This window comes from Uloborus diversus, chromosome 4, assembly GCF_026930045.1.
Source record: "Uloborus diversus isolate 005 chromosome 4, Udiv.v.3.1, whole genome shotgun sequence".
NCBI classification, from domain to species: domain Eukaryota; kingdom Metazoa; phylum Arthropoda; class Arachnida; order Araneae; family Uloboridae; genus Uloborus; species Uloborus diversus.
In genome coordinates this window covers 93,199,031-93,428,709 of record NC_072734.1, presented here as the reverse complement: position 1 = coordinate 93,428,709, position 229,679 = coordinate 93,199,031, and the positions used below count along the sequence as shown (strand labels likewise).

The following is a 229,679-nucleotide window of genomic DNA, read 5'->3' as shown; positions in this document are numbered from 1 at the left end:
AGAATATATTACAAGTAGTTGAGCATGATCGAAAACAACTGCCAAATCTTCGCAAAAGGAGGAAAATTGATTAAAAACTAACTTTTAAGCCAAACTTTAATATTTAACAAAGTAATATTATGAAATATGAAATAAATTGGCTTCAATAAATCAAATAATTCTTTCAATGTGGAATAAAAGTAGCTTAGGGACAAAGCATTTGTAAACGAAAAAAAAATTGATGGGGCGTATGATGCACCCTAATGTAAGGTTATTTTACGTAAGCTATATGAGGTGTAAATATTATTTTCTGATAACGAGGTGAAACGACGGTGCTGAACAAACGAACTTGTGTTTGAAAGAAACAACTCAGGTTCTAAACCTCGAGGAGGGTTTTTTCAGTGCCCATCTCTCAGATCTATTTTTACACTTTATTTCCTTCTCTACGCCCCCTTTGTACGCGAATGAGGTTCAAAACATCATTGAAAAATCTTCATCGATTAAGTTCATATATTTTAGGGAAAAATAAGTTAAATACATGTAAAATTAAATAAATAGTAGTATTAATAAATGATAGTAATACGCTCCAATAAACTTTAAGACGCTAAAAGTAAAAAAAAAAATCAAGCGGATTTCAAATAAATAAAAAAACAGTTAAAATTATAGGATAGCTTTGCATTTTGTACAAAAACTACCCAATTCAAATATAAATTCCTGCATTATATATATATATATATATATATATATATATATATATATATATATAAATTTCTATGCATGCCTATGGTACAGCCATGCATCAGCCATATAAAATACGAAGCTTCAAAGAATAACATATTGAAATATAAATTTGCAGACGTTTCAGGACTACATGACACTAACTCATCAGTTCACATAAAACTTAAGCAAAAACTTAATTTCATTCAGTTGTTCTTCACAAAATACAATTTCTGCAACAAAAAAAATCCTAAGAGGTCGACATTCAGTTATTAAACGTGGAACGTGAAGAAAAATAAATGTTGTTATTAAATGAAAAATTAACATACAAGCTTTGTGCTACAATACGATTCAAGTGGAAAACCAACGAAAATAAAGCACAAATTTTGAAGAAAATACAGCATATAGTTATTTCAAGGCTACAATGGAGCCTCTTCATCAGTGCAAAAAGCTCACCATCAACACAACCAAAAGTCGCGAGAGAATTCAATTCGAGAAGTCGAGAGAGAGTTCTCTAGTGACTTTCGGTTGTGTTGGTGAGCTTTTTGCATTGATGAAGAGGCTCCATTGTCGCCTTGAAATTGCTATACGCTGTATTTTCTTCAAAATTTGTGCTTTATTTACGTTGGTTTTTCACTTGAATCAGATGTTATTATTGTTTACGTTCCACAAAAGTAAAGGGAATCCAATGCTTCGCATATCTATTGTTGTTCTGAGGCATTTTTTTTCTCTCTGTGATTTCAATTTTTACACAATCAGCATTTTCACAAAAGATGTTGTAGTAAAGTAAGTGTTATTTCTAGTATTTGTGGAAGTGAAGAAGGCTTTCGCTCCAATATCAGTTATCCTTCTGAACTCATTTCTTAGACAGATCTTGCTGCAGAAATCCAAATAGTTTTATTTTAAAGGCTGAGAAAAATTGCGTGTTCATAGACAAAATAAAGTTTGCATATCTATTGAAAAGTCACTCAGCATCATTTTTACATTGCAGGCAGTTTTGCTAATAGCTGAGGATAAACACACAATAACGATTCCACAATTCAAGTTTACATTGTTACTTTTATATTTATTGCTAAGATTTTTTCCCTCTAATTTTGTATACGAACACTTTATCAATAATATGTTAGTAGGAATGTATTTGTTAGGAGGCTAATTTTGACAAGAATTAATCTGTAACTAAATTTTAGAAGCGTAATATTTGTTCAGCAGCATTCATTCAATTTCAAGCTCTTAGTTGGCAAAACAGTGTTAGTATACAGTTACTACTCATCTTCTTCGTTCAAAACTCTGTTAAATTTTCGTAAATGGAACTGAACCCTGATTTTTATGCTCAGGCAATGACTCAAACCGTTTTAGCTGCAAGAAATGTAATCTTGACTGTGGTTGCTCTGTCAAATTCAGAAATATACCCCTGAGGTTTTTTTCTTTCCATCTCTTGACACCGCCAGCAAGGGGGAAAAAACCTGTTGAAAGCCACCTTTGACTTATTTCTTTTAGATGAGCTGCGGGGCCGTTTTCGATTCACGGCTTTGCCGTCACGGTTATAGAGATAAAGCGCAGGGAGTGCATTTAGGAGCAAGGAAATGGGATAAATATTGGGTTTGCTTCTTAAATCAAATTGAATAGCCAGAATTTCCAGTAACAATTTTGATCAAGCAGAATTATAAAAGCTAGCATGTATTAAGAGTTTAATATCAAACCAACACAATCCATTATTTTATTACAAGAGAAACAAAAAACATTTCACACACACACACACACACACACGCCCCGCCCAATAAATTATTCAATGGGATTTTTTAATATCAAACCAGCTCAATTCATTTTTTAGTTTTTTACAGGAGAAACACGAAAAACATTTCACGCTCTGCCCGCTAATTTTTTCAAGATTTCTTAATATTAAACCAGCTCGATCCATTTTTTAATTTTTTACAGGAGAAACATGAAAAATATTTCACGCTCTGCCCATTAAATTTTTCAAATGGATTTTAAGTGTAAGTTTTTTTATTGTAAGACGCCGTTGTTGCTTTCTTTTTGAAATTAAAAGTATTTTCTATGAATTTAAAATATAAACAATGTGGATTGAGCTGGATTTGAAGTAAATCCTTAAAAAAAAAAGACCATTCATATTTTAATTTAAATTTTTTAATTTATTATGCATTGATTAAGCAATTTCTTATAATGAAATTGATAATGCTACCCTTATATTTTTACTGTGGCCATATATTTGAGCTGGTTTTGAAATAAAACGGGTTTGGTGTTAGTTTTCGACTTGGTTGAGAGGGATTCTTTCCAGATCAATTTGTGCCGAGATGGTATTGACAAAGAAGTAACAAATTATGAGATAAATGCACTTTTTTCTTTATAATTCCTTGCATTTGTAATTAAAATATATTCTAAAAGAAGTTTGCCGCTTTTCCACTTTATGCTGCGCTCAAGCATTTGTTGATGTTCGTGGCCTTAAAATTTTGAAAAATTACCATTGAACCTTTAAGAATTTTTGAGAGAAAGAAATGTTTTTATGATACTGGTTAAACCAGTCAAGGAAAATCACATCTAAAATGCTTCATGCTTCTTGAAAATTTCAAGGCCTTATTCCAGAGTGAAAGTTTGAAAGAAAATGATTCAAATATGATGCATTTTATCTAAAATATCTTCACGACTTTTACGTGTAAAGCAATGCTCGAGTTTAAAATTGTTATTGAAAATTTGTGCTTAAATTCACAAATGCTCTTTGAAAAGGCCTCAAGGTTTTGCTCTGAATAAAGTCAGAAATCAACAGATTTGAAAATTAAAAGCTATTCAGAAGCATTTCACTAAGAGCTAAGTCGAAATAGAACTAAAGTATAAGTAAAACTCCATACTTTTTAAAGAAAGATAAAATTAAATAAAAGTTTAAAAAAAAGCCAAAAAAGGAAGGAAAAAGTTTTTTTTTTTAATGAATTAATTTGCCGGTGAAAACCGTTGTTAGCAGAAAGTTAACATAAGATAAAATTTAGAGTGCTTAAATGCTTAGCACAATTCTTGAATTACTTAAAAAGCAAAGATAGTTATTTTTTATCCTTGTTTCATGCCTCTACAATTATATTTCAAATATTGAAAATCGAAAATACTTTTCAAAAAGGAAGTCAAGCCTTTGTTGCATGCTTTATATTTCAAATAAAAAAATCACGCAATGGAAAATGTAAAAAAAAGGAATTTGAAAGCTATTACAAAAAATTTGGAATTATAAAAGTATTACAATTTAATATGCTATTTTTTAAGGCAAAATATCAAGCGTTGAAAATCCAAATAATGCGAATCTCTTAATTCGGTGCCATCTTCTAGTTAATCAATTTTGCTTTTTAAATTTCCATTGGTTACTATTATAGGTTTTACTGTTTTAATGTGTCCGTATTTTCAATCCTATAAAGTGTATTTCACTCTTCTAAAAAAAGTTAAGGAATATTTAAACGCCAAAAAAACCCTAACTCAACTCAAATCGTTTCTCTCTGAATTATCAAAAAGTGGAGGAATAAAAATTAAACGTTAACCTTTGAACGTAAATAATTAACGAGACAATGCATGTTAATGTAGCACATTTTAATATAGCCATGTTAATGTGTTAGCACAAATTGTAAAAAAAAAAATGCACATTGGATACGCGTGTTTTGCGAATGTATAGTATGTGCGAACCCGAGACACGGATATGCAATTTTTCTTTTTTTTAAATTTCATTTACATAAAAAAGTCTTTACTTTTACTGCAATTATTATTACCAACAAAATTTTCGCTTCTAACGTGGTCTTTACGACACATTCTATTTTTTTTTTTTATTTATTTTTTTTTTTATTGATTTAACTTTGGAAAACTTCACAGGGAAGGATCCAGAAGTATTTGTAAGGGGGGGGGGGGTCAAGTTTCAATAGCCGGCGATAGACTCCTGCGTAAAAAAGCTTCTCTTAAGCAGGGGTACCCATCCCCTCAAGGGTTATGGCAACCCCCCCCCCCCTAATGAGATTAAAACCCACTCAAATCATGGGGCGGACTTGGTCTCGCAAGAGGGCGTCAACCTTGGCCTCCAAAGGATGCAAAGAAAAAAGTGCAAAAAAGAAAAAAATAAACGATGGTACACAGCGTTACGAGTTTAAAGAAAAGAAAAAAAAAGCGAAGTCGCACAAGTTTGTGATAATAATAATTTTAAAAAAATAAGGAAGTTGCATCAAAAAATAAAATACATTTTTTTTTAATTTAAAAAACATAAAAAGGTGTTCAGGCTTAAGGCCAGTCCGCCCCTGATTCAAATCCCCGCTCTCTAGAATTTTTCAATGGTTAAGCTCATTAGAGATGATTGTGCTTTTGAAAATGAACAAAAAAATGAAAATAGCAATAGCCCATTTAAAAGAACCCAGTCAATCCTTTGAACTATAACGCGCTGAAAGAGAAGAAATATCTTACAGAACAAAGTAAAAAAACAGGTTAACATTGATTCCATGTACTGTTTTTTGGATTTAAAAACTTGAAGATTGTAATAATCATAATAAAATTCTTTTCACGGGGGGTCAGCTGACCCTTTGACCCTCCCCTGAATCCGCCCCTGCCACTTCATGAAACAGAGGGGACATTTCTTTTTAAAGTCGCCCCAATCATAAAAAGGAATTACAATATCTCAACTATCACAAAATGAAATAATGGGTCAAAAACTTATTCCGTGTGCAATTTCAAGAAGAAAAGTTCCTACCATTAATATATACAAATGTAATAAAGTGGGTACTGAACAAATCAAATTAACTATGAGAAAAAAAATTAGACTCTAACTAGTCAACTAAGCCAAAAGTTATTACTAGTTAGACTCTTTTGAAACATTATCAAGTTTAATGTAATTGTTTATTTTATTTTCGAAATAGCTGTAACATAGTGGACAAGTCGAAGGATAGAAAATGTTGGGACATCAATGAAAACAATATTTTTTCCGAGGAAATCTCAATTTGTGTGGTAACTTCATTTTTAACTAAAACATAACTGATAATTTATTTTTTTGTTGAATTTCAGCAGAATCTTAAATCATATTTTAACTCCTACTGATTTGAAGGTGGGATACGTGATATTCTTCTTTTTAAAAAGTAAAATATTTTTGAATTCTCTATAAATTATTTATGCATAAACAATTAATAATTGATTGCACACAATTAAATGGATAATTCAAAAAAAAAACATAATGTAATCCATGGTAGCAATTATTAAATTTGATTTTAAAAAATCCCGAAGTCTTGGACGGGTACCATTTTTGAGGGAATTGCCCTTATCAACAACAGTTCTAAAGGGGGGGGGGAGTCTCCTCAAATTTAGCATTAATGGGTTATATTCTAATTGCATAAAATTCTAAATGTAGTGTTTCATTTTAAAGATAATAACCGCAAAGATTTTAAGATTTACTTACTTTTATTTCACAGTCAGTTAATTATTCGAATTCCGAACTATCTGTGGCGCACACAAGGGCAAAGGGGGTCCGGACCCCTCCCATCACCCTTGAGGTTTTTTGATTAACTATAATCCAATATATTGAGCACGTAAAATAATTCCAAGCAAAGGCAACAATAATTTCAGATTTAATAAATGAAAAAATAAAATTTAATTTCTCTCTTCCTTCCCCAACAAAATCGAACTGTATGTGAGCAAAAAATGTTCTAGAACAATGATTGTGCGTCGCTGTTTTTATTTTTGCTTATGAGAAAAGTAATTACATTCATTCTTGTGCTTTCTGGTATTTCAATTAAATTTGTTAGTAATAAATTTATTTTATTTACTAATGCTAAGTAATTATTCAATTTTTTTTTTTTTTTCCAACAATCGATGAAATCAAAAGAATGTGTTTGGATGCGTGTTGGAGTATGATATAAGAATGATGAACCTTCGATTCCGGGCACCTCCTCCCCCCCCCTTGCCCCCAACCTCTTTGAAAATTCCTGTATTCACCACTGAACGATACTAAGTATACAACCTCGTTTATTCAGACTAACTGGGACCAAGAGCAATCCCGATGACCGAAAATCTGGGAAGAAGGGTAATAAGCATGGGAACAAATCCTTAAATAAGAAGACTAACTGTTCATCACGGTAAAAAAAATCCATGTTTTGTAACTAAACTAAGTTGTTCACGGCGCAAACAAAGGGAGGGTCTAAGGGGTTCGGACCCCTCCCATCGCTCTTGAGTTTTTTGATTCAAGATAATCCTTTGTGTGCAGTGGGTAAAATAACTCTAAGAAAATCAAACAATAATTTCAAAAATTTTAATAAATGACAAAGAAAAAATCTCACTTTCTTCCCCTTTAAAATCAAATGAATACGAACATTGATCTATAATGAAGATTTTGCTTCGCTGTTTTTATTTTGAATTGTGAGAAAAGTAAACACATTCATTCTTGTCCTTACTGTTATTGTAACTTAGCACTTAATATAAATAATTTATTTTATTAACTAATGTTAAGTAATAACTAAATATTTTTTTTGCTGTTTTTTGCTCGCGAAAATTGATAGAATCATAAGAATATACTTGGCGGCGTGTAGGAATATGATATGAGAATAGTGGACCTTTGATCCTGCCCCCCCCCCTTTGAAAAATTCTTGTGTGCGCCACTGGAAACTATAGAATGTCATTGTTTTCATAGCCCATAAAACTGTAAGACAATAATGCTTTTAGACAAGTTTTAGACAATGTAAGCAAAGACAAACAAAAAAATAAATAAATAAAAAAATAAATAAATAAATAAATAAAAGCCAAAATATTTGTTATAGAATTAAACTACTGACAGATTCAATTAAAGAAATTCATAAGTTTTAAGACCCTTTCTACTTTACTATGAACACAAAAATAAATAAATAAACATGAGACGACCTAAGATTCCGCCATGTTTCAGCCTGATCTGGAAAACTGTGAAATTTCATTGTATTCAAAGGCGGCGATTGTAACTGAAAAGGGGGGGGGGACGCAACTAAAAACCATAGGATTTTTAGCAGCAGCAAAAAAAAATGAAAGGAAAAAAATACAAAAATTTTGCTATGGCAAGTTTTGAAAGCAAAGTTAAGCTGGTATATTTGCATCAATTGGTAATTGATGCAAATATAACAGCTTAACACATTTTTCTTAAGATTTTGATGAATTATGTACACAATAACTTTCCCCGAAGAAACACTTAGACATGAATCAGACTTACATTATTTATCCCTAAGTATTTTTGAGATGTCACAAACGCTGGGTAATAATTTCATGAAGCAAGTATGGATTGTTTAAGTAAAACAGTTGATTTACTAATATGTAATTAATGTATACATAAACTAAAAGTTACTGCTTGTGCTAAATAATGTTTCGTAAACAGATATACAAAATAAAAGAAATAATTATGATATGAAAGTTTCGACATTTCTGCTTTTTTTTTTTTTTTTTAATATAATTTCTAGTTTTTGTTCCTAAATTGGAAAACAAAAAAAAAAAAAAATTAACCATTAAAGTGGGGGGTGGAGATTGCCCCCCCCCCCCCGAATCGCCGCCACTGGTTGTAGTCAACACATTTTAACAACCCATTAAAAATAACACGAACAACGACAAAGTGTTTTTGTTTAAACGAACAGGCATCAAATTCGTTTCACACCTTCAAAAAATATAAAACTCTCTAGATACTTTTTATTTTTAAAATTTTTTCCTCTATTAATATTCAGCGTCGTAAAAACTCAAAAATTGCTCTCTTGTATTTTCCTTCTTGTTTATCCCATCTCATTATAGTCCAAAAAAGCACTACGCATCAAGCTAATGCACATCCTTTTCAGCACATTGAATAGATTATGCGACGGTTGAAAGAAAACAAATACGATGAAAGAAAGGTGATTGCTGAAGGAGAGAGAAAAAAAACTGTACAAGACGAAAAAAGGAGCAGGAAAAGATGATATAGACCCCCCAAGGGTGAAACCCACGTATCCAAGAAATGCGCATCAAAGCTGGACATCCCCACAATAGCCAAGATACAGAAGCGCCGCCACGTCTTTTAAAAAATATGCAAATAAAAAGTGATCGTTTCTTTATTTAAAAAAAGCCTTATCATTATCTCTCTACGTATTGTAATATCTCTGCGGAAAGTGGAGGATGGGACCGTGGATGGTACATGGTTTCGGGCCCATCTGTTACTTGACTGTATTGTTATGCAATGTGTTGACGGATGGATAGAATGTTGAAAGGAAGGCTGGATTGTCTGCTGACACTGACTCATTCTTGTTGCTGTACTGATTTTCTATCAAATTTTATTATAAGCCAGTTGAGTTCATTATGCTGGTGTAACTCGGTTTAAAATAAACTGACGTGACACTCTTCACATGCACACAGTGGGCTTGAAGTTTACAGCCGTTGGAAGTAAAGCTGGAAACGAATTTTTTTTTTTTTTAATGTGTGGTTTTTTTTTTTTCTTTTGAGCAATCACGAATGCCTATTGGTTTCATTTGACTGTTTTGATGTGCTATCATTTTATTTTTCCGCCAGCACCCTACACAGCATCACCGTCGACCGGCTCCTCACGATGCTGCTCCTATAGCGAAAACCGCCTCCAGGTTGCGTCCATATCCTACACACGCGCGCATACATACACAACTACACACACACACACACACACATCACACAAACACATACACCTACACACATACACAAACACATACACACACGCATACATACAGAAACCTGCACATACACACACACAAACACATACACACAACTACCCACACATTCACGTTTGCCTACACACACATACACATACCCCGCCCCCACGCACACAAACACTCATACACAACTACCAACACTAATGCCTGCACACAGACACAAACACACATGCTTACACACATACATATACCCCCTACACACAAACACACATACTCCCCCCCCCCACACACACACACTCGTGATTGCAAAAAACATAATTTGAATTCAAAATGACAAAATTCAAATTAATTTTTTTTTAATTCTTTTTTTTAATAAACGGACAAGCTCCAGTTTGGATGTGGTTTTACTCCTTTTCGCACCGAAGTTCCATTTGTAGCAAGCTTTACATTGATTTTTTGTTGTCATTGTAAGTTACTTCATGAAAACTTATACATTGGTACAGTTGCATAGTGAGAAAAATACTACAGAAATGAGTGTGTGAGATATTTGAAGAAACGCGTTTTCGATTCAATACAAACAATACGTAAATGTTGGAATTCGGCATTTATTTCGTGCTTTATTTTCAGCAGAAACCGAATAAGCAAGCTTGCTCAGTAAAACTGAAGTACAACAGATGACAAAAATGCAACGACAGAATAAAACACGAGAAAGCAAAGATATGTTTTTAAAATTATCTGTGTTACACATCATTTCCTTATTAAAAAAATAATAATAACTCATTCCATTCGTTTAGCATCGATTTTAAAAAGTTACAGAAAGAACTTAGCCGTAAGCAAATGCTGCCCAACAATTAACCCACCATGAGTCTGATAAAAATATGGTCTACTCTACTATAATAGACGGATTAATTGTTTCATAAAACACCCTACAGAGACTGCATATGTGTCAGATTCTTGTTTCATTTCATTAACTATGAAAATACCCTGAAATATGGTCTTTCAAATATTTCCAAGAGTCTTTTGGTTATTTCAAAGCATTTGTGGATCTAACTTTTTACCAACTGTACACGTCCGCTACAAACCCCAAAATATATATATTTTTTTAGCAATTTTTCTATTTTTAATGTCATCGTTATTTATGCGACACACATCCTTGTACAATTTTCATGCCTTTCTTTTTATGCATACATTTTCAGTTATTTTTTATGATGTATGCAATAAATGTGTTTTATTGCACAAAGTTAGATTATTTTTTCCAAAATTTCACATTGGTGTTTGGCTACTATTAGCACTGTTAATTATTGATGACTGAACCAAAAAAAGTACTAAAATGTATAGTTGTATTTACACGATAGAGCACGTATTTATGGAAAGTATAGTTATGACCCTTTGTTTATAGTTATTTCGTCTTTCTTTCAAGCATCGAAACCAGTTCTGGCAGAATCTAATATTTATTACTTAAAGAATATTTCAAAAAAAAAAAACTCTCCGTATTGATATTTAGCTGAGCATGTCTTTCATTTCAATATGAATTCAACGTCGAGTGAAACGTGAAGTTGCGCATATCTCAAACGATTTCTCTTAAAACCACCGCTAAAATAAAAAGACTCATAAAAACATAAACCGAAGAAAATACAAACACAAAATCCTCGGGGAGAGAAAGATCGAAACCGCTTGCCTCCCATCCGTAGAAAAATTTTATCGTTCCTATAACTTTAAACCAAAACCTTATGGTGCATTCAAAATGCAACTTTATAAATATATATAAATATTTTTTTAATATATGATTTCCTCGCTGAAAAAATACGAGAAAAAATTATATTGTTGCCATCTCTTCTCTTTATACTTACTCTCAGAGGCTCGTGAAAAGGAATTGAAAGAAAAAAAAATGTATAAATATAAATAAAAAAGAATCAATAGCAAATAAAAATAAAGGATCTGGCAGCATAAGCCTATTCAGCCGAAAGAAATAAAAAAGAGGATTGAATGCCAGCCAATAAAAAAGGATTACGAAAAGAATATTTCTGAAAAGTTGCAGCGCCTAAATGTAGATAGAGGCAGCGTAATATATATTTTATTATTTCTGCTTATTTTATATCACAATATTTTTTCTTTGGACTTAATCTTTGGAATATCAATGTGATTTTGGTTCTTTTTCTTAAAGCTGAATTATTATCCCTATTTTCTATTTCTCTTGAGAGCTTTTAAAGTGTTTTTATGGTGATAGAATTTTAAAAAGTTCCATCAAGGTTTCGAGTCCGAGATGTGAAAGTGACAAAAAGGCATTTAATAACTGTAAAATATTTGTTATAAAACAGCAAATAATTGGTATATATAATTGATTGTCATTACGCTTTGATGGGAGACATTTTTTCACGAAGCACGGTTTAAAATTACAAAACTAAATTACAAAAAATTACATTAAATTACAAAAACTAAAAAAAATAAATGAAATGAAATAACAATTGAAGAAAAAACTTTCAAAATAATAAATAACACAAAACCATCATTCTGTTTCAAATTCAAAAAAAAAAAAAAATATATTTTGATTCTTAGCATTGCGAAGTATTTTTAAGCCATTTTCTTTCCAAAACACTTTAAGTATAGACACAAAATTTTATTATTTTTGAAAGAAATATTTGAAGTTGGTGCACTAAAAAAGATATTTTACTAAAAAACTGATTTAAAAAAAACTAGCAATTAAGTAAATAGAAATAATAAAAATTTTGAAAAAAAAAATAGAACCGACTTCAAAATTGCTCTAAAAAGTGAAAAATAATTTTATTCTTTAAACACCATCGATAATACTTTTAAACATAATTTTTGAAGTTGGCGCAAAAACGATCGATAAAATCATTCACAGCCATAACTCAACTACAAGTATAAATTTTACCAGGTCCAGTTTCTTCACTACCACATGCATTACGCATTGATGACAGCATATTTAAATAGCGATATAATTGTTTCGTTCCTAACTTTGGATGATTTTTTGATAAAAATATGAACGAAGCATGGTTACAATGGATTTTACGTTTTGTTTTTGCGCCAACTTCAAAAATTATGTTTAAAAGTATTATCGATGGTGTTTAAAGAATAAAATTATTTTTCACTTTTTAGAGCAATTTTGAAGTCGGTTCTATTTTTTTTTTCAAAATTTTTTTATTTCATTCTTTTTAGTGTAAATGTAGATATTTCAGTAAAAGTAAGAAGTTACCTAGTAAGAAGTTCGGTTCTATATCACTGTATTGCTTTAGAAAAGCCTTTATTCACAATTATCATTACAATTATTATTAATGTTACTGTTATATGGCACCAAACTTTTATAGCAATGAGTTTCATATTGTCGCGTAGATAAAGATAGCGAAGACAATGTGAAAGCCAAATGAAGCGAATACTTGAGAAAGTGCTGGAACTTTCCAGACTTGGAAAGATACAGAAATTAATAGAACATTCGAGAAAATACGGGAAACAGTAGAAACGAAATTTTAGTAAAATTCACTTTGTTCTAGTCGGGATTTGAACCCGGGTCGCTCGTGTGGGAAGCGAGAATTCTACCACTGAGCCACCGTTATCCACGGATGAAAAGTGCGAACTTCGCTACAATATCATTTTAATTGCATAAAATGTACTGTTTTTTGCCCATAACTTTTTTTCTAAAGAACAAATATGGTTAAACAAAGTAATGGGACCTAAGTTGAGCCATCCCCTATCCATTAAAAAAAGAATCATCAAAATCGGTTCACTAGGTGAGACGCTATGAGTGGACAAACAAAAAAAAAAAAAACATACATACGGTATGAACTGATAACCGCCTCCTTTTTGAAGTCGGTTAAAAATGGTAATAACTAATGAAATATTGAATTTTAAGACCAATAGTCTTATCAGCACACATAAAAAACATAAATGCTCTAGACAAAAGTATGTCTCTATACCAGTAGCGCAGCGAAGGGGGGGGGGGGGGTTAACATTAGTTTTAACATAAATGCAAATTCTAATACAGTAGTTTATGCATATGATAGAGCTGTTTTGATCAAAAAAAAAAAACCCTTCAGAAGGTGTTTTTGATCAAAAAAATTCCCTTCCGAAGTTATTTTTGATCAAAAACCCACTCCAGAAGGTTTTTTTTCCTTCAAAAAAACCCTCTCCAGAAAATATTTTTCATCAAACCCCCCCCCCCCCCCCCACCAGTAAGTATTTCTGGCTGCGCTAGTAGTCTGTTCTATACAATATAGACTTTTTCGGAAATATAGACTTATACTATATTTTTGAAAGAATCAAAAATATAGTTAAAGTCAAGTCTAACTCGTTTCCTGTTGAATATTTAATGAAATTTCATTAATCATAACTTTAGCATTTAACCACCAGAAAGATGTATGTGTACTTACCATATATGAAAACTACATATAATACCCATTTTTGAGAAATCAGATGCTCCGTAGTATGATGTATTTTTTCTTTTTAAATTACGTACTACTAAAACTTATGGTAGAGAAAACCTCATAATATCAATTTGTAAAAGATTTTGTCCATTGTTATCTGAGATGTGGGAACTTGAAAAAAGGTCATTTTTATCAAATTTCGTCAGTCTTGGATTTTGCACTACTGTTAAAAATTGGCAATAGCGTGAGAATAATGGTTCAAATTCAACTATTTCAAGCTATATTTTTATTAATAATATAAATCTAGTGTTTAATTAAAGTTAAATGTAAGTTTTATCATATTTACACGCGTAAAATTGACAACATCTTTCAAATTCAGTCAAGTTAGAGGCTTTATTTTTTTTTAAAAAAAAGAAAGAAAAAGTATCATGATATAATTTTTAGAAAAGTCTAAGCACTAATCCATATCTTTTAAGTGTAAAAAAATCAGGAAAGATATTTCTTAAATATTTTTTTTTTTCAAACCTAAACCAATAATATCAAACTCCTTGTTGCTTGAATATGCATCTAATCTAATCTATGGAAAAAGTGTTTCTAAAAAATTAAGTTTTCATTCAATAGTTCATTACTTTAGTTTTAAGTATTAAAAGCATTTACTGAAAAAATAGATTTGCAGCAATTACTTCATAAACTGCATCATTTATTTCTAGCTTTTTCGAACTGCTACTTTTTTTTTTCTTTTTTGAAAATGAAATTTTTTGAGGAGAGAAAATATTTAAAAAAAAAATTCAACAAGGAATAGTAAGATGCATGAATGATACCTTTTTGATATAGGGGAACATGGGGCAAAGTGGAATGGTGAAATATTTACTCTGCTTTTAGCTCCACCTATCTGGTATTGTTTTAACCATGTAGTACCGTATGTAGTCTATACCAGTCAGGAAAAAAATACCGCCGAAGATTATAGCACTTGGTAATTCAGGCAAATTTTAAAAAACGATAATCATATTGTAATATTTTTTTGTAAGTCAAGTATAAATAAAGTAAAAAAAATTTTGTAAGTCAAGTAAGTAAGTATAAATATTATTTTTGTTACCATAAAATGATAAAGTTCTTATTAATAACATTTTCAGTATTAATTCAGCCCTCCTACACTGTAAAAAAAATCCGGAAACGTTTCTGAGTATATCGTGCAGCTGTGGTTCATGAAAGTTTCAAAAACGTTTCTGAGTATTTCGGAATCCTCTTTCTGTAATGTCCAGAAACGTGTCTGAGTATTTCGGAATCCTCTTTCTGTATAATTTTCAGAAACGTTTCTGAGTATTTCGGAATCTTCTTTCTGTAATGTCCAGAAACGGGTCTGAGTATTTCGGAATCCTCTTTCTGTAATTTTCAGAAACGTTTCTGAGTATTTCGGAATCCTCTTTCCGTAATTTCCAGAAATGTTTCTGAGTATTCTGTGCAGCTGTGGTTCATGAAAGTTTCGAAAACGTTTCCGAGTATTTCGGAATTCTCCAAACAATTTTCAAAAACGTTTCCGAGAATTTCGGAATCCTTTTTCCGTGATTTTTTCTAAAATATAATTCTTTATTATAGTATTGCATACCATATCAGTTTCAATTCTTTCATATCTAAGAGCAATAATACAAGCAATTTTAGAATCATTCGTGGATTTTTTTTTTTTTTTTTTTTTTTTGGAATTTCTAATGACAAATAGCATGGTTAACAGCATAACATATGCACAGTTATAAATTTTTGAAAAATTATGAAATAATCTAGTAGTTTCATTCCTAATCACAAAATCGTCGGGGAATTGGAGTGGGGGTACCTTCTGAAAAGTGGGGATTGTTTGTTAAACAATCTTAAACTTCAGTTTTTCTCTCAATATTTTCAAGACAAAACTATCAACATATTGTATTTTTAATGCAGAACTTAAAAACATATCTTGTATCAAACTTGATAGCTTTTATCTTCTGATAAAATTTGACAGGACTTACCTACCCTTCGCGTTCCGGAATTCGTTCACCTCAAGTCAATTTCTCTGACGAACAAAGTGTACCGAAAAGTACCAACAGAGAAATTGATGAATTTAAATATGACACCAAGTCCCCCTGCTGGAACCATTCGGGTTGATTCTTCTGTTCTTGCCCTTTTCCAGCTCATCACAAATATAAATACTTATTCAAAATAGGTTACTGATTTTATTTTTACAGTGTGCGCAAAATGCTAAAACATTGAACTCTATTACATGATTATTCCATTTCATATATACGAGAATACCCCCCCCCCACCATAAGAGTGATGGTGCACCCATAAAATGCTATGAAGCGCCCCCCCCCTTGAAAAAGCAACATCATATACATTATAAATCAAAGTATCATATACATTATAAATCAAAGTATCATATAAATTATAAGTCAAATATTTTAATATGCGGTGTAAAAATACAAAATTATTTTATTAAGTCTTTTTTTTTTTTTTTTTGCTTTTGGTAAAATTGAGGCTCGTAAAACGAAAAAAAATGAAGACACTTTTAAATACATATATGTATCTATTTGTTAAATAAATTAATACACATTTAACTAATTTAAAGCATTTCGCTAATGCAAATATTTAAAGAGATATCGTCATTTAGATAATACTGAAGCACTATGTTCCTAATTACAAGAGATAGTTTTTTTTTTTTACTTCATACAATCTAGCTACACTGTTTACAAGAGAATGAAAACATGCAACCTTAAAGACGAACTATCAAACCTGACAATTTGCATATTATAACATTTAATTCATAATGCTTGATACATAAATGTTCAGCCAAATATTAACTGAGATTGACACATAAAAACAAAGTACACAATAACACTTATTTAAATTTTTTTATAATCTTCAATTCATAAATTTTACAGAATAAAACTAGACACACTTGCACTTTAAATATGTGTTCTATGTAATGTAAAATATTTTCAAATTGCAATAGTTCTCAACAAAAAAATTATACTTCAGAAAATAGTTTTTTTTTTTTTTTTTAACGAGATTTATATGAACTCAATCTCTTTAAAGTAATAGAGTTGCAAAGCGACTTACCTATTCGTCGGTGGTGGTCTTTTGCAGGCTTTGGTCACCAAAAAGGTGATTTTTATGACAGAATAAAATTCTGCCAACAAAAATTACCCATTTGGTAGAAAGAAGAAAAGTATCCAAGAAAAAAGTAAATTACCTACACAAGTTATGCGACGCAATGAATTTACATGGCGTCTCGGCAGTTATTTGGTTTTTAATTTCAGTTTGTAATCCTTCCGCGAGCATGCGTCGAGAATTTGCACTTCGTACTTAAAAATAAGTGACATAGCTTCAAATTCAATCTCATGACGATACATATGCAAGAAAATATAAGACTAAAATTATCTTCAGTGAATTCATGCGAGGAACAAAACTTCTACTAATCCCCTTGATGAGTGTTACTTCGCATACATGAGTCAGCACTTGTTTTCATTGCGTGCTTTCGAAAGTTTCAGTTTAGATTTGCTGCTGGACTATAAAATTGCCGTGTGAGCTGCGCATGCGTCGACTCTTACTTTCTTGCTAAACGGGAAACGTTTTTGATTATAGCAGAAAACTGCGGAGGGCGTACGAATCTGTGTATTACGGAAAACTTTTTTGTATATTCAGAGAGTTTTCCGAGATTTTTTACAGTGTAATATTCAATGCAGTATTAATTTAGTTAATATTTCGCTTATTTGTACTTGAAATAAATTGTACAAATTGTAAAGTACATATGGGGAAATTGAGTGGGGCAAAGTGAAATAGGTCATTTATTAATTAATTCATTTACATTCCTTCATTTAGTAATTCACTTATTTATTAATTTATTCACAAATTTTCTTATTGATTCAATCTATTAATTGCTCATTTACTTTTATTCATATACTAATTAATTTATTCATTTAATTATACGATTATTGTTTAATTATCCTTTCATTTATTCATTCAACCTTTTATTTACTATTTTTTTTTTTTTTTTTTGATCAAAAATATATTTTATAATCGAAAAATTAATATTTCATTAGAAAAAATATTTTATTTTTCACTTTGCCCCATGAAAAAAAAAGTTTTCCTCTTCTTTTTGAAGACTCAAATTTATTACCAAAAATAAAAAATACTGTTTCAACGCAAGTTTTATTATAAAATACAATGTTTTTTCTTATGTATTATAATTTTCAAAACAATTTTCCGATTTGTTCATTTTGAAAAAACCCAGTCATTTTAACCATTTCACTTTGCCCCACATTCCCCAACTTCTTCCAAATGCATGAAATTAATTGTTGAATTGGAAAAACTGCGGAGGGTTGTGATGAATGTGATGAGTGTAAAATTGTGCATGTAATTTCATAGCAGAAATGCATCGTATGTGTGCCCAAAAGAGGGGAGGGATTTGGGGGTGAAAACACCCCTCAGAGCCATTGGTTTTAATATAAATTATAATTCTAACACAGTAGTTCATGCATACGAAAGGGCTATTTTGATCAAAAAAAAAAAACCTTCAGAAGGTTTTTTTTTTTTTTTGATCGAAAAACCCCACCAGGGGGCATTTTTCATCAAAAATCTCCTCCAGAAGGTATTTCTGGCTGCGCTAGTGGATATGAGTATAGTGAAGCACCGAGTATACGTTTCTCTTCTGTACATCTAATCATTCATACATTTTTTAAATTGGTCCGTACAAAGTCCGTTACATATTAACATATAAATATATATATACGTTGTGTGTATATATATATATATATATATATATATATATATATATATATATATATATATATATATATATATATATATAAACACACACACAGTGAAGTACCGTTTGTACGTTTTTGAAGGGACTGTATGAAAAAACGTATAAAAGAGAAACGTATAAACGATGCTTCACTGCATATATATATATATATATATATATATATATATATATATATATATATATATATATATATATATATATATATATATATATATATATATATATATATATATATATATATATGTGTGTGTGTGTGTGTGTGTGTGTGTGTGGGTGTATGTGTGTGTATGTGTGTGTGTTTTTTCCTTTTCAGTTTTCGTTTTTTTTTTCTTGCAGTTCCTTGAAAAACATATGAATGACGCTTCACTGTATTTGAAATTTGAACATAATGAAAATTTCGTCTGCTCCTTTAACTAACTTTGGAAGAATACGGAAAATAACACATTAGGGAAATAACTCCGTTGAACTATAGAAAAAATAACAAAATCATCAGTAGCAAAGCCATGAAATAATAATAACAATAATTATTAAAATTCTGTAATTTATTCTGTGCTTTTGTTCTAAATCTTCATGAGTAATTACTGCTTACATTGTTAAGTCAAGCATTAAAGGATTAAAACCAACTAAGTCTTCGAATAATTTTCCAGTGACTGCGAAATCTTACCTTATTTACAATCGATGAACAAAATTACCCAACGAAAAGTTTCAAATCCAGGTAATTTGACGATAATTAAGCTGAAGTTTTATTTAGTGGTTCAACCTGAAGCAAGGAGCAAACCTCTAGCTAAAGAAAAAATAATAGAAGTTTTCTTGGAAAGAAACTATTTTTTTTTCAACTATTGTTTTAGCTAGTGAAACGATTAAAGAGCAATTAACAAACTTTTTTTTTTTTTTAATGTTTAGGAGCATTTAAGGGAAAAACCTCTTTGGCTGGGAAGGCATTAAATATGGGTCTTCTTTATTAGCTCATCGATTTCCGTTAAAGCATAAGTTTTTGAAATCTTTTTTAAAGGTGAATTTTTTGGTCAAAAGTGGCTTTAAAAGTTTAAAATTAAAGACTTCTCTGTCATAATATTGTTGCTTTTTCTTTAAAAGTTTAATTTAGGATATATTACCGAATTGCTTTTCTCTTATGGTTTAAAAGAATATTATTTTAATTTTCCATGCAATTGGATTTCTATAGATTTTTTGAAATCATAAATAATATTTTTTCCTTCCAACAAAGCATTTCTTGAAACTGTTAAAATTAATCGTTATATAGAGTATTTTTAAAAGGAGGAAGTTAGCTTTTAAATTCGAATATTGTTTGATTTTTAAGAGTATAACTATGTTGAAAATTTCTTAATGCATAATTACATATTTTACAGATTCCATACATGAATTAAAAGGAGAAAATTGCATTGAATCTCACAGAAAAGTTTCAGGATTACTGGGAGCATTTTATTATATGAAATGAAGCAAATACAGAGTGTATCAGTACAGTGTTTACAGACTTTCAGGGCAGATAGAGTACACCTAGACGATGGGAAATCACATAGCATTGCATGATCGGAAACGCTTTCCTGACGCGAAAAACATGTTTATTATTTTTAATGGAGCAAAAATGCTGGTAAGTCTTTGTCTGGTGTACACGACAGCTGTTACGTAAATCGAAGCATCAGATGACGGTGCATGCTCACACGCGGTTTTTGTTGCCGCGCTCGCTTTGATTTTCGATCTTCAATGCGACGGAGATGTGAGGCATGCATCCCAGCCCGGGGTCATAATTTCGATCACCTACTTTGATGACGGTCATTGACTCCTTTACGCTCTTTTTTCTCAGTTTTTTGCGGTACTAATGATAATAAACATGTTTTCTTTTCTTGTTCGTGTCTTGTCTTTTTGGAGGTTTTTGTCGTCCGTCACTACCGCGCCAGGAAAGTGTTTCCGACCATGCATTGCTATGTGGTTTCCCATCGTCTAGGTCTAGCCTGAAAGTTTGTAAACGCTGTATTGATACGCCCTGTATAAATATTTGTCAGTCAAATAAAGAGGCACATCGATAGTTTTGACTACTTAATTGTAATCTTTACTGAATAATATTTCCATTAAATGAATAATAAATGCTTTAGTCGTGTATGCAATGAAAATGTACCGTTATTCGGACTTCAGTAACCATTCTTTTTTTTATGCACTACTGCAGAGGCTTGTTTTTCGTAGCTCAAAACAGCTGTTTTTAACTTTTTTCAATTGTTTTTATTCGCACCAGTACACATACGTTGTCGTACTTTACTCATTTCTTAGTACAAAGTTTTCGACAGCTTTGATACAATGAAAATTTACTTCAGATATATATATATATATATATATATATATATATATATATATATATATATATATATATATATATATATATATATATATATATATATATATATATATATATATATATATATATATATATATATAATAGTTTTTTAACAGCTATTTTTCGGTTGTACTTTTAAAATGGGTTTCGAAATAAATGCTTTTTAATTCATCATTTACTGCAGTCACATTTAATTTTACCTTTCATTCACGGAGAATCCTTCTGTCGTATTTCATTTTCTTCATCTTATTGTTCCACTTCAGCTATTCTACCAGTTCTTAGTTGAATTTTTAAAGTGTTTTTTGAAGTGTGAAGTCTTGTTGTATGAACAAGCAGTTTTAAAATACTTTCCAATAATTCATTTTTAATTTCGATTTAGTTATTTATTTAATGAAACTTTTTAACTTGATTCGAATACTCATTTAATGAAACCGCATCGATAAATATTTTCGCTAAATATCTTTCTTCCTTATCTTAATATTTTCAGTTTCGCATTTCTTGAATGTACTCTTCAAATCAATTTTTAACGTGTCTTTCGGTGCATGAAAATGTAAGCAGCTTTGTTTATGTTTCCCTATTTAGGTTAAATTTTCCAGGAGAGGGACAAGTGTCAGCGTTCAAAAAGTGTCTGAAGAATTACAGTGCGCCTTTTAAGTTAATATGTTACTGCATTGGTGCCTACCTAGGGGGGGAGGCCATGGCACATACTGTGACATTGAAATTTTTAAAGAGGGTGTTTTCCTCTTTTTGGGGGGAAGGGAGGCTTTTGGATATTTAGGGGGGAGCGCCCTTGGTCTTAAGAATGGTAGGCCCCTTTGACTATTAGGGTAGATCGGGGCACGTTTACGCTGATTCTATTCAATGAATTTTCTAAATTTTACGTTTTAACTTAGGAAATTTTAAACACTACGGTTTTATGAAGCAGTTAATGGAGTCAAAATTGGTATGTTCAGTTGTTGCCCAGTTTGCGTTTTTAACCGTTCAAAAAAATTATTTTTGAGTTCAAGTCGGTTACATAAACGTGCCCCGGACACGGGGTTTTTTTACGCGTATTTAATTTAACACCCAACGTGGTTCTATTAGTGTTTTGAACATAATGTCTTACCATCGTTCAAATAAAGCAAATTTATTACAGACTGAATAGTGTATAAAGTGAACGGGCATGAAGACAGCACTGCATGATTTTTAGCTATAAGATACGAATTTGTTGCTCAATTAAAAATTAAATGGTGATTTTCAAAACTAAATAGCCTGAAAATACTAAAAAGGTTTGAGACAGTTCGGAGCAAAAAAAGCATCAGGACACGTTTAAAAATAAGACACGGCTCGAACGTGCGCGAAGGTGATCAGACGTCAACGCGTAAACTTGCTCCGTCGCCAAGTTTGGATTTATTTTAACGTGCAAAATAAATAAATAAATAAATAAATAAATAAATAAATAACCTTTCAGTTCCTATACAATTCTCAAAAAAGAATAAAATTCTACTAATTTTTATACATTTGTTCTTTCTTAACTAAGTATTATTTATTCACAATAAGCTTCAAAACGCACAGCTCAAAATTGACTCGACTTGTTAGAAAACAGATTATTCCTTCTTCATGCTAGACCGAAGCTCGACTGATGCTCAAAAACTTGTGAGGATATTTGCTATTAACCAGCATCAATCTGTTATGAATGTTGGCTCTCCAATTATAATTCATTTGGAAAAAAGGTCACTGCGTAAACGTGCCCCGGTCTACCCAATTGTTAATTTACAACATTTATCATACTTTCAAATACAATAATATTACAAAAAATTCACCCTAACAAAACAAAACAAGAAAAAAAAGAAAAGAAAAACGAACTCGACTAGAAAATAAAAGCAGCTAGTCATACTGTATGGAACATGTTGAAGAAGAACTTCATCCATCAGCACAAGGATGAAAACGATTGCTGTAGTTGTTAGACAATATTTACCGACTATACTCGTGTAAAAGTGACTCGAAGAGCACATAACTCCTTAAACCGAATGTCGACGTAAAATTTATCCAAAGACATGTATAATAATGAGGGAGGAGCAATACAGGATTTTCAGTGGACTGTGCCTAGTGAATATCAGATTTCAAACAACAATGTACATTTAGATAAGCTTCAGAAAAGAATTTCACGTTAAAAAAAAATAAAAGTACGTAATAAATGAAATGGATTCTTTTAAATTCATGAACAGCAAAAATAATTGTTTTAAAGACCTTAATTACCTGCCATTTGGTAAGCATTTTTTTTTTCTCTCTCACTAACCCGGGTAAAATTCGTCCCCCACTCAGGGTCGCTCTGAACTTAAACTTTTGGGATGGCGAAAATTGTCAATATGCAGAATGGAGCTCAAAATTTCTCAAAAGATGATAATTTTGACGAATTGAACTCCAAATTTTGCCTAATGAAGGCAATTTTGCCAAATAGAATTCCAAATTACACGGAATAGAGCTCCAAATTTTGACGAATGATCGTAATTTTGCTGAATTATAAGACAAGTATGACGAAGAATTAAATATTTGAAAGGTCATTACAGTAACATCCCGTAATCTCCCATCGGGGTGCCTGTCTACTTTTCGAACTGCGAATTCTATAGAAAACCATTCGACTTACATACAAGTATGTATACAACATGTCTTCAGCTATACCCATCATACACAACAATATGCAGATTGCGAAATTATTCTCCATTACGAGCTCGATTTATATTTCCTTCACCAAAGACGGTTTCATTGTTCGTCAGTTAATCTTCCTCATTAAATTCTTATTTTCCGTCTTCAAAAGTTACATAATCATCCATCACAAGGTGCCCTTTCCATTTCAAGCAGCCATTAATACATTCTTTTACAGGGGACCGTACCATCATTTCAAGCATTCACGTGACACCTACATGCACCCCGTGGTCCCATTTCCTAATGTATCCATCCTCATGCCGTCAGCACTCTTTGCTATGGTCGCCGATTAAACCCGCGCGGCCGGAATGGACAGAACAAAAGAGCGCAATCTCCCCTCGCGAAGAACAGAACGAAGGAACGCTTCCATTCATCAGGGTCCCGCCTTGTCACTTGCAGCTGCCCCCTAGCGCCTTTCCTTCCATTCGCTCGACGTTCGCCGGACCCTGCGGACCCCCCTGGCAATTGATGATCTTTTATTGGTTTGTAGGTGACGGCAGATTTTCGGACGGACGAGGGGGTTGGTCGAACTTTTCTCGAGGGGGGTCAGTCGCTCCTGAAGCCTCCACTAATTACGAGGAACAACAGACTTTTCGTCGATGGGGGAGGACAAAAGCTAAACGCCTGGAATCACTGCCTCCTTATATTATGAGAAAGAGAGAGGGTATTCGTTGCAATGAGGAAAGGGGGGGACTGACACCACGTGCTATTGACGGGTTGGGGGGAGGGGGGAGAGGGAAATAGCTGGTGCGTATGATTCCGATGGCCTGGCGGAAAACTGTAGCAAAACGTGATGAACAACTGCTTTTAGTGAGGGTCTCACACGGACATTATGGTTCGCTATATATCCCTTTCGTAGTGTTGTTACATGAATTTTCCGTCGGCTGTCACTGTCAGCAAGCGTGGACCCTTGAGCTAGACTCCCCCCCCCCCCGTAGAGTCTATCTCTTCTATGATTGGTGGATAAGAGAAGAGAGAACTGTCAGAATATCCCCTTGCCTCATATCGTTGCTTGTTTATTATTGCCCAATGCGCGTTAATGATGAATGTTATAGTTTCATTTCATCGGTCTTTTCCGATACGTGTATGGGAGGGGGGGACGGAACGAGGGCTTCATGAACGGAATAAGTCCCTTTCTGAGGGTGGTTCTGAGATGGACGGTGGTTCCGCTTGCTTCCCCCACCCTCTTCTGTATTTCAATTAGTGTCGAAATTGATTATTCCGAGGGGAGAGCATATTGTGGACGGCGGATCTCTTTTCGGTTGACAGCTGTTTTAAATTCGACCTGTCCGTGGATTCATATTGTCCAGAGGCAGTATGAATTAGCAATTTGGAAGTTGAAATGTGAATTTGGATTGGGAAACTTTCAGCGATGTATATTTAATAATGATGAAACGGAACTGATAATTATAACCAGCTGATGGACATTATTAAAATGCTGAAGAATTAAAGTCTATTGTGCGCTGATAGTTCACAGCTCTTTTTGAAAATGGAAGTACTAATTTATTGATAATGTTTCATGAGTACATAAACACAAATAATGTTTTTCAGGTCTGTTTATGTAACCTTTGAAGAAATATATTTCAATGAAGACGATTTATCATAAAATTTTAAACACAGTTATTGTGCTGTGCTGTTAACGTAAAATATATTTAAAACACGAAAAACTTCAATAAATATGAACTCTTCACTTTTTTCACATTATAGGTCAACAAGTTACACGCATAGTGTATGCATATATTTTTCTCCCCAAATCCGTATAAAAAGCTTCAGGATTGGCGTGGGAGAAGTGTAGGTTGTTTTCATGTTAGAGATTTATCCTGGATTGCATATGTGAAAGGCAGAGATTCTAAAACTCCCCCATAACTTTTTTATATTTATTTCAAACCTGTGAATATCAACTTCAACATTTACATACCTAAGACATCGGTGAAAGGCCGAATACCTCCGCTGAATCACCGGTGAATATGTCGTCATTCTTCCATTTTGGTCTTCCACGGTAACATGTTTACTTAATTGTGACATCAACTGTAACAACGACGACTTCAATAGCCAAATGCTTTTTAATACTAAAACAGGAATATTGTTTTGCACCCGGTAAAAGTAAGGGAAGTCTGCCTATATTGGACCGCCTAAGAACATTTTAAAATTGTGCCGGCAAAAACAAAAACAACTAAAACTTTCTTCCCATTAATTTTATGTTCAGTTTTGAATTTTAACCGCTTTGTTACCGATTTTCTTCTTGTTCAATTTAGTTTTTGTGTTCCAAGTCTTGTAAATAAAGTTAGGTATGGTACATACATAAACTACTTACAACTAAACTTTTTTTTTAAATCATCATGTTTCTCTCTGATTAAAAATAATTAATTTAATTTATCTAAATTAACAGAAAAACTGCAAATATTTATACAACCTAATGGCAAGAGCCCAGAGTTGAATATTACACTATGAGAGGGATCCGCTGGCTTTAAAGTTTGTTTTGATTTCCCTCTATTCATTCTCCAAAAACCACCTCAATTCAATAGCTTAATATTTTTGCTGGTTAATGCTTTACGGATGGAGCTTTTCATTCGTCGTATGAGTGAAAATTATTCTTAACATTGGTTACTAACATTTTTCTTTCATTTTTAATCTCATCGGTATTTCCCTTTCCAACTCACAATATTCACGCCTAATTAGTATTTAACTTGATGGCATTAAATAAAAAACAAACGTCAGTCTGATTATCCTAAGTACGAATAAACCAACGACTTTCAATCAAACATTTTCATTGTTTTTCATCCGCTTCCGACATTTTCCAAAATTTTCTCCTTATTCTCCATTCTATCCAATTCGCATCGCGTTGAACATGAATATGTAAAATGGGGAAATATCACCCTCTGACGTATTAAAGCGGCTTCGCGGATAAATCGCACGGTGGGACTTCCCATAATATTTGAAATTTAGGTGGTGCAGTCTGGCATTGATTTGCCTACACACGTGGAGAGTCGGTGCAGTGCAAGACGGAGGTAAGTCAACTCTATTGTTAACAAATTTAAAGATTGTTTCACTCGACTATATGGTTACTATCTCACTAGTTCATTAACTAATACCAAAGTCGTTATTATTATTATTATTAATATTATTAATATTATTGTTACACATTGCTTTTATTATTATTATTATTATTACTTCTATTATTACTATTATTGTTGTTGTTGCTGTCGTTTACATTTCACTGATTCATTAACAAAAGTCAACATTATTATTATTATTATTATCATTATTGTTGTTATTATTATTTTTTGTTGTTATTATTGTTATTATAACTGCTGTTGCTGTTGTCGTGCTTTATATTTCACTGATTTATTAACTAAAGTCAACATTATTATTATTGTTGATGTTGTTGCTATTGTTTATATTTCACTCATTTATGTCATTCATTAACCAATGTCAACATAATTATTATTATTGTTGCTATTTTGGTACAAGGCACTGTTTCCACAGCGCTAAGGTACGTAAGTATTACAAATACTATACCTTCCTACACACCATTTCACATCGTAATAGCAGCTCATTTACAGCAAATTTTGGTGAAGAACATCTAAGAGATCAATCTAATGAGATTTAAAGCTGGCTTAACACTTTGTTTTCCGGTAACGTCATATCAAGTCTATATATGTAATCACATGGGAGAGTTTGGAGGAATGGGACATAAACATTTAAGCCGAAATAAAGTGTAAAAAAATATTCCTAGCTTTCCCTGTAAATTTTAGCAGTTTTAGACATCCTAACATTATTTGATTAAAAATGTTGTTTATGTTTTGTTACGAGAATTTTTGCTTTTTTACGCTTCAATGGAAATCCCGGCCACACGCTTTAGGTCTTACGAAAAACCCCCAGTCAGCAATGTGTTAACCTACAATGATCATGTATATTAGCTCGGCATTCAGCATAACTTTAAAATGAAGTTTAAAATCCGAATCAATTCTTGATAATCCACTATAATATTAAAATCTGTTCGCGTCCGTCTGTCTGTCTGTCTGAAGATCGATCTTCTCGAGAACCACTGCGAATCGGGAGTCAAACGAGATACCGATCAATTCGAAATTTTCCAAAGAAAACAATAGGACCAATCTCATAATTGTACGACTTTAATTAGCGGAGATATTAATTAAAAAGTTAATTAACATAACGCTATTCAGGAATTTTTATTTTTTTCCTGTTGCCATTTTGCATATGAGTGAGCAAATAAAATTCTAATAATTGTGCCAAAAGAGATTTTTTTGACTGCTGTCCAAATCTTAAAACTACGTTTCCATCTAGAATTTCATTTTTAATTAGTTTAAAATTGGTTGCTCTATTCGGACATTTATCGTCTGTCCTTTCTTATTTTTTCACATTCAACGTTCTGAACTCTTTTCAGCATATGAAAAATGTTTCTTTAGTAATGTTTATTGATTGAAGTGTAAGTTTATTGTTCACCGGCCTCATATTTGGGTACATTTAGGATGTGCGACTAATTATGTTTATTTTGTTGGATTTTTTTCCGTCACATGGGTGAGTTTTCGAATTGTAATAAATCTCTTTTTCCTTCCTGTTTCGATTTTTGCAATACAGTTTGTATCGTTAAAAGAACACTTTAAATTAAGATTGTTTGGATTTCTTTAAGTGAAACAGAGTTGAACAAAAAAGATTGTTTTTAAGGATTTTAACCAAAGCTTAGTTGGAATCGGATGGCTTTATATTAAATTAATGCTTATTGGTATTTAATAAGTCTTGGTGCTTTAGTTTCACGTAATCAACAAAAAAGTGTGTGTCATTTTATGTAAAAAGCTGATTGTAATTGTACATAAATATTTCAGATATATTCTATCAGATTTAATTCAGTTTAAAGTGAGCACATATTATAGTTGAGAATGCATATATTTTCATCTTTTGTGCTAATTGAAAATACTCATAACTTGTATTATTGATAAATATGATTAACGTTAAAGAGGGTTTTGCCAAAAATATGCTCTACTGGTGTTTTGCAAACCTTGCATTACGCGTAATTATTTACTCCTTAGCGCTTTAGAAACTGATGTCAGAATAATACAAAAACATCAATTGAACAGTTCTTTCATTTTTTAAGTAGCCCGTGCAACGCCGGGCACGCAGGCTAGTAAATATCAAAAGTTAATCAAACAATTATGACTCATGATTAAGCAATGTTTTAAATATTAGAACAATGGAATTTAAGTAAACCACAGCCAACCATTTTTGTTGATGTTGTCTTGTGCCAGCTAGGCTGTCAATTTGAGGTGCGCTGCTTCACTTTTCCAACTGTACAACCGCAATTTGGTGTGAGCTCCGACTTCTACAGTTCACATATGCCATTAGGAACCCTCTAAAAGGTAGGCAGTCATTCACCACATAACAACAGATTCACACAAAGAAAGGACAAGGACATGAGAGAGAAAGTACATCCGCGCACGAACCTGGATTCGAATCCAGGACTTCCCCATCCGCAGTCAGGCTTCTCTGGCCACTAGACAAAGCGGTCAGCGTCAACCATGATTGAGTTTATTTTTCAAAAATTAGGAAGTGATTGAGACCTTTTTGCTTTAAATTTTTAAGTTGTGACTTGTCACAAGGAACATATTACGTCACACATATGCCTCGGTTTTCATGCGTCTCAAACTAAATAACCCGACGTAAAAATTACATTTTTATAATAGAGCCCTGTGGTAAACGGGTGAAAGATAGTAAGATTGAAGACAATGCATTTTGACTTATTTTCCTCTTCCTCATAAAGCCCCCCTGCCGCAAGGAACCTAGCGATTGCACCATCTTTTTACATTCTAGCACCTTCAACGAATCGGAGGAACAAACGATTCAAAAAGAAAAGATGAAAGAGAGAATAAATAGATGGTGTTAGGGAGGGAGCGAACTTCCAACACATCAACAACAACAGAAAGAGAACGAAAGAAAGAGAGCGAAAAATTGTTTTCCATAGCAAATCGATAAATATGATGATTGGGTAAAATGGGTGAAGGGAAAATTTATCTGGCTATATAAATAAAGGGTTAGAGGTGATGTGAAGAGGGTGTGTGGAATATATAGAATAAGAAGGGGAAATTCCTTTTCTTTCAGTTCGCAGGTGAACTTCGAGGGGTGGGGGAGGGATTTTAAATAGAAGGTGGGCTGTCAGATTTTGATTGCAAGAGCAGAGGCCGGAATGAATTCATCTTTATTTATTTTTTCCCCTTTAAAGTGGGAGGAAAGGGTGTAACAGCTGAGCATAATCTGAGGTGTTCGAAATAAACTGCATGCTGAGTGGTAGCAGGGTTCAGGCGGGGATTAATAATGGCTTGACAAATCCTGTCATTTGAATGTTTGATCTGATGGAAAGGTGCAAATTCACCCGGACGAAATAAAGAGAAGATTTGAAAGGCGAGATTTGAATTAGAGTGCAATACAGATCATGGCTCTGAACCGCCTCTGGAAAAATGTCATTAATCTATCTATTTATTTTAACCTAAGTTAGAGGATGATGAATTTACGAAGTAAACTGGAATTTTGTTTTGGTAAATATAAACAAAATCGTACTTAAGAGTTGAGAAAATAAATAACTTTGTATGCTGAGTTTTTAACTCTATTTTATTACTTTATTTGTACTTTATGCACGTTGTTGTCGTTTTTACTCATTCCATAGTACAAAGTTTTCGACTGCTTTTTTACAAATATCTTAGTGGAAGAAAAATAAAATATTTATTTTGATAATGTAAACACAATCATACTTAACAGTTGAATAAATATATAACTTTGTGCAAGGAAAGTAAAATATTTCATTTTGATAAATATAAACACAATCATACTTAAGAGTTGAATAAATAAATAACTTTGTGCAAGAAAAGTAAAATATTTTATTTTGATACATGTAAATATAAAGACAATTGTACTTAAGAGTTGAATAAATGAATACCTTTGTGCAAGAAAGTAAAATAAGAAATAGCAACATTATTGCACAAAATTGCAGATTGCTGCAGACACATGTTTCGAGGTTACAAGGAACCCCTTTTTCCATACAAAATAAGTGAGCTTATGGATAATAAGACACCCGACAAAAGTCAAAAATAAGAAAAAACTACGTTTAATTGCACGTTTACTCTTTTCATCTATAAGCTCACTTATTTTGCATTGAAAAAAGGGTTCCCTGTATCCCCAAAACACGTGTCTCTGCAGTTATCTGAAATTTTGTGCAATTTAACGTTGGATTTTTTTTTTTTCTTATTTTAATATCGTACTTATAATAAAGAAATGAAAAAAATTTCTTAAGTCAATATTTTAAGCATATGAATTGAGGTTGAGATGGATTGAGGTTGAACAGAATGGTTTATGTATTCAAATAAAAAATTGGAGATAGTCAACATAAATTGTAAAAGACAACCTCATCTGCCCTGGGGCGAAAGATGGTAATGCACGTTTGAAGGCGCAGCTATATGAAAGGTTTTTTCATTTTGCATTATTTTTTATTATTTTCGAATTTTTTTATCTTGTTACTTTATTGTACAAGCTTGTTTATTTGGTTTCTACGGAAAAGACTTCAAACTACAACATTTCCCTGTGGTTAGTGTGGAATCCAAAACGCGTTTCTTCAAATATCTCAAAAACCCATTTCTGCCGTTTCCGTCCTCCACGGCAGTACACAGTAAAATTTTTCAATGAAAGCCTACCTAACCTATAGTTTTGAGGTTTGCTCATTTTTACTCAAGACTTCAAAAACTCCACTCACACACTTTAGCTTCTCACCATCTCAATCGATTTCAGAAAAAAAAGTAGCATTTTCATACTTAAAATGAATGATGAAATTAGCATTTTACATGACTTGCGAAAGCCAGAGTGATCTTCATAACTATGGCATGAGAGCAACATGGCAGTTGACGTGGAATGATTATGATGGCTTTTGCCTTATATACACTGTAAAAAATCTCGGAAAACTCTCTGAATATACAAAAAAGTTTTCCGTAATACACAGATTCGTACGCCCTCAGCAGTTTTCCGCTATAATCAAAAACCTTTCCCGTTTAGCAAGAAAGTAAGAGTCGACGCATGCGCAGCTCACACGGCAATTTTATAGTCCAGCAGCAAATTCAAACTGAAACTTTCGAAAGCACGCAATGAAAACAAGTGCTGACTCATGTATGCGAAGTAACACTCATCAAGGGGATTAGTAGAAGTTTTGTTCCTCGCATGAATTCACTGAAGATAATTTTAAAGTCTTATACTTTCTTGCTTATGTATCGTCATGAGATTGAATTTGAAGCTATGTCACTTATTTTTAAGTTCGAAGTGCAAATTCTCGACGCATGCTCGCAGAAGGAATACAAACTGAAATTAAAAACCAAATAACTGCCGAGAGGACGCCATGTAATTTCGTTGCGTCGCATAACTTGTGTAGGTAATTTACTTTTTTCTTGGATACTTTTCTTCTTTCTACCAAATGGGTAATTTTTGTTGGCAGAATTTTATTCTGTCATAAAAATCACCTTTTTGGTGACCAAAGCCTGCAAAAGACCACCACCGACGAATAGGTAAGTCGCTTTGCAAAACTCTATTACTTTAAAGAGATTTAGTTCATATAAATCTCGTTAAAAAAAACTATTTTTCTCAGTATCATTTTTTCGTTGTGAACTATTGCAATTTGAAAATATTTTACATTACATAGAACACATATTTAAAGTGCAAGTGTGTCTAGTTTTATTCTGTAAAATTTATGAATTGAAGATTATAAAAAACTTTAAATAAGTGTTATTGTGTACTTTGTTTTTATGTGTCAATCTCAATTAATATTTGGCTGAACATGTATCAAGCATTATGAATTAAATGTTATAATATGCAAATTGTCAGGTTTGATGGTTCGTATTTAAGGTTGCATGTTTTCATTCTCTTGTAAACAGTGTAGCTAGATTGTATGAAGTAAAAAAAAACTATCTCTTGTAATTAGGAACATAGTGCTTCAGTATTATCTAAATGACGCTTTAAATTAGTTAAATGTGTATTAATTTCTTTAACAAATAGATACATATATGTATTAAAAGTGTCTTCATTTTTTTTTTCGTTTTACGAGCCTCAATTTTACCAAAAGCAAAAAAAAAAAAAAAAAAAGACTTAATAAAATAATTTTGTATTTTTACACCATATTAAAGTATTTGACTTATAATTTATATGATACTTTGATTTATAATTTATATTATAAATGAAATATTATTTATCTCAGCAGAGCTTCATTAGTACGATTTATTTTAGTTGCAATGTACCTGCCCTTAAGGGAAAGAAGCTGCAAATATAACAAACAAGAATTATTTCTCAATAATATATTTTTGTATATATATGAAATACACAAGCAATGAATAGCAATGAGAAAAAGAAAATTAAAAGTAGCAATTATTAGAATAAAGTTGAAAGGTTGAATTCGGAGCTCATCAGCCGTGGAAGATTCGATAAATATGGTCAAAAGACCAAAAGATATTAAACTATTTACTAAATAGAGAGTGTTTAAGCTCTAATATATGCATTACATTGGGCCAAACGCACCATATGCTAAACTATATGCAATAAACAAGAGCTTAAACCTAAAATTAAAAGTAGGATTTTTTTTACCTTGGCTAAATTAAGAAACAAGTCCCTATAATTTGTCTTCCTCAGGACAGTACCTACTGCATGCGTACTAGTTTAATGTAGGACAGTCAGGAGGAATGAGTCAGTGGCAAAAATGGAACGGCTGCATTTACATGCCAAAATAAATAGTAATATTATTTCATGTCATTGTTTTAAAAGTGATCATTTTTAAAAAACTATGTTATTAATATACAATGTATATATATGGGGAGAAGACGAGGGGCGTTCATCACGCAGACTGTGCCATTGACATTTTCAGGGGGTTGCTTTTTCAAGGGGGGGGGCGCTTCATAGCATTTTATGGGTGCACCATTACTCTTATGGTGGGGGGGGGGGGATTATCGTATATATGAAATGGAATAATCATGTAATAGAGTTCAATGTTTTAATAAATAAAATATATAATGCATTTTGCGCACACTGTAAAAATAAAATCAGTAACCTATTTTGAATAAGTATTTATATTTGTGATGAGCTGGAAAAGGGCAAGAACAGAAGAATCAACCCGAATGGTTCCAGCAGGGGGACTTGGTGTCATATTTAAATTCATCAATTTCTCTGTTGGTACTTTTCGGTACACTTTGTTCGTCAGAGAAATTGACTTGAGGTGAACGAATTCCGGAACGCGAAGGGTAGGTAAGTCCTGTCAAATTTTATCCGAAGATAAAAGCTATCAAGTTTGATACAAGATATGTTTTTCTGCATTAAAAATACAATATGTTGATAGTTTTGTCTTGAAAATATTGAGAGAAAAAATGAAGTTTAAGATTGTTTAACAAACAATCCATACTTTTCAGAAGGTACCCCCACTCCAATTCCCCGACGATTTTGTGATTAGGAATGAAACTATTAGATTATTTCATAATTTTTCAAAAATTTATAACTGTGCATTTGTTATGCTGTTAACCATGCTATTTCTCATTAGAAATTCAAAAAAAAAAAAAATCCACGAATGATTCTAAAATTGCTTGTATTATTGCTCTTAGATATGAAAGAATTGAAACTGATATGGTATGCAATACTATAATAAAGAATTATATTTTAGAAAAAATCACGGAAAAAGGATTCCGAAATTCTCGGAAACGTTTTTGAAAATTGTTTGGAGAATTCCGAAATACTCGGAAACGTTTTCGAAACTTTCATGAACCACAGCTGCACAGAATACTCAGAAACTTTTCTGGAAATTACGGAAAGAGGATTCCGAAATACTCAGAAACGTTTCTGAAAATTACAGAAAGAGGATTCCGAAATACTAAGACACGTTTCTGGACATTACAGAAAGAGGATTCCGAAATACTCAGAAACGTTTCTGAAAATTACAGAAAGAGGATTCCGAAATACTCAGACACGTTTCTGGACATTACAGAAAGAGGATTCCGAAATACTCAGAAACGTTTTTGAAACTTTCATGAACCACAGCTGCACGATATACTCAGAAACGTTTCCGGATTTTTTTTACAGTGTAGAAACTCTCATTCTAGTAATTCGGATAAGAAAATGAGAGTTTTCCTGATGATTGCAACTTCACACAACAGAACAAGGGCCAAAAACCAACAATCAAACAACAAAGGAACAGAAGCCTATTTAGTGAATGTGGTTTCATGTACGAATGTCTTGTTTTTTTGTTATCACTTTTTGCACTGATTACGGGATTCACTGCAGCCCTGATATAGCTATTTGCAACATTTTCTTGACAATTTGAGGCTTAATTTACGCTTTTTTTTAAATCTTTAACTTATGCAATAATAAAAATATCTAAAGGATAGAAGTATTACATTTGATTAAATGCAATGCAGTCTATGATGACTTTTACGTACACTTATACCTATACCAGTGGCGCACACAAGGAAAGAGTCCAGGGGATCTGGACCCCTCCCATAGGCTTTGCTTTTTTTCCCCCGATTGATACGATATTACATATTTTGTTCGTAAAATACTTTCAAGAAAAGGAAAAAATAATTTTAGCTCTAATAAGTGAAAAAAATAAAACCCTCATGTTAAAAGACTGTTTTAAATATTGTGCACTTTTCCTATAACAAATTGCCTAAAAGAAACGGAATGGTGATTACAAATGACCATTCCGTTGTATAACTACTATAAACCGTTGTAATGTACTATAATAACCATGTTTTTAGTTTTGTGTTTATAGGTTAAAATGAGAGTTTATGAACTTCTATATATGGTGCTTCTACAACGATGAATTCGCTTTGCTGAATCCAATTTTTAATCATGAGAAAAATAAACGAGACAATTATTTTGCTTTCTGGTAATTTATTTAAATACTTCATTACAAAATGCTAATTATTTATTCAATAATTTATTTTTTACTGTTTTTCGTTCTCGCAAATCCACAAAATAAAGTCAATATGTTTGATGGCGTGTTGGGGTATAGTATAATAATGAGGCTTTAGACCTCGGACCCTCCCTTTGCAAAATTCCTCTGTGCGCCACTGACCTATATACAGAGCTGCCAACTTTTAAAATCCAAAATCGTAGCAGCATTTCGCCGCGAAGGGGGGGGGGGGAGCGTGGCCGCTATTGCAGATTTAAACAGTAATGAGTTGGCAATAGTATAAAGAACAAAAACAATGATATTAAAAAAAAAAAATTTTAAAAGAAAAAGAAAATAGTGAAACGGAATAAAAAAATTTTTACAGAATATTTAAAGATGATAAAATTTTAATTTTAAAAACTCCTTCATTATTAGTTGTACCTTTCACCCGGTCGGCATGTCTTTTTGAAGTAAAATATGCTTGTGGCAATCATCACGATCACCACGTTCAACCAAAAAATTGCTATTGGAAATAGAACATCTTTTATGCGCAGAGACCGTCAGCTCACGAGTAGAAATTTCATTTTCTGAACTCATCTTTTAGTTTTCATTCAGTTTTTTTTTTTTTTTTTTCGTTCTTGGGATTATAAATTTAAAAAAAAAAAAAAAAAAAAACAGAAAATCGTAATTTTTGGACCCGCTTCCGTAGCGTCATAGTTAAAATCTGTAATCCGTAGAAACTACGATTTTTTCGTTGCAGTTGGCAGGTCTGCCTATATATATCAGTACATTAGTGCCTAACATAGTATGTATTTCTTGCAGAATGACTCCCAAAACCTAGATCATATAGCAACCTTCCAGAAAAAGTTATGTCAAAGTACATGCATAAGGTGCGAGTCACCTTCCTAGATGCAAATATCGATTATTGGCCCCTAAATTAGTTCTATTCGCTTTGTAAGAGGACAATAGGCACCGTAACCATATTTCGGGGCATCCTCTGCCTTTCAAGGTTGAAAATAGTTCCACCTGTTCACCCCAGGGTCCCAAATGGCAACAGTTTGTTACCTTTAGTTTTAACATAGAACATGCATCATGTATATTCTACTGCGTTTAAGATCGCTAAATGTTAACATATTGAAGAATTGAAGCAGAAATGCAAGATAAAAGAACCTCAAAGTAAAAGAGGAGCTACTTAAATACTTGCACTCCATAGTTGATGTAAGTATTGTACTGATGTAATATAGAACAGCATTTCCAAACGTACAGAAACTAATCCACCTTGGTGGATCAATAACTGCAATGTACAACGTCACTCCAAAGTACTTCTGTCTCATTACTTCAATTGCTGTAATTTGAGCTTTCATTTTCATCGCACTAACAGAAGCAAGACTTCGAAAAATGCCTTTAGTAAGGCAAGGGGGAAATTGCTTAGTTTTTATTCACCCCAACAGTGTACAAAATTAGTAACACGAAACATCAATGAGTTCTTCATTTTTGCTTTATTATACTTAAAGTTACGTTTAAAGGGGAAAAAAAATGAAATGAGACAAAAACAGAAAAAAAAGAAGCTTTAACTGGCAAAAAAAAAAAAAAAAACGAAAAACAGGCGTATGAACTTATTTTGTTGTTAGTATTTTTTATCAAATTAATATTGTTTGAAATTTTCGGGTAAAAAATGACGCACTTGTTATTGAAATAAACTGCACTCTACTTCAAAGAAATATACCTTAAAGAACTTGAAAAGTTATGGTTACCGTTGCGCAGCTCGCCGCTTCCTATTCGCAACCACATGTAAACGGGTACTGTTGGTGCACATTCATGCACTCATAAAGCATAGTCATCATTTATATATCAAATTAAATCTAATTTTTGTCTGAACGTGATAAACTAAAGTTGCCTATGAAAAAATGGCCGCAAGTGGGAGTTGCCAGCTGTTAAAGATTGCTTAGAATGAAAGAGTTAAAGCTTTGCAATATTCATTTGACAGGTATGGCAACTGACTACGCATGGGCGTATCCAGAGGAGTGCAAGGTAGGGCAGCTCCCCCCCCCCCTCGAAAATAAAAAAAAATATTTAGAATTTAAAAAAAAACTATAAATTGACGGTTGTTTCAATTTCTAAATTTATCAAAGAGTTCAGATGTTGGAACTTGTTCCTGAGTTTGAAAGTGTATACATCTTCTTTGGGAGCTCATTGAAAAGAGAAAGTATTTGGTGTTTAGTTTGGTTAATACCGCACTCATTTTAGAATTTCATTGCTTCCAAAATCTTAAAATAAAAAGGAGGGAGGGGGTGCTAAAAACCAATCTTCTAACTGCCCAAATGATGATCCATCTCAGGCGCGCCCCGAACTTCAAATTCTATCAGGGTGGAAACTCTCAATGAGCCAAAGGGAACTCCAAATTTTGACGAATGATATTTTTATCATATCGTCAAACAGAACTTTCCGAATATGATATTTTTGCCACATCGTCAAACAAAATTTGCCGAATAAGAAAATTTTTGGGAGATCAGACTGACCTCCCATTAGGGCTCCCGTACGGCTGCCGCTTCCCCTCACCTTTTATGGTTGAGAAGGATACGCCCTTGGTTTTACGAGTTTTTAAAGTCATCGCGCATGGGTCAATTGCTAGTTTTCTCAACCAACGGTGCAAACAGTGCAGTAGTACACTGTAAAAAAAATTCGGAAAACGTTTCTGAGTATATCGTGCAGCTGCGGTTCATGAAATTTTCGAAAACGTTTCTGAGTATTTCGGAATTCTCTTTCTGAAATGTCCGGAAACGTGTCTGAGTATTTCGGAATCCTCTTTCCGTAATTTTCAGAAACGTTTCTGAGTATTTCGGAATCCTCTTTCCGTAATTTCCAGAAATGTTTCTGAGTATTCTGTGCAGCTGTGGTTCATGAAAGTTTCGAAAACGTTTCCGAGTATTTCGGAATTCTCCAAACAATTTTCAAAAACGTTTCCGAGAATTTCGGAATCCTTTTTCCGTGATTTTTTCTAAAATCTAATTCTTTATTATAGTATTGCATACCATATCAGTTTCAATTCTTTCATATCTAAGAGCAATAATACAAGCAATTTTAGAATCATTCGTGGATTTTTTTTTTTTTTTTTGGAATTTCTAATGACAAATAGCATGGTTAACAGCATAACATATGCACAGTTATAAATTTTTGAAAAATTATGAAATAATCTACTAGTTTCATTCCTAATCACAAAATCGTCGGGGAATTGGAGTGGGGGTACCTTCTGAAAAGTGGGGATTGTTTGTTAAACAATCTTAAACTTCAGTTTTTCTCTCAATATTTTCAAGACAAAACTATCAACATATTGTATTTTTAATGCAGAATTTAAAAACATATCTTGTATCAAACTTGATAGTTTTTATCTTTGGATAAAATTTGACAGGACTTACCTACCCTTCGCGTTCCGGAATTCGTTCACCTCAAGTCAATTTATCTGACGAACAAAGTGTACCGAAAAGTACCAACAGAGAAATTGATGAATTTAAATATGACACCAAGTCCCTCTGCTGGAACCATTCGGGTTGATTCTTCTGTTCTTGCCCTTTTCCAGCTCATCACAAATATAAATACTTACTCAAAATAGGTTACTGATTTTATTTTTATAGTGTGCGCAAAATGCATTATATATTTTATTTATTAAAACATTGAACTCTATTACATGATTTTTCCATTTCATATATACGAGAATACCCCCCCCCCCACACCATAAGAGTGATGGTGCACCCATAAAATGCTATGAAGCGCCCCCCCCCCCCTTGAAAAAACAACATCATATACATTATAAATCAAAGTATCATATACATTATAAATCAAAGTATCATATAAATTATAAGTCAAATACTTGAATATGGTGTAAAAATACAAAATTATTTTATTAAGTCTTTTTTTTTTTTTGCTTTTGGTAAAATTGAGGCTCGTAAAACGAAAAAAATGAAGACACTTTTAAATACATATATGTATTTATTTGTTAAATAAATTAATACACATTTAACTAATTTAAAGCGTTTCGCTAATGCAAATATTTAAAGAGATATCGTCATTTAGATAATACTGAAGCACTATGTTCCTAATTACAAGAGATAGTTTTTTTTTTTTACTTCATACAATCTAGCTACACTGTTTACAAGAGAATGAAAGCATGCAACCTTAAAGACGAACTATCAAACCTGACAATTTGCATATTATAACATTTAATTCATAATGCTTGATACATAAATGTTCAGCCAAATATTAACTGAGATTTCCACATAAAAACAAAGTACACAATAACACTTATTTAAATTTTTTTATAATCTTCAATTCATAAATTTTATAGAATATAACTAGACACACTTGCACTTTAAATATGTGTTCTATGTAATGTAAAATATTTTCAAATTGCAATAGTTCACAACGAAAAAATTATACTGAAGAAAATAGTTTTTTTTAACGAGATTTATATGAACTAAATCTCTTTAAAGTAATAGAGTTGCAAAGCGACTTACCTATTCGTCGGTGGTGGTCTTTTGCAGGCTTTGGTCACCAAAAAGGTGATTTTTATGACAGAATAAAATTCTGCCAACAAAAATTACCCATTTGGTAGAAAGAAGAAAAGTATCCAAGAAAAATTACCTACACAAGTTATGCGACGCAATGAAGTTACATGGCGTCCTCTCGGCAATTATTTGGTTTTTAATTTCAGTTTGTATTCCTTCCGCGAGCATGCGTCGAGAATTTGCACTTCGTACTTAAAAATAAGTGACATAGCTTCAAATTCAATCTCATGACGATACATAAGCAAGAAAATATAAGACTTTAACATTATCTTCAGTGAATTCATGCGAGGAACAAAACTTCTACTAATCCCCTTGATGAGTGTTACTTCGCATACATGAGTCAGCAGTTGTTTTCATTGCGTGCTTTCGAAAGTTTCAGTTTAGATTTGCTGCTGAACTATAAAATTGCCGTGTGAGCTGCGCATGCGTCGACTCTTACTTTCTTGCTAAACGGGAAACGTTTTTGATTATCGCAGAAAACTGCGGAGGGCGTACGAATCTGTGTATTACGGAAAACTTTTTTGTATATTCAGAGAGTTTTCCGAGATTTTTTACAGTGTAGAAACAAATTTCAAATGCTCCAACAGAAATAAAATTAATAAATTTTTGTGTGGTTACATTTAAAATCCCACATACATATAACATGTATTCCTCAATAAAAGGTAAAATGTCTTTCATCTATAAAATTAGAATTAATAATTAATATTTGTGAAAGAATGTGACCCCAGTTATTTATGAAAAGACAATTATATTATACAGAAAATGTTTTCGAATAACAAGAGAATTATTTAATTTTTTTTACAATACATATTAATTTTACCTTTGATTGTTTAAAATTTATTAATTGTATTTCTTTTGTAGCATTTGAAATTTGTTTCAACTACTGTTAGCACCGTTGGTTGAGAGCACTCGTACAACCAGGGACGTATCCAGCTCAACCATGAAAGGAGAGGGGGAGGGGAGCCCTAGTGGGAGGTCACTGTGACCTCCCATCCGAATTCCCCACCGATTTGTCGAATAAGAAAAATTTCTTATTCGGTAAATTTTGTTTGAAGATATAGCAAAAATATCATCATTCGGAAAGTTCTGTTTGACGATATGATAAAAATATCATTCGGCAAAATTTGGAGTTTCATTAGGCAAATTATCATCATTCGGGGAAATGAGGTGTTCCTTTCGGCCCATAAGAGTTTTCGCCCTGATAAAATTAGAAGTTCGGGGCGCGCCTGAGAAGGCCCATCATTTGGGCAGTTAGAAGACTGGTTTTTAGCGCCCCCCCCCCCCCTTTTTATTTCAAGATTTTGGAAGCATTGAAATTCTAAAATGAGTGCGGTATTAACCCCACTAAACACCAATTACTTTCCCTTTTCAGTGAGCTCCCAAAGAAGATGTATACACTTTCAAACTCAGGAACAAGTTACTACATCCGAGCTCTTTGATAAATTTAACAAGAAGTTCCGTCTAGAACTATACGAGCCTACTTTCCCGCATACCCATACTACTTTCTAGTACCTGATCAATATTATCAAAAATAGCTAAAATCGCAAATTGTTTCAAACATATTTTTGCTAATTTCTAGGAATAAAGTATTCCTCACACATCTAAAAAAATTAAAAAAAAAAAAAAAAAAAAAGCAGCACCTTTTAAACAAAGCAGCTAATACACTTTTTTCCCTTAAAAAAAATTATTTAACATCTTTCAAAACGAAAAAATAATAATTAAAATTAATAAGCTTATTAAAATAAATACATCATATCAAAAAAAAAAATCGTTTATTTTTCCCCTGTTGCCAAAAATAATTTTTTAAATGAATTAATGCACTTACCAAAATAAATAAAAACAATAAAATGTCAACTTAAAGAAATACTTTTCATTGTCAAAAAAAAAATAAAAATCGTCTGCGCATATCGTTATGTAGAAACATAAATGACTTTGAGATTATTCGCCGAAAACTGAATACCTAAATTAAAACTTTAGCGTGAAAATAAAAACAAATCATATCAACAATAATTATTTCACAGTGAAAACCATAGCTGCGGAGTCGGAGTCGGAGTCAATCTCATTTTGGGATAAAGGAGTCGGAGACGAATATCCAAGAATCGGAGTCAGTCATTTGTCCTCCGTGTATAAATTTTTGCCAAAGCTACGAAGACTGAGTCGGAGTCGGGGAGTCGGAGTCCGATTAATTGTCGGGCACAGGAGTCGGAGTCCGATTAATTGTCGGGCACAGGAGTCGGAGTCGGAGTCAGGTGCCTCTAAATTCTCAGAGCCGAAGTCTGGAGTTTGGCGTCAATAGCTATTTCCAACAAAATTTGTTTGAAATAAATCCGCCTTCAAGTACGGAATCTACATTGACTTTCAGTTTCCCCGTAGGCGCTAATGTTAAGTTTTTTTGAACTCTTCAAAATTGAACAGATAATAGTTCAAATCAAAAAGTGAAATATGGGACTGAGGTGTCCTCGCCGAGATCTTTCGAACAGAAAAAAGTTTGTTCGAATCGGACTATTCATTCAAAAGTTATTAGGTAGGGGGGGGGGGACAGACAGACAGACCGACGGACCGACAGACAGGCCAACAGACATTTTTCCCCATCTCAATACCCTACTTTCCAATTTTTAATTTTTCGATAGTTATTTAATTATTTTATTTATTTTTGATTTTTTTTTTTTTCGCGACATTTTTAAGATGCATTAAGCCTTCTTTCATGCTTTTTTCTTCTTTTTCTGACTTTTACTGGGAAAGTAGGCTGAAAATTGAAACAACCGTCAATTTATAGTTTTTTTTAAATTCTAAATAATTTTTTATTTTCGAAGGGGAGGGACTGCCCTACCTTGCCCCCATCTAGATACGCCCATGCGTAGCACTGGCTATCGCCATCCCTGTCGAACGAATATTGCAAAGCGCTAACTCTTTCATTCTAAGCAATCTTTAACAGCTGGCAACTCCCACTTGCGGCCATTTTTTCATAGGCAACTTTAGTTTATCACGTTCAGAAAAAAATTAGCTTTAATTTGATATATAAATGATGTCTATGCTTTATGAGTGCATAAATGTGCACCAACAGTACCCGTTTACATGTGGTTGCGAAAAGGTAGCGGCCAGCTGCGCAACGGCAACCATAACTTTTCAAGTTCTTTAGGTATATTTCTTTGAAGTAGAGTGTAGTTCATTTTAATAACAAATGCGTCATTTTTACCCCAAAATGTCAAACAATATTTGGTAAAAAATACTTGCGGGCACTTCTTGCTCGGCAACCTAGCTAAAACACATTGCCCCTTTCATAATGTAATATAAAAATTTGATTTTGATTTTATACTCGATTAGTGCAGTAATTCTGCAGCCGGATCTCGTACTATAACAGCTTAAATTAATTTATTACTATAAGAAAAATCTTTCATCATCTTCTTCTTTTATAATTTATTTTTCATTATAAATCTCTTAATTTATTTTGTCAAATTTTTTAGTAATATTATTATCCGGTACGCGGTTTAAAAAAAAAAAAAACTTTAGTGGTACTTTAAAATCTCTAGGAAGCTGAGATTTCATAAATGTTGCAATACTTAAGAAGAAGTTGCGTCGGTTACTAGAAACGTTTATAAATCCCAATTGTTTAGACTAGAGATTTTTTAGTAATTGCAGGCCTCCTTCCTCTCAAACAAATTAGTTGATTTTAAGTCTAAGGGTATGAAATACAAAAAAAAAAAAAAAAGAAAAGAAGCGAGGGGGGGGGTGTTCCTCCGTTAAAGCAAAACGCAAATGCTTAATGGCTGTCAAGAACACAGATTAATAATATTAAATAGCAATGAAATTGCTCACGTTCACTTACTACTTTTATATTCGCTCATTTTAATCTAGGACGCAAACGTGAAATGGGGATCTAAAACGAAAAGAATTGTATTTGTATCTAACAAAAGCAGCTGTTTAATTCTATTAATTCGTGTCAAAAGTGTGCATTAAATCATTAACATTCAACACCAATAAAAGCCCTCGTTTCTTTTTAACATTTCTTGGTCTGAGGGGGCTAAGTAGTAAAATAGAATGCAAAGAAGGAAAGAACCATCTTCAGTAGGCAAAAAGGTTTTCCATATCGAAAACCAATATGCGAGTACTTCAACCATACCATTCCTATATAAGCCGGGACTCTTCGATAATAAAGAGAAGTACCCTGGAGCTTTTATTTGCACCAATGGTCTTTTGTACTGGTGGCATGAGGGAAAGATAATAATAAAAAACCTCCACTTTTTTTTCGCTCTCTATCCATATCGTATAGCTTATATATATCCTTAACTCCATCGTTACTTAGCCAAGCGGCAAAATGGTTTAGGGGAGGGTCTATGACTCCCTTTTTCCTGGAGGGGCGATGGAAAAGACGATCTTTTGCACGTGCGCATAACGTCCGTTATAGCATTGACTTCTCTTTTTTTGCTTCCTTAACTTGCTTTTGAATGCGCTTCACGCCGAATGGAATTTGTTTACGGCCGAGGTTTTTGAGAGGGAGTCCTCTTTTAGTGGTGGTATTCCAAAAGCCCCCCCGCACCGTCCCAGTGGTCGTGAAGAGGTTTTAGGTGTCTCCGCCGATTCATGGTTTGGAGTGTGTGGGGGGGGGGGGGGGTGAGCGGTAATGGAGATTGCTTGGCTATTTGCTCTTGCTTTTGTGAAGATGACAACAAATGGCTTGAAGTAAGCAGCATGTTTTTTTTTTTTTTTTTTTTTTTTTGCCAATAAAGCAGTTAAGCAATGCGTAGTAATAGAAGATGAAAATGCTTAAAATATTTACATTGTGATTAATAAAAGACCAAAATATATAGACAGGATGTCCTCAGTTATCGCTTCACAGGGTATTTTTTTCTTCTAAGTGTGACACCTTGACTTATTGTTCGGTACAGAATGGTTTAAAAAAAAAAATATTTAGATACTACTTAGTTTTTATACCTCCTTATTTTTAAAGAAGTGTATGGCCAAAATTGAATTTTAAAGAAGAAGATTTATACCATTTATTTAATTTCTTTTTTTTAACTTTCTTTTTTTTTCTTTTTAAATTTTCTTTTATTATTTTTTTATGTGGAAATTTAAAAAGTAACTGCAATGCCATTGAGAAGTATACATTTTTCAGCTATAGAAATGTATAAAATTTGTGCTTATTTCGTTTGGCAAATATAAATAAAATGTTCCTGATATATCGCGTAGAAATAATCAACACAAAATAAAAGTTAAAATGTCATTGCGATTACACTCAGCGGCCATTGCGTAATTGAGAGCCTGACCAATAATCGTTTGCAGTTGCTTGACCAACTTAAATGATTAACTCCTTTCATCACACCACAACCCAGATTTTATTTTCGTAATTATGTTTTATAATTTTTAACGCTCCTTCCAATTCAGAGTAAACAACTCTCCATACGTCACTGAGGATTTTGAAACCTTCGCAGCGGTGCTCAGGCAAGATCCAAGTTTCTGATTCGTTAGGCCCGTTTCCATGGACACTTTCGAGCCGGGGAAAAAACCTGCTTTTCACCGCATTCCGGTTATTTGCGAGGTTTATGTGGAATCTTTCTCCTCCTGCTACTTTCTGGAGTGAAAGCGGTGTTTTTACCCAGAATGCATTACGCGAAACAAGTTCGTCTACTAGCCACTGAGGATGCTGGGTAAAAACCGCTTTCTCTGGTACAATGGATAACCTCTTTTTACATGGAAACGGGGAATTTTTCAATCTTTTTTTTTTTTTTTTTGTGGAGCCAGAGCGGGGATTTACCGGGTCGCAAAGTGAGTAGCCGTGTTCACAACACACTTTTTGACTCGGTAAATCCTGCTCTGGCACCGCAAAAAAACGATTGAAAAATTCCCCGTTTCCACGTAAAAAGAGGTTTTCCATTGTACCAGAGAAAGCGGTTTTCACCCAGTATCCTTAGCGGCTAGTAGACGAACTTGTTTCGCGTAATGCACTCTGGGTAATAACATAGCTTTACCTCCAGAAGCGAGCAGGAAGAGAAAGATTCCACATAAACCCCGCAAATAACCGGAATGCGGTGAAAAGTAGGTTTTTTCCGGGGTCGAAAGTGTCCATGGAAACGGCCGTGGCAATGAAAAGCAACGGGATGTAAGTGAACATTTTCAAGTTTTGAGTAAAACGCGTTAAAAGATAAGGTCCTAGATAGGCTTTCATTGAAAAGTTTTTCTTAATCATGCTGTATAACGGAACCTAAGAACTACTAGTACTATCTCTTTCCCCACGACAGAGGAGAGGTTCATCTGCCAATTGTACTGCTTATTTCCATTTTTTTAATTTTGCCGCTTATACCCCTTTGCTTCTCACTGCCTCATATTTGAAATATAGAAAGGCACATAATGCATGTAAACACCTATCGTTTCAAACAATGTCGTAAGTTGCTCTTCAGGGCGATGCCGAGTTCGTCAAATACTCACCGTTTAATTCACTTTGTACTGATTATTTTTCGGAATTTCTTTCCAAAATACGTTGTATTTCTGACATTTGGGTTGTATCTCTAAATTATTCATTCGTTTCTAGTTAAATTTAGGTTTCAGTTTTACCAAACTACGTACACACACGCGCGCGCAGGGATAGATACAGACTACCACTTTAGAGGGGATCATGCTAAAGAATTACACCCCCCCCCCCAATTCCCACATGAACGAACCTACGGTTTTAGGTACGAAAAAAATGTGAAACCGCGTGCGTGTCAGTAAAAATCACCAAATCTGCAGAGAATAAGGTCCCTTTTTTTGGGCATAAACGTTAAAAATTAATGTCATAGGCCAGCGTTTCTTAATTTCTTTGATTAGTGGAACCCTTTTTAATGCTCGCTTTTTTCGTGGAACCCCTGGTGTTTCAATAGTTTTCAGTGGCGTAGCCAGTATTCCGTTCCGGAGAATGTTCAGGTTCTTATCCAGGTAGAGACTATCACATTGACTATTTCTCATTAAATCGCTAATTAAATACACATAATTATAGATCATTTTAATTATTGATGATTTCTAATTGTTATTTCTTATAGTAAAATGCCAACACTCATATTTGTGATTCTGAGAAATACTGAAAATTTTTAAAAGGGATAAATAACCTCAGAATTTATGCTCGAGTTATATGATTAAAATATCTTCTTAATTAGGAAAAGAAATACTGATATGCTTTACCTATTTTACTTCAATTATATTAATAATTCACATTAGTTTACGTAAAAAAATCTTTTAAACTTAAAAGTTAAATTTTTTTAAATATCTCTTATTTTTGAAATTTATTTATAAATCAGAGATTTTGATGTCACTGTGTGTTCCCTCAGAAGGAACTAGAGTCGCTGCATAAATAGGGACCTTAGACAGAACTAAACCATTTTGGACCCTCGTAGCCAGTACTCCTCCTTAAATTGGTCATCACTCGTTAAATGCTGAAATTGTCCTTTCAACTGCTGCTATAGATACTTTTCATTTTTCACTCCAGAGTCACCCGTACTTGCCACTATTTGTGGTTTAACCAGTTGGATGGAACCCTGAAAACAGCTCTGATTTTTTGAAATCAAACCAGTTACCGAGCAATCCCTGGTTCAGCACCCCAGCGGTATCGTATTACTTGGATGACTTTTTGACCACGAGCATATTTAACGTCCCAAAGTCACCATTAATGAAGACGGTGGATCTTCGACAAGCGAGGACCGAACCCGGGCCACTCCGGTCACTAGTCTTGCCGATCAGGCCACCACGGTCTTGCCGTAGATACTGGGAGAAAGGCTATAGTATCAAGGGCAAAATATTTGAAATTGATGAAAAAAATCGTAATTTATGGCAATATTTGGTAGTGTTGTAGGAGAAGGATTCGGGGTGTTTTTCCGAAATTTGTTCAACATTGAAGCCACTTTTAAACCATTTTTGGGTCATTAGCTTCTTCCAGAACTTTTTCAAAATTGAAGATTTTAAAATCCTGACAAAAAAATGACTTTTAGAGAGACCGAAAAAATTTTCAAAGTGAGCAGGTCAACCATTAGAAAGTGGAATGAAGGTGAGTCCAATAAACTTGAATACTACGTAAGTTATGCAGTTAAGCAAATACAAGAGGTCTGTCTCAAGTACACGAGCATCATGTACCATGGACCAAATTACATAAAACTTGCGAAAAATATACAAAAATAGAAAAATATTTTTTTTATAATCCGAAATATTTTTTTACTTATGCAGAAAGGCTTGAAGTTAAGTTTTAATAACTAAAAACCATAAAAATCATACATTCTTATTTTGAAAACCAAAAAGTTCTAGAAGTGGTCCAAGGTACTCCCCTAGTATTTCAAATATTTGCTTTCAAAAATAGTTGATGAACTGAGAAGACTACTGAAGTTGTTTACTTTTTTACTCATTGTTTGAACACAACATAGACGGATACTATTTTCGAAACTTTATATGGGGGGGGGGGGGTCGTGACCCTCGCCTTGTACCCGCCTTACGCACACACGACGACAGGAGGGATATTATGGAATAATATTTGCATTCCTAAAAAAATAGCTTTTCAATAAAAATTTCAAAATCATTAAAAGAACATACTATAACAGATTGCAATGGACTTTCATACATAAAAGAAATACCATTCATTTTATTGTTATGAACAGATTATTGAGAAAACAAAAATTACAATGGGAGGTCAATATGAAATTCTCGGGCAGTATGCAGTAAAGTAAATGCACCAGTAGTGGCCACTGCTTTAGTAGTGGCCACTTTAAGGTTTATATTTTAAAAATAAGGATTCTAGGGGTCTCAGTGGATTCAAACTTGCTGGAAGTAGAGCTCTGGCTATAGTGTAGTGGGTCGTTTAAGGAAGAGTATGTATAGCATCATGGAAAATTGTCATGAAAATTGTCATGGAAAATTTATCAACTATTTAGTATAGTCGTCTGGACTGTCCATGTTTTTTCAGCTGTCTTCTAACGCTTCTCCGTACCGAGATATATAAACATTGTGTTGCATTATGAATAGAACAATGCTCAAAAATAATATTTTTAGAGCTGTAACCAAGTGATGAAATGTGAAAGATCATGTTTGCAACTTTTTCAACTCGAAATAGTTGCTTTCTTGGCTGACAATTTACCTGGCCACTACTAGTACCAAAGAAGTTGGGAAATTCAAAAATGGCTACTGAGTGGCCACTACTGAATCAGAAAGGTTTTTCATGAATCAACTCAATTTTCCTTTTAATAGGTTGTAATCTCTTTACATAAAAACCTGCCTCATTTCTAATGTAAAATTATTGTGTGATCTAGTAGTGGCCACCTGGTGGCCACTACTAGGTAGAAAAAATACAACAAATTGATATTCTGGCATTTTAAAAAGAGACGATTAAGGAATAGTAGGGCTATAATATGCTCATTGAGGTTTTTTTTTTTTTTTTTTTTTAATATAAATATGGTAATTGTGATATTGATGGCCCACAGTTCAAAAAAGCCACAAAATATGCTTCACTGTGGCGACTGCAAGTGCGTTTACTTCTTGTATGGACAGGCCCGGATTACTCAACAGGCCATCCCTTAGGACCTGACCTAAGGGCGAATATCACGGGGGGACGGAATTATTAAATAGCTTGTTGGTAAATAAAAAAATAGGAATTTGGCACACTAGTACATATAGAGGAGAAAAATTCTACTAGAATCGATTGCAACCTGCCTGCTGAGCAGGTAAAAAATGAAGGGGGAAGGACATAATGATTGATCGAAGTTAATCCCTTTTCTAATCAAAGCAGATAATTGTTAATTTTTTAGTTTTAAGCAATCATTTCTTGAAAATACAGATTTTCTTAAAGTAAAACACTTATTAGAAGTCACATGCAGTAAAATTAATAAAAGCCATGATATATAAAATTTCCAACTATAAAACTTGTTTATGGAACAATTTTTCTCTTGGAAGTCTGCAAATCATGTCAATAAGTATGTGTTTTGCAATTAATAATCTATTGATTCATATTTATTTATGACTGCTAATAGTCAGGGACGTCCAAAATTAAAATTTTTGGAAAGGGGGAAATTATCAGTTTACCGAATAAAAAATATGAGCATTGTACTACTAGTAGTTTTCTAAAATATCTGTGACTAGAAATAATTTAATAATTTCTAAAATTATGTTTACCATAAATAACATAAATAATCAGAAAAAAATTAAATATTAAATTTAAGTACTTAAAAATTAATTTACCAGACAATACCAGTTCTTTAACCATGAAAGTTTTAGGATAGGTTACAAATATTGTAAAATTTCCGAATTTGCGAAATATGTAACATTTACGGACATTTTAAAAATTTTACCTTAGAAAATTCCCTGATTTCTGTAATCGATGTTCAAAACGTCTGTAATTAATTCTTCAGACAAATTTTATTTTCTAAAATCTTCATTAACTTAAGACACAGCTGACACAGAATTAACGATAATTTTTATGAGTCTCTTGAATCAACACGGGTGACTTAAAATTTTCGCATTGAATGCGATCGGCAAAATTAGAAATCTAAAAGTCTTCAACTAAACAATAAGACGTATAAAGAGGGTTAAAATAATGCTAAATACATAATTATAAATGTCCAAAAGGTAAAATCACATAGAAAAGAAAAACGAGCGAGTTTTAAAGAAGAGGATGCAATCGGATTTAGAAATGAGTGAAAAATTGTGATTAACACGTAATAGCGTAAAAAATGACCAACATGCGTAAGTTTAATCTTATGTGTAGAATTCGATAAATATGCATGTTTTTGAACTCAAAAATCCATGACCAATTTTTAATTTCCATGATTTTTGAGCATTTTTTGCCAAAAATCATGACTTTCCGTGACCATTTTCGATCATAGCCGAAATCCACGACTTTCTAAGCGCGCGGACACCCTGCCATTAGTCGTATTGAAAACTTATGCTACCAATTTCCTATATCTGTTGCTGTACCTTGGTAAGTTGCAGGATACAAATTGCCCTAGAATTACATTGAATAGTGCTTACCTTACTATGAACTAGCGTACCTGCACGGCTTTGTCCGTAGTAGAAAAATTAAAAGGTCTTTTTGTTCGCCTATGTATTTACAAATAATATATGGCGAATTTCTCGCCAATTGGATTGTCCATGTTACGGTTCCACGTTATGATAACTTGGTAATTTACTCGTGAATCTTATGATAATTCCAATTTTAAGAACATTTGCTCGGGGAAAAAGTTCTTAAAATTGGAATAGAAAAAGAAAAAAATCTAATTTTTCGAAAAATCGCTTCGAAGTACCCTCCCAAGCTAAAAACTAACTTTGCCAAATTTCATGAAAATCGGCAGAACGGTCTAGACGCTATTCGTGTCAAAGAGATCCAGACAGACAGAGATCCAGATATCCAGACAGAGAGAGACTTTCAGCTTTATTATTAGTAAAGATGATTTCGTAGTGATAATAATTATTCAGTTCATACTTACCAAAGTTCATATGTATAATACTAATATAAGTATTCATTTTCTTTTACTTTATTTTTTACATTAGCGTACAAAAAATACAAATACAAATTTTCTACTAAATTTTTTTATTTTATCCTAAGTACGTATATACTTTGAAGAAAGAAATGTACAATAAAAATGTGATTAATATATTAGTACTTAATGTAACTATCATATTGAATCAATTTTATCCACCAGTTATTTGAATTTAAAGAGAGTAATGTAAATTCTGAAGAAAGGACGTCAGATGGCCACTACTGACTCATGCATGTGGCTACTACTGAAAATCTCAGATTTTGGAGTGGCCACTATTGAATAAAATTTGAAATATGGGAAAAAATGGATAAAAAATTGAAATTCTGGCATTTTTAGAAAATGGGACGATTTAGGAATAGTTGAGCTGTAATACGTTTATTGATATTTTAAATTGGAATTAATATTGTACACCCACACTTTAAAAAAGACACAAAATATGCTTAACTGTGGCCACTACTAGTACGTTACCTTAGGTGATTCATAGCATCGATTTCGAAAGTCATTAGATTTCATAAAATACAGACCAAAAAAGTTTAACTATACATGTAAAATCGTATTTTTAATATCTGCAAGTAATTTCGTTCCTTGTTAATTCACAACAGTCAAGACATAATTTTCTTTCTTCAATGCAGGCCTTATAAACCACATTTCAATTTTTAAAATTTTACAGATATCACATTTTTAGTGTTCACTGAGAAATTTTTATCATCATTCAAGCTATGCGGGAATCAGTTCTCTTGAATTGTGTACAGACCCGTCATTTCAAATATGGCATAAATTTAATGTACACTGATGCTGAACAAAATCATCGAACTAAAAATACTTAATTTTGCCGTTATCATAACTGAAATCAAATAATTTTTACTTTTTCACTTGTTTAATTTGCATTTCTGCGCCACACTCTCTTATTCTTCGCACCGCTTACTCGAGCGACTTCTATTGAGTGATACTGTACTGTAATTTAAGCTTCGCTGCACCCATTGTCTAGTGACACAGTTGCGCAATTTACAGGAAAGCTGAAAGCTAGAAAACATGCTTTTACAAATGTTTTTGGGTAATACAGGTTTAGGTTGATCAGGAACAGGCAATTGCTCCACTATAGCTTCGAAAAATGATGGTATTGCATTGCATATGTGTGGGCGTGTTTAATGTTGTTTTTCAATGGAATATACACCGTTGGCAAAAACTAGACTCAAAAATTTATAATTTTATTTTAATCATAACTTAAATTCAATCTAATTTTACTTTGTTGAAATGAAGATAAATAATTTAAATTTTAAAATAAACGGAAGCTCAACGTTACGCAAAACAATTATTGTAATTTTGAAAATTTTTTACTTTAATATTTTATTATTACCTGAAGTCTGGACAAGAATAGAAATTCAAAGAAAAACAATCCGGGATTGCGGTTAAATGTTCCTCGAATAAGGACGTTTGAAGTTATAATTTGAATTGATGTTGCCCGTTAATGATCGTTGTTGTTCTATTAATTAAAAAAAATCCGAATGTAGGACATTCTAAATTGTCGATTTCCCCCCTTAATGCATTTTTTAATTGTTTTTTTTTTTTTTTTTTTTGGCTGAAAAAAAAACAATCAATCTTATCAATGAATAATGCTATTACCCTTTAAAAACATTATTTCACGCGAAAAATACGGCTACATAAAAAATAGTAACACTGTAAAAGTTAGTAATACAGTAACCCCTTGTTATTTTTTGCTTTTCGGGGGACAAACTAAAAGAACGATATATCCGAAAGCGCGATGTAACGGAGGTCATTAGAAATAGTCATAAGTCCAATACACAAGTAAATTAACATTCGTTCTTTTTGAAATAATTTTCTAATGGTCACGATGTAGTTCACGAATATACTATCACACGTATTGATATTTAAACATGATTGAAATTTAAGTAAATTTTCACCGTCAGGAAGTTAAAAACATCAAATGGGGAATGAAGACAACATTCAACGCACATCTAGCAGACACGAACATCTCGTCGACAGGTTTCAGACAATCGGTACGAAAAACCAGTTCATTCTGCAGTGAGCGCGCACACCTAAGCGACAGGGCGGGGGTACGACATTTGTCTCCGTCTTACCCCCTTCCCTCGAAGTGTAGCAGGAGGGATATTTGTTCCTGGTCGCTCCTGCGTCGCCAATGACAAAACAGCAAGATGAGTGTTGTGGTGCTAGAAAGCGCTTAATTTAGTATCTCCTTTACCAAAAACGTTGAAAACAAAAAGAAAAATTATATGATTACCTATCGTTGGATTGTTCAAACAAAATGAAAATGGAGATAGCGTGGAATAAAGTTGGAAGAAAGCTAAATCCTACTGGAAAATTACATTTCAAAAACTAAAAGATGATAATATTGTTAATGTTTTTTCATTACTTTTGGATTTATGATATTTTTATTCTAAGCTTTACATGAGGTATGTGATAATGTAAAATTTATACAGAAATGTATGCATTTGACGCCTTTTGGAACCATTTTGCACGTTGTAGTTTACTTATAAATGAGTAAGTTCAATGATTTCTGTAATGGTAATTTCTGTAATGAAATGAATTATTTTAAGAGGTTTTCAATTTAACTACCAAACTATGAACATTCAAAGTTGAAACTTAGTTCAGTTGTTGAAAAAAGTCTGAGGCGCTGGAAGAAATTGGTCAAAACGAGCTAAATGAGAATGCACTGAGTTCCATGTTTGAGAAAAAAAATGTGACGATATAATAAGTGTTATGTAATTTTTTTCCACTAAAATCATTGTATTATTGAATAATAATATTTTTTAAATAGATAACTGATATGGTTTTACATGAATAACTATTAAATGTTAATAACACTGTCCTAAATGTTTTTAATATTAAACGTTTTAGCACCTTCATATCTTTTAATGAATTGCGTGATTAGTGTTGAAAATTCATTAAAATAAAAGCAATTTTCGAAATTTGATACTCAAATTGTAATGTATTGCGCTGTTTGTAAGTCAAACATTATTATTATTATTATCAAATGATAAAGTTATTGTTATCAACGTTTCAAATATTTAATATTCGGTGCTGAATTTATTTGTTTAATATTAAGTTAATTTGTACTTTAAATACGTCGTACAGTTAGTCAAGTGCATGCGACTTGCGTATTTATTTATTATTTCAGTTACATTCCTTTATTTAATAATTCCCTTATTTATTCATTCACTATTTTATTCACTCATTTATTTACTCATCTGTTTCATTTTCTTTTCATTTATTTCTTTTATGTCCATATTTGTTTAAGATATCTTTAATAACTTTAATAATCAAATAAAAAACATTTCCTGAGTAAAATATTAAATTTTTCTCTTTGCCCATCAAAAAAAAAAGTTACATTTTCCACCGTTTTTTTTCAAGGTACAAATTTACTGACAAAAATAAAAAAATGAAAATATATTTCAGTGCAAGTTTTATTGTAAAATTTATTGTTCGTTCTTTATGTATCGCCATTTTCAGGACAAATTTCCAATTTGTTCATCTAGAAAGTTTTCTCAACTATTTCACTTTGACTCACATTCCACACACAATTGATTAGTTCTTGAAAATTCATAGGATATTACAAGAGGTTTTGATTAAGTTTAATTTAGGTACTTAACACTAAAAAACTTAAAATAAAAACATCAATAAACAAAAGCTCAGTCTGAAATTTATATTAATTTCTTCTTCAGCTGCGAGTAACAATAAAAACAAAGCTTCATCATCAGATGAATCGTTATCTCACCCGCGAAACATCGCCATGTTTGTTGACAACTGATAAATGTAGCACTGTGCATGCGCGCTCGATACCGTCTTACCTGCTGGTTGTCTGTCAAATGTGCGCTGAAAAATGTTTTGTCGCCGACGTGAAGCAGGCAAGACAAATGTCGCGGGCATGTTTTAGACAAATATCCTCTAGGTGTGCGCCCTGCCTAAGAGTGAGCATTCCAATACCCTGTTATTCCCAATAGACTTTCTAATCCGTTTTTGACCTGCTGTCACATTGTTTACAGAGAAATATTTTGCCCGTTCAGATCATTCTTCCTTTCTTTAGTGCAAATCCAGGTTTGTGCAACCAAGCGCTAAGCTTTTCTGTACTAAAAGGGCGTATGTTCTCTTCTTCATGGGCTGACACCTGCTTGATGTCTGTCACCCATTGTAAAGGCAATGTATCAATACAAAAGATGTTTAGTAGTTTACGAACTTGAAACTGAAATATACTGCGTCGGTATGTACATTCGGATGACAGGAATTTCCAGCGAATTCCGAAGAATAGCTTCCTTTTGTTCATTGACAAATAAAGAAAGATACCTTCTCTGAGCAATACCATATGTTTTCAGAATTGGTTTCAAACTGAAAGCGAAGTTTATTTCTTATTTTAAGCTTAAATATTTCGGGAGACAGAAGAAAAGAGCTATACATCCGAATGAGCGATATAACAAGGCGCGATATAACGAGGGGATACTGTAATAACTATTTTTTATACTAACGTCTTTTTCCCACAGTTTACTTTTTCCTTCTTTCTTTGAGAAAAGCGTTTTAATTGTTATTTACCTCCAGAATGATTTGGTGTTTCTAAATGCATATTTTTTGTTTTGTTGAATCACTAAATACAGTTCTTCGTACATTAGAATTCAAAGGACTTTGAAATGCCTAGAGTTTTAACTCCTACAGAAGAACAATTACAATTGATTATAATTATGGCCCTCAGATATGTTCAAAAATCTCAAAGTCAAATAGCTTCTTTATTTAAATTCTCAAGATGGGTAAAAAATGTTCTGAAGGTTCAGTTTGCTTGTGGAGAAAAAAAGATGTGATCTGCATTACTGCATTTGAAAAAAAAAATAATTAAAAAAATAAATAAAAACGAGCTGATGTGTGCATCACATGACTTCCTTTTACTCCAATTTAATGTCATTTCCCTATTATTGGCATTTTTAATGTGATTCAAGTTTACTCTCTACATATCACCAACAGTGGCCAAATTGAAATAGATTTTAAAAAAAAGAAAAAAAATCCGCCAAATTTGTCGCCAAATTGGCGACAAAACTTGGCGACCAAAATGGCGATATATCGCCAAGTGTCCGCAAAATTATAACACCACTTGAGCTTACATCGAAATTAATAATAATTCCCCCCCCCCAAAAAAAAAGACCCCTTTAGAAACACCCGAATGCAACCGAAATGGGAGGTGCACAACTAGACCCCGCTAGGAGTCTACGTACCAAAGTTCAACTTTCCAGGACTTACCGTTCTTGAGTTATGCGACATACATCCGCACATACGCACATCCGCACATACATACGTACATACAGACGTCACGAGAAAAGTCGTTGTAATTAATTCGGGAATCGTCATTATGGATATTTCGCGTGTCTATATGTTCTTGGGCCACGTGTGGTAGAGTCGAAAAAAAAAATCAATGTTCTTTCGGGGGTGAGTAAAAGCGGAATTACGGTCGATTTTTGAGTGATTTTTTTTTTTTTTGCGAATACAATACTTCCTTTTTACTTTCTTCTATATCTAATATATAGAAGAAAGTATTGCATTCGTGCAAATTTTCGAATTTCGAATTTTGACGGATTCGAACGTTTTGAGGTGTGCTGAGTCCATTTCGACTATTTTTGGACAATGTCTGTCTGTCTGTGTGTGTGTGTATGAGTGTGTGTGTGTGTGTATGTGTGTGCGTATGTGTGTGTGTGTGTGTGCATGTGTGTGTGTCACGTCTGTGTGTGACCAGTTTTTTGTGGCCGCTCTACAGCAAAAACTACCGCATGAAATCGAACGAAATTTGGTACACATATGTGCCCCTATGTGAACTTGTGCCCATTAGTTTTTGGTGCGAATTCCTTCAAGGGGGATGGAGCAATGGGACGTTTTTTGAGTTACGCGTGATTGCTATTAATCAGGAAGTAACTGGCGGAATCAAACAAAATTTGGTCCATATGTTGCCAGTAACAGGGACAGGTGTTGATTCAATTTTGGTGTCAATAACTCAAACGGGGGTTGAGCTATAGAACGTTTTTTTTTTGTCAATTGTGACTGCTGTATCTCAAGAAATAATGAACGGAATGAAAGAAAAATTTATCGGCAAGTAGCCCTTAGTGGGTATAAAAGCTGATTTTATTTTGGTGTCAACAGCTAAAAAGGGGGTAGCGCAATCACCCGTTCTTTTTTTCCATTGTGAGTGCCCTATCTCAAGAAGTAATGCTACGTTCTGGTTGAAATTTGGAATATATGTGAATCCATATGTAAACAGACTTTGGTTAAATTTTGACACCAATCGCTGCAAGGTTTTTTTTTTTTTTTTTTTTTTTTTTGCGAATAAAAATAGCTTTATTAATGCAACAATAAGAAAAATAAATCGTAATAGATTGTCGTCTGCGTATTTCTCGTGATTTTAATTGTATGGAAATGATTGGAAATATTATCTCAATGATTTAAAATTTTTAACTGTTGCCATCTTATGTTTGTTAACAAATAAAATATTTGTAATTAATTCAAGCAAGGCTTTTAAAATAACTTTCAAATTTCACTCTTTGCTTTGCTTTTGCAATAATTCAGACATTGGGATGGTCGTCAAGTTTTTGCATGTGTAGTTTTGTTTTTGTTAGGAATATTGCCTCCTCGTCAAGCAATGGGGAGGGATCAGAAAAAAAAGAAAAATATAGAAGAAAGTTTCGTGATGGCCACAACATACTAGTAATTGTATTCGGAACTCCAGCGCTCGAATACGCTACCTTGCGGTGATTTATAAAACTGCGTCTGCACCTAAAACATTGCCACGTTGCGCATCACGTGTGTCTGTTGACGTAAACACAGGCAGTTTGTTCTGAGTATTTATTAACGCAATCGATGTGTCTTAGTTTGCTTTCAGCTACAGAAATTAATTCGTCCCTTAGTAGTATTCTCGAGCTTCTCAAAATAATGTTAGTTTTTCTTATTTCTTTCAAAAAAGTATTAAATGGTGGAAGCGTAAACAAGAAAAGTCTGGATTAACAAAATTGGATAACGTTATACCAGGTAAAATTTTTTATTGTTTTGTATGAATTTGTAAGAATATGAGTTTTTTTTAATCTTAAATTAATTTAACTAATCATATTTTACAGCAGCATTTAGTTGGAATGGACAGTATGCAAAATATTTTCTTGAATTTATTATCGTAGAACAAAATGAAAAATGTTTAACCGAGAAAGAATTTACTTTATTCCTTTTATTCTCAGCTGAAAGGTTTCGCCAAATTTGTTTAGGGTTATAGTAGTTTTAGTATTGTGCAAGCAAAGTAGACTTGGCGAGTTTTCGCATTTTTAGTTAAACCATTTTTAATTTTTATCATGAGTGGAATAAAATGATAGTAAGATTACAGAATTCGATAAGCAAAAAGAAATAATGGTCAATCAACTGAAAAGAAAACTACCACCATATATAAACTGTGAGTACACATTTTATTTATTTTGTTCTGAGTGAATTTGAATCAGTTTTTCAATTCGATGGAAAAAAAAACGAACTTAACAACATTGACTGGACACTTTTCCTTAACCTAATTCCACATAAATGATTTAAATAACCTTTGTTACTACAGTATCCTACTGAAATAGACAGTATGCAAATAAATTTTCTTGAAAATATTTATCGCAGAACAGATTGAAAAATCCAGAAAGAACGTTAAGAATTTGAACAATAAAAAATAAAAGTTCGCCAAAAATCTGTTTATAGGCTTATGGTTTTAAAATTATGTGAAAGAATAATGTATCTTGACAAGATTTCGCATATCAGGTAAATCATTTCCATGACGAATGAATTAAATGCATGATTTCTTTGGATATCCAATCATATAGTCATAGAAATAAATTATCTAGTGTTAAACGTTACTCTTGACAGTCTGCCACGTATGTGCACTATGTGACAAAAATGTCAACAAATGCTGGAAATGTCACGAAACTGAACTTAATATGTACTAATGTATAGAAAAAACGGTACAAAATGAAAATGCCGTTCGAAGCGAACCAAAAATTTATGAATTCCAAATTCAACATCGTGAAAATGGCTGCTTCAGAACAACTTACTGTGTGTTCTGCATTAATTGTTTACTTTCGTAATACTTTTTGGTTTCTAATCACTTTCTATATGGGTCAGAATAACCAAAAGACTTTGAAAAATCTTTTCAAATGAATAAAGCGAAAAAATCATACATACGAACAAAAATCACAACACTTTTAGCATTTTCTTCGTTACCACATGCGTTTGTTTTAGTTTTCAATTCCGCCATTAGACAGTGACTGCAGTGCCCCCTATAGTTCGTTGGAGTTGCGAATGGAAATGATCGGAAATATTATCTCAATGATTTAAAATTTTTAACTGTTGCCATCTTATGTTTGTTAACAAATAAAATATTTGTAATTAATTCAAGCAAGGCTTTTAAAATAACTTTCAATTTTCACTCTTTGCTTTGCTTTTGCAATAATTCAGACATTGGGATGGTCGTCATGTTTTTGCATGTGTAATTTTATTTTTGTTGGGAATATTGCTTCCTCATCAAGCATGGGGAGGGATCAGAAAAAAAATATATATAGAAGAAAGTTTCGTAATTACCACAACATACTAGTTTACTTTCTTCTATATCTAATATATAGAAGAAAGTATTGGATTCGTGCAAATTTTCAAATTTCGAATTTTGACGGATTCGAACGTTTTGAGGTGTGCTGAGTCCATTTCGACTATTTTTGGAAAATGTCTGTCTGTCTGTGTGTATGTGTGTGTGTCTAGTCTGTGTGAGACCAGTTTTTTGTGGCCGCTCTACAGCAAAATGTACCGCATGAAATCGAACGAAATTTGGTACACATATGTGCCCCTATGTGAACTTGTGCCCATTGGTTTTTGGCGTGAATTCCTCCAAGGGAGGTGGAGCTATGAGACGTTTTTTGAGTTACGCGTGCTTGCTATTTCTCAGGAAGTAATCAAACAAAATTTGGTGCATGTGTTGCCATTAACAGGGACAGATACTGATTCAATTTTGGTGTCAATAACTCAAACGGGGATTGAGCTATAGAACGTTTTTTGTCGTCAATTGTGACTGCTGTATCTCAAGAAATAATGAACGGAATGAAAGAAAAATTTATCGGCAAGTAGCTCTTAGTGGGTATAAGAGCTGATTTTGTTTTAGTGTCAACAGCTAAAAAGGGGTTAGCGCAATCGCCCGTTCTTTTTTTCCATTGTGAGTGCCCTATCTCAAGAAGTAATGCTACGTTCTGGTTGAAATTTGGAATACATGTGAATCCATATGTAAAGAGGCTTTTGTTCAATTTTGACGCCAATCGCTCCAAGAGGTGTTGATTTTTTTTTTTTTTTTGAGCAATCACGATTGCTTATTGCTTTCATTTGACCGTTTTTGGTGTCCGTGCCTTTTTCAACTTGGACCAAGGACACCAGCACCACCGCTCACCGTCCTCTGCTGGCGGCGCGGCGCGGCTGCTCCGGTTTGAGCTATCCGATCTCCTGGTCGGAGGCGTCCATGTCCTACACACACGCACGTTCACACACACACACGACTTCACACACATACACGCACTTACGTGCATACACACAGGTCTACGCGCACACACAACTATGCACACGTAGGAGGAGAGGCAGGCTTGGGGGGGGGGAGCCATTTTTAGAAACCATAACTTCAATGAGTAGGGTCCTGTCTCAGTTCGTGATTGCGAAAAACATAATTTGGATTCAAAATTTTAGAATTCAAATTAATTTTCTTTTTTTTTTTTTTTTTTTTTTTTTTTTTTTTTTTTTTTTTTTTTTTTTTTTTTGCGAATAAAAATAGCTTTATTAATGCAACAATAAGAAAGATAAATCGTAATGGATTTTCGTCTGCGTATTTCTCATGATTTTAATTGTATGGAAATGATCGGAAATATTATCTCAATGATTTAAAATTTTTAACTGTTGCCATCTTATGTTTGTTAACAACTAAAATATTTGTAATTAATTCAAGCAAGGCTTTTAAAATAACTTTCAATTTTCGCTCTTTGCTTTGCTTTTGCAATAATTCAGACATTGGGATGGTCGTCAAGTTTTTGCATGTGTAATTTTGTTTTTGTTGGGAATATTGCTTCCTCATGAAGCATGAGGAGGGATCAGAAAAAAAAAAAGAAAATATAGAAGAAAGTTTCGTGATGGCCACAACATACTAGTTGTAAAAGGAAGTAAAAAACGAGATCGATTTTTTTAAAGCATCATGTCAAACATCAGAGCGTCTTTCTAAGCTGAATTTTCAAGTCATTCAAGCGAAATTGGGATTTTTAGATGAGTTTAACAACCCCAGTACCTTCATTGAATTTACAGATAAATATAGGGGACGGTGGCCCAAAGCGGGTAGGCCATCGTATTCCCCCGCATGGTGTGTCAGCGGCGATGCATACGTATGTCGTGTTTCTCCGAACACCCCCGAGTTTTAATCAGTCCCAGTGAAGCAGCAGTGAAGCGGCATGGCGCAACCAGGTTTAAAATAACAAAATGATACATTTCTATAAAAATAAATAAACAAATAAATAAAACAAGGAAGTTTTGTAACTTGTGATTAGTCGAAAACCAGTTTTTTTTTTATTTATTTTTTATTATTTATTTATTTATTTTTTATTGTCAATAATATTACGTTTTTCTGACACCATTCACCTACAAACTGCGATAATCATTCTATTTTTTTTAATTTAAGATTATAATTATTGGAATAAAAAAAGAGATTTTTGGTAATGCGGGTCGGGCAAAGCGGGCATAGGATTTAGTCATGTATTTATTTATAATTTCTTGACACATGTGCTGATTTAGATTTTCTACTTCAATTGGATTATAAGTTCAAAAAGTTATTTTTTAGGGTGGTAATTAATTCGTCTATTAATTTAATCAGTTATTTCTTTATGTTTTATTAAGAAATGTACCGACTTTAAATTGAAAAATTATAATTTTTATATATGTATTTTTTTATAATGGCAGGTAGCTAGTCAACTAATTTAATCATTTATAACAGCGGTAGGCAGCTTAAATTAACTGCCGATCTACTTCTCATGTTTGGCGGACACTAAGGTCGACTTGTTGGAGAGGGGGTGGGATGGTTCTCCTTTCTGGTAACTAGTAACACCCGTTCAAAACCATGTTTTTCAACTTTAGAAATTTATAAATTATTCATGCCAAGTTTTACCTTCAATCAAAAGAAACTTTTTAGGACATTTTTTAAGAAAGGAAGACAAAAAGAAGTTTTTAATGAAATTTAAAACTTGTGGCACTTTCAGCGATTACAATAAAGTTTTGAAAAGTATTCAAAAGACTTTTGATTAAGAAGTTGAACCCAATTTTCCTCTAGAAAATAACGTTTGTTCAAGGTGATCTGACAAAAAACATCGTCCAGTATTAAATAAATGAATTATCAACATTTTAATGCACAAAATCTGCAAATATTTGTACTTTAAAACGTTGGTCGTTTATTCATTTAACTTTCAAGCACAAGGGTATTTATTTGTTATAGGGTCCAGAATGTTGCCGAAAACGGGCTCGAGATCGACTGGTCGATCGCAATCGACGGGTTGCCTATCGCTGATTTATAACTTCATATTTGATTGTTAAATGTACCAAATCACTATTAATTAAGCTTATCCGCTTAGGGCCCACTTGTAGAGCAAAGCTGGTTTTTCAAGTGTTTGTAATGTTTGATAATAAATAACTATTGGGTTTCAAATAATACAAATATCACTTTTTATTTTGAAGTTCAAAAACCCTACTAGGAAATATTACCGAAATTGTTGCGATAAAAATCTAAAAACTACAATTTTCGAGCATTCTTCGAAAACCTACCCACTTTGGACCACCCTTCCCTATGTATTCTTTTATTTTAATGATTGTTAAAACAACGAGACATTTGAATAGAAAACAGCAACTTACAAAATGTTTTGCCGTTTGGAATAATCTTTAAGAAAAAGAAATAAATATAACTGATAACAAGTTTTGTTATTCTTATTTATTATTTTTATTATTATCACTATTCTTTTTGTTAGTATTATTATTTTTCAATCATGAAACACTTTTGAAGAGCACCAGGATTTAGAACTTCATGTATAAATGTATTTATTTTTATCTCATTATTATTATTATTTTGTCACTAGTTTTGGAAAATAAAGCATTTACCTATCACCAACGGAAATATCGACTCATGTTACAACTTTAAATGAATTCTTTGAGGCAAAATTTTCAGTAATCCAAGATTTTTCGCCTTTAAGCTTATACTTTGTTTAGGTTTCATGTAATAATAAAACATTATCATAAGACTTTTTGAAAAGACATTGTTTTAATTTAATTTATGAGTTATTATAATGAAATTAAGGATACATTTCAACTACTCATCTTTATTTTAACAACGCATTTTTTTCTCTTTCTTTTAATTTCTTTCCTTTTTCTTTTCTTTCTTTCTTCTTTTTTTTTTCTTTTTGCTCGCAAAAAAAAAAAAATATTTGTGAGTTGTTAAAAACTTTTTTTTTTTTTTTTAACGAACCAGTGACGTTTTTTCCTATCCTCCCCTTCTTTGTGGAAGAAAAAAATTTGTCCTTTGAACCATTAAACAAAAAATATTTACATGTTAAGAATGAGATAAGTAATTATCATAATATAATTATACACAAGTGATAAGCATTGCTGAAAAATAATAACAAGAAGTTCTGTCTAGAACTAGACGAGCCTATTTTCCCGTATACCCATACTACTTTCTAGTACCTGATCAATATTCTCAAAAATAGCTAAAATCGCAAATTTTTTCAAACATATTTTTAAAATACTTTAAGCTGATTTCTAGGAATAAAATATATTCCTCACTCATCTAAAAAAATTAAATGCTTGAAAAAAATAGCAGCAACTTTTAAACAAAGCAGCTAATACATTTTTACATTAAAAAAATCTTTAAAAGCTTTCAAAACGAAAAAATAATATTTAAAATTAATAAGCTCATTAAAATAAATATATCATATCAAAAAAAAATCGTTTCTTTTTCCCCTGTTGGATAAAACAGTTTTTTAAATGAGTTAATGCACTTACCAAAATAAATAAAAAGAATAAAATTTCAACTTAAAGAAATAATTTTCATTGTCAAAAAAAAAAAAAAAAATCGTCTGCGCATATCTTTATGTAGAAACATAAATGACTTCGAGTTTATTCGCCGAAAACTGAATACCTAAATTAAAACTTTAGCGTAAAAATAAAAACAAGTCAAATCAACAATAATTAATTCACAGTCAAAACCATAGCTTGGGAATCGGAGTCGGAGTCAATCTCATTTTGGGGTAAAGGAGTCGGAGTCGAATATCTAAGAATCGAAGTCAGTCATTTGTCCTTGTATAAATTTTTGCCAAAGCTACGATATCAGAGTCAAGTCGGGGAGTCGGAGTCCGATTAATTGTCGGGCATAAGAGTCGGAGTCGGAGTCAAGTGCCCCTAAATTCTCGGAGTCGGAGTCAAGTGCCCCTAAATTCTCGGAGTCGAAGTCTGGAGTTTGGCGTCAAGAGCTATTTCCAACAAAATTTGTTTGAAAAAAATCCGCCTTCAAGTACGGAATCTACATTGACTTTCAGTTTCCCCGTAGGCGCTAATGTTAAGGGATTTGAACTGTTTAAAATTGAACGGAAAATTGTTCAAATCAAAAAGATATTTTATATACAAGTTTTTCATCAAAAGCTTTTTCCTACAAAGTTTGTTTGAAGCAAACTCGCCTCACAGTTCGGAATTGCCTTGAATTTCCCCGTAGGCGCTAATGTTAAGTTTTTTTGAACTGTTCAAAATTGAACAAAAAATAGTTCAAATCAAAAAGTGAAATATGGGAATGCGGTGTCCTCGCGCGAGATCTTTCGAACAAAAAAAGGTTTGTTCGAATCGGACTATTCATTCAAAAGTTATTAGGAGGGACAGACAGACCGACAGACATTTTTCCCCACCTCACTACCCTACTTTCCAATTTTTAATTTTTCAATATTTATTTTATTATTTTATTTATTTTTGACTTTTTTTTTTTTGTTTTTTGCGATATTTTTAAGATGCATTAAGCCTTCTTTCATGCTTTTTTCTTCTTTTTCTGACTTTTACTGGGAAAGTAGGCTAAAAACCTACGAAGAATAATCAGGAAATTAAAGTAAAATATGCGGTACAGGATTATTGTGATGGTGTTTTCTTTCCTACTTTCTTTTTTTTTTTTTTTTTTCACGTAGATGAACTCTGAAGACCGGTCAAATTTTTCTGTGGACCGTTTCCGGTTGGCCGGACCACCAGTTGAGAATCGCTGCACTAATGTACTAACGTATATTGTGTCGCAGAACAGCATATAAGAAGCCCACTTATCCGTTCATGCAATCATTTTTCAAAGCCAAAGGGGCAATTTCCGCATAATGATCGCCCTAAACGATGGACCTAAATGGATCAATTCTCAGGTAGCACAAGTAACGTTTAAACGTTTCATAAACATTTTACCATCGCACGCACTGATTGTCTCAACATTGACAACCATTTTCAAACCTTTATGAAATGAATTATGCTACCCGGTTATTCAAAAACATTTAAGAAAACATCATTTCTAGCTTTCAGATTTCTATTTCTGTAAGTGGCGCAACGGTGTTACAAGATTATACGTGCAGCGAAGCTCAAATTACAACCCAGTATCAAATAATAAAATTCGCTCCAGTAGTGCTTCGGAAACTAAATGAGTGAGAATATGGGACTCAAAAATTGTGCGTTTTTTGGACACACGTATTTCGGAGTTACAAAGGATTCATTAATGCAGAAAAGTCTATAACTTCGAGAAGGAAGCGATAGTCAGAACGAAGCCTGCTCTTGTTTTCAGAAATGTGGTGCTTGGTATCTAATTCTACTTAATCCATGATTTTTCAGAATTACTTTTATTTCACAATTTGATAACTTCTTTGTCAAAAGAAATTTCTTTGTCAGAATGATTGAATAATCACAATAAGAATGAGGCTACAGAATTTTTTTCGACGAAGAAAAAAATGCAACGTAACCCCGATTTTACGTTTCACGAATCTACGTTTTTCCCACATTTCTCGTTTTTTTCATCAGGTCCCAGTTTTTCTGTACATTAATAATGTTAATTTCACCAGAATTATAAGTTTGTTAGTTATGAATTTAGAACATTTACGTTTTCCCTGGGAAGTATTAATAAAATATATAAAATAAACAATATGTTTCATTTGTGCTTTTTTTTAAAGATAATCCACGTTGTTGAAAGTCAATCAATGAAATCAGAAATACTACTGCTCCATCCGTAGCCGACCTTATGGACTTTTCGCCCGCCAATGAAGACGAACAAGAAGAAACAGAAGCACAGCTCGTCTCTTCTTTCAATATTACATTAAAAAGCTTACAAGTAGTGAAAGACTATTTTCTCTCTTATAAAGCTCAGGAAAAAAACTTGCACAATATTTCAATCTTGAAAGATGCTACATTTACTTTGAACTCAATGACTAAAAAACAATCCACCATTACGGACAGTTTTTAACCCAAATGCCGGATTCTCTATTAAACGTGTTAAAATGATCTAAAATGGTATGTACAATAATGTTCTTTTCATAAAATATACAGATTATGCGTTTGAAAGAGTCATTTTTGCAACATTTATTTATTTCTTTTTTCTATTTGATTATTGCTTTCTATGTACTTCCTGTATCTTACGTTTTTTTTTATCCAGTCCCTTGAGAAACATAAAACCGGGGTTTCACTGTATACTTCTCAGCAGATATATTTATTTATTTCTGATTGAAATCCATATCGAATGCAGAAAAGAATCACACTACAAATTTTGCTTCATGCTGAAATAATTGTTTTAGGCTAAGAAAGACGTCAAGAAAATAACTAACATTATGGGTTGATGGGTGTTTTGGGCCATCATGTCCCTCCATCCCATCTCAAAGAGTAACTGGTCCGAATATTATTCATTGAAAGGAATTACTAGTGTCCTTTGTTACTGTTGTTTTATAAATAAAGGAATATATTTACTCGTTTAAAAAAATTAAATTTTTGAAATATTTTTAAAGTAAAACTTTACATAGTTTTATCGGTGAAATTTCTCTTCAGAAACTCTTAAGTCATTTTTTTCAAATGAGACAACTGGAAGTTCTTGTGTACTTTCAAATTCTCTATTTACTTCTCCCTTTGCTCTTTTTGAACAAAAAGTGAAAAAATTTGTTTTAAACAATATTGTTTGAACTAGCGGATAAAATATGAATAAAATAGTGAACATTACTCAGTTTAGAGAATTTTTCTTTTCTTTATCAATTAAAAAACCTACTTAAACGCATTTCCTTTCAAGTGATGAACAATTTTGCATTTTCACCTTCCCTCTCTTAAAATCCATAAAAAATTCCAAAATCGCTTCTCAAAAACTTCAAACCCTCCCACAGGATAAAAAGAAGATTCCACCACCAAACGGCATAAAACGAAACAAAGCGCATTTTCTTCGCTTCCCCCCACACCTCAACAGGTGATTCGAGGAGGGAGAGATCACGTGACAAATATCACGTGCCCTTTGACGGGCGGTGCTCCGTTCTGACTGACACTTTTCCCAGCCAATGGTGAAGCGGCACAAGGAGTAGTACCCTCATACATTCATGTCTTCCCTAGGGCGCTGGGTGTATGCATTAGAACCTCTTCCCACTGTATTCGGTACACCCCACGAACAGGACATTACGAAAACATTTCGGCGTCGTTCTGTATAATTCATGGACTCTATGAAGTAACGTCAGCGTCTGATTTGACAAGGCGGTTAACCCTAATCGTTTCCCTCTTGCAGCGCGCGTAGTGCTTCTCGTCACAAGGAGAGATTTGTTCGGTTGGTATGCACGTGTTTTTTTCGCGCCAGAAGAAGTTAAGTTGTTTGTTTTTCCAACTGTCTTATCGCCGATTTGTTTATATGTTTGCAACTGCTAAGCACGTGGGTAAATAAGCACTGCTTGATCAGAGCGATTATGCTACTCAGATAAACAGGCGTATAATAATTTTTGAAGGTAAAAAAACTTGATTTAAATTCAGTGCGAAAAATATATTTACCAGTGAAATTCGCATAATTGGATATCAATTCTTGAATCTCTAAAAATTCATTTCAATAGAGAAGGACTAAATAACAAAAAGTGGAAAAATCTTGTTGAAAATTTATCTGCGATAAAGTTAAGCATTCACCAAACCAGTGAAGAGAAAGAAAACATTCTCTTACCTGATGCCAATTCCTTCTGGAATCAAAGAAGAAAATTTTATTTTCAAAAGGAAATAATTCCAGGGTTGATAAAAGAAAACAATGAAAGACATGACTCATTCGGAAGCAGAAAACTTTTAATTGAACAATCAGTTGTTGTAGGACAACATGCAAGCCCAAAAGTTGATTTCTAGTTCATCTGAAATTTGTAAAAACAAATGTGGTTCGGTGAGAAAATTAAACAAGGTACTTCGATGTTGATGAAGATTTTTACGAATTAGTTGAAGTTAAGGTAAATGAATCTTGCATGATTCATCGTGATTGGTAACGACTACTTGATTAAAGGTGTGAAATATAAAAGAGTTCTGAAGTTCAGTTGAATATTTAATTTAGAAGAGTGATACTGACTATTGACAGTTGCTAATCTTCAAACATAGTACAGGATTTATTGAAAGGCACTAAAAAATTTACAAATATAATACTTTAAGTTTTCATATCTTGGTATTGCTGAATGGGAAGAGACTTACGAACCGTATTTCTCAAGTAACTGGTAATGGTGTCCGTTTGTGCCATTGCTTGATTTCTTACACACTTTCAAATCAACATGCTTGAAGATTGTGTTTGAACAGATGACATTTGTCGAACCTGGATTGCAAAGAGAGTAAATATGCCACCAAGTTCTCAACCTCCAAACATGACTTTTATGATAAACTCAGTACACTCCAATTACAAACTGTGAACCTATTATGTATCCCAATCTGCTGGCCCAGACGTCAGTTTACTCCCCTCTTCTCCGCATGCCCACAGGAGGACTCGTCTCCAGCCCGCTGAGCCCGGCATCCAGCCCGCCGGTCAGCAGTTCAGCCTTCCTGGTGGACAATTTACTGAGGGCAGGCGGGGCCGGCGGACCGTATCTGGCCCGGCCCGTTCCAGTGTCCGCGTGCCCCGAACAGTCATGCACGGCCTGCACCACGTGTTCCGGCTGCTCGCCCATGCCTGTTCTGTCAGTCGGCAAGACCTCGGCAAGTCGGTGTCAGAATGGTGCCGGGGTGCAAGGGGGCTCGAGCCCGGGAACGCCGTACCTGAAGTTCGGGGTCAGTGCTATCCTTGCAGCAGATGCTAAAGAGAAACTGGCAGCGAAAAGCGTCTTGGCAGTGTCGGGTAAGTCTCTCGGCATTTTGGTTTATTTGCAAGTAAACATGTTCAAATTAACAACTAATTAAATAAAAGTTAAATGGAAATAATCTCGTAAAGGGGATTTATCTTTGAGGTTTGAGAAAATAAGCAGTACAAATTTGAATACACACCTTTGTGCTTGAAAAATAAAATTTGAAATAACAACGTTTAAATGCACAAAATTGCAGATTGCTGATACACTTGTTTCGGAGTTACAGGCTTTTGTCGGATATCTTTTCATTAAGCTCACTTATTATGCGTTGAAAAGGGGTTTCAGTAACCCCAAAACAAGTGTATGCAGTAATCTGTAATTTACATTGTTATTTCTTATTTTATTTAATAAGCAGTCCTTAAACCACGGCTGAGGTAGAATTACAGAGTTTGTTGGTAATTTCCGCTCTAATGAGAACACATCTGCCTCCAGGTCGGTTATTGTCTTTTTCCACTGATGAGTCCGTAACGAGGACGAAAATGCAGTCTCTGGATGTCATAACCGGGCTGTCAGTGTCTCTCATGCACATTTGTTGAGTTGATGCAAATATCAATAGTTTTTACACTTAATTGGAAATTATTTTGGTAATTGAATGAATTTATCTTCAAATTAATTTAGTAGGATGGGAATCGTCTTCAGCTAAAAAATTGTAGAATCTTATGAAGTTTATTTAATCATCATTAGTTAAGACTTCAAATTTTGAGCGAATAGGCCTTAGTTTTCTTCCCGTTTTTCACAAACATCTTTTACAAATTTAGTTCTACTGTACCACCTATTAAAAATTACGTCAGTTCAACTAGTTATGGCTAAGGGCGCCCATATAGGGGGCAAGGGGGGGGGGGCTCAAGTCCCTCTTAAAAATGAGAACTTCCTTGCTTTTAATGCTCTTTTCTTTCAAAAAAATGTATAAAAATTTCTTTTCCAGCCATTAAGGAATAAGTTATTAAAAATGTCAAATTTTAATATCTCTAATCTGTACTGAAATCGGTTTCCTTAGGGAAAATATTCTGCTAAACCATGGGTAAAATTTTTGAGCCACCCCCCCCCCTTAAAATTTTGCGTATGGGCGCCCTTGGTTATGACTTTATGAATTCACTTGAAATAATTGCTAATTTTCATAGAAGATTAGAAGTAAGTTTTTTAATAAGCTAACTGTTCACAATTTTCCAAGTTAGTGTTGGAACAAATCAGAAAATTCAAAACAATTTATTAATTATGTTTAAGACATTTACGACATAGTTTGAAGTTTTAAATAAAAATTTACAACCTCATAAAAATAAAAGCATAGTAGTTGTTTAGTTAGGACCCTTAGGAATATGCCCTAAAGTCCCTCACTAAACATATTCCAAATTTTCCTCAACCGTTTTCAAATTTTTTTTTCAACAAACCTATTCCAACTCTGTAGACCTATATCAAATTATTACTTTAGTTGTAATTTTATTCAGTTTAAAAGCGAGTCATTCTTTGCTTCCATGATTACATAAAAATCTGATTTCTCAAACAGGGATTAAAATAATATTTATGTTTTAAATTTTTACCTTATCCATCATAAAACTACTATTTTTCAGATAATTTTTAGGCACTTAATCCGTCTTGAAGTCATTTTCATCAAAGCTAAAATTCAGTAAAAGAATAGTACCAACTGATTCGTGAGTAGCATTAAAATATTTTTCAATGGAGTTATTTTGAAAACTTTTATTTTTCTTTGTTCAGATAATAAAAGATATGTTTTTTTCTTTTCTTGCTTGAATGAAAATTTGACATTAGAAGCGAGAAAAAAGGAAATAGGTATGTTTTAAATACTTACGTTATTTTAAAATTCCTCCTTTCAAGACAGCTTTCATCGAAAGTGAATCGAATAAGTACACTTAAGAAAAACTACTGAAACCACGAAATTTCAAATCGTTTAGCGATTTCGTCATTTATATTCAAGTAAACAAAATATTTAAAAAAAACCTCGCTACATCAGAAAAGTCTTGGGAATTTTTCTATGTATCTAAAAAGAAAATCAAAATATTGTTTGAAACTCTCAGAAATTCATAATTGTTAAAAACTCGCATTTGGAACATGTAAAAATTTTTCTTTGGTATGCGTAATTATTTTTAAAGCTAAAAGACCTTTTATAGCTCTGCTTCACTCGACAATTCAGTAAATGAACAAATTTAACTCAAGACAAACACCAAATTTGCTCGTCGTTTCTTTTTTGGAATTGTAAAGGAAGTCACCACTGCCAATTCATCAGAAAAACATTTTTTGAAATATTTTTTGCAATCTATTTATTCACTTGATTGTGTTAATTCACTATTCCATTTACTCTTATTTCCATGATTACAATTATTTAGTGCTGATGAGTTTTTCTTCTGAACTGAAAAAATAATATTAAAAAAGAATAAACAATTAACGTATCCCACTAATCTATATAGTGGTTTTAAAAAAAATCGAACACTAAACATAAAAAAGCTTTCAAACCTGTCAGTATAGATTTTATTTCTATTGAACTGAATAAATATTGAGGCATGAAAGGACCATTTTAGGAAATCTTCAAAAATTAACTATATTAAATTAATTTTTGAATTGTTGTCGGGTCCATGTTCTTCATAAATTTCATGGAATGAAACTGAATTTAACATATTTGAGGCCTTTGCATGGTATTTTTGGCAACAAATCCTACGTCTGATACCATGGAATTGCCTGGAATTAAATTTATAACTGTGACGATATATTCTTGGTACAGAATAGAATTGCAGAGAGAACCGAATGCACAAAACCGAAAAACTGTAGGCATGAACTCAGGATAAATGGGAACAAAAATGTGTAATATTTGTACATAAAAGAAACAATTTACAATTTATTAAACGTAAATAGGAAAAGAAAAAAAACTACGAAAAAATTGTAGCGCCTGAAATCTTTTGTACGTTTTACCGTTGCATTATTATCCTTTAAAAGTTAAAAATATTTAGCAAAATGATATAGTAATTTTGTACTACTATGTCATTTTACGAAAATTTCGTACTTCAATATTATTTTACTAATCTAGTAATACCAATTTCATACTACTACATCATATTAATAATACAGTTAGTACTAATTTTGTGTTACTACATCAGTCAAATACATTTGCATATATAGATATATTATTTTACAATATGAGCAAAGTTTATTTTTAAAGCAAAACATTAAGCTATTAATTATACATAAAGCATTTAACATAGTAAGTTTCCAATCTTCAAACTCTCCGTATATTTCCACAATCTTTTCTCATAAAGTAATTTCGGAAGGTGTTTAGATTATAACAAGTGATGGCAAACTAAATGTGCTAAAGAAAACTTGAAGTTGTATGCTTCAAAAATAACTCTGCTGATTTAACAAAGCTACATGTTTAATTCTTTTCTAAAACTTTTAAAGGGTTCAGTTACTTGTCAACAAATGTTTTCATTTGTAAGATTGGTGAGAAACAGCTAAGTAAGGGTCATTCCATAGAAATGTCAACCTCAACCTCAGAATTTTTTTTCCACAAAGCCTTAATTGTGACCCATCATTTCATTCAGCATACTTTCTATTACATAAATCCAATAACAGTTTGCAAAAATTTCATTCGGTGGTTTTTTTTTTTCTGGCTCTAAACGTGCGAGGTTGTAGAAAACGCTTAGCATGTGCAAAAAACATGCGTCTACGTTTTCTTGTGTAATGTAAAAATTTTGCATATTTTTAAAAGAACTATGTTTATTCTAAATGAATAGATGTTGGCCCAATAAAATTGACTGTTCTTTTTGCATACATTATAAGATAAGTCTTTTAATTAGTTTGGTTATTTCACTGAAAATATTTACGTTACGTTAGTCACAAAAATGTGCTATTTTCTGCTTAAAAACTAAACCAGATGATTGAACCAAGCAGCACTTTTTATTTTCTTACATCTGTGTCATATCTACTTAAAAAGTGAAAATATTTATTTTAGTATCAGTAGATATAAAATAATTAGTGTGAGTAACGTAACATTTTTAAAATGACTGCTAATATTTAAAACTTATTTAATTTAATGTAAATTTTCATGAACAATTTTGAATATGTTGGCATTCTATATTGATTAAAAATATAAAGGGTGAAAAATACCAGTAATATTACATTGTAGACCTTCTGTTTACTTAGAAAAATACCTTTTTAAAGGTCTTTGTAAAGATATTTCCAATTTAAAGAATTATTTAAAAAGAAAAAAAGGTGAGTAAAGCAAAATGAGTACTCAGCTGAATGTGCATTCAACACAAGAATCTAAGCTTAAGAATTAAGATAATAGAAATACAGTCTTAACAAAGGAGAACGTCTCTATTTTTTAGAAAATACATCCCCACCTATTATTAAAATGAAGTAAGGGCTGCTCGTTGGAAAACATTTGGAGATGTTACATGATACAGTGACAATAAGCGCTGCTGCCATATATTTCAGAAAATGCAAGAATGATCATTTAGAGATTCAAACATTTGCGGTGATATCTGGAATTAAAATGCATTCTGCAAAAACGTTCGAATGTTTTTTTTTTTTTTTTTCAATATTACATTTTAATTCAAAAGGATGCACAACACTATTCGTTCGATGAATCAGTAAACCTTAAAAAATAATATATCATTGAAAAGTACTACGAAGTTTCTTATAACGATAACTAGTATATCAGTAGAATACTAGAATTCAGTGAAACTACTAACTTGCAAAAAGTTAATTTAAAAAAAAAAAGAGATATTTAGGATTTAATTAGCCCAAGAATGATGTTATTCAGTTTGTAAAAGCAGTTTTTTTAATTTGTTTATTTTTTTCGCACATTCAAATTGAGTTAATTGAACTGAATCCTTCCATTCAATTTCTTACACTAATATAGAAAAAAAGTAACGAAAGAACCATAATACAACACAAAGAAGGTTTCTAAAAAGTGTAAAAGTAATATAAGAGCAAGAAATTAAGTATAAAAAGTTTTTTTATATGTATTCATTGCTTGTTATTCGATGGTTACGTTAGTCACACAAAGTTTTTCGGAAAAGTACCATTTAGTGCCAAAAAAAGATTCATCTGTAACAAATCTGTATTACGATTTTAAAAATAGATTGTTTGCCTCTTACAAATATATCGGTCAATTTTAAATGTCTGCGTAACTTTCAGAAAAATTGGTCTCGTAACATAAGCATTGTTTCTTAGGGTTGCAAAAATGTTACGTTAGTCACGATGCTTTTTTTGATGAAAAAACACCTGCCAGCGCTTATTTTGCTTCAAATTCTTAGTAGAAATGAAAAATAGTCACCTTGTACATTTTAAATCTGCATATTAAACCAAAACACATTTATTTTTACTCCCGATGTCAGTAAAAAGAGTTTGAAAATCAGCTGCGAATGTTACGTTAGTCACTATGGAATGATCCGTAATTTCATTGGACGCTTTGTGAGAGGGTGTTTAGTTTGTGTAATAAAAATGTTTTGCATTTAATTATTCCTCCTAATGACCATCTACCACGTCAAAAGTTCAAAAACTTAACCATTAAAGTAAGGAAGTTGGATAATATATTTGCATATGAAAGCAACCAATAATTATTTTTATTCATTTTTAGTTTTCGTTTCCTAGTACGTATTTATTCTTACGGTGGCATTGGTCATTGTCGAAAGAGAGAGAGAGAGAGAGAGATTGTGGCCCTTTCTGTTCTTGAAAAAGTTTTTAGATCTTTCTTTTCTCATGGACCGCTCCTTGTGGAGGTTTGAAAGATAAGGTGCAAAACTTTGAGCAATTGACGAAACTAAGCACTATAATAATTTTTGTTTCTCCAATAATTTCAGTATATGTACTTATTTCCTTAAAACCATCTTTGTTATAACTATTTTTTTTTATTAAACTCTGACTATGGGACAGAAAAAAAAAATCTGAGGAATCTATTTTTAGATACGCAAGTATACCATAGCATAATTCTGATCGAACTGAATGGGTTTTGTTTTCCTATTTAAACAGATTTCGATTATGACAGCCTTGTTTAGTAGAGCTTGTTAAAAGAAGTTAATTTTTAAATTTACTGAGGTATTTTAAATATAGTTTATTAAATACATTGAATTCGATGTAAAGGAAAAAATTGCGCGAGTTAATCCTTCCAAGACGACGTTGTTACTGAAGTAACAATCTACACTCGGCATAATTTTATTTAATTATATACACGTTACACGCTTTATACACAGTTTATATTATTTTCGATTTACAGTAAAATTTAGTGTAGCACTTTTATTGTAACTTAGAGAGTGTCGAATTCAGCAGTAAATTAAATCGTAAAAATGGAAGCACACACAGCATATGATCAGGGCCTGATTACCCAAAAGGCTCGGGAAGCTTGAGCTTCCCCTCAGAATTTTTATGGGACCCGAATATGGCTGCAAAACTGTGCTTAGTAATTCCACTTTCTGCTTTTAACTGCTTAAACTTTTTTTAAAGAGATTGCAAACATTTGAACTTGCTAAACAAAATGTTTGAAAGAATTAAATTATTGAAAGTGAGGACACATTTGAAAAAATGTGGGATTTGATAACTCTGTTATAATGTACTTTTATGATATTGGATTTCCTTTGTGAAGTGTCAAATATGATTCAAAATGTTACTACCCAAATTTGGTGAGAATTCAAGTGCAACATGTATGTAATAAACAAAATTTCTGTTGGTCGGTGAGATAGAATCAACTTAACTCTGAATTCTGCTGGGCCACTTCGCATTAGTCAGTGTTGCATCTATGTGCATGCAATGTTTAGAAAAATTTCCCCAAACAAAAAGGGGGGGGGGGGCAAAATACGGCCGAACTTCCCCTAATTTCAGAGGTTAATCGGGCCCTGCATATGATGGTATCTACATAAGCAAGTCCAAGTTAGAAGTTCTGTTTTTCAAGTCACTGTTACTGTTTACATTTTACTGTTTAAAGTGCTTTGACGGTTTTCAACTTGATTTTGAAGTTTTCATGCTAAACATTTTAAATCTACTGATAATACTGATTTTGTTTTATTGCACTGTTTCTTCCTTGTCCATTTTCTCTTTAGTGAACTTGTATAGATTACGCTCAGATATTTTTTAACTACTATGATGGTTTGAAAAAACTTTTTTGTGAATATTTGAAGAATGATTAGCACAGACATCATTCATTATCATAACTTTAAAAGTTTATTTCTCAGGTTTAGTTTACATATATGAATCAGGATCTACTTATAACCGTTTTTATTTTATTTTATTGAACCATCTTATTCGGGTTACAGATTATTCTTTTACTTATTGATTCTTTTTTTTTTTTTTGAAAGAGTTACATTTAAATTTTTTTTTTTTTTTTTTTTTTTTGAAATAAGGCGATTTATCTGGCTCTTCCAATTCTCTCAGGGTATCTGGTAACTAAAAATACTGCTTTCAGATACAAGCCAAGATAAATTAAAAGCAGATTTCTTTTTTTTTTTTAATCCTTTCGACACATTGAACGACTGTAATCATTCCATTCAAATGCATTTAACTCTATCATTTTTCGTAAAAGAAAATGCAAGTCTTTAAGCAATTGCTTTTTGAAGATATTTTTTAACGCTTATAAGCCTGTTGCATTAAAACATCTAGAGAAGACCGAGCATCAGTGGATTTTTAAAAGAATGCAACATTGTTAAAAACTGTAGCATTCAACACACGACAGTAAAAACACTTTGGTTAATGTTTTTTTTTTTTTTTTTTTTAATTCAACGAACTTAAAAGGTTTTGTGTCAGGTTTTTTCGGAGTTGACATGAAAAAAAAAGTGCCCGTCGGTGAAAGAAGTGTAGTAAAATAAGACCTTCACTAGAAAAGCACTTTGAAAACCTTCGAAAATAGCTTCCAAATCGTAACTTCAGAAGCATTGAATGATGCAATGAACTAAATAAATACCTTTGTGCAGAGAATTAAAAGGAACAGGCCAAAGTTTTATTGCACAAAATTTTTAGATTACTGCATACAAGTGTTTCGAGGTTTCAAAGAACCTCTTTTTCAATGCAAAATACTGAGCTTTTAGATGTAAAGTTTTCATCATCCAAAAACTCACTATTTTGCATTGAAAAAGAGGTTCTTTGAAACCTCGAAAAACATTTCAGTAATCTGTAATATTTTGCGATAAAATTTTAGTTAATTCTTTTCATACAATAAACTGTTGTATGTTGCCTTTTTTTTTTTTTTTTTTTTTTTTGAGTAAAATGAAGAGTAGAAAAGTTATCGTCGTGCCGGAAGAGTGTAGAATGGAACTTCTAGTTCTTGTTTACGTCAAATTAACTGAAAAATTTGAAACGCCCATGGCTCATGACAGTGGCGAATCCAGGATTTTGTTCTGGGGGTGACTGAGGTCATTAAAATTTTATATCTCCTTGACATATCCTAAATTCATTGATGTAAACTAACGCGTTTTTTGAAAAACTATATTTTCATCTTCTGTTTATCTAAGAGTGTTAGTGGCTAATGAAGTTTTCTGAGACACACTTGAAATCATCTAAAATTTAGTATTAAAACGTAAAATTTTAAAATTTAAATGTCAGTGTATGTATAAAAAAAATCATGCATTTTAGACACCAGTGCTAAGCAATTTAAAGGCAAAATTTTCAATTTTTGTTAAGAATGAAAAAAAAAAAAAAATTCGCATAGCATCAGTTGCAGGTGGTGTAAACGAAATGGAAGAAAGAAAAGCTAAGAAATCGTAAACGCTAGAAAGGAAGACAATTTTAAAGAATTGATTTGATAGACATTTTAAAAAAGAGCTTTAAAAAAAAATTAGTTTTGGTCTTAGGCCGGTTGCAGCCTCATTACCGCCCCCCCCCCTGGATTTGCCACTGGCTCATGATTAAGATCATCAAATGAGGCAGTGAGATGAAAAGGAATGAAAGTGTCATGATTAAAAATTTAAAAAAATGAAGGTAACCAGTGCAAGCAGTATAAGAACCTCTCCTCTGTTTTGGGGCTCTGGTAAGGGCAGCTATACAGCATAGTTCAGAAAAAAAAATCAAGTAAAGCCTTAAAGAATCTGAACTTAAGACTTGTTTTACTCAGAACTTTATTAAAAAAGCCCACTTACATCCCTTTGCTTCTCACTGCCTCATATACCCGTGAATGTATCTACAAATGAAAGTTGAAACCGACTTACGGGGGAATTATCATAACGTGGAATTTTGAATGGGGGGGGGAGGGGGAGAGAATTCACATTGCTTAAACTGTTGTTGTTTCTTATGCTTAAACTTTACATTTTTATGGAACACTCGTTGTTCCATTAACGAGATTAAATGATTTCACTTTTTTGTGACTTAACTTATTTATTTGACAGATTATTTTTCATTTTAAGAGAACATTCCTTTTTTAATGACTCATTTCGCCTTAAATTTAAAAACATTTATTTTGACTTACAGGTCATTATTTTTGGCCACGTTTAATAATCAAATAAGTGTTTTGTTTTGATTAATTTGGCGAAAAATTTTGAAAATAGGCCAAGCGTTCCACGTCATGATAACTACCACCGACTTATTTATACCTCTTTCTTTTTCCTTTCTTGTCTTTTATAATTATTCCTACTCTGTAGCTCAATGTTCAAATCTCCTTTATCATACAAAAATGTGGAGCATTTTTGTCGGTGCAGCTCTTGTTGTTTTTTGACTTCCATCTCCTCTGTTTTCCTTAATAGTAGATTTATTACGTAGTGAAGGATAAAAAGTGAAACCATTTTAACTGCTCCTGCAATTAAAATCAAATATCCTCCAGTGAAAAGCATAAAATCTCTTTTAATCTGTAGAATATCCAGGCATCCTTCTCGGTGAATCGTCGAATTATTTCTCACTGTTTTATAAGGAGAATCACCTGATGTGCAATCACTTGGTACAGGCTCTGGCAAACTGCAACAACTGGGAGGTAGAACAAGATCCGATCCATTCTCTCTCATAGATTCCCACCAAGCAGAATTCACCCAATCATAAGGCTCAAGAATACCACAGCAATTCCCCTTCGACTGAAGTTCGATGAATTCATGAAACGAGGAGTGCATTCCATGACTTCTAGAATGGTTCTTAAACTCAGTTAGAATTTCGTCTTGTATCAGTACCTTCGTATTTCCAGAAAAAGTTAAATATATCGCTCCACAGCAGATTTCAATGACCGACGTGATGAAAATAACGCACGTAAACAGGAATAAAAGTTCATGGCAGAGGTGTATAGCTGCCCATATGCCCATAATTCCTACTAGGAAGGTTATCCCCCCTGAACAAATGACTATAAAAGTCAGCACTTCGGGGGGTTTGGAAATGTGAATGAAATATTCTAGTTTGTGATTCGCGAAAAGCCATTCTCCACTGACATACGACGTAAAGCCCAAAATCAAAATGTTTAGACAAATGCCGGCTAAAATTCGAGTTATGAATAAAAGATGTTTCTCTTGGCTATTGTAGCTTCTAACTTTCAAACAAACTTGGTTATTTCCTGCATTAGTGTTACGGGAAGAGCGATGCATTTGATGAAGATGAAACTTGCTACATTAAGAGTATATACAGCAACTTAGCACAAATGAAACTTCCACGAACAATTTTAAAGTTTAAGTCATTTTTTTTAATAAACAATGGAATCAAGATGCAAATGCAGCACGCTGCTCATTAAAAATAGCAATAAATACCTCAGGGCTGAAATTGATCTGAAATTATAAGCTTAACGTGACGAACGTGTTCTGCTGTTAAAATGTATTGAACTAAACTCGCACAGAATATCTGCACTAGTGTCTCGTGTCTCATCTTGTGTATCGGAAAGTCACGATATAAGGCCTTATTATGAGTGGCTCTACTGTATCAAAGTTTGATTTTGTGACGATATGGTTAAGTTTACATGATTGTCTGACGAAACAAAGTTACGGCAACGTGATCGGGGCGAATTTTAAAAACCTTGGCGCCAATAGAGCAACTTCAAAAGTTACGTTAGACTAAAAATTCAGCCAAATAAATAAATCAAGCTTTTTAAAACTGCTAAATTTTATTAAAATTTAAAATAATCTGACAAATAACTAAAATAAAGCATTATATAGCATTAAAAGTTGAATTAATGTGTAATAACTCAATTACAAGTTCTAACACTATTTATCCTCAATCTCAATAAGAGCACGGTAACATGGTTGTTTGGCGAGAATGACGATAAATAACCGAGCTTTTAGTGCAGTTTAGTTTCGTTAGCGGATTATTTTACATTTTAATGGAGCTTTTAATGCTATTTAATGGCATTTATTTGTTAGGTGGTTTATTTTAAATTCTTATAGAATTTTTCAAGGTCTTTGACGGTTAGTTTATTGGTTTGGTGATTTGTTTTACATTTTACTGATACTCTTGGAACCGCTGTGGGGCCAAGGGTTGTGAAAGCTAACCATGACCACGTTGTCCTGCCCACAGTAATTTTAAAAAACTTCGTAAGAGGAACTAAATTTTGAAAAAGGTCGGAAAAATGTCAAAAAAATTGTGACGTCATGAATGACATATTATTTAGTTTTTAGAACTGTAATAGTTTTCAGGATTTCTTGTAACTTCATTTTTACATTGCAGGTTTTCAGTTTTGACACTGATGCCCAACATTTGATTCTATTTAATGAATAGTAATTTGTTTTCTTAAGAGATTCTGTTTGAGAAGGATATTACTTATTAGTATATTCGGGTGCTATTTTCTCATTTACTGGTACGCATTGAATGTTTTTTATTCATTTGACAGAAAATATTTACTCATGCTTTGGACCGATTTTGCTCAAGGTTTTTTTTTTTTTTTTCAAACATTTGCATTTATAAGAACTCATTGGTGCTTATTGGTAGTACATTTTATTTTCAAAGATATTTTTTTATTCGAGCATTTGCGCACAATACTTGACGACACACATTATGAGATGCTGTCGATGAGATCTGCTCATTTGATACCATATTGCCTACACTTTTTCCGCAATCATTTTTAGCATTGGGTATTTTTTTTATTTGTGATAAAGCTGCAGATAAAATTTTTCCCTTTCACACCTCATGCTTTTGATGCTTAAAGAATACATCAGTAAGAAAAAATCAGCTTTTGATGCTAAAGATTGCTTAAAGAATACATCAGTAAGAAAAAAATCAAACGTGTAAGAAAGGGCTTTAAAATTTCATATTGATAAATTGAATTGAAGGCAATAAACAAATGCTGCAAAAATTATTTCTGTATATGTTTGATTTAAAGAGTTTTCAAGCATTAAGCATAAGCAAAGGTTGTATTTTAAAATTTGTTTCTAAAAAAAGTTTACTTTTGCACTCAGCGTAATAAGTAATTTAAATCGCACTTCTTTAAGAAACAAGTGTATTTTAGATTAAATGATAACCTTAACAACTACTACAAGTACACTTTTAAACATGAGAATTTTCATTTATCTAATTTTAAAAATCCTGCAAAATTCCAGAAAAGAACACGCAATTAATATTCAATTATAATACAGAATAATGAATAAATTACTGACGAATTTCTTTCCTGACTTTTTCCCAACTTTTATTGATACCGCTCAGCGCGACAAATTGCTCTGAAACACCTAATCATAAACTTTTAAAAAGCAGAATGACGGAATCTTGTAATTTACTCGTTAAAAGTATTGAGTTTAAAAATAGCTAATGCATATTTTTATGGAATTTATGAACCCTTTTTTCCCCGGTATTAATCACACGCAAGCAATTTGCGGCCATCCGGTGCAAACAAACACTAGTCAAACTCAATACACCTGAGGTGCCAATTTGTTATTTATTAAGGCCTTATAGGAAGAAGCGATTACCGTTTTCTCTGCCCACCCTCACATCGAGTGCCTCCCACCCGCTAAGATTATGTTTTATTCAAGGTAATAATATCCAAGTATTTTCAGTTTGGGAGGCCATTAGTGAGCCGTAATAATCAGGTCGGATCTCGTTACGTTGCCAACGGAAGGAAGAGTAAAAAAAAATTAAATAAATAATAAAATACCCTTTTCTCTTGAAGGGCGAAGCTAATAAATGGATTATTGAAAACTTACCCCAGGAGGAAGTGGTAGGGTAATGTCCTTAAAGGTAACTTTTTATTCTATCATCAACTTATAATATCGCGGGTTATTACGAATTACAAGGTTTAATCTCTTATTAAGTTATCCATTGGCTCGTGTATATGAGGTTGCGGACGGGTTATTGGACTGATTAAATCGAGGCTGCAATTTGATTGGATGGTATATTGCTGCTGGTGTTGTCATTAAAGGAATGGAATGTCTGATTGCTCAAGAAATATTAATATTTAACTGGGTTAATGGATGGGATTCCCTTTTTTGTGGGGAATACAGGCAATCAATTTATTTTCTATATTATAAGGAAAAGATTAATTTTAACAATATTAGAATCCTTGATGTCGACGTATTTCGGAACTGCAATTAGTATGTTTCCCCAATTTAGAATGCCACTGCGTATGATTCGCAGAATTTCAAAGACTAAGTAGACTAATTTCAAAGACAAAAGTAAATCGAATATTAGTAGCATCAAACAGCTGTTTCTAGGACTAGTAGGCAATCTCTATCAATATCACGAAGAAAAAAGATCAGCTGAAATTCACAGCTCTTTTGCTGCTCTTTATGGATTTGAAAACACAAATTGAGCGAACATATTTAGTTTGCATAGTGGTTTAGTAAATTTTAGGTTATTTATTTGATTGCATTAAAATAATTTTTTAAGTAATAATTTTTCTTTTTTATGTTAAAAAAAACCTTTTTTATAACTTTATTAGTTATCATTTTCCCCCATAATCTTTCAGAATTAGATGCATTTCACGTCCTTTTTGTGTGTGTGTACATTGTATATATATATATATATATTTATTTATTTATTTTTTTTAATTTTATTTATTTATTTATTTTTTTATTTATTTATTTATTTTTTTTTTTTTTTTTTTTTGTTGATAAATTCCGTTTTTTTATAATATCTAGTTCTTTTAAGATAACTCGCTTTCAATTTTGCAACAGACAATTCCTCAAAGTCGATTTCGTTAATAAGTTAATTATAATTTCCCGGAGTTTTTTGAAACTCCGAAAAACGTGTCTAAAATTTGTTGCAAATTTGTGCACAAATAACGTTGTTTTTCTTGCTATTACTTTCTAGCACAAATGTAATTGTTCATATTTTTGTATTGCCTTCTCTAGTTCACCCACTACGCTTTTCGGGAAGAAATTATCTAATTTGATAATCACAGTATTAATTTATTAATGGATATAAATCATGATTGAAAAAAAAAATATTATTTCTCTAAAAATGAAAGACTTTATATTTACTGCACCTGCGTGCAGCATGTTAATGTTCACCGAACACCATCAATCAAACTAGTAATTTGTGTCATTTTGAATATTCTTTCAATGATGTTAGTATTCACACTGCAAAAGTAGTTTTACCAGATCTTAGACAAGATATCTGATAAGAATGAATATTGATGATTAGAAAACCTTTTGGTTTGATGTCGTAATATACCATTGAAATAAATAGTCTCTGCTTTCAATCAGGCAAACAAAAATGCATTTTGTATTTTAATGATTAAAGTTACAATTTACTCTTTTACTCTAAACACTGCCTGCAACATACAATTTACTGAACAATGTAATGCTAACTGGCAAAAAATGATATTTTTTTAAGTTTCACTTTTATGGATACATTGTAACACTTTTTATGCATACTATCCACATCACTGTCCATCTAATGGAATCGATAATTTCACTGAAATTAATTGTTTTGGGCATAATATGAAAATCTAACTTAGTTGTACTTGAAATTAATTGTACGTGGGTGATATGCGACACGGAAGAATCCATCTGTAATTTGTGATAATTCAGAAATTTATGAAGATGAAAATCTAAATTAATTGTAGTTGAAGTTAATTGTATTTGTGTAAAATGAAATAAGGAAAAATCCATCTGTAATTTGTGATAACTCAGCATTTTATGAAGATGAAAATCTAAATTCACTGTACTTGAAATTAATTATACTTGGGTAAAAAGAGAGACGGAAGAATCTATCTGTCATTTGTGATAATTCAGCAACTTATCAAGATGAAAATCTAAATTAGTTGTACTTGGTTAAATTGAGACACGGAAGAATTCATCTGTAATTGTAATAATTCAGTAACTCATGAAGATAAAAATCTAAATTAGAAAACCATTCCCAAGTTTTGAGATAGACACGTGTAACGGTCCAACAGCTTATCTCTAAAATCGAAGTATTACGTTTAACCAGAAGTCTCTAAGCAGATGTTTTTTGGCTTCAATGAGCTTGACAGTAAAAATTCAACTATATTACTTGATGATATGCAGTAAATCTAACACTCGTTTCTGGCCAATGAGTTGTTAAATAATTCAACAATATCTTTTTTCCCTCCAGATATAGTGAAGTAAGCAAAATAAGTTGAAGAGTTTGACTTTAGAATGCAATAATTTTTAACTTGACAGCCAAAATGCAATATTAGAAATCACATATTATACATTTGTAAAGCTCTTTGCCACCGAAAATATTAAATTGTGTAAGAGTTGCTTTTTTCCCTTATTATTCTCCTTTTCAAAATTTTAACAGTTATATGGTAAATGATTCCGTGTCCCGTAATAATCTGTTCAAATGCTCCTTCTTTAATGTAACATATTATTTTGGATAGTACAATAGACCTGAGGTCTCAGTGCTCGAACTAGATTCAAGCGCCCCCCTTTTCACTTTATACTTCATACTTCAACATACTATTTTACATTAAAGAACGGAAAATTGAATAACTTTACCACTTTCAAGTTTGCGTATGCGAAAACCTCTTAATTGGGATCTTTATTTTATCATCTTAGATTTTCTCCAAAAAATTACCAATTATTACTTATGTTGTTGAAAGCCCAAATCCAGAATTTTTTGTTCTGAAGTTGAGTTGTTCAGTTTTTATGGGTCCCTAATTGTCAACGCGCGGAAGCAAATATTGAGCGGATTTTTAAGACATGGAAATTGCTATGAGCCACAATTGTTGCTGAGAGCAATTTACCTTCAAAATCTTTTTATGTATGAAGAATAGAAGGTTCAAACTTTAGAAAATGAATGCTAAATTTGTGGCAAGTTGTTGCCGCAAGTTTAATGAAAATCACAAAAAAGTGGCATTTTTGACGGGTTTTTTTTTTTTAGCATTTTTGAGGTCTAAAAACAGATTGCACCTTTCAGTTGCCACGGCAAAAGTACTGTCGCTTGAAAGGTAAGTATATGCACTATAAAAAATGCACAATTAACTAAGGCAAGTTTAATGTGCTTTTAGTTACATTAGGCCGAAATAGGGAAAATGTCACATTTTACTGATATTTAAACTGTCGTAACTACTTGCGCAAACAACATATTGAGCAATTTTGATACCCAGTTGTGCCCTATTATTGATCGTACCAAAACAGTAAATTCCATTGTGGCGAAATGCTTTAAATTTTTTAAAAAAATTAATAACTTGGCCTATTTTTGTTATCATGGCTTTTGGCTTCTTCATGCTATTTGCCTGAATTACTGGTATGTTACTAATATAGTTTGTAATATAAACTGATATTTCATTCTTCTGTGACACATATATGATATTTTTGACATTCATTTAAGTTAACATAAGACATTAATAACATTTAAATGTTGTTTATTTTAGTGCAAAGTGATTTAGTCAACATTTTCAATGTTATTATCTTGAAAGTTATGATGTTGCATCAGCAAAACATGTCTATGACGCATTTACTTATAAAGAACGAGTTTACATTTTTGTCCTGCTGACAATTTTACTTGCACATTTGAAACTACTGATGAATTATCAATTCATATAGCAAGAGGTTATTACAAAATTCCTAAATTTCTCTCAGGAATGGATAAAGCTAAAAATATATTTGCAAAAAGAGAATGGAGACTATTACAAATAAAAAAAGCTATCCAATTATCAACTCTTCTGAAAGTGCTACTGCATCGAGTAGCTATGGAGTGTTTTCAAGTAAGATTTCACAATATGGGTGGGTACTAAAGCAAAAAAAAAAAAAAAAAAGGAACGCCGCTAAACCAAAATCAAAAGCAATTTCTTCTTGATTGCTTCAACAAAGGAAGAAAAAAAGGAAATAAATGAACAACTCATAATGTTGTAAAAACGATGAGATGTTTGACTGTTCAGGGAAAGAAAAAGTTTAGCCCAGAAGAATATTTAACACAAAAACATGTTCTCTCCTATTTCAGCAAAATGAAAGGGAAGGGTAAATATTTTGATGCTGAAATGGATGATGATGATGAACTTTCACATTTCATAATTTCATTTATTCAATTGTGCGATTCTACACAACCTACCCAGCTGCCATCAGTTAAAAATCGTAAATTTTACAGGATCCTCATTACAATGAAGTTCAGTCCTCGATCATTGTTTGAATGAGCAGATGATTTTCAATCGCGAACGATCAAACTGGCAAAATAAAAATAACCTCACGAAAGTACACATAAATAATTGATTATTCACGAAACAGTGCAAATCATGCGATAACTGACACCAATTTCCTTCTAACTAATCAAGAATGCTGCTGAAAACTTCCGTGGGGTTTACTTTGCAACCTCATTAAAACATCAAGCCTGGAACAGGGGGAAAGCAGATCCCCCTTCTAGCAGAACTGCAGCCCCCGTGCTAAAAAAGCTAATTCGTTCTGGTAGGGTCCGCTGCAAAAGCCTGTGACCGCAGGCTGATCGTTCAATTAAGCCGTCACCAGGCAGAGGCCTGATGAATGAGGCAGCCCTTCGGGGCTCATGAGGGCACCACACCAAAGTGTCAGGGCTGTTTGCTCATACCTCTATTATCATTTAATTACGAGGTTCGTTGTTGAGAGGGCCGCTTAAGAAGCTGATGAAGATATCGTGATTTTAATCAGCAGATTCAAATTGTTGTCCCTTTTTTCATTCATTTATTTGTTCACTGTTCATGAGTTATTTGGGCAATTTATTTGCGAAAGTGGCGTGAGTGTACTTCTTATGTGTCAGGTACTTTTTCACAGGATAAAGAAAGTTTTGATGAAGAATATATTAAAGTGTCCTGGGTAATATTTCAAAATCTCAAGAAAGATTGACCGATTAGTAACGTTTCGTAATGTTCCTCTTCTTCTTCTTATTATTATTTTTGATAAAGTATCAGAAAAAAAATATATTTGATAAATTTGTAACAGTAACTTCCTTTATTTACTTTTCCAAAAAGAAAACGATTTGGACCAGTAGACAAACGATTTGTTTGTCCACTGGTCGGAAGGGTTCAATCATTGAATTGGTGCACTTTTTTCACACACCCCCCCCCCCCCAAAAAAAAGAAAGAGAGAGAAAATTGACTCAGAACCGTAAAAGTTCTCTCGATTTTCTGAAAATGATTTCAGTATCAATTAACAAGCTTCTACCGTAGCTTATAGATGAAATGACATACCTTTTGTCACATGTCTTTTCATCCATGAGCTCATTTCTTTTGCATTGAAAAGGGCGTTCCTTGTAAAGCCGGAACACGTGTTTGCGGTAATCTGCAATTTGTGCTATTTGACGTTGTTATTTCTTATTATACTTCTTATGCACAACGGTATTTATTTAACTTAAGCGTAGTATTTCATTTTCAAGTTACATTCAATGTTACATCATTCAATGAAAAGTATTTTTCATTTTTACAAAAAAAAATAGTACTGCTTATTTATTTTTTTTTCTTGTGTTTTCAGCTAAAAAATTTTCATAAAAAAATTATTGTATTTGGTGATATAATTCTTTTTTTTTTTTCAAAAGAAAATTATGAAAACAACGTTATAAAATGCATGTGTACTATTAACTGCTCAAAAAATAAACGAGGTTTGAAATTTCGAATCTCAAAATTCTTAGAAATATAGAAGGAAAGGGTACACGTACCTTTCAATTTTACAACAATGTTTTCTTAAAGCATTCCAAAGTACAGTTTGACATAGCAATACTAATTACTTTATCATTAATTAATTGTTAAGTACACTAATTTCACAAGAGCAACTAGAAGCCTTGGCAACATATTGAGTGCAGTATAGAACGAAGCTGAATTTTTCTAGTGACAAGCAATATTGAGCTCAGCGTTGTCCATTTGACATGGGTCCAATTTAGTCTTTTTACTAACTGTGACAAAATAGCAATTTTACTTCCATTTGCTCTGGTTAACTGCCAATATCAGGAGGAAAATGTCAAAGACTTTTTAAGCATATTTTCAAGGACATTTTTCCTGACGCATTACACCATGATGTCATTGACAACCTCTTCATTGCAATGAAGAGGCTAATGCTCTCGTCAAATACCTGTCTTGTTGTCATTTACAGTGTAATATTTTATATAACTCCACAACTTATCTCTCGAAAAAATAATCCAAAAATAGAGTTTTGGAAAAACGTCGAAAGATAAATGTGGAAATGAATTAAGCTTTAGATAATTTTTAAGGATATGATAAGAATATGAAAAATTAATCTTTTCATAATCAAGCATTAAGGTAAAAAATTAAAAAGAGGCAACTGCTTATCGTAGCTTTTAGTCATTAAATTAATAAAAATTGGAAGTTTGATAGATTGTTTTTGGAAAATTAAAAAAAAAGCAATTTTACAACAGCATGCAACAAGATAAAACATAAATGCACAAACTCAATATCAGTAGCAAAATTTCTATGTATCTATTTGTACGAATTTCTATATACCACTAACGAAATATTTCGCACAACACCAAGCAGTTTTAACAAAATAAATACTTTGAAACTGTTAATATTTAAAGAACTTCACGATGAAAAAGATCGATGCACTTTGCGACTTGCTAGGTATTCAAAACACTTCCTTTGTCCACTTTGAAAAATAGACTAATTTTGTGACTCAATATTCATATCAACATTTCATTGTTATGTAGAAGACAATATTAATCTTAAATAAATCAATTTAAAACTGAAGTAAATATTCATAGAACTGGACGTCGAAAAAATTTGACACTGACGAATGAACCATCTTCTATTTTCAATGCCTAGTTTTCTTTTTTTGTATCTGTGTGTGGGTCCTGTACTTTATCAGGTTTTTGTTTTGGAAATTTTTACAATACATCGTTTGGAAATTTGTTGTCACCATTTATTTAGCTAAAGAATTGTTTATTGTTGTCAATAACGAAAAAGAAAAGACCAAACCAAGCGAAATTACAAGACAGGATTACTAATGAAACCAGAGTTTTCCCCGGGATTGGAGAGGGGAGGGGGGGATTGGTCATAACTGTCCTTACTGGAAGCTGTTTAATTTTAAAATTATTTTTTTCATAGAATACGTTAACTTACTTCCTTTATGATGATTGAAACGTCAATCACAATGGGGTGGCTTCCGAAATTTTAAAAGTTTTTTTTTCTGAAAGAACGTGCTTTATAAACATAAGATTTAACCATTTTTAAAATAATTTGACAAAGTTTAATATTTTGTAACAGTTATTTTAATCAGTGCGCAGATTCAATTTCATTTTTTACGCTCCTGCACAACTCTCGGATAACGGCAAGTTCAGTACTAATTTTGTGTTTGAGAATTCGCACGTTAGAAAATATTATGAATTGCTTACTAATGAAGAAAGTTGTCATAAATATAAGGAAGACTCTATTAGTGCTGTTTTTATCTAAGAATGTCTAAGTATTTTTTCCTGAAATTTAATCAATTTCTCGCAAATTCATGAGAGCATTCATTTTGGGGGATATCAACTGATCGCTCTTCTACTCACTGTAGCTTTATATTCATTACAGTATAAATTTTTGCATGCATAGAAAATGCTGAAAACTATTGAACCAATCAGTGAAATTTCGGCTATAAAATGCATTATAAATAATCATACATGAAAAGAATTACTCTGCGATCTGTACCCGAAGAAGAAGAAATAAATAAAAACAGTAATGCGTGGAAACACATCACGTATATGAGTAAATTCTACACTGTACTTGTAACAATTTATTTAAAAGAAACTAATATATAAAAATCTCCTGTCACGTTTTTAGTGTTTGAACTCCTACGAAACCGCTCAATCGTTTTTCTTTTTTTTTTTAAATTTTTTATTTGTATTTGTTAGGTATGAGAATAGCTAGTAAAGTATATTACATACCGCTATGTAATCAGGGTGTCCCTATCTAGCACTGTTTTTTTAAAAATCATTGTAAAAACCATTGTTGAAATTCATTGTAAAAACCATCGTTGAAATTCATTGTAAAAACCATTGTTGAAATTCATTGTAAAAACCATTGTTGAAATTCATTGTAAAAACCATTGTTGAAATTCATTGTAAAAACATTGTTGAAATTCATTGTAAAAACCATTGTTGAAAATCATTATAAAAACTATTGTTGAAAATCATTGCAAAAGCCTTGCTTAAATAAATTACAAACATATTTTTTGTAGACAAACAGAAGATGGCAACAAATTTTTTTTTTTAATCATTGAGAGTTTTCCGACGTTTTGCCGGAGCGTCGCGTCATTTTGACATTTTATTCTGCACTAGTGGTACCCGCACGGCTTGCCCGAAGTAGAAAAATTTAAAGGTCTTTTGGTTCGAATGTATAATTACAAATAATGCATGGTGGATTTCTCGCAAATTGGCTTGCCCATGTTACGGTTCCACGTCATAATAACTTGGTAATTTACTCGTCCATCTTATGATAATTTCGCTCGAGAAAATGTTCTTAAAATTGGAATAGAAAAAGAACAAAATCGAATTTTCGAAAAACCGCTTCGGGGTGCCCACCCCCATGCTGCAAACTAACTTTGTGCCAAATTTCATGAAAATCGGCCGAACGGTCTAGACGCTATGCGCGTCACAGAGATCCAGACAGAGAGACTTTCGGCTTTATTATTAGTAAAGATTTGTTTTGTATCACAAAGCTGTGAGTGTCAAATTTTGAACCATGCAAAAATGTTGTCTTTTTGTGAGTGCGTATATTAATGTATTGAGAAAATGAATGGTTGGTGTTGTTTTGTTTGTATCCGTGATCATCGTTTTTTAATTAACAACCAAAATATTCACTAGAAAATATTTATATGGCAGAACACCGGATGCTGGGTCAGCTAGTAAATAAATAAAACCCTGAAAAATTCATTTGGAAATGTGATAGATAAAAGATTATGGTGATTTAAAAATTTATGCTCGATTGTTTTTATGTTAAGTTGAAAAACTATTCCTAATTTTCACTGAACTTTATTTGACCATTCCTTAATCAACTATTAAATACACTATGTGATTTAAAACGCTTGACAGATTTTCTTTATAACTAAAGGAGTATTCTTACACTATCTTCGCTGGAAACCATTTGACAATTCCTTAATCAACTATTAACAGAACTGTGTTTTTTAAAATTTTCTGCTAGATAGATTTTTTGTAAGACTGACAAGCGATACTCATACTTTCATGACAGTTGTTTTAAACATTCTTCAATCAACTGATTAAAAGAATTATTTAACCATGCATTGAGTGGAACTATTTAATCATTTATCAGACATTAATTGAAAAAAAAAATAATAATCGTCAGACAGGGACAAAACATCACCAAGGAAAACAAGAAAAATGATACTAACACACCTTAAACTGTGACTTTGCACATAAATAATCCCATTGAATGAAATATGCATGAAGTAATGCTTTAAATTATGCACGAAAAATAACACATTACAATTACCATAACTGTCCTATTCTCCTTGAAAACGTTCGTGTGTAGTAAAAAATGCTTACATTATTTTCATTAAAAACTATTTAAATATTCAGTAAAGACTCAAACGATTAACAACTTTGAATTTAAGATTTTTATAACAAAGTTAAACAGCAACATTAACAGCAACTATTTGCATTTAAATACATAACGTTGTTATGTATTTTATTTTTCCACAAATCTTATAATTGCATTAACAACTTTATTTACAAGTAGTTGAATATATAATAAAGGGAGAAAATGGTTTAAGCTCTTGTATGATCGCATTAAAATGATACAAGAAAACAGAAGTGTAATTTTTCCTCAAAAACAATGAATGGCCCGAATTTTCTTGTTTCACCAAAGTTTAAAGATAAAAAGGTTGAGTTAATCAACCAAAGCCCAAGGTCATGCTGCTTGCGCCAAAAACTGGTGCAAAAGTTCGACAATGGTCACCATGTAAAATTTCTTACAATACAACATACGAGGTGGGATAATTTTGCTTAACCGAAAGGCGCCAATACCTCCAGCTATACGATATTGCATGCAAACATTACTTTAAACGGGATATACGTACATGCAGTCGTCTCATATTTGGATACATGGGTAAGGCAGAAAGCTGAATATGTAAATCAAATCGCACAAATAAATGATACAGTGACATTAATTAAATTACCTATTTTATGTTAACAAGACAGCAATGGTTCAATGTCAAGCAATACAAGACAGAAAAAAATAATACAGTTGCATTAAAAAACGAGCTGATGTGTGCATCACATGACTTCCTTTTACACCAATTTAATGTTACTTTCCCATTATTGGAAAATTTAATGTGATTCAATAGTTTACTCTCTAAATATCACCAACAGTGGCCAAATTGAAACCAGATTTTTAAAAAAAACCGCCGCATTTGTCGCCAACTTGGCGACCAAAAGACTGGCGATACATCGCCAAATGTCCCCCAAATTATAACACCACTTGAGTTTGCATCGAAATTAACATTGATTTTCATCCAAAAAGGTGTGAAACACCCCCTTTGGAACATCCGAATGCAGCCAAAAAGAGAGGTGCACAACTAGACCCCACTAGGAGTATACGTACCAAATTTCAACTTTCTTGGACATACCGTTCTTGAGTTATGCGACATACATACGCACATACGAACATACATACATACATACGTACATACGGACGTCACGAAAAAAGTCGTTGTAATTAACTCGGGGAATGTCAAAATGGATATTTCGGGTGTCTATACGTTCTTAGGCACTTATCCGCGTGTGGTCGGATTGAACAAAAAACTCAACATTCATTCGGGCGTGAGCAAAATGGAAATTAAGGCCGAATTTAGAGTGAAAATTTTTTCGCGAATACAATACTTCCTTTTTTGTAAAAGGAAGTAAAAAGTTGTGTAGTAAAATTAATAATTTGTATGAACAAGAAAACAAATTTTAAATTTCTTGAAAGAGTAAAGATACATCATAACCACTACACTATGTATATGTAAAAAAAACATTAAATTTTGTTTAAAACTTGTTACCTGCTAATAAAGGTGAAAAACGTCATCTCCACTGAAAACTGTTTAGCCATTCATTAAGAGTTCACCCAATAAATTACATTTAATTTTTCTAAACCTCCGCTTGCTAACTCCAATTAAAATTTTAATTACCCGCTAAAGCAAGTTGCTTGGCAAATTGCCACATCAACAGCTAACGATGATCCAGAGGGGAGAGCGCGAATGAAAACTTATGTACCAACCACTTTAAAGGAAGGAAAAAAAAAACGAAAAATTAAGAAAGTCAAAGAGGCTATCGTGTTGAAGCCAAATCAATCAAAATCTTCGGATATTGCTGAAATTGAACCCACCAATCTTGTATTAACCTTCTATGCAATTTAGGGTTTTTTAATCTGACGTTTTCGTATCAATATATTATGATCGGTTATTTCTCATTAATTTGCATGCATATTTAACAGGTGTTGCCCTCTAAACATTGGCGTTTTATGTGGTTTTATGCCGTTCGAACAAATAATGATAGCAATGTTAATTAAAAAGTTGTTACGCATTATCGAAACTATAGTTGGGGAAAATCTAACCTGGCATCATTCTGAAGGCTACGCTGATCCTAGTTGCAGTATTACGACGCTGCCAAGTTAGGTTTGCCCAAATGTAAGTTTAAAATAATAGTTTAAAAATCTAAAAAAACACGTTTTCGTAGCAAAATGAACTAAAAAGTGAAAAATAATCTTTTGATGATAGTAGTTGACCAATCACTTAATTTTAATGTAATACAAAAACCGTGGAATGCTGTCTATTTACATTTTTGCATGGACAACAAATGGAAGAAATTCAAGACAACTGATAAGAAGCCCGTCACGCTTTTTTGTATTACATTAAAATTAAGTGATTGGTCAATTACTATCATCCAAAGATTATTTTTCACTTTTTAGTTCATTTTGCAACGAAAGCGTGTTTTTTAGTTTTTTAAACTATTATTTTATTTTCTTCTTTTTAGTTTAACTTGTTTTACGAAAAAATATTCATTTCAACATTGTTCAAATTCTTTTATATTCATGAAATTTGCCCCAAAAAAGCGACTAAAGGTCTCGGGTGGCATTCGAAACGTGGTCTCTCGAACTCCAAAAAGAGCAACTGTACCCCTTAAAGTGTAATAGCCGAGCTCTAAAAACATTCAACTTCGCTGATAAATTGCCTGTGGAGTAATTGTCTAATCCAGCTAATCCATCTCAGTCATAGATGTATGTGTGCAGAAATCATATTTACATTACTTTGAAAATTTGAGATGCATTTGAATAAAAGTTTTGTTCAACAATGGTCTGATCAGCAATGAATTTCCAATTGAAGGCTCACTTAAATTTTGGCATGAAATTAGTTAAAAACGATTACATTTCATGTTCTAATTACCTTGGAACATTGGAACAAATTTTGTCTGATGCAGAAAAATTAAAGGTTTTTGTAGATATTTTAAAATAATTTTTGCGAGCATTTTTTAATGCATTTTTTAAAGTTTTTCCTTTTCACATTGTTGGATTTATACCAAAATATTGATTAAAATTGGAGGAAGCTAACAATTTAATTAATTAATTTGATTATAGAATATTGCATTGTCATCGGGTCTGAGGTCGCGTGCCAAATTTCAAAAGAATCCGATTGCAGGCAGTGGACGAAATTTGAGCTGCAAGATTCCGTTACAAGATACACACATACATACAGATGAAGCTAATAAAAGCGTGTTAATAATTAAAAAAAAATGTGACATCATTTATGGACAGTCCCTTTCCACCACGATTCAAACCTAAGTCAACCTCAAAGTACGCTAAGCCAGCATGCCTAAATTCTTCCTCCAGACCAAAAATGGCGACTAACTTTGCCGAAGTCGTCTTAGTAGACATTTATCGTCCAAGCAGATTAATAAAGATTTCTCCTGATATCATTTGCGCGCATTAATATAAAATTAATGAGCGCTGCTGATAGCTGATATATTTTCCGGAATTCCATCCATTCCGGTGTGCTATAAATTACATGATGCCTCTGGTGTGCGTTAATATCCCAGAACATAGATTATACGAGCACTGCAATAATGTGTGCTTACTCATTGAAACTATGAGGCTACGAAATCTGGGGTCAGATGATTCTGATGGGCTTCTTTATGCAGTATTATGTATGCAGTATCAATAGAATATGATGGAGCTGGAAGTGCTTTCATTCATGCATTACGACTGGATTGCAATACATGGTAATATGGGATAATATTTGGGCATAAAGATTTTTTTTTTTCGTCGATTAATATCAGCATATGAGTCGTTTACTTTGAAAGTCGGGAAAGTCCTTTTTTGAAAAAAATGAAGATGGTTGTATATAAAATTGGCTGTGTGTATGTGTGTGTGCTACATGTACTCCTTATACAAAAACAGTTTACATCAGATTTTTTTTCCAAATTTTGCACAGAGGTTCTTTAATGTTCAGGAATTCAAAAAAGGAGGTTTTCCTTGAACAAATCTACAGTTTACGTCGAATCTTTGTGAAATTTGGCACAGAGATCGTTTGATTTTCAAAAATTCACTAGCCAGAAATTGCTTCTCTTCCCTTGCGTAACGCCTAATAATAATTATGTATTCCTGATAATAGCAGAACATACGTCACTTGAACTAACTTTTATTTTCGAGGTAGACCGAGCAACGCAGCTGGTTATAGATGACACTTAATATGATCTTTTTATCTAATAATTTTGATCCTAAACAAATTCAGAGTCAGAAAATTCGAGATGTGGAAGTTTTAGCTCGTCATTAACAAAAGTGATTATTGAAAAAGTCTTACCTTAAATTTTTTGCGACAACAAAATATACTTATCCCATTTTCAAAATATACGACACAATAGTATTATGTTTTAAATTGATTTAGAGCTTTTTTTTTTATTTTTTATTAAATTTGCATTTCCGACGCAATCAGCATTAATTTTGATTAAAAGATTCATTGCACATTTATAGTTTTGGGGGTATCCGAAGGAAGTATCGACTACTGGAGTGATAAAATTGATTAAGGCAATAAGAATGCCTGCACGACGCAGATATTTGGATGTTGTATATAATCTGTGGTTAGTAAGCTGTATGAATTGAGACATAATTATACTGATCCATTCCGGGAAGCTTTCCAGATTACAGTTCAAGAATCTCTTATATGATAAGTATTCAAAGGATATCTGGAGAAACCGAAATTGTAAAGTTGACTGAGTCCTATGCACAACTCGGATTCGGATATAGCGATTATCATGTGGCTATTGGATCACTTGACACACAATAATAATTACAACTGAAAGAACTCGCTTCGGAATGTAAAGACCCTAGAGCTGTAGTACTATGTATGTCTGGAAATACTGCATCCACATATTTATTAGTTATTCAAACAGGCTTTCTTATTGTGTAGAAAAATACTTTTGTGAAACATGTGTTTATAAACATTTTCCTTTAAACGCTTTCATCTCAGTAATCCTGACTCCCATCCACATATGCTTGAGACTCGACTCGGATAATTGTTGACTTACCCTCCTTCAAACCTAACATTATCTTGGTAATTTCATAGTCCTGCTGTGATAAAAATACTAACTATTTCTTGTTATATTAATAATCGTGCTATTTAAGAGCATAGTAAGGTAAAAATATACAGTATCTGCAGGTATGAAAAACAATACACAGCAGATAGACAAAAGTTTTAGCAAGACAATGCATTTTGCTTTCAATCATGTACCCATGAAAGCAAAAGTGGAACTTTTTTCACTAATTTTTCTACCTGTTTTGAAGATCATCAATGTGTAAGAATGATAATTATTAAGATTTATCAGGTGGTGCTCATATTCACAGCAAATGTATCTACACAGCAGCAAATGCATCCGCACACGGCGTGGCGTGCAAGTGTGTGTCTATATTATCTACCAATGTTTAAGATTAAGTACAATATTCAAAAATAAATCAAATGCTGTCTAATTGCAAGCTCAAAAACTTCCCATGCTATCACCGGAATACCATAAGCCCCTCTATATAGGAAAGTCTTTACTCAAATCATGAGAACCCCGACGTCAATACAATACATCAGGATATCTTTTTTCATAAAACCACTCTGTAATTCGTGCCTCGAGCTTTCTAGTTGAACTTAGACCCTTCCTGCTAGTATTTAAACGAGACTTAATTCACAAATCCCCGCAGACACGAAACACCATGCTAAACAGCTCATTGTCTTCAAAGCTAAATATCAAACATGCAGGGTGTAGTCTTAATCAAGCTCCTGACACTTGATGAATGAATGTTATTTCTGCATCCGCGCCACGTCAGGTTGTGGCAGGCGCAAAACCTGCTAAAACAAATAGTCCTCGGTTGCGAATGGCGACGGATATGAATTAACGATTATGTTTTAATATGGACGGGGTAGGTGGGATGGACCGGCCAGTGATTAACGGAGGAGGGGATCTATTTTCTTATGACTAACTAGGTGAGGGACTTCGTCTTAGATGGGAAGAACCAGTTTCTTTCTTTTAACACGTTGTTTATGCTCTATAGTTGTTGTATTAAAGTTGAAAGTAAGTAAAGTTTCGCTATACATTTTTAATCATCGTAACAAATACAAAAGAAAGTGGGAGCGTTTTTGTTAAATGTCAGTGTTGTTCTTTTCCTAGGTAGAAAAAGGAATGTTAAATATATTTTGCAATTATTTTGCTGGGCTTTCGTTCATAATTGACTGCGGTGGCTATGTACTAAGGTAATCATTATTAAGTATTTACTGGCGCATTTCTTCAGAAGAAAAAGTGGGGGAACCTTATATTCTTCAGAATGTAAATACATAAGTAAATACAGTGAAATCCTGTCACAACGAATACCAATACAACGAAATATCCGTTTCAGTAAAATAAATTTTTAGCAAAGGTTTAATTTCATTTACATTGCTTTAATTCCGTTGCAACAAAGTTCTTGCTACAGTGAATAAAGTTTGCGATCCTTTGAATTTCGTTGTAATGGGATTTCACTGTATAGTCTAAATTCTGGAAAAAAAAAGGGAACAAATAAATGAAATAAAAAAGAGTACAAGAGCAGAGAGCTTCCGTAAGCTCATATATAGCGTAATCTGTATCCCCCGTGAGACTTTACGGTCCCATCCAACTGGTTAAACCACAAACAGTGGTAGGTACGGGGGATCCTAGAGTGAAAACAACAACAAAAAAAATGTATCCCCCGTGAACTCACATATAGATAGATCAATCTCCGTATACCAAGCTGAGCTCATCAACTTTTCTGTACCAATGCTTGATTTTATCGTTGAAGCCTGCTGCACGTCTTATAGCAGACTACAACTTAGAAATTGGGCGGCTATGTTATGGAAAGAAATTTAAAAAATAAATGCTTGATCTTAAAATGTAAAACTGAGCAAAAATTGATGCAAAACATTTTTCGCATCAGTTGCAAAAGGAAAGCATTCAAAATTTTCTGTTCCAGTACTGCACGAGAACTAAAAGCAGTTGCAACGAACTTAAAGAAACCGCAGATTTTGTTCGTTGTAATGGAATTCAAGTAGTGTAATGCAAGTTAAATTGGGACTAAAAATGTATTTTATTGAAACTGATATTTCGTTGTTTTGGTATTCGTTGTAACCAGGGCTGTGGAGTCGGAGTCGAAGAGTCGGAGTCGGACTAATTTTGGGGTAAAGGAGTCGGAGTCGTTAGAAAACATGTCGACTCCGACTCCGGGCTTCTTTTTGTCTTTCATTTTTACTGATTCTCATTGCATTTTTTAGAAACTGACTACTAGCAATTGGTTCGATTACATGTATAAAAAGTTACTAATGAAAAAAAATAACTGCTGCAATGGCAATCAGCTAGCTTGAGTGCTTATCGAACTTTCTGTAGCCGTCCCCTAGTTTGCTTGCTTTTTAACTTAACTAATATACAGCAACTGTCAGCAAACAGTTTTATCGCCTAACATTTTCAAGTAATCAATTTCAAATAAAAATAAAAATATAGTGTTTTGTTCGATCTCAGTTATAAAATAGTAAAAGGGACGTAACAATTTAGTAAGTCGGGGCCCGTACCTCAGGTGGAAACTTTTGAGAGTGATCGACAAATTCAAATAAGTTCTTGCGCGAAAACACGAATACAAAAGATCCGATGAAATAATCTAATGTTTTTTTTTTCTTTATTAAGACTATTTCTATAAGTTTGGTTCTCACTAAAAAATTTGGAGCAAAATAAGTATAAATGATTTCTTGATTACAATACTAAATAATTGCAGTTAATCTTAAAATCTTCACATTAAGGTTAATTCTAAAGCAGCCAATAAAATTGAAATTAAAAATTTAGCGAAGAAGAAATATAGGTATAGTAAAAACTATTCGTATAAATCTGTATACCGCCGCATTTTGTGTAAAATTTGCTCCTGACGTATATGTGCCCTATTTTCGTTGAAATTTTATTGATGAAATATAATTTAAAATATAATCGGGAGAATTTTCAGAATTAAAGTATTTATACCTTTTATAAACTCTGAAATTAACTTTAGGTGTCACCTACCACATGGGTGTCACCCGGGGCAAACCACACCCTCTCAAGAACTTGGACTTAGAAAAAAAAAAAAGCTTTTTTCCTCCCAAATTACAGCTTTCAAAAATTGAAAACACACGATTTGATCAATATCTATTTGTTAAATATTAAAGGGGGCAAGGTAATCCTTTTCAATTTTTTTAAAGGAATTTTTAAGTCATTTCATTTTTAAACTCGTAACTGTTGGAAAATTTGATTTTTAAATTGAATTTCTAACGTTGTATGCATCTTGGGTTTACAAAAAAAATGCGAAATTTTCATAAAAAGGAATTAATATTTTAATCTCTGTTTAAAGGTTTCCCCCCTTCTCCTGAAGAGAGAGAGGGAATTGAAAAATACAATTAAAAAAATCCGGAGTCGGAGTCGGAGTTGGAGTCGGAGTCGGGCGTTTCAAAATCCAGGAGTCGGAGTCGGACATTTTCCTTCCGACTCCGCAGCCCTGGTTGTAACGGAATTTCACTGTAGTGGCATCCTACGTCGCGTCGCAGTGTTCTTGAGAGAGGAACCTATTAGGTGTATAACTGCAGGGACAGAAAGAAACTGTCGTTTGCAAGTGTCAGTTGTGTGAACATTTCTTTAAGGAAAGAACGGGTTTCATTAAGCGAGAAGAAAATGGCTGTCCATCGTTTTGTAATTGATATACTGGCGGGCTCCAGAGCATAATATTGATGAGCTCCACTGCAGAACGCCTCATTCGTAAATTTTTGCTGTAAAAGATGATGTGAAGGAGCTGAGCCCCCGTGAGCTTCCACGCAAATCAATTTCTGTATTTTTAGTACCCTGCCAAGAAGGTAGTAAATAGGCAGAAATCAGGCAGAAGGTACTAAAAATTGGGACATTTGAACGTCAAATGAAAGATTTTTGTTTTTACTGTTTTACACTGAAGCAAAAAAAAAAAAAAAAAAAAGAGAGGAAGAAGAAAAGATTGAGGTGGTACTTTTGAAGAACAAAATATCAACAAAAGTAATTTATATTGCTCATGTATTCTTATTTAGCTGTTTTTTTATACCCAAACTAGAATGTCGCTCGTCAAGGTATGACGGGTAAAAATTGCTTCTACCCTTCTACATTTGAACGAAGCAATTGCCTGTTTGGTGTTATTTTGATAGTTGAAATTTTAACCCTAACACCAGTGGATTAACAACAAACTCCAGTAGATAGCGTTAATTGTTTTCGTTTCTTCATTCCCCTGAAATGACTCAGTCTTACCAGTAAAACTGTTAAGTTACCGGATCGAGTTCAGCCTTGTCACAATAAAGCCTTTCCCTGCATGTTAAACATTACCAAAACATATTCGCAACTCTAACGAACTATAGGGGGCACTGCAGTCACTGTCTAATGGCGGAATTGAAAACTAAAACAAACGCATGTGGTAACGAAGAAAATGCTAAAAGTGTTGTGATTTTTGTTGTTATGTATGATTTTTTCGCTTTATTCATTTGAAAAGATTTTTCAAAGTCTTTTGGTTATTCTGACCCACATAGAATGAGATTAGAAACCAAAAAGTATTACGAAAGTAAACAATTAATGCAGAACACACAGTAAGTTGTTCTGAAGCAGCCATTTTCACGATGTTGAATTCGGAATTCATAAATTTTTGGTTCGCTTCGAACGGCATTTTCATTTTGTACCGTTTTTTCTATACATTAGTACATATTAAGTTCAGTTTCGTGACATTTCCAGCATTTGTTGACATTTTTGTCACATAGTGCACATACGTGGCAGACTGTCAAGAGTAACGTTTAACACTAGAAATTTATTTCTATGACTATATGATTGGATATCCAAAGAAATCATGCATTTAATTCATTCGTCATGGAAATGATTTACCTGATATGCGAAATCTTGTCAAGATACATTATTCTTTCACATAATTTTAAAACCATAACCCTATAAACAGATTTTTGGCGAACTTTTATTTTTTATTGTTCAAATTCTTAACGTTCTTTCTGGATTTTTCAATCTGTTCTGCGATAAATATTTTCAAGAAAATTTATTTGCATACTGTCTATTTCAGTAGGATACTGTAGTAACAAAGGTTATTTAAATCATTTATGTGGAATTAGGTTAAGGAAAAGTGTCCAGTCAATGTTGTTAAGTTCGTTTTTTTTTCATCGAATTGAAAAACTGATATTTTTTTCAAATTCTCTCAGAACAAACTAAATAAAATGTGTACTCACAGTTTATATATGGTGGTAGTTTTCTTTTCAGTTGATTGACCATTATTTCTTTTTACTTATCGAATTCTGTAATCTTACTATCATTTTATTCCACTCATGATAAAAATTAAAAATGGTTTAACTAAAAACGCGAAAACTCGCCAAGGCTACTTTGCTTGCACAATACTAAAACTACTATAACCCTAAACAAATTTGGCGAAACCTTTCAGCTGAGAATAAAAGGAATAAAGTAAATTCTTTCTCTGTTAAACATTTTTCATTTTGTTCTACGATAATAAATTCAAGAAAATATTTTGCATACTGTCCATTCCAACTAAATGCTGCTGTAAAATATGATTAGTTAAATTAATTTAAGATTAAAAAAATCATATTCTTACAAATTCATACAAAACAATAAAAAATTTTACCTGGTATAACGTTATCCAATTTTGTTAATCCAGAGTTTTCTTGTTTACGCTTCCACCATTTAATACTTTTTTGAAAGAAATAAGAAAAACTAACATTATTTTGAGAAGCTCGAGAATACTACTAAGGGACGAATAAATTTCTGTAACTGAAAGCAAACTAAGACACATCGATTGCGTTAATAAATACTCAGAACAAACTGCCTGTGTTTACGTCAACAGACACACGTGATGCGCAACGTGGCAATGTTTTAGTTGCATTCGCAGTTTTATAAATCACCGCAAGGTAGCGTATTCGAGCGCTGGCGTTCCGAATTATCAAATTATCAGTTTCGTGGCGCGAGTTCCATTGTTGAAGCACGCGGGTTACTCTATCATCGGCTATTATTTATATGAAATCGCGGAATCACAGTTATGGCTTGTGAACGTCTCCCTGATATTACAAGGCTAAAACAGGGGAGAAATACAACAGAGAGGAAGAATCAAAAATATATATCAAGGCTAAAACAGATCCAACAGTTACATAGATCTTCTGACACATCCTAATTTTATGTATGGGATTACTTTTTTTTTTTTTTAATTGAAACTTTTATGAAAAGGCTCTGAAATTCTAACCCGCAAGCTTTTTGTGTGACGGACAAGACGTAGTTGTTTTTTAATTGTTGCCAAAAACAATGAAGAATAACAGTAATTATAAAGATAGTTTTATTGTTTAATTTAATAAATTATTTCAAGGCTGAAATAAGCAAAGCATATAATTCAGGTCAAAATCGTCAGTTTAAAGCGTAATCCGCAATGCTTAAGTTCAGTCTTGAAATTGGTTTGTTAATTTTTATTAACAAAATAAACTTTGAAATTACTAATAGTTTTCATTGTTTTTGGGAACAATTGAAAAGCGGATTTCGAGTATTGTGTAGTTTTCTCGTTGTTTAAAGTGCTTTCTTCATCAAAATATACAATTTTGCTGTGAAAAGGCCTAAGTCAGGAGCAGAAACAACAAGAGAATGGCGTGAGAGAAAACGCGAGGGGGAAGTAATAATTCAGAATGAATGAAAAAGAAGAGATAAAAGTTTCACTTCTATCATGTTTTTACGACGCACACTTTTTTTCTTTTTTTTTTTTTTGGTTTATGTGTGTGTGTGGAATTTTTTCCTTTTAATGTAACTATTAGTATTTTCGACGCCAATGAAGAAATATCGCCTTATTTCCAATTATCAAGAGATCCCCGTATTTTTAATGGATTTCTTTACTTAACTATCAAATTTTTAATTTCAGCAATATTGATTTTGCATAGTTGGATGTGCCACTAAGCGCTTTGTTCTCACACGTTTCGCGAATTTACAAAAAGAGTGCAAATTTTATTCTGCTGAAATTTATTCTTTCACCTTAATACAGTAATATTTGCAGGGGCGGATTCAGGGGAGGGTCAAAAGGTCAACTGGTCCCCCTATGATAAGAATTTCACTATGATAATTTTTAAAGTTCAGTTTTTTATATTTGAAAAAAATAGTACATGGAATCAATGCTAATCTTTTTTTTTTTTTTTTTTCTTGGATCTGCAATGTATTTCTTCTCAGCGCATCATAATTCAAAGGATTGACTGGGTTCGTTTACTGGTCTACTGCTATTTTGAGTTTTTTGTGGTGACTCTTTATAAAAATTTGAGGGAATGTGATCCATGGTCTCAGTTGCACCATTGGAAGTTTTAGGAGCAGGGAGGGGGGGGTGGCAATTTGAAAGGGGTTTTGTCTCATTTGGGGGGGGGGAGCGCCGCAGCATATGAGAAGTGCTCCATCACTCATGGAGGGATGGGCAGACTTGCTTAACTAATAATTTATTACAATTGAGATTTGTCCATTGAAACTGGACCCCCCCTTACAAAAATTTCTTGATCGACCCCTGAATATTTGCAAAATAATAAATTCAAAAAAATCATTAACTTCAAATCGAAATGTGATAAGGAACATTACGAATTTGAGTTTTAAAAGTGTTTTTCAAATAGCTTATTTATATTTTGAATTCACCGATGCAGTCAGTTATCGTGAAACAGTTGTTGAAAGAAGACTTAAACCACTTTTGCTCCTATCGCTGACGTGCCAAGAGGCATTCAACTCAATTAACTTGTGCGCGTTTCGTTAAAATGAGGGGCGACTTAAGTAATTAATTAATCACGTCAGTTCCGTGAAACAATGGACGTGAATCACGTGATTTCGAGTGGCCATCTTTCGTGAAAATGAAAACTGTTGCAATGACCTTCGTGTTAATGCTATGAATAAATTATTTCTTCTGATACATTTTACTAGAAAAACAAAAAGAAAGAAAAAAGATACAAAACTCAGAAAAGGGATTTAGAATTTGAAAATACATGAGTAAACCGCCGTTAAAATATTGAACACTAGTTTTTTTTCTTGTAAAATATTTCACAGGGCACGTTTTTATTTATTTAGTAATCTGCAGGAATTTTGTTTCCCCTCCCCCTTTTTTTTTTGAATAGTCAAGAAAATCGTTAATTACAAGTGTGAATGAAATTAGCAATATGTTGGAAAATATTGTACAAGTATGAATGAAATTATTTTTCTTCAATAAAGCGTTACAATTACTTTAAAATGTTAAATTATATGCTTTAAGATATTAAAATATGTGAGAATCTACGAATGCAGCAAGTTATCGAGGACTGAAAAATAACCTAAAAGCTTCGGTTATTGCAATCTTGGTCTGTCCACTCATTTCTCGATTGCCAGGGTAGAATTACGGTAACCGGGTCGCGTTGGCGTATTTTTTCAAAAACGGCCAAATTTGGCACCTACGACTCAATGTAAATAAAGTACTACAATGTAAACAAATGAAATCATCAAATAAGAGTTGACCCAAATACAAGGGGCGGACCTTCGGATTACTCAAACTATCACCTTGGTAACTACAACTGTTTATTAACCTTTTTCTTTATCTGATTGCAACTGTAAAGAAAAAAAAAGCATTAAAATTCTTTTCTCCCTTTTAAAATATCGCAAAATATGGAAAGAAACAAATGATTAAGCCTATTTTTTTCTTTATAGTATTATATTATTTTTCTTACTTTGAAATAAAGTTTGCAGAAAAGACAAATGAGAGGTAACTTTTTTTCAAGATGTTAACTTAAACGTGGGAAGATAAAGCGCAGTATCTACGGAGATGAATATTTGAGACATAAAAAGAAACGTGTTTTGGGAATTCGATACTAACAATAGCGAAATGATGGAATTTGACCTTTTTGTTTTTTCAGTGGAAAGCAAGTAAGGAAGCTTGTACAAAAAAGCTGTACAACCCATGACGAAAATGCGAAAAAAAATTTTAAATAAAAATTTTCCGATACTGCTCTTTACGTTCCCATTGCAGTAATATTGAACTCATTTTTTTTTCTGTAGGGAAAGAAATAAAATATCATGATGTATGTGAACGAAAAGGTTCATTACGTATATGGTGTTAAACTTCCTATCAACATGCTTAATTTCCTAAGGAACATTAAAATGAAACATAAATTTTTACCGAAATTTAACAACAGTTAAAGTTGGATAGAACACGACATTAGTCAGATCTACTAAATAAATTAAATCACATCAAAATATCCATTCAGAGAACGTTATCATAACTAAAATTATAATACTAACTTACTGAATAAGTGATTACGATAATTAATAAATTTTAAATACAAGATAGAACAATAAAACATAAAGGAAATAACTTACTGCGAACACATTCCAAAAACGTATCCAAAAGGTATGAATAACTAATTTTAAAATCTATAACTTAAAAGAGTTAAAAGTGACAAAAATTTTTCGATGTAAAATTTCATAAAATGTTTCGAAGATATGAAATTTGAAAAAACACAATATGTTGCCAATTTTCAGAAAAAAAATCACCTTTGAGAAAATTTAAAATTATATTCTATGGAATTTAAAAAAAAAGAAATATTAATTGACAAATAAATCACAATATTTTGTCAAGATGAATTCTGAAATGGCTGATTGGCCAAATGAATAGCAAATCAGCTTTGGTGTAGGGTTACCAAAATTGCTCCGTCGCCAAGGTAAGGTAGTGGGTTGCTAGAATGAAATATTTATCGCCGCGACCCGGTTACCGTAATTCTACCCAAACATGTGATGGAGATCTGGCTGGGTTACGGTAAGGGGATATTTCGATAATTGGGAATCTGGCGCGGTCGTCTCATTTTTGGCGTAAATAATTTTATTTTGGTAACCCTGATGATTTATAGGGTAGAATTACGGTAACCGGGTCGCGTTGGTGTATTTTTTCAAAAACTGCCAAATTTGGCACCTACGACTCAATGTACACAAAGTACTACAATGTAAACAAAAGAAATCCTCCAATGAGAGCTGACCCAAAGACAAGGGGGTGGAGCTTCGGATTGCTCAACCTATTACCTAGGTAACTACAACTGTTTATGGTATAACTTTGATATACACCCCCAAAAATTACACGCCAAAACTGGCATTTCCTACGGACTTTTTAGGGTTGCTGTTTCTTATTTTGGTGTTGCCAATTTAGGTTTTTTCAGCTTTTAGGTTTTTGCTGTTGCCAAATTTAGTATTTTCTTGTATTTTGTACCATTTTTTGAGTTTTTTTTTTAAAGTTTTGTGGCAACAATTTTTGTGGCAACAAAGTTTTGTGTCAACAAAAACAAAAAAAGTCGCCAAATTTCCGATTTGGGGGGGTATATCAAAGTAGTTCCAAAATATTGCAAAATATAGAAAGAAACAAATGATTAAGCCTTTTTTTTTCATAGAACTATATTATTTTTCTTACCTTGAAATAAAGTTTGCAGAAAAGACAAATGAGAGGTAACTTTTTCCAAGATGTTAACTTGAACGTGGGAAGATAAAGCGCAGTATCTACAGAGATGAATATTTGAGACATAAAAAGAAACGTGTTTTGGATTCGATACTAACAATAGCGAAATGATGGAATTTGACCTTCTTGTTTTTTCAGTGGAAAGCAAGTAAGCAAGCTTGTACAAGAAAGCTGAAGTACAACTTATGACGAAAAAAAAAATTTTTAATAAAAATTTGCCGATACTGCTCTTTACGTTCCCATTGCAGTAATATTGAACTAATTTTTTTCTGTAGAAAAAGAAATAAAATATCATGATGTATGTGAACGAAAAGTTTTATGACGTATATGGTGTTACACTTTCCATCAACATGTTTAATTTCCTAAGGAACATTAAAATGAAACATAAATTTTTACCAAAATTTAACAACCGTAAAAATTGGATAGGACACGACATTATTCCGGAAAAATTTCAGAAAAAGCCATTAAAAATACTTACTGTTTTATTAAGACTTAAAACGATCTACTAAAGAAGTTAAATCATATCAAAATATCCATTCAGAGAACGTTAGCATGACTAAAATTATAATTCTAACTTACTGAATAAGTGATTACGATAATTAATAAATTTCAAAATTTAAGAAAGAACAATAAAACATGAAGGAAATAACTTACTGCAAACACAATCCATAAACGTATCCAAAAGTACAAATTATTACGGATCCAAAAACGTATCCAAAAGTAAATATAGATTTTAAAAGGTATGAATAACTACTTTTTATATCTATAACTAAAAAAAGTTAAAAGTGACAAACATTTCGCGATGTAAAATTTCATAAAATGTTTTGAAGATCTAAAAAATAAAAAAACACAATATGTTGGCAATTTTCAGAAAAAAAACACCTTTGAGAAAATTTAAAATATTATTCCATGGAATTAAAAAAAAAGAAAGATGTATTGGACAAATAAGTTACAATTTTGTAAAGGTGAATTCCGAAATGGCTGATTGGCCAAACGAATAGCAAATCAGCTTTGGTGAAGGATTACCAAAGTTGCTCCGTCGCCAAGGTAAGGTAGCGGGTTGCCAGAATAAAATATTTATCGCCGTGACCCGATTACCGTAATTATACCTTTATTTGACATATTTTAAATTTTAATGGAATTCTTAATGGTTTTCCACGGCCTAGTTTATTTATTTGGCGGAATTTTAACATTTTAATGAAACTTTTGGAACGGTTGTGGTGCCAAGATTTTTCAAAACTCGATTAGACCTCGTTATCGTAACTTTGCTGGCGATCTCGGTGAAAAACTTCGTCATTTTCTTCTAGTGAGTGTTATCCAAAATTATCCAAAATGCTTGCTCATTTGTAAATCAAATTATTCAGAGATTTCTTTGTAAATTCGAATGTCATAAATAATGCTCCAGTTGCGGGAAAGGTTCTCAATAGTGTTACTCCAAGACCTTTATACAAAGCTCTAAATCCATCATTTTGTATTATTTGTTTGGTAACATTCACAATTGAACTATGCGAGTTCGTAACTTGAATCCTAGATTTTATAACATCAGTAGGAAATACAACTGTCCAAAAACTCAGTCCACCAACGCCGCCAGCTATAGATGTGTTTAAGAAAGAGATGTCATCTTGCGATTTACTTGAATTTTCTAATAAGTCTTTGCATTTTTCATATCCTGCAAAGAAAAAGAAATAGCCTGGAACTTCTCTACTCAGAGTGGAGTTGAGACCACGAAACATTCCCCTCAGGCCCTCTTTCTGAAGAATGTCTTTAATTATGAACCAGGAGCCAATATGCGACTTCTTGAAGTCTTGACCGAAAACCTCTCTTTGAGCTTGGAGTTTGCATTTGATGAGCTCTGTGGGACACAAAACTAAAGACGCAAAAGCCCCTGCTAAAGAACCAGTTAGTCCGTACTCTAAAGCACTTAGAGGTTCTTGTTTTTCTTTGTTTAGAGCCTTCCGAATGGCATCTTCACATATACCATAAGAACAAAACAACACCGAGTTTTCACCGATATTGGCTGCTAAAGCCGGAATGGTTCCAGCGTATAAACTTTTAACACTGTCAGATCGAACTGTCTGAGCAAAGCACTGAAAGCTGTTCTTATACTGTTTCGGAAAAGTCTGCATTTTTACTTTAACAGTATCAAAAGGCTGTCCAACGATGACGCTTGCTGTTCCACCAGCACAACCCGCTGTAAAGTTAATACCTGCTTTTATTGCAGGCTCGTGGTTTTCAATCACTCGTGATCTAACAGAATTCAAAGAGAGATCTTCAAAAATCTTCATTTTAAATAAAGCCACTGTGACTGATTTAGTTCATCGAGAATAAAGATTTTCATGGAAGTATTACGTTGTGAAGTTCACGAGTTCAAATTAAAATATTTTTAGCGAAAATTGTTGCCATTCCTGTATTTCGTGATTTGCGATTAAAAAGTTGTTAGATTTAGAGGTTAATCTACATTTCTTAGTTTGAAACGTTAACGTTCAACGGTACATTCCACGTTACCGTCATTTTATCAATTATAAAATCATACTGACGGTTTCTTATAACTAGTATGTACGCACGATGTCAGTATTACTTGCAGCACTGTTTCAAAATGTGTTCTCCCTTCTTTTTAAGTTCCTGTAGTATGTGCGCTCGCTCATTCCACGCGTTTGCGTGCTATGATGTCACCTCTCATGTCAAAGTGATGATATTTGCATATGCATCACATTTCTATTGAGCAGCCTTTTCACTGGACTGGTCGCTGTGTAACGTAGCTGCGTATTGACATTTTTTTCCCTGTGATTTGACAAAGACTGTAGCCCAATATGGTCATGAGTGTCATTATTACGACTTTGTTGCCCTTATTAAGACACTGATGGGTCAGGTGGAGGATGTGATCCAGTGCTCCACATGATACACATCTGTGCACGAGCTGCGCGCAGGAGATATCCCCCCTCCCAAAAAAAAACGACTTATTAGTGCCCTGAACGTGACGATTAATTTTCTCCTTTCCAATGAAGTAAATATGGAATCTTTGATATTGTTTTTCAAATTATTAAATGTAGTTGAATATGATTTTAAATTGACAATAATAATTTTTTTTTTAGTTTAAAAGTCCTTTTTTTTTGGCGTTTTTCAGAGTTGGCCTTTTTTCGGACTCCTGCTCCTAATAAGGTCAATTTGCCAATTTTTGTTAAACTCATAACATAAACTTACATTTTCACATGGAATGATTTCTTTTTTCTTATTTTTTTATGAGTAATTTGATGAATGTACTAGGGTTAGAGCCAACTGAATACAAATGAGTAAGATGTTATGCCCCGAATCTTAGGTTAGCCTTATTTGGAACACTTACTTCATACATAGAGGGTTTCTAAAAATGTATTATATATATATATATATATATATATATATATATATACAGTGGTATCCATTTGTAGCGAAAACGAAAAGACCAAAAGAAAAATTTCATAATAATAAAAAGTTAAATACTACACAGGAACATGTGAAGAGGCATATCAAAGAGTATAACTTTATAGTCATGAATTCACTATATAGGGCTTCGCTATAAACAGGCACGACCGTTATCTTAAGTTTAACCCTGATAAATATAAATAAATGTTATATCTCCTACATCTATCATCAATAATACTACTCCATTTACAATTAATTATTTTTAAATAGTACAAATTATACCTTACTTAATTTGGAATTTTAGTGTCGATACATGAGTTTTCTAATTACTTTGATAATAAAAATTATCAACAGCATATCCATCTTTTGGAAAGCTAATTCTGGTACGACTTAGGAAAATTGAAAACTAATTAGTCTTAATCAATCATTATTATTCTTTAGTAGTTTTTGTATTGATTACCAACATACTCAATTGGTGTATAGCTGGCCTCATACATAGATACATTGCAGAAAAAAAAATTCATTAAAAGTAGATACAGAGTATAATAAAAGTATAATTACAGCGTTTAGTGCTCAATTTCTACTCCACATGACATACTCATTGACTGAAAATTATAGCTTTTCTGCTACGGAGGGAAGAAATTGTAAAAGGCATTAATTATAAAAGTGTCGTTACCGTAATTCGGTATTATCAAGTTAAAATGTCTATGCTTCTGATACTGAATGCATGACCTAAAAGATTTTTTTGTTTTTATTTAGCTCAAGGAATATTAAAGAAATTTAGGGACACGACACCTGAAGAAAAAATTAGGAAGTATTACTTACATTTGAAGATTTTTTTTGTTTTATCTTATTTTATTTTATTTATTTACCTATTTTTTTTCGGTTATTATTAACTTGTTTAATAGTTTCACATTGTGTGTTTTTTTTTTTTTTTTTTTTTGACTTAAAAAATGCAAGAAAACCGAAGCCGTTGTCTTGGTGCGTGTAGCACTGTTTTAGCATCGTGTGCTTGTTTTAAGACTGATTAAGCACTATGTGAATACAAGAACAGGATAGTTCTTTAATTTCAATTGTAACAGGTGTATTACTTTTGGTGATTAACGTTGGAAACCATCTTACGAATACATGTTCAATTTTACTGCTCTTACATTTGCTGCTGTTCAAAAATTTGCGGTGCATTTACGGAAGAAAAAATTTTTTTAAATATTATTATTTAGAAAGTATTCTCAAATTAAGATTTCTTGTTGGTTATTGTATCTGCGCTGATTTATTTTCACTTATATGCTGCTTTAAAAGTAGTTAAGATGTTTTTGCATCTACAAGAGCCCTAATAGTGTTTAGTTCAAGGAATTGTGAACATATTTATCTCTACTCATTTTTATCCCAATCGTCTTTCAACAGCATTATTTTTCGACATCTACAACAGCCCTAATAGTGTTTAGTTCAAGGAATTGTGAACATATTTATCTCTACTCATTTTTATCCCAATCGTCTTTCAACAGCATTATTTTTCGACATCTACAAGAGCCCTAATAGTGTTTAGTTCAAGGAATTGTGAACATATTTTTCTCTACTCATTTTTATCCCAATCGTCATTCACAGCACTATTTTTCGACTTGCAAGACAGAAATACGGCAAATACAAAAGAAACAAACAATAAAAAAAAAAGAAAGAAAGAAAAAAAGTATATGATAAATATGTAAACACATTTATTCAAAATATTTGGTACAAGATCGCGTTTAAATTACATTTTATTTAAAAAATTTTCACAAAGCATTCTGTGTCATCTTTCATTTTCAATGAAATTCCACCCGCCTCCCCCCCAGAAAAGAAAAAAAATCTTCATCTTAATACCGTTGTGATTTAAAGTGATGTCATATTTAACTAAGAAACATAAAACGTCATAAAACGATTTTTCAAAAATAAATAAATAAATAAAATGGTATTACTTAATTAAAATGTCAAAAAAAAAAAAAACAGTACTTTAATGTTCCATCGTTAATTTAATTTTAAAGATAAATTCAATTATTTTGCAATTTGTGCAAAATCACGTTTTCTGTTGAATTGTAATTAACTAACACAAATACAATAAGAACTAACAAAACTTGCGATGTAGAATATGAGAAAAATTAATCAGCAGTTTGAGTAATTTATTTTGATTTTGGCAAATAACATGGACAAGTTGCTTTATAAGCTGCTTTAATGAATATTTCATTCAGTTTGCAAAAACTCATTTCGAAGTAATCAATTTCTATCTGCATTATATGTTTCCAGAAAAATAGTTTCCATTAATTTTGTTGCAAACAAAATACACCATTTGAGTAATGTCAAAAGAGCAGAACTTCTGCCAAAATTATGTGATTCAGCGTTTTGCCGTCTATTCTTTAACTGTTTTTCTGTTTTTAACAGCACTTCTGAAGTCTCTTGAAGTTTTGTGACTCGTTAAAACAAATGGTTACAGCGACAAGTTTGGAATGTTTTCACTTACGGAGAGGTTTTGAATGTGAAAACGCAGAAGAATCTGCATATTTTTACTTTCGCGAGTTTTACTTGGGAGTTTAATTAACTAACATATTTTATGACTTGTCTAAATAAGTTTTCTCCAAGTTATTTTGCTTGAAACAACAAAGGCAAAAGTCTGACGGGAAGGCAACACATATATACATACAAACGCACACACCTGGAAAAGCAAACCGATTTCAATTAACGAAGAAAGAGAAGGGCAGCTACAACTCAACTCCACCTTCATTTATTTGACAGAACGACGGCGTTACGCAAATTTCCCTTTACCCGCGCGTGCAATCTTCGTGCTTTTAGGCAACTGCTTAAACAACTTTAACAACATTAAAGCGCAAAATATAAACGAGACAAGGGTACACGCTTAGCACAGAGCGAGAGAGTTGGTGAAAAAAAAAAAAAAGAAGGAATAAATAAAAAAGCAAAGCAGCATAATAATTCCATGGAACGCTGTTTGGTAATCAAAACTACTTAAGAATAATGTCAGTAAACAACTCCAAGCTTCTAAGCGCAGACGATTATTCGTTTAACACAGAATTCTTTCATTCGAAACAAAAGAGGTGTTGTTCAGAGCCTTTTAGAAAATATCTGCGACAGTAAATGTGAAGCAGAGCCTCCCCCTCCAACCCTTTCCGTGCCCCCCTCCAACAGCATTATTATTGCTTCATTTCATCTTAAATTAAAGAACGCAAAAGAGTGAGGCCCACTTGTAAAGTAACATGCGTCTTTCTTATTTTTAATTAAAATGGCTGCCTTGCTACAACAGCTGGCTCGAGGATTTAAGTGGGGGATAAGTAGTGAGGGGGAGGGGGATGGCACGGGGAATATATTTTTCTTCATTTTTCCCTCCGTGATAAGCAGGGAGTTAAAGCGATATGTTAATTTGATGACATGGATGAAATTTAAATGCTGCCGCGTTTGGCTTGTCTCTCCCACTTTGACGTAATAAAATTAAAATACTTGTTTGCAACTCCATGATTTATCAATTTGTGTAATAATGGTCATTCGCAAAAGTAGCTTTCCATCGATCAGACTTTTTTTCCCCCTCATCAGTCCGTTACAATTGAACATTTTATTGGTTCAATTCCTTCTCATTTCTTTTTATTTCTTTTTTTTTTTTTTGTAATTCTTATTTGCAATGCAAAAGAACTGTTATTATTTCCTTGAGTTTGACGAAGCGTCAAATAAACTTTATTTAGAAAGCCATAATTAAAAAGTAAAATATTTAATGGAAATACTGGTGAAGCATTTGCAAAAGATTCAACCCTGTTCCTTTTTTCCTGGTACAAGTTTTTTTTTTTTTTTTTTCGTTTTTTTTTTTAAACATTTTTCATGCATTGATTTAAATTTAGCTATTGATTTTTTAAGCATACGTCGTCTGATCACTTTTGCATACTTGTGCACTGGTATATATTTGAATAACTGACGCTAAAACTATTTTTTAAAATAGAAATACTAGCTGTTACACATATACAGGGTGTATCTGCATTGCTTCAACAAATTTAAGGGATGATAGTACCCATATGCTCACTACATGTACTCGAAATCAAAAACTGATGGATGCGTTATAGCAGGGCTACCTACTGCTCCGTATTTTGCGGAGTTGCTGTGCAAAAATCACGAAAACTCCGCGGCTCCACCAAAAAGTTATTTTGTTCCTCATTTCCCGGCCGAACGTTTTCAAGCTTATATTTTGCTATTATTATGTCAAACATGTAAATATGATAAAAAAGCGTTCATTGAGGGGAGAAAAATGTGAAATTTAAATAATAATAATAATGATAACAACGCATTTCAAAAGCTTTACTTTTCTAAATCTGGTAATGACATTTTGAAGAACTTTTGAAATATTTCCTTAGCTGAAGCAATTTATGAGGCTCTAATTCCGGGTAATATATTCCATAGCTACAAAGAAGCTATTTTTATATTCATGTAAAACGAATGAGGCTCGAGCTATTGCTGTAAAACGAAGTTATTTCATGTAGTGGGGGGAGGGGGTGTCTATGTAATCAAAGTAAAATTTCTTTCAATTCGAAAATTTTCATGTTACAAAATACTTTGAAAAAACATTTTAGAAAAGCTATTTTTGAGCAAAGTACCCAAGCTAATGCATTTTTATAAGAATATGACAATGAATAAAGACACTTTATTGATAAAAATGGCTAGTTCGCTTTTATTCTTTTATGCCTTTGTTACACATCATTGAATTAGGTTCTAAACTGCACTGCACTAAATGCTTGTAATTGGTAAAAAAATATTTTGCCGATTTCGTATTATGGCACAATAGTACTTTTTCCGGAAATCATTCCTTTTGTTATGGATCGTCAAGTTATCTGTAACAGCCTGTTGTTTGCAGAATAACGGTAAGAGTGAGAATAACAAAAACGAAATTCTCTTATGCCTTTTGAGAAATAACTGCAATGTGCGTAATGTCAATGGCAATAAATAACTTAATAACAACAGGAAAGAATGAACAACGATCTGCGGCAATAGTGACTGTACTCGCACTCAACTTAGAAGCTCTTAAAACGCCCTAAAAGATCTATTCCGTGTGTCAAACGACCCGGAAGGCCCGATCGCGACCGTAACGGGCGAGAAGGCAGTCTCACGGCGCGTGCGCGCCATTTAACCAATGGCAAAGGAACCCGCCACGCTTTTCGCGCCAGTTAGTGCCAAATGGGACACAAGCAAAAGGCAAAAGTGTTAGAAGTCCTTTTCCAAATCATCGGCCCGATTTGATTGAAAACGAGGAGAAAAAGGCGAAAAAGCAGATTAAGGCATGACGTGAAACTCAAATCCTATTTTCTATTTTCCACTCCTTTACTTATTTTATTTCATATTTCATCCTCCCCTCCCACCCCTCCACTCCAGTTTCATATCGTAAAAAGTGAAGCGATACGAACGACACATACTGGAGACGAAAGAAATGATAATAAAAAATTTCAGCGCTAATGCTGTGAGTAAAAAACGCAATTTCATTCTTACTGCCGCCTTTTTATCAGATAGTCTTCCGTCCCGAAAATAAGCGATTCTGTCACAGAGCGGGATTTGGCATTAAGACACGAAGCGTTCGAAAAGAAATTTAATTTTTTTATTATTCCTCCTCCATTGTTTCCTTTCTCCAGAAGACTTAAGCTGTCTGATATTATTAAAGCCAGATGTCATTTGGGTAGAAAACAATATGCGTCAAACATGGAATTTAAATATTTTTTTTTCTTTCGAAGAAATGAAGCGATTTAAATCTGAAGAACTTGACGATGCTCTCCCTCCCCCATTTTTTCTGTTTGTTATCATTATATTTTCCTTTTCACCCTCAGAACATCATTATTATCCGGATATTTTAATATCATCTGCTCTCATTGTAATAACATTAAATGTTCCATTAAAATAATATGACTTGTTATCTTCTTTTAAAAACGGTTTCTATTTTTTGCTTTGAGTCTTTTTCTTCGAAATCCGCTTTAAGGGCCTTTTCATTCTTCATCAAACAATAATTGACTTTTTATTCTCCTTTTTTCGATTATTTTATTTCCCTTAATGTCCCCTTGATATTTTTTGAATTGTTCGTGAAACAACTCTATATATAATAATAATAATAAAATTTATTGCTTAATGAAAACTAAAGCGGTTAATTTAAGTTTAAGTATAAATATTTCCTTCTTAATCTTCCCTATATTGAAACATCATTTACATTATAAATAATGTAATTTTCGTACAAAAAAAAACTACACTAATAGTTACACTAATGGTGTTGTTTCCATCAGTCAAACGTAAGTACTACATTTAGTTACTGAAATTGATAGAATGAGCAAAAGAAAAAAAACATGGAGTGAGGAAAATCTTTTATTTTCAAAACGTTTAATTTTTAATTAATTTTTTTAAATGTCTGATTTTTTAGATAAGGCGTGGTCTTTGTGACGTCACAAGTGATGTACTTTGGCGCTACTCCACTGGCGCGCTGAATGTTGACGCTTGCTGTTTACCTCGTTTCAAGGAAATGATAATTTAAAAGCGAATTCAATGTTGCGCTCTACGCTTGCTATCAACCATATCGTTGCCACTACATATGAGTAACGAAGCGAATTAAATATTGCGCTCTCCGCTAATGGCATCAGAGAATGGCATTGCATCACTTATGATGTCATGTGCAGAAGCGTAAAAAATGAAATTGAATCTGCGCACCGATTAAAATAACGTTTTAGAAATATTAAACTTTGTCAAATTATTTAAAAAATGGTCGGATCGTATGTTTTTAAACATGGTCTTTCAGAAAAAAGCACTTTTACAATTTCGGAGACGGCCTCATTATCATAAAAGCAATGTTCAATTAAGTTCGCACTATGATTCTCATTTTTCCAACATTTCCTGAAGTAACATAAGATGTCTAGTACCTACGCAGCTCTCCAATACAACAGAAGTAATCTATTCGGTCTAATACGACTAATATCACCTCTTTCCAAATATGAGGGATAGCGAACGTCACTCCAAAATTGGTTCAACGAAAGTTTGCACAGAACAATTCGGTTTGTTTACTTTGTCTCAAAATCGAAATACAGAGGGTCCCATTAAAGTCACTCTTCGAACAAAAGCACGAAACATTATTATGGTGCAGAAAAGTTTCAGAAACTAAAATGAAGCAAATAAATGAAACTTCCGGAAGCAAAGGGATGTACAGTGCTGGCCAAATTATTAGATTAAAGAGTTTTTTTTTCTGTATATTATTTGTGCTAAAATACTATTTATTTTACTGTTAAAGTACAGTACATACTGTACACTGATTATTACGTTATTTTAGCATAATTTAATGTTTGCAGGTGGCAGTACTGTCTGCTTTGTTTATGTTCTTTGTTTATCTATCTACCAGGAACATAACCTCAATCAGCTTAAACAGTTCATTAGTTCTTTTTATTAGTGTTAACTGTTATATTTAAAGTTAGTTTTAGGTAATTAGTGAGTGTGTGTAAGTGAGTATATATAATATATAGTGAGTAGTGAGTATAAACAATATTTTACCTCCTTTTTTAAAAAGTTAAGAAATGGAGTAAACCTTGTGAAAAGTATGCCAAAAAAACTTAAATGCTCATCAAGAACAAGGGAATGCATACTAAATATTAGATAAATATTTCACTTTTCGTTAATGTGTCTATAGTTATGTAATCAATAAAGAATTTGCTTTTAAAACAGTCTTAGTCTATTAATTTGGCTAGCACTGTAAGGGTCAAAATAAAAAGTTTGAAGATAAATACAGTCTGAATAATAATATTTTGACATTATCTCAGTTCGGAACAATAAACGCGTTGTCGTTCCTCAAAAAACACTGACTTAAGCATGAAATCTTTGAAGACGTTGTTAGTTAAGATGATTATTTATTTTTAAAACTTTGTTGAAAATGATTAAAGAATTGTCTCAAGTTCATATAAAGACTTTCATATTCTCAGCTAGATGTAAAAATTTCGTTTTCATACTGATCAGTTTTAACAAAAAAAAAAAAAAAAAAAAAAATGGCACTGAATAAAGAATTTGGCCTGGAAACAATCCAGAAATCTTCTGCTTTCTATATCCAGCTATTTTTACTGTTTTCATCATTTCATTTCCTTAATATATTATACGCATTCTGAATTTATATTACAGAAATTTTTAAAAGAGAAATAGCTATATAATGTCCTCAATAGGCATATATCTATTTCTTTTTGAAAATTATTTGCTTGTTTAACTCACTCACTTTATTTTCAAAATTATATATGCAAGTCATTGGTTTTAGATTAGATTGATCAGTTTTTTTCTTCGAAGTAGTATTCCCTATGAACTTGTTTTGAGATATTTTTTTCTAGCAACAACAAAGAAGTTGTTTTTTGACCTTAATGCGTTTTATGCTCATTACAACTTATATGGTGTATATTATGTTGAAGTAATAATTGCAATTAATAAAGTATTTGATGAAATATGTTAATCCCACAGTCCACAAATAGTCGCTCCATTTAGGTTAAAAATTTTGTCCCAAATTAGTTGATAACTTTGAATGTTTTTGTACTAAATATTGATACTGATGATTTTATTTAATCACTTTTCAAATTTCAGGGCCCGAATCTATCAATAAGCAATACAATGAAGCACCGTTTATTCGTTTTTGAAGTGACTACATGAAAAAAAAGGGGTATGCACAAAAAAAAACGTATAATAGGACGTACAAAAGAGATATGCATAAACGGTGCTGCACTGTATCTTCTTACCAAACATTTCTTCTTCCCTCCTTAAATCAGTGCCAAATTTAAAACACACATCTATTACTTGCACTCTTAAGCCTTAAGATACGCCACGCCTCATTCTGGGAACGACGCTCGCACCTGTAATAGCGTCGAACTATATTCTAGGTAATAAGTCGTGAACTATCAGATATCAAACCGATTTTTCAGGTATACTGATGGTAAAGTTTGTACAAAATAGGGAGTGGCTTAAAAGTACGACTTTTTAAAATAAATTGGTACTAATTTCATTAAGCAAGGAGGGAATGCTTGGTAGGTAAATGTTGTCAAATTAATAGAATAGCCCCCTGAAATCTCAAAAAAAATATTGAAACAGAAGCACAAAATCATCAGTATCAATAATCAGAGCAAAACTATTCAAATGTAGCAACTAACTTGCTGCTTTTCGATTGACTACCATGCACGATTGTCTCTATGCTCACCTTCATCTTTTTCGAAACGTCAACAGCCTTGCTTGTTCCCTCTGTGGCAGAGACGCTTTGACGACTGCGAACCACCTTCTTCTGTGCCCAGCCTTGAAGGAAATTTCTATTTACTCCCGTTATCGAGAGGCTAAAGAACTTTTATTTTGTTTATTTTACTCTCTAATTGCTTCCATTCTTTTTAGTTGTACTTTTGTATAATTATTTTCTGTTGTTTTGCAGTTTTTTCTATAGAATTGTGTTTGTTTAAGCGTTCCGCATTTGTAATTAAAAAAAAATAAAATAAACTTGTGACGGAGGGAGTATAAAACTTAAATTCATACTACCATCATGGTTTTTAAGACAATGTTCATTTTCGAACACCCTCCACAAACTTTTACATAGATTGATAATCATGTTTTCAATAACTACTGCTATATTGTACTCTGCCTGTAATATTAGACCTCCTGAGCATCACAAATACAATTGCAATTACTCCCTATACATTGAAATTCAGTTCCGACTAACTACAACAATACTCCCATAACCAACATGAAGCACACTGCTATCTAGCACACTCTGGTTTCTCATGATGATAATAGTTATTGATCACAATCCATTCTAATTACGTTCCACCTCGATTATAACCAATATCTTTTCAGAGAGTGCATAGTCCCACATAATTAGTCGGCAGATTCAGCCAATAAGCTTTATTCAAGAGCTACATCTATATTCGAATTTCACAAAAGAGCTTTCCGCATCCTTCCTCCGCACCATCCCTGTCAGACACTTCCATCGCTCGTATTAACTAAATAAACGCCCAGATATGCAGCGAGTCCTGCATTAACTGCGATATTTGTATTCACTTCCTTACCGTTGAATTACTTCTTAAGACAACCCCAGAAAAGGGGGAAGAAGAGAAAAGAGAAGTGGTGTTCGGAAGAGAAGTAGAAAAGGGGTGGGCGAAGACACTACGTGAAAAGAGAATCTTAGACAAAAGACGAATCCCTGGCAATCTCCTCGGTATCGTCTTGTAATTACGAATGTAATTAGAGGTTATTATAATGTCGCGTTGCTCGGCTTTGTCTGGGATTTGGTGATCATTGGACCAGGCGGTTGAGAATTGAAAAGCGAGGATGTGTGTGTGTGTGCTGGAGGAGAAATATTCCTCCACCAGTGCTTCAGATTCGGTTAGAATCTGTTCCTCGGCTTAATGCCTTTTGTGATGGCTGATTAGGGGTGATAATGTGCTTTTCTGCGAGAATTAAAAGACGCCTAATGTTTTAATGAATCATGATCTGATGGAATGTGGGGGCTTTTCGGAAGTGTTTGCGCGGAAGGCGGGCTTTGATTTATAGGGAGGATGCTTCAAAGAGCGTTTCCAAATGACGCTATGCCATAACGGAACAATCATGCTTGGAAAGATAATTTTATTTCGGAGGTACAGTTTTAAATGAAAGAGATGATGCGAAACCTCATCTTTATGGGTAATTCTCAAAATAGGGGTGCATTTTTGTCCTTAAATATTCAAAAAAAAAATTTGGCAGACTTTCTCGAATTATTTTAATTTCCAATATGCTTGATTTTTCGTTGCTCTTTATTTGAATAAAAAAAACCTAACTTTTCAACTAAAGACACTTTAAAACAACAGAACAAATGTTTGAAATGTCATTATCATGGATGTCCAAAGCATCTATTTCTTGTACAGTGTCTACATTTTTGAAATATTGGAATGATATTTACAGTGAAAAGAGTGCATTCTTTGTCTGAAGGAGTTTAAAGAGATTGTTTTTCCAATCAATTCATGAGAGAATTAAATCTTAGATTAAAAAAACATCCTATTTTTCAGCAATTTTACTTAGAATTGTTTTTTCTTTTTTAAGTTTTTTTTTTTTTTGAAAACATGTCCTACTTTTAGAATCACACTTATATAACTAAATCCTCAACAGCATTTTGCAGAGGTCCCCCCCCCCCCATTTCTTCCCCCTCTCCCGCCCTTCTACATTTCAAAACGTAAAATGATTACCTTTGCGAATACTGCTTAATAACGAATCAAAATGACGCTACACATTTATATGTTTCAAAGTTGCAAGAATTGACTTCGTACATTATGAGGGCCGAATTTGCTATCTGTAACAAAAAAAAAAAATCGCACTTGTATAGAAGCAGAATTTTATATATTACAATAAGAGGCAAAAATTGGCGTTCTGATATAAAGTGCCAAAAAATAATTTAATATCTTGAACATGATCTTTTAGTTTGATACATGATTTGTAAAATTTCAAAATTATAACATTTAACCATCGTCCAGTAACTTTGCGTAGGAACACAAATTGAAAATGCTCAATGCGTCACGATTTTATTTGATTCATGAAAAAGAACAGTCATATCAAGTTAAAGGTTTTTTTATTGATTTTGGGAATAAAATTTGGGTGAAAAAAGGTAGTGGAATTTTTCAAATTACTTTTAAAATCGCTTGTCTTTACTAAAAATTCCACACAAAACTTCGTTTTTAGCCATGTTCTGTAAATAACCATGTGAAGCATTATAATTACTGCATAAATTCATGTAGTCTTGTCTAAATGTAGAGCAAATATGGAAATGCAATGTTTAAAAAAAAATTCAACGCATGGAGCGGTTTGAAATTTGTTACTTGTCCTAAAAAAAATTTTCAGTTTCTAATTTTTAAAAAATTACTTCATATTTCACTCCAATTGAATTTTACACCTTTAGCTTCAATAAGCAAACAAGCATAAAAATTTTTAATTAATAGTTTTAAAAAAAAGATATCCACAGTAATTTTAAAACTTTGAAACAGTGTTAAACTTTTTTTTACTGTACTGGTTTATTCCAGTAAAAATTGTAAGAGTATTACACAATTATGCCCATTTACAGCGAAATTAAAGGGGAAAATGGCCAGTAAAGGCTTAATTTTATCCATTAAAACGCATGATGATTCCGTAATTATCCTTTTTATCCTTCTGTTCTTTCTCCAAGACAATTTTATAGTCATCTGCTGTTTGTGCCCTTAATCTACAAGATCTGTTGTTGTCACGTTTGAGGTAAAAGTCTGCTGCTGGCATAAGAGTCCAGTAAAGGCTTCATTTCATCCATTAAAATGTAAAATGATTCTATAAAGTTAGCTTTTTTATTCTTCTGATCCTTCTACAAGACAATTTTGTGGTCATCTGCTGTTTTGCGCCCTTCAGCTGCAAGATCTGCTGTTGTCACGTTTGAGGTAAAACGTCTGCTGTTGACATAAGAGTCTGGTTAAGGCTTTTTCATTGAAATATAAAATGATTCTATAAAATGCTTTTTTATCCTTCTGTTCCTTCTCTGAGACAATTTTATGGTCATCTGCTGATTTGTGCCCTTCATCTACAAGATCTGTTGCTGTCACATTTGAGGTTAAAGATTGCTGATGACATGAGAGTTCGGTTAAGGCTTCATTTCGTCCATTGAAATGTAAAAGGATTCTATAATTAACATTAGTTATTCCCTCTCCAAGACAATTTTATGGTCATCTGCTGTTTTACGCCCTTCGTCTTAAAGACCTGCTCTCGTCATATGTAAATTAAAGGTCTGCGGCAGACATGAGGACGCAGTGAAGCCCCAATTTATTTCTTAACTAACTTCACTTCCCATCTAGCCCATAAATCCCAGGCGATCCATCGGAATGCCCCTTTTACGATCGGTCATCCGTGCCATCCCTCCCCCTCTCCTTCCACCACCACACACGGGCTTATATGCAAAATCCGGGCAGCCCGGACGGCAGTGCAATCTGCCGGCCTCCATGATTGTCACCATAGGTATCGTTATTAAATCCTGCTTTTCATTCCAGCCCAGGCAACGCACTAAATAATCTCTCGCTCTCTGTCCGCTTGCACGCTCATTGGTGCCACAAATCAAGCCCCTGATGACTGTTTAAAGGGACCAGCTGACGCACCATAAAAGGGGACGAGCGTAGTGCCCCTTAGTCAGTCTCCTCTGCGGCAATTAATTTCCAGATTAACTCCCGGGCACGTAAAGCGTTCACTAGATTTCGGAATGAAAGGGATTGAAGGATAATTGAGAAGGCATATACGCAGGTTAATGGTAGGTAACGAATTTCTAGATGCAAACTACGGTGCACCAATGTTAGATCGTCAAAACAGTTTTAAACCGATCAAAATTTTAGTTACGACTCATGCCGACGTGTTTTGGAAATGAAACAAAAGGAAAAAAAATTGAAAATTATCTGATATCGACGATCTAAAAATTTCTAAAAAGTTGAAATGAGACAATGAAAAGCAAAGGGATGTAAGTTAGAATTTTGAAGTTTTGGGTTTTACGCATTCAAAGTTCAGTTACTAGATAGGATTTCATTGATTTTTTTCCTAAATTGTGCTGTACAGTAGCACCTACTAGTGTTACTAGTTAGTATTATCTTTTGCCTCAAAACAGAGGAGAGGATCTCCTACCATTAGTATTGGTTGTCTCTGAATCTTTATTTTGGTACTTACGTCTCTTTGCTTCTCACTCAGTCAATCTAGAATAGCTGTAACATTTCTGAAGGCGAAACACCTAATAAAGAAGTTTCATACTGGTAGCTAGAAATGTTTCTCACAGCAGTATAAGACCTGCATTAGTGAAACTTGTAGCGATTCAGAAAACGGGTTCACAAATATCTCTTTTTTTCACAGGAAACTGGTGGAAACCCGTCAAATTCCGGAACGTTTATCGGAAATATTGTGATGTTTCAGAATTTTCTTACAGTATAGATAGATGGATATAAACGTATAGAAATATAAATAAAAATACATAGATATTTTGTAAATTCATTTTGCTGTTTTCCCAATATTTTTCAAGTCTTTTCTGTATTATGTTCATTCCGCTTTTTGCTAAATGTAACAATTAAATCGTTACAATTTTTTCTAACATGAAATTTATTGATTAGCTGTTTCAGTTTGTCAGCAAAATTTATTAGTACGGTATGTTTTGAGAAATGTATTGCTTATAGATTTTTTCTCGAAGGGAATCATGTAATAAATTTCAGCACTGAGTTCGATTTTGTCTTGTTCGTTTTTTCAATTTCCTATTTTTATTAAAGAATATTTCTTAGCTTACATTATCTGTCACAATCCTGCGTTTTGCTTCCGTTTTGAATTGTTGCCAGAGACAATGAAAAAATTAACTGTCAATAAATTTAACAAATGAGTTTTAATCATGTGCGAGTTGATGTGGGCACTTTTAAAAGCTTTCTTTTTTTCACTACACTTGAACAAAATTGCTTTTAAATTCGAGCATATAAACCAGCAATACTGAAAAAAGATTAATGAGAGAAAAGAAGTTAATTCTTTCTTTATACGCTACACATTTAAATTAAAATGAAAGTCCATACCTGTTTTTTTTTTCTTTTTTTTCTTAATAAGGATAGCTAACAAGAACATATTCAAACTTTAAAATAAAATATAAAAAATGTTTTTTAATTCTAAAGCCTATTTCTATACGCTTACAGTTCGCGCTAAAAAGTGTGAAATAAAATAAGTATATGATTTTTTTAAATTACAGTTGATCTTAATAACTTTATATTTAGAGTAATTATAAAGCAGCCAGTAAAATATAAATTAAAAATTGAGAGAAGAAAAAATAGAGACTGTAGTAAAAGCTATTCATTAAAATCTGTTGCATACCGCCTATTTCCTTTTAACTCAATATTTAATTTAAATTTTATTGACTGCCTTAGAATTACTCTAAATATAAAGATATTAAGACCAACTGCAATTTTTCACTGTTTTAATCAAGAAATCACATACTTATATTATTTCATACTTTTTAAAGCAAACTAAGCTTATAGAAATAGGCTTTAGAATTAAAAAAAAGTACCTTATATTTTATTGCTATTTAAGCTGTCGGTTGTTCATTCTCGATGTATTTACATCATCCATCCAAAAGCTCACTACTTTGCATTGAAAAAGGGTTTCGTGAAACCCAGAAACACTTGTAATATGCAGTAATTTGCTCATTTTGTGTGATAAAACGTTGTTGATTTCCTTTCTCCCTGCACAAAGGTATTTATGTATTTCTAAAAGGAGAAGAATAAATAAATAGATATAAATAGAGCTATAAATGACATATGCATAGATATGTAATTAGAACGGTAGACACCATTAGCGCAGCCAGAAATACCTTCTGAAGGGTTTCTTCTTCTTCTTCTTCTTTTTTTTTTTTTTTTTGGATCAAAAATACATTCTGGAGAGTTTTTTCAATCAAAAATATATTCTGAAGGGACTTTTTTTTAAATCAAAAATACCTTCTGAAGGGTTTTTTTTTTTTTTTGATCAAAACAGCCCTTTCTTATTCATAAGCTACTGTATTAGAATTTACCTTTATGTTAAAACCAATGGCTCTGGGGGGTGTTCCCCCCTTCCCCCATTCGCTGCGCCACTGATAGACACACATAGAAGTGATACGTTTCTGCAAGGAAATATTTTGTTTGACACTGTACTTTGATAAATTTTGTTTCTTCATGATAAAGTTTATATACCTCCCCAATCCCCCCTCTCTACGCTACTGCTTAAATCGAATTTTTCCTACCAAAACCAAACTCTGTATAAAAATCAATTAACACGTTAATGAGAGTACATGTGTGTTTTCTTGTGCCGTACCTCAATTCTGGAAATTTTAAGAGTGAAAACAGACGACCGATGCTTGTGACGACAAGGCGTTTGGCGTTGATAAATAGCTCTCAACCTTTCAATTAAGTGACGGCCGCTAAGTTGCGACATTTCTAACTGTTATTGCTTAAATAAATGACAAAGCATAAACATTCAGCAACTGCCGGCAGGAGCTATATAAAAATTAATCACCCGCGCATTCATAAATGTAATGCATGTAGGGAAAAATAAATAATATATATTTAATAAAAACCAATTCTCGTTGACCATTCATCATAAATTTCGTGCACCCAGAAAATTAAACGCTGTTCAAAAAAACATGCTGCGCCATAAACTTAGTAAGTGATTCTCGAATTTATTAGAAAGTCAAAGTCAACTTTTTTCAAGTAAATTCGAAGGATAGGAAAAAGAGAAAAAAAAGAAGTGATAAGAAAAAATAGATTGCAAGAAAGGAAGAACGAGCTATAATAAATAACAACCGACAGGGGGCGCTCATCAATCATGTGACGCTCGAGATCACGTGATGTGGATTTTAACGTGATTGGAACGACATACAAGTGGTAGTGAAGAAATGAGCCTCTCACGTAGTTTGATTAATTGCTGCGGTGTTCGGTGAGGGGAAATGCAATTTTGTCTGTGCCTAAGCTAATGATCTTTCATAGAATCCCTAATAATCCCTAATCTGCTATGAAAGCGTAAACCTTGATGTAAACATGAGCGAGTCCGACAAGAGGCAGGCGACTAAAAAAATATCTTGGGGACTAAATCTTTCAGAAGTCATTTTACTGAAATGTCCTCTAAACTCAGAGAAATATTTTATCTGGATCCTAAAACTTTTCCTGGTTCCTATGTTTTTACATTGTTTCCTCGTTTCTAGAGACACGAGACGTGTGAGAAAATCTCTAAATATCGAAAAATTTGAAAATTTTACTTAGTACGTAAATAGTGTGAAAAAGAAAATTGAAAGTTATTTGAACAGATACTGCTGTTGAGTTTTTATTAGAAAATTGACTAAAATACGATAAACTGAAAGAAAAAAATGCTCCATTGCTCGCTTTTTTTTTCCTGAATGTAATATCAGTGTAATGTGTTACCCATTGACCTTAAAGCATTTTACCAGAAAAATATTAATAAATAAGGTAATCTTTTACTTTGTACGCACGTCGGTTTTCCAAAATGTGATTCATTGCAACCCCCAAATTTTTAGAAGCAGTACACTAACTGCAAAATATGACTCCGAGTAGATTCAAATTTAGAATACGAGTAAAAGCGAAACGCTTGCTCCTATCAGAGTTCATTCAGTTGTATGCAATGGTGTAGTTGTGGCTAAAAAGATGGGGTTACACTTAGAGATGAAAGCATAAGGGTTAATGAAATTAAAATGATGGGTGTACACTTAGAGATGAAAGCATAAGGGTTAATGAAATTAAAATGATAGGTGTACACTTAGAGATGAAAGCATTAGGGTTATTAAAAGGGAAATTAAAAAGACATCGAAATTAAGAAGTGAGGAGAAACTGTAGAAGAAACTTAAAAATGAAGGAACACCGTCCCCCTGCGACTCCTTAGACTGCCCCACTGGCTATTTAGAGCACAAGACCTAGATATCAACAACACTCAATTGTATGAGAATTAAATACTAAGTCGCATGGTTTCTTCCAAAACTAAATAGTAGCAAGCAGGCGATCAGGGAACGGAGATTTAGGAGGTCGACCCCCCCTCAAAGTCCTTGTTTTTAAACCATATTGCCAATCTTAGTACGGCATTATATATAAAAGGAAGAACAATTAATATGACGCAAGTTCTGGCTGTGCTAGTGTCGACAAGACTTTCTCTGCAAGCACCGAGTGTTTACAGGATTCAATTACGAAGCTAAATAGACAATACCGTTACTACACCAGTGCTGTAGTTAGAAAAAAAAAATTTATGTTAACTCATCTTAAGGTCTAGGAGACTCATCGAAATAATAGGTGGTTTGAAATCAATTGATCATTTATATTATTTTTCAACTGAAAAAAAATTCAGGGGACGGCATAACTCCTACCCAACTACAGTACTGGGCACCACCTAAATGGGTAAGAAAATCACCGCTTAATAAGTAACTGATAATACGAGAAACTAAGTATACTGAAATGGATTATAATGTATGTACTTAGCCTATTGAATACTCCTAAAAATCAGTACAATAAAAAATGCCACCCTTACGGTTTCACATTGCCATACCTTTCCCACGACATAAAAACAAAGTTGCTTGGATGAAGGAAGACGAGAAAAGTTCCAGAGATGATGTAATATAAAACTTCTTTCCCCCTTTTTGAACCTACGAAGCGAGCGACTCGGAACGAAATCTTATTCTATCAAGTATTGCCAAGGGCGTGTTTCTCGTTAATAAGAACATCTGATTTCCAGCTTGATGAAGACGTTCTAAAGACGATCCCTTCTCTTTTCATGTGGGACAGTGTTCCTTGGAGGTGGAGCCCAGTGACTGAAACGAGGTCTGAGACAGATTGTGATGAAGAGCTCACTTTTAAACAAATCCGCCCCTTTATCCGAAGATCGAGACAAATACCCGCCAAGTCCCAAAGAAAGCCCTAATGGAATGCATCGTGGAATGCTGTTTCTTTAAACACACGTTCCGCGGTAATTGATGGTTCCGATGCGAATAAGATAAGGTCTCGGGCCGTAATGTGCAATGAATATTCAAAGAGTCGCTCAATATGTGTAATCGGATACGACAGATTAGAGGCGTAATCCAATCTGTAGCCGGGAAATGAATTTTAAATCATATTTATCATGTTCTTACAGCAATGCCCTTTACTTAATTTGTCTTTCTGAAGGTTCCTGAATTAATTTGATGCTGAAGAAATATGTTTTTAAAGCTTGGAATGCGCTTGTAGAAAATTAGGATTTCTCTCTCTCTTTTTTTGTAATTAATGACCCTTTTAAAATGTGTTTTCATTGTAATGTTTTTTAGTTCAAAAAAATCCTTGAGTACACATTAGAGCCTGTCTAAGGCATGGGCACACGGAGCAAAACGGACATGCAGGGGCGCCGAGCGCCATGACAGGTTCCTTGTATGTTTAGCCGCCAGGTCCTCCTCCCCCAATTTAACTCATAAAACATATTATTCCGAGCCGGGCCCAAATAAGGGTCGAGCTCCTAGCTTCCGACTAGGCTGACATGGCCTCTCGTCGGCCCTACTGAAATGGGTCACGTCCCGAAAAATGCAGAACCCAAAAAGCAGCATTTACAATATTCAAAAAAATAGCATAGCTTAAGCGGAAATCTAAAACTGTACTACTCTGATTTTGCATTACAAATTCATTGGTCTTAAAGATTACGGATAGTGTTATTCATTTATTTATAAATTTTACTTTTAATCTTCATAAATTATTTTTATGTTTATTTTATGATTTTTTAAGTGACTATTCTTTTAAATTAATTTTAAAAATATTTAATTCTTGGTTCATTTCTTTCTTCATTGTAAACTGGCTCTGTTAACAGGACGCCTAGCCTTGAGAAAAATCATTTCTTCTTGGGTGGAGGGGGGGGGGGGGAGATTCTTCTATTGGTCACATGATCGATAATTATCGCAGTATGGTACTGGTGAAGCAAGCCGTCTTTTCTCACCTCTATTTCAATAAATGAATTCGTTTAATCTGTCGTCCATCGGAGTTACAGTTATGAAAGTCAAATTATGACATCTTATAGTTCGCATCTTTATCTATTGATAAAGCAGGTCCTTGTAATTTAGGAACACTTACATGATTTAAGCTTTGAAATGTATGCACAATAGTTTGCCCATTGATAAGGAAAATTAATTTGTCATGCAATTTTTCATCTCTAGAAAAGTAACTTACTTAAAATGCATTTTTCCAAAAACTTCCGAAATTTCCCTTGTTGAACTATCTTACATTTGTTAAAATCTGACTCTTGAAAGTTCGATTTTGTATATCGTCGCCTTGGAGCAACAGTAGGATGTCTTATTCCCGGGATAAGATGTCTTAGTGTTGCTCTGAGGCGACGATTGTACTATGCAAAAGTCTCGACACATTTGATTGGTGCACTCACGAATGCTTAAATTATGATAAAAATTGCGAACTGATAAGAAAAGACGAATGGGTGTCTGCATTTTAAGTACTTATGAATCAGTTTTGGAAACTGCATGGTATCATTTTGAATCTTAAGATTAGGTTTCAAACTTCTTTGTTCCCCCTTTTAAGGTTTATTTTACAACATCATTAACATTTTAGGTTTTATTTTCGATGGTTAATACGTAAGCTTTCTAAATAAGAAAACCAATATTGGTTTTTACATAATGATTGATACTTAATTACGAGTTCTTTAAGTAATCTCTAAATGTTTAGAACAAAATATCAAAATAGCTTCAGACTGGTGCAGACGTTTTCAGCAGCTATGAGTTATTTTAGTACAGACGCATACTTTTTATTGCACTTTTGAGAAAATTAGATAAAGATGTAATCGAAATCAACGAACACGTTTGAAAGATCTTATGAATATTTTTATGAAAAACCATATTATAATCAAATAAATATAAATAAAATATTTATTGAAAAAAATAAAATATGAAATGTGATTGAATGTTTTACATTGGACGTCATTTCTCGTGTTTTTGTTTCTTTCAGAACATCCGAAATTTCAATATTTCTCTGTAAAAGGGGACTACAAGACGAGTTATGCCTTTTCTGGTAAGAGGTTACTTAATTATTTTAAAAATACCATTTATATAATCATAATGTTAAACGAAACACGATGCAATAGTTTTTTAGAAACTGTTTTGAGCATCCTAGGAATATGTATTTTCAAATGTATATTTAAAAGAAAAAAGAAATTCATTTGAAAAACAAGAAATTAAACCAATTCTATAATGCTTAAAAATGAGGTTTATAGGATTTCGCTCAGAATCAGTGGCTTTCAACCTTTTACGTATTAGGGAACACTTTGAGCTTACCAATTTCTCGAAGGAAACTCTTGATCAAGGAACTTAGGATATCAAAGCTTTATCCTGCCTTTGCAAAATTACTATCTGATCTTTATTTTATCACAGTACAAACATCTTAATAAGATAAGCAAGACTAAAATAACTAACGCATTTTTAATTAATTCTAAGAAAAATAGAAGCAGAAATATTTTCAATTGCAATAAAGAGAAAACATTTTTTAACCGAATTGGCTGTGATTGTTTTTTATTGCAAAGAATATTTATGTATGGAATAATTTTATTTTATGCAAAAATATTATTTGTTTACAGTTAATTTTACACAAAACCCACCTTTAAGAATCCGTTCCTTCATTAAATTTTTATGAAATTTTTGGTGCTTTTGGTTAAGCAAATAGTAATTACGTTCGGAACCACTGCAAAAATCATTCATGTTTTTATAACGCAGTTTGAGATTTTAAATAAATATGTTCTAATCCTTTGTCTTTGATGAAGCAAAAAAAAAAAAAAAAACTTGCTTTAATTTTTAGTAGTCTTCTAGTTAAATTTCAGTCTATCAGGACAATATTTTTTTTAAAAAAAAGCCTTCACAAGCGTTTCATCGACATAAAACCTGTTAAGCGTAATTTTTGAGTCATTGAGTTTCTTTTCTTGTAAAAATCTCTTAACAGTTCACGTTTCACGTTGATCCCAGAACCGCTGTACGTCTTTGTTTTAATAAGGAAATTTATTTCAACATGTCATGATAATCTCCTCAAAAATGAGCCCTCTCTAGTCTTGCTTAGGCACGAAATTCAGGGTCATTTAACGTCTTCTTCAATAAAGGGAAAGTCCCTCTATAGTCCCCGTTCGGCATGGATTGATAACGTTTTGGAAACAGAAGTCAGGAACTCTTTCAGCCAATCAATAAAATTCGCTCGCTTCCCTTACGAAGAGGTTTGCGGGCGGGAGCGCAATCTTTGTTAACTAAATAATCACTGTGTAATTAATCGGTCCTGCATGCGTACGCTAATTAACAATTAGTCACGGAAAAAGGCCGCGCCTCATTTACATAGCTCGAGACGACCCGAGGGGAAAGGGGGCAAAAGCAACTAACCAATTAGGAACCGCTACCAGTAATTAGAGGAATTCACGAAATAAACGCTCGTTCTTTAAAAGTTGGTCCCCCTTCGGCGTTATAAACCGCAGAAATTATTGACACGCCACACTTGCGCAATAATTTTGGCGCAGTTTTGAAGGCGATAAATTGGCTTTGCTTGCTGTCTTATCCTTGCATACACACACACACGTATATATATTAATGCCCGATGTTCCATTCCGTTTCTAGATCGGGTTGTTTTAAAGTTTATAAATGCCCCTCGGCGTTATTGGAAATTTTCCGAAAGAGTTGGTGGTTAAGGGGCTCGCAGAGGCTGGGGAATCATTTGTGGTAAGGTTCATTGGGATTTGCGGGAAATAAATAGCCAATCGAGATGTGATTTTAGAAGAGCTGATGTGAGGATTTTTGAGGAACATAATTTTCGCGATATTTCACAGATGATAGAAAGTCGGGGAAACATTATTTTTATCCCCCGAAGACTTAATTACTTGGTGGCGCTAAAACCTAATTTACTTCCTTGAGATGGTAAATTGAGTGAGAGTTTTGTTTCATTTCACTTACTTTGAAGAGATTCTTAGCTGTTGCATCATGCTTGCGCGTGTGGAGTAATCGATGTTGCGAGCATTGAGGAAAATGTGTGCCATTTGTTTCTGAATAATTAGAATAATTTAGAAGTAGAGACGTGAAGTTACTCTTCATTACTATATCCCTCTTCCTAGATTAGAACTGAAAAGTTAATTGCTTGCCAAAAGATTAAAATACACTGAACTTGTTTCAGCACCAACTGAAAATATTTCTAATGCTTCTCTAAAGCTTTCTTAACGGTAACGCCTATAAAATGTAAACTCATGTGAACAAATCAGTATACCAAGATTTCTAAGCACAAAGTACGGCAACGTATTGCTTGTGGTACTTAAGTTTTGTCCACTCAATGTTAAAATGAAACAAAAATACCACTATAAAATGTTTCACAAGTAATACAAGAATTAATAGTTCATAATCAAGTAGAATTTCAAAGCGCAAGTATTATTAATAATTTAAGCTTTAAATGCAATTTCACCGAACAAATTCAAGTTATGAGTCATATTTCACCATAATTTAAGTACCTCTCCTCCTTATAAATAATGCAGAGAGTTTGTCTGCGCATTTGTGTAGATGTATGTGACGATGCCGGTCGCCTAGCCAGATGAAAAGGTCTAGAAATACGAAATTTTTGGTACAGGTACCTAAAAATAGCTTGTCAGGTGCTTTGAATCGTTTTTTCCCCCAAAATGCATTTTTCCTCTTAATTCCAATTTTTCGAAAACTTATAAAATTGAGAATATTTCATCGAAGAAATGTATTCTCAATTTTATAAGTTCCCTTTCAATGTTGCAGCATATTGAAATATTTAAAAGGCACAACATGGAGTCGAAATTTACTGCAAGATTCCCTTCGAGAAAAAACAGCTGAGCAGTAAATTGCTCCAGAAATCCCATAATAATAATTTGTTCTGAAAAAAATGAAGCCGCTAATGAACAAATTAGCAAGAAATTTCTTGATAGAAAAAATTGAAACGGTTTAATTATCACATTTAACGAAAGCAAAATAAACATAACCCCGGAAAAACTAGAAAGTAATGGTAAACAGTAAAACAAAATTGTAAAATATGTATAAATTAAAACAAGAAGTGAAAACGTAAAGACAAATATAAATAAATACAATTACTACAATAATTACTTATCTTATTCTGAACATTAAAATATTTCTTGTAACAGTTCTCTAACGGCAAAAATATTTATTAATTCACTTATTATTCTGTTTTGTAAAAAAGTTAAGAAAAATTCCTCAGACGGTCGCGATTTTTTTTCACAAGTATTTAACGACTCTCGAGTCTTTTTTTTTTTTTTTTCAAAAAAAAAAAGAAAGAAAGAAAGAAAAAGGGGAAAAAACTGGTAGGCCTGTAAAAAAAATCACATGTTTTTAACAATCAGCAAAAGCAAAGGTTTTTTTCCCTTGCCAAAAAAAAAAAAAAGAAAGAAATAAAGGAGAAGAAAAACACATCACCGGTCCGCGAAATTTTTCAAAGGCTCTTGCCGATCCGCGGTTCAAAAAAGATTGGAAAACGCTGCTTTAAATCATAGACATGCTATTAGGATTCGGAAGTGTTTCGCAATCGCGTTGGAATCTATATGAATTGCCAAAATGCCTAAAAGTTGCAAAGAAGCAGTTTGCACCAGAATTTTTCATGTAGTAAAAATTTAGTTTACCATTGGGTTACCACTGGGTTAGCCCAGTTTAGTTTACCATTAAGTATTTATTTAGGGTAAAAGTGGGTGAGACGCCATATGAGGTGAGACGCCATACCGTCGGAGATTCAGTGATTAAAAAATAAATGGCTAAAATTCTCACTGTTTTTATTTACTCATAGACGCTTCCTTCTTAACGTGTCAGTTCTTGTTCGACTGCCCTCGAGTGTGACGTGTGTATGACGAAAAGATCATTGTCTCCCACTTTAACCCTATATTCAGATGAACTAGAGATGATTCTAGTTGTTAGGAACCGAATCAATCCCAAACAGATTAACAAAGAAATAAACTTAAGGCAAGTGATTAGTTTATTGTGAAAACAGTGTTGGTTAACAGAATTTACTCTTAAAAAGGTAGATCATTAATTCGAGTGGTGATTTCGACAGCGATCAATAAGTGAAAAAATTATTTATTTCGGTGCATACTTGTATACTGAAGTATCTTTTTTACGTTGAATTTTATAAACTCTATCTACACCAAAGGGAAAAAATGAATTTGAACGACAAAGTTTAAATGAGGAATAAAGTGCTTCTGTTTAAATTAGAAAATGTGTTGGAAATAAAAAAAATCCAAGATTATTCGCCTATTATAAGTTTAAAAAAATCATCTACCTAAAATAAATCAATGAAACTTTGCGGTTAAATTAAGAAATTGAATTTGAATAGATGGCGTTAACAATCTCTTTTTAATTAATAAAATCCAATTGGTTTTCATTTGAAAAAGTTCTTGAACAAACTGAAAGCAGTTCTTATCATTTCAAACTTCTGAATCCACACATCAGATACATAAAACCAAGCATTACTTTGTTTAGGACATTAAAATAATATGAATATAGTTTTCGTTCTAGCACTTGTAATTTAAATTGTGAGAGTTTTTCAATCTAATTTGGGTACTTACTCTTTCAGGAAACAGCAACTTTATAGTTTGATTCGGCATTGGTCATATGTCACGATATGAAACAATATTGCCAAATAATCTCCAACCTTTTTTTAACCCAAAACTGTATTTTAATAATTTCGTGCAGCTATATTGTTTATGTATTTACTATTTCTACGAAATACTATGCTTTTCTTAACCTTAGGTGCCGGTCTACCATGTCCTCCAGCCTATACGTATGCAGCTTCTTCTGTGGCCAAACCCGTCCCCAGACCTTTCCTAGAATCTCCTCTTCATTCTCTAGTCGCTTGCAGAAATCCATATTTTACAGGTAAGAAACTTTCGCAATCAATTTAGTTCAAACTGTTATTATTGCTGAAATTATTATTACTGAAAGCATTCACCACCCTGATAGCAGAACATACAGTCACGACAAAGATACATCGATATCACTGCGAGTCACAATGGTCATCAAATCACAAAGGGACAGAACCTCTACGCTCACAAGAGTTACGTTGTGACACATTTGTGATGTTTCGCATGACTTGACTGCAACTCTGCTGCAACAATTAATTAGTGACCAAACATCCTATGACATTTTGAAGACGTTCCAGTGACGTCACTTAGAGACGTCGCCACGAGCTTACATGCGTAAGATGCTACAATCTGTGAATATTTTTGTGGTGACGATTTGCGACCATCACGTGACAGATTTCCTTATATAACTATCACACAACTTTCACTGACGCGTCACATTTTATCCACTGTGCTACAATCTGTTGATAGTTTTGTGGTGACCATTTGTGACCATCAAGTGACAGATTTCCTTATATAACCATCACACAACTTTCACTGACACGTCACATTTTATCCACTGTGCTACAATCTGTTGATATTTTTGTGGTGACGATTTGTGACCATCACGTGACGGATATCCTTATGTAACTGTCACACAGCTATCACTGACGCTTCACTAGAAGAAAAGCTGATTTAAAACCAATTTAAATTACTTTCATTATTTTTACAGTTTAAAATGAGATATTTCTAGAAACGGCTTTCCTCCCTTCCCCTTCACCTCCACCACCCCCCTTTTGAACTACAGCACTGATTTCAGTAATAAAAATAAGAAAGATATACTGACATCATTCAGCTGCCCTTTCTAAGAAGAAGAGCAGAAAGCTGTACGAAGAAAAATGAGTAAATCAAAAATGATTGTTGCGAAAAAAAGCAAGAAATACACGATTAATATCAGAATAAAAACGGAATACTTGTTTATATTTTCGATATTCATGATCCAGAAAATTGCTATACTAGAGCGCCTCATGCTGGTATTCAGTTGAGTTATGATATTCGATTTCATTTGCCTCAACCCTTGCGTCTATAAATGTCAGCCCCAAACGCTCATATTTTATGCGAAATGGGTGCCTTACCCCTGCATGAGCCTATGTTCGAAGCGAATCATGCATTGATGGTCTGTAATATAAGACATTTTTCTCGGTAAGCGATGAAATGTTCTTTATTTACTACGGATTAACCTAGAAAATAAGAAATAATATAAGCTGTAAACAATACTTTAGTGGATGAGTTCAGAGAGAGGTATATCTTTTTAAGTTGAGAAAAGTTAGGTGAAGTTCATTTTACTTTTATTATGTTTTTTAATATTGTCAGCAACTATTGTTTTCTATTTATTTTGAGGCACAAAAATAAATTCTGGGTACTTTTTATATTTGTTTTTCAATGTTTCGATGTTAGTTTTTCGCAAAATTGAAGAAACTGAAAAATGTATAACTTTAACAAAAGTATAAATATATATTAATCCCTTCTTATTTCGTAAGTAAAGTTAGTTTTTTTCAACTTATTTCGCATTTCGCCATCAAAAAACAATAATTTCGTAACGTAGATATTTTTTCTTAATTTGGTGCTTTATGCAGGTGCGTGCGCAGAAATTTTGGGGTCCGTCACAAATGACTTTTACGAGTCTCCTCCATGTTGTTTACCCCTACGTCCCTACATATATTTCACGCCTCATTAAAAAATTTGGGCACCCCTTCAGGCTCGGACCCGGGCAAACAGGTGTCCCCCACCCCCCTGTGCACGCCCCTGTCTTTATGTATAGATATTTTTATATATAAGCGCAAATTAATTATGCTTTAGTATATGCAAAGTGTTTCTCGCCAGAAAAAAAAGAAAAGAAAAGAAAAAACCATAACAGCAAGAATTTCATAATGTAAATATTTTTGCTTACTAATTTTAAAAAAAATTATAATTTTTTTTAGTGTTTGTACAATATTTAGCAATAATTTGGCTAAGTGCTGCCATCTGCCTGGAAAATGATATTAGCTTTTCAATAAGAAACCGCGATATACGTCACCTGCAAAAAAGGGTTGTCCTGCCCCTAGATGTTTTTTCAACCTCACCCCTTTTTTCGCTACCCCCTATCCCTCTATTTACCATTACTTCAGTTGGAGTGCCGTAACTGATCCGATCACTAGTGGTCAAGGGAATCTGACATCTGGATTTTCCTGCAGTTTTGAAGTAAACAACTGTTTTCCCCATTTTCGCCATGTTTTGAAAGTTAAGCTGCAGCTATAACACGATTCTATATTTTGCCTGGTTTATATGCACTCAACCACGCATGTTATTTATTTCAAATTTGAAGGAAAGTTTTTGACTTTTATATTCAATCATTTTTAATTAAGCCTTACAGCGTTTCAAACTTTCTTTCATGTTCCTTCCAGATAGTTGAATTCTTTAATCTACCTTAATCCGTAATATATCCCAAGAAAGACATCCATAATTCATCATACAGTGGAATTCCGTTACAACGAATACCAATACAACGAAATTTCCGTTTCAACGAATTACGTTTTCTGCCATTAAATTATTTGAATTCCATTACAACGAAATTCCCGTTACAACGAACAAAATTTGCAGTCCCTTGAAGTTCGTTGTAACAAGATTTCACTGTACTTTCCTTTATAGCACCATATACGATATGTAATTAGTAGATCCTAAGTAGCATTTATGAACTGTCATGTATTAATGTTTCTGTTAGATTAATAAAAAAATAGCTGTTTATAAAAAATAAAAAAAAAGATCGGTGAGCTTGCGATTTTCATCCGGTGGTCCGGCCGATCCTCAGAGATTTTAACCTGTTAGCATTGAAAAAAGAAAATCCTCATTCAAATAAATGAACAATTAATAATAATTAATAATAATGATGGAATTGTATGGGCTATTTTTTACTTTGATTTCGCTCATAACGTTCTGTGATCTTCTCAGAGATGTATTAAAGTAAATATATATTAATTACAAGAATGCACGGTAGCAGTTTTCAATTTTTTTTAGATCATCGCAAGTATAGCCCTTGGTCTTAATGGACAAAAGTGCCCTCCCCCTCCTTTTTTAACAAAAAAAAAAAAGAAAGAAAGAACTCAGGGGGTATTGGCGATGTGATGGGTTTTTAGAATGGGGCTTTTAGAAGCGAAGAATTTCCTACTTCGGGATATTCAACAACGGTATGGCCAAGCATGGCAACAGTATTTGTTGCTATGCTTGGTCAAAATTACAATGAAACCACTTATTTGACGATACTATGCATCATTTTTCCTTTTCATGGATTATTAAATAAAACTAGCCATAAAAAAAAGATTAAAAGTTTCATTTCAATGTAAGATAATCAGTCAAATAAATTAGTTAAGTCATTAAAACCAATAAAATGAAATAATCCGCCAAATGAGTGACACAAGACATTAAATAATATTAAAAGTTCCATAAAAATGTAAAGTTAAAGTATAAAGAGCAAACATGGCGACGATGTAAACTTTTTTTTTCCGCCAAGGAAAAGTGGGAACAGTAGTATATATACAATTTTCTTCTGCACATGACAGTTTGATGTAAGCACTTATTATGGTCATGTTTGAACAGCTAATGGTTAAGCCGGGCGGTTGATTTCATGACTTTGATGACGTCAGTGGTTAGTGCGGTAAGAATCCACAGAATGTTTTCATATACGACCGGCTAACCAGTAATCTATTAGAATGCTTCTGGTTAGTGACCGGTGAGTTAACCAGTTGCTCTTTTCGAACACAACACATTTTCTGACATTTTTCCCTCAAGTTTCTGAGGAACTTCTGTGCTTCATGTCAACAGTCGAAGATCTGTACTTCGAGGTCTATTCTCTTAATTAAGTCTTATGATGTAGTTAAGCTAGATAAGTTGTAGCTTCTCCTTTTTCTTTCTGTCTTTTTTTTTTAATAATCTAATTTTCTAATATTAGTTACTGTTATTTAAATAATAACAGTTACACTTTTAAAAAGCAAATTTACATTGAAACGTATTGTTTGCAAAATTAATTTACTCTACATCTAAAACTAATTTCACATAAGTTCACAATGTTGCTAACTAAGGAAATACTGTCCGCATTCCATAAAAATCCCATGCGTAAAACTATATTTTAAAAATCGAATGCCGAGAAACTTTTAAATGTTGAAAATGGTTTGGTAGATAAAATATCTTCTTTTATACTTTCAATCTTTTGCTCTCCCCCTCATTCCTCCCTCTGAAAGTCACACTGCGTTCGATCAATCTGTAAAACGTTTAAAAAAAACGAAAAAGAAAATGGAAGAAAAGAAGTGAAATAAAGTATAATGGACCGTAATGTTTATAAAAAGGGACCCCATGCATTTAAGAGAGTAAACTAGACCCAGCAAAAGGAAAAAAATAATAAAACGAGAAAAAAAAGTCATGGTTTTATTTTTCAATGCTCGAGTGCTTTAAAACTTAAAAATCTGATACGCCAAATCCTCGTTTTCCCTGTAGTGGTATTTACTTAATTTTTTCCCCACACTTGCGCTTTTGATCGGCGGCTCTTCACAATTTTTAAGTGCTTCTGAAAACCTTTTGAGCAATCTATAGATTATCAACATAAAGGGGGTGTTGTTTTATTTGTAATAAAAACAGGCGTTTTATATTTTGCTTATGAATAGCGGATATAATTTTGACATTTTGTTTAACGTTAAAAAATAAACACGGTCTTAGAAAATTTTGCATTTGTTTTTTAGTGCTTTTTAAAGAGGTATGTGATGTCAATATTTCACTTTAAGTAAACTATCATCAAAGTGGTGCTTATGATAACCGCGATTAAAACAGGATTTTTTTTCCCTCAAACGCGTAGGAGATTCTGATTACAGGAGTTTAAATTTTGTTGCTTATTGTAGCTTAAAAGTATGTCTGATGTCAACATTATGTTTTAAGAAAACATATGTCATATTTATTCGGGATCTATTCATAACAAAAGAAGTGTGGGAGCGCTGTAGTCTTCAGAGCAGGGCTCGACTAACTAAATGTGAGGTCCAATGCCCACAATGCTTTGGAGGCCCCCCTCTTTATTCTATCACTTTAAGTCAATGTAAAACATTATTTAAAAGAGACATGTTTTAAATTAATAAATTATTAATTTTCATTATTTTCACAAAAATGCATGATTTTTTTTAATGCTATATGCATAATTTTTTAAAAACTCGGGCCCCCTGAGGAAGATGGGGCCCCAGATCCAGGCCTAGTTGGCCTATGCGGTAATCAGGCCCTGCTTCAGAGTGGATGATTACATGACTACTGTTATCCGTACATCGTACACCACCTGGATCACGTCTTATGTTTAAAAACTCATACAGAACTGAAAAGAAGTGCAGTAATTGAGCTCCCGTGAGCTCCCATGCAAATTAAGCCCTGATCCTTGTGAAGCTTTTAGTATGGTGCACTAGCGCAGCCAGAAAAACCTTCTGGACGTGTTTTTGATCAAAAACATCATCTAGAAGAGGTTTTTTTTTTATCAAAAATAACTTTTGGGGTTAATTTTTTTTTTTGATCAAAAATACCTTCGGGGGGGGGGATTTCTTGATCAAAATATTCCTTTTATATGTTTAAACTACTGTATTAGAATGCACATTTATGTTAAAACCAATGCCTCAGGGGGGGGGGGGGTTAACCCCAAAATTATTTTGTCACACTTTAAATTTAATAGTGGAAAATTTAAGAGTTAAATATTAGTTAAAATTTCAAACATTTTGAGCATCAAGCTAATGAGGACAAAATCATGTAAAGATTATTTTTGCGCTAAGCGTGCAACAAGCGTTGGAATAAAACACACCAAAATCAAAAGTATTCCCTTAAAATATAATAAATTTTTAAAATTTCAATCGTTATAAAAAGTAAGAAAAGTTATTAAACAGACTTCAAACTCCTGCAGTATTTTTACTCATTTTACTATACTACAACTCTATATTACATATGTAAACTCTAAATCAAAAGAGATTCATCATAAAAATTATTTTGAGGAACTATCGAATTTTAATTGATACAGACATATTTAGGACTCAGACTTTCAAACTAATTTCGAGCACTTGCTCAAAGGCAACACAATGCCTTGGTATACAAAAAGGTGGCAATAAAAAAAATAGAGGGATTTTCTTTCTGGAAATTCGTCAACATGATTTTCCGTGATTGGAAAATGAGAAAATTAATCAAAAACGAAAGAAGTAAAAGTTAAACGTAAATGAAATATCATTTGTAATTTGTCAATTAACTAACTTCATTATAAATTTAGGAGTAAGGTTTCAAACTATAAAATTTGTTGCCTCTCATACATTTTTCTTTTAAAGTGATTTTTGAGACTTGATTAAATTTTAAGAGGAGAGGGTAGGACTTCTGTCAATAATTTTGCGTAATTAAACTGTTTGAGTGGAAAAAATTATGCATTGTTAATGAATGTTGGAAAAGTACAATCTACCAACTCATTACCTGTTATATTCTTACAGACATTTTTTAAAATGTGATCTTTTTTAAAACTTTTTAAAATGTGAAACTTGTGTATACTAAAAATAAATAAATAAATAAATAATTCCAATATTGTTTTCTGTACATGGTTTTCTTTCTTTTTTTTCATAATTACATTTTCATCAAATAAGAGTGGAAATACATTAAATAATTAAAATATTTATTCCATGTGTCTCTTTAGTTAAACAAGTTCAGCCACTATTGAATATTATTCATCTTTATCTAAACAACAAGTTGATTTCCCTATCAGATTTAAAACCAGACATTGATATCATCAAAGATTTTAGGTCGTTTTGTGGCAAATCAATCTAATCTGCAGTAGAATCTGGATAAAGGCCGAAAAACAAAGCAAATCTCCGAATGGAAAAACGGTCTTTAAATAGATTCACAGTAACGTTTGAAGTGTCTAATCACCCGCCATCAGCACCTACTTTAGAAGCAATTACATCCTCAACCACCAGACGGCGTAACACGAGTGAGAGACGTTGCCACTCTAGAGACTAATTCTCCCCCCTCCATTAACCGACATCAAATCTGTTTATCCACTCTCGAATCAATTGCTCTTCGGTCTCTGTTCTTGTCCCTATCCCCCTTTTTTTTCCTTCCAATCCTAAAGGATATATATATACGAGTGTATATATATATGCTTATACTTATTCCACTCCACCCCTCTGCAACTGGTCGAAACACCTTTAAGTGGTAGAGGGTACTTAAAAGCAGCTGTTTTTTTGAGGATTTTTTTCCCTACTGATTGTCGGTTGAATTGGATTGTGTTTGTTTTATTTCTTGTCCATTTTCTTTTCCCTCTTTTTTTTCTTTACTGAGACTATTGTTTTATTATGCAGAAGTGCTACTTTAAAGTAGAGGGAGGAATTTTGATGGTGCAAAATTGGCATTCAGCTGAATATCGACTTTACTGTTAGTATAGGTTCTGTCATGCGGATTCAGCTACAATTTACGCAAAGATAAATCTTTTCGACATATTTTGTAAAACTTGCTTTTATCTTTTGAAGACACAGAAATAAACTGGCGTTTTCTTTTTATGAAGACAGTTTTAGAAAATACTTTCATTGAATGAAACGAGTTTCGCATATCAGCTAGTGTATTAAAACCAAGGGCCCGGAGGCCCAGAGGGGGTTTTGACATCCAAATCCCCCTCGCTGTTCCACTGATGAACACAATTCACAAAAACAATTTGACCCGTTTGATTATCAGAAAATATACTAGCTTTTGTAAAAGATTAAGCAACGTTCAATAAGTCAGAATTAAGAATACGAAATTAGATATGTTTGTTTCATCCCTCTCGCTTTCTCTCTCTCTCTCTCTCTTTGATTAAGTGTACAAATGCGCGAGGATGATAACCTTATTATGGCCACGTCTCTTAAAAGTGGAACTGCCTAGCGTGTTAGCATTTCATTACTCATAGCAGTTAGGAGTCCATCGAAATAATTATTGTTTTTTCAATTAAGTGACATATAGCAAAAGTCATGCAACTTATTCGTATAGAAAGGATCTGTCGATGACAATCCGTCTGCCTTATTTATGCACATTTTTCTGACACTACAGCATCTAAGATTTGAATTAAAAAGGAGAGAAAACACAGAGACAGTCACAAAAGTTGTCAGAAACTAAGACTTCCGGACACTAGCGCAGCCAGAAATACCATTTGGAGGGGAGCTTTGATCAAAAATACCTTCTGAAGGGATTTTTTTTTTTGCTCAAAGCAGCTCTTTTATATGCATAAACTACTGTATTAGAATTTGCATTTATGTTAATACCAATTGCCATGGGGGGTGTTCACCCCCCCCCCCCCTTCGCTGCGTGTCTGCTTCCAGAGAAATAGTGATAAACTTTGTATGGATTAGTACTCAAACGTGTAGACTTTGTACTCTTTGTACTTTAACATGAAAAATCGGCATTTGAGAGAAAGTTTTCAAAATATTTCAATTTCTTCCATTGTATTCGAGTTTAAATGAGAAGTCACGTATTTATCTTTCCAGTTATTGTAATTATTTTGCAATTATTTCTATAAAGAATTTATATTTATGTTCACACACATTCCCCATGAATTATATCCATCCATCTAGCGTGACATCTCTCCTTCTCTATATTTATTTGCATCTTTTTCTGGTACAATTTCGTCAGTGTATCGTGTTTTTTCACATTTACTTATAAGTACATACAATCGTCTAACTTTAAGTCATTATATTCTTTCAATTTATTTTCCTATTGTTCAAAAATTCAGTATTTGTTTATTTATTATTTACAGATCAATTATTTCCTTTCCGGTTTTCAAATTTCTGTGTATTACTGAAATTTTCTATCCAGCTAATTGTAACTGATGCAATTTAATTGCATAAAAAGAGTACATGCTAATTCCTATAGCCACGTCGAAATACATCAATAAATCCTTTTTACTTTTTCACTCATGACTACTTTTACAAAAACTACTTTATTTTTTAAGAGTTTTTCTATACTTGTTCTGTCCACGTATTAATTTCAGTTGGACAAGATTTTTAATTTTTGTGAAAAGCAAAAGTGAATAATAGTAGTCACGAATCTTAGGCTTTTTGAAATATTAAAAAAAAATCCAGGTTTTCGAGGTTCTCCTCGATTTAAGGCAATAATTTAAAAGCTTTTCTTACACTTATTCCTCCTCAAATTACGAAATACAAACTGAATCAAAATAGTTACAGCAAACTAAACATTCCGGGCAATGTTTAGAAAAAAATTATCCGAAATACTGGTTCTGAGTATGGAGAAACTAACAACAATAGGACTTGGCTTGCTATTAAAAGTAAGAAAAACACCAGCTTAAAAAAAAAAGAAGAAGAATGAGAACGCACCATACAAAAACAGTTCGCCTCTTCTTCTGACTAATGATTTTCTAGACCGAGTTATTCTTTTCTCGTTTGATCTACAAGAGTCAGGCGGAACACAAAACCTCCCAGCCACACAAAAGCCAGATAATAATAGCAGAGCAACTTTTACATGAACTGCAGACGATATCCCTGTTTGTCTGCACATTCGCCCACCCCACGTTGCGACGTAAGCGAGCGGAATAAGCTTAGCCTCATTTATAAAAAGCTACCATGCCACCGATATTCTAAGGGGACGGTGGGGTGGCAGATTTTTAAGCCTATCTCATACAAAAAGCTGCTGAACCTTCCCTTTAGAGAAGAAACCTTTTTGCATTGAATAGCAGGGTTCGATTTTGCAAAATTCAGACCCACTATGAAGTACGAATCGGAAGCCAAAACTAAATTTCCTCTTTAAAAAGCTTTTCTGAAAAAGAGCATGCATACAAGATACGGAAAGAGATTTATATAGTTTTTTTTTTTTTTTTTAAGTCTATTCAAGAATAAGTTGGAAAAGATTTTGGCATTCGGGGTTTTATTTTTCCGCCACCCACCTCTTTTTCAGTTCTATTCTCCTTTTTTCCGGAAGATTTAAATGTTTGGTTATTTTTTCCCTTCAAAAGGAACCGAGCGTAAGCCTAACTTGACATGCTTCGTTAAATTTGAACCGCTGTTGTTCCTGTAGTAGGTTTTAGTATCGATTTACATCTTTCTGTTTCGTTGCTTAACCTTTGTAACCTTCAGGTGTTGTAACAAAGGAAATTCAGCATTTTTTCTCCTACTTTTAAAACCTATATAAAAGTGTTAAAAAAACATCAGGCTACTATTGGTAGTAAGATATTAGTATTAAGCTACTTTATTCAAATGATGGCTACCTCACATATTAAAACGTTGTTGTTGTTTCTACTTTACATACCCATGGTGATACTAGATACTTTTCTGTCCGAATGTGAGACCTCTGGTGATCTGGACAACAAATGGAAGCACTTCAAGGAATCGGTGATTAGAGCCGCTATAGTGGCTATCCCAAGAGGCAATAGGAAAAAATATAAACCTAATTTTATCCATAACAGTGAGGCTCTTCTGCCTCTTTTACATCAGAGAAACGCACTTCAAAAAGAACTCATGTCCTCTTCATCAATTAACACTAGGTCTGATTTAAACTTGATTAATGCAAAGATTAAGCAGATGTATTCAGACATAAGGAGAGAGCGCTGGAATAACATTTGTGAACAATTGAACTCACGTACTCCTAGCACAAAACTTTGGAAACTGGCAAAGAGCATCGATAGATTACAGCCCCAGGAGGATTGCTCAAACACTTTCAAGCATCCTGATGGCACTTTGTGCAGCGATAATGAGGTGGCAAATTTATTAGGAGAACATTATCAGAGCGAGAGTAGACTCTCTTTTAACACAGAAGACAAATTGATTGCAAAATCTGCTAGAGCTTTTATTCACAGATGCCGCTGTAATCCCAGCGGTAATACTGTTTTTATCAAGGATTTTACAATGAAAGAGTTAGAAATTTCTTTCCAAGAAATAGATTTTAGCAAATCACCTGGCATGGATGGAATCCATGGACAAATGGTGGCCAACCTAAGTCAGCTAGGTAAAGACTTTCTACTTGATATTTTTAACACCTCCTTGGGACTCTGGACGACTCCCTCGGGATTGGAAAGATGCTCTCATCATTCCTATAAGAAAACTAGATAAACCAGCCAATGATCCTAATAGTTATAGACCAATCGCACTTACTAGTATCTCTTGCAAACTCATGGAGAGGATTGTCTTACATAGACTTGCTAATTATCTTGCTCATGGTAATTTTATTCCCTCTGAGCAGTACGGGTTTCGTAAAGGTCATTGCACAATGGATCAGGTCTTATTTTTTGGCCGGAATATCAGGGATGCTCATAACTTTAGTCCCACCAATCATACAACTGCTGCCTTTCTGGATCTATCTAAGGCCTTTGATAGGGTCTGAAAGAACAAGCTTATTTGCAAACTTCATACTATTTTCAATATAAGTGGGAAGATGCTGCCTTGGCTGGCTGATTTCCTAAGAGCTAGATATATACGCGTGAAATTTAGAGACATCATTTCAAGCAAATTTAGATTAAGTCAAGGTATACCACAAGGATCTGTACTCAGCCCCACCCTGTTCTCCTTATTTATAACCGGAATCGAGATTGAGGATAATACTAAGAAATGTATGGGACTGTATGCTGATATAATAGGGAAGTTTTCGATTTTTCAATTTTATTTTTATATGATAGAGTAACATGTATGAACATCATAGGTGAAAAAATTTTTGCGATACGATAAGTAGTTTTTTTTTAAATTAATTTTTAAAGTTCAAGCGCCTGTGACGTCAGATGGCATAGGAAGTGACGTTATGCGCCTTCCGGTAGGGCAGAAGCCGAAGGTCACGCATTCGACTTCGAAGACGAAACGTAAAAGGCTATCTCCTCGCATTTAACTCCTCGCGTTTCTGGAACATTAAACCTCTCATCCTCTCGGAAATATTCGAATATCCTCATTGATGTTACATGAAGAAGATTATTTAGATTGTGCTTTAACGAATCCGGTCTCCATAGTGTGTTCAAAAGGATTATTGAATTTCTAAAAAATATAAATATCAGCGCGCTCAAAATATTCCTAGCGAAAACAAGGGATCTTCGGCGGAAGGCTGCCCGTTCGCGCCCTATGACGTAGGCTAGTGACGTTTCAGAAGCGCGCACTTTTGCGCGTGGATTTTTAAAAATTCATTAAAAATCAACCACGGTGTTTTAAAATTCGGCGATGGGGAATTTTTTAGTTTTGAGGGTCAATTAACAATATCCAACAGCCAAAATATGAACATTTAATAGGTTGCAACTTCCCTATTATCTGGAGCACCAGCGGAAGTCTAACTACTGCTCAAGAAGACATCAACTCTTCTCTCGTTGAACTCGAGAAGTTTGCTATAGAGCACAAAATTATATTCAATCCTTCTAAGTCTGTTGCAAGTATATTTACCACAAATAGACATTTTTATAATTATGAGCCTGAAGTTTTTCTGCTGGGAAAACGGTTGAAAGGCGAAAAGCACCCGAAATATTTGGGCTATATCCTTGATCAGGAGATTCTCAGTCATGCACATATAAATAACTTGGACCTGAGAGGCAAACAGAGACTGAAAATTTTGAAATATATCTCTGGCAGGACCTGGGGAGCGGATGCTCAGACACTTCGAAACACTTATACTGCGCTCATTCGTCCCGTTTTGGAATATGGGTTTCAGGTATATCGGGCTGCCTCTGTCAGTAACCTTGAAAAACTGGAAAGGGCTCAGCCCTCTGCTGTAAGAATCATCACTGGCCTCCGAAATAGTTGCCCTAGGCATATTGTTCTGTATGAGGCTGACCTGCAACCTCTAGGACTCCGAAGCAGATATCTCCTGGCTAAATACTTTGCTAAGCCTGTTAGTTATGGTGACCAGAACAGGACCTCCAGTTATGTACGAAACTGGAAGAATAATCAACGCCTTAAGAGACAGAGTCCACTTATCTTTGCTGAAAGCGAGGGTTTCCTTTTTAATGAAGTTGAATATGTTTCACTGACTTGTGGTCTGGATGCTGCCCCATCATTATATGAAAGAGTTTTCTTCAAACCTCACTTGTGCTCGTACACCAACAAGAGCTCCAAACACCCGGAGTATCTTAGACAACTTGCTTTGGAGGTTATTCACCAAATCCCATGTGATGCATTGCAAATGTATACTGACGGTAGCAGAGGTGACGGCGTTATCTCCGGTAGCGGTGTTTATATCAGAGAAGGAAACGGCATTAAGATTTGTATTAAAAACCCCGATTTTTGCTCCGTCTTCCGGGCCGAACTTCTAGCTATTGAGGAGGCTCTAAATTATTGCGTCACAGAGAGTGTCAGTACTGATATTTGGATCTTGAATGATAGCCGAAGCTCTATTCAGCATCTGTCTGAATGGTGGAAACAAGGTGACAAAACGACTCTGAACATAATCCAACATCTAAAACACTTGAGTCGCCAAACGCCATTACTTTTCAATGGATGTCACATGTTGATGTAGTTGGAAATGAGATTGCTGATGGGCTGGCTCGTCAGGGGAGCCGAGAGATTTCTCCTCATAACGGATGCCTTTCTTTTTCAGAAATTGCAACCCGTGTTAAGCAAAGCATTAGTTCCTCTTGGAGACAGCTCCCTATACAGGAATGGTACAAAGCATCTCGCCCTGGTGCTGCTTTACTTCGGGCAAGTAGTAGAGAACATCAAACCGTCCTAGCCCGACTGAGAAGTGGTCACACTCGGGCACATCGACATGTGGCTGGTATTAAGGTTTTCCCCTTGTGCCCAAAATGCAATTTGACTCAGGCTGCTCCCGCCCATATTTTCTCTTGCATCGGCTGTGACCTGAATCAGCTGTATTCCGACCCTTCTGCTATTTTGGAGGGACTTTGTTTGCACGGCTTCATGGACTTGGTATGATGTTTCTGTCTGGCAAGTGGGACAAGCAACAACAACAACAACACTTTACATACCCGATATAAAATCGCATCCAGTTGCAGAATACCACAAAGATAATTCCGTCTTGTATAGCTACTACCAACCAAAGCTGTCGTCTTTTTTTTTTTTTTTTTTTTATAGAAACGATGGATTCTAGTGTTCTACTGGAGCTTTCACGGCATTTGTATTTGGATTAGGAGAAAAACAAATAAGTACTTATCAGACAGTTGATGAGCTTGGACGTGTATGATATGTAGACAGGTCCGTCTTTTGGGGAATCAGAAGATTCCAATTGCTCCCCCTGGATTTTAGAAACGTTTTATAATTATGTGTTTTAATATGAGGCAGTGAGAAGCAAAGGGATGCAAGTGGATATTTTCAAGTTTTGAGTAAAACGCGTTTAAAGATTAGCTCCTAGGTAGACTTTCATTGATTTTTTTCTAAATCATGCTGTATAGCAGCAACTACCACGGCTACTAGTACCATCTTTTGCCCCAAGACAGAAGAGAGGTTCACCTATTATGTGTACTGGTTATCTCCACATTTTTAATTTTGCCACTTACATCCCTTTGCTTCTCGCTGCCTCATATGCCCTGTGCCGCCACCCAGAAAATTTTCTATATGACGGAGATGAAGGTAGATTCACTTTTTAAAGCTTTTTGAAGATATCGGCAAAAGAAAAAAAAATTAGTAAACCAAATTAGTCAACCCGTTTTACTTGAACCACGAATTTACTGAACTTCCTAATACACTTAAAGGGCTCATTAAGTTTTTTTTTTTTTAAAGAGCTGAAATTTTTTCACTTTTTTTCCATAAGCAAAGTGAAAAATAAGATATTTTTCTAATGAAATGTTTTCGATTTGATTGTAAAACTTTTTTTGATCTAATGATAAAGTAAATAAAGGTATGAATGAATAAATGAAAAGACATCGAAAAAAAAAACGAATAATTAAAAAAAATTAATATAACGAAAAGTAAATGAGTGAATAAAATAAGAAAATAAATGAATGAATTAATAAATATAAGTAAACTATCAAAGAAGGAATGCAAATGAATTAAATAACAAATGAATACGTAAGTGATTTAGTAAATGATTGAATGTATAAACGAAATGAACTACTTCACTTTGCCCCGCACGTACTTGACTGATTGTGCAAAATATTTAAAATGCAAATAAGCTTAATACTAACTAAATAAAGACTGCATCGAAGATCAGTAGGTCTCAATCAAAATTTAAAACAATAATAACAAGCACTTTATCATATTATAGGATCAAAAATAGTTTTTGACTTACAACAAAATATTACAATATGAGTATCAATTTGTAAAATTGCTTGTATTATCATGTGAGCTTTAGAGATAACTTTTCACTGACTCATATATATTAGACCGTCCTGTTATCACATCCAGAGACTGCAGTTTCGTTTTTACTAGAACTTATCAGTCTGAGTTAGTGAATAACCGTGTTGGAGGCAGATGTCATCTCATTGAAGCTGAGAGTGCCAATCAACTAGTAGAGTAAGTTTATCTCACCACCTTACTGCTGAATGAACTACATGGGTTACTACAAAGTACACAGTTAAAATACTACTTGGTAGGTGGTGCTAAAACCAGAGTAAATTAACTTTTCATTTTTCCTTGCAATTTCCCTTCGCCCCACATTCCCCCATATGTTTAATAAATTCCTAATGGCAAACGTTACACCACTACACCACAAAAGCAGTGGACGAAAAACACAAATACAGAAGTACATTTCACAAAAACAGAAGATTGTTAACAGCACAGGAACACATATGGTACAGAAAGGTCTATGAACAGAAGAATTTACCAGTATGTTGGGTATATTGCGCATGATATATAATATCTGGATAATGCTTATATTAGGGTTCTCCCCCCCCCCAAAAAAAAAAAACGAAAGTCGATTTTTGAAGTCGCACACTCTCTTATATTTTTCCCTTTAGGTCAAAACAATTGTAAAAAAAAGTTTCATATCAGGTATAAAAAACAACCTGTGCCGACTTGTGCCTGGAAGTGTGAACCAGCTCTGTGTACTAGGCCGGATTGGGGGAGAAAAAAAAATGGAAGTTTGAAATTTCATGTTGAAAAAACGTTGCCCCTATAGTTCCACATGCACCAAAAAAATATTTATCCAAACTAAAAAATATTTGGGTGTCTAGCAAGAGGCCTAAAATTTCTAATTTTCTTCAAAAGATTGATTTTTTTCAACTTATGTTTCAAAAAATTACATATACATTTAAATAAAACATAAAATTCAAAAATTATTAGCAAACACATTTTCAAATCTACATTTGCAAATGAATAATAAAAAAATAGTACATGTATTTAAAATGAAAAATTTAACTTAAAATTGAAAAAATCATCATTTTAAGTACTATGTGGGAGATTTAAATATAGCAAGGGAGCAAAAATTTCCATTTCATGTTAACTATCAACCTTACTCTGTTTATATTTTTTAGCTTGATAACTTCTTAAAATATACCTCAAATTTTTATAAAATGTATATAGAAAAAATCAATTCTTTGAAGAAAATTACAAATTTTAGGTCTCCTGCTGGTAACTCAATTTTTTTTTTAATTTGGAAAAATATTTTTGTGGTTCATGTGGGGCTATAGGGCCAACATTTTATAAACATAAAATTTCGAAATTCTATTTTTTTTTCTCTCTTTTTTGATTCGGGCATAGTGCTGGTTTAAATTTTCAGGTAGTCGCAAGTCGGCACGGGTTGCCGTTGTTCAAATTGTAGGAAACCTTTTTTACAATGGTTTGAACCTAAAAAGAAAAATATAAGAAGGTGTGCGACTTGAAAAAACGACTTTCGTTTTTTTTTGGGGGGGGAGGACACCCTAGTCTACATGCTACTGCGAAAATCCTAAATCTGGTAAATGTCAATATTAGCCTGTGAATATCAACATTCACATGCCGAGAATATCGTCGAAAGATCAAATATTTCTGATGAATCACGGGTGAAAGTCGACATTCTCCAATTTCCGTCTTTTCCGGTAACATGTAGGTATAATGGTTCCAATATTTTCTCCCACTTTATTTTGTGCATCATAAGTGCGCAAGTAATTTTATAAACGAAATAAATAACTTAATTAAGAGATAATTTTGATAAACCTAACTTCTTGTTTAAGCTTAATGTTCTTACTCCCGTCCAGATTACTCGTTCCCGTTTGAGTCGATCATAATCGTCCTTCATTATTTCCTTACTCACCATCATTCTACTTCTACCGCATTCGTAAAAAATATTGCTCTCAAAAATGAAAAAAAAAAAAAAAAAAAAAAAACTGAATCCATTTGTTATATGTAAAACCATCTTTTTATCTGCCTTATGCATTCCACCTTGGAAAGGGCTTTTTATTCTATATTGCTGAAAAAGAAATGAGGGGCATAGTGGTTTAAGTCTGCGAAGAACAATGTTCCATTGTTTTTAAATGAACGCATTTGCTGCAAACTTGAAAATTTTCAAGTGGTTATGGAGCTTGAAATAGAGGACATATTCAGAGTGTTGCTATCAAAATATAGATGACATTGATATGTAGTTTCGTAAATGGTAATTAAACACTAAGAGCAGTTTTTCTTGATTCAATAAGGTTATAATTAGTGTAGATAAAACAGCATTGTAATTGATGACTGGATTAAATAAGAAGGTAATTAAAAGTGTAGTTAAAACAGCATTGTAATTGATGGCTTGATTAAAGAAGAAAGTAATTATTAGGGTAGTCAAAACATCATTGTAATTGATGGCTTGAATAAATAAGAAGGTAATCATTAGTATAGTTAAAACAGCATTGTAATTGATGGCTTGATTAAATAAAAAGGTAATTATTAGTATAGTTAAAACAGCATTGTAATTGATGACCGTATTAAATAAGAAGGTAATTAAAAGTGTAGTTAAAACAGCATTGTAATTGATGACTTGATTAAAAAAGAAAGTAATTATTCGTGAAGTTAAAACAGCATTGTAATTGATGGCTTGATTAAAAAGAAGGTAATTTTTAGTGTAGTTAAAATAGCATTTTAATAGATGACTTCATTAAATAATGAGAGTATTATTAGTGTAGTTAAAACAGCATTGTAGTTGATGACTTTACTTAATGTAAGTGCCATAGTTAGAAGAAAAGTAGCAATCCTATTACTTCAGCTAGGAAGAACGCTAGAATAGGCTTTGAAATGGAAAAAATGAAAAGTTTTTCTCTTAAAATAAAAAGGCAAAGTAAAAAAAGTACGATTGAAACTTTTGACTTTTTTTAAACTTCTTTAATTACTAATTCTTGAATTCCATAATTATACTCTGCAATTAAAATCAAGTGAAAATACGTATTTCTTGTTTTAACTAAAATAAATATCCACAGGCGATGTATTTTAAGTTAAATTTCGATATGCGTACATGAGTCCTACTTAGCTTATGACTTTAAAAAAATAAAAGTTAATAAATTTTAGTTTGTTACCATTGGCGTCAAGGATCGAACATTATGGCGTTAAAATGGCGAAGAGGAAAATGTAAAATTATTTTTTCGCATTGGTTTCGTTGTTATGAAATCGTGAAACACAATGCACTTTACGTTTTTAATAAAGCACGGTGCGGCAAAACCACGATTGGATCCTTTCTAAACTAAGCAACCAATTCTAAGTCTGTTAGCTGCAAGTTTTTAGGACATAATTTATTTCATTGAAAATGTTCTTTTAGATAAACAATATTTAAAAATGTACATATTAGTTCGTTGGCAATGAAAGATATTTTTTCCTAATGTAACTTTTTTTTATGATAACCCAATTAAAATTATGCAGAAAGATTTCATTATGCGCTCCCTTCCCTCTTTCCAAACAAGTTGCTTTATTTTCATTATTATGTTTCGATGCGTCTGATAATCTGTATTAGAAGGTCACGGTCAAGTTAAGTTTTCTTTTCGTAAATTTTTATTCACTAAAAACTATTTAAAAAATCACATCTTCTCTGATTCATTTGTTTTCCGTGCTTCTAATTTATTTTGTTGATATTTTAACCATTTTTTCAAAGTTTCAAACATAGTTTTAAAAAGTAAGAGAGAATATTTTTCTTGACCATATTGTTATTAAATTATGAAAGATTTTCAGAGAAATTGTTTTGTTTAAATACTTCATTATTTATGCTGTTAATATACTTCAAAAGTCCAAAATGTTACCTAAGAAAAGTGAATGGAAAAAGGAGTATAGTTTTGACTTGGAGTTACACCATAGAAATTTTTTCAAAGATTTTCCGCTTTACGAAAAATCGTTTTGTTATTATCATCATTATTTTGTGTTATTGTTCCAAAATTTCAAAAAGTTGTCAGAAAATAGAAATAGAAATAAAACATGTGGTACATGACTCTTGGTGTTTTCTCATTGGAAACTTTCGAATTTCTTAAGCATAGTCAACTTTTATCTTTGTAGGTAAATACGATGTGAAGGAAAATCATTGAAATTTATATATATATATATATATATATATATAAAAATTCCTACATGTGTTTGTTTAATCCTGAAGCTCCTAACTTTACTATGATGGGAAAATATCTTGCAACCAGGGGTACGGGGTCAGAGTCGGATTGATTTTGAGATAAGGGAGTCGGAGGCTTTACAATTACAGGAGTGGGATTCGGTCATGCCCTATGCTTGTAAGCCCAAACCACAAGTATGCATTTTTTTTTTTTTTTGAGCAATCACGATTGCTTATTGTTCTCATTTGACCGTTTTTGAGGTCCGTGCCTTTTTCAGCTTGGACCAGAAGCCTTTGCAGCACCATCGCCCACCGTCCTCTGCAGGCGGCGCGGCGTGGCTGCTCCGGTCCTGAGCTGGTCGGAGGCGTCCATGTCCTACACACACGCACGCTCGCACACTCACACACACACACGCCTACGTGCATACACACAGGTCTACGCACACACACCAGCCTACACACTTACACACACAACTATGCACACGTAACCGCCCAGGAGGAGAGGCAGGCTTGGAGGGGGGGAGGGACAGGAGCCGTTTCTAGAAACAATAACTCCAATGAGTAGGGTCCTGTCCCAGTTCGTGATTGCGAAAAACATAATTTGAATTCAAAATTTCAGAATTCAAATTAATTTTTTTTTAATGTGCTGTAACAGGGTTATCTCTCTCTCTCTTTCTTTCTCTCACACACACATATGCACACACTTTGTGCTTTATTTTAAAATCTCTTAAGTCTATGTTATCTTGTTGTTGTTGCTTTTGTTATGATTTTTTTTTTATTATTGCGACTGCATTTTTGCTAAACATAGGGTGTTTTTTTCTCTATCTAGCAGGAAATTTAGTAAAATATAAATTATGTTTTTTCAGTAGTTCTAAGGTTTTTTTTTTTTTTTTTTTTTTTTTTTTTTGTTCTTTTTCTATTCTTATTTTTCTAAGCTCTAAATTAGAACTTTGCATACATACATACATATAGGTAAAAAATTCCACCAGAAACTTAAGCCATTTTACCCCGTTCTGAGAATACGTATAAATACGTTTTTTCTCCTATCCACGGGCCCATTCTTGTGCGTTACCATCTGCCTCCCAATGTGCTGGAGCTCGAAAACGACGCATTAGCCGACGGGCCATTAGCTGCAACTGCGCCTGTAATACAGTCAAAAGGCACAAAAAAGTGGCGGGCGGGAGGGATAGAGCAGAAAGAAAAGGGCATTTTGCGATTCTTACCCTTCACATTCCCCTTTTACCCTAATATTCTGCATTTGCAGACATTACCACTGTCATTCTGCGGATGAATCTTTTCGAGGAACAAAAGGAAATATAGAGGGGACAATTCCTGAACACACAGCTTGCAGGTATAGGTTCAACCCTTATTACTCGGTGTTGCCATCAATGTATTCTAATGTGCAGCAATTTAAACAGTTTTTCTGAAAATTCAAGAAAAAGCACGCGTAACTGTTATTATTGCGGAAATTTTGCAAAATTATTGGAATATATGCTCTTTATTTTTACGCAGCTTTCTTTAGGGTTCTTATAATTATCATTTACTGCGAAATACGAATATAAAAAACGAATTTTTGCTCGGCACATAACGTGGTTCCAATCTTAAATATTCATTTTACATGAATATACATTCAATTATTAATTCTTTAGTTTTTAAATACACAGTTTAAATTATTTCTCTCAAAGACAATTGAACTAAACACTAATCAAAGCCTAAAAAGGCGACTATTTCCACATGCTACTCTATCAATTCATACCATACTTTTTTACACCCATTCTTTCCAATATAAAATACTGTACAGAATTATATTTTCAACAGAAATAATAATAAAACAAAGACAAAAAAAATCGCTGCATAATTAAAATTGATTAATATTTAATTAACGCAATTGTTTACAATAGGTTTCAATAAAGAGTGGGGATCATCATAATCGTAATTATTCTTCTTACTTTATGCACATGCCGTAAGAAAAATATTTTGAATAATTAAATAAAGGATAAAGGAAAATTCAAACTTAATCCACGATATTAAAATGCTTCCATAAATAATAACAATGAAAAAGTCACATTTTCAAAGCTCCCACAAAAACATTTCGAAATGATGCAAAATTCAAGATGCCAATTTTTTGTCGTAAAAGGTCAAAAGAAAGATTATTATTTATATTTTTCTTGAATTTCAAATAGAGTATTTTTCCGAAGCACAAGGAGCACCAAGAGAGCACAGTTTTTAGGATCAGCACTTCAGAATCCCTAGGATTATGTCGTTTTGCTAATCCTAGCATATTGATGATGAAAATAAAATTATTGTTACCTCCCTCTCTCTCACAAAGAGAGAGAGAGAGAGACCAAAAAAAAAAAAATATGTCTGTGCCACTTACGCAAGCTTAATTTAACAAAAGATCACTTATTAGCATTAAAAAAACTGCCATTTCTTGCATATGTTTCATTGTTCAATGCAATTTTTTTAACATTAAAATTTCACGTATTAACAAATAATATTAAGCAAGCGAAATTTTCAGGATGTTCTAATTTTTTTAGCTCTTCCTTAAAAACAGCTTTTTCAAGTAATTAATTTCTCTCGTAAACAATGGGTTCTAAATCAAGAATTTACTCGATTCCTCTATAAAAACAATAACAAGCTATGTTTTCATTCAAATAATTCGGAAATTGCATCCATCGATACAATACGTTTCAAGCTATTATAAACTATTTTTAATATTTAAAACACTGAATAGTTATTAATTAATGAATTAAAACATTATTCCAGAAAAGGTAAATATTCTAAAATTAAAAATACATTCCAAAGTTATCAACTTTGAATTGAAGGAACTTCTAAATCCTACAATATTTGTCATATTCATCGTCGCATCATTTACTAAGTATATTTAGAGCGGCATATTACATAAATTTAAAAAAGCAAAATTTCATCCAGATTGGAGGGCAAAACATTTAATTTTAGTTTGAAAATGAAATTCACTAATTAACTTAAAAATAATATTTCGTTTTGATATTTCGTTTATTTGTTATAACACTAAGTGTTTTTTCCTCCATAAGATAGTTCTTGTCTTCTAACACCACCTTTTAGTTTATTCCAAATGAAAAATTTATAATTTGTTCTTTTCTAACTGAGAGAATTAGTCGTCTGCAAATGAAAACAATTAATTGGCTCTTTTTACACATTTCACTAAAAATTTCAATTGTAATTAAAAACCAGAACACTTTTTGAATTTTTCATTTAGTAAACCCATGACTCAACTAATTATGCCATTTTGAAAAAATAAAGTAATTATTATTGCATCCTGAATACGGCCCCTGCATCAAATGATTCTAGAAATTCTTCCTAATATTTACCGGAACATAAAAAAGAAAAGAAAAATCTTGATTCGCAGACGATAAAAAAGCTTTCCCTTTTTTTTATCATTTATTTAGTTCTTTTGTAGCCGTCATTAAATAGATACTTAAGCTTCCAATTGCAGCAGGAAGTCCATTTTTCAAAAATATTTATTTTTCTAAAAGCTGTTACAGACACATTAGATTTTAAATGCTTCATTTAAATAATCAAAGAGTAAAGGCACAAGCTCTTTTCCAATTTCAACCATTTTGATGTGTTTATTTATTTTATTAGAATCGCATATTTTAAATGAGGTTTTTCCCCCCCAAAGGAACCGTTAGGAATTGAAGTGAAGTAAGTCAGATAATGTTGGAGTTTTAAATGATCTTGAATAGTACTTAATAGCCAAGATGGCGTAGCATTGAGAACTGAAAAGATAAATAAATTATTATTCGGAGCAGAAATGAAGAATACATTTCGGCTTTTTTTTTTTTTTTTTAGTTTTCAAACTTTGCACTTATTGTGCTTATTACTTTTCGGTTTTTTTTTTTTTTTTTGAAAAAGATTACTTTAAATGTAAATTATGTAAAGATGCTATTCATATTGAAATGTATATATTTCTATATTTCTACTAATCTAATTATGATCCAAAATGTTCAATGAAATAGTTTTGTTGAGTCGACGCATAATTTATAATTTATTAAATAATGACTAACATTGGATGCGCAGAAATTTTCAGGAAGGTAAAAAACGCTTTTAGCAAAACTGTTTATTACCAATGTCAGTTTCTACTCACAATCATTTAATAAAACTTTATCTGTAGTAAGGCCATTCCACGGAAAACGGTCTTTTTGTCCTGCGCGTAACGCCTCATATATTTTCATTAAAAATAATACTTTTAAATATTAATTTTTAAAAAATTCTGCTTAACAAATTACAAACTTATGTGTGGTTTCTTAAGCAAAAAATTCCATCATTACCCTTTAAAGCTAATTACTTTTTAATGTTATATATGAACCGTCACATGAGGGACAATAGGTTGACTTTTTCGAGGAATGGTCCAGTAGTATTCCTGAATTTAACTCCTTAAATTTTTTTCCTGGTAACAAATTAAATATTCTTATTTGCGACGCAAGTCAGGTGACATCATGAATCTGCAACGAATTAATCCTATGAAAATAACATTTTTTTAACTAGATGTGGTAATTATAATCTTATGCTTGAGTTCTTTTTGATAGAAGGTTTGACGGAATTGAAATCTTGTGCTATAGATAGATCGCGTTACTGTTTACAGTTGTATATAAAAAGATTTACATAAAACTGAACATGAATCTTGAACTTGAATACCTTGTCAATTTGAAACTTCTACGACTACAAGTCAACTTAATTTCAAATTTTGATCTCTGGAAACACTGGTTACGAATTTAACACTTCCACAGTTACTTTTTTCATTCGATTTCATTATAAGAGGCTGCTTTAAAAATAGTTTTTAAAGTCTTTCTCTCTCTCTATCTCTCTCTTTTTTTTTTTTTTTTTTTTTGTTTTGCAGTCAAACTTCGATCAAAGCCGTTTTCTTCTACTATTCCTTCCTTTAAGACATTCAGTTATTAAAAAAAAGGAAAGAAAGAAAAAAAAAAAGAATAGCAAAAACAAAAAAGAGAGCAATCATTAAAAAAAAGTTACTTTCCTTATGAAAATAATTTCTTTTTTATCTTTGATGCCAATAACAATTACTAAACTTCTGTAGGGAACTGCATCATCAAAATATAAATATGGTTTGATTGAGACCAAAAATTCTATACTTTCTGAACTTAGCTGAAGACTTTCTTCTATCTCCATCAGTGCTCAACCTTCTCAATATTCTAGTTTGATTCACTGCGCCAATTCGTCTAGTAGAACATGCAAAATGTCTCCTTTTTGATTCCCCGAACGTGTACTGGTGTAGAAAATATCATCGCCTCGATTCCACAATTTTATAGGTCACCAACCGTTTTTACTAAAGGGTCTCATTGTAAATTTTTGGAAGCGAGGCGGGCAAGAATCCAGAAATATTTCATTTTGGTTGATAATTTAGCGCAAGGCCCTACACCAACGAATGTTTTTCAACTGTGCGCTCAGTGGTAGTTTCCGAGATTTTCTAGGCTCAGTTTTTTAAAAGCTGCTTAAAAGAAAATTAATTTGCGAAATTAAAAAAAAAAAAAGAAATCACTTTTTGAGCTTCCCTTGGGTTTTTGCGATGGCGTAGGTTGGAGACCCCTGCACTATTTCATTCATTGCGGATTAACTTCCTCCTTCCCCGAATCCACATTTTTTCATCATATCGCCATACGTAGTATGGAAACATGAAATGATAACTTTTGTCAATTAAATCGTACACCAATGGCTATTCAAACGAAAATTATTCCCTTTGGAAAAATGAAGCGGGCATCATGTTAATTTTTTGCATCTGAAGTAAAAATTTAAACAATGGATTCAGCTGGTTTTTATACTTAAAGTCTCAAATAAAATCATGACTGGCTTGTTAACAGAAACACCCATCTTCAAATTTTTGAAATAAAACAAATCAGTTGTTTGTTTAAGAGTTAAAAAAAACTTGAAGTAATAAAACAAACAAAACAAAATTCGAATCTTAAAGCATCAACACCAAAATTTAAAACCCAAAATCAACTTTGAACATCTTTTTTAACACCAACTCATTATTGAAAGTATTTGTTACGATACCATTATTCCACTCGACTCGTAAAAAGTAAAAAATAATCATAACAGAAATGGTTATGAACGAGAATTTGTCTGTAAAAATGCGCTTTAGGAGAAAATAATTATCATTTGGAATAAAAACGACATTTCGCTTGATATATCACATAATAAAAGTGCCGTTCTTTTGTAAACAGCTGTTTCAACGAGCTCGAATTAACGAAATTCTACTCTTTATATTTACGGCTTAATTGCCGCAATAATTACCATTCTTTTACTCGCTGTTCTCTTTTATTATTTTTTCCGTTTTCTGTTTTAAAACTTGACGTTTATGCAATAAATTCCTTCGTGTAGAACCGCAAAAACTGTTTCGTAATTAGTGAAAATGAGTACAAAGATTTTTTTTTCTGCTTTAATTTTAAATATTTTTTGCGTTGTTTTCGCTTTGTCGTCATTGTAATTACGAACATTAATTAGTGGTTTTACAACGTGCTTGTTTTCTCATAATTAGTTCTTTTTTTTCTGAAGTTTTATGCATATATATCGCTCACGGGAATTGCTTGTCCGAATGAAATAATACTTCGTTTATTATTTCCTCCGGGAAATTTTGAACATTAATTCATAACAAATGTTTTTTTATGACATGGCAACAATTAATTACCTTTTCATATTTTCAAAGCTCATTTTGGTGGAAAATGGAAAATCGAATTTAAAAATTCGTAAAAAAAATGTTTTTTATTTGAAATTACGAAGTAAGTGCCGTATGTTTCGTCTACATTTTATTGTAAAGTATTAATAAAGTTCAGTTCATTGTATTTCGTAACATTAAGTTCTGGCATCGTGTTATCTTTAAACGTTTTCACATTATGCTACCTTTAAACCTTTTGACTTTATGATAAAAATGGGGTTATTTCCTTCAGTCAAAAGTACTATTTTTAGTCACAGAAATTGATAGAATGAGCAAAAAAAAAAAAAATAACATGGACCCAGAAAATACTTTCATTTCCCCAGCAGTTATTTTTTAATTAATTTTTTAAAATGTCCGATTTTTGAAACAATATGACGTCACAAATGATGCACTTTGCCGCATCTTTCTACCGCGATTCCACGTTATGATAATCAAGCAGCGAATTAAAAATTGCCTGTACGCTTGCTATCAACTATATCGTTGCCAGTACACGTAAGTAAAGATGAGAATTAAATATTGTGCTCTTCTGAATGGCATCAGTGAATGGCATTTCATCATTTGTGATGTCATCGGCAGAAGCGTTAAACAGTAAAAGTGAAGCGATTAAAGTAATTTTTTAAAAATATAAAACTTAGTCAAATTATTTAAAAAATGGTCAGATTCTATATTTTTAAGCATGCACTTTCAGGAAAAAAATACTTTTAAAATTTTGGAAACAACCCCATTCTCATCTCATTCCACTTCTGCTTTATCTTTAACGTAAAGTCAGGGCTTAATTTGCATTGGGAGCTCACAGGAGTTCCTGTACTTATTTTCCGTTTTATTGAAGTGAAACATCTTATGCGAGGACTTTGAAATTCTGGCTCGCAAGCTTTTTGTGTGACGGAAGTGACGTAGTTATATTTTAATTGTTGCCAAAAACAATGAAAATATAATAGTAATTATATAGCTAGTTTTGTTACAAATTTAATTTTAAGGCTGACAAACTGAATTTGAAGGGAATCTAGGTTTCTTAAGTATAGAAATGTCACTGTATTAAAGATATTTATCTTGCCTCATTTTACTTAACCATACTCATTGCTTAATTTCTAACCAAATTTTCCGAGATTCCTTTCAAATTTGGTTTGAAATAAGTTTATATATGTATCCATAGTATATATTATTATATTATTATCCATACTATTAAAATCTGTTCGCGTCCGTCCGTCTGTCTGTCCATCTGAAGATAGATCTTCTCGAGAATCGCTGCGAAGCGAGAATCGAACGAGAAACCGATCAATTCGAAATTTTCCAAAGAAAACAATAGGACCAATCTCTTTATTGTGCGACTTTAATTAGCGAGATATTAATTAAAACGTTAATTAACATTACGTTATTCAGGAATTTTTTTTCTTTCTTATTGCCATTTTGCATATGGGTGAGCAAATAAAATTCTGATAATTGTTTTAAAAGATATTTTTTTGGTTGCTGTCCAAATCTTAAAACAACGTTTCCACCTAGAACTTTATTTTAAACTAGTGGTACCCGCACAGCTTTTCCCGTAATAGAAAATTAAAAGGTCTTTTGATTCGTCTGTATATTTACAAATAATGTATGGTGAATTTTCTCGCCAATTGACTTGTGCCCATGTTACGGTTCCCCGTTATGATAATTTCGTAATTTACTCGTCCATCTTATGATAATTTTGCTCGGGAAAATGTCCTTAAAATTGGAATAGAAAAAGAACAAAATTCGAAAAATCGCTTCTAGGTGCACACCCCCATGCTACAAACTAATTCTGTGCCAAATTTCATGAAAATTGGCCGAACGGTCTAGGCGCTATGCGCGTCATAGAGTCCTGACAGACAGAGATCCGGACAGAGAGACTTTCAGCTTTATTATTAGTAAAGATTCGTTTAATTTCTCTTTTATTCTGATATATAAATATTAAAGCTACTCTTTAAAGCATTTTTTTCGTTCAGAAATTTTTTGTGAAAGAGAATTCGGAACTCCAGCGCTCGAATACGCTACCTTGCGGTGATTTACAAAACTGCAAATGAAACTAAAACATTGCCTCGTTGCGTTCCACGTGTGTCTGTTGACGTAAACACAGGCAGTTTAGTTCTGAGTATTTATTAACGCAATCGATGTGTCTTAGTTTGCTTTTAGCTACAGAAATTAATTCGTCCCTTAGTAGTATTCTCGAGCTTCTCAAAATAATGTTAGTTTTCATTATTTCCTTAATAATTGGTGAAAGCGAAAATTCTGGATTAACAAACTTGGATAACGTTATACAAGGTAAAAAATTTTATTGTTTTGTATGAAATTGTAAGAATATGGGGGTTTTTTTAATCTTAAATTTATTAAACTTACCATATTTTACAGCAGCATTTAGTTGGAATGGACAGTATGCAAAATATTTTCTTGAATATATTATCGTAGAACAAAATGAATAACCGAGAAAGAATTTACTTTATTCCTTTTATTCTCAGCTGAAAGGTTTCGCCAAATTTGTTTAGGGTTATAGTTTTAGTATACTGCGAGCAAAGTAGCCTCGGCGAGATTTAACGTTTTTAGTTAAACCATTTTTAATTTTTATCATGAGTGGAATAAAATGGTAGTAAGATTACAGAATTCGATAAGTAAAAAGAAATAATGGTCAATCAACTGAAAAGAAAACTACCACCATATATCCGTGAGAATTTTGTTAATGATTTGCATAACATGACACAATTAAATCGTAACTCAGAAATTAGAAAAATCGAAACAGAAAATTTTTAAGTTAACCGATTCGGGAATTCGAGAGAAATAACTCAGCTACAAATGGAAAACAATAAGCGCTAGCCAAGCAAGGCAAAAAAGTATCATCTTCTTTCGATTACAATTTGTAATGTCATATTGAATTTTCTAGCATTAATTGTTATTCTTGTCAAGCCACTATTATTATTTAGTTTTATCAAGAATTGATAAATATCGAATTCAACATCGTGGAAATAGCTGCTTCTACGAACTACGTAGTGTGCATTAATCTTTGACGTTTAGTAATGCTCCTTGAATTCTCATTTCTTTCTACGTGGACCAGAATATCCACAAGACTTTGAAAATTAATTTAAAAAGAATAAAGCGAAAAAATCATACGTACGAACAAAAATCACAACACTTTTAGCATTTTCTTCGTTACCATGTGCGTCTGTTTTAGTTTTTAAGTCCGCCATTAGACAGTGACTTCAGTGCCCCCTATAGTTCGTTGGAGTTGCGAATTAGCATCGTTTCTCTTTTATTCTAAGCATTGATTTTTATTTCTTTATGTTGCCATTTTACATATTTCTGTTAATGAATAACATTTTAACAATATTCTTTCAGTGGGACTGACGTCATCAAAACAACCAATCGGGTTAATTGGTTGCTCTATTCGAACAAAACCTTTATTTATCGTCTGCCCTTTTTTTATTCTTTACAGTCAACATTCTTAATTCTCAACTCCAATAATCTTTAGGGGGCGCTGCAGTCGCTGTCATGGCAGATAAAAACGGTAAAACAAACGAATGCCGTAACTAAAAACTTGCTTTTACGCTTTGTAAATGACAGTAATTTTTAATCGTTTTTGTGGGAAGCTTACTTTTTTATTCTTCTGAAATTACATTACACCACAAACTGTCTGAAGCCTGTAATTTACCACAAAGAAAACGCGTGGAATGCAATGTTTTACCTTTTTCTTTAGTATTGTTAATCACCGCAAGGTAGCGTATTCGAGCTCTGGAGTTGTGAATTCTTTTCAGCATATGAAAAATATTTCTTTATATTTATTTATTGTAGTGTACGTTTATCATTATCAACCTCATAGTTCGGTAAATTTAAGATGTGCGACTAATTATGTTTATTTTGTTGGACTTTTTCCTTCACATAGGTGAGTTTTCGAATTATAATAACTGTCTTTTTCCTTCCTGTTTAGTTGAAGAACACGTTAAATTAAAATTGTTTGGATTTCTTTAATGGAAACAAAGTTGAACGAAAAATTGCTTTTAATTATTTCAACTAAAGCTTAATTGGAATCTGATGACTTGGTATTAAATTAATGCTTAGTGGTATTTATTAATACTTAACGCTTTAGTTTCACGTAAGCAATCTTAACGCGTTTGAAACTGATTTCAGAGTACTACAAAAACATCAACTACTGGACATCTCTTTTGTTTTTAGGTAGCCCGTGCAACGCCGGGTGCACAGCTAGTTATTGTAATAACAGACGATTTTGACTATGAATGAAATCTTTATTTTGATGCTTACGATGTTTTATTGTTATCAAAGCAAAAAATTTAAAAATTATCATTTTAAAATTAAATGTCACAAAGTAATTTTTAAGTATTCTTAGTACGCTTTTTCTGTCTGTAAAAGATGCTAAACTCATTGCATATTCAATCTCAATTTGTCTATGAGTTTTAATTTCGTATGTCGCTAAGAAAGAGTCGTATAGTTTTTTATGTTTCTTTCCTTAAAGTTCACGTATAAACACGCTCTCGCTATATACTGAGATAGATAAAAGGAATGACGAATTAAGACTTACTTTTACAATGTTTAAATTAAAAAATTGTAATGGGTAGATTACAACTGATTTAAAAGTTCAGAAAAATCACGTATGATATTGTACAAGCCAGAGAAAACAAGATACATTAGTAGATCGCAAATTAATCGTTGTGACAATGTTTAAATTAACCACATAAACTAAAAATTATCGAATGTTGTAGAAATGAAAAACACTTTGAAAAAACTTGCGTCTGATATTATAATTTGCAATGCTTTATTATGCTTAAGGCAACATAACTATCAGTATATGTGCAGGTCCATGATGCAACGCAGTACTTCCCTTAGCTCAAAAATATAAAGAGAGATAGTAGCTTCAAGTACATTGCATTCACTGTATTTTTTAATACACTTTTATAATTTTTTTTAATATTTTTTGTTTATAATACTGTAGCTGCATTGAAGTTTCGTAGATTATATAACATAATACCTATTAGTTGTAGTTTTTACTTATATCACATTTTTAAAGAAAAAAATAATCAACGGCAAAATTTGCGGGATTTAAAATTTTCTAATTGCATATATCAGACGGTATAAACTGTTTCTTTAACGCAGAAATCTCTTTTTTTTTTTTTCATTTTTGCTCACTGTGAGCCCCCATCTTCTAAGAGTAACCTAAACCACTAAACACCTTGGTACAATGGTTCCCCCGATACTGTAGTTATGCTCATGCTACAGTTACCATCAACAAAATACAATTACCATTAAAAAGATACAATTACCATTAACTTTTGAATTTCAATCATTTTGTTTTGATTTTCAAAACTGTTTTGATTTTCAATTCTATGGCCCAGCCTCAACCTCTCAATCATAGATATAGCTAGTGATTTTTTGAAGGCTTGAAAATGCTCCTTGACATTTTGGAGAGGAGTGAAATTCCTTTTGGAGGAGTAAAATGTACAAAAACAGGAAAGACCGTATTAGTGCGGTCAAATCCATAAAATACTTTTTCAAGCATGAAATGGATGAAATGGAAAAGAAGTGATTTGTACTGTTCTGATTTTTAACGTTTAGATCGTTTGACTTTTGCACAAATAACAAAACATTCAGACAGAATACTCTAAAATTCGAATATGAAAAGTCTTAAGAAGCTATGTTTTTTATAAGACGTTGTGGTGCGGCTGGAGTGAACTGAAAAAAAAAAAAAAGAAAAAGAAAAAGCGTTCCATTGCTCAATCAAGTTGAATTCTCAAAACTCTTCATTTTTATACGCTGTTAACATGTGTTTTATGAGCTGAATTGAATAAACAAGTTTCAACTCGATACGTCTCACCGTTCCGCAGATACTTGAATTTTTAGTTAGACAATTTTTTTTATCATGAATTTTTAAACAATTTCATACCTACTTGAAAACTTGAATATCTACTATGATCAACGTATACTTTAAACCTGTACAAATATATTTCACGAATATCCTTTCATTAAAATTTTCCATTTTTGTTAATTGATAAAAACACCCCTTTTTACCTGAATGTGAAAAGGTGTAAAGATGTTCCAGTTATTGAATTTCAGTGATTCCCTTTTGCTATTGCAAGCTGCTTTGAAGACATTATAAGCCTAGGTTACACGATGACCCATAATAAAAGCATAGCTTCTGACAACCGCTCTCGCGAGTGCTTTTTATTTATTTATTTATTTATTTATATTTATTTATTTATTTATTTATTTTTACTTTGTTTATTTCTAATACAAAGTGTGAAAACATTATTGACTAAGTTTATGAAGTGTATTTCCGATTTTAAAATATCTGAGCTCTTTATTAGTACGAAATAATTAACGTTATTTTTTCAATTGTTTCCCACGTAGGTCCAGCATCTGGCGTGACGGTTGCTGGTCTTGGATTCAACTCTATGAACGGGTTAGCGGGGATCACCCCCACCTCCGGAATAACGTTCCCGCTCCCGGCGACGTTCCCCTGGGCCGCGGCGGCGCGCGGGAAACCTCGGCGCGGAATGATGAGGCGCGCCGTCTTCAGCGACGCACAACGGCAAGGCCTGGAGAAAAGGTTCCAAATACAAAAATACATCAGCAAACCGGACAGGAAGAAACTAGCGGAGAAACTTGGGCTTAAAGATTCACAGGTGAGGATTTCTGTACCGCTTTTCCACTTAGCATTAGGCAGTGGCGTGGCAAAGAGCTCCTCAAGGGGGGTGTCCGGCTTAAAAATGGATAACTCTGATAGTTGGGAATGTTAATAAAAGCAGCCATAATTTAGTTTTAATTTTGTATAGACTGTCGACATGCATAAAAAAGATTAGATGATGAAAAAAGAATTTCAAACAGAAGAAAATAACTTTAGTTTCACCAAAGTTCAATTTTGAGCTACAAGGAAGGGGTCCGGACCTGGGGCAATCCCTTCTGCTACGCCGCTGGTCAGTGGCGTACATAGCACCTCCCCAAACACCGCGGTGCGATGGGGCGCAAGAGGTATGAAAGCGCACGCTCTGAAAAACATAACACTGAACATTTTTTTAAAATCTTATTAGGGGGCGCACTTATAAATTTACGGGGGGGGGGGGGGTGCGCCGAAGTCTATGTATTGCCGCTGGTACTAGGCATTATTCAAGTTCTACTTTTTGTGTGTGTGTGTGTGTGTGTGTGTGCCGTGCATGCGGGGGGATTTTGCTCAATCCATTTGCACGGGTGTAACATTTTTGCGCATATATTTGCATTTTATTTCCGGAATTGTTAGCTTTGGCTTTTCATTTAACATTGTAATATAAGTAACCATTTTGAATCATAATATAAAGAATCAACTTTCTAAAAAAAATTGTAGTTGAAGAATTATGATTTGTGTACATGTTATTGCGTGTGACCGTACTGTCACGCCTCATCACGCACCATTTTTTAGTACAAAAAACTTTTTTGCACATTCATATTTTCCAGTGTGATACATAATGGTAATAACAATAATAATAATAATAATAATAATAATAATAATAATAGAAAAATAACAATAATAGTAATAATAATAATAACAAGAAAAAAATAATAATAGTAATGATAATAATAATGATAATAATAATAATAATGGCTTCCTGAAATAATTTTTTTTTTCTCTCCAGAAAAATGTAATAACTCTTGGAAAAAGCTTTTTCTGACGGGACTTGTATTTTTTATGCAGATTTCACAAAACATATATATACATATTCTTAAAAGTATGCTTTAAAAATATGTTTCGGTTCTTGCTTTTTTTCCTACATTATGTGTTTTAAGCGCGATAAACCGAAAAAAAAAAAGCGGAAGTTATGAGACGGATTACAAACACGAAATGGAAGTGACGTCTTGAATTATTGACAATATGGCGATGTCTGGTTCAAGCTGTCACCAAAAAAAAACAGGACTCGCCTGGTTAAATTTGTCGCAGTGACTACATCCTAATTGGCGAAACTTCCGTCAACTATCTCTGTAAAACGATCTTTTCTGCATAGGTTCGCAACACGCTGGGAAGTGTGTTTACTTAAAATGTCCCCTCCCTCACTGTTAGTCATTTTTACATTGCATATTTTGTTTCTTCTACACGTTCCACTTCGTTATTGTTATTGAAATTTCAGGTTTCAGTATCCAACATAAACAAAATATTTAATTTCTTTAAGTTTGTAAGGGTCAACTTCAATGTTTACTACTTTTAAGAGTGTTGGGAAAGATTTAAAAAGTTGCGTACACAAATGAGTACAGGTTTTTTTTTTTTTTTTTTTTTTCAATGAGAATACATCAAAAATGTAAAACCAATGATGTAAAACATGCTTCGGCCGTAATACATCGAAGAAAAAAATCTATGTCTTAACAAAAACATCGATGTTTTTAACGTCGCATCTCAAACTCCGAATCGATTATATCTATAAGATTTGTTTGATTAAGAATTTTTTTTTCTATTAGTTTCTCTGCTAACATACTTAGTTAAGAGCTTTTACTTCGATTTTAACTACTCATACTTTATTTGTTTGAGTAAAAATGGAAAGTGCATTTATTACAAGTTTAACTCTCTATTTAAGCAACTAAACTACGAGTTATTTAGTTAATCGTATTAGTCCAATACATACTCCATGGCATATTATATGCATTACATTAGATTGTTGGTAATACAGTAATGATAGTGATCCATCCAAACCGTACCACGCGAATGTAATTTGCAGAGAGACCAGCGTACTAACCCCATCTCCTGTATTGATTGGAGAGTCACCAAATAGTTTAGATACGCACAGTATGTCCTTGTCATTAGGGCTTTGGTATAGCCAAAATCCATATATAGCATGTTCACTAATATTATCATACATAGGGATAGTTATAGCCAGCAATATGCTTATTGGTTGAAATCTCTGCATTTAATGCACAAGGTTGGGAAGCATTTGGGTTACATTAGTTTCTATGAGTGTTTATTTATTTACTTTAAATAGAGGCATAAGAGCAAATCTTAAATATACATAAACAATTAAGAGTCTAAAAGCAAAAAGCACTAAAAATACTATTGATTAACAGAAGATATCATTTATCAGGTTAATGCTTTGACCAGAGCTAGTTTTTGAACAGTGTGAAAATTTTTTGTATCATAGTAAAACATTAAGCACGTAAAGTGTAAGTGCCAAAATTAAAAATTTAGTAGAAGAAATTATTTATTTTGTTTCCAGAAATGGTATTAATTGCCCTGGTAGGTGCTCTTAAACAACCTGATTTAGAAAACTTTTCAGTGAAAACCTACCTAGATTTTCAACTAGTGTCAACACATTTTACTCAAAACTTTAAAAAGTTCACTTGCATTCCTTTGCTTCTCGTAACCTCAACTGCAATCCAAATTACTTAAACGTCCACAACAAAAGAAAACTCTAGAGCATAGAAACGTATTTCAAAATAATAACTGCCCATATTTTCGTATGTTATCAAGTTCTGCTAGTTCGAACGTTTTCCTATCTTTGAAGTTAGACAATGATCTTGTAGTAAATGACATATTTATTTCGAATTATCTATGCATGAAACTAAAATCGTATATCGTATCCAAAATGGCGGACAGAAAATAGTTCTAAAACCGTCTAAAAGTGCATCTAAGTTAAAACATTTTAATTGATATATGTAGTTATTTTTTTAAAAAATTGGTAGAACTTTTACGGTTCTGAGTCAGAAAGGGGAGAAGGGGTTGAAGTAAAAAAAGAGCAGTTAATAAATGACCCCAACTAGTGGACAAGCAAAGTTTTTACAGTCGTTTTCTTTTTCGAAATGTATTGAGGAAAATGACCACTACCAATTCATCTAAGAAAACACTTTTTAAATCTTTTTTTTTTTTTTTACTAAAAAATACGAGACGATCAGTCACTAGGGTGTGTTCATTTACTGTTTGCTATACCCTACATGATTTTTGCAATTCATACCATTTTTTTTTCCAAACTGATAAGCATTACATTTCCGTAATTTCTGATATCAATGCTCAAAATTCTAAATTCAAGTATAATTTTTTAATACGTAGGAAAAGGAACTGACTATCAGAAAAAATTCTTCCCTTGATAATAAGTGAATGGATAAAATAAAGAAACAATTAGAGCAAAAATTTTGTAAAAGCAGTCTAAATTTTTTAGTAAAATATTAATAGTAAAATGAGATAAAGTAAATAAAAGTGCAAATAAATGCGGTAAAAGGAATTAGGAACTTATTTGAAACTATTATCTAACTTTATAAAAGTTTTTATCTTTATCTATTTATTTACTCATTCATTTATTGTCACTTTCTCCACAAAACAAAAACAAAAAAAAAAAAAAACTTTTTTGCAGAATACACAAATTCTGCGATCCTTTCCTTCAATAAAGGTTAAAACAAAAATAAGAACCATTCTTTTAGTCTTCAATACCAACCAAACAAAACAAAAATATATCAAACAAACATAACAAAATAAAAATATATATTTTGTAATTGACAATTAAGAATTAAGAAAGATAAGACAATTAAGTGTGCATGCATATTTTGCATATTTTAGTGTGTATTGATGCGACTGATTTTCAGTGAGTAAAAATATTTATATTTTTAGCAATATCCAAAAAAAAAAATATCTCTGTGAGATTGAGTAAAAATAATCAATATTGAACAAGTTAGTCCGAGAAATATTTCCTTCCACTTTCGTCAGCTATACTCAGCGCGGCGCAATAACTTAAAATATCTACAAATCACAGAACGGGAAAAAATAGATAAAAAAGTATGATTTTATAAAAGCGAAATAAATCCTTTTATTTCCAACCCAATCCTTGATAAATAAAATCCTATTAAAATGGCGCAGAGCGCATATATTTATATACACATAAACGCAGCTGAAATGGTGGAATTTATAGGCTCAGAGCACCAGCATTTGGGAAGAAAGAAAAAAAGAAGAAGAAAGAAAACTTTAAAAGCCGAGGTTGAAAAATAAAGAAGCAATTGAAAAGCAGAATATATATTCTTTCTTAAATTCAAGCACTATGGAAGGTTCTTTGTATTCGCACATTGCCAATAAAGCGTGAAAAAAAAACAGATCGAAATTCAATGGAAAAATATGATGACAAAAATCTCCGCAGAAAAAGGGGGAGAAAAAATAGGCAAGGAAAATAATCCTCAAATATTATATTATATATATAGAAGAAAAAGAGTCAATTTTGCCTTCTTCTGATCCTTGCAGTGATGAAAATCCATCTTTTGCTTTCAAAAATCTCACTTAGTTCTGAATATATATTTATTTTTTTTAATAAAAGCAAATAACAAAGAGTAAAGCGAACGCTACTTCATATATAAGTTTAGAAAGTTTAGAAGTAAATTGGTTTGAGTCTTTCTTTATGCACTTTATGCATTGCTATATTTGATAACAATCTGATTTTTAAAATTTTATTTTAATTTCATTTTTTTAACTTTCACGATTAAAATATTCCTATCAGGCTTCAATTAAAAAAAACACAGTGTCGAAATATTTATCTGGAAAATTAGAATCACAGTTGCAACTTCTTTCCAAACATGAAAAAGCATTATTTGTGAGACTAATCATAACTCGATAGCTACATGCTAAATAATTGTATTTTGGATTTAACTTTACTTTTACATAAGCAATGGAACATGAATTTTTTTATTTCCGCATTCATAAGTTTCTTTTACTGTAATAAAAATAATATTTAATGTTTATTTTGGGATCATAATTCCATTTTCGTTTTAGCATTCTATTGAGTTACAAACTAACAAATTAATACTTTAAAACTGCAATTAACTCCTTTTGCATTTAAATTTCACACCATATATTTCAGCTAGAAAGCGCTTACTCTTGAATATGCAATTTTTTACCTTTTCCTTCTAAAAAGTCCGCTTTAAACTTTCTCACACTGTATAAAAATTGATTTAACACAGTTAATTTCTGTACGTGAAACAGTGGCACGAACCTCCACGTACAGTTAATTAATGAAGCACAAGTTTCTTATTAATGCAAGAACACCTCATTTATTCGATCATAATTACATTCATGCATGAAGTGTTGCAAATAATACACTTTTTTTTAATTTAATTTTCAAAAGTAATTTCCTAACACTGGCCCTTCTCACATTGACTACTTCCATCCAATACACATCCATCGCGTACTGTCTCATACACCCACAAAATGAAGTCGAATAAACCTTTGTGCTTGAAAAGTAAAATAAGATGTAACAACGTTTATTTTCAAATATTGAAGATCGCAGCATTTTTTCAAATGGGGTCGTTTCCAAAGTTTTAAAGTATTTTTTTCTGAAAAAGCATGCTTAAAAACATAGTATCTGACTATTTTTTAAATAATTTCTTTAAGTTTAATATTTTTAAAAAATTACTTAAATCGGTGCTCTTTCATCGTTTAACGCTTCTGCCGATGACATTACAAATGATGAAATACCATTCAGTGCTGCCATTCACGGTTCAAAATATTTAATTCGCATCTTTACTCATGTGTATTGGCAACGATATGGTTGATAGCAAGCGTAGAGCGCAATTGTAATTCGCTTCTTGATTATCATAACGTGAAATTACGGTAGAAAGATGCGCCATAGTGCATCATTTGTGACGTCATAAAGACCACGCCTTGTTTGAAGAATTGGACATTTAAAAAAAAATAATTAAAAAAAAAAAACTGTTGGGAAAATAAAAGTATTTTCTGAGTCCATGGTTTTTTTTTTTTTTTTAGTGACAAAAAGTACTACTTTTGACTGAAGGAAACAACTCCATTAAACGTTCTTACATCTTATTTTATCCACACAATCTTTTTCTGTATAAATCATCATTCAAATTCTGAAAATTCCCAATTTCCACAACGCACAGCACTTAACATGTAATATTTTACTTTCATTGTTACTAATACTATCACTTCTATTCAACTCTTTATTACATTTCCCGCAACTTTCTTTCACTAACAATGCTGTTCATCAAGCATAAGCACCTGAAGGATAAAAATAGTTGCGGCACAATCTCATCAGAAATCTTTTTTTACTTCATATTGACAGAATCCAAGATAATCTACGGAATATGTATTGCCACGGTGATGTAAATATTATTGGATAAAAGCAGCTGTCATCATTAGTTTGTTATTTATGGCAATACAACACCAAACATTCATTTATATACGATAATAAGAGAAAATAAGAAAATTATGAGTACTTTTATTACGAATGTCGTGTTTATGTTCTACGCTCCGTTGATGGTCGCATTTTTTCTTCAGCATTACTTGTTACAATTTAGTTTACATTTTATCTTGACCTTGAACATCATTGTGATCTTTTCAACAAACTAGCTAACGAAACCATCAATTTCCCTTTTTTAACACTATATTGTCAATACCAGTCTTCATTACTGTCATGCATTCATGTGTTTAGTTTTATGTATTTTTTCATGCGTGATTGATATAATCACGAGCTTTGTTATACAAACTCTTTCCGTCCATACTTGCTCTTGTTCTATTCGATATTAATACGAGTTATAATTTTGGGTTTATATAATTGATTTATGTTTACAACTAAACGGTTTGAAACACTCTTAATGACAACTTTTTTTAGTTTTAAAATCTTTAAAGTTATTATTTAATTATAATAAGTACGTTTAAACACTTAATGTAACATGAATTCAATATTTTGTTATTTGCTAGCATGCAGTTCTAAAGGTAGCAATCAAAATCGTAGAAAATATCTTGCTTATGTAATTGCTATGGGAACTTTTAATAGCATGCTTTATTTCTGAAATATTGTTTTGATCCTTTACAATGCTGATACCCTATTGGAAAAAAAAATGATACCGGAAAAAAATATACCGGCTTATGAAACATCGGAACCGGTATCATACTTCCGGTATGTCAGTATTTATACCGGAACCGGTGTTCCATAAGCCGGTATAATTCAGATCCCGGTATCCCATACCGGAACCGGTGTTCCATAAGCCGGTATAATTCAGATCCCGGTATCCCATACCGGAACCGGTATCCCATACCGGAACCGGTATCCCATACCGGAACCGGTGTTCCATAAGCCGGTATAATTCAGATCCCGGTATCCCATACCGGAACCGGTGTTCCATAAGCCGGTATAATTCAGATCCCGGTATCCCATACCGGAACCGGTATTCCATACCAGAACCGGTATTCCAATAATACCGGTATTCCATGCCGGAACCAGTACTCCATACCAGAACCGGTATTCCATACTGGAACCGGTGTTCCATAAACCGGTATACTTCATATCCGGGTATTCCATACCGGGACCGGGGCTCAATACCGGAACCGGTGTTCCATTAGCCAGTATACTTCAGATCCCAGTAGTCCATACCGGAACCTGTGTTCCGGTATACTTCAGATGTCGGTAGTTCCTACTGGAACCGGTGTTCCATAAGCTGGTACTTCAGATCCCGGCACTCCATTTCCGAATGGTTGTTCTATTTTGGAATTTATTTGGTTCTTCAAATCCCGGTAGTTTTAGCCAGAGTTGTTGTTCCAACTTCAGTTGTACACCGATATTTCTTTCTGGTACTGGTACAGCACATTTCGTTACTTCCTATCGCGGTAGTATATTCTGGTGATTCTCCAGAATGGTCTGTACTGACTTATGATGCGGGAATAGACACTGGTGCAGTCCATTTTGATGTTAAAGTGTACTGGCATTGCATAAGCTGGTACGGTGCATGGTGCCAGTAGCATACTGAAGTCACTAGAATACCAGCATTGCATTAGGTATATTTACGAAGCACAATACTTTAATGTAACATAATTAAATCGACTAAAAATGCGACTTATCAATATCCAAAACTTAAAAGAAGGGATGCAAAATTACAAAATTAATCAAAGCTATATGTAGTGCATTATCGAGTAAGCGATTAAAAAGTAAATATATTTAGTCAGAACAAAAATGTTTAATTGCAATATATTATTATGAGTCCAGCCACTTCAAGAAATTCTTTAAATGACAATAGTTCTTGAGAAAATAGAGAAGATTTATTTACGACAAGAAATATCGTTAGCAACTGCTAAATTAACCATAGCAATTAGGCAAATTCCATTAACACCGTAAACTCAATGGTCACACACGTATTTACATCACAATACGCAAAAACAAATCATAAATCTGAGCATGATACGCAAAATCTGAGCATGTTTGGCACCTCTGTTTTGTGCACAAAAAGTGCACTGTACAAACAGCACACTCTGTACAGCTAAATTGTACAATACTTTTCATATGCAATCACAATGCTCAGACTTAGTGCAATTTTTTACATAATGTTTTCATTGTGTAGAGACTACTGTTTGTCCGCAATATTTAAAATGAAAAAAAAAAGAAACTGAAAATTAAAGTTTCTTAATTTTAGCATGTTTATTAAAAATAAATTTATTTAGGAGAACATATCAAAAGTATTGTTCAATTTTTGATGAAATATAAGAAATTCTAAAATAAAGCCTGTCGTGGAGTGGAAATCATCTTTGTTACCAAAAATCTGTTTATTACTCCTGAAATTCAGCAGCAGTTGTTACAACTGTTACTGCAGTTATAACTTTTTATTGAATACATTAATAAGTTAAAGTTGAACAAAATATAGATTTTAACTTACTAACATATATGGCAAGAATGTCCTTCCTACCAGGAATGATGATGAACCCCCTCCCCCAAGCAAACAAGACCCCAAAGTTGAGATCAATAAACCCTTTAAAATGTCTATGGCATAATCTGGATTAATAAATCTGGATCACTGTGTCATAACCCAAATTTAATGCTCTTTCTTGCCACAAAAGGTTTTCTTGTGCATGCTTACGATATAAAACTATATAATCAATGGTGATGCATTAAAATTTCATAATTTAGAAGCAAAAATTTCACACATTCAGTATGCATTATTAATTTAGACAACAAAAAGTAAATAATAAGGGCCACATTATAATTTTTTCCAAATATTGTAACATTCGAGTTTAAACCACTTAAAACTACAATTGTGTAGATGTTTATTCTCCAATATTTTTCAGCTGTTCGTGTCAGTTTTGTTGCTGTATAGCATAGAAAAACATAGTGTGTTATCTATATAACTCACAGCGTGTTACTGGTTTCCATGGTTTGAAAATATATTTTGATACCTATCAGATATTTTCAAATTTAAATAATTAAATGTATTGTCAAATTGTTGCTGTTTATTTTCCTACATTATTCTTATAGTATATAGATTTAAAATTAATGTTTCTTTCATTACTTATACACCCAAACCTGTTTTTATGCGGTGGATGGTGACCGCATAAAAAAAAATCCCATTAAAAAAATATCGTTCGAAACTTCACAAGTAGTTATAAAAGGTTGTTTTTGCAACACAGTTAAAAAAAAAAAATGTGGTGGATAGGGAACGCATAAAAAAAGTCTCACAAAGAAAATAACCCCAAAATTAAACAAAATCAAAATAAACCAAGTGAAGATAATTTTGCAGACTTCTGAAAAATTTCCTGAACAAGGAAATTTTTGGGAGGTCAGTGACTTCCCATCAGGATGCCCATGTCCTCACTTGAAGATATTACTTCACACTCGTTTTATAAATAATTTTCATACACTGCACAAAAACAGGTTTGCATATAAATAAACATGTATTTAATGTAAAAATTTATTCACTTTAAATGGTATTAAATCTAGCTGATATCTACAATTTTGAAATATAATTTAATATAAGAATAAAATATAGCATAACTACAGTTGATATTGACTATATTTTGGTTATTGACTATAATATTTATATACTCTATGAAACTGATTACAAATATACACACAAGCCTTGTAAAGAATCACAGTCAACATGAAATTCCTTGGAGTTATTTTCACTAACAATTTTTTATTCAACAGCCACATAATTAATCTTCAGAAAAAAGCATTCCAACGCCTTAACTACCTCAAAATCATAGCTAATAATAACAGTGGCACCAATGCTAAGAACCTTGTTATCATCGCAAATAGCCTCATTAGGGGATTAATTGACTACAGTTCTATCGTCTACGACGCGGCTAGCCTTTCCAGCCTCAATAAGATTGAAGTGATCTACAATAGCGCTCTTCGATGGGCTCTCGGCCTCCCTCGTTGGACTCCTCTCCCTATCCTCTACCAGGAAGCTAATGAAAACCGTATCAGCGACAGACGTGCTTCAATGATTATTAAGTATACCCTCCATCATTTCTCCCTTGATTGGATGTCTCCTATTTCTAACAAAACTAAAGAACATAGTATCGATAACCGCTTCAAAAGAGACAATCACCACATCTTTCCCCGCCTCTTCGACTATCTCAGAGACAACAATATTCACTATAACAAAATAATAAAGAAAAGATTTAAAGAAGACCTGATCAACATTAATAATTTTTACATTATCTCAGATGGCCTCCCTTTCCAAGACAAGAATATCAACTCGATTATAGCACGCTCATACTTTTCTGAATATCAAACCAATTTTCTTCAAGGTAAAATCATCCTCAGCACAGATGGATCAAAGAATAATAATTTCACCAGTATCGCTGCAATCAACGTTTCTCATAATATCAATGCTGCGGCCATCATTAATAATAATGCCTCTATATTTACAGCTGAAGCCCTAGCTATATCCCTTGCTATCATTGAATTCGCCAATAGCTATGAAGATTACGTTCTTTTTTCTGACAGCAAATCCATTCTAAGTGCCCTCTCTTCGTTCAATCTGAAATCCCATTCAGCTATTTTTTATGCCATCGAAGCAATTGTTGAAGCCCTGCACAAAGTCAAATCTATTACCATTATTTGGGTCCCAAGCCACCTTGGAATTCCGGTAAACGAAAAAGCAGATCTCCTCGCCAGAAATGGGCCCTTTTTAAGCCGCTCCACGTACGATATTGCCTCTGAAGACATCATTACCATGAACAAAAAAGAACTAAAGTCAAAAATCAACAGCGACTGGATTAATTGCAAGTATTTCAACCATAAACCCTACCTTGGATCCATCAAAGATTACATCAACTGGACCCCTAACAGAAAACTTGGAGTTCTCCTAACTAGACTTCGAACTGGGACTCTCCCTGTCAACAAGACTCTCCATCGTTTCAAGTGCAGCGTCTCCCCACTTTGTCCCCTGTGCAATCAAATCGAGACAATTGACCATTTCCTGCTTCAATGTCCCTATCTCTCTAGCCTGCGTCGTTCCCTTTTTACTCGCCTCAATATCACGGATCCCAATGCTCCTCTCGCCCACGTGATCTCTCGTATTTGTGCCAATTGTTCTTCCATCCGTGCTTTCTGCACTTTCCTCGCTTGTTCCAATCGCTTTTGAGTTTTTTTAAATTTTTTTTTTATTTTATTTATTTATTTATTTTTTTATTTTTTTTTCTCTCCCCTGCCCGTGCATCTCCCGAGCTCTTCCTCCCCTTTTTTCCTGCCGTGGTACAAGCCTCCTCTCGTAGGACAGGCAAAAACCACTCAACTCTTTCAATCAATCAATCAATCAATCAATCAATCACAGTATCATATACACAAATATAATGTTTTACGTAATATTAATACATGAAAAGCTGATTTAAAATCATAGGTTATATTAGCTTAGTTTTATTGATTATTGCTTACATGTGTTTTAATGCTTATATGTAATTTAAAATTAATGTTTTACAATAAATTTTATTAAATTTAATTGAGTTGCTTTTGCAACAATAGTAAACAAATTTTACAAAATTATAAATTTTAGAAACTGAAAAAAAAAAAAACAATACCAGTCAGGGTTGGCTGATTGGACCCAATGGTTTTTTTTTAAATAACCCATTTAAAAAACCCATTATTTAGCCCACTTTTCGGTTTTTTAAAATTTTCTGAGAAGTTTTTTTAAAAACATTAAATATTTTCACAATTTAAACTTCTTTTTTATTTGTTCTTCATCACTGACAGTGGACATGAAAAACAAATTTTGAACTTCAGTGGTTTTTCTTAACTCTTTATGGCATTAAAAAATACTTCAAAGATTTTAAATAAATGTATTTAACTTTTTTCTTTAACTGGTCAATAAATAACTCAAATTGTCTTGACTAAGCCCTGTCACGTCTGATTTTCTCAATATTTGTAGTTTGTACAGAAACTACTCTAGCTAAAAGGCTCTTTCATTTGAATTATTTTCTGCAAACCAACACATCACAAATCTCGAATAAACAAGGTATATTTTTTAGAAGACAACAGGCATTACAAACGGTCAGACAGAAAACAGAATAGGATGTACAGTATTTTCATTATCTTATGAAAAAGTTTAATATTTCTTACTCTGTGCACAGAAATAGAAAATAATTTGTGGGTCCGAAAGTCATGCAATAAGTCCCTTGCTAGCACTTACCTTGGGTGGAGGGTATTGGAGACCCTCTCTCTCCTTCAGCAGCATATTGTAATTGTAGGGATATCAGCAACTCACTTGACGTGGTCTGACAAAGTTATTAAATTGGTAGATGCTGGCATCATTTGGGGCTAAGTGCAAAGACCCATAACAAAATGAAGTTAAAAAATGCTACAGGCCTATGTGAACTTAATGTAAATACAGTAACACCTTTAGTGAAAATACAGGGTTTTGTATATTTAATTTGAATTCTTGATCCTGTAATATATAAGTCATATCTTCTTATAGGAAATCTTTGAATAACTTCGTTTATTGACGTAGAGTGGATAAATGAGATGAAAGTTAATTAGGTTGAAAATTAAAAATTTTATTTCAATTTTTTAATTATTATGACAATTCTTCTGATTACGTGATAAAGCAATTAAATTGATAGTTGCGGGGGTCGTAAAAAATGAAGTCACAAAAGCACTACAGGCTTGAGTGCTCTTAATAAAAACATAATATACCTGTAAGGAAAATATTGTGTATTTTCATTAAGAAATTTGAAACCTTGACCCTGTAATGTAAAAGTTCTCTGCTAATGGGAATTTTTTTAAGAACTTGTCGTGCAAGGAACAAGAGTGGATAAATAAGATGAAAGGAAATTGGAATGAAAATTTATATTTTTAAGTGACATAGTCGAACCTCCATAACTCCAATATTTCTTTATCTCAAAGTTTTCATCAGGTCTCGAGCTTTTGAGACTGTTGTGGAAACTTCACGTAACTTGAACGTTTTAGCTGGTGCCTTGGGACTTAAGTTATCAAATTTGAGTTGACTGTATCTAAATTTTTAAATTGTCATGATAATTCTTTTGAGGACGCATGCCTCAGTTTCCGATTATTATCTTTAGATATAACAATAAGATAAACATATATTGACATATATATTTAGATAAACATATATTGACAAAAACAAATTTTTAAAATCAATATGCGAGCATTTGGAGGCATTCATTTTGTCTAACGCAGACAGTAGAGTTCCGGCACTTGAATGATAATCTGGCTGTATCTAAGAAACACCCTCAGCAGCAAGGACGGATTCAGGAATCCTTCGAGGGACAAAATTTCTATTTGTTTTTGTAACACACATCTCATTTTCCTTACTGATGTGTACAGTAAGTAGAACTACTATTATCCAAATTTTTTCCAGAAAAAGAAAATTAAGACAGAAACTAATGCAAAATATTTGTAGAAGTGATTCGCAAAATAAATAATCTGTCTAAGCGCTTTTCCGTCTGTGAGTTAGTTAAGCACTAGCTCACACTAGTCACTTTGACAGAGATATTTAGCAAGTAATGATTTTCATTTAGAGTACAGTACATCCTTCCCGACATAATGTTTAGCACATGTTACTACACGTAGCATGTAAAAACACTCTACTTTCATTTGATAAAGAATTTAAAAATAGTTTTTCCCCATTTCAAATACAAAAATTTATTAAAATAGCATTTCTTTTCGAAAGAAATTCATTTGTCCGAGTCTACTGTAGTTGAACATTGACCAATTTGTAATTTTTCTTATTTCTATACATTTGAATTTTTAGCCTTATTCTGCTTAACTTGTTTCTTTTAGGTACAGTTACTTCTGTACAAAAGTTACTGCTACTCAACTGTGGTTTTATTTTTGTGTAAATCATGCAAAAATGTTTGGCGATAAATTTTACTTGACTGTATACAAAAAACACCGTAGAAATATCCCCCAAAAATAAATAAATGTGAAAAAAAAACCGAATGAAACAAATAAAAGAAAAAGGGCTTTACCTAAAAAATATAAAAGGAACGTAACAAAAATTGCTTGTGAGCGAAATGTAAGATTTTTTTTCCCCGTTTTCTAGCGACGAAAATTAATATGGTTAAGTTCTCGGGGACTTATTTAATATGCTAGAATTAACTCAGACAAAAATTAAAAAGAACAAAGCTTAAAATTAACAAATATTTAAAAAAAAATTAACTTTATATTAGCACCTTAAAGAATAAAACAAGGACAGCGCAACACTAGTAAAGAAATTACACGACAAAAAATTGTTAGAAATAATAGTAAGAAAAAAAATAATAAAAATTTTTCGAAAGAGACATACTGAATTGAATGAACTAAAAAAAAAAAAAAAACGTGCAAAGCATGAAGCAACAATGTAAACAAATCGACCGCATGGCTCTGTGTTAGGTTGAGTTGACTTCATTTAAGTCGGAAACTGATTCGTTAGGAGTGAAAAATGATTCATAAATTATTAAATATTAGAAAATCTAGGACGAATACAAATTGAAAAAAAACTTCGTTATGCAAACCGCTGGGATGTAAATCAATTTTGTGCCAATTTTCATCATCATACGTTGCGTTGATTTTTCAGTAGATTACTTGACCCGAAAAGCTATTGCGCAATCAAAAGTTATTCGCAGCTCCAATGCTCGAATACGCTACCTTGCGGTAATTAGCAATACTAAAGAAAAAGGTAAAACATTCCATTCCACGGTTTGATTCATACAAAATTAATTTCAAATGGAAACGCGTGGCGCAAAACGAGCCTTTATTTTTCTCTCTCCGTTGGCAACAACCCGCTTTGTTTACGTACGATCTTTGTTTACGTTCTGCAGACTCGCTTCTAGCGTTAGATGTCTAGCGTTAGAATTTGATTTTAGAATGAGTGTTTTTAATCACTTGAATATAATTTTAAAAGAAGAGAGCAGTGGACTTGGGAGTCTTTAGATGAAAGATTTAAACGCAGATCGGTCAGAAATGCTGCCAATAGGATTAGGCGCGCAAACGCACGCCGTAAACCGTGAATTGCAAACCGAATGAGTTCTGTAAGTGTTTCCAAACATATTTCCGGTGTAATCATGCACTTTACTGGAGAAAAGAGTTGAACTAACACTGACAGTAATAAAACTGGAGAAAAATATTAATGTATAAAAAAATGCTAATAATAACATTGATACTTATCCTCGAAATACCACTTATTTTATCCGATAGTAACGTGCCTTTTAATTCAAACGTGAACAACTTCCTGTTAGATTAGCCTTCCCAATAACTATAAATAATGCACAGAGTCAAACTTTTGATAAAATTTGTTTAGATTTTAAAAAACCACTTTTCAGTCATATACATGTCATTGTAAGTCATTCAAAGTCTTGTATCTGAAAACCCAGAAATTTTCAACTGTGTATGTAGTGAGGTATTATGATTTTCTTCTTTTAAAAAAATTCCTTTGCAAAGCCAATGTTTCTGTCGAAAGGTTTTCCCTTAACCATAATACTTACAAAAAATTAAGCTCCCTACTTACTTGGGCTGTAGAGTCGGAGGAAAAATGTCTTACTCCCACTCCAGGATTTTTAGAGACTCCGATTCCTTTACCCAAAATTAGTCTGACTCCAGCTGTGATTCCTCAAATACTGGCAGAGCTGCGAATTTTCAGAGAAAATTACCAACTGTCTCTTGAAATTTTAAACCTTTGACTCAACCTCTTTTACCAAAAAACCACTCCAACTCCACAGCCCAGCTAGAGCTTGATCACAAAAAGAAGACGGATGACTTTGATGCAAAAACATCCGTCATTTGTATCATTTGTAATAGGTTTTTTGTTAATATTTTGGAAGATAGGATTAGCGAAACCATGCCTCTTATTATTTGGTGCTTTCTGGCAGATTCTACCAATTACAAATGATGCAAATTATGTTTCACTTCAAGGTCATCCGCCTTCTGTTCGTGGTCAAGCTTTACTAACTGCAATCTGTAAAAACTGAAGTTTTTTTCCAACCACATTTTTGTATATACAGTGAAGCACCGTTTATGCATTTTTGAAGGGACTATGAAAAAAGCGTACAAATGAAAAAACATTTACTTGGTAAAGGTTAATGTATATTAGACTCTCCAGGGACCAATTAAAAAAATGTATTATTAATTAAAACGTATAAAAGGGAAACGTATAAACTGTGCTTCACTGTATTATGTTATTCCACGTAGACTAAATGAATTTATTGGACAATTCTCATTGCAAAACATGTCACTTAGTTTTGCAAAGCATTGAAGTTAAGAACTGAACAACAATGACAAAGTAAAGCAACAAATTGAATCACGAAGACCTGAAAAGCGAAACATTTCACATACTTTTGCAATGGCATTGATGTTAAGAACTGAACCACAGTGACAGAGTAAAGCGACAAATTGAATCGTGAAACCTGATTTTACTGCTAATACGTTTTCATAAAATCATTTTGACCCTGCTTTATTTATAGTCATTAGGAAGACGAATCTAACATGAAATTGTTTACGTTTAAATTTAAAAGGCATATTACTATGGAATGAAATAAGTGGTATCTGAGGTATGACATAAACATTAGTGTTATATAATAATCATTAATTTTTTTGCTACAATAATATTTTTCTTCAGTTTTATAACTATCAGTCTAAGGTCAACCCTTTTTCTCCAGTAAAGTGCATGATCAATCCATAAATGTGTTCGGAAACACTTGCGGAATTGTCTCGATTTGAAGTACACATTGTGCATTTGTGCACCTTAGCCTATCAGCAGCATTTCTGACTGATCTGAGTTTAGTTTTTTCATCCAGGGCCAGATTTGGAAATGTGGAGGCCCTGGGGGAATGAAAGAGTGGAGGGCCCTAATCAGGGTTCAAAAAAAAAAAAAAAAAAAAAAATCATCATATTTTGGAAAATATCCGATACATTGATATATATCCCAATTGATATATAGCCATTCATCCCTTCAGTGTGTCAATAAAATGAGTACGAAGCATTCTTGGGAACTAAAACCTGGGAGTTTTGCATTAGGCTGACCTCTTAACAGGAACATCTGCCTAGCTCCCAAGAGACCTTGGTCAGGAGGAGTGAGATGGGTACAGTAGGCCTTGGCCCTCATAAGATGTCATGCCACTGGGTTTGGTTTTTTGACTCTTAAAACACTCATCCTAACATTTTTTACTAAATCACTGCTTTTAGAGAATGTCAGAAGTTGTTTGCTCTTTGCAACTGTTAGGCATTTTAGAAAATATATACACACATTTTGACACTGAACATAGTATAATTAATGACCATGAAATGTTTTTAAGCTGCCTTAGTCTTTACAGTATGTAAACATTGTATGTTTTTTTTCACTAATTTCTTTTGCATTCAGTAAATGTAGGAAACAAAGATTATATTATGATTGTAATTTTAGTGCAAAAATGTTCCCTTACATACTTTTCTCAAAAGATAATGAAATTGCAAATTTATGCTTATAATAATCTAATGCAGGATTTGCATGTCAAATTAATTGTCCCCTTTAAATGTATGAAAATCATAAGTGTTATGAGATTCATATAAAAAACACTAACCTTTTTTTAATACAAATAAAACTAGACTAATGTATTAGTGACCTGTGAGCGAGTGTAACAATGGTATGCTTTTTGATAGGAACTGTATGGGGAAATTAACTTTAGTTTTGTTGCAAAATAAACCTTAAATTATCTGGCATGCCGAAAGATTCAAATTTCCGGCATGCTGGTCAACCTCGCTTTTCGGGGTAATATGGTATTAAAAAATCTAGATTAAATTGATACTCGTTTCAAAATTCCCCCGTAAGATTTCATACTGGCATTTAAATTTCCAGTGTGGTTAGTTACAGGTTTCAAAATTTCTAGTACGTTTAAAAACCACTATTAAAAATCCAGATTAAATTGATTCTGGTTTCAAAATTTCCAGTATGTTTAAAAACTGGCATTAAAAAATCCAGACTAAATTGATACTGGTTTCAAAATTTCCAGTATGTCAAAAACCGGTATTAAATAATCCAGATTAAATTAATACTGGTTTCAAAATTTCCAGTATGTTAAAAACCGGCATTAAAAAATCCAGATTAAATTGATACTGGTTTCAAAATTTCCAGTATAAATTGATACCGGTTTCAAAATTTACAGTATGCTTAAAAACCGGTATAAAAAATCCAGATTAAATTGATACTGGTTTCAAAATTTCCAGTATAAATTGATACCGGTTTCAAAATTTCCAGTATGTTTGAAAACCGGTATAAAAAAATCCAGATTAAATTCATACTGGTTTTGAAATTTCCAGTATAAATTGATACCGGTTTCAAAATTTCCAGTAAGATTTCATACCGGAATTTAAATTTCCGGTATGATTTTCTTTTTTCCGGTACAAATCATACTGGGTCCGGTATCATTTGGATACTGGTTTTAGGATTTTTTTCCAATAGGGTAAGTTAAGGTTGTCCCAATTGCAAATGTATTTTATTCATTGAGTTTTGATTTCAATCATTCCGCAGCTAAAAAAAAAAATTGAACTGGCAAAAAATTTTAACAATGCTTCTTTAGTAACTTGGTTTAGAATGTATGTAGCTGTATATATTTTAAGCCTTGATGTATCTTCCAAAATAAAATTTCCGCGATCTTTTTTCCAATTTTTTGTCTAACCAAAAACTAATCAAGACATTTTACCAAGCCGCTAATTAATAACTGGCGCCACATTTTCAATGGTAACGTTTTTTGTTTATCTTACTCTTTAAAGCACAAAGTCGAAAAAAAGGTAGAAAAAAGAGATCAAATTGTTTCGACTACGCAAGGGATTTTTCAATGTAAAAAACTAATGTTTACGGTAGCTCTTGCCTTTTAATACCGAGCCAACAAGCCATCAAACTCGTGCGAGAACCATTTCAAAGTTTCAAATGAGGGAACAAAGGGTGCATTCTCAATCCGTATAATATAATAAAACTTCAAAATAAGTACGCAAAGTACATCAGGGAGGGCAACTGCCCTCTGATGACCCTTTAAATCTAACTGACGAGCCCTGGAAACTGCCAAATAGAAACGACTTATGTAATTTTAACTATTCACGCTTAATACAGTACAACTTCGATTTGGCGATTGTCAAGGGACTGGAAAAAGTTATCTTTAAATCGAAGAGCAAAGATATTCAATGCAGTCAAATCGGAACAATGAAATGTGTCATTACATTGAGGGAATCGTTAAATCGGGAATCGTTAAACCGAAGTCATTCTGTACTTCCAAAGTTGTTTGTTTTTTCTATAGCGTGAATGAATTACTGGAAAAAATTGTCCTACGCGTACAGATGAGTTACAAAGAGAGTTGAGAAAAGTCATCGTAGGTACATAATACATATGTACAGGAATACTGTACAGAATTCCATACAATATAAAACACAAATCTTTAAAAAAATAAACATGAATTACAAACGAGTTCATAACCACTGTATCTAAACCCTGCTTCAGATTTCCGCTTACACCATTAAAGCGCTGAACAAGTCAGAGCTGGTTCTTAAACGATAAACCGTATGTATACTTTTCTCTCTTTCAAAAAAAAATATATAAATAAAGGGGGGCCTGTTGAAGGAAAAAAATATTCAGCCGTTCGATCTTATAAAGTTAAAGAGAAACGGCGGCTTATTCCAGAAAGCGGTATTTCCCCCCTTTATATTGGAATTTTTTTTCGCTTTTATTTATTTAGAAGTTATTCGTTTACAGTTGGTTAAACCTGAAGCGCCTTTATTGCACGTCATAAAATGGAATTAAGCATTTTTGACGCATGCAGAGAGATGAGAAACTTTTTTTCCCCTCTTATTTTTCTTTTCTTTTTCTTGCTTACGCTCCTTATATATTCGGTTTTATTTATTTCGTTAGAATGAGCGTGGTTTATTTTTCCGATATTATAAGTTATTATCGGTCCAATCTCAGCAGCTTGGCGCTCTGTTATTGTTATTTTCTTCATTTAAATTTTTTTATGATGGCAACACGCGGCCAAATCGATGTTCGCATCGGCCGTGCATAATTTGATGACTCTCAGCTACTTTTAATTCGCTGCTCAAGTAAAAAAATGTATTTTTAATTCGACTTGTACACGCAAGCTATTTAGCTATGTAACAGTTGCTGAGATAAAAATTGAATGTTTCTCCTTGAATGCAGCAAAGAAGGCAAGCGAAGTCGATTTGGATGAAAAACTCCGCGAAGATTCATATGTATAAATAATTATTTGACAGTGCAGGAACAATGTTTATAAATTGAAAAATGTTTCCAACAAATAAAACACTTCTCTAGGCATGGTTTTTATTTTGCACACCGGAGCCAATAGCAAAAATTCTTCTTTCTTTCGGAGGCAAACTAATAATATTGTTTCTTTCTCCTTCTCTCTCTCACTCTCCATTGTTTTAAATCAAACGTCACATTCTATAATTTATTTTCAATAATATGGAATAATGGAAAGAGATAATAGAGTTATGACTGTGGAATTACGTTGTTTTAAAAGATGTATGAAAAGCATATACATTGAACAATATAGATATTTTAATACAGCTTTTAAAAGCAACAATCCGTATTTCTAAAGAATGTAACCTAATTACAAACTTAAAATCATGAATTAGGTTCAAATATTTACCCATTTTTCTGAAACCTTTCTTCAAAACATATCTAAAACCATGTATTCATTTATTCAAAACTTTTTATCGACGCAAAATACAAAGATTTATTTTTCGTATGACATATTTTAAGATGTAAAAAATAGCTAAGAAAAACCATCACCAAAGAAATAATCACATGAGAGAGAGGAAAAAATGATGAATTGAAACACTCACAAATGTGTGTATGTGTAGTGATAAACGAAAAATGCGAATAAAATTCCTCAAAACTATTAAATGCTCTAATGTATTTTTTTCTTTGTAAGCATGTGTGCTTCTAACTGAAGGCTTACATTTCATGCGATTGATTCTGTAAGATTTCCACCTGTTCACAAAGATATGTTTTCACTATTTATATTCATCTTGCACAAGTCTTACTTCGATAGTAAACTTTGATAGTTCATCGCAAGTACTGCCTTAAGCTACTAAACCTTCATCCAATGATAACCCGTTAAATCGATTTCGAAAAATGAATTTCAATCGAGAGAGGAGCTCTGAAAACCATTCCAAGAAGCCTTGTATCTCCTACTCTTCCGAGTATGCATACAGAAATTTCATACCTCTTGACCACTGCGGAGGAGGGGGGGGGGAACGTAATCTCAGAACTCTGATCGAATGACAATTCATAACGCCGGAGGTGCAAATCCTCCACCATCAAGTATATGTGTGCACTGGAGGCACGGGGGGAGGAAGGATCATTTTCACAGACGAGTAGGAAAAAAGGGGGCTGCAGAATCACAGGGGTGTGCCAGCTGACGGCTCTATTGCGACGAAATCACCCTCTCCGGCCGCAGCACGTGCACTTGTCATGTGGCCAAGTCGGCGCCATTGTGTGTGCACACTACTCCGGGCATCATTCGAACAAGATGGTGCTTCGATCCCCCCCCCCCGGGTAAGGGGGGACTTTTTTTTAGTATTATTATTTTTTGCTCCTTGTGTTTTTCAGAGCCGTAAGGGGTTGGTGAGGGGTGTTATTGGGAAGGAGCGAATGATATGCGTGAATGAGTAAAAATGTTTTAAAACATACGTCTCTTGTTTGAATCGTTCAGTTTTTGTCAGCATTTTATGATGATAGTGATGAGATAGATTGTGATTCATTAATAGAGGTGCTGAAAATGCTGAAGTTTTTGTACTGGTTTTACTGATTTTTTTCTCCTAGTAATTGTGTGATGATTAAATCGATAGCCTAAACATGGCCTAGTGCTCTAATTCTCTTCTTTGTTTTTCTTAATCGGTAAAAATAAATGTAATGATAGAATTTAATAATTATTAAAAGCACCTAAGGAAAACAGCTTTTTTTTTTTTTTTTTACTCCATTGATTTTGTCAGTTTCAGTTAAAAAAATTATGCCTACTTCTGTTTACGTTTTTACTTCTACATTAATTTTGGTAAAGTGAGCTTTACTGTTTACTACCATATCATTTTGTTACTCAGAATTTGGGATCAGGAAGTTTGCCACTTACAGAGAAAAAGCCTGTTCCAGGGCGTAGGGATAAGGGTTTTGGAGTTCAAAATCCCCATGGACATTGGTTTTAATTCTATTTCTAATACTAATATGGTAGTTTATATACAGGTAAGAATTGTTATTACCTCCTAGCCTGAAGGTAAATTCTGGCTGCGCTAGTGACATTCACCATCATTCTTGTATTGCTAAGCATGCCAAAAAAGCAGAGAATTAGACATTGGACAAAACTTGTTCATCCTCTCTTGGCCATTGATTTAACTTATAAAAGTAAAATTAGCACATAATATTGTCATATTTGAAACAGACATCTTTAGACACATGCAATTATAGTAATGATAATTTTTCTTTTTTTTCCCTTCAGATTTTGATTGTATACATGCATAGCTATTATTATTGTTGTTGTTATTATTATTTTCATGCCTGAAGAAAATCGACATTCTTTTTACGCATGGCACGGAAATATCTATGTTTGCATTTACCTTTTATAACGATATTTTAAACTATAATTAGTGATACATCGAAATTATTTTTCGCATTAAGATTGGTTGAAGAAAACAAATTAGGTCTTTAGGATATTGAAAATATTTAATTTAACTTTCATGGGAAGTTATTTAGCATTCTTGTGAACAGTTAAAACGCTAAAGGAAAAAAAATAATAAATGTTTTGTGCTAAAACACGACAAAAATGGAAAACGTTCACTCACGATTTTCTTGTTGTTTGTTGAGCATTTTTTTGAGCTTATAAAAGGACTCCACTGTAGTTTTGAGATAGTTATTTGCACCATTTGTATGACAATTTAAATTTATACATTGTGTATTTACTTTTTTAGAAAATAAAGTCATTTAGGCCTTTAGGATTCTGTAAATCTTTAATTTAACTTTCATGGGAAATTATTCGCCACTCTTGTAAACAATCAATGTGCTAAATGAAAAATGATAAAAATGGTTTTGTGCTGAAATACGATAAAAATGAAAAACATTCCCTCACGACATTTTTGTTGTTTGTTGAGTACTTATAAAAGGGATCCATTGTTGCTTTGAATGCTATTTACAAAATTTTTGGGACAATTTATGCGTTATTTTCTTTTTTTCTTCTTTTTGCTTTTTACTCAGTAAATATGCTAGCTATGGTCACCACCCAAGTTTGAGCTCTGTAGTTGTATTTACCCTGCAGATAAATACAGCTGTAGGAAGTTTCTAGAAGTTAGCACCCAGTTTAAAGTAATGAAAATTTGTAGATGAGAGAAATTATACTTTTTAGACCAATCCACGATCACAACTAGGAGCTTTTGTGCCCTCTTTGCGTCATCAAACGAAAGAATTCCTTGAATAAGAGTTTTAATTTGAAAATTTTCTGCTTTATTCCAAAATTTCATTTAAAAACATTCGCTTCCAGCACCAAAATAATTAAAACTTATTTTCCCTTTAGTGTTGCAAGCGAAATTGTGATTTAGAGGGCAAAAAAATATAAAAATTTAGAAGCACCGTGCAAATGTCAGATGTCTTAATGAAAAAAAGAAATAAAAAGAAGCGAGAGTGGAAGAAAAAAAAACTCACCAGTAGCAGCATTTTTTCCCAAAGTTAGTTTTTTATCCCGTGTCGTTTCTTGTCTTGGGGTATAGAAGACAAGTAATTCAGTTGTAATAAGCAGGTATGGCGTTTAGAGTGACAAGAGAAGCAGATTAAGGGAGTCGGAATCAAGTCCTTCCCTTTTTTTTTTTTTTTTTTCCACTCTGAAAAAAAAGGAAGAGTTTTTATGCTTTAACTTAATTAACCTGGGGAAGTTTTTTATTTTTAGCTATTTTGTTAAAGCATTGGTTCTAAATGAGCCTTGGAGCAGTTTTCATATTGTGTAACAAAACTTACACTTAGCCGACTCGTAGTTTTAGTTTTACAGAAATTCCTTCCAATATGGAGGGATGTCAAAAAGTAGGTGCTAAATTTCCCTTTTTTTCTGATTATTGATACTGTTGATGATATGACTTTGTTTCGGTAATGTATTTTCAATTATCTATTTATATATTTCTTTTATTTTATTTTATTGCAATTTTTATTTCTTATTTTACTCTATTCATTTATTTATTTCTCTCTGTCTCTCTTTTTTTTTTCTTTCTTTTTTGAGATTTCTAAGTCCCTATATCAATTAACAACACTCCAAGCATTCTCTTAAACCAATACTACATAAGTTTCCAAAATACCGAGTTCACGTACTCTTAATCAATCTTAAACAATGCCCCATTTTGCAAGAACTCTACTATAAGTATACCACAGAAAAATTAACAAAAATCGTGAGCTTGCATTCAAAAAAAATGTGTTTAGAAAAGTCGTATAAAACTATGAAACAATATTTCAATTAGTTGCTCTGATGTCTCTGTTAATAACATTTGCAGGTTGTTTTAACTATTACAAAACTTGCTTTATCTTACATTTTCAAAATTAATATCTTAGGGACGCAATGCGTAATCACCAATTGGTTTACTAAACAAATTAACAGATAATAATAACTGTTCAAGATGCTATTCTTCATTCCTGATCATTATCGTTAATGCCTCTTTATTACTAGAACGGAGGAAATTTTCTATGATCTATTAATAGTTTGAAAATAATTTATGTTATCCCGTGTGTGTGGTTCATTCAATGCAGATAAACGGATAAATTATTTCAAAGCAGAGAATTCCAGCTGTTTCAGCGCTGACGACATTTTTTAATCTTTAAAAGCATCAATATGTATACATGTATTTCATTTTCAAAATCTTTGATGATATTCGAGCACAGACGATTATAAAACAATTTTCCATGAACTCAGTTTTATGTCCATCGAACTGCAACAAAACTTAATTTGACTTGATAAAAATGTACTCAACAAGCAAAGGAAACAATGTCACGGAAATTTGTATTGGAGTAAAGTCATAAATTGAAGCTGCCGGAGTGACTTTTCAATCCATTACAAAAGAAAAAAAAAACATTAATTTGAACTGTGACAGTTCAAACTATGTTTTTGCAATCACGAGTTGCACCTACTCGATGGGTTTCTTGCTTCTACAAATGGGTCCTATCACAATCTATCTATTTTATCCTATTGCAATTATGATTGCAAAAAACATAATTTGGATTTTCACAATTCAAATCTCTTCTTTTCCTTTTCCTTAAACGTTTTCAACAGTTTAATTTCGTATTTAAATTTAAACGAGACTTTTTTATATTTTACTGATATTTCATTCCGAACAAATGTTTTAGAGCAAAACTTTGATGTGTTTATTTTTACATTTATTTGATTATAGTTTGCATCTTAATTTGCAGATTATGAGTCCCTCAGTTAGAAGTTTTCATATTGTTCAATGAATTTTAAAGCATTATCCTTCTGCGCTCCAATTATTTACCAGCAAACAACTTTGTTTTTCTGAATAAATCAACTGAGTCACTAATTCATTGTTTCCGCTAAATTGCCTTAAATATCTGCTTTCCTTCCACGCCATGAAAACATTAACTAATCCAAAATCTATTTCCCTCTTTCGTGTCTGAAGCACACGGGAGATGGGGGAAAAAATCTGCTCAATTTATGCTCTCAGAATTTCATATTTCCTTATTTCCTGTTACCAGAATTCAGGAGACGTCATCGATAGATCCACTGGTAAAAAATAGTTCCTATGCAACACATGCATGAATATATGCACCGCGAAACGCACCGAAAATATATAAATACATCGATACGCATATCCATATATATATCCAACTCTTGTACATAAACGGACCCACATAAAAAGCGCACACGGATGGAAAAAGATAAGGAAAAAAATAACAAACTTAAAAAGAGTGGTTGGATATATCAGATGATGCCCCAAAAACCTCCGCCATACATGCAAAAGGGGTAGAGCTCTCACATTAAGGGGCCTTTTATCCCCCCACCCCACGGGCGCGACTGAATATCGTGAATAGCAATGACGTCACAGCTGCAGCCAATGGGAAACGGCGCTTGTCATACGAATTGCCACGTCTCATTGATTCGCGCATGCGCCATGTGGAAAGAAATGATCTCTTCTTCCCCTCCCCACGCGAAATAAACGTTCTTAAAATTCCTATTGCTATAAAAAAAATTCAAAATGAAAAAAAAAAACAAGTTTTTGGAACGTATTTAAGTTAAATTTAAAAAATAGAAGTTTAGTTGTAATTTTCCAAAATGTTACAAGTACATACATAAATTTTCGTAATTTTCAGCTCCTAACTAAACACGAAAAGTTTAAAATATAATTAATTGTTTCCATCTTTAAAAAAATGAAATCGCTTCCAAAAATAAAAAAATAATAATAAGTTACGAAGACAGAAGGCTAAATTCTATCAGCTTCAGTTTTCCATTTTTCTTTTTACACACACATCAAGTAATTTTTAGAAAATTCATTCAGATTTTACAGCCGGTAAAAAATTCTCCACAAATTTCATACACTTGTCCCTTTAAAGCATATCGTGCTGTTTTCTTTCCGTCAGATGAAAAAAGCGAGATCTCCAAATTCACTTGAAGAGTATTGAAAGAATATTGAGAGAACAATTGTGGAATTCATGTAGCGTTCAACATTGTTGGAACTGCATATCAGTTAAATTAAAATAAATGATTTCACTTATTTTAATTTAACTGGTATGTATTTTATAAAAGTGATGTATTTGCTTCTAATCCACATTAACAAGGAAACTTTAAAAAATTCTGAAATTCATTGAAGGTGATATTATAATAATTTTTACCTATTATTATAATAGGTAATATTATAGGTATGTATAATTTTTACATACTCTGCTTATTATTATCTGTGAGCTAATAAAAGAAAAGTCCCTTCAATTATCACTAATGAATTTGACCAAATAAGTTTTCCAATAGCTCATGAGTACCCAACACGCATCTTCTTAGCAGGCCGTCTGTCCCAGTGGCTAAGTTGAACATGGTGAACGAACGCGCAATTGGTGAGTATATATATATATATATATATATATATATATATATATATATATATATATATATATATATATATATATATATATATATATATTCGAGTAACGCTCCTAACGTCATCAACAATGAAACTTGCGCCACGGCATGATAATTTGATTATATATTTCGGTAATGTTTAACATGCAGAGAAAGACTATTATGACAAGGCTGAAGTGGATCCGGTAGCTTAACTGTTTTACTTGTATGACTGTCATTTCAGGGGAATAAAGAAACGAAAAAGTGGTCAACAATGAACGTTACCTACTGGAGTTTAGGGTTGATCCACTGAAGTTAGGGTTAAAATTTCAACTATCAAAATATCAAACAAGCAATTACTTCGTTCAAATATAAAAGCCGTGTTCACGCGTCATATCTTCACAGGCGGTTTTCAAGTGGAAGAAGAACTGTGAAAAATTCCTTTAGTTGTACACTCTAAGATTCCTAGGCACATACGTGAATGCTAACTGTTGATAATATACTCTAACCATGATGTACATTTTTTTTGATGTTGTTATAAAAATCACGTGAATGTCTTAAGATCTAAGGAATTACGTTGGAATAAATAGGAAATTAAAAAAGCAATCTCGTAGCATTTAAAAAAAGTGTGAAAGTTAAGCAAAACTTCATCTTGGAGTGCATTGATAAATAGATAGATAGATATAAAGAGCTGAATATCACACGGAGCCTGGCTCTTGGTCATTAAATCCGAAGGCACTCAAAAATCCCAACCACTAAAATATATTGTTTAAACAAAAGTTCAAGTTTTGTATTTCATTTCATATTTTAGTTATTATCAACAAAAATCGAATTTTAGGGGAACGTTAACAAAGCTTCAAGCCTTAGGCTACAGTTCATCATCTTGGGGCACTGTAGACAGAAACTGTAAGGATAACTTGGCATGGAAGTTCATTTCCGGGACTTCTTCCCAATTTTATGAAAAATTGTACATGTTAGACGTAAAAGTTCTGATGAGTAGAGTTTCCACACATTTTTTGACAGAAATTAAATTTTGATTTTTGTATATATATATATATATATATATATATATATATATATATATATATATATATATATATATATATATATATATACACTAAGAAACATTAACATAAACTATTTTTAACCGGGACAATTCAAACAAATTAAATTAAATTAAGCTTCACAACTCAGTTCAATAGGCGCCAGAGGCAGCACTTTGATACTGGTAGACGATAAATTTATTAGCAATATAAAATTTGAACAAGTAGGAACAAAAAAATTGAATCAAAATCTAGACTTGTTTATGTCGGGGTACTAGTGCTGCGCGTTTTAGGCAATTTCGCCTGCAGTACTCACGAAACATCTCAAGATTTTTCCTGCCCTTTGGGAGTAACCCCCTGATGAGGCCACAGGGGTTTTGGGATTTTGATTCAATTTTTCGTTCCTACTTGTTCAAATTTTATATTGCTAATAAATAAATAAATATATATATATATATATATATATATATATATATATATATATATATATATATATATATATATATATATATATATATATATATATATATATATATATATTTTAAACACGTACATATATACAATACATGCCTGGGTGTGAATTAAATAATGAATAGCGCTTTCCAAAAGAAGGCAAGGGATGTTTCCCTTCAACTGCTGTGTCTCTCGAATTTGCAAAGGATGTTTTCGAATGAAAGGATCAGAGCATTCCCTCCCCGATTTACGAGGGCGTTTTTATTGGGAGTACTGACGCAAATAATAGAGGGTGGGGGATAGAAGTCCTTCCGTCATCTGCAGTGGTTGAAGATCGTTTAGAGAAGGGGGTGGTGGGTTTCTATCGGGATGTCATTAGCAAGTTCGAATGGGGACTTACGCTGAAGTAAAAGGTGCAATTAGCATTTTGTTAAGCTTTATTGTTTTCTGATGAGCTTGGTAAATGCTGGATGGGCATCGATTTCAGTGCTCTCAGGTTTAAATGCTGAAATCAATGGGTCGATTGACGATTTGATAAACTTATACATTTTTCATTTTTTCTAATACTGTTGGGAGACACAATTTATAAATGAACCTAACACACCAGTACTTAAGTCAAGTTTATAGATTCTCAAATATGAAGCATTTTATCCATTTACTGTGTAGTTTAAATGGTTTCTAAACTTTATTTATTCATCTATCTTTGTTTAGTCCATTAATAATCAGAAATGTTGGGTTCATTGTGTACAAGTCTCAATTTTATAAGCGTAAAGCTTTGACTTCAATTCATTGCATTTTCTAACCATGGAATTATTCAGTATCTTTCGCGCATTCATAATATGTATAGTATTTAGTTATTGCAACAGTTTCAAAGGTTCTTAACTTTCATTTTTAAACTAAAAAATAAAAAATAAATAAAGAATGCGGCAATATTTAAAAATGAAATGCTGGTGCTTTACATTTTTATTTTATAAGCACACTAAGATCTATGCAGTAAAGTTTTCATGCAAAGAATTTTTAAACATTGAATATTGAATTGAATATTGTGTGGTGTGTGACTTTTTTTTTTTTTTATTTGTACGGTTTTACGTTATTCCATGTTTACAGACATTTTGGTCGACTTCAGAAGATTGTTTTATAAGATCGCATAACCATAATCTTAATGGTAGTCATACAATGTTATCAGAATAATTTTTTTTTTTAATCTCATTTTTCATTCAAGTGAATAATGAAAAATAGATAAGTTTTGAAACATTATAGATCACATTAATGTTTCGAAATTTATCTATTACATTTCAGACAATACCTTCAGGTTTCCAAAGAAACATATGCTTTAGGGGCAATGCATGAATTGCTCATTGTGGTTTTGTGGAGAATTAACATCGTGGAGAGCCATTTGGAAGTGTTATGACAAAGTTAATGTTTTGTTCGGTAATGACAAAAAATGTCTAAATTAGATATTTTATTCTGTTAGCTATGTGTGATTTGGACTTTGTGGTAATCATTAAAAGTTTTGTTGGCGTGAAATAAAAACATTAAGATTCGTTTTAAAAATTTTGAGCCTTTCTATTCACCTTCCTCAAAGGCGAAGGAACCGCCTTCGTCATCTCTTCCATCGCCTCCTCAAAAAGCAAATTGATGACCTTGAAGTGTGCAAAAGACAGTAACTGATTGGTAAAATCTTTTCCGCCAAAATCAAGGAGCAGCCTTTATGAACTAATTTATTCAAAATATACTACTTACATCAATTCATGTATTTAGATTAATTCCAGTAAAGTTAAAAACATATCGTTTGACACTTTGAGTACCAAGTTCAAAACATATCGTTTGACACTTTGAGTACCAAGTTAAAAACATATCGCTTGCACTTTGAGTAAAAATATGGCAACTATTTCAAAAATGTGGTTACTAATGAAATTGATGCTACCGGCCTCAGGCGACTTCTCTAGTTTTGCCTTTTAGGTTGCACGCTTGGTCCGCAGTTTGAATTTTCTAACGATTAAAACGATAAATGTACTTGAAATTTTTTTTTTTATCTTTGACCTGTAAAACGTTTGTCTAAAACTTCATTATTTTTCTGTAGGTAAAAATCTGGTTCCAGAACAGACGGATGAAATGGCGGAATTCCAAAGAACGAGAGCTTCTATCCAGTGGAGGTTCTCGAGAACAGACCCTTCCAACCAAGCACAACCCGAATCCAGATCTCAGTGACGTTGGTTCCTACGGTGGTAAAAATTCTTCGGACATCCTCCGTGATGATGGAGACAGCTATAAGGACGGGCTGAAGGTGATTAGTCCTTGCCACACGCCAGACAGTGCAAACGATGAGGACAGCCACCTGCACGTTAGGCACTGCGTTGATCGCAGTTCAGATGAAATGGACATCAAAGTATTATAGAGAGTTTGACTGGTTCAATCCTGATGTTAAGAACTTGTTTTGCTGCGTGATTCACCGTTTGTGTTTTGCTCAGAGCTAAAGCTTTCCTTTCGTGTAAATACAGACCTGAAATAAATTGGTTCCTACAATTTCGATGAAATTATTGTAAAGTGACTCACGACTTTTGAACTCTCCCGGTTGCGTGCCAAATGCTTAAGCTGGATATTTTGAGTTATCTAGGAAGATGTTTCTTTTGTAATGAAAATAATATGTGGCTCAAGATCAGTTAAAGTGCAAACATCGAAAAGAAAAATATTGTAAATCCGTATTCGCAACGTTCTTCAATTAAACTGGTCAATTCCTGAAAGAAATTTCTGCACTGGCAGAATAATCATATTAAAAAGATACTAATGAAATTAGTCAGTTTTTGTGCAAATCTTGAGGCAGATGCAAGTGTACGGGTTTTCGAATCTCTTTCTCATCATCAAGAAATCAAAGCAATCAAATCTCCCTATGTTAAACTTAGGATCGATTGCAAAGGGTAAGATCTTCATCAAAATTACGTTGAAATAACAACTGAACTTTATTTTGATAAGAGTAAAACTCAAATAGTATGTCATTATTGCCTTAATGAATTTGACATTTTTGAAGAATAGCATTTCATCGAAGAGGGTATATATGACGTGAATCTGAAACATCATTGAAAGATGGTCACCATTTTGTGAGTAGTGACTGTATACACTGTAAAAACGATTCAGAAACGTTCCTGGAAAATAATGGGCAGCTGATGTGCCCAATTTCTGCCAGTAACATATCCTGCAAAAACCAGGAACATTTTCCGCTAAAATTCAGTAACCTTCCTGAAATTATCCTGGAAGCCTCCTGAAAAATTCAGAAATCTTTCCGTTTAAAGCCAGTCGTGTCTGAAAAATTAGAGTAAACCTAAGAAGGTATAATGTAGTAGCTTGGCGTCTTCCTGATTTATCAAGGAAGTTCCAAGAGCATTACTGGAAACAGGGCCAGAACTGCAAGTAACAAGAATTTTCCTCGCCAGCAAATCTTGCAAAGCAACGTAGTCCATACTTATTCGCTCCCTTTGAGAGTTTAATTAGCATGGACGGGCCGTAATTGACTTGAAGCCGATACACTAAACAAATACGATCAATTAATCTTTAAACTGGGAGCTAAAAATATTTTTCACATCAGTGAAAAGTCTGCATTCGTTCAAGCAATTCGTTCTGCATTCGTTTGCGTTTGTAGCAATTCAGGAAACTTTTTGACAATGATACTTGATTTTTCCAGGAAGTGGATAAAAACCATTAAAATCCCGAAACGTAACACGGAAATACCCAGTAACGTTTCGGAATTTTTTTACAGTGTATGAGTGTCCACGGTGGTTGTTTTTAAGTAAAAAATCAACTGCTTTTGTCACACAAACTTATTCGATTAACAGACCCCTGAGCTGAATTGAAAAGAAGAAGAATGCTGACTCTAACGTTAAGAAATAAGATGATCAATAAGCATTAATTCGGGGAAAAGAATTTCTCAAGATATGCCGGAAAATGCAAATAACGAAGTAACAGACATAAACAAATATATACTGCTTTGTTTAAGACTTGTACCAAATGACTTACATTGTTGTGGTAGACAGATAAATCATGTCAATACGAGGCGTAACACTTGCCACCCATAAATGAGTGCTGCCTTTTACGTCAATACAAGGATAGCACTTGTCACCCAGTGGTGAGTGTTGCCTTTTATTTCAATACGAGAGTAACACTTATTCACCCACAAGTGTGTGTTGTCTTATATGACAACAAGTATTGATCATATGCAAATCAATATTTAATGAATTGACAACGGACAAAGTTTTTTGATATTTTAAATAAGAAAGTTAATAAATGAGATGAATAATAACTACTGTACCACGAGTTTAAGAGCCAAGATTCAAATTTCAAAGCAAAGCTTTAAATGATGAGATTAAAAAGCATCTTGTGGTAAAGTGATGGTAAAATGACATCTAGTCTCACATCCTAATCTTCATTCAAAAGAAAGAAGGTAAAGATTGTTTACTGAATACATTCCTCTCTTTATAAACCGTTGATGCAAACCACTTTTCTTTTGTGATGAATAAGAAAAAAATCTACGTGATATGTTAAGAGACAATGAGTTTACAATATTGCAAAAAAATGACTTCAAGACCGACAGATGTAACGTAAGGACTGCAACGAAATTGTGATTGAACTATATTGTACATTTGTAAATATGTTATTCAATGCGAAAAGTAAAAGTTTCAACTGATACATATATGCATTGTAACACGCAGATGATTTACACGAGAAAAAAAAATCAATCTTAATTGTTTCCATGTTATAATTACTGATGTGCTAAAACAATATTCAAATAATTTATGCGTACTTCTTTGAATTTTACTTTGAGTTGTTAAAAATATCATAACTTAATCAATATTAAATGCATAACTCCGTTGTTTGACTTAGATTTGTTAGTTTTAACCTGACTATGACAACACACCACCGTCACCTTCTCTTAATTCCGTGCATTTTAGTTATAAATGGTGATTTAATAAATTCAAATGTCCAGAAGCTTTATTTTTGTTTTGGTTTGAAGGATTATTTGATGAACATGGATCAATAAAACAATTAATATTTAATGAAAATTAAAATTTAAAAAAATTCAATTAAGTGACATTTATTCAGGACATTTTATAACCTTAACATTAGTTTTTAAATAATAGCTATTTTGTTTTTGTTCGATTTAGCGCATAGTCTTTTAAGCATAAGAATCTTCAATACATTTTTTAAATATGTTTCATTAAATTTATTTAGTTGAATTTTAAATTTATTTATCTATTTATTTTCATTTTTATAGTCTGGTTCTTCTATACATATTTTAATGAATATATTTTTTTACTTTATTTATTTTCATATTTTAATCGTGTTGGAGATGAAGGATGCTTCAAAAATTTCTCTTTTTGAGCCATGTTTCTGCTTAATGTAAGATATACTTAACCCTTTAAAGGTCAATATGGGACACACATGTCCTCGAAGTTCAAGTTAATTTTTCAAATTCTCGAATACAAATAATTTATAAATTATACTTTTTTCAAGATATACAGAAATCAAAATCTGAATTTCAGCAAAACAGAAAAGTTTTAAAAATATCCTATAATTTTGTTTCGAAGACACCACGAACTTTAATACTCTACTTTTGAGCTTATGGTGTAGAAAGGATTAAGTTATAAATTGAGTTATGAGTAATATTTTTATTTGGGTAACGCGGTTTGTAAAAATAAAACCTTTATTCATCTGCGTGTTACAACACCTATATGTTACGAAAGTTGTATATAATGTACACACAAATGTTCCTATATTAAGCTCCATGCTTCAAACTTGCAGCACTTATGTGTTGAAAACTTGGATTTCCGATGTCAGAATGCATAAAATGTTTTTACATCAGTTATTGACTGAGCACAATGTATAGCACTGATGATCTTTTGCAGTATGAAAGCATCAATAAATTATTAAATATGACTTCATGAGTTTCCTCAAAAATGTCTTCTTATTTTTTGTTATAAATTTTACCTTGTGTACTTATCGAATAGTACATTAAAGATAATTAGAAAATATTACTTTCACACTATTGAAGAAATCATTGGAATCCAACCTTTTAAAGTGCAAATGTGCCAATGAACTTTGCGGGCAAGTATTTTGGGCACAACGCAAGGGACTGCGTTTGCGGGTGCAAGCATCTTCTTTCGGATTGCTTATGTTCCGCTCCTAACATCTTGACCGTGAAGAAACAATGCCTTGATGCCCTAAAATAAGTGGCTGATTTTTTTTTTTTTTTTTTTTTGCAGAAGTTTGTGCCTTAAAACGCGATGGATTTCAATAATTGTTTTAAGACTATTCAAATATATAAGAAAACTTTCATGTGAGGGGAGGAGGCAGCAATGAGTTGTACGACAAGTTCGCACAAAGTAAGGTGCGCGCACCGGAAAAGTCAAAGCTAAGGTTCAGGACCTAATCTTTCGCTCATTTATGATTCCATTGGTTTCAATTTTTGTACATTCCTCAAATGACTCTTAAAAAATAGGGAAAATGTCATTAGATATGAAACTTTAAGCTTAAGTTATGATTCTCGACAGCTTAACAAAAATTGGCGAATTGGTCATATTAGGAACACGGGTCCCTAATAAGGCCAACTCTGAAAAAACGACGAAAGTGCTGGCAAACTAAAAAAAATTGAAAAATTGTTTATTTTAAATACATAAACATATTAAACCACATTCGATAAACTCAAAAAAGAAAAAAAAAAATCAAATATTTGATATCTTCAATGGAAAGGAGAAAGTTTAATCGTCCCATTCGGTGCACTCTAAATCATTATTTCCTTTTTCTTTTACTCACTCCCGCGCACAATTCATGCAAATATGTGCAGACTATGCAGCACAGGATCATATTCTCCACCCGATCCTTCGATATCTCAATGACGAACTTAGAGTCCTAATAATGTGTATCACGGTCTTACTGGGCTACAGTCTTTTACTAAGGTTATCCAGTCATAGGAAAAAATGATGGCACACAGCGACATTTTTCTTTTTGAATTCGTCAACTGCGTAAATTAGTCTTTCTAGAACTATTAAAGACTCTTTTATACGAGTAAACTACAGTGGATCATGAAGAAACAAAATTTACTGTAAAAGAAAATTTGGCAATTTTAGCAAGACTCTTTCGTAATAACTGTTTCTGCTACACTTTTGATTGTTGATAACAAGCTACTTGTTTAAAACGCTTTATCATCATTTAGGCCTTCTATTAATGACAAAATCATAAAGCGATATTTTACTATCCTACAGAGAAAAATTTAGAATTCGTCTCATTGGTTTGAATGAACTGTTTTGAAGCGCTTAAATTATTGATTTTGTAAAAACGGTTTAAGTCCATAAAATAAATATCAACTAATGCTGATTATGAATTGCTGGGAGTTATTTAAACACATTATTTTTAAATATTTCTGTAATAATTTATTGATTTGGAAAGCAAATGGAAATTACTGAATGAAGAAAAAATTTACTGCACTAAAGTAGATATAACTTGAATTTTCAATACTTGGAGGATAATACAGTGCATATGAACACACATTAGTTGCATATGAGAGCAAAAGCGGTTTGAATCCAAAAATATTTTCTAAAAAATATATGTTCAAATTCCATTAACTAGAAAAATTACTAAACCATGTTCATGGGAGAGAAACATTACATGTAGTGCTATTAGCAAATTTTTTTAATATAATGAGTTTGTGTAATTTTTCACCCCAAAAAGCCGCAATTAAAAGTTTTTTTCTTTTTTTGAGCAATTACGATTGCTTATTGTTCTCACTTGACCGTCCTTGATATTTGGTTCCTTTTCCAACCACACCGTCCTCTGCATTCGCTTCTCACGGTCGGTGGCGTCCATGTCATACACACACGTACGCTCATACACATGCACACACGCACCTTTATTTTAAGCACGCTCATACACATACACACACGCCGCCTACACATACACAACTGTATACACGTAACCGCCCAAGAGGAGGGACAGGAGTCGTTTTTTAAAAACAAGTGAGTAGGGTAGTAAACCCCAATAAGTAGGGTCCTGTCGCAACTCTTGATTGCGAAAAACATAATTTGAATTCAAAATTTCAGAATCCAAATTAATTATGACTTTTTTTTTTTAATTTTAACATTTCTTTTTAATATAATTTTCTTTCTTTCACTGAAGGAGTAGTTTCCCCACATTAGCCTGGAAAACCAAAAATATTCGCTAGAAAGTTTCTTAATCAACCTTAAACTATGTCCCATTCAATTCGTAAAGCCTCATACCGATACAACGGATACCACTCTGTCCGATGCATCCCGAAACACCTCTGTTCAACACGATACCACAACAACTTATCCTATACGATGTAACCTGCTACACCTCTGTCCGATACGGTACAACCCAATACATTTTTCCGATATACGATAAAACCGTCATACCTTTTTCCGATGCGATACAACTTACATCACCTCTGTCCGATACTATACAACCTGCAATGAGATTATCCTACACAAAATGCAGCAATTCTGTTCTATGCAATCCGCTACACCTTTTCCAGTACAGCCGAATCATTATACAACAGCATATTAGTCACTACATACATTTAATTACTACAGTCGTAAGGAGATTTATAACCTATTGCAAAAAAACAAAAAAGAGTAATTGAGAACAAATAACAGAACAAAAAAAAAATAAGATATTTGTTAACTTTTAAGCAGTAGACGTCAACCAAAAATTATGTTTGTTCACACCAAAACCTCTTATAAACTCCAAATGGGAACGCGATTCTCTAAAATTGGACCATCGGCAGAAGACCAGATTTTACTTCCACCAACTATCCAAGCTATAATTACTAAATATATTTAATTCTACTGCCACAATTTCATATAAATTTACAATTTGTGAGCTTCTAATTGCATATATTAGGATAAATGCGATATCAATTGTTAAAAAATTGAATACCTACTCCTGCATTCCCTCAACATTAAAAAAAACTTCGTTGTAATTTTTCGGCCTTATATGGATCATTCTTATATGGGTCGTTCTTCAAAAAGTAACTTTTCTGTCACACGTCTTTTACAGCAAAAACAATGAACAAATCATTTAACAATGCTTTTTAATTTCATCAAAAATCTATCTATTTAAATCTGCCAACAATTGTTTAATAATAATTTTTATTTTAATATTTTTTTGGTTCACAACAAGTGAATCCTCACCTCCGTGGCATGTTACACACCTGGTGTGACTGTTTATGTTGCTTAATAACTTGTTTAATTAAAAGTATATACTTATTTATTTATTATTCCTTTCACAAGTGTCTCAAATACTAATTGTTTAAGTATATTTATTCTTTTAATATTGTGCTTTACTTCGTTTTAGTAGGATAAGGAATTATGTCCATAAACTCTCACCTCCGTTACCTAAACACAAAATTATATTTCTCATTAACAGGTGGCAGTAATGACATCACATTTCATTTTCCATGATACCAGCGAGCCCCTTGTTTGTTTCCAGCCATAAAGAAGTTGTAAGATTTTTGTTGAAAAACAAGAAGATAGATTTTGTTTTAAAAACAAAGTGTGGTTATTGTGAATTTTCACCTCCATGAACTTGAATTTCAGGGAAATAAATTAATGTAAAAAAAAAAGAAGTGAACATGTTTCCAAATACTTAACATGTGCAAATTGCAGCAACGAAAAAAATTTTTCCCTGAAAAATGTATCCATAAGGCCTACATTAATGGAAAATTCCTCACCTCCGTGACCAATGTCATTATTTCTGGAGGGAAAATAAATGATTACACTAATTTTAGGCATTCTACCAAAATTAAAAATTGCCAGTATATTCTCAAATTTAATAATTTTTAACATCATTTGAACTAAAAGGATAACTAAAAATCAAGCCGTACTAATTTTTAGCTGGGGAATGTGGGGCAAAATGAAATGGTTAAGATGATTGGGCTTTTTCAAAATGAAAAAAATTGCAACTTTGTTTTGAAAATTACAGTACATAAACATAGAACATTGTAGTGAAAAATAAAACTTGCATTGAAACATTATTTTTTATTTTTAACCGTAAAATTGTTCCTTCAAAAAGAAAGTGGAAATTTTCCACTTTTTTTTCATGGGGCAAAGTGAAAAATGAAATATAATTGGAATGAACTATTTTTTTCGATTGTGAAAAATATTTTTGAAAAATTAATGAGTAAATATAAGGATAATTGAATAAATTAAAAGGTAATGAAACATTAAACTAATAAATTAATTAATTAATAGATAAGGAAACATAAATGAGTGAATAAACTAGTGAATGAATACGAAAATAAGTGAATGAATTAAAAAGAGAAATATTAAATAAAAGGAACGTAAATAAATTAGTTAATAAATGAATACGTAAGTGATTAGTCACTGATTGAATGAGTAACCGAAATGAACTAGTTTCACTTTGCCCTATCCACTTAGCCCCGCATGCACTTGACTAATTGCGAAAAATATTTTTTAAAAATAATAATTTGAATTCTGATCTCTTGAATTCAAATTATATTTTTCGCAATCGCGAGTGTGTGTGTGTGTGTGTGTATGTAAGTGTGTGTGGGGGGGATGTGTGTTTGTGTAGGGGGATATGTGTATGTGTGTGTAGGCATGTGTGCTTGTGTCTGTGTGCAGGCATGAATGCGTGGGTAGTTGTGTATATGTGTGTGTATGTGTAGGTGTCTGTATGTATGCGTGTGTGCATGTGTATGTGTGTATAGATGTATGTGTGTATGTGTTTGTGTGTGTGTGTTTGTGTGTGTGTATGTGTTTGTGTGTGTGTGTGTATGTGTTTGTGTGTGTGTGTGTACGTGCGTGTATGTATGCAAGTGTAGGATATGGACGCAACCTGGAGACGTTTTCGCTAGAGGAGCAGCATCGTGAGGATCCGGTCGACTGTGATGCTGCAGAGGGTGCTGACGGGAAAATAAAATGATAGCACATCAAAACAGTCAAATGAAAACAATAAGCAATCGTGATTGCTCAAAAATACAAGTAAGCTAAATATTAACTAAATGACTACTGTACCGAATATTAGAAGGTCCCAATTAACATTTAAAATACTAATAACAATAACTTAATCATTTGATAATGTCAAAATATTTTTTGCCTTACAACAAAATATTACAATTTGAGTATCAATTTTCGAAAATTGCTTCTATATGTAATATGCTTTGATTTTCAGAGGTAATTTTTTCTTGACTGGAATAGACTACATATGTTACTACATAGTTAAAATATTACTAGGCAATTTGCACTAAAAGTGGAGTAAATATTTTACCATTTCACTTTGCCCCGCTATTTCACTTTGCCCCATATTCTTCTACTTTAATTAAGAGAGCTGAATATTAGATTCACACTAATCAACAAAATAGCCCATTGTTTGCAATTAACAGAATTACTACTTTAATATTAAATTGACCTCGATTTTCAAACACTAAAAGTTTTTTTCCTTTTTTTATTTCCGTGAACAGGGCTTTTTTTTTTCTCGATTTTCAAACACTAAAAGTTTTTTTCCCTTTTTCATTTCCGTGAACAAGGCTTTTTTCCCCCTCGATTTTCAAACAGTAAAAGTTTTTTTCCTTTTTTATTTCCGTGAACAAGACTTTTATTTTTTTTTATTTATTTATTTTTTTTTTTATGAGCAAGATAATTGGAATTTAGCTGACCCATCGTTTGCGGTTACTTCGAGTAAGTAACACTTGCATGCAAGAATGACAAAAAAGAAAACAAAAGGTTTCGTAATTGAAAAATATTTCCTTTCAAAAGTTACACTTTCTGCAGGGAAGAGCAGGGGATCCCTCACCTCACCAAAAAAGGGCCCCCAGGTGGGCCCTCCTGCTTTCTGGAGACTCATTAGAAATTAGAGATGGTAAGACAACCGGTTTAAAAATTTACAGGTTCTGGAGAAAGTTATCAAAAAATATTCTTAAATCAATGAAGAACTTAATAAGGCTGTATTCTAAAAAGCAGCGATTTGAATTTTTTCACGAATAATAACTAATTAAATTTTTAAAAACGACCCTTTGGCCAAAAGGTTTGGAGATCCTTGGTCAAACCAACCCGGATTGGAAGCAACCCGGATTTCTTCTTAATTCATTCGCAAGCATGTACGTTAAGCTTTTCGTAGAAAATACAAGAAAATTGTAGTATGTCAGAACGCAGAAATGTGAAATAATAAAATCAACTTTTTACGTGAAAAGTAAGTGCACATAAAAAGAGCTCGCGCACATATTGGGAAAATTGAATCGACAAAAAAATGAAAAATTATTACGAAATTTACAATCTTTCAGCAGTAACAAATGTCACAAAAGTGTGGGAAAAATACTTTAAAAGCTTATTCCTAATAATTTTGTTTTCATTACTTTTACATAAATACAATGACTTCAGTTTAATCATTTTAAGAATCAGATTAAATTCTAAATGATTTATTCAGACATCAAGAGCAGATTTTACTGATGTTTGTATTAGGGATTGAGAAGGAGTTATTGCAGGCATATAACGCAATTTAAGATTTACATTTGATTGGCTTTATTCCTTAAGTAAATAATTTGAGAGTTTGAAATATTTGTATTGACAATAAGATAAAAATGTTTTGATAAATTTCAAATTGAGTTATTATTTGAAAACGTGCAAATATGGATTTGATCCAAGGATTAAGTGAAATATTTTGGTTTCATCTGAAAGATAATTACATGCAGATAATTTATACGTTATATGAACTGTTTGGTTTAAAGATTTAATATTGGAAGCTTAGAAAATTCGTATGCTAGTACAGTTTCAAAAGCTCAGCAAAGGTTTATAAAAACATATAATATCTTAGATTGTTCAATTTGATTATTTAAGGACATTTTTGATGTAATTACTGGTTATTAAATTACTAAAGAAAGTAATTTTTTTCAACTTTTCCATAACTCGGCAATTACAGTTCTCGCATCAGAATTGGGCTACTATCTACCTCTCTATTTTATCAAATTATGGGAAAAGTGAGGGTACACAAAAGCATTTCTCTCTTTGAATTCGTCAACTACATAAATTAGGCTTCAAGAACAATAAACAACTTTTTTTATGCTAGTAAACTACAGTGAATTGAACCACGTAGAAACCAAATCTGCCGTAAAATAAGATAAGATAGTTTTGACATATCTTTTCTGTAATAACTTTAGCTACATTGTTGCCTGGTAATCAAAAATTGCTAGTTGAAAATGCTTAATCATCAGTGAGGCTTTATGATGACGATGAATATACGACATAGCGAATTTTTATTATGATTCACCAAAAATAGGGGGACGGCTATATAGCCGTGCTAAGCACAGAAGTCGTATCTACACTTTTTATCAAAATTGAGTTACGGTCACCAAGTGATTCTTTGTCACACATCTTACCTAAAAACAATGTTTTATGGTCATTTGTGAATGGGAAATATTGTTTTCGAAAATTCTGAAATAGTTGCATCCGTATCAAATACATGGAGGCACACAACTTTAAACGGCAATTTCTCATTTCGAACTCAAAAGCAGATACGACTTTTGGCGCAGTTGATTTTATTTGGCCTAACCTAACATATATTAATGAATCATGAACACCATGAACACTTCGAGGCACCCCTTGCCTACTTCTACAGCACCTCAGGTGCCGTGGCACCCAGTTTGGGAACCTCTGTTATGAGCTATTAAATTCACTGTAACACAGAATCTGTATATTTTGAGCCTTTCCCCCAAAACAATTTTCTTTTTAAAACAAGTATCAATCGGTCGCATTTCTGTGCAATCCCATCTAATAATGTTATTAGGTTTTTTTCTCAGTTAGTATGCTACGGAAGAGTGAAATAGTGAGAAAAAGTGAGTAATAATTTTGCGTTGTCAAAAAACATAGGTTTATCGATGTTTTAGTAGTAATTTAAAAGCTAATATATTGTTTAACTATTTTGTTGTTGTTGTAGTTTGCAAAAAATGGCGACTAGACAGAAAAGAGTCATAACTAATAAATTTGCTTCTGCTCGCCACTAACAGTCAACAGGTTTATCCTACTTTTCGGTGACATTCAAACCCTCCCCCATTAAATAATATTTAGATAAGATAAGATTTATTAACAAAAACACACATATACATAAAAAAAACAGTAAGCAAAATAAAATACAGTTACACCTACAGCGTAATTACAAAAGACAATCACCAAACATTTAGAAATTCTAGATTATAGTTCAACATCAATTAGTAGTAAGAGGTCAACATTAAAGAGCGCCACAGGCACTGTCCGCAGTGTTATTAAATCTGTATAATTTGGAGTATAAACACATAAATATGTATTGAACTATATAATATATTTATATTTTTAAAAAATATCACAATATATACAAGTAGTAAAGATTTCACAAAAAACAATGATTTGTCTGTTTGACTTCAAAAAAAAAAAAAAAAATATATAGCATAATAACTCGCATTGAACATTTTATAAAATCACAATACAAAATCCCCCCGGTTGGCAAGTCAGTAGGGTCTGGTGGGGGAAAGTAGTCAATGGGGTAAAGTGGTCATAGTTCAAATTAATGGCTATAGCTTGGAAATTAATGTTCGAATGACTGTGAACATTTTAATTTAGGGTAGCTCATTTAGAAACTACATTTTCAATACAAAATTTTACAACTGGCAAAATTTTATTTGGTTAAAAAAATATTTTGTGTAAATATGAGATTTTTAAAAATCTAAACACCTTTTTAACTTATTTGGGAAATTTTGTTTGTTAGAATTATGAACAGATTGACTGCACAGGAAGCTTCCTACATGTCTCAAAAACTCTTACTCATTAGCAGTTAGCTGAATCTATTTTGAATAATTTTTTAGAACGATTTAAGTAAGATGGGGTAAAGTTGTCATAATATTAGGCTTAACGAATATTGTTCTTCTAAAGTCCCTTAATCTTCAAGTACAAGGCAGATATAAATTAAATATTAATTTCACTTAATATGTATTGTTTTTAAAATAAACGGGGTTAAATATACGAGTATATGCATATGCATATACTCGTGTAGGCACGTATATATACGTACTCACATAAATGCACCAATAAACACGTATTTGGGTAGCTGCAAGCATTTTTTATCCATACAGAGATGCATTCGACTATACACGTATATACCCGATTATGCTCGTATATATACGAACACTTATATATTCAGAGAGACACGTATATACGCGTACGCACTCGAGTAGACACTTACATACAAGCATATGATATACATGCATACAGGGTGAGTCTTAACTTTTGGGCAAATTATTAAAAGGTTTTAGACGAGAGGATAAGAGCAAGAATCAAATGAAACATATGGACACGAACTCAACGCTGACGCACTACATGCACGCAAAACCAGAAACTGATGGATGGAAAACAAGTCACAAATTTATTACACAAAGATAATTTTATACATTTTACGTTTTAAGAAAGTTTTAAAGTGATTGAGGAAATTTGCGGCCGGCAGCTATAATACATGCATCACAATCACTCTGTTGCAATTACGAGACTTTTAAAAAAAACTTTCATCAGTCGCTGCGTCTTTGTTGGGATGCATGTATTAGAGCTACTACAGGCCGAAACTTTTAACAACTCATCTAAATATTTCTTAAAAACTAAAATGTCGGCTAAAATTATCTTTATGTAACAAATTTGTGACCTGTTTAGTTAACATCAGTTTCTGACCTTGTGTGCATGTAGCGCGTCAGCGACCATAAGTTCTTATGATTCTTTTCTTCTTATCCTCCCCTTTTACACCACTTAGATTTTTCCCAAGATCATGAATTCATTCTGTAAGCATTAATGTATATTAGCGGATATACTCGTGGATATACGTGGATACACGTACTGGTGTATACACGTAAATTCACGTATATACGTCTAACAGGTACATAATCGTGTTTACACGTAAACATACGTATATACTCGTCTTCCACATATACATATATACGTGAGTAGACACGTACAAACACGCACTGGATACATCCACGAATTAACTCGTGTATACCCACGTCGACTATACACGTATATACTCAGGTATGCAGTCGGCGAAAAGTATGGGACACCGATAAGAAAACTTTCCCAATTTTGATTTTTCAGTCTGTTGGCAGAAATAGAAAATGTTTTCCAGACACGGATGATTATTATAAAAAATTAAAGGCATTGCATCTGATTTTTGCACAACGCCGAAAATAAACCTTTATCTTTCTGCATCCGCATCAAATAAAAATGAAATATAGATTTATTTAACAATAAGTTTTCACTCATTCATATGCAATTTTCAGCAGCTAGTAAAATATTAAACACCACTAAAAACATTAATAAAGATTTTCTGCTAATTTCAATGAAATATGCAACAAAATTATAACCAACAGCACTAAGAAAAAAAATAATTTTAAATACGATATATTTCACTAATTCATATTCAACACTTTACATGTTTCAATACCTATCGCCAATGGAATTACACTGAATAAAGCCTATGTATTAATCAATGTAATTCTTCGAACTGTAAATAGAGGGGAAGCCCCAAGCAATTCCATGCCACAAAAACGTCTCATACCTTTAGAGGTAATTAATTAGCCATCACAAGAAGCGCAAATATATTAATAAAACTCCTTCAGGCTTGTACCCATTCTTCTTGGGAATACAATTATTATTATTATTATTAAAATAAATGAAGTTAAAACAGAGATCTTCGAAGTTGGAAAATGACGCGAGAAAAAAACCCGAAGAACCTCCGCTCGCTGAATTTACATTCTCATTACCGCTAATTAGTGACTTTACGCCGTGTTAATTTCGCAGCGGCTCTTAATAAGACCGTCTCGAGTTTGTTATTATCTTAATTTTTTTTTCACACTTCCCCCCCTTTCTCAATTTCGAGCTGTTGTTTTAAAAGCGCTGCAGACTGTTATTTCCCCATATGCTTAAAATAATAGGGATTTTGAGGGCGTTAAATAGGGAATTTTGCAACACATGAAAGGGATTTTCACGGAAACAAAGGTTTTTACGCTTGGAATTTGCTTTGAGGATTTATTGTTTTAATACAAAAGTGGAAGCTTTAAATTTCGAAATATATGCTCCTGAAAGACAAAAGATGTCTTTTATCTAAGCTGAAAACGACTAATTAATATGAAGAGGATTTCAAATTCATTCTTACAAATGGAAGGCATTATGTTTTAGCTAATTCTCACTATTAATTTTTCTTTGAAATAAAACTTTTTTTTTTGTATGTAAGGGTAGAGTTGTAATAGAAACAAATTGTACAACTGAATCACACCAAAAATCTCCCATGTATAACATTTCTAATCTGAATAAGGTAAAAATAAGCAAGTAGAAAAAGAATATTTTCTGCGTAATGCTACACAAAAGTAAAGTACCTAGTTTTAAGTAATACCACAGAAATATTGTTTCCTTCTTAATACCTGTCAAAAGAATTTTTTTTTTAATTTAGAACAAAATTTCAAAGCAGTATAACTTAAAAAGAATAAAAAGAAATCTATATAAATGAAACAAAGAATATATATGTGCGTGAGTGTGTATGTTCCCTATACAAATCCACAGCTTACGTCGAATCTGGACCAAATTTGGAGGGAAGGTACTTGGGCACCCGAGAAGGAACGTTGGAGGGTTTTCAAACGCTAAAAAAGTACCAAACCGTTCGAATTTTAATTTTTCGACCCAAAAATGGCATTAAATGGCTTTTTCTAACCGAAATAATAATTCGACCAGTTCGATTTTGACGCCATTCAAAAGCCCGCGAAAAATACCCAGAAGGTTCATTCATTTCCTTCGAATCGCAAAAAAAAAAAAAAAAAAGGCTGTAAAATCACCGGGGAAAAATTCGAAAGCATCATTAAGCCTAATGCAATAGAAATTTTATGTCGAAAATTTATCGTTTGCGCGATCTCATTTGAAATCAGCGTAAAAACAATTCAGAAGGTATAGCCCCTTTTTTTTTCCTCTTTTCGTTTTGGATTTTAGATGTTGCGTTTAATTTATTCGGGAATTTTTTATGATTATTTTCACAGGAAATTCACAATACTTTTTTCCCCTAATTGAAGTCTGATTGTTGAACATGCGTCACTTGACAGAACTTTTATTTTCGAGGTAGCCCGTGCAAAGCCGGGCAATGCAGCTAGCGAATAAATAAAAAATGTTTTTAAGGTAATAAAATGAAAAATCCATCTTATACTATTTTCCCTAAGGTAATAGAGGAATTCGAAATAGAAAAGTTTTGATTTAACTAGAAAATCACCCGTCAAGGTATGATGGGTGAAAATTGCTTCTACATTTGGACGAAGCAATTGCCTCTTTGGTGATTTTTTGATTGTTGAAATTTTAACCATAACTTCAGTGGATTAACCCTAAACTCCAGTAGATAGCGTTCATTGTTGACCACTTTTTCGTTTCTTCAACCCCCCCCCCCCCTGAAATGACACAGTCTTACCAGTAAAACAGTTAATTGACCGGAATCCGTTCAGCCTTGTCAAAATAAAGCCTTTCCCGGCATGTCAAACATTACCAAAAAATGTTATCAAATTATCATGCTGCGGCAGGAGTTTCATTTTTGGTGACATCAGGAGCATTACTTGATCAGTGAATCGGCTATTATGTATATGAGGATGAGGTTAATTTCATGTAAGCAAAACTTTCTAACCAAAAAACGATAAATAGCATTCCAACTCGAATAAATTTGCTGACACATCAGATTTTTACGTGACAACCAAACAGAAACCAGTTTCATGTTAACGGCTGAGAGACGATGCTACTATCCTGCTCTAAAGTGTGAATGCCCTCCCCCCACCCGAAGAACCTCCACCCCTCTACCAGGAAAACAAATTCCTTTTCATGTACTCCCATTAATTCTTCAATAATGACAAATGGCCAATTTATGCATTGGTTCTCTTTGCAAAAACTGAAAACATACGCATTGTAAACAGTACGAGCTGCGATGCCGGGCGTTGTACGATTTGCCTCGAAAAGAATAATTGTGTTAGGTGACGCATAACATTTAGGCTTAAATGAAAGTCAAAAAAAGAAAAAGTGTAAGCTCTCCGTCAACGTGTAGAACTCAAGCAAGAACTCAAAATTGAGACCTCTTTGGACTCTAAGACTTCAGTCATCGTTATAAATAGGCGGAAACATTCCGTTTCACGGATTTCCCGACCCCCCCCCCCCCCCCGCCCAATAGGAATATTGGAGCAACAAAAGACCTCTGTGCCAAATTTGGAAAGATCCAACATAAACTTTATTTGGATAAGCCCCCCCCCCTCCCTCCTCCCTATGAGAAGCTTGTGGCATCAAAGGACCTCTGTGCAAAATTTTTCAAAGATTCAACGTAAATTGTGGATTTGTGTAAGGACAATGCATATACACACACGCACAAACACCTCCACATACATACATTTTTATACATATGGATTTTGTAAAGCAATTGGTTAAACAGGGTGACAAGAAATAACTGAGACACAAATAATACGCCATAACTTTAATGCTAATGCAAATATTACGACCAAACTTCAAAATAAATATGAATACATAATTTCGTCTAATATATTTACAAATTTTAAAGTGGCTACCTTTAGGATTAATATAGAACTTTAAACGTGCCACAAATTTTCGGCTTTGGGCCGCAACTCACTTACTGATATTTTATCCCATCCCTTGCATAAGGATTTCTTTAGGGATGCCAAAGTTTTAGGAAGTTTAGCGCACAACCTTGTCTCCAGAAATTTCTTATACTGCTGAACTGCATCAACGAGCCCAATCTAATAGCTTGGGGTAGGATATGTGCTAGTGCGCAAGTGAGAAGAAAATATCACTTGTTTTTGTTGATCAGGTGATAAAATTAGTAAGAAACATATCGCAAATGCATTTTGGAAGATGTTGTCTTACCTTGGTCGCAAAAGTTCTCTGAAAACAAAAGATGGACCTTCCGACAAGATTCCACAAATGCACACAGAGCTAAAGGCACTCAAGACTGATGCAAGACACATTTCCCGAACTGCATTGGAGCTCAAGAATGGATACCGTATTTCCCATATTTAACCCAATGGAACATTCTGTTTGATTCATCGAGAAGACAAGGGTGTATGCTAAACCTCATAAAACTTTGGCATCCCAAAAGAAATCCTTATGCAAGCATATTATAAAATATTAGTAACTGAGTTGCGGGTCAGAGCCGAAAATTTTGTGACACGTTTTAAGCACTGTATTAATCTTAAAGGTAGCCACTTTGAAAATTTGTAAATGTATTAGACTTAATAATGTATTCATATTCATTTTGAAGTTAGGTCGTAATATTTTCACTAGCATTTAAGTTATGGTGTATTATGTGTGTCGAAGTTATTTCTTGTCATCCTGTAAAAATACTGACGTTTTTAATAGAGAATTTCGTTCGTAATATGAGTTTTTTTAAATTAAAAACTTTATAAGCGATAATGAATATCATTCGTTATATTACTGAAACCCGCCCAGCGGTATAGTCGGCAAAATCGAAAACCTGGGTTTCAAACCCGGATAAGTCATGTACGTTATGGATCGGTTCAGCCTTTCTTTCGATCATGTCGTTATGATTCGGATCCCACTTAAAGCTGAATTGACCTGGGAACACACGACCATCTTCTACACAAGCATAAGTGCATTGGAGATCCAACCTAAGCATCCAGGAACATAAAATTGAAAACATTTTTTTAACGCTGACTTCTTTTTGAGTTAGAAATTAGCTCGATCCAGAGTGAGTAGGATTATCCGTTGAGTACCATTGAAATTATTTTAATTAGATCTGGAAACGCGTTACATATTGTTTTCACATTATTCAATCTATTAGAATTAGTACTATTGTCATGTTAATGTCTTTACAATGTTGTCAGTACGTTACAAGTGCAGTGACTACTTTAACCCTAACATGTAATTAGATATTGGATAGTCACATTATTGCGGTCAATTTATATTGCATGTTGCATGCTCTCGCATTCGTAATTTGATAGGGATGAAATAATTCTGCATATTGTTCTCAAATTTCATATTATTGTCACCTTACATAACGTTGACACATTAAGTAGGGTAGACCGTTTACGCAGTGCCATTTTCCAAAACGAGTTATAACTGAAGAGCCAACAGTTATAACAGATTGATGCTGCTCCCTAGCAAATACTATTACATGTTTTTGAGCATCAGTAGAGCTTCGGTCTAGCATGCGGAGAAAATAATCTGTTTTTTACCAAGTTGAGTAAATTTTGTGTTGAACGTTTTGAAGCTCATTGTGAATAAATAATACTTAGTTTAAAATGACCAAATATATAAAAATTAGCAGAATTTTATCCTTTTTTTAAGATTTGTAGTTGTATGTACAGAAATGTTATTAAATTTTGTTGCAGTTTAAAAATCAATCCAAACTTGGCGACGGAGTTCGTCACATATGGACTACCCCAACTGAAACCATTTGAAAAAGTAGGACCAAAGCTTAGGAACCAGGAAGGGACAAAAGAAAGAAAGAGGATGATCGTAATCCTAACTAATACTCCGGTTAAAGAAGACCTCAGATAAAAGTAGTTAGAAGCTACAAAGAAAAAAAACTTAATGGGCAAAACAAAACAAAAAGGAGAAATTACTTTAAAATTTACAAGTTTCTATTGAAGCAGAACTAGAAGACAGCAAAGAAAAAAAAGTATAAAACCAAAACCTGCGACAGGGAAAAAGTTAGCACACTCAGTAAAAAAGGAAATTAGGGAACGATTCTGATGACGAAGTAGAAAATTGTGCTTGCACTATTGTTTGAAAGCACACAACCAATTCAAAAAAAGACCAGACAGGGTTCAATGTCTTAGATGTCAAAACGTGGCCCCATGACAAGTATGCGAAAAGAAATATTTTGTTTCTGTTAGTAAAATCTGACAGTGATGTAGAAGATGACTAAATAGTTTCTGTTTTTAATTGGTAGTAAGCCCTATGGTTTTAGTTAGCCTATAAAATGTTCTTTAATTAATTATTTCTAATTTTCTTATGTTTTAAGTGTTTTAAGAGAAATAAAACATTTAAATTTAATTAAATATCTATTTCACTTATTCCTTGATATCATTTTTAATGTGAGTAAACGTACCCCACTCGAAGCGCAAACTTGCCCCGTGTTCGTGGCAAGTTTACGCAACCAACTTGGACACAGAAAACTTTTTTTTTATGGTTGAAAACACAAGCTGAGCGTCAACTGAATATACAAATTTTGACTTCATTAACTGCACCATAAAACCACAATGTCTAAAATTTCCTAGAGTAAAACGTAAAAATTAGAAAATTCATTGAAAAAAAATCTGCGTAAACGTGCCCCGGTCTACCTTAATGATGTCACGCTATGCAATGTATAAGAACACAAACTGTTGTCACCTTGAATTCTTAAAAAATGTTGCCAGTATTTTATACATGTTGTGACAACATTATTCCTAAACTTGTAATGGAATATTCCAATGAATACCATATAACGTTGCAGCCAAACTTTATTGCACATTAGATGATTTCCTCGCAATTGTAGCTTGATGCAATATTATGATGAAATAGTTACACATATTGTTGTCACATTACATAATGTTATTACATGATGCGATGTTCATGCTATTGTAACCTTTAGTGAGTTCTTACAATGTTGTTCTCATACAGGGAGTTTTGTCGCTGTTGTCTTACACAGTTGTTTGAACATTTGCCGTAACAACATTGAAGCGAACGTGCAATGAATCATTGTAATAGTAACCTCAATACATTACAGTTATTTTTTATTGCATGTTAGATGATGTTCTCACATTCGTAACTTGAAATAATGCTGCAATGAAATAATTATGCGGCAACATTATCTGTGTAGTTACAATGCTGTCAGTTCACATGTCACAGCGCTGTCGTATGATGTGCAATCAGAAAAAGGAAGTGTTGCAGCCAGGGATTTAACGTAGGGAAAAATCCAAGTTGGCACTCTTTCTGGTGCAACGCTGATGTAAACAAATTTCTCCCGAAATGCATATTACATAATGTTGACTCCGGGCCGGTGGTTGCTTTTAATATGCTCGGGAGAGGCAGAGCTACAGAAAGCGAAACGGGGGAAAAAACACAACAATAAATGAACAATTTAATTTAATACATGTCACCGTATACGTTATGTCGGGAGAAAAATTTTGAACGCCCCAGTGCCGATCTCATTTTAAAACAGCCTTAGCGCCCTCGCCGCAGCGCAAAACCTTTATTGCTAAAGTCTTTCGCGTATATTGTGTTAAAGAAAACTCGAGATGTAATTTCACACCCCCTATTCATATTCTTCCTCCACCCCCGCGCAAACGACTTTTCCCTAACAGGTGCACGTGGCTCTCTCTCTCTCTCCCCTCCCCCCCCCCCGGGGGGAGGAGAGGGTGCAAAGCGGCGTCGCGCCCACAAAATTATTTCGACAAATTATCAACTTCGCGAGCCGTGTACGTTCGAGAAGACTTCACGGCGAGGGAAAAGAAGAAAATGTGGAAATCGCATAACGCACGCGTTTTCCTTTAAGGGGTGCAAAATTTTAATAATTTTTCGCCAAAAGAGTAACACGGGGGAGGAAAATACCTCCCTTTTCCCACCCCCACTTCCCTTCGTTTTAAGGAATGGAGGGAAAGTAAAAATAAAACTCACCGCTTTTGAATGGTGTATGGCAGCATTTAAATAACCTTTCCGCTAAAATTTGAACGCTCGAAAAAATCACTGGAAAGTGCAAAATGGAGCGAGGGTTTTAGACTTTTCCCTCATATCTATATATATATATTTAAATCTGAATATATATATGTGGCGGTGACACAGTTATTAAGATTCGTCGTCCTCGTTTGACGGTAGCGATAGCTAAGATATGTATATTTTTTCTCAGTATTATTTATCTCAACCTTTCTCCACCTTTTATATCTATCAATTTTTTATAAAACGGAGGGAAGTATTTTTGTTTTGATTTTTTCCCCGTTTAGAAAACGAAGGAAAAAATAGCTAAGAACTTAATATTTTCACATGCACAGCACTTTTTTTTATGCATTTATTATATTGCAATTTTCCTTTTCACCCCTAGTTATTTTATTATTATTTTGCTCCTCCCTATGCCCCTCTACGCCTTTGCTTTTATTTCTATCCGAGCAGAGTTTTTATTCTATTTATTTTTTTCCTGTTTTCATTTCCTCGGCCTCATTTCTATAAATGCAAAAAGAGACGAGGAGTGCGTTGCTGATGAAAGAAGGTGGGTGGGGGAAAAAGCAATTTATTTAATAAATTGGAGGGGGGAAGAAAAACGCCGTGCCCCCGCCGTGGCAGAAAATGACAGCTAATAGAATGTTAACAAAATGTTATTCCGCAAATGCTAACTTTTTTTTTCGCTTTAATTGAATAACTAAATTGCGTTCATGCTTTACAAGTGATTACAATCAAGACATTTTTATAAAAAATGAGACAAAGAAACCGGGGGAAAAAAGATATATTTTTTTAATAACCAAAATTGAATTTCGTCGCTTTTTTTCTCTCAAAGTAATGAAATAAAATGAAAGAAAAAATCTAAATCTCTTCGACAACATATACTTCTTGAAAAATAGCTCACTTAAAATGAAATATTCAAACTTGACAGCTTTATTACTAAACGTTTTTTCCCCTCAAAGTGAGCTCTTGAAATATCAAATAAGAGCTCTAAGATCTCATCTACGGTATGCAAATGAAATAGGATTCAAATGAAGAGTGAATTCAGAAAACTACTGAAAACCCAACTTGAAAGACTAACGTTGAAATGAAAAAAGAGCAGCGTGCTAGTGGTTATGTGAAAAAAAATTTGATGTATTTTAATTTAAATATTTGAGTTTATTAAATTCTGAGCTACCATATTTTATGCAATATATGTTGGATTGCTGAAATATAGTACTAAGATTTGAAATTTACTGGAGATTAATCAAATTTTGCATACCTTTTTTGAAAATATGTTTATGTTTTTGAAAGCCCCATATTAAATTTCTGCTTTACTACGTCAAAAATTAATGACAGACGCTTAACTCCAGAAGTTTTGTTTTAGCTATATACTCTTTGCATCACATAGAAATAATTACGTTTCGATCGTTGCATATATTTGACATTCAACTGCTAGTTTAGAAGAAAGTAACAATTTTTAATAATGTGCATCTGATTTCAAATTAATTCTTTAGCTTTCTTTACAAAGTTGAAATTCATTTTAAAAAGTCGTAATTTTTCTTGTCATTAACAATATCCGAAATATGTTAACAATTTCAGCTGTGTTTATTTGTCTCAAAGCGGTATGCATGTATAAATCTAAAATGTCAACAATATTAAAGTTTTACTTTTGAGGGAACTAATAACTGAAAACTGAAATAGTTTTGTTTTCGTGCATTATTTAACAGAACGCATACATTCTTGCATCATTTCGAGTCTAAAAAGAAAATAAAATTAAATATCTTCAGAAACAGTTTTAACTTAAAAGCTACCAACACTTAAACGCAATTTCTGAAAAGTGCATGTTCCGAAATTTGTGCTTCAAATTTTATTAACATACCAGAAAAAGTATGGATTAAGAAATATTAAAATGTATCAATAAATGTAATACATTTCTTTTGAATGAATAATTTGATATTGACAGATATTGAAAATATTTTTAGAATTCGGGTTTACTTTTGTTTTTCTTAAATTACAACACGTGGATGCAATTTTTAGAAATATTTAGATTTCAGTGCATTCCACATTTAAACTCGATTGTGATTGGTTGAAAAGTGTAGAGCTTGAAAGTTTGATATTAGTCAGTTTTCATTGTAGTTTCAATGAAGTCGTTTCCGAAATTTAAAAAAAAAATTCTTTTCTGAAAGAGCATGCTTAAAAACATAGGACCTGACCATTTTTAAAATAATTTGACAAAGTTTAATATTTTTAAACTATAATTTTAATCTATGCGCATATTCAAATTCATTTTTCACGCTTCTGCACATGACATCACAAGTGATGAAATGCCATGCACTGATGCCATTAGCGCAGTGCCCAATATTGAATTCTCACCTTTACTTACATGTACTGGCAACGATATGGTTGATAGCGAGCCCAGAACGCAATAGTTAATTCGCTTCTGAATAAACATAACCTGGAACTGCGGTAGACAGCAAGCGTAAATGTTCAGTGTTCCAGTGGAATGCGCCAAAGTACATCACTTGTGACGTCATAAAGACCACGCCTTGTTTAAAAAATCTGATATTTTAAAAAATTATTTGAAGCTTCAATGTTGGGAAAATAAAAGTATTTTCTGGGTCCATGTCTTTTTTTTTTTTTTTTTTTTGCTCAATTTCAGTAACAAAAAGTAGTACTTTTGACTGAAGGAAGCAACCCCATTAAAATCTTCTTTTGCTTTTTCCAGACAACCCGAAAAGGAAGAAATACAGTACAAATATCACACCTAATAGTTGTCACGTTAGGAATCAAAAGCTCTTCAAGTCTCAATTTCGCGACAAGGACACACGTCCTTGAACCATATCTTGACTCTATGTATCGTTTCATAGGAGTTCGTTACAACGGGAAAGAAAGCAGATCAGGAAATGAAGCAATACGATAAGGCATGCACTGCAACAGCGATTGCAAACATGTGTTTCGGAGTAGAATGAAATCAATTCATCACTTAGTAAACAAGAAGTTCTGTCTAGAACTAGACGAGCCTACTTTCCCGTATACCGATTCTACTTTCTAGTACCTGATGAATATTCTCAAAAATAGCTAAAATCGCAAATTTTTTCAAACATATTTTCAAAATACTTAAAGCTGATTTCTAGGAATAAAATATTCCTCACTCATCAAAAAAAATTAGATGCGTAAAAAAAAAAAAAAGCAGCAGCTAATACACTTTTTGCCATTAAAAAAACCTTTAACAGCTTTCAAAACGAAAAAATAATAATTAAAATTAATAAGCACATTAAAATAAATTCATCATATCAAAAAAAAATCGTTTCTTTTTCCCCTGTTGCCAAAAACAATTTTTAAAATGAATTAATATACTTACCAAAATAAATTAAAACAATAAAATGTCAACTTAAAGAAATAATTTTCATTGTCAAAAAAAAAAAAAATCGTCTGCGCATATCTTTATGTAGAAACATAAATGACTTCGAGTTTATTCGCCGAAAACTGAATACCTAAATTAAAACTTTAGCGTAAAAATAAAAACAAGTCAAATCAACAATAATTATTTCACAGTCAAAACCATAGCTGCAGACTCGGAGTCGGAGTCAATCTCATTTTGGGGTAAAGGAGTCGGAGTCGAATATCTAAGAATCGGAGTCTGTCATTTGACCTCTGTGTATAAATTTTTGTCAAAGCTACGAAGTCCGAGTCGAAGTCGGGGAGTCGGAGTCCGATTAATTGTCGGGCACAGGAGTCGGAGTCGGGATCAAGTGCCCCTAAATTCTCGGAGTCAAAATCTGGAGTTTGGCGTCAAGAGCTATTTCCAACAAAATTTGTTTGAAGTAAATCCGCATTCAAGTACGGAATCTACATTGACTTTCAGTTTCCCCATAGGGGCTAATGTTAAGGGATTTGAACTGTTCAAAATTGAACGGAAAATTGTTCAAATCAAAAAGATATTTTATATACAAGATTTTCATCAAACGCTTTTTCCTACAAAGTTTGTTTGAAGCAAATTCGCCTCACAGTTCGGAATTGCCTTGAATTTCCCCGTAGGCGCTAATGTTAAGTTTTTTTGAACTGTTCAAAATTGAACAAAAAATAGTTCAAATCAAAAAGTGAAATATGGGAATGAAATGTCCTCGCCGAGATCTTTCGAACAAAAAAAAGTTTGTTCGAATCGGACTATTCATTCAAAAGTTATTGGGGGGGGGGGCGACAGACAGACAGACCGACTGACATTTTCCCCCCATCTCAATACCCTACTTTCCAATTTTTAATTTTTCGATATTTATTCAATTATTTTATTTATTTTTGACTTTTTTTTGTTTTTTGCGATATTTTTAAGATGCATTAAGCCTTCTTTCATGCTTTTTTCTTCTTTTTCTGACTTTTCCTGGGAAAGTAGGCTAAAAAGGGCGATGTGACAAAAGCAATCACTAACGAGGGACCGGTATGAACTTGTTTCTTCAGAAAAAAAATCATTGTTCTTATGTGTACGGGCGGGGTCATTCTCAGAGAAACGGACATTTTCATGTCCTTGTGATTATTTACGCATGTTATGGTTCGTACATACAGGAGTTCAAATACTTTTTAAAATAGAGTTTAACGAGATACTTATTGAATAATTTCCATACTCTATTTTAAGTATCTTTAATGTGAGTCCAAAGTACCCAAATGTCATTCTCTCACTTGTTTCCACTGCCCGTAAAAAACAAATGACCATTATTTTTAAGTAAACAAATAATAAGTTCGCATTTTTGTGTTTTTTACTTCGTAATATTGAATGATTTAAGTAAAAAAATGTTTAAAATTAAGTTTTCATCAAAAATTAGTTCACTGGACTGTTTTTAATTTTGTCCCCATCGAGTAGCGTCATTGCCTCCCAATAACCAGTTTCCTTCCCAGAATCGTTCATAAATCGTTCAAATATTTTTTTATTGAAATGTCTAGTAATTTAGAAGTGGCAACCCAGAAAAATATTACTGCATATTTACGTCTCTAAATTATTGTAAATTTGTTCTTGGAATCTATGTGAAAGCATAAAACCAGAAAAGATTTCCTGCGTCCGCCAATCCCTCACATCTGTTTTTACAGTTAAATAAAATAAAATAATGCATGAAAACTGAATGATCAAAAATGACTTCTTTGAGAATATTTGTATACGAACAGGGGATGCAGAGAGCCAAGGCGGGCCCCTTGTCAGTTATGTCGCCGGGTCCCTCCTGTCCTCCAAAAAAAGAGAAAAAGAGGAAAAAGAAAATAAAAAGGGGAAATAAGAAAAAAAGGTGAAAGAAGAAAACAGAGGGGAAAAAGAAAAAAAAAAGAGCGAGAGAAAAAAAAATCAAAATTGCTTACTGAAAAACATTTAACTCTGTTTTAAGTGCCACAACAGTAAATACCAAAAGAGTAAATTTTACTTAATTTTTACGTTTTCTCTTATTTGGAGTTCCCTCCCTTTTTTCTTTCATCCTTTTTTTATTTTTTTATTTTTTCTTTCCTTCTTTTTTTTCTTTTTGTGTCAGGGTCCCCTCCAAAACCCGGGGCCCTACTTTCCGACTAGGCTGACATGGTCTCTCGTTGGGCCTTAATGCGAATCAACTCAAATATCACTTAGGCATAAATGCTATAAGTAAATTTTAAAGAATTCGCCATTCCTTCACTAGTGAGGAAATGAAGCTTAAGTGAGTATGTGTAAGGTTAAGGATATAATGCTATTTAAAAATTATATTTATTCTGAAGGACCAATATTGCTTTTTTTAGAAAGCTCTTACATATATCTATCTTTTAAAAAGGATTTATCAATTCCATCCACTTTAATTTTTCAGAACTTAATAAGCTGAAAATGACTGTTTTGTAAGAATGACTCATACAGGGTGAGTCTAATCTCTTGGGCATAACTTTTAGTGGTGTTAGAGGCAGGCCCGACGAGGGGGCCATGTCAGCCAAGTCGGAAACTAGTGGCCCAGGCAAAGAAAGAAAGAAACAAACAAAAGAAAGGATGAAAGAAAAAAGGGGGGGGGGACTCGAATAAGAGAAAATTGTAATGATTAAGTAAAATTTACTCTTTTGGTATTTACTGTTGTGGCAGTTAAAATATAGTTAAATGCTTTCTAGTAAGCAACTTTGATCCCCCCCCCCTTTTTTTTCTCTCCTCTGTTTTCCTCTTTCTCCCTTTTTCTTTTCGTTTTCCTCATTTTTGGGGGGGGGTAAGAGGGAGGGCCCGGCGACATAACTGACAAGGGGCCCGCCGTGGCTCTCTGTGGCCCTGGTTAGGGAGGGGACGATAAGAAGCAAGAATCATAAGGAAGATGTGGTCGCAAACGCAATGCTGAACCGCTACAAGCCCACAAAGATAGGAACTGATTGATGCAAAATAGGTCACAAAATTACTACACAAAGACGATTTTACACAACATTTTCGTTTTTGAGAAAGGTTTTAAAGAGGTTGCTGAAATTTTAAACAAATATTGGAGAGAATAACATTACATTTTGCAATGTTTACATGCGATTCCAATACGAAGACGGGAAGGGGGGCGGTTGTGATGTTATAAATGATGGAAATGTGCGGATTTCGTTATTCTATCAAAAAGTTTTAAACGATTTTTATTCATAATTGCAATTAATTAAACGTCATAATAAAAACACTTTCTTTGAAAAACTAACAATCAGGACATAAATACCTGCACAATAAAAAATCCTAAAAATAATTACAAAACTAAAATTATTATCGGTAACGAAATATTTTTTATTTCTTAATAAATATTCAATATTCTGAAAATTAATCACCTACTAATTTGTGAGATTGTCAGAAAATAATTAGGAAATACGAGAGATTGAAAAAAGTATAGCTCTAAAAATTAAAAAAAATATATTTAAATTATATTTTGAATTAAGCATGTTAAACGATTTTATAATTGAAGGTTTCTTGCGAAAAAAGTACATTCCAGTTTTAATTCAAAAACGAAATATTTTTCAAGAACTTAAACTATTCAGTCAAAAAAAAAATGTTTTCAATTTGATTTTTAATAAATCTTTCATAATTGAAAATTGATTAAAGAATTTTATAAATAATAAATTACTCAAAAAATTAAAGCGGTCGAAAAATTACTAGGAATTGGAAAAAATACTCAAAGTACTGCAAAAGAATAGATGAATAATTTCTTCAATACGCTTCGGGGTTTTAAGAAGACCTTTAAAAAGCATAAAACGCAGAATCATTCTTCAAATCCAAAAAATCCTATCTCTGTCTCTTAAGGAATAAAAACCTTCTTCTGAAGCTCTCATTTAATTTTTTAA

General features: G+C 32.8%; 1 protein-coding gene across 1 annotated transcript; it reads left to right on the top strand.

Annotated features, from left to right (window-relative positions):
• Positions 1–69,455: 69,455 nt before the first annotated feature.
• On the top strand, positions 69,456–201,106 carry LOC129220711 (homeobox protein DBX1-A-like). Its single transcript, XM_054855141.1, has 4 exons — positions 69,456–69,870; positions 136,777–136,902; positions 169,348–169,622; positions 200,792–201,106. Exons 1-4 carry the CDS (start codon positions 69,456–69,458, stop codon positions 201,104–201,106), a joined length of 1,131 nt encoding a protein of 376 aa, XP_054711116.1.
• Positions 201,107–229,679: the final 28,573 nt, after the last annotated feature.

Excerpts from the sequence above, each read along its gene's own strand:
- LOC129220711 (XM_054855141.1), top strand. The coding sequence starts at position 69,456 with ATGTATCCCAATCTGCTGGCCCAGACGTCAGTTTACTCCCCTCTTCTC. Across the intron at positions 136,903-169,347 it reads CAGAAATCCATATTTTACAG|GTCCAGCATCTGGCGTGACG; the intron begins GTAAGAAACTTT and ends TTTCCCACGTAG. Across the intron at positions 169,623-200,791 it reads TTGGGCTTAAAGATTCACAG|GTAAAAATCTGGTTCCAGAA; the intron begins GTGAGGATTTCT and ends ATTTTTCTGTAG.